The sequence below is a fragment of the Antechinus flavipes genome, chromosome 6, assembly GCF_016432865.1.
Source record: "Antechinus flavipes isolate AdamAnt ecotype Samford, QLD, Australia chromosome 6, AdamAnt_v2, whole genome shotgun sequence".
Classification (NCBI taxonomy): domain Eukaryota; kingdom Metazoa; phylum Chordata; class Mammalia; order Dasyuromorphia; family Dasyuridae; genus Antechinus; species Antechinus flavipes.
In genome coordinates this window covers 15,108,970-15,397,327 of record NC_067403.1, presented here as the reverse complement: position 1 = coordinate 15,397,327, position 288,358 = coordinate 15,108,970, and the positions used below count along the sequence as shown (strand labels likewise).

At 39.5% G+C, this 288,358-nt stretch overlaps 3 protein-coding genes across 6 annotated transcripts; 2 read left to right on the top strand and 1 right to left on the bottom strand.

Annotated features, from left to right (window-relative positions):
- The first annotated feature begins 42,215 nt into the window (after positions 1 to 42,215).
- Positions 42,216 to 82,573, top strand: LGI2 (leucine rich repeat LGI family member 2). The gene is made up of 8 exons (XM_051964852.1): positions 42,216 to 42,415; positions 44,492 to 44,563; positions 48,300 to 48,371; positions 54,761 to 54,832; positions 60,900 to 60,971; positions 61,692 to 61,861; positions 68,652 to 68,816; positions 76,565 to 82,573. Exons 1-8 carry the CDS (start codon positions 42,216 to 42,218, stop codon positions 77,380 to 77,382), a joined length of 1,641 nt encoding a protein of 546 aa, XP_051820812.1. The 3' UTR covers positions 77,383 to 82,573.
- Positions 82,574 to 138,331: 55,758 nt separating this feature from the next.
- Positions 138,332 to 270,463, top strand: CCDC149 (coiled-coil domain containing 149). 4 transcript variants are annotated; one of them, XM_051963898.1, is made up of 13 exons: positions 138,332 to 138,533; positions 186,718 to 186,879; positions 188,494 to 188,532; positions 204,971 to 205,078; positions 217,193 to 217,309; positions 218,109 to 218,281; positions 221,101 to 221,137; positions 224,677 to 224,770; positions 229,108 to 229,252; positions 241,201 to 241,277; positions 242,869 to 242,901; positions 257,864 to 257,980; positions 265,727 to 270,463. In XM_051963898.1, the coding sequence occupies exons 2-13, from the start codon at positions 186,820 to 186,822 to the stop codon at positions 266,173 to 266,175; spliced, it is 1,449 nt and encodes a 482-aa protein (XP_051819858.1). In that variant the 5' UTR covers positions 138,332 to 138,533; positions 186,718 to 186,819; the 3' UTR covers positions 266,176 to 270,463. The 4 variants fall into 4 exon arrangements, with proteins under 4 accessions (XP_051819858.1, XP_051819856.1, XP_051819859.1 ...); XM_051963896.1 differs by having other exon boundaries at positions 138,333 to 138,533; positions 221,101 to 221,173; XM_051963899.1 differs by lacking the exon at positions 204,971 to 205,078 and having other exon boundaries at positions 138,333 to 138,533; positions 221,101 to 221,173.
- Positions 270,464 to 273,878: 3,415 nt separating this feature from the next.
- On the bottom strand, positions 273,879 to 276,366 carry SOD3 (superoxide dismutase 3). Its single transcript, XM_051967317.1, has 2 exons — positions 276,176 to 276,366; positions 273,879 to 274,834 (listed from the first exon to the last, which is right to left on the bottom strand). The coding sequence occupies exon 2, from the start codon at positions 274,815 to 274,817 to the stop codon at positions 274,074 to 274,076; it is 744 nt and encodes a 247-aa protein (XP_051823277.1). The 5' UTR covers positions 274,818 to 274,834; positions 276,176 to 276,366; the 3' UTR covers positions 273,879 to 274,073.
- Positions 276,367 to 288,358: the final 11,992 nt, after the last annotated feature.

Sequence of the window (288,358 nt, the reverse complement as noted above, 5' to 3'; positions counted from 1 at the left end):
AGTAAATGAGATTAATCTGGTGTGAGCTGTCCCTGATGAGGTCACGCTGGCTCTGGGAATACCGCTTCCTTTCCACTAGCCATTCCTTTAATAATGCATTCTATAATTTTGCCAGAAATTGAAGTCAGTTTTTTGGCCTATAATTTGCATGCTCTATTCCTTCTCCTTTTGCAGAATGGGACATGTGCCCTTCTCAAATCCTAGGGCACCTTTCCTGTTTTCCTGTCTTTTGAAGATCACTCACAGTGGCTCAGCAATTACACTTGCCAGTTCTTTCACTGCCCTGGGATATCATTCATCTGAGCCTGTTGTTTTCAACTCATTAAAAGCAATTAGATTTTTTTCTCATGATCTCCCTACCTATCTGGAGTATCAGTTCCCTATTAGGCATTTTTGTTCAGTCCTTTCCAGTGCAAAGACCACTGTCCTTAGCAGAGAAACAAAACAAAACAAGATTTTAGCACTATTATTCTTCATTCTGTCATGATTGTCTTAGCCATTCAAAGAAGAAGTTCTACCCTTTGCTGATCTTCCTCTTTATTCTAAAATAGCTTTTAAAGCCACTTTCTTGGTTATCTTTAGATTTCTTCAACACCTTGATCTCTTTCCAAGCTTTAGCACTCCTGGAATCATTCTCACAGAATGCTGTTACATTTTTACATACATCTGCTGTTACATGTTATTGCTTCCATATACTGTAAAAGTCTTTTTTTTTTTAATCTTAAGTGATATATTTCCTTGTGCTTCCATATCATGCTCTTTAAACAGCTACCCTTTTATTCTTTGCGTCTTCAGGCAAACATCCAGTAGCTTCCTGTTTTACACGAATTATCTTACTGCAAATGTTACCACCCTCAAATTTTGTCACTCTGGGACAAAGCTTTAGTCAGCTCACACTAGTTTTAGATTTGGTAACTAAATAGGAGTCGTGCTTAATTTGATCACAATAGTAAATTCTTTGAATCTCTGCATCAGTCTTAAGTGTTTGTTACTCTTATAGTATGTTTGCTTATAATTTAAAATTTTAGAGGGGAATATTATCGAGCCATCTACTCAAAGGTTCAATTCATAACAATTTGGGTGATGACATTTTTAAAGATCACATATGTTAAAAAAAAAAAAACAAATTTTCCAGAGTGGTTTGAAGAAGCTGACTTAGAAGACTTTCTTTCTTTCTTCTTTTTCTTTCTCCCTCTTTCTTTTTCTTTCTTTCTTTCTTTTCACCATGGAGTCCTCTCTTAAGTCCATTATTTCTTTCACCTAATAAATTAAAAAGTCACATTGCCAAGCATTATATAAGTTAATGAAGCACCCTCCTCTCTGAAATATGTAATATCATTTATTCCTATTTAACATAGGAGAAAACTGAGTCATTGAGAGTTGAAATGGCTTGCCTAGCTCTGCTTACTTTTATCTATTCCTGGGCATATGAAAGCTGTATGCAAAGCTTTTCACCTCCTATATGTATCCCTCTGCTACTAGTAAGGGGAGGTATCTAGGACTAGAACCCAGATTTTTCTGAGTTTCTATCCAATGCTCTATCCACTGTCCAAAGTAAAATGGAAGCCCTAATTTTGAATTCAAGCTAGAAATCCAGCATAAATTCTAAATTATAGGGTTGTTTTTCCTCTTCTTAATTAGAATGACATCTGCTTCATCCACAAATCTTGAATAAGTTTTTTAAAAATTCAGAACAATTGCTTCTTTTATTTTTACTTCTAATGATCTCTCCAGTTTATTCTTGGTACACATTACTCAGTGGAGCGATATTTTGGTTAGGAATCCATTTGTTCTGTGCCAGTAATGGGGACATAATTCTTTGTAATCATCTGAAGGCTTCATTTACGTCACTGTTCACTACCTACATGACTTAATCCAGGGCAGAAGCAATGACGTAAATCAAATCTTCAGACAATCTTGTAAAGATTTATGCCTTTATGAAGAAGCATCTCTTCCCCCAATAATGACACAGGACCAATAGATTTATTAACAACATGTGACTCAGTTGAATAATGTGTACCGAGAATAAATGAGAAAATCTATTAATGGTGAAAACAGAAAAGGCAATTGCTGAGTTGGGGATTAGAGAACTAATTATAGTATAATTTTCAAGTAAAGAGAAGAGGACGATTATTACATCAAATATTTATTAGATGTCACATTTTGGTTTTCCCTTTAAGTTAGGGGAGGCAATCAGAGTTGGTTTTATATACGATGAGATTTAACTGGTTCTAGAAAGGGAAATTCCTTCCAATTAGTTCCCCCTTAAGCCTGACCCTGAAAATGAGGGGGTTGAATTAAATGACCTCTAATATCTTTTACAACTTTAAATTTCTGATCCTATGATTAATCAATCAATAAAAAATCATTTAAGTGACAAGGACTGTGCTAGTTGGCTCTGGATACCAAGTAATAGCAGAATCAGTTCCTGCCTCCAAAAAGCTTACATTCTAATGGGAGAGACAATGTGTACATGTGTAAGCATATCTAGGGTAACTACTAAGAAGGTGCAAGGTGGTCTTAAAGGGGGAGACACTAGCAGATGGGAGGGAGAGTATAGAAAAGGCTTTCTATAATAAGTAGCATATGAGCTGAATCGTTAAGAAAGCAGGAAATTCTAAGACAGAAATAAGAAAGGAGAGCCTTCCAGGTAGTCGTGCAGAAACATGGATATGGGAGTTAGAATATCGTGTGTGAGAAGCAATAAGTAAGTCAGCATGACTAGACTATAGATTATATGGAGGAGAATGCTATGTGAGAATACTGGAAAGATAGGGGGAGATCAGATCGTCTTTCTGTTTGATCCTAGAAGTAATAAGGAACCAAGGGTATCTGTTGAGCAAGAGGATAATATGCTTGTACCTGTATTCTACAAACATTGTTTTGGAAACTGTGCAGATGAAAGTTTGGAAAGGAGTGAGATGAGGTAGGAAGACCAAGTAGGAGGTTGTTGCAATAGTTCAGAGAAGGGATGACAAGGGCTTGAACCAGAGTTGTGGCTGTTGAGTGCAAAGAACCATACAAAATTGAGATATTTTATATATGGAGAAATTATGGTGCTTGTTAACTGATTTGATATGTGAAATGAATGACAGTAAGAAATTGAGAATGACATTGAAGTGATTCTGGGCTGAAAGGATTTTTGCTTTTCTTTCTTTCTTTCTTTCTTTCTTTCTTTCTTTCTTTCTTTCTTTCTTTCTTTCTTTCTTTCTTTCTTTCTTTCTTTCTTTCTTTCTTTCTTTCTTTCCTTCTTTCTTTCTTTCTTTCCTTCTTTCTTTCCTTTTTTCTTTCATTATTAGATGTCACATTTTGGTTTTCCCTTTAAGTTAGGGGAGGCAATCAGAGTTGGTTTTAGATATAATTAAATTTAACTGGTACTAGAAAGGGAAGCGCCTTCCAATTAGTTCCCCCTTAAGCCTGACCCTGAAAATGAGAGGGTTGAATTAGATGGCCTCTAATATCTTTTACAATTTTAAATTTCTGATCCTATGATTAATCAGTCAATAAAAAATCGAGGTTAGGTGACTTGCCCAGGATCACAGCTAGGAAGTATTAAGTGTCTAAGGTCAAATTTGAATTCAGGTCCTCCTGACTTGAGGGATGGTGCTCTATCCACGGTTCCACCTAACTGTCGCCGATGATGATTTTCTTGAGGAAAAGGAAAAATAAGATAGGGAGTGTGTTTTGTGGTGAAGATAATGAATTCTATTTTGGACACAGTAAATTACAAATGCCTACAGCAATGCAATTCTAAATTTCTAATGGGCAATTCATGATTTGGGAACCGTAGCAATAGCAGCTCACTAGGGAAACCAAGATTCCCAACATGTGGGAGTCATCTGCATCAAAATGATTGAGCCCATAGGAGCTAAAGGGATTACTAACTGAGAGAACACACACACACACACACACACACAACACACACACACACACACACACGGGAGAGATAGGGTGATGGGGAAGGAGAGAGGGAAAGCAGTGCTATGAAAACCAGGAAGCAGAGAACATCCAGTAACAGAAGATTGTCAACCGTGTCAATTTGTAATAGAAGGATCAAGAAGAATGAAGATTGAGAAAAGGCCATTCATCAGATTTGGCAATTAAGTGGTCACAAGTAACCTTGGGAGGAGCCATTTCAGCTGATGGATAAAGATTTCAGAAGATTTAGAAGAGAGTGAGAGGAAAGGAAGCAGAGACACTGGGTATAGATAACTTTTCCAAGGAGTATATATAAGAGGGAGAGATGAGATATAGGACAACAGTAAGCACAGATGGTAGAATCTCTGCTTTAGGATTTTTTGTTTTTACAGACTGGGGATTCTTGGGCATGTTTGGAGCAGCAGGAAAGGAACCAGTATATCAAGAGAGATTGAAGATTAGTGAAGGGGAGATTATTCATCTGCTTTTTCATCCTGGAGCTTGTCTCTTCATCTGGGGCTTTCTCACTCTGGAACATCTCTCTGTCTTGGTGTCCTTTCTCTTACTGGAGGTTCCTTCCAGAGGCCTCTGGTTTCATTGATAGTTTCTTCTGAGGGCTTCCATTCTGTTGATTAGTTTGGCCAGCCATACTTCATTTCCCTTCCAGTTGAACTTCTGGCTTTCTGGACATCACCTCTATTTTTTAAGGATTTTCTCCCCTCTCTGGTTTTTCAGATTCTTTACATGTTGTCTTTTCCCATTAGAATGAGGGCAGGGAATGTGTTTCTTTTTGCTTGTGTTTGTATCCCAAGTCTAGCATATAGTAAGTGTTTGAGAAAAACTTGTTGCCTGCCTAACTACCTCCCAGACTACTGGGGATATATCTGGGGAGATAGTGTCAAAGACATTTATGGGGCTTTCCTTGGCAAGGAGAAGAGCCATCTTTTCATCAGAGGCTGGAGTAAAGAGGAAACCATGGGGTACATAAGATGAGGGAGAAAAGACTTGATTCTCTCCTCAATCAATAAAGTCCAAGTTAAAATCTTTAGCTGAATGTGTCATGGGAAGAAGTGCTGTGAGAGGCTTGAGAAGAAGAGACTGTATGGAATAGTTCCTGTGGCTAGTGGAATAGACAATCAATTATATAGGAATAGAAGGGTTCCCTGGGATTGTGTGATTGCTGAAATTGTATCAGCACCATGGTCAGGGATAAGAGTAAAATAGACTCAGTCAGCATGACATTAAGGAACACAGTGAACTGCACGATTGAGCACTGGGCATATAGGAACAGAATGTGGTATCTTAGCTCTGTCTAAGTTCTTAACTTCACCAGGGCCCTTGGCAAAGGTGCCAAGAAAATGCAGTACATAGAGGAGAAGACAGAATTCAGAACAATGACAGGATGAAACACATAGTGGGGAATTTAAAGAAGAGTGGAATAAACTGCTAGAAGTCACAGACTAGAACCTGTTATGGAGTGATTGAGATTCAGAAGTCTCCTAAATTCAGGTTTGACATGGTAAGGTTTTGTTGTTATTTAGGGGATCTTTTTCTTTATGTGTCCCTCCAACTATGTCAGTCCTAGGGGAGGCAATCAGGAGTCTGGTGTCTATTTCCCCTCCTTCTGGATTTCTTGTATGATATGGATATGTTCGATACCTCTAATTGGATGCGTCAGCCTTCCAATAAAGGCAAGTCAGACTTGATAAGGTCATCCTGTGACAATCAAGATGGCATCTTCTAATCCTGAGCATTTTTATTTGCTTTCTCTGATTCTTGGAACTTCCCCCCCTCTTCATCTTACCTCTTATCTTCTTATCATCTTTAGTACCTTTTAGTTTTCTTGGATTTCTTCAAATGGCAACCACCTTCAAGAAAGCTCTCCATTTTAGCAACCTTCCCTCCAAGATTACCCTCAATTTATCCTGAATGTTGTTATTTGCTTAGCTCCTCTCTCATTAGAATATGAGATCCTTGAGAGCAGAGACTGGTTTTGCCATTTTTTTTATCCCCAACTGCTTACTCAGTGTCTGGCACATAGAAGGTATTGTAAAAGTATTGACCCTGAAGGTAGTTCCGAAAGATGTGTCTCTAGGGCATAGACCATAGAGCTGACACATAGTAAGTGCTTAACAAATATTTGTCCTCTGAAAGATGGTTTGAACAATGACAATATTGTCATGGACATATAACAGGTGCAGAAGTGACAGTCATTTGGATATATCGGTGAAAATTTAATTGTGGTAGATGAGACTTCATTTGGCTTTAGTTATACCCTGTATAGGACATAGTCTTTGCCCTCATAAGGTTTATAACATCTCTGTGACATATGTCCTCAGGCACTCAAAGATAATATCTGATAATGTCCCATGGGGAAGTGTCAGTGAGTGCTATGGGATTTCAGAGGAGGAAAAGCTGCATTTCCATTTGCACCTCCATCTGTTCATCTCAACAATTTATTCTTGGCAGCTGGGTGGTGCAGTAAATAATTTTGGACCTGGGAGTCGGGAAAGCCTAAATCTTGCCTTTGACACTTACTAGCTAAGTGAGGTTGGGCAGGTCCCACCCACTCTCATCTTGATTTTCCTCATCTGTCAAATGGGGATAAAGTTCTGAGGATAATAATCTAATATATGCAAGGTATTTTGCAAACTTTCAAGTTCTACATGTCTGTATTTATTATAGGGGCTAGTGTTATTGTTGTTGCTGTCTGTCACTTCATCATTTCCTGAAACTATCTACTATATAGCTTCAGATGACCATTGACCAAGAAGAGGTCTTCAGATGTTGAATATGGACAAAAATTTTCAATAGTGTGGTTTGTCATCCACTTAAGATGCTTGAAGAGGAGAGTCCCTGGGAAATGCTCTTGCTGATAGTTTTCTTCACATTTTTGGCCTAGGCAATAAATGCCAAGGATTCCCCCATGGTAGTTTCACTACATTGGGTTAAAATAACATCTCAAATCATAAGTCAATGGAATAATTGATCTTAACATTTCCCTCTTGCATCATAGTATATTCTGGAGATACGCAGTGGGTGTAGAGTGGATCTAAGGGAAGGTGCTAATGTTTGTTCATTTATTCATTCAATATTTATAAAGACTACATATAGGCACTGTGGAGGATATAGTCCCAATCCCCTTTGCCGAAGTTCATAAGGAGATTGTTGGTTCTTGCTTACAGTTTGTTTTCTTCTAGTGAAGAATTTAGTTTACCATCTCTCTTCTTTTGGATCCCTAGTTTTTCTTTGGAAAGAAAAAGAGGGAGTTTTAGGTTCCAGTCACTAATTAGATTACAAAACCTTTGCAAAAAGCATGAGCTATTAGTGTGGAAAATATTCTTTCCTACTTAATTTGTCAGAATCAAGCTTGCTCTATTAAATGAAGGCGCCGGAATAATAACAGAAGACATTTTATAGCCTTAATAAACATCAGCCAAAGTAATGATAACCCAGCAGTAATGATTATGCATGATGTTCAAAGGACTTTTTGACAGAATGCAATGCGATTACCTGTTTAATATGCTGGATAAACATAGATTTCCTAGCCAATATAAGTGGATCAAACTTTTATGTGCAGTGATTATATCATCATTTCCTATAAATGGTGCATCTAACTCTAATTTTATACAACATTTTCTCTATCATTTGTTGTAACCCTTTAGCTCTAATCATTATGGAAATATGGCCCCATGCGATGAGCATTTTGGGGCATGGGAACACCCACTCAACCAACTTTCATGCATTGTTCTTTTTATAACTTTCAATAAAGCTTTACACCTTTGTCAAAAGGTAATTCCATTTGATAACCATATCAAATGGAATTACCTTCTGACACAGGTCCTCTAGAAATGAGGTGAGATGACATGGCAAGTCATCTCATACTTTGGAGAAGAGAATCAAATTGATCATGAAAATATATTAAGATTTTAAAAAAATAAGAATGCAAAACAGTTACGTCCTATGGGTTGAACTGCCACTCTGGAACAAAATGAATTTTTCTTAGTCTCATTTTAGAAAGTAAATATCTTTTAATAAATTTATACAGTTTATTCTCAGTCTTTGAAGATGATACTTTGAAAAATATTATAGTCATTAGCCTCACTTCGAGTTTGCCATAGAAAAGGTCCTTGAAGTTATATCCCTTATACTCAGACACCAGCTATTTATATGACCTTAGTGATTTCACTTTTCTCCCTCTGAGACTCAGTTTCCTCATCTGTTACATGAGGAGATTGGGTTATATTGGGGCATAAGGTGTCTTCCATTTTGAAGTCTTATTATCTGATGACACAAATGATGTAGTTCAAGGCCTTTCCTTTACAAATGGGGAAACTGAGGCATTGACTAGAAAACCTTAAGGTCTCTTCTGAATCTTAATCTGTGATTTTTATAAAGTGTGACTAACTTGATTGGGGCCCTTAGTTGCCATAAAATGGCAGTGTAAGATTTTTCATCCCTGTGGCCCTTCTAGATCAGAGTGTGAAGACAAAGAGCTTAAGAGATATAGAGGTGCACTTGTCTGGGGTGCAAGATTCTAGAAATGCTTTGGCTCTGTTCAAGAAGGCTTATTCTTCTATCATGATAAATAGAAGCATATCAGATTTAGATCAAACACCATTTTCTGCAGGAGGCCTTTTTCTGTCTTCTTCCCTCTCCCACCACTCTAGCTGCCAATGCATTCCCCCCTAAGATTACCTTACATTTTGGTGTGCATCTTTTATATAAGAGATGTTCATGTAGTCTCTTCCATTAAAATGTAATCTCCTTGAAGATAGGAACTATTGTTTCTTAAATATATTTGGGTATGTATGCTTAGAGTTTAGAACAGTGCATGACATATAATAAATGCTTCATTAATAATTCAATTAATTGTGGGCTCTTATAGAACCTAACAAGGTTATAATGAGGAATAATAGGGAGGTAGATTTGGAGTTATCCCCAATTCCAAAGTCTTTAGTTGAGGAGTTATATCAGGAAGAGGGGGTCCCTAATGGAGCAATCTAATAGTTCTAGTTATTTGGATAATATTTTGGTAGAATTGAAAGATCACTTAATTTCCTCAGAAGAACTTGTGTTCAGATTCTTGCTCTGTCACTTACTTATTACTGGGGGAATCTTTGGCAAGCCAGAACACTTTTTTGAACTTCAGTTTTCTTTCTTTTTTTAAAATAAAAATTGGGTTGTATTGTCATGCCTGAAAATATATTTTTCATTCTGTAACTACAACTTATCACATCTATAAAATGCTTGGAAATGGGCTTCATTACCAGCCTTCTTAAATCATAACTGAGCATCGCATTTTTTCAGATTTCTTCAGATTTTTAAGTTCTTGTCCTTCACAAAGTTGCAGTCAAAATATAAATTGTTTTCCTGGTTGTGCTGACTTTACTCTGCATCAGTTCATATAAGTTTTCCCATTATTTTTTCCAGAATCTCTCCCCTTTGTCATTACATTATCATAATATTTTCAGTCATTCCCCAATTTTTGTTTATGCAGTATATCTCTATTTCTTTGCTATTACCAAAAAATGTACATATGGATCCTTCCCTTCTGACTTTGCTTTCTAAGATGCATAAATCCAGTGATAAAATTACTGGGACAAAGGGAATGCATAATTTAGTCATTTGAAGGGATTTAATTATCATCTCTATATTGATAATTCTTAAATCTATCTATCCTGCCCCAAACTCTTTCCAGACTTCATGTTGATCTCCAATTTCCTTTCAAACGTCTCCAACTGGATCCCAGTAGACATCTTACACTCAGTATTGGACCTCAGTTTCTTATCTGTAAAATAAAGCATCAGATTGGATGATCTCTAAGGTCCTTTCAAATTTAAATCTGATGATACTTTCTTTGAGGCATTGGGCACGCCAACTTTCCCTTTTGGTCCCACTTTCCTCCTTGGCAAGATAAAGGGTTGGATTAGATTATCTGTAAATTCCTGGCTAGTGAGAAATTCTACAAGTCCACGGTCTATTCCACATAGTAGGATCTCAAGAAATAATGACCAAATAAATTGAATTATCTTCTTGTGGTAACTTCTTAGAATCCAAGGACTATTTTCCATTATTTGAAGCTTCATTTTTCTGTGCAATAAAATTGCCACGGGTTTGGGATAATTTGGGCAGGAGCTGAGCTGACATTTATCTTTGCACAACCCATGAAGAATTTTGCTGAGCAAATTAATTGACCAAACAGAGTAAGGTCTGTTTCAACTTGGCTGCTTGGCATTCCACATTTGTCTGGATGTCTATTTGTTTGCTCTGTTATCACCTTTGAAAGAGGTGGCTGATTTTGATTCCACTTGGAACACCACTAAAGGGCATCAAGATAGACCTTAAGCTCAATTTGCATGTCAGCCGGATATCTTGAAATAAAATGGCAGCCAGTGGAAGTTTTCAAAGGATCATATCTTCTCTAGTGGAATCATAGTTCACAGAATTATTCATAGTAGCAGCTAAACTATAGGGAGAATGGTACGTTACATCAGAAAGCAAATTTTCCTAATATCTTTAAGTACTTAATTTTTAAAAACAAATTATTGCTATACTAATTATAAGCCAGTTTTTCCATATTCCTTAAAGCAGATCTAACAGCTTCCATTTGGTAATCTTTTAGCTTAGTTTTTAGTTCCTACGCATTTTTAAAAGTAAAGAAGCTTCATTAAAAAAATATTATAAGTACTGAGATTGCAAATCTAATGGGCTAGACACGTAGCCCAAATGCCAGATGTATGTTTGCCCTAAAGACTATTTTATGGAGAGCTTGCACAAGACAAGTATTCACACAGTAGTTAGAAATGGTACAAGGACATTCTCAAAGTCTCTCTGAATATTATTACTGCCCATTAACTGTTCTAATAGCTTTAACATCTATTTTGAGAGAGGCAACACTGGCAGGGGACCAAGCAGTATAGCATACCTGCATCAAAGATGGCGCTCTATTCCATAAGCAAAGCAGGATCATAGTAGCACAAAGGAAATGAACAAATGTACAAATCTAGAGACATTTTCTTTCCAAATGTTCAAATGGTTGTTTGTGCCCAATCTATGGTAGAGTCTTCTGAGTTTATATTGGACTGCTCAGCCACAGTCAAAGACACTCTACCTTAACCCGGCATCAGGGATCCAGTATGAAGGATGAACAATAGCAATCTACTGGTTTTTCTTCACCAATCTCTTCCCATCCCTCAGCTGTTTTGAATAAGTGAATTTTCACTTTTTGTGTTCACTTTGCTATGGTTTCCAGACCTTAATTCACCATTCAGCAGGTGCTGTCTGCAGGTGGTCTGCGTATATGTATATATACATATATGTCCTTTTCAGCCTGTTCTGGTCTATCTAGCTGAGTTTCAGCAAGTATTAGTACTAAAGTCTAATTTCACATTAGAATTGAGCGTGGTTCTCTTAACTCATTTAAAGACCTGGATTTGTCTCAGCTCTATCACTCGTACTCACTGCCATATGATCTTCAAGTCAAGTTACTTTTGGGAGTCTCAGGTATTTTTGATTTTAATTTGGAGTAATAATAACTGCCATGCAATTCTTATAAGGTTATGATGAGAAGCAAATGAGATGATGTAGGTAAAAGTACCTTGGAAACATGAGAGCCCTATACAGATATGGAGAATAGGAACTGGATCTTTGATTTCATTGCTATTGTTGAACTCTCAGATGATGAAATTCCAAAACAGCTTGGTTTTCCTTCCCTGCAACTTATATTCAGAGAACTAACTAGAGTAAATACTTAGTATTCACTTAGGATCATAAGCGACTTGCTCAGAATCAGCCAGTGTGTGCTAACGGTGAGATTTGAACCCAGATTTTCTTGGATTGCTCTGCTATTCTGTTTCTCATTGTACAAAGAGCAGGTTTTATAATTACATGGTCTACACTGGTGATTGTCAAGCCAATTGCCCTCTGCTGCCTGAGACCAGCTATTGGCTTTTGGCTATGTTTTGAACTAAAAACTCTGGATGATGCTCCAAACATAGAGATGGAGAAGTTATTAAGAGTACTAGGAATTTAACCTATCACGAACTCTCACGGCTTTTGTCTTTGAGTGTCACCAAATAAAATTTATCAAAGGAGAATTCACCACCTTGCTTTATTCCCTGGGTTCCAAGGCATGTATTGGACCATAAACCATCCAAAGACCAGACCAAACCATCCTTACTGGAAACATCCCCCAAGCAATCAGACCTTTTGAACAGTTGACAGAACCTGGAGTGACAGACAGCTCAAAGGCTCTCTTCCCCTCTTCTCTTCTTCCTTTTCCTCTTCTCCCTTTTCTTTCCCTTCCTTCCCCTCTCTTCCCTCTCCTCCCTCCTTTTTCTGTTCAGAAGTTCTATAATTCTACACCTAAAGTAAGTGCTCCCTAGATATGATTTAATTATTTTCCTCTGGGAAAGTAGCAGTTTACTGACTGTGAGATCCAGAAAAGCCATGGCTACATCGGAAAGATGCTCTAATGAGAATCTGTGGATGTAGAATTCTAAAGGGACTAAATCAAATAAGATTAAACAGTACCTAATTAACATAATATATGAGTTGAAAGCCTTAGTTAAAGTAAATAATTTAATAAAAGCAGATGAAACAACTTGGGCACATATTGGGGATAAAATAAACTTGGTAATCAAGTTAAATGCAATTTCAAGTTAGCAGTTTTCTCTTTTAGTAATCATTTAAGTGAAATTGCACAAATTTACCTAATATGTAGCACTAGCTGATGTAATATACCTTCATCGAAGGTTTTATTTAAAATCAAGAAAACTATACATAACAGAAGTTCTTGGTTTCAATATAATCTACTTTTGTTTTTATTAAGATGTTTACTAATGACTGTTAAAGCTCATAATTAAAAAATAAAAGAAAAAAATTAATCAAGTAATAACTTCCCCCTTCTCCAAATAAAACAAAACCAAGTAGGGATTAGAGAGTGGCTGAAAAGTATGGCATATAATGTAGGGGAATTTTAAATTCCATATAAAAGTAGTGGAAATGGTAAATATGAAGAATTCGGAAAATCACTGAAAGATTTGGATAGTCTGATGGATAGTGAATTAATTAAGCAAAACCAGGAGAACATTCTACCCTCCTCCAATAATAGGAAGGAAAATAAACACTGAGAGCCAACTGATCTCTGATTTAAGTTTACTAACAGAATCTTGACACTAGAGGATAGGTGATGTTTCTCCTTTTAGAGAGGTAGAGACTAAAAGTACAAAGTAATGTGCCTGCAGCTTAGTCAACTTTGTTACTGCAGAATGGGAGAGGTGTATCATGAAATTGTTGTGATATAAATATCCAATATTCAATAAAGATTTATTAAGCACCAGCTATATACCATTTTTACCTGGTGATATCATTTTGATCCTCCTCGATCACAAAGGACAGCCAGCCACCATTGAAATAACCTCCCACTGGTTTTCTGCCTTGAATCTTTCTTCAGTCCAATCCATTCCCCACACAGTAAATGAAATGGATTTTTGCCAAGTTCAAATCTGACCCCTTACTTGATAAACCTGAGTGGATGTCTCTTGCCTTTGGGAGCAAATATAAATTCATTTGTGATTTAAAGGTCTTTACAAACTTGCTCTTTTTCACCTTTCTAGTCTCCTACATTTTATGTTTTCCCTCCTCACACCATATATTACCATCATTCCTCCTGGCTTTCTTCATAACTAGTTAAGGTCCCACCTTCCATAAGAAGCCTTTCTTAACCCCCTTTAAGCTATTGGCTTCCCTTGCCCAATTCTTATCTTCATTTTTTCCTACACACACACACACACACACACACACACACATCTTATACAATAGTTCTTTTTAATGTCTCCCATTAGAATGGGAACTCTTGGAGAGCCTAGTCATAACACTGGTTAAGTTACTGTTCAATCATTTTCAGTCATGTCCAAGTTTTCATGACTCCATTTGGGTTTTATTGGCAGAGATACTAAATGGTTTGCCATTTTTCTCCAGCTCATTTTATAGATGAGGAAACTGAGGCAGACAGAGAGAATTGACTTACTCAGAGTCACAAAAAGGAAGCATCTGAGACCAGATTTGAACTTAGGAAGATGAGTGTTCCTAACTCTACACTCTAACCATTATGTCAGCTACCTGTCCTTTGGGCCATAGTAGTTTTTTTTTTAAATTAAATGTAAACTCCCCTCCAAGCTTTCTGGTGTTGTTACATTGACCTGTTTGCTGCTACCCATTCCCTGTGCTCCAGTTCTGATTTCTCTGCCTTTGCAATGGCGCTCCTTGTGTCTGCAAATTTCTCCCTCCTAATCACCACCTATCAGAACAACTGCAGTCTGTCAAGGCTAAGTTGAAGGGCCCTCTGTAGAGAAAACCTTTCATGATCTTCTGAGTTGCTAGTAGTCTCCCTTCCACCAAAAAGTCCCTTGTATTTATTTAGTATCCATTCATTATATATTTATATTCATGCTGCTTCCATCATTAGAATGTGAGCTTTTTGGAATCAGTTTTTTTTTAATATCATTCTAATTTCCAAAATGTTTACCATAGTACCTGGTGCATAAGAAACTAGAACTTAATAAAAGTTTGTTTATGGATTGACTGATCTTCTTTAAATGACCTTATTTCCTCTTCAAGTCTCAGTTACTCCCATTCCTTCTTCTCTTTGCCCTAATCCACTGCAGAAAGAAAGCAAACAGCTAGGGCAGCTACATGGCACAGTAAATAAAGAGCTAGGTCTGGAATCAGGAAGATCTGAATTCAGATTGTACTCCAGATATTTCATAGCTGTGTGAGCTTGGACAAGTCCCCTAACCATGTATTACTCTTTCCATAAGAATTTATTACCAGAACCACTTAAGAAGGAATAAATGGCTAATGGTAGAATTTCAGACACATTACTACTTGGACATGAAAGAGCTTTTTTCGGCTGAGAATTTTTCCCCAAATCTTTCATAACACCATGTAAATCCCCTCCTACTTTGTCCACATATCAAGCCAACCCTGCCTAGGAAGAAAGGAAGAGAATGGGTATACTACTGGGGAGATGGATGTCAAAAACCCCCAAAGAGCTTAGCTTATAGATATAGTGTGGAATTCTAGATCTGCTCAGGGAATTGTGAGTCCAGCTTCTGAATATTCCTAAAAGTTCTGTATACTCAAGATCACTTTTCTTTTGCTTTATGGGAGCGATGAGATCTCCCAGAACTGCTTGATTTCCACCAAATTATCCTTGGATGGAAAGGGAAAAGAAAGCCATGTATTTAAACAGTAGGATTCCTGTCACTTGGCAGTACCCCATACTAATGTTTGAAGATAGATTGACTTGCTGTCCTCACCCAGACAAGATGTGCTACCTCCTCAGCAGGATATTCCTCCTCTTCTTCGTTTCAGCTCTTGTTCACTCTGATGGAGCCAAAGAGAAATATCCCCAATTAAACCCACCTTTGTACAGCATCTTATAAAGAAAGAAATGGTTGATGTCTGTGCTACCTGGCAAACAGTGAAAGAGAAGAGCTGTGGGAAAAGGACCCCTCCCCCCAAAAAATTATCATTCCCTTCACTAGAGAGTGAATTTATGTTAAGAAGGTATGTATAGATATCTTTTTGGAACCAGGGATAAACTGATAGTCATTCATAAAATCATAGAATCTCTGTTAAAAAGAACCTAAAAAGTATTAGTTCGTCAAGAGCTTTTTCAATCCCAGTGTACTACATATTCCTTTTAGCTCCTTGCCATCAATACATCGGGTAAGCAGAGAATCCACTGCTATTTTTTTTTTCTTAGCAAAACAGGGACAAAGAGTTCTGAGGTTCTCCAGAGATCTTGATTGAACTTGTCATTATCCAATACTCATGACTTTTTGGCTTTGGCCATTGTTCCAGTTCTGCCATCTTTATTTTGTCTTAAGAAGATCACTTTCTTATCTTGCTGAAATCAATAGCACTTCCTACGTCTACTGTTGCAATCTGGCGATCCTGATTTAAAAAATAACATTAGTTTAGCATAAAATAATAATAGTAATTAATATTTTATATTATACCTATTATATGCCAAACATTATGCTAAACAGTTCACCATTATTGTCTTTATATAATTTTTTTTTGTTTTAAAATAATTTCCCAACACATTTATGTCTTCTCCCAGAGAATTGTCCCTTATCACAAAGAATCAAGGGAAAAGGAAAAAAAAAAGTTCAGTAAAACTAACTAATACTTTGATAAAATGTGATATTATCTACAATGTTCCACATCTATAGTTCCCTAGTTTTCTGCAACAAAATTAGGAAACTGTCTTCTTGGGGGCTAAGCATGGTCACTATCATTTTATAGCAGTCCAAATTGTTTTGTTGCTCGATCCATTTACATTGTTGTGGTCATATGTATTGTTTTCCTTGCTCTCCTTATTTTACTTTGGAGAAGTTCATATGTCTTCATATTCTTCTCTAAAACCATATTCATCATTTCTTATGGCCCAGGACAATTCATTATATTCACATGCCACAACCTATTTAACTGTTCTCAGATTGGTGAGGATCTACTTTGTTATCAGTTCTTTGATGCTACAAATATTTTGGGGGCCCTTTTTGAGGGGAAGCTAGGTGGCACAGTAGATAGAGCACCAGGCCTGAAGTCAGGAGGACCTATGTTCAAATCTAGCCTCAGACACTTAATATTTCCTACCTGTGTGACCCTGGCCAAGTCACTCAACACCAATTGCCTCAGAATAAACAAACACACAAACAAACACATAAATAAATAAGGCCCTTCTTTTTTTCATTGACCCTTTTGGTATAGATGCCTACTATGGAAATCTTAAGAGCTTAGAAAACCTAGTTATTTTCTTTTTCATAATTTCAAATTACTTTTCAGAATGATTGTATCAATTTATACTCCTGACAACAATGTATTAATGTGTCTCATTCCACAACCCCTCCGACACTGGCTGTTAGAATCTTGCTGTCTTTGCTCATTTGCTAGTTATGAAGTGAAACCTCAAAGTTGTTTGCATTTGCATTGTATAATTTGCATTCATTTTATTTATCTTATTATTAATGTTTTGGAGCCTTATTTCAAATAGTCACCAATATAGCTGCAATTATTTTGAGAATTGTTCATTCACATCCTTTGACCGCTTATTTATTAGGGAGTGTGATTTTATTCTTGATGTTGTCATGTTGGTTGACAATTATTTACTGTTGTGTTCACAGAATCATATAATGCTGTAGATCAAGAAGGGATCTTAGATGAACGTGGCCTCAGGGGGCAGAGCCAAGATGGCAGAATAAAGGTAGGAACTTGCCCATCCTCTCCCCCAAACTACTCCAAATCCTTTTAAAGACTCTAAATAAGTTTTAGAGCATCAGAACACCCCCAAAAGATGGAATAGAACATTTCCAAACGTGGCCTCAGACATTCACTAGCTGCATGACCTTGAGAAAGTCACTTAATCTTGTTGCCTCAGTTTTCTCATCTATAAAATGAACTGGAGAAGGATTGCAAATTGGTCCACTATCTTTGCCAAGAGAACCCCAAATAGGGGTCACGAAGAGTTGGGAACAATATAACGGAAAAGGACTCAACAACAACAATAACAAAATTGTTAGAACGTTTTACCTTTCTTCATCTTCTACCCAACATTCCTGGTTTTACCATCTGGAACTAAGCAGTATAATTATAATAATAGCAAACATTCTTATAGGGCTTATGGATTTAAACATAAACATGATTTGCATATATGATCTCATTTGATATTCACAAAAACCATGTATAGTACTATTATTATCAATTATTTCTACTTTTGATGAAGAAACCAAGACTGGGAGAGGTTAAAACCTAACCAAGAGTGATATAGCTAATAATCATCTGAGGCAGAATTGGAACTCAGGTCTTCCTGAGTCTGAAACTCTAGTCACTCTTGTTTAGGGTAGCCCTTCACATTTTTGAAAACCATGGTATTCGGCAAGTTGTCTTTTCTCCAGGACAAAACTGATTTCTTTCACATTTGTGAAAGATTTGGTTCTTTGAAATGATCTAGGGACTCCTGAATCTCCTAGTTATTCTTCTCTGGATGTTCTCTGGCTTATCACTATCTTTTCTAAAATGTAACACCTGGAAATGAAGATAATATTCCAGATGTGTTCTGATGAAGGTAGAGTAGAGAGATGATCATTTACATAGTCCTGAAGAGACCCTATGACTCTCTTAGTGCAAACTAAAATGGCATTAGTTGTTTTTTTTTTTTTTGATTGTCACATCAAAGTTGACTTATATTAACCTTGAGCTCCATTAAAGGCTTATGATCTTTTTTGGGGGGAGGTTGGAAGGAACAAAAATGACTACTTACCTCTTGCCCATGTTGTATTTATGGATTTTTTGAACAAAGGGTAGAACTTTTCATTGATCCCAATTATATTTCATTTGTTAGATTTAACCCAGTGTCCTAATCTGTCAATGTTTTTGCTTCTTGATTCTGTGTATGAATCACATCTATTTTGACTTTGTATCACCTTCAAATTTGACAAATGTGTCATCTATGCATTTATCTTAGTGAAGAACAAAAAATACTAAATATTATGGGATCAAGCACTGATCACTGGAGATCTTTCTAAGCCAACCTGGAACCATTAATAAGTAGATTTCCAACCAGCCCTTCAATGAGTCTGTCTGTGTCTTTCCATCTTGTTCAGAAATACAATATGAGTGAGGTTGAGATACAATCTAAGTAAGCCACGAGCCTTTTAAGACTTAAAAAATTTCAAGATGTAAGAGATAAACAACAGAGATAATGAAATACAAAGGATGCATCAGACAGATGGTGTTTGTACCTTATGAAAGACAAGTTCCTTTTAGATTTGAGCAGATTATTCATATATTCATTATTATTTTATTCTTTATTATTCATCTCTTTGTTACATTAAATGGGCTTATTTGCATAAGGTAATTCCAGAAAACAGTGAGCAGCTAATGGAGGCAATGAACTTGATCCTAGGGCATAGCTCATCTCTCTAATGTTCCCTAGTCGTTCATCCCCATGAACCAACCAGAGAGACATAGAGTTCACAAATTTGGGCAACTCCAAACCTGGGTGATTTTGGTGATTACAAAGAGCTTCGATAAAAGTCCCTAGCCTAGGTCATAACTAGTAGTGATGAGCATTTTGAAAATGTGCCCTGAAGATTAAGGTGAACTTTCTCAACAAAGGAACCCCAAACTATATTATCTAGAGTTGTTAGAAGGAAAGACTAAATCTAAGGGCATTCACTTGCCACGAAAGCCTTGCCCATATAGAGGACTTGGAGCCAAGACTTGAGAGAGAATATAGAAAGGCTATTTCTTTCCATTCTAGGGTAAGCATCTCTCTCCTTTCTGCAAGAAGGAAGAACATAACAATGCCCTCACTGAAAGTTTCACCTAGGCAGGAAGATGAAGAAAATGAGAGACTCTACCTGTCAGGAGAGCCTCGAGCAAACGGAACAACTTGCTGTTGGTACAGTGTAAGTAGAAGAGGAGAGCTGTTCCTCACAGGACTGAGGGCCATCTTTTTTTTTTTTCTCTTATTGCTAAAGAATTCATCATCAAGTGGCCAGCCAATACTGATTATTAGCTTGTCTCTTTTTAGCTAGGAAGGTCCTTGGAAAAGACTTGGTTTCTTGTAAAGAAAATAGAAACAAAATAAGAGCTGAGCAATTCTTTCTTCTCTCTGTTTTCTGTAAATACTTCCATCCTTAGGAAAAATCCTACCTCTTCTTTAAATATCTTTTAGTCCTCAATCTTAAAATAAAGCTCCGACCCTTTTTGATCAACTTTAGTTTTCCTCAACATTTTCAGTTCCTTCTGAATTTTAGTACTCCTCATATCATGTTTACAGTACCCTGATACTCTTTTGATTTCATCTTCAGTTCTGTTTTTGTTGTAATCACTTGAAATTTCCCCCCAGTCTCAGAAAGCTGATGAATTTTCTTTGTATCCACATCATCTCTTTAAGAAGCTTCTCCTTTTTTTTCCCTCTATAAAGTTGTTGGTGTTTATATCTTTAGAATTCTCTTGAGAGCTTCCTGGCCCTTTGGGTTTGACCATTCATTTTATTTTAGGCTATTGCATTTTACATAGTCTTATTTTGAACCCTTAATTCTACTTTTTTCAAATCTAGGATGCACATTAGCCTTCTCCTGACTTTCTCTCTCTTCTTTACTATCACCAGCTCTAAGATCCCAACCTCCCTTCTTCCTAATGGTCTTACCATTCATATTTTTGTAACCAGTTGTCTGCCCCCCTTTACTCTATCACCAGCTCTAAGATCCCAAGCTCCCTTCTTCCTAATGGTCTTGCCATTTATACGTTGATAACCAGTTTTCTCACCCCTTTTACTCTATCACCAGCTCTAAGATCCCAATCTTCCTTCTTCCTAATGGTCTTGTCGTTTATATTTTGGTAACCGGTTGTCTGCCCCCTTTACTCTATCATGAGCTCTAAGATCCCAAGCTCCCTTCTTCCTAATGGTCTTGCCATTCATATTTTGGTAACCAGTTGTCTTTCCCCTTTTACTCTATCACCAGCTCTAAGATCCCAAGCTCCCTTCTTCCTAATGGTCTTGCCATTTATACTTTGATAACCAGTTGTCTCACCCCTTTTACTCTATCACCAGCTCTAAGATCCCAATCTTCCTTCTTCCTAATGGTCTTGTCATTTATATTTTGGTAACCAATTCTCTGCCCTCCTTTATTCTATCACCAGCTCTAAGATCCCAAGCTCCCTTCTTCCTAATGGTCTTGCCATTCATATTTTGGTAACCAGTTGTCTCTCCCCTTTTACTCTATCACCAGCTCTAAGATCCCAACTTCCCTTCTTCTTAATAGTGTTGCCATTTATATTTTGGTAACCAGTTGGTCATTATGGATCAGCATCAGGCCCAGAATGGTAGTTTCCCCTGTGACTTTCTTCACTTTTGAAGAATGAAATTGTCATCAAGGTAATTCAAGTATTTATCAACCTCCCTACTTTTAGCAGAGAGAGGAGGAAGATGGGGCTCTACCATATGTCTGCATGGTTAAAGTCACCTATCACTACTTTGAATCCATTCCAATTTAATTTCTCTCTGTTCATGTCAGCCAACCAAGTACTAATTTCTACTTGACTTTTTCACTGCTGGAGACCAGTTTCCACAGAGAGTCTTCTCTGTGGGCTGGCATCATTTCTCATAAGTAGGACACATGTATTATGGGGAGGGGAAGGAGAAACAACGATGGGATAGATAGTTGACCGGCTCCTCGATGTTTTGAATATTTTTTTTGTTTGTTAATCAGAAAAGCCTTTTATAGCCTTCCATACATGGAGCAGAAAAGACAGCTAAATTCTGTTGACTTTCTGGCAAAATCCAAATATAATAATTGAATCCAGAAATGCTGCAGTAAAAGTGATCAGGTTGAATACCTGTATGTGTGTGTGTTAGAATTTTAAATTCCAAACATAAAACAAGACATTATTAATGAATTCTATTATTTCTCCTCTGGGATAAGCTATAAAAATGGTTCTGTCTCAGATTGGAAACTACAGGGAGTGTGCGGCTATTTCTGGTGCAGAGAATGGATGCAGTTTTCCCATCTGGCCCTTTCATGTCATGGAGGGTAAGGGATGATCTATAATCCTGGAAGTTGAGGGTTTTCAGTTTTTATCTGCTCAGTTTGGTAGCTGTAGTCTGACCAGGAAATTTTCTTCTCGCCTTCAGCTTAAAAGCAAGTCAAGGTAAAAATCAAGGAGTATTTTCAGACCGGCATACAACTAGTAAGCTCCTAAAAATAAATGGGTAAAGCATTTATTAAGCACCCACTGTAGTCCAGGCATTGTACTAAGTGCTGGGAATATAAATATAAGCAAAAAGTCCTTATTTACAAGGGGTTTATATTTTAATGAGAGAAGATAACAAATGAAAGGGAGCTGAAAAAGAGGGAGGGGCAGGGCAGGGTGAACTAAGAACTCACCATTGGTCAGGCTTGCTAAAGAAATAAGGATCCAAAAAAAAAAAAAAAAGAAATAAGGATCCAGGTCAGGGGTTCACAAATCAGGACAGCAGACCTCAGAGCAGAGTCAAGCTGAAGTGGATAAGGCTGCTGATGAAATGGAATAGTCTTGATGGTGAGTTGAACTGGATTTAGGAGTGTGCTGATAAATGTTTAACAACCAGCTCTCTGGGGGGAAAATGTACCTGTGATAACTTTTAAAGTTTGATTTAAATTATTATTTTCTCCATCACTATATTAAGTTTAGATAATCAAGAAAAGAAAAAATCAAACTTGATTTATAACTATAATTTCTGAGGTTTAAATGAAAATTTAACAATTGGCTCTCCAGAGCTGATTGAGCTGACTCTAGTAAACTATAGATAAGAAGGGCCCAAATACATGCTAAAGAATCTTCTTACTCCTTTTGTTTGTGGTGACTAGCCAGGAAACCTGGGGAAATGTACTGGTACCCTACCTATAAAATATACTAATATCAACTTTGTGGCTTGTCAGACTTGGCTGGCTGGTCCCAATTGATCTCTGAAGTCCCCATATCAGTGTGATGGCAGGTCCTTAATTTCCATTTCTTTGGTATAAAGTAATGACTTCCTAAGACTAGAAAACAGAGTGGAAATTGGCATGTCTGGCCTAGGCAATTTGGGGCCATCCTTAAGATCTATGAAGAACACCAGGAAGAAGAAAAAGAGGGAAAGAAAAATAAGACGAATATTAAAAAAAATGGATCTTCCCTCCCTAATGATACTGTTCTCTGCCTAGAAGCCATTTCACTTTCTCCACTCCAGTTTCTTTAATCTCCTCTAATTACCAGCCTCATCTGGAAACCATGTACATCCTGTGGGATGAAGGTAGAAGTAAATTATTTCTTCAAATTACTCAGATGGGGAAGAGAGAACAGGGACAAATAGCCTGGGATAGGCTGTACCACTTGTAGTACACCAGACATGGCACAAAACACACCCAGATCAGGAACTAAGATATGGTCACTGGGACTTTGTACCAAAATCTCACATTTCTAGGTACCAGCATCCCAACGCCTTTCTCTACCTAGCACCATGATGAAGGCTTTGTCTTATAGTACTTCCTTCTCATTCAGGAGTTTAGAACTATTGGGGTGTCCTCTCCTGGTTCCAGTTAGCCACCCTTCAGAGAGCCCAGCTGCTACCACTCATCCCAGGTGCAAAAAGTTGTTACTTATAGCTTTCCACTTAGCTTCTATCTTTTACAAGCTCCACGATTATCTTATGTTTTAGAAGAAATGATAATACACTCCCTTTAGTACCTTGTGTAAAGCACCACAATATCCACACCCCCATCCTGTCTCACTAGCACTCCCAAAGTCTTCATGTAGAGATATTTCATAAATTCAGCCTTTTTAAAGCCTGGTGAAGATCAATATACAAGAGGTGGTAAATATGGTTGCAGGAGATAGAAAACAACACATGTTTCTATCTGGTCCAAAGCAAGTGCCCCCGACTGAGGACAAGATTGGGGATTTAGAAATGCCCTCTTTTGGGATGAAATCCATTCTGAACCTGCTCTTATCTACTGACATTCAAACTAATTCAAACCGGATAGATAACCTGGCCCTTCTTGAAATGATGGATCACTGCACTACAGAATGCATCTGTATGACTTGAGGATCTGCAAAGAATCTAAGAATTACAGTCATTCTAAAGATAGGGAAATTTAGGATACACACATAGATACACAAGAGAGGTTTTTAAAAAAAATATTATGTAAATGTATTTTCACACCAGGAGCCTGCTCAAGGTTAAGGACAGTGAAGGAAAGAAAAAGGAAGGAATAACCATTTATATATAGCAGCTATTATGAATCAGGCATTATGCTGAATGCTTTCATAAATATTATTTGAACCTCACAATCCTATGAGGTAGATGTTATTATTATCCCCATTTTATAGTTGAGGAAATGAAGGCAAAGAGTGTTTGTGACTTGAGCAAGATCATATAGCTAGTAAGTATCTACAGCTAGATTTGAACTCTGATCCTCTTGATTCCAAGCCCAGTGTTCTTTCCATCACATCACCAGCTTCTTCCAGTTTCAAACTACATTGCAGCTTGGCTACTCCCTCCCTGCCCTATCACCATGTTGCCAAAGTGGGGTGACTTTTCCTCTCACCTACTCCAAAGATGATGGTGTCAGGAACTCAAGACAAATGGAAAAACCATCGAATCTTAACTCTGGAAGAGAGATCTCCAGCCTTGAAGTGAATAGGAATCTTTTTTCTACAATATGTCCGACAAGGAGTCGTCCTGCCTCTCCTGGAACATCAATAGCAATAAAGAAATCTCACCTACCAAATTAGCTAATTTCATGATGAGTCACTACCAACTGTCACAAATTCTCCCCAAAATGACTTTCCCTGGCTCTGTCCTCATTCTTCTCTCCCCAGGCTAAGAAGAATGATTAATCCCTTTTCAAATATTTGAAGGCTGAGATCAAATGCCCCTGAAATCTTTGCTGCACCAGAAGCTTAGTAATCGTTGAAAGGTTGTAGAACATTAAAGGTACTATTGGACTGTTTTTTTTTTTTAAGGAATCCACAAATTATAACCTGATGATCTTGACTTGGATTCTGGGTAAAATTTTTTTGACCATATTTTTATAGGGATGATTTGTGAGCATTAAGAAAAGGAGATGATTAAAACTCAGGATGCTTAGAATGGAAGATCAGTGGGAGGTTGTATACATAGTATACTTAAGTGTCAGTAAAGCATTTGATAAAGCCTCTCATAAAATCCTTTTGGATAAGTCAGAGAGATATTTGCTAGATGGTAATGTATTTAAGTGAACTTGAAATGGATTAATGGCTGGAACCAGGTATTATGGAGTAGAAATAGTAACAGAAGTTTGGATAGCACTTCAAGGCTTATAAAGGACTTTATGCACATAATATCACTTGAGTCTTACAATCCTATTAAGATAGATGCACTGATATTTTAATCCCCATTTTGAAGATGAGGGAATTAAGGTGCAGAGAGTTTAAGAAATTTACACATGGACATTTAGCAAGACTGGATGTAGAATTTGAACCCAGGACTTCCTGAATTTGGCTTTATACTCTGGTCATGAATAGGTTAACTGTCATCTTGGAAGGAGGTGCCCTGTAGAATCTCTCCTTGGTTCTATATTATTAAAAAAAATTTTGTCAGTGACTTAGATAAAGGTATAAATAGCAAGCTTATCATATTTTTATATGACATATTTTTATAATATTCCATTATATAACAGGGAGCAGGAATGGACACAGCTTTACCAATTCAGAAATGCTGATCATTAAATTCAGTGTAAGTACATTTATTTTAGAGATTAGTTAAAGAGCACTTACTCCTTAGAGATTACTTACAAATTAGATCTTTGTTTGTTTGTTTGTTTTGTTTCTTTTTTGGTTCTTGTACTGAAGAAAGGGATAGGGAAAATGTTAAGAATGTCCATTTAATCTGAAAGTGTATGTGGCTGGTTGTTAAACACTTACTTGACATCTCTGGCTAGGAGAAACAGTGAAAGGAAAAGTCAGGATTATAACTCAGAGGCCTTGTAGTCTCCACAAAGATCTCCACAAAGACTACTCCACTGTAGTCTAAATCTGATGAGATGGAATATTGCAATTATACATATAGTTTGACATTTGGGTTCAAGAAGTCAGCCTCATAAATGTTGCATAAAAAAGGCATGGAAGGTGAAAGAGAAGAGTCTTTGCCTCCATTGCTACCTCGCCTTAATCACTGAATACCTCAGTCAAAATGAGACCTCTTAAAGATCTTAGCTCAAGGCCAAGGTCTCCCACCACATCCGGGGCCATTGCCAGTCGTCCTGATCTATGTATGTCTGGCCACTGAACCCAGATGGTTCTGGAGGAGGAATTGAGGCAGGTGACTTTGCACATCCCCACTCCTCCTCATTTAAACCCAAGTCACTTGGATGTCATGGCCCTTTTCGAGAAAGAAGAACCAAGAGCCATACGTAGTTTCCATGGGGGAAATCTTGAGATTTCAGTAGACTGTGAGCTAAAATGAGATGTGGCCAAAAAAGCACTAATGAAATCTCAGCCTTCATTGAGAGGCAGAAAGAGGGAAGTAACAACTTGGTTATACTCTCCTGTGATCAGATGGCTTCTGTGGCACTCTACTCAATGGCAAAGACCATTTTAAAAGACATTGACAATTTGGAGTTAATTCAGAGGAGCGTGACCATGGTGAAGGGCCTAGAGATCATGCCATGTTAAGGCTGGGCAACGTAGAAGGGATGTTTCACCTTGAAGAGAAAAGGCTTGGCAGGGGCTGGGAAACTTAGGAGAATGATACAGATAGGTAGCGTCAAATGTTTTTGTAGTCGTCATGTGGACGAGGGATTCTGTTTGTCATTCTTGGCAGAAGAAGGGAATATGAGAAGTGTGGAAGTTGTAGAAAGGCAAACTTTTGACCCTATGTAAGGAACATTCTGTCCAAGAATTAGAGACGTCCCAAAATGAAGTGAGATATTTAATCAATTCTGTTTCACTGGAATATTTCAGTGGATGACCACTTCCTGGTCATGGTACAGGAAGGATTCTTGCTCAGGTATGATTGAACTAGACATCCACTGATGTCAGGCACTCTGTCAGTCAACGAGCTTTTTATTAAGTACTTAACTATGCACGAAATGCTATGCTATAGGTGCCGCAGATAGGAAGAGAGGCAGAAATGAGATCTTTGCCCTCTGGGAGCTTACATTCTGTTGGATGAGACAATACGTGAAAAACTATACTTATCGGATATAGTGTTGTTATCATTTGCCCTTCATTCTCAAATTGGATCGTGACATCAGGGAGAGGACGCCATGACAGGCAAGTGACTTGGATTGAAGTGAGGGAAGGATGTGCAAAGTCAGCAACCTCATTTTTTCCTCTGGAACCATCTGGGTCCGGTAGCAAGATATAAATCAGGATGCCTGGAAGTGGCCCTGGATGCAATGGGAGATTTGGTCTTCTTAATCCAGATCTCCCTCTTTAAGATGTCTCAATTTGTCTGAGGCAACACCCAATCTGGTTAAGATTAGGTAAGGAAGGAGGCAGAAAATGGCCTCTTTTACCTGTCAAAATAAATATATAAAAATATAAAAGTATATAAACCTGGGAGGGCAAGATCCTCGGAGTTTCTGGCCAAAACAGGAACAGCTGCTAAAAATCCTGTTACAGCTAAGTCTAGTCGAGCCCAACATTCATATATTTGCCAAGTCTAAGTATGCATTCGTGCGAAGGTATATACAATGTACATATACAATGTGTGTGTATATATCTGGATAGCAGAACGTTTACAGAGTAGAGGTAAGATTTCACTCACCCGCTACACATTTCCATCTGAGGTCAAACAAGATAGTGCTCTCTTTTCTCGTTTCAGCTTTCATATTGTAAACAAGTGTCCTTTTTGCAGTCTATTTAGTACTTTATTTTTCACTTTTTCTGCAAATATGTATACATTTGCCTCTGCTCTGCATATATCCTCAAAGCATGTACAAATTTATATAGAGTTAGTGTGTATATATCTGGATAGCAGAACATTCACATAGTAGAGGGAAGATTTCACTCACCCGATGCACATTTCCATCTGAGGTCAAACAAAATGGTGCTTTCTTTTCTCGTTTCGGCTTTCATATTGTGAACAAGTGTCCTTTTTGCAGTCTATTTAGTACCTTATTTTTCACATTTTCTGCAAATATATATATATATTTTCTCTACTCTGCATATGTGCTCAATGCGTGTACAAATTTATACAGAGTTAGTGTGTATATACATATACAATATGTGTGTGTGAATGTATATGTGTATCTGTATATATGTGTGTGTGTATATATATATATATATACAATGTATATATAGGTAGAAATCTATATGTATCTCCTGATCAGTTTATAGAGTCTATTCTCATCCTTTGTGGTAGTTATGTTGTAGAAGACCACAATGAACACCAAATTGTGAACATTGAGCCATATTTTACAGCATCTCCTTGAGCACTTTCTAGAGTGGTCTCATGTACAGATTGGCAAATTTCCTCTTCTTTTTCCGGGATGTATTGTACAGTTGATCCATCAACACTGAACTCATGGCTAATAGTACTCTACTTCGTGCCCGAATGAAGCTTCTTTTACACCCGCATTGTCTCCATAAGGTATATCCCAACTTTCTAGCCAGACAGTACTTCAGTACTATACTTTCTTTAAATATTGAAATCACCTGCAAAAAGCACAAAAATGTGGAAGATGTGGCCCTAAATAGACTGCAAAAAGGACACTTGTTTACCGTATGAGAGCCGAAACAAGGCTACGGATCATCATCTTGTTTGATTTCAGCTGGAAATGTGCATCGGATGACTCAAGCTTTCTCTCTGCTCTGTGCGTGTCCTCGAGTGACTGCCAAACCTCAGCAAGTATTGATTTTGGGGTTACAAATAAATTTTAGCAAGTAGGAGAATTCATAAATACAAAGTCTGTAGTAATGAAGATTGTACATACATGTACATATATATATATACATACACACATATACAATATAGAATACATATATGTACCCACCTACACAGGTGTATATACTCATATATATCTACACAGATACATATATCTATAATATATGGCATATAGAACTTTGCCTGAAAAGTTTCCAGATTGAATTTAAAGTGTTATTATACCAAATCCCTTGTGTGTGTCTATGTATTATATATTTGGGAGTGTGTGTTCAACGATCCTTTATCTGATTCAGCTCACACTCTATCCCTTCCCCTTCTTCCATCTTTGTATACTTCTCACCCATTCCAATTATAAGACATAGTAATTGCTGTCCCTTCCACTCAGACAGTCTATGATTCTGTGAGCCCATAGGTGGAGGGAGTGAGGAGGTGGAGGGTTAAAGGTAAAGATAGGAGTAAAGGGGAAGAAAAGGATTCCCAGAAACCCTCTTCCCTGGGCAGTTTGAAGGGATTATTTTATAGTCATCGGGAAAGCTCTCCAGAATCCTGTAAAGACAGGATCTAAGAAAAATTACAAAGTCAATTAGTGACCAGTTTAGAGTGAATCCTAAGTTTAAAGACACCCACTACTTCACAGGTCTCACGAAAGAAGGGAAAAGGAAGGCAAGCCATGAATGGTATCTTGAATTTGATCAGCAGCCAATGGAGAGAATGGAGAAGAATGGCACGTTGAGGTAATGTGGTCAGCTTGAGCTTGGCAGACCACAGAGGGAAATCTAACCTTTGTTCTACCCTCAGAGAATCTAATTTGCAACCACTTAAACTAAATGTATTTTGAGGTTTGGATGAATAACATTTTTCCAGTGGTTCCAAGTACTAAAACCAGAAGCCATGAATCCTCTGAAGTCATTCTGAATCCTTCCGCGTGAGCACTGGGCTGAAGTTTAGGGGACAGGAGTGAAGGTTGGGAACAACTAGAGTTTAGCATTAAGGTGTTCTCTCTGCTCCCTCTCCAACTGAATACTGTCCAAAATAACTTTTTAGTTCCAAAAGCCATGTAGTATGTGGAACATAAGATGGGGCCAACATGTTTCAATGACTGAGAAGATCCCTAGGTAAGAGGAGGTATCCTCCCTCCAGGGAAGAGGAAATAGTCTAAGCTTGGAGAAAGCAAGCAAAAATCAAGAAATCAAGTTAGTCCCAGGTTCTCTAGAGTATAAGAAAATGAACAGAATCACCGTGCAACCTGCTCATATAACATTGGAGGGAACTGAAATCCAAGAAAGTTAAATTTCTTGTTCATGATTCAAATAGTAAATATTAGAAGATAGATTCGATTCCTTTGCATCAGTATTTTTTCCATAGTTTCATGCTGCCATACTTCCAGGGTTTCTGACTTGCTTCCTATCTGACTCAACTCAATTGTCAAAACATGAATCATTTTCTGTTGTGGCTATTTGAATTCTCCATTCCCAAGCATGTGGACATGAGTCAAGTCTACCAAGTCTCCTCCTGTGTCTTTCATTGGGCCAACTTGTACACCACCATTTTGGAATATGTATATTTGGATGTTGTTCAATTGTTTTCATCATGTCCCACTCTTCATGACCACATTTGGGGTTTTCTTGGCAAAGATACTGGAGTGATTTGCCATTTCCTTCTCCAACTCATTTTACAGAAGAGAAAATTGAGACAAGCAGGGTTAAGTGACTTGCCCAGGGTCATACTGCTAGTAAGTGTCTGAGGTCAGATTTGAACTAAGGAAGATGAGTTCCTGACTCTAAGACTAGTCCTCTAATCATTGCACCATCTAGAAGCCCCTTTATTTAGGGGAGCATACCTTATATTTCTTATTAGAATGCACGTTCTTTGGGGGGGGAGGTTTTATTCATCTTTTTGTTGTCCCCTGTGCTCAGCACAATGCCTTGCATTTATATAGTAAGAGCATCATTAAAGTTTGCTGAATTGATTTGAGCTGAATCCTTCAGAGACCTATCACATGACCAACAAGATGAGAACAGATATAATTGTCTCTGATTCTCATAACTTCTCAAAATTATGCACAGGAGATAAATCAATTTCAATTGTCTCCGTGGCCTAGAACACCAAGAACTCAAATGAGGTGAGAATTTAATACCCTAACAATAGAGATAGCTAATAATCCCCAACAATGTAATCACTCAGAGCTCGGTTTCCCCCAATCCATCATACTCCAGCATTAGGGCTGGACCCTGTGGCCCCACCTTCCTCCTAGTGCCTCTGAAATTCAAAGTGCAAAACCTTGGTGAGGATCATATAGCAACCTGACAGCACTCTGTATTACAATGGACAAAACTCATCCAGAGAGCTGAGAAACAGCAAACTGGGATAGAACATGCAGGGGTAGGGCTTGTGGCACTCAACCTAGCCTGAGAGACAGCCCAGCATCCAGCTGGAGCCAGTTTTGTCATCCCAGAAATTATTTGGAGCATAGATTGAGGCCTGTGAAATGTGAATTCTTCAGTGAGAGAGGAGGCCATGAAGATTTTGAGTTTTATGCCCCAGGAAAACCACCATCAAAGGGGAAAGAATTAAAAAGTGACCAACAGGAGAAGATAGGAATTTTATCTTGGTATTTTTTTATTTAGTATTTTATTTTCCTCCAGTTATTTGTAAAAACCTTTCTTAACATTCATTTTAAAAATTTCAAATTCCTGTTTCTCTTCCTTTCTTTTCCCCTTTTTTGAGAACGCAAACAATTTGATATACTTTATACATATGAAGTTATGCAAAACATTTTCATAATTGTTATGTTGTGAAAGAAAATATAAACCAAAAAAATCCTTTAAGAAAAATAAAGTTAAAAAAAAGTGCTTCAATCTGTAGTCAGATACCATTCGTTCTTTCTCTGGATAAAAATTTTCTATCTTAAATCCTTTCAGAGTTGTCTTGGATCATTGCATTGTTGAAAATAGTTAAGTCATTCATAGTTGATCATCTTACAATACTTCTGTTAGGGTTAGTACATTTTACTTTGCAGAATTTTTTTTTTTTTAAAGACTAAAATGATCAAACATCTCAGGAGAAGATAATTCAGACATGAAGCATAAGAATAAACCAATAGGAAGATGTTAGTAACAGAAGGGAATATGGCCTCCAGATCAACTAAAAGAATCCAGAAACTTATGAGTATATAGCTTATATATCCAGAAATTTATGAATATATAAAACTAAGGAAAATAAATCAGCACCTGATGAGGCAGAAGACTTTGTGGATCCTCAAGAAAGCACGGAAGTACAGAAATGGGTTCCTAAATGTTTAAAAAAAATGAGAATTGTGAATGGAATCCCTCATTTTTGTAAGATTTCCAGTCTGGTTTGTAGCATTAGTTTAAAAACTAGAACATTCTTTGGTTCATCTTCCTTTTCAAAGAAATCAATTTTTCACTCCTGACTGTATCAGGAGTGGACATTTTCATACATAAGACCCCAAATATTTCTCCCATCCCTTCATTATCTACCTTTATTCTAGATTAAAGATGATTAATGTGGGGTCTGCAAATGCTCAGAAATATTTCGGGGGGGGTCCAAGAACTTGGATGAGAAATTATTTTCATTAACTCAATTAAAATGTGGAAAATATAGAAAACAAACATTTATCCTGAGATCCATAGACTTCCTCAAGCTGTTGAAGGGATCTATGACACCAAAGAAAATAAAAACTCCATCAGAAATAAAGGTCACTGTTGTTCAATTGTGGCCAACTTGTCATGATTCCATTTGGGGTTTCCTTGGCAAAGACACTGAGTGAGTTGCCATTTCCTTCTCCAGCTCATTTTACAGATGAGAAGGGAAACTGAGGAAATTAGGGCTCAATAATTTGTTCAGGGTCACACAGCTAGAATGTGTTGGAGGCCAGATTTGAATTTAGTAACATAACTCTTTCTAACTCCAGGTTTAGATTTCTACTTTACCACCTCACTTCCCCTCCCTCTCAAGTAGGAGGTAGTTTAGTATAGTTTATAGAGTGGTCAGTTTGGCATTAGTAGGCCTAAGTTAAAATCCCATCTACTTAACAATCACCAATATTTATAAGATGCTTTAAGGTTTGTAAGACATCTTACATATATAATCATTTTTTTTTCCTACCACAGCAACCATTGTAGATTCTGTAGGTGTCATTAAACTCATTTTACAGATGAGTCAACTGAGGTTCATAAGAGATTAAGCAAATAGTTTATGACTGAATAGTAAATATCAGAAGTGGGATTTGGGGGATAGAAGGGAAGGCAGGAAAGGGAATGATCATTTATATAATGCCTACTATGTGCTAAGCCCTTCTGATAAATATTATCTTATGATCCTCATAATAACCCTATAGATACTATTATTATTCTTTTTTTAGAGTTAAGGGAAATGAGGCAAACAGGTGTTAAATGATTCTCCCAGAGTCACACAGCTGGACATGAACTCAGGTTTCCTGTCTCCAGGCAGGGCTAATACTTTATCCATTATGCTGCTGTCTTCTGATCTCTGAATCCATTCATCCTTCTGTGACTTAGTTCTCTTAGCTTTAAAAAAAGGAACAACTGCCTGGTGCTAAAGCATTTTATAGCCATTAATGTCATCTCCATTTCACAGCTGAGAAAGTGGGGTTAAATGACTTGCTCAGGCTCACACAGCTAGTAAATACTTGAGGCCACATTTGAACTCCAATCTTCCTGATTCCAGGCCCAGAGTTCTATGCACCATCCTGCCTCTTTGCCCCTAAAAGGGATGAACATCCTCTCCTTGACTTTTAAAGTGCTTTCTAGCTTCAAATCTAGGTGCCCATAGATCTGGCTCACCGAGAATCACTCAGAGGGCTCTGAGAGGCAAACACAGGTGGAAAAACATGGCAGAACTAGTTTGGGGCTTAAGCCACCACCATCCACACCTGCTTGCACTATTTTAATCCTGAGCCAAATGTTTGTTTACTGTCTTACGCAGGCTAAGTGTAAATCTGTAATAATTGGCTTTTAAATTTTTCAAAAACTCTAGTTGTTTCCTGGAAACAAACTATGTCTCTCTGATTGTCTATTGTGGTTTTTTTTTTTTTTAACTGCTTAAGAACTTGGAATCAAACCAACGTAATCTACATTCCCATTTTTTGCCTAATTTATAAACTATACCTTATAATCAGCAAGCACTCATTCACTATTAACTGAGTCTCTCTTCATTACACCCATAACCAATCCATCTGCTCTGCTGCCTAAGTGTTCTTCCTGTACCTCTTCTAGTTAGCAGAGCTCAGATTCCTGGTGTCCAAGCGGGCAGCACTGTGAGAGTAGCCGGTGGGTGCGTGGGCAAGCAACGGTGGTAATCACGAGAAGAAAAGCTGACATTTTGGCAATATGTTCCCAACTTTACAAAATGCTTTTGTGATATATTGTCATACAACAACCCATTATAGTTAGAAGAATAACATTATACCCATTTTTCAGATGAGAACATGAAGATCCTATGATTTACTTGAGGTCACAATAGTTGTGATAGAATTTAGATTAGTGGCCAAATCCTTTGACATCCAGATCAGTGCATATTCTATCTTCCTTTAAATAGGGATTTGACACTCATTAAGCTAGAATTTTTAAAAAGTTAAAAGTAAAAAAAATTAAATTTAAATTTTAAAAATGTCATCACATATTTAAAGAGATAATTCAAAGGCTTAGAGAAGTCCCTGCAGCTCTTTGGAGCCTATCTCAACTTCCCAGATCCAGAGAAGGGAGATTTTTATTAGTTCTTTACTGTGTTCAAAGGCCATCCAATACAAGATAACATCCTTAAATTTTAACTCATTGTTGCTTGTCAAAATGGATTGGACTATAGATATAATGGAAATAAATGTGGGTATTGGAACATGTGATCCGGTGGAGAAAAGATTAAAAGTTCAATGGTGACTTTGTCATTAGCTCTGGGACATTGGGCAAGTAAATCGTTTTAAATTTCTGGCCTCAAACACTTCATCTATAAAATGAAAGAGATAGATTAGGGGACTTCCTAGTGCTCATCTGAAGTTGAATTTGAACTCAGATTTTCCCGACTCTATCAAGACCACTGCTCTATTCTCTTTACTTCAAGGGTAAGATGAATCTTTGTCTAAATGATGGAGTCAAGAAATAATAAATTATAAGTACAAGTCTGATCATCTCTACATGTTAGTGTCTGCCCAATATACACAGGCAGTTAATATCAAACAATAAGAGACTAGGAAATTCAGCTAAGTGCTAAAACTTTCTTAAATGATCTTTTACTGCAAAGTTTGAGAGTTCTTATAGAAAAACAAAGGAGAATGAAAAATCAAATATCCTGGTTTCCAACTTGGGTGATTGAGAATATGGTGATACCCTTAACAAAGAGGAAATTTGGGAGGGGGTATTAGTTTAATAGCAAAGATGATGGGTTCAAATTTGGACATAGCAAATTTGAGGTGCCAGTGGAATAACCAAATAAACATATTTAAAAGGCAACTGAAGATAGAAGATAAAGGTTAGAGGAGAGAATGGGGTTGGAGATTATGTATATTATATATTATGCATAAATACACACACATACATATACGTATTGGACTTATCCACCTAGAGATAACAATTAAACCCATAGGAGAGGATGGGATTCTTAAGGGCCACAAATAAGCCTGGAGGCCGGAGAAAGAGACATTTATATTTTGGTGGTAAGAGGATGATGAATCAGAAAAGAAATAGTCAAATAGAAAAGATAATTAGCAAACTGTCATGCAACTCTATTGTGCCAATCCAACAAGAGGCTAGGAGGGAACACTGTCACGTGTATGGGCTTATTAACCTTGGTGTCCTTGCATCCTGGAGTACTAGGGCCATCTGAGTAGTATTCAGTGGCTAACAGATCAGTGGATACTTTTGAGAATATAATTCCAATAATTGTAGGGCAGAAGCCTTCTTGAAAGGGAATGAGGAATCAGAGTGATGAGGGAGTGAAGATTGCATGTATTCCTCTTTAATAATTATGTTTTCTAGGGATTTTGAGGAAGGGGAAGAGAAGAGATATATAGGAGGGAAGTTTAAGGAAACTGTGGGGTCAAGGCAAAGTTTTTTTTTTTTTTTGTGGTTTGTTTTTTAGGAGGAGGGAAGACATGAAAATAGGAGAAGTTTCAGGCAATTTGTCTAATGTTCCCAGTTACCTCACCCCACCCAGGCTCATCTCCAAGCTTCAGTTGATATAAAATACTTGAAATTGTCTCCCCTTACACCATCTTTGCTTGTTGAAGTGATTCACTTCCTCCCAGGTCCATTTCAAGATCTGTCTTATCTATGAAACCTTCTCTGACATGGCTCCTCACTGAAAATGATCTATCCCTCTTCAGATTTCTCAAAAAGACTTCACAGAACCACAGAATTTCAGAGATGGAAAGGGACCTGAACTTCTGTCTAGTCCAACCCATATGTCCCCAAGTGCTCCTACTACAATATATCCATCAGATAGTCAACTAGTCTTTGCTTGAAAACCTTTTCAACGAATGGGAATTCCTTTTGAATAAGTATAATTTCTGGAAGTTTTCTCTTAAATCAAGTCTAAATGTGTTTCTTTGCAGTTTCTATTCATTGGTGGAAAGTATCAGTTCTGCCCTAGGAAAGTACCTAGTGGTCAAATGAGACAAGTCTAAGATTTTTCCTAATTGATACTATTTCTAGTGCTAAGGCAAATTATGGGACTATCACCTTCTTGTTCCTGGAAATTTGATCTCTCTTAAGGCAGCCCAGGATTTTATTAGCTTATTAAACTTTATTGTTGACTCATTGGACTTGTAGCCCAGTAAAACTTAACTTGATATGGTCTTTTCCCTTGTCTTTCTTATATTCTCCTAGGGTCTCATAGCTTAAAATCACTGCATCTTCCTGCTAACCCTTTACTTTAAAACAACTCATAATCATATTGAAAACTCGACCTCAGTCATAGTATTCTCTGCATCCCTAGAGCCTGACTCACAATAGATACAATATTTGTTGAATTTAAAAGAATGGAGTTACAGGAACCATTTCTTTTGAGAACTGTGCTCCCATTGAAGGAAACTCTTCTGTCCCTAACATGGAAAGATTCATTTTGGTGGCTTCATGCCTTAGAATGACAGTTTAATAAATATTCCATAGCATGCTATTTTTCACTTCCTTTCATTCTTTCTCTTTTGAGTCTTCTTGTACAAAATGGCTAATATGGAAATGTTTTGCATGACTGCACATGTATCTATCAAATTGCTTACCCTTTTTGAGAGGGTAGAGGTGAGGAAAGGAAGAAGAGAAGAAAAGGTTAGAATTTGAAACTCAAAACAAAAAAACCTCAAATGTTAAAAAAAATTTTAATATATAATGGGAAGAATAAAAAAAAGATATCTCTCTCTCTCTCTCTCTCTTTCTCCCTTCCTCTCTCTCTCTTCCTGCCTTTCTCTTCCTCTATCATCATCATCATCATCATTTTCTATTCAAATAACTCATAACAACAACCATTCTAGAGTTTCCCTAATAAGTCCACATGTAATCTAGAGAATTCAGTCTAAAATCATCAGTTTACTAGATGTTATAAGGGAAAAACACAGGATGGAGAGTGAGAAAACTTGGGCTTAAATTCCTTCTCTGGCATGAATTAATTAATGTGATCATATTAGTTAATTAATGTGCCCTGAGTAAAGCCATTTAAAATAAAAGCACATTTATTCAATACCGAATAGGAATATATTGGTTAGGAATTATTCTCTTCCACACAGCCCAAATAGCCATTAAACCTCATAGACCTCGGGGCTATCCCCTCCAAGACAACTCAGTGCAGTTCTACAGCTCCCTCTCCCTGGAGCTGTTATGTTCCACTCCCTTCATTTCCTCCCTGAGCTGCTACTGGTTTCTTTGCTGAGCTTCTGCTCTCATGTACTGCTGGACTTCTTCCCCCACAGAGAGGGTTGCTGTTCTTTTGTGAGATAGCCCATGACTCAGGCTGTTCAGACTCTTTTATCAGCCAGACCATAGCTATTCCCAGACAATCCCTTAGATCAAAGTTTTTCTTTTTCTTTAAAAAAAAAATCACCTTACTCCTTCTCAGCACGAACTCCCCAAGACTTACTTGATATTTAGACTGAGTTGAGTATTTACTTCCAGCTCCCACAATGCTTTTGGCAGTAGCTCCAAGGCCTTCCAAATTACCCTGGAGTTTTACTTAGAAACATGGGAGGGGCTCCATTTCTGCAGCTATGCTCAGGTCAGTATCTCCCTTACAGAAGATCATCTATTTTTTTGTCATCACTCTAAAGTTATATTTATTTAATGCAGGTCAGGGAGAATGCTAGGATCCAGTCCCTTTCCCCCAGTCTGATAAATATAGGACCTGAGGGCAGGGCAGAATTTACAATGAAAGGACTCAAATATTACCCTACTACTTCTTGAGAGCCTCCCTCTTTCTTTTTATGCAATTATTAATCATCACAGTTACTAGTAAAGCAGAGATTGTAAAAATAGTAGCTGGAAGGGTCCTCTGAAATGTCTTTGTTCAACTTCCTCAAAGATGAGGTTTTTGAGTTCAAGAGATGTTCATGGAGCTAGTAAATAGCAGAGTTGGGATGGGAAGTCACGGACTCCAAATATGATGTTTTTTGTTTCCCCCCTTTCTGTCTATTAACTCCTGCCGCTTGAGTTCAAATCCAATCTCAGACACTTCCTAGCTGTGTGACACTGGGTAGGTCACTTAACCCATTTGCCTCAGTTTTCTCATCTATAAAATGAGCTGGAGTAGGAAATGGCAAACTGCCCTATCTTTGCAAAGAAAACTCCATTTGGGATGATGAGAAGTGAGACATGACTGAAATGACTGAACAACAATCATACCCTCTCCTATGGGAAGAATACAGGATTAGAGATCAGATGATCTTCCAGCAAAAACAAAATGCCATTGGAGATCAGAGGGATTTGACCCAAGAGACAAAGATGTAAACTCACTGCGAACTCTGGGTATTTAACATAACAATCTAGGTCATTTTGAACAAAATCCAATCCCTCCCCTCGCTGATCTATCATTTTTGACATAGCTTATCCAGTTAATATTCCTAAAATATAGATCTATGTGTGGCCTTTATTCAAAAAAAATCTTTACCTCTTCACTCAAAAACTCTTCAGGGGGTTTAAATTGCCTCTAGAATAAAATACAAAGTATTCAGCTTGACATTTAAAGCTTGCTACAATGGTGTTCCCACTTTTTCAATTAAGAAAGAAAGTGTGATTCCCTTTTTACTTTCCTTCCAGTCCAATCAGACTGAGCTACCAGCTGTTTCCCACCCATGATGTTCCATCCTCAGCCTTGGTACCTTGGGACAAGTGGCCATCCTGTAACTGGAATGCCCTTCTGTTAGGTAGAATCCCTGGCTTTACTTGGAAATGTAGCTAAAATGCTCCCTTTTGTGTAAAAGCCTTTCCTAATCCTCCCAGTTATCAGCACTTTTCCCTCTTACAATCAATGTATATACAAAGAATATATTTTGAATTTACTTCCTTATCCTCAAGGAGATTATATTCTTTTGGCAAGAATGTAACATTTTGATAGGTTATATATTGGCAAGCATGTAACATATATGATGGGTTATATTCTTTTGGCAAGCATGTAACATTTATGATAGATTATATTTTGCAAGCATGTAACATACATGATAGTTTATATTCTTTTGGCAAGCATGTAACATTTATGATAGATTATATTTTGCAAGCCTGTAACATACATGATAGTTTATATTCTTTTGGCAAGCATGTAACATTTATGATAGGTTATATTTTGGCCAGCATGTAACATACGATAGCTTGTATTCTTTTGGCAAGCATGTAACATTTATGATAGGTTATATTTTGCAAGCATGTAACATACATCGTAGCTTATATTCTTTTGGCAAGCATGTAACATTTATGATAGGTTATATTTTGCAAGCATGTAACATACATGATAGCTTATATTCTTTTGGCAAGCATGTAACATTTATGATAGGTTATATTTTGGCAAGCATGTAACATACGATAACTTGTATTCTTTTGGCAAGCATGTAACATATACTATAGCTTATATTCCTCTGGCAAGCATGTAACCTATGATAGATTATATTCTTTCGGCAAGCATATAAAATATACAATTTATTTTTATCTATGTTATATACTTGCCGAAAGAATATAACCTCCTTGAGGATAAGAACCATTTCCTTTTCTGTATTAGATCCCTAGTATCTACCATGGTGTAGGTGAATGTTATAAAAATTTGTCAAGTGGAATTGAATTGAGTTGCCCCAGGCTCCATACGCCACCCCGATACCTCGCCATCTTTCTCGTTCCGTATCAGTAAACATTTGTCCCGCTTGATCAAGCGATCGCTCTAGAAATGCTTACATGCTATTCCTGTGGCAATGGAGCTTTGCCTCTTAAAAGACCTTCTATTTGATGATGCTGAAATTGTAAATCCATTTGCCGGTGGTGATCATCACTGTCTTATCTCCAGTGTTCTGGGACTTGTGGAGCAACTAGTTCTATTGTTCACCATTTTGGTTCCATTTCAGTTCATCTGGTGGAGTTTTCTCACTTTGAGCTATTCCATAGTCAGAAAAGGGAACAGTGAAGCTTTTTTTCTCTATTTTTTTTCATAATTTCTCTTGGAAATCACATGTCAAATGCTGGTTGACTTTATGGACAACAGCGCATATATTTATGTATCAACACCTGAATTAAGCTTCCCCTTCCCCCCCAAAAAATTATGGTGTTAGAGTTTTTCATCAATAGCTCCAGTGTGCTTTTAAAGCTGCATTACTCTCTAGGGTCCTATTCCTAGAAGACTGAGAAGAAATCAAGTGCTCAGGGCCACAATGGCGGCATTCACATTTCTTCCTGTTTAAAGAAACCTCAAATTTTGTTTTTCTCAAAACATGGTGCCTATATTTCCTTTCCCTGACCAGGGCCATAAGCACACAGGGATATTTGATAAAGCATACCCTTTAAGAATTCTTCGAGTCTAGCAGCAAAGTCTTCCCAATCCTACACACATTTTCATTTGTGGATGCTCTAGAACTCTCTCTCTTTCTCTTTCCAAAGTCCCAGTACACAATTTCTGAATACTGAGGGTGCTTTGGTTTGTCCAGCATATACTTTTTCTTTCTTTCTTTCTTTCTTTCTTTCTTTCTTTCTTTCTTTCTTTCTTTCTTTCTTTCTTTCTTTCTTTCTTTCTTTCTTTCTTTCTTTCTTTCTTTTCTTTTCTTTTCTTTTTTTTTTTTGCTTTTGGAGACTTTGAATTTTAGAACAGATAGTTATTATCTAGGTGACCTTGGATAAATAATTTTACTTTACTAAAGCTCAGATTTTTTATCTGAGAAGCTAGGGCTAGATAATCACTTACATTTCTAAAAAAAAAAATGAGATTTTCCCTCAAATTAGTAGACTAATGTTGAGGCAGCTAGGTGACTCAATGGCTCAGTGGAGTGCTAGACTTGAGAGAAGACCTGAGTTCAAATCCTGCCTCTGCTTCCTAATTGTGTGACTCGGAAGAAATCCCTTCATCTCTACTTCAGCTTCCTCCTCTATAAAATGGACATGAGAATAGGATATAAATTCAGGGCTCTTGCCAGGATCAAATGAGTAAAATTGGTGAAGTGCTTTGCAAACTTCAAAGGGCTTTCTAAAGGCTACCTCTTATTTTTAATATTTAATATTTATTTTTAAAGACTAGATTATTTTAAAAGTCTCTTCCTATTCTAAAATCTAGTGGCATCCTGAAGTGTGTTATAGTCTTTAAAGGATATGTCGATGGGGACCCCTGTGGAAAGGCCTGTGGCTGCCTCTCCGTGTGACTTTGGACAAGTCATTTCAATGTTCTGGGCCTGGACTTCCTTTTATGTGTTAAGTGAAGGATGACTTCAGCTTCCAGAGCAACTTAATATTTCTTAGGCCGTTAGACCCTGGCGACCACTCAGTCCTTTCCAGTTTTAAGAAGCTACCATTCTCTGTTTGGGGTAGGTACCTCTCTAGAGCTACCCCCGACTTCCCGTGGCAGATGTGGGGGAGAGGGGAAGCTGGACCTGCGGAGTGACCCTGGACAAGTCCCTTAACGTTTTCTTCATTACTGCAAAGTGAGGGAGCTGAAGTAGAAGACCGTCGAGGGCCCTTGCAGCTCTAAGGCCCGAGCCAGCGGTGAGAGGCAGGAGGGGGGTGGAGAGGGGCCTCTCCCTTTCTCCCAAAGGTGCTCAGCCTCGCCAAGGTCAGCCGCCTCCCGGAGCTCCAGAAGTGGTTGGAGGCTGTGGCTGGGAAGGAGGTGGGGAGGCTGGGGAGGAGGTGGGGAGGCTGGAGGGAGCCGGACCCGAAGGGCCCAGGGGAGAAACTGACCGAACTCTCACTTTTAGGGGATAAAAAAAAGCCCACACCTCCACCCCGCCCCCACTTTCCGAAAGGAGCCCTTAATACATAATTCATGGGCCAGGAACGGGCTGCAGCTAAAGTGCTGATGTCAGGAAGGAGTCAGTTCAGCAAGCGAGATCAGCAGCGGCGGCGGCGGCAGCACTAGAGGCAGCGGCGGCGGCGGCGGCGGCGGCACTAGAGGCAGCGGCGGCGGCGGCGGCAGCGGCGGCCGCGCCTCCCTCCTCCCCCTCCCTCCGGGCCACGGCCGGAGCCCCGCGGGGAGCCCGAGGCGGCGTCCGGGGGGGGGCCGGGGGCAGCATGCTGCCCGGCTGCGGCTCGGGCTCCCACACCCGCGGCTTGCAGCCCTCGAGCAGCGGCGGCGGCGGCGGGAGCGGGCGCGGCGGCGGCTCCGGGGCTCCGGGCCGGCCGGCGGGGGCATGGCTCTGCTGAGGGGCTGCGGCGGCGGCGGCGGCGGCTCCCTGCTGCTGCTGCTGCTGGCCGCCGCCTGCCTGCTGCAGCGCGCCCAGGTGAGGCGGCTGGTCCGCTGCCCGGCCACTTGCAGCTGCACCAAGGAGTCCATCATCTGCGTCGGCTCGTCCTGGGTGCCCAGGATCGTCCCGGGGGACATCAGCTCCCTGTGAGTGCGCCCTCCTCCCCCTCGTCACCCGCGCCCTCCCCGGGGACTTTCCTGCCGCGCGAGGGTGCCCGGGACCGGCCCCCCCTCTCCCTCCTCCCCGCCCCCATTACCTTCGGGTCTTCCCTACTTTCTGCGGGGGCCGTGGGGCGGGCATGGGGACGCGCTGGAGATTGGCTGGGGAGAGGGCGTGTGGAGGGAGGGAGGGGAGCTCGGGTGCTGGGGAGGGAAGGCCCTTGGGGGGAGCTTGCTAAGGTACTTGAGAGAGAGAGAGAGAGAGAGAGAGAGAGAGAGAGAGAGAGAGAGAGAGAGAGAGAGAGAGAGAGAGAGTGTGTGTGTGTGTGTGTGTGTGTGTGTGTGTGTGTGTGTGTGTGTGTGTGTGTGTAAGCCTAAAGGTAAGGGTCTGCAGGGCTTGTGCCCAAATCTGGGGCTGCTTTTCTTTTTAGCGCCTTCAGGTGCCAGAGGTTGGTGAGATGGGGCCGAAAGTCCCCAGAGGGCCGAAGTAGCTCCTTTCCCATCAGGGGAGGGTGCCAGAGGTGGCCAGCCGGAGCTGACTTGCCCCTTTGCTAGAGTTAGCTTTGTCCACTTCTTCAGCCACTTCTAGAAGTTGTCTCCCTTTTCTGGGCTACAGAAACTTGGTGGGGTTTCATTGGGTCTCTTGAATCCAAGCTCCATGGGCCGGAGGGTCTAATGATTATGAACAAGTATTCTCCTGAGGATGGAGCATCATTTCTTGCTCACAGGGCTTACTTGCCAAAGGGCCAGGGAATCTTGGGTAGGGCTAAATTAGAGAGAAGGGAGAATTCCGGGACTCCAGGCTGTCCATGCACATCCAGCACATCTTCACCCGTTCTTAGGAGGGTCACCAGCAAAGCTAAGAGCTAAGGTTTTTCAAGTTTGGATAAGAGCTCAGCTCTGGCCAGGGTTGGGCCAGTGATGGGCAACCTTGACCAACTTCTTTAAAGTTGACTGTGAGCCCTGGCTGCCACTTTGGATTCTTTCTATTGGCGCCAGGGGAGGAAGGAGGAGGCCGGGTAGACAAGGGGGTAAGTCAAGGTCATCTCGTGGCCAAAGTGGACCTATGGATTCACAATTTTACCTACCACATAGTTTTGCTACCCACATTCCATTCCCTTCAGGTGTCATTAGCCCTGTCCAAGCTTAGTTTGACCATGTTCCCTCATTTAATTAGCCTGCTTTCAGCATCCTTCAGATCTTTTCCCAAAAAGTACTTGCTCCAACCCTGGAGTCCTGCTATTGACTGACATTAAGACTGACTGAAGAGGCAGCATGTTGTAAAGCTTAGGGAGCTGGCCCTGGAGCTGGAAAGACCTGAATTCAAGTCTCAGCCCTGACATATAACTAACATCATCATCCTGGGCAAGTCATTTAACCTCCGAATGTCCTAGAAAACTTTTTGAGGTTACAGAGATTCTGATTTCTTTGGTGCTAAAAGTGTCCTTCTTCAGGAGATCCTTATACCCAGTATTATGAGGGGTTCAGTCTCTACCTCCTGTCTGATACACGAGAGGGAGCCTGCCATAACAGCCTACCTGCTTTGCAGTCTGGGAAAACCTCAAATTTGGAATTGAGGTTTGGGGCCCTGGGCTTGTCCACTTCACCTCCCTGACTGCCTTAGGAATTGCCAGTAAGCTCAGATAGAGGGAGTTTGCAACCAGTATTTTCCTGCAAAGGTCCCCCACTGAAAGTTTGGAGCTAGACAAAGAAATCCAAGGCAGGATGGAAGCAGTTGTCCGGATCATTGCAGTTTAGACCTAAGAAGATCGAGAAGTTGACTTGGATTACCCAAGACTTGGTTTCCTAAGGTCTGCTCAAATTTACCAGCTTTTCCATTTTTTTTTTCTCCTACCTCTGAGAGACACAGGGCATGTCTGTGTAGCCCACGCTCTCCGGGAGTGCCATGAATGTGCTCACTGTAAAGTAGAAGGAAGTCCAAGGTGGTAGCAGCCCGGGGAATTTGGTGGGGGATTGGAACAAACTGCCTTCCTTGCCCAGCAAGTTCTGGAAAATGCTAGACTTTGTTCTTGGGGTCTGTTGGCCTTTTCTTCCTGCTTTTAGGAGCCTGGTCAATGGAACATTTTCTGAAATCAAGGACCGAATGTTTTCTCATCTGCCTTCCTTACAATTGCTGTAAGTATGGAAATGTCCCAAATACGTTTATTGTTCCTCTTCAATCCCTGCCCCTGTGTGAGCCTCTCCCTCTCTCCTCTGGTGTTCTGCATCAATCAAAACAGCCTCAACTTGACAAGCAGAGTCTGTGTCCGGCTCGTCCACTATGACCTCTTTCATTCCTTCCTTCCTCAGGGCCACATAAATTTGTTTGGAACTAATTTTTTACCCTCCCCCCTTAGTCATAGACCTTTATTCCGATGTTTTCTTCCTCCATCTGCTCCCAAATGCCTCTTGCAGCAATGTGCCCCAGAGAAGGGAATGCCAGAAGGAGGCTTTAGTGTGACCCACGAGAACTGTTCCCTGATCCCCTTGCTTTTTTAGATCTCTGTGTTGGAGAGGGGTGAAAGGTGATCTCTGAGAGCCTTTTATAAATGGCGGAGTCATAACCAGATTGAGGCAGCAGCTTTATTTGACCCAGCTAGAAATCTCCTTCCTTCTCTCTCATGCCCCTCACCCACTATTATTATATGCCCATAACTCGTGCAAAACTATTTATGGATCTGGTCGATGCTCACCTGGGCACCGTGTACACATCATACCCAAGATCATGCTCTATTACTCACGTTGTTTGGTGGCAAAAACTTTTTAAAGCAGCTAGGATAACTTACAAGAGTAAATTAAATAAAACTATAGTCACTGGTACCTATCTGTTTATGGTATTGTGGTCAGCAGCTTAAAAATTGACAAGGATAGAAAATTAAAATAAGGAAGCTGGCATCTTACAGGTGATAATTATAATGAAAGTGCCTTATGTTTATTAATCACCTAACATTTTACCAAGTGTTTTCACATGCTCTATCTCATTTGATCATTTGATTTGATATGAACATGATCAGACCTTAAGAAATGGAATAAAAGCATTGATCATGAATGAGAATGTTAACGATTCTGCTTTTTGTTTATTTTCTTTGATCATCTATCGATTCTTAATTTTGGTAGGTGCTAGTCATCACACCTTCTCCTAGGGACTACACATTTGTAAAGTGCTTCCTAATTTGCAAAGTAGCAGTGGGGAGACAGTGAATTGGGGGTCAGAAGATATGTCTGGATCCCGACATCTCATCATTTAACATGTTAATTCAACTTCCTTATGACCAATAAGAATAATAATATCTCCAGTATGAATAGGTGAGAACTCAGATGAGGTATTATATAGACAGCTGTACCTTAGGGAGAGTACAGTGAAAAGTGCATCAGCTGTGAAGCCCAATGGAGATCTGAATTCAAATCCTGTTTCTTACCTGTGTAAACTTAGGAAAATCACTTAATCTCTATGGATTTCAGTTTCCTCATCTTCAAAATGAAAGATGGACTACTAGTCTTAGTTCGTCCCATAATAAGCACTTAATAAGTCAACCAACCAAGCTGATGAGAATTTATTGAGTCTTTACTTTGTGCTAGAGGGGCACTGGGTAAAGCTCAGGGAAAAGCAAATGCAAGCCAAAGGAGCTTATTTTCTAATAAGGAAAGACAGGGCATAAAAAGAAGCTGAAAAGACCGGAGGGGACAGATATGAAGGGACCTGGTGTAAAGGCTTGGTAAGAGGTTTGAGGGAAAGTCCAGGAGATCCAAAGTACTGAGGATAGAAGGAGATCTGTTTGGTCTGAACATTCTTTTTTAAAAGCAGATTCTGGGAGGAAAAAGGCAGCTGAGAGAGAAATGTCAGGGCTGTGGGGTACTTCCAATGTGAGGGGTAGTTCTAGGGTGGATGGAGCTTATACACAGGTTTATGGCTTGGTGGAGAAAGCCCTTAGGAGATCTCAACTTGGAGATCAATGAAGGCAGTTTGGGATTGATCATTCTCCTTAAAATGGGGTTCTGAGAGGAACCAGCTGTCCAGAGGGAGAAGTTGCTACAGTGAAGAGTATTTCCAGTGTCAGGGTTGTCCTGAAGATCATAGAACAATATATGTAAACCACTGTATAAATACCAGGTATTTTTATTTACATCTGTATCATATTTGATTCCTGTTAGGAAGATAAGGTTAGCATTTGCTACTCTCCCCATTTTGCAGATAAGGGAAACTGAGATCTAGAGAGATTAAAAAAGTTTTAAAGTCATATAGCTAGTAAAATGAGTCACTGAGAGATTGCGTTAACCAAGGTTATACAGTTAATATGAGTTAGGGGATTTTTTTTTTCCACTACAGCACATTCTCTCTTTAGTTACTGTTTGGCCTTTTAGAGGAAACTAGAACTCCATAAAGTATTAAGGGAAACTAATGAATAACTAAGGGAACTAAACTAAAACTAAGGGAAAAGAATGAATACATACTAATTTTCATGTTAAAATGTAAAAGAAAACTATACATTTTTCTGGCAAGAATATGGACTTTACGTGTAGGAATAATTAAATATTTTATTTTAAATAGTAATTGCGACTTCAATTTTGCATAGAATTTAAAAAAAAGTTTTTCTTCAATAATAATAACCATTTCAAGTTACATCTAAAATAGTTATATTGAAAAGGAAATTCACCGGTAGAGATAAAGAAATAGTATATTACTGAATAATCATAGAAATGGAAGGTCATTGAAGATATTAGGATCTACATTTTCCATGAGAAAAGGATTATCCAGTGAATATTTCGTGAGGTGATTATTGTCCCATGGGCATCACAGAGGAAAGAATGACACGTGAAGGCAAAAACACAAGGCTCTTTCCCTACCTCTCACATTAATTGTATAACCTTGGATAGAGCATTTAACCTCTCCGTGATTCAAATTTCTTCTCAGAACTAAGTGTTCTAGGTTTCATTTAGCTCTAGAATTCTAAGCTCATAGCAATTTATTATTGTTAAGAATAAAGACAATGCCATATATTTTAAGTGCTACTGTTGAGTCATTTTTCAGTCATGTCTGACTCTGTGACTTAATTGGGGTTTTCTTGGCAGAGATACTGGAGTGATTTGCCATTTCCTTCTCTAACTCATTTTACAGATGGAAAAATTGAGGCAAACAGGGTTAAGTTACTTGTCTTGGGGCACACAGCTAATGTCTAAGGCTGGATTTGAACCCAGGAAGATGAATCTTCCTGACTTCAGCCCCAGATCTCTATCCACTGGGCCACCTACATTTTAAAACACTTTGTTATTTACTGTATCCTTGTATATCCATTAGGTTAGAGTAGACGATCTTTAAAACCACAGCTCTAAATTCCCTGATCCTGTGGCTCTTCTTTGAACTTCACAATGACCTTGTGAGATGGGCAGGATTTATATTATCCTGAATTTGTATAAGAAGTAGCTGAGACCTAGAGATGTATGTTCCCTGAAGTTACGGAGTAAGTAGTGTAATGGGAGTTAGTGCCATGTCTTTTTGCTATTCATCTATTCATCATCTTCATTACTATTCATTTACAATTCATATAGAGCTCTTTCCCCTACAGTTTAGCTGTGTATGGTTCTACAGCGATTTTGAATTATATTGAGGAACATCAAATAACATTTAATGAACAGTAACTACAGGGTGAAAACGTCCTAAGATTAGCATTATCGGAAGAAAAAGTGATAAAAAGGAGCAAGGATTCAGTCATTGATCTTTGAGTGTTGGGATTGTCCAGTCATTCCCAGAAAGGTAGTATCTCTTACTACCAATTATGAGGTGACATAATAATTCAATCGATGTGTCTGGTAATAAGCAGAAAGGATATCACTGTGTTGCTAATAGAACTGTCTTTGATTTTTTTCATTTCAGTTTGCTGAATTCTAACTCGTTCACAGTTATACGAGACGATGCCTTTGCTGGTCTCTTTCACCTCGAGTACCTGTAAGTTCCAAGGTGGGGTTTGGGGAGTTCAAGATACTCTGGAGAATTATTGGGATCTTTTCCCTTAGGGGAATTGTCTTCTGGGAAGCACAGGAGTGAGGAAGGTGAAAAATACCTTACCTTCTTATTTCAATGCTTTATTGGCTCCCACTTAGCTTTTCTTTTCAAGTAACATATGGGTAGTAGTTATTGTTTTAATTCAAGTCAATTAAAGAAATATTTATTAAGGATCTATATGTTGTACAGAATGTTCTATGCTGCTACAAGGATAAAAATGACACAATTCTTACCTTCAATGAACTTATGGTCTAAAAGGGAGGTTTTGGCTAGAGTTAAAAAAAAAACTAATAAAATAGAATGTGATGGGGAGAAAAGGAGAGATTCAGGTTAAATGTTCTAGAATTTTTTTTTTGGAGGGCATATTATGAACCTTTTTATTTATTTATTTATTTTTGTTAATTTGATGAAATCTAAAAGATCCTTATTCAGAATGATATTTGTGAAGGAAATAATTGAAGGAAACTCCAATTTCAGTAATAGATTAATGAAAATAAAGGTGTAGGTTTTTTTTTCTCATCTAAGTTTTCAAGTCCCATGCAATACATCCACAGTTCCTTTGAGGGTTGTGAACCCCAAGTTAAAATTCCTAACTGTAAGATAAATACTCTAAGAATTGTTGAGGAGGCAGAGCGCTTTTAGCTCGGTGGGTGGGCTAGGGATCAGGGAAGGTTTCTCTAAGGATAGAACACTTGTGCTGGGCCTTGAAGGAATAGTGGGTGAAGGAGAGAAACAAGAAGAAAGGTAAGAAGGGAGCAGAGAAGGGGAGATTCTCACCCAGTGCTAGTATTTAATTTGCAGGTAAGTGTGCAGTAAGCACAAATGAAGCTCCTGGGTTGGATATTTTTAACTGTGTAACTACATAATAATTTGCTGATATCTCTCTGGCCACAGAGAGAAAGGCTGTTCAAGACTGCTGCTTCTAGAGTCCATTATTCTCATTTTGGTGGAAAACTTCACAATCCCTGTTTTGACTGTCCCTTGGCAGCCTGCTTAGGATTTCTTTCTGGCTCTGCTAATTTTCATCTCCTTTTCAGATTTAGATCCTCCTATCTATTTTCTACTTTTCCACCAAATTCCTGTTTCTTCTTTCTACTTTCATGTCTTTTCCCCTCAAGTCCTTTCATCCTGCAATCTTTTAAACATTTTAATAACGTTAATCCTTTTATCAGGTTGCTTTTCCCTACTTAGCATTCAAAGGGATTTTGAAAGCCTTGCCTATTTTCTTATCTAAAATCAACAGGTATATTTTAAAATTCGAAACACATGCTGGGTACAAGATAAGTCTCTCTGTACTAATTTTCAGCATGGGAAGAAAAAAACGACTTTGCAAGAAATAATTTTCCCTATTTTATTTTCTGCATCAGAGATGTGGTGTAGCATGAATTTGAAGCCTCATCAGGGTCTGTGAAAGCTAATGAGTGAGTGAGTGTGTGTGTGTGTGTGTGTGTGTGTGTGTATGCAAAACTACTAATTTCATGTTGTAGAAGAGGCACCTTAGAATTACTAAGAAACTGTAATCTTGCCAAATTTCAAATAGTACATGCTGCAGATCTCTAAAAATTTTCTATTATTATTATAATCAATGGCAGTTGAAATTTTCAACATCATAAATATCTGATTTTACAAGCCAACATCTCCATGTAAATAGTGACCATAATGATGGAGTACCATGGTAATATTCTTTTGTATTCAGCGCTTTTCCCAAGACAATAATAGTCTACTTCGAGACAAAACAATCTGCCAAGTAAGTGCCATGGACTAAAATTTGAGTGTAGTGTTCTCTTGTTAGAATATAAATCCCACATGCTCCTCAGCAGCTCTGAGGACAGCATAATAATGTTGATGGAGACTAGTGTGACCTAGTAGATAGAGCTCTGACCTCAGAGTTCCCAAAGCTTTGGGTTCCAGATCTGCTTCTAGTATAGTCCAGGAGGAGTTGATGATTCATCTTGGTGGAGGAGGTTCCCAAACTTAGGAAACCACAGGTCCTTATCCCTTCCCATCCAAAAAAATAATAATATTAGTAACCAATAATAATGGTAATTTCTGCTTATATATAGCACATTTTTCTGAATAGTCTTGTAAAATAGATGAGGAAGCCACAATGACCTTTCTAAGCAGCATCTTTGTTCCACAGAGTCAAAAACTTCATACTTTTAGCACGGTCTGTCAAGATGTTTGGCTTCTCCTTTATTTATTTATTTTTCTTGGTGACTTTTAGGCCTTGAGGGCAATTTTCATGTGGTCTACTTGCTCAGGAGTATGTGTGCTAGTGCCTGGGTCAGACAATGAAAAAGTAGTCCCCCCGGATCACAGAGGGGAAGGGACCTCAGACAACATCTGTTCCAGATAAGGATCCTTTCAGCACTCTCCTTGATAAGTAATCACCCAGGTTTTGCTGGAAAAGCTCCTCACGAGGCAGCCTATTTCATTTTTGGACAGCTCTAATTGGGAGAGAGTGAGTTAAAATATGCCTTTGCTCCCAATTCTAACAAGAAGAAAGAACCCATTCCCTTTTGAATGGACCACTCCTCACATAGCTGATGGCAGCTCTCATTTTCCCCTCCAATTCTCCCAAGTCTTCTCTTCCCCTTCTGAACAGATAGGCTCTCCAGCCATTTGCCCGTGCCGGTGACCTTCCTCTGGAGCCACTCTAGTTGGTCAGTGTCCTTTCAAGGTAGCCAGAACTACACTCAATGCTCCAAGTGTCTAAGCAATTGCACCACTGGACCAAGTAGTCATATTACTGTGAACATTGGGAAAATTCAGAGCCGCAGATACAACTATATTAAAATTCTGTATGTGTGTTGTTTATGTTCAGAAGATGAATCAGATTTTGTGATTTGAGTCGTACACAGCTGTTACTGGTATTCCTCAGTGAACACCTACTCACTCTGTAGATTTTTCTTACTCTACAGTTGGTAAATTGGGGAATGAGCTTCTTATAACAAGCCTAGGTGACAGCCTTGTGCTTCATGGTTTATGAAGCGCTTTATGAACATTATTTTACTTGATGCTACTGGCACCCAGGAGCTAGGTGGAATGAATATTATTATGATTTTTAACAGAAGGGGAAACAGAAACACATGGAGAAATAAGTGACAACATAGCCCTTTATTAGTGAGATCTTCTGGCTCCAAATTCAGTCATTTTTCTTCCACTACATCATCCTGTTTCTCAGCTCTGGAACTTGAGAAAATCTGCCTTAAGGGATTTTTGGTATCTCTACAGGAGACTTAGATATAGAATCTGTTCTTTGAATCATATTCCATATTGGAAAAATTCTACATATTGAGCTTTTATATAAGCAGGAAGAGAAAAATCAAGATCTTATGTTACTGTGCTGGCCATAGCAAGAACCTGCTTCCTTTTTTAGCCACTAGTATATTCTGCTTAGCAAGCTGGACAAGTGACATGGGCCAAAGGACACCTGCTAGAAGATCTATGTTCCTTGTGGGCAGGAAGTGTTTTATATATCAAAGGGGACTTTTTATTGGATCCTTAGTTCTTTGTGAAAAAGGATGGAATCTTCTGTACCAAATGGGACTTCTTACTAGATTATAAGCTTCCTATGGACAGGGAGAGTGTCTTATATACCAAATGGGTCTTTCTATTTGATCATACTCTCTTTGTAGATAGGGATGCTGGGACTTCCTGGTAGATCATAAGTTTCCTATGGGCAGGGATAGTGTCTTATATGCCAAGTGGCACTTCCTACTAGATCATAAGTTCTTTATGCAGGGAATGGTTTCCCCAAGTATTTGACCTATCTTCTTTTTACTCTGTATATTCTCTCACTTGTTTTCTTTATCACTTCCATGGAGAATTGTAATATTTATGCCAATGACCCTTAGATCTGTATTTCCAGCCCTAATCTTTTTCCTGAGCTCCAGTCCCTCATTATCAACTGCTATACTAATACTTAAAACCCATTGCACGTAGACATCTCAAACTCATCATGTCCAATACCGAGCTTATTGTCTATCCCCTCTAAATCCACTCTTCTTCCAAACCTCCCTCTTGCTGCTGAGTACTGTTTTACAACCCTTCCAGTCACCCGTGTTTCTAACCTTGATGTTGTCCTTCACTTCTCACTCTCATTCATTCCACATATCCATTCGGTTGCCTTATCTTATAATTGCATTTTGCAGAATATTTCTTCCATAGTCCCCTTCTCTTCACTCTCATAATCAGTTCCCTAAATCAGCCCTGATCATCTGCACTGTTGAAATAGCCTAGTTTCTTCTTGTTCCTATATATAATCCAAATAGCTGCCAAAGCGATTTTCCTGAGGTGAAGGTCCAAGTACTTAATAAATGTTAATGGTTCCCTCTTACTTCTTGGGGTCAAATCTGAACTCCATTCTTAGCTTTTAAAACTTTGCACAACCTGGTCCCTTCCTATTTTTCCTTATACTTATGTTCCCTCCTAAGTACTCTGTTGATTCCCTTGCTGTTTCTCAACACCAACACTCCTTTTTTGCTGGCTGTCCCCCATGCCGAGAATGGTCAAATGCTTCCTCTCTTCCTTTTATCAGTTCTCAGCTCAAGAACCAGCTCCTGCAAAAATCCCTTTCTTAATCCCCTAGCCATTATTACTATCCCCTCTTGGGTTACTTTCCATCACTTGTTTCTATCTCTTGTATATCTTTTCATGTGTATGTTGCTCCCCCATTAGAATGCAAGCTTTTTGAAGGTAGGAGCAGGGTTTCCCCCTCTCCTTTTCCTTACATCCTCAGCATTAGCATTAATGCTTAGGATTAGTAAGTGCTTGATAAATGCTTTTTAATTCATTAGTTGTCTACAAAAAGATGTTCATTAAATATGTATTGAGTGAATGACCGTGGATTCATTCCCTTTCTCCATCTCTTTTACTTCCTAGATATAACCACTTCCAAAATATTTCCCAAAAGAATGTATCTCTTAATTAATATTAGAAGTTGGATACAAAATAAGCTTGTGCAACATGCAGCTCTTTTATTTATATACGTGTTTTTAAGGGAGTAATTTATTTTTCATATTTATTTCAAATTTATTTCAACATTTTGTTTCAAATTTATTTTATTTATTTCAAATATTAAGTGATCTTTCTTCTTTGTTAAAAAAAACAAGCCATTTTCACCACTTTTGTGGAATGAATACTCGAATAGGGGATATATTTCCCCAGGAAAGCTCAAAGGACCAATCAGTTCAATAAACACACTCAATACCTACTTGGTACAGGGCATCTATTAAATCTCTGATGCTGGAGACACAAATATAGATCCAAGATATTCTATGATCTCAAGGAGCTCATCTTCAAATGCAAAGAACAAGGGCATGGTAACCATGATGCAAGGAAGAATGAAATGGATGCAAAGGAGATACTCATACCATTTACTATGAAAATTTGAGGAGTCAGAGGTGATATTTCACCTAGGAGGTGATCATAGAAATCTTCATGGAGGAGTCATATCTCATTTGAACTTTAAAGGAAGGAAGGGGCTTTCATAAATGAAGATGAAGAGAAGAACAGGAATGACTTCATTCTAGCTATGGAAAAGGGCAGTGTAAACAAATGTTTACATGGTGAGAATAGGAGCCAATGGGTCAATAGTCTAGTTTAGCAAGAATAAAAAATATGTGAAGAAAAGTAGTATAAAATAAGATGGGAACACTTAGTTAAAGCTGTAGGCAAAGAGCATGGAATGCTAGCCAAGAGTTTAGACTTTATTCAGCAATCCACTGAAGGTTTTAAGGCAAGAGTAATAGAGCCATAATGCATTAAGGAGATGACTCAGGTAGTACATTGGAGGATGAATTGGAGAAGGAAGAGACTGAAGGCTGGAAAACCAAATAGGAGGCAATTCTAATCATCTGCAGAGAAAAAGATGAGGTCTGGACTAGGTCCATGAATACTTGTGTGTGATAACTGAATTGTCTTAATAGCCAGAGATAGTGAAACATAAGTGGATTTGAGAAGCAGAAAATACCAAGAAACATTCTAATCTTGCTATAATGATTCTACCTTGCACATATAGAAGGAGTTTTATTATTTTCAAAGCGTTCTAACATACATTATCCCCAGCTCTCAGTGTTTTCATGCTGCCTCTCTCTCTCTCTCTCTCTCTTTCTCTTTCTCTTTCTCTCTTACACACAAATGCATACACACACATACAAGCACATTTATTTATTATCATACTCTTCTACTCTGCACTGAAAATTCCCGGGACATAAACTAGCATTCTCCAAAGATGCTTTTTATTCAGTTTTGTTTTCTGAGATGAAAAAATAATTTTTAAAATGTTAAGATGACAGAATGCAGTTAACCGTGTTTGCTTTACTTTGCAGATTCATTGAAGGAAACAAAATTGAAACTATTTCAAGAAATGCATTCCGTGGGCTCCGTGACCTAACTCACCTGTAAGTTCTTTCAACTGTGTTGGGGACCATTGATGTACGGAGTGAGGTGCTCTTGCTGGGAATTTCTTTGTTCACTCGGACTGTTCTTACCGCGTGGCAGTAGTCCCTCAGAGAATCCAGTTTTCCCTTGGTCAGAGACGTTCCTCAATCATTTATATAATGCCTGATAATTTGGATTCATCTCCCATTTCCATTATTATTTGATCTCTAGTTTTGATCACTGGTCCTTTTCTTTGCTGGAATAGATCAGTTTTGTAGATCAACCTTCCTGAAAAGTCAAAGTGAACTTTGGGGAGAGAAGTGACCTGTTTCTACATGGAGGGGGTAAGAAATGCAAGGTTTTCCTTTCCACTGGAAATAGAAGCCTGAACTAGTTCAATGAATAATTCTTACTTTATCCAAATTAGTAAAATTTTACAACTGAGAGGGACCTTAAAGATGATATACTCCTTTCCCTTTTTAGACTGATGAAACTTGAGAAAAAGTTATGACTTCTCCACCATTGAAGAATGAGTAGGTCTTTTCTAACTCTCTCTTCTGAATCATTTTCTCTCTCTCTCTTCTGAATCATTTTCTCTAATAGATGGTGGTGTATTTTAATGAATAATTTCAGTGTAGAAAATTTTTTTAATGTGAAATTGATTTGTAACTTGAGTTACACCTTTTTGATGACTTTTTTTCTTTAAAAACTCTACAGGTAGATTTGACTTGGTATTTCAGAAAGGAAAAATACCTCTCTCTCTCTCTCTCTCTCTTTTGGGGGGAAATTCATGAAAATTCGAAGTGATTATATATTTTTGCAAATGTAAAAATATTCCACTGTCTTTAGTTAGTTAGGAACTAGGGCATGTCCATGTGAAAAAAAAATATTTAAAAAGAATAACATTCTCAGTTATTATCAACTATATGTTAATTATAAGAAGATTATAAAGAAAATTTAATGGGGGAAATGACATAGAGAAAATACTCTTTAAAAAAGGTAAAGTTAGGTCTCTTATCATAGATAGATTGTCCTCATTATTCTTACATCAGTAACTTTAGAGCCCTGCCTTAAGCAGGAATGAGAGAGGAGGAGATAGGAAACTGAAGGTTAGCAAAAACCTCTTTATGAACATAGGAAATGAATCCAGAAAGTATTCTAGAGACCTCAGTTGGGTTGATATTATTTTTTCCCAGATAACTTCCCTTCTTCCAGAGTCCTGAATCTTTTTAGAATCAACTCCTGCATCAAGTCCCTATATCCTATTGCTTTCCTTATCCTATAAAGAAGTTTGGATCTTCTCCATGGAATTGCAATCTAAAGTAAGCATGCTTAGCCAAAATAGTTTTGTTGGCAAGGATAGGTTTTGGTAAGCAAACAGTTCTGAATAGCTGGCAAGTAGCAATCATGAACAGACAGTACTGATGCCCTTAAATGAGGAAGGAGGTACTCTTCAAATGGAGGCTAAATAACTATAGATCATGGAATGATTGAGCTAATCCAATTTTCTCATTTTATTAGTGAAAAAAGAGATTTTCTTTCTTTCTCTTTTCTTCTTTCTTTCTTTCTCTTTCTTTTTTCTCTCTCTCTGCTTCTCTTTCTTTCTTTCTTTCTTTCTTTCTTTCTTTCTTTCTTTCTTTCTTTCTTTCTTCCTTCCTTCCTTCTTCCTTCCTTCCTTCCTTCCTTCCTTTCTTCTTTCCTTCCTTCCTTCCTTCCTTCTTTCCTTCCTTCCTTCCTTCCTTCCTTCCTTCCTTCCTTCCTTCCTTCCTTCCTTCCTTCCTTCCTTCCTGCCTTCCTTCCTCCTCCCTCCTTTCCTCCCTCCTTCTTTCTTTCTTTCTTTTTCTTTTTCCAAGGCTCTGGATAGATCATTAATGAAGTTTATGGTCATTTGGTTGAATTAGACTAGACTAAAAAAATCTACTTGACCTAGTTACCTATAGACTTATATGGTTTTAGTTCTGATATTTAGGCAGAAGTGAATTGAGCCTGTAGAGAAAGTGTGTATGTGTGTATATGTGTGTTTGTGAAATAGAGAGAAGCTTCTTGTTCCCTTTGGGGAAACATGCTCCTATAATGTTCCAGTGTTTAACTGGGAGTTGGTTAGTTACTTCACAGAGGATGACCTAAATTCTTTCATTGCTAAATGTAGTTTCCAGCATAATAAACGTAGCATCCAAGGGCACTTAACTTACCCAGTGTTTGTAACTGGGAATAGCTGGTTCAACAGTCAGTGAAACAATGTGTATTTATTGAGCAAATGCTCATCACTTTACTGGACACAGTGAAAGATAATGAAATACAATTAGACATGGTCCTCATCTTTAAAGAATTTATTTCCTAGTGAAGAGGCAAGGTTACCATACATCAAAACAACAACAACAAAAAAATAGGGTAGTCTGTAATTGAATTTGGATTGTGTGTGCTGTAGAGGACTTCAGGCAAGAGAGAATTCAGTGGAGGCTGGATTAGAACTTCACGAAACAAGTAGGACTTCAGCTGAGTCTGAAGGACAAGTAGCATTAGATGAGTTGAGGGTAAAGTTGAAAGAAGATAGTCTCTGGCCCCAAGTAGCTTGTATTCTAATGGGGAAGAAGGGACAGAAAGGGATGATAAGATAGGAACATCAGTGAATTGTTTTTAGGTTCCCAGTTCATGGATCCTTCCCATTCTTTTTTTTTCTCATATTTGTCATAGTCAAGAATATTCCATTCAAAGAATTCTAACTCCAGCCACATAGATCACTTTTGGTTATTTATGCAGATTTTCAGCAGTGAGGGTGGACCTGTCTTTCCTCTTGTTTGGACAGAATGAGAGGTACAGGAATTTCTAGGCAAAACTTGGGATGGAAAAGGTTGGGAAACTCCAGTCACTAACAAATTTCTGATCCTGGGCAAGTCTGTGTATGAATGATCACAGTTGTCTCACCACACATACACAACCACACACACACACACACACACACACACACACACACACATACACACACACACACAATACCACAACCTCATGGAAGCCTGGATTTTAAAGGAACTTCTACTCAAGCAGAAGTTGTGCTAGATAACTTCAAAAGTCCCTTTGAACTCTTTAATGCAAAGGAGATTTCCAGATGTCTCAAAAGACCCCGCTCCTCTGACAGGGCTCATTGCCTAGACTTTGTTTATTAATATCCAGTTCCATATTTCCCCTTAGTGAAACAGCATCCACATACAGACTTAGCCTTACCTTCAATCAGCTGAATTTCTCAAGCCCTGAATACTTTTAATTTCAAGAGAAAGAGAACAATGACCATCCTAGAAAAGTTGTCCATACAAGGAAATTATGTGTTTAAAAACATCTTTAAAACTATGTCGTGTGGTCAGGTCACGTTCAATCTCCTCAACTTTTAACATTTTTATTATTATTTTCAATAGTATTTTATTTTTACAAATACATGCAAATAAAATTTTCAACATTCATGTTTACAAAACCTTGTATTCCAATTTCCCCCCCTCTCCTCCACCAAAGATAGCAAACGAACTGAAATAACATGTGCAATTCTTCTAAATATATTTCCATATTTGTCATGCTGTACAAGAAAAATCATATCAAAGGGGAAAACACAAAAAAGACAAAAAACAAGCAAACAAACAAAACAACAAAAAAATGGTGAAAGTACTACCTTTGATCCACATTCAGTCCCCATAGTTCTCTCTCTGGATGTGGATGGCACTTTCCATAAGTCTGTTGCAATTGCCTTGAATCGCCTCATTGGTGAAAGAAGTCAAGTTTATCACACTAAATTTTCTATACTGATAAACCTATACTGCAGTTTTTAGTGATTCTAAGGTTCTTAGAGATCCTGAATCACAAGAAAAAGAGTCAGCAATGGCTATTTATTCAGGTTGGAAGGTGAAATAAAATTTTTATTGAATTTGTTTATGATTTTAAAATTGTGGTACTTTTGATTTTAATACAGTAGCTATGTTCTAGTAAACCAATGAACAACACCCCCCATCCCATTCCTTGAAAAATATTGAGTGGAAACCACCTAAAAAGAATGATTTCATTTGACAGCATATGTGGATTTCCATGTTTGTAATTTATGCTTAGCAGAAAGGAAGGACAAGTCCTCCAGCTTTAATAATTTGGTCCAAACATCATCCATTGTTCATCCTGAGTTTTGTGGTCATTGGATTTTCGTTTACAATGTTGTCATTCCATATCTGGCTTTGTTTTCTCTAGTCCCTTCATCCAAGGCTTCTCACATTTCATTGACTTTTATGTATTTCTTATTCCCCAAAGCACAATATTATCCCATTACATTCAAAGAGTCTTGGTTCAGCTAGCCTCTAATAGTTATATTCATGATTTGTTTCTTGCCTTTTTATTATTACTTTTTTTTTTTTTTTGCTATTAACAAATAGTGCTGCTATGAATATTTGGATCTTTTCTTATTGTTAATGACTTTCTTGAGGTATAACTCCAGTAGAGGGTTTACCAAATATGAACAGTTAGTAACTTTTTTCATAGTTTCATTTCTCCCTGAAAGTTTGGATCGATTCATAGCCCCCCCCCCCCTACAGTGAATACATTAGCATAGTTTAGAAAGTGTTTTTAGAATGAACTTTTATTGGTATCTTTTGTTTTTTACATTGCCTGAATTTTATCTTATGTCCCTAGAAAGATGCAGAGATATAGGGAGAAATTTAGGTAATATAAAAACTCACCCCCATTTCAGAGAGCTATTTTATATAACATATTTTTAAAAATAAAATAAAATAAAAAAGGGGGAGAAAAAAATCAGCAAAATAATAAATATCTTTAAAATCTGACAGTATATGAAGTGCTCCACCTTCACGAATGCCCCCTTTTCTTAGCAGAGTAGTAAGAGGAGATACTTAGAAAAACTTCCCTCCCCCAACCATGAATTGAAATAGAAAAGGTATCCATCTGCTTAGTTACTTCAGTTTTTCAAAGGTTCCATAATCCTACCAATGTGGATTCTCTAACCTATCTATCCCTTCACACTTTTCTGTTCTGATTGACTTTTTCCCATGCCCTCCCATAGATCCTTAGTAAAGGGTCCACCAAGTATTCTGAATGGATGGGTGGTGGTGCTCTTTATGCCTTCACATAGATAGTAGTACAGTCCCCAGGCTATCCATATGGGTATTTCCCTCTCACTACATGACTGACTCATTTCCTTTTCCAGTTATGGAATGACTGGATGTCTTTTATATGAGATCCCTTCTTGCCTACAAACCATTGTTGGTTATGTTCTGTGATCAACTATTTTTTTCCCATTGTTCTTTGAATCCCACCCAGTTTGATTCTTCAAAGATTATTTGTGGTCCTCTAGCCTTAAAGGAGGACTTACTTTTTGGTATTAAAAAGATCAATTTTTGATTCGGAGAGAAGCTTGGGTTAATAAAAGCACCGTATAGCTTCCCAGATTCTCCTATTTCTGTGCTAAAAATCAATTTTTGATGTTAATGAGAAAATAACTGCCTACAAGAGGCTACCCTCTGAAGAGCCCAGGGCCTTTGAAGTTTCTTTATACATACAAACCTTAGAAACCAAGACATAAAAGTGATTTTGTAACCATGTACTTTATGGAGTCCTTTCTCAAAGCGCTTTCTTGTATTTATTCTTCGGGTATTAAAAATGATCATTGATGGATCATGTAGAATCCCTTGAAAGAAGGAATGATGTCATATATAAGCATAAAATATCAGTGTTGGAAAGGACCTTAGAGATTATCTACTCTAGCCTCTCACTCTATCGATGAGGATTTTTTAAACAGATGAAATACTTTATAAATTGTTCTTGAATAAAAGAGGCAGATATTGCTTAATGATTGCAATCCTATATTGTCATATAATTGTGAATTATAGTCCCAAGAATCCAGACCTCAAATTACAGTCTGAGCAGTAATGCTTTTTCTCTTTGTAACTAATTTCCTAACTCCAGCATCCTCTGACAAAGTTGAGTACTTCTGAGTTGAAGGCATTAGGTTTTTATTTTACATCATTAGCTTTATTTAAGTGACTTTAGAATGAAGAGGAATAAAGTTAATAACCATGTTGAAATGTTACTTTCTTCTTCCAGTTCTTTGGCCAATAACCACATAAAAACACTTCCAAGGGATGTCTTCAGTGATTTAGATTCACTGATTGAACTGTAAGTAATGCAAACCACATTATATTTGCTTGCCATTATGGCCCAGTTAATTGTGGACTTTATATGTTTCCCCTTCCCCCCTATTGTTTGCATTCTTGCTGAGCTCTGTGATGAAGCTAGAGTATATTGTGTTATTTGTCTGTATATCGTGTACATTTTGTTAGTTTTTGTAATTTTCAAATGCATTTTTTATTAAGATTAAGTTAGATCCTAAAGATGGGCCCTTCTACTCTAACCGCCCCCTCCATCCCTATGGCTATTGGCTATTACTTATTTTATGTTATTTGTCAGTTTTTGTTTTTGGCCAGACTTGTTTTAAACAACTCAGTGTTTCAGTTGTACTTGTGAAATATTTCCCTGTTCCATCCTGTTTGAATAGGTGAGGATTTGTGTCAATAAGATTCTTTTTACCAAACTTGTTTTGCATGGAACGGTGATGATTTTAATAGTATTTAAAGAGAAGGTGATACAACATCCCTATAGAATTTTTCAGTGAGCCACAAGTGCTCTCTCTCTTTACCGTAAAGCTAAAGTCCTGAGCTCAGAAATCCTTTAAATAAAGTCGTTGTGACAAGTAAAAAAAAGAAATAGGTTGCAATGATTGGGAAATTTCAAAAGCCAGATTCTTGGGGAATTAAATATCTTAGGGTACTAACAGTGCTACTGTTTTGCATTACTACCAACCATTTCAAACATGTCTATTTCTGTGTGTTTTTTTAGAGATTTAAGGGGCAATAAATTTGAGTGTGACTGCAAAGCCAAGTGGTTGTATTTGTGGTTAAAGATGACAAATTCTACTGTTTCTGATGTCCTGTGTATTGGTCCACCAGAATATCAGGAAAAGAAGTTAAATGATGTGGCCAGTTTTGATTATGAATGCACCACTACAGGTATTCAGAATGTATCTTTTTAACCACACCATAAATAATTGAAGATTCATATTTAGAACCATTTCATTTTTTATTCTCTGCTAGAATGTCTATGGGGAGTGGAACCGAAGCTTCAAAAAAAGGGGAGATGTTCTATTATTAAAACCATTTTAGGAAAATTTCACAATTCTTGACAAAGTTAACACAGTAGGGTAAGGAAAAAGAATTGGAGGTGAATTTTTCTTCTAAAAGAATATTTTAAAAGCTAGGGGATTAAAATTCCACTAGGTTTAATCATGATCTGCCCTAGGATTCCTATTTCATTAGTCAGCCCTTTAACGCAATAAATCAATCAGGCAGCTCCTTATGAAAGGATATGGTTAGGTAAATTGCAATTAGTATCAAAATAGAAAAGCGGATCAACAATGAGTGTTTGTACATTTGTGGGGGGGGAAATTTTTTGGGTGACAATTTGATTTCCCCTTCCCAAAAGTAATATCCTGAATATAACCTCAAAGTTCCAGTTTATGTTTTTTTGAAGGTTGTCAGATAACAGAATTAAAATATTAACTGCATGGAGTAACACAACATAATATCAGTTATATGTCTTCAAGATGAAAAGATCTGAGTTTTTGCCTCCTTTAAAGCAAGCTTTAAAGATAAAGTGAATCAATAAAGGAATGGTATGAAAGTCACTAACCAAATATATAAAAAGAAGCATTCAGACTGATAGTTGATATCTCCAAAGCTCCAGGGCATGCTAAAGGAGAAGCCGGGAGAAGGAAGAATGCAAATTCAAGGGAAAAAAGTGAAATAGGTAGTGAGAGCCAAAAACATTCAACAGAATGTTGGAACTGGGAGACATCCCTGGAGATCATCTGGAAATTATATGGGAGGAGACTGAGGCTCAGAGAAAGTGAAGGGATTTGTCCAAGTTTATATAGGCAGTGGCAGAGATGGTACTTGAACCCATTTTCTGGATTCATATCGCATCAGAGCTTTTCCCACTGTACCATGTTCCCTGCATTTGTTATTTCATTCAAATGTCCATTTAATGGGAAAAAAAAAAAAAACAACCAGCCACAAAGTGAAAATGATCTTTTTTGAATTTAGCCTTTGTAAGTAGGTGGCCATGCAAGCAATGTCTTGGTCTAATAGAAAACCTGAAATTTCAGGAAGTCACTGAAATTCTGTCACCATCTCATTGTCATTCTCTGTCTTGATGGAGACTTTTTTGTTTGCCTAGATCTTTTGAGATTCAATGTCATTGGGCTTTAATCCTTTGCCAACTATTAGGGAGGCGATTATCTATCAGAAATCTATCGACCACTGATATTTACTCTAGCTTCCCAGTCCCTTCATTCTCATCCCACTGGACCTTTTGCCTGATCTCCTTTCTCCATCTCCCCTTAAGTGCAGAGACATACTCTAAGTAATTAATTTGGCCTCTTTCACCCCATCCCTTCTCCCTCTTTACTCCTCTTTCTCTCAATATATGCTGGAATATGAACACCTTGTCAACTTTAGAACATTAGGATTCTAATGTTCTCTCTCTCTCTCTAATAGCTTGGAAGGGTGATGTCTTCCTGATTCCTTGGGGCATAGGGAGATCTGGGTACTTGAAAAGACTCTATATAGGGGAGATTCCTGCCAGAGAACACCATGAAATTCAAACAGGATCTGAATTCAAATCTGCCTTTGGCCATTTACTAGTCATGTCAACTTTTGCAAGTCACTTAACCTCTGTTAATCTCATTTTCCTCTACTATAAAATGGGGATAATAACACTTCTCTTTTAGTGCTTTTTGGAGAATTTTAGAATTTATGTGAGAAGCAAATGAGATAATATTTACATAGTGCCTGGTACTTAGTAGGAGCTATATAAATGATGGTGATAATCATTGAAATGATGCGGGAAAGAAGAGGTGGCTTGATCCAAAGTGGTCAACACCTGAATTCTGCCCTAAATCTGAAGTATGCAGGTTTACAGAGACCTGATAATGGGCTTTAAATCCTGCACAATCATTGACTTTTCATTAGTGAACATGAATTAGGTAGCACCTGACTGGCTTTGAGACCAGGTTATCATAAAACTTCCCCATAAAGGGAAAAAAATAGTCATTTCCAGCTTTGCTATTTTCCCTCCTGTAACAAGAACCAATCACCTAGTTTTAAGTTTTTTCCCTCGCAGTGAAACTGGCACAGAAAAATTATGACCTGCCCAGACTATAGAAACACTGCATTGTGAAAAACTAGGTCAAGAAATTATGACTTACTGGCTCTCTTCTTTGCTCAGACCCTACTTTGCCCCCTCTGTTGCTCGAATAAAGGTTCCAGGAGAAGCTATCTCGAGGAACAATACTAAGAAAACCAGAGAGTCCAAAGCTAGAGCCCATGTTAAGAATTTGGAAAGGATTCTCTTTGGTAGGATGTCATTTTCTTGCCAAGTGATGCTTTCAGAAACGGAGCATCTAAACACATCATCCCTCCATCTGTGGAAGGGAAGCAGGCTGTTGTTTCTTTTGTAGTATAGGAAAGCTACAGAAGCCATTAACATCACAAGTCACCGCTGGGAAGCTTCAGCCATGCATAGTGAGCTCACAGCTCCTTTTGCCCTACCTCCCACCCCCAGTTTCAAGCTAATTTTAGTTTCTTACAGTATTAGCTGTGTAAGATAAGGTGGCCAGATTTCTTTGCAGGAGTGAATTTTACATCCTGATTTGTTGTCTCCTTCATTTCCGGGGCTAATGAAAATGCAAACAGAAGTGATGCATTAATGTGTACTTTCTCTCCCAATCCGATCTATATCATTTCTAATTTATTTAGTAAATGTGCTCGAAATAGTCACGTGGAAATTCTGTTGATTCCAATGGGAGGTAGATTTAAATTGTAACAGTCCCACTGACATCATGAACTCGATCCAACAAGAACAGAAGCAGCAGCTCTGACTCCAGAGGCCTATTAATACTTTATCACTTATGAGTTGATGTCACGCCAATATATGCAGTCTTTGAGAGCGTTCAGGATGAGTATGCTTCTGCTAACTGCTATTTAATGGTAAATGAGGGATTTTATGTAAATGCCTCCAATCCCCCACACACCTTTTCCTTTCATCCTTCCTTTTTGTCTAAATGTCTCTCATTAAGAATTAGACTCACAGTTCCAGCCATTAACTGATTTCCTTATGCCAGATCTTCAGTATATATAAAATATATGCAAACACTTTTACCAAAAGGATTCACCGACAGGAGGGCGGAATGGGACTAGTAGAGGAGAGAGTTTCTAGAATTTGTTTTTTCAAAATGATCTTCCTCTTTTTGCAGTTATAACTTCTCGTTTCATGACTGTTTAAAGACGAAAACTGCTGCTGAATGACAAAACCTGACAATTTAAAAGAACCACATATTTAATGGAACGTTAATGTGTCTGAGAATTAAGAGTGCAGTTAGGAGACTAATGTGAACCAGGAAGAGTCTTGAGTTATGAGTGAGCAGGGATTTGTTTGATTCTCTTGGCAGATTTGGATTATACTTAGAAAACAGGAAACCCAATAAGGAAAGTTGAAAGTCATAGCTTTTGTAATTAAAAGAACACAGCTGCATTTTTTGTAGCCTTCTACACATCCGTAGAGCAGTGAACATGGAACTGTTTACCAAATCCCCCTCCTTCTCCCAGTTTCATCTGTCATCTTTATATTTATAAGAAAATTGGCAAGGTCCTCTTTTTTCTTCTCCATAAAACCTGTCAGCAAAAGCAGGATGGACCCAGGTTGAGAGAGCTTAATTTTACTCAGTGCTGAACAGGCTTTAGCAAAGCCTAATTATCTGAACTTTAAATTTTTATTAGTGTCTTCTTTTTTGTTGACAGATGAGTTACTCTATCGTCATCCCGATTCCTTTTTGTTTCTTCCCACTTCCTGTGCCTAGACCATCCCAATCAAATCCTGTCTATCATGGATGGAAGCAATATCCTTTCTACTCAAGCTATGGCTTCTCTGCCTTCATCAATTCATTCAGCTGGGGCTTACTGACAGTCACAGCTTTCAGCTGACTAAAATGATGACAGGAGCATCTATTAGATTTTTTTTTTTTCCCTACGAGGTTCCCAACTTTTACTGAGAAATTCTGTGCCAGAAAGAGTCAATATTCCATTAAGTTAACAAGTACTTATTGAGTGAGTGGCTAGGTGGCGCCATAGGGGATAGAGTAGTGGACTTGGAATCAAGAAGATTCATCTTCCCGAGTTCAAATCTGATCTCAGACATTTACTGGCTGTGTGACCCTAGACAAGTCACTTAACTTTGCCTCAGTTTTCTTATCTGTTAAATGAGCTGGAGAAGGAAACAGCAAACCATCTTGCATCTCTGTCAAGAAAACCCAAATGGGCACATAAAAGCCTAAAACCTGGTTTACTGATTTGTTGTATCCTTGGAAGCCTAGCACTAGGAATATGGAGAATACAAAGGAAAAAGGTGTTGTTCATACACTCAAAAGGTCTGATTGGCCAACAGGACTAGGATTTTCAAGTTATCACTTCCGGCAGAGCATGAGTTTAATTGTGACTGAAACAGAGGAGGTGACCTGTGAAGTGATCACCCTTTCTTACACTTATACCCTCACTTCTTATCTATTTCACCTTCCTCTCTTGCTCTTTCCATCCCTTACCTCTGCTTCCTGCCTGAAACTCGTTCTTTGAATAATCCAACTATATTTCTTCAAGTGCTTATTTCCCATTTCCTTCCTTCTTCAATAGTTCTTGTCTTATTTAGTTAATTCCTCCCTTGTTTTCTATATCTCACTTATTTCATCTTTGTCTTGGTCATGTGCAATCCCTCATTCTGTCTTTCTGTCTCTTTCTGTTTCTGTCTATCTCTGTTTCTCTTTTCTTCTCTTCTCTTCTTTCCCCTTCATTCTCTTCCCCTCTCTCTCCCTCCAAATTCCCACTTCTCCTTAGAAAACTCTTCCCTCTAGCTTGCCACTTATGAACTGAAGTGACTTTAATGAGGCAATCCAAACAACAAAAAATTAACAAGCATTTATCGAATACCCTCTGTGTGCAAGAGCAGCATGTAGAATAAAAAATCATAAAGCTGGGTCATGTCTTCAAATTTTTCCCTATCTGCTGAAGGAGATAAGACACAAATGTATAAGTTAGTAATAGCTTGAAACAAAGAGCATATATAACACATGCTTAACAAATTGTATAGATAGTAATTGCCAGCAGTGTAGAAGAGGGGGAATGTTTGTATTGGGGGAGGTCACAGAAAGCTTTGTGGAAGATGTGGCTCTTGTGCTAGATCTTAGAAAATCAATACAATTTTGATTTATGGAAGAATGTGGGAGATGAGCCCGATTCCTGACATAAATCTCTTACCATTATGCCATTAATTGACAGTGCTTAAAAGTTAGCCAACATTGCCTTGGAGACGGCAGGAGCACAGTGCAGTATAATGGACAGAGAACTAGCTTTAAAATCCAAGAAACCCTGGATTCAAGTTCCATCTCTGATACTAATTGGCTGCCTGACATTGGACAGGTCATTAGTGCCTGGGATAATTCTCCAAGCCCTAAGGTTGAAGAGAAACTAACCTGCATCTTTAAAGGGAGTTTCCTCACCTGGGAATTTCTTAAATAAATGAGATCGTAGGTTCTAATCCTTATTCCCTGAGAGCATCTGGGTAAAATTTGTCCACTTACTTTGTCGGCTAATCCTTGGTCACAGGTTATTTATTATTTGATGATTCTTTGGAGATTTTTTTCAGCTTCAGATTTCTCTAGGCCATATAACTACTATCCAGCATCACTTAGAAAATCATCACACTGTTTGGCAGACCAGCCTGTGAGTGCTTTGTTAGGGATCTTTTGTTGAGTGATACAGGGAGGAACACTGAGCTGCCACCAAATGTATTGAAAATAAAGAATTTGTTAATAAGATGCTGATGAGAAATAATCATCTGTGGCTACCCAAATCCCATAATAACACCCCCTCCCCCCCAATTTCTCTTTAGAATTAGGGATTCAGTAAGAAAGCAAATTTGGGCTATTTCTCCACTCCTCATCATAAATTAATCTGCAAGTCACTATCACTGCTCTTGAAGGAACCTAAATTGACAAGAGATACCACTGAGACTCCATAGTCACTACTGTTGCCTGATTCTTACAAGACAAGTCAGGTTTTCCAGCCCAATCTTGGCAGTCTCCCTTTTCAGTATTTTCTGTGCTTTGTTTTCACTAATTAGCCACCGTTTTTCCATCAGAAGTCCAAGATCTGAGAGAACAGGTATGTCAGGCTGCCTTTCTTAGTTTTTGACTTCACAGAAATGCTTCTGTTGAGCAAAAACAATAGACTGCACCTAAGGCTCCAGGACGTACTTCCATTTCCAACTCTGAAGGCCTCGCGTTGCGAAGCTGACACAGTGCTCAAGGTTTACATCAACTTCTCAGCTTGGGTTTTTGACATGCGGCCTCTACGGCATACAGTCTCTTTCCCACAACTTCAAAAGCTGTTCCTGCCAATTTTATTAGAAAGATTTGAAATCCCTTAACTTCCTTCTGAAGCCGCTCACCTGGAGGGAAACTTAATAGTAGCAGTCATATAGACTGCAAATCCCGGGCCAACCATAATCTTTCCCAGAATCCCCCACGGTGAATTATATTTGGATGTTTTAGTGAGTCTAAACATGTTCTCTTTTCCTTGCCTCTCCCTCCCCAGTCTGGAAATATTATTGATAAATGAGGTAGGAGATAAGTAATTTGTGGGTACTTCCGGCAGGTGATTTTTATAGTCATTTAAAAAAACTTTCTGGTTTTAGATTTTGTGGTGCATCAGACTTTGCCCTACCAGTCTGTTTCTGTGGATACATTCAACTCTAAGAATGATGTTTTTGTGGCCATTGCCCAGCCGAGTATGGAAAACTGTATGGTCTTAGAGTGGGATCACATTGAAATGAATTTCCGAAGCTATGACAATATTACAGGTACGTTTATATCCTAATCGGTTTTATCTCCCAGTATTCAGCGTGGTTTAAGGTCAATGAAAGAATTCTGAAATGTACTCTGTCACAAAAGGAAATCTGGGATGCTAGACCTTGTAAAAGCCTCCCGGTGCAAGCACAACACGCATTTTCCCTCTTGCTTCTGTTCTGTGTCTTTCTACCTGCAATGATGAAATTATTTTCTGGTGATTCTCATCAGATGAGGTGGGAGCGGTTGGGGGGGGGATAGAGAAGACCGCAATGGGGATTCTGTCTTGTTTGGACAGCACCTCTCTTCAGAGGAGTCCCCTCTCCTGAATTGAACAAATTTCTGTCTAACCGTCTTTTTGGTTTTCTTCTTTGCGTCGCTTGTGGTGATATCACTGTGCTCAGCTGATTGCAATTAGACCCTTCAAGTTGAATTTGGGTGAATGATTTGGTATGCTAGCTTCTTAAAAGGCCACAATGATTTTGAAACAGCACGAGCATATGCTATATGTAAAGTTAATTATTTAACAGTCATGAGAAATGAGATTTCTTCATACCATCACTCTCCCTAAAGTGAATGGACTTAATTTTTCCCATTCCCCAAGATAGTTTATACTCCCCCCCAATTTTTTGAAGCAACCAAATCCATGTAACTTTGAATTTTGAAGACCATTAAAAGGTTTCTCTCTTGTAAAGGTAAGTTTAGAGACTTCCCATCAATAGAGCATGTTTAAGGGTTGTTTTCTAAGTTGTGTGATGGATTTGCTTTGGTCTGTTCATTCATTCTCCTCTCCTTTTTGTCTAGGGGAAAATTAGCTAGGGTTCTATATCTTTGGTTATATAATGGAATGAAGTCAACTAACCTCCATGGGGATTGGAGTCCATAGCATAAGTTTCTAGCCAACTGAGCTAACTAATAGTAGGCATGAATGATGTAGGGATATGATTTATGTATAACACATTTGAAACCCATGGAGACTAACCTTTCTAATTGGGATATTTAAGTTTAGTTTTTTAGGTGTTAGGTAGACTGTTGGTCCTGGACCCAGCAAGACTTGAATGGGAATTCTGCTTTAGACACTAGCCATGTGACATTGGGCATAAAATGGGATTAATAATAGTCATATATATCATAGGATTATTGTGAAGATCAAAGATGATTATATATGTGTCTATGTCCATGCATATATATAGATAAACATACATATATGAAACTCTTTGCAAATTTTCATAAATGCTAGTTATTATGATATAGAGAGGTGAGACTAAATGGTTTCTGAAGTTCTTTTCAGCAGTAGATCTATGATTCCATTACTGTTATTGTTATATTATAATACTGGGTTCTATTACCTCATTAATTGTATTTAAGATCCCTGTTTATGAAGTAAAATATTTTTTAAAAAACTAATTATCTAATTTTAGATAAGTATACCTTGAGGCTATTTGCTGTAGTAAAGAAGGATAGACTGGGCAAGATTATTCTATTCAAGCAGCTGCTTCTACATGGACTATTTTTAATGTCTTCATTTACATCAGTCATTTCTCAGTATCCTCCCTTCCCCTCCTCTTCTCTCTCTCTCTCTCTCTCTCTCTCTCTCTCTCTCTCTCTCTCTCTCTCTCTCTCTCTCTGTCTTTCTGTCTCTCTCTGTGTCTCTCTCTTTCTCTCTCTCTCACACACACACACAAAACCTGCCTTTGCAATAAAGAAGAGTTGTGCAAAGTTAATAAAATGACTCCATATGATGTTATATCCAGCATTTCATGCCTGTAGCCTCCCTCCCCCTACTTCTCACCAAGAGGAGAGAATACATACATGCATGTGTGTATATACAAACATGTATATATTTTTATGTACATATGTAATACACATTTAATCATTTATTTTCTGGAAAGGTTAGCTGAGCTCAACTGCCTTTTATGAGTTTCATATGCATGATCACAATCATTGTACAGATTGTTCTCTCAAGTCTTCATTTTATTCCTTTATACAATTCTTGTATTTTTCTGAATCTCTTATAATCATTGTTCTTTTGACACAATAATATTCTATTACATTCTCATGCTATAATTGGTTCTGCCATACATTTTCCATTTGACAGATACTTTGTTTAAAAAGATTTTTTTTTTTAAATCACAAAGTTATGTTATTTGGCACTGGCTTTCCTGGGTAATCTTGGTAAATGATTCATCTTTTAAAAATGGTTTCAATCAGAGGAATGTGTGTGTGTGTGTGTGTGTGTGTGTGTGTAATGTGTAAATCTTCATATACACACATATCCACAAAATAAAAAAAAATTCTGGTCCAAGTCCCTTAGTTTCAAGATGCATTTAATGCAGTAAAACTCAGTGTGCCAAAATACTTAGAACAATTGATTTTGGGAAATCTGACCTGTGATTTACAAAGCTCTTTCCTCTCAATGACTATATAAAAATGTAGTATAAATAGTATTAAATTCATTTTAGAGATAAAGAAACTGAGCCCCAGAGTTGGTTACTACAATACAGCTTATGAGGAGCAGACCTGGAATGAAAACTCTCAGCGTCTGATCTATTGGGACTAATTAAGTAACTTGGACATTTCTTTGGGCTTCAGCGATTACAGGCCAGGCTCTTAGTTGTAAGAGAGGAATAAGCTGATCACAACATTCAGGCCCCTGGAGCCAGATTTGCTAGTTCATCTCGGCCGGTATTCCCAATGGGAAATGGATGCCCTGTTTCTCTTAAAATCGAGTAGACTCCTTGTTTTGTTTTTTTCTTATTAGCAGGATGGTGTCCAATGGCTATATTTTATGACCTTTCTTGATTGGTAAGAACATTGCTACTAACATTAATACTATGAAGAGGCAAAGAAATATAGACTATTTTTCCTATGAGGGGAAATTCATAAAAATTACAGAATCGTAGAGTTGAATGTCCATTTACTTCAACCAACATTAAGTATGTTATGCTAGTTCCAAGAGAAAATGTTCCCTGCCCTCATGAAGTTTATCATCTTATGAGGGAATAGGACAAAACCACAGATAATTGTACTTCAAAAGAACACATTCTAAGTTCATTAAAGAAAGGGTGTTATGTGAGGGCCAAGTACTGAAAGGAGAAGAAGGAAGGGGAAGAGAATAAACAATAATATAGCCCCTACTATGTGCCAGGCACTGGACTAAGCACTTTATAAATATCTCATTTTATCTTCGTCACAACCTTGCAAGGTAGATAAGTGGAGGGAAACAGCTTCAGGGAAGACTTCGTATTTGAGGTGGATTTTAAAGGATATAAAAGTAAATAATAATAGTAGCTAACATTTATATAGTATTTTAAGATTTGTAAAACCATTTACAAATATCTCATTTTATGCTCACAATAACTGTAAAAGGTAGCTGCTATTCATAGCTCCATTTTACAAATGAGGAAATCGAGGCAGACAAAGGTTAGGTCATTTGTCCTGAGTTATACAGCTGATAAGTGTATGAGGTTGGGTTGGAACTCAAATTTTCCTGAATCTAGCTCTATTGCTACAATAGAGGGATTCTCTACAAGGGAGGGACTGCATAAGCAAGAGAAGGCTATATTAAGTGTAAGGAGCTGTGTGAGTGAGGATACCATGAAGAAAGAAGTTCAGGGCATGTTCAAGGAACAATAGTTTGGTTAGAACATAAGTTAAAGGAATGAAGTAGCAAAAGATAAAAATGAAAACTCAGAATCGGACTAGATGGTGATTATCTTTGAAGAGCAGGCAGAGAAATTTGAACTTTACCTGGAAGACCATAAGAAACCACTAAAGTTTTTTTTCCTCTAGGAAAGGAGTGATATGCATAGAATTATTTATTAAAAAGATGGTTCTTTCAATAATAGTAAGGTCCTATTAGAAAGAGAGACAGAAAATAGAGTCAGGAAGATTTCTTAGGATTCTGCAGTTGACAATTTTCTTTTTCTGTTTTGACTCTTCCTAGTTTATGTATCAGTATCATATTTGTTTCAGAAAAGAAGTTGGGTAGTTTGGGTAAGGGTGATATGGCTATAGCAGGGGGATGATGATGAGAATATAGAGGGAGTGAATTAGAGAGCTTTTATGAAAGAAGGCTCTCCAGGGATGGATAATTTACTGGACCACCACTCTAGCCAATAAGGTGGTGAGGGAGAGAGAAGACTCAAAGATAACAACAAAGTTTGGGGCTGAACAGTGGTTATGAGAGGCAGAAAATGTGAAGTCATAGGAAGAAAAGGTTTCCAGAGAAATACAATAAACTTGGTTTGGCATAAGTTGAGTTAGAAGTGCTGGTGTGACATCCAAGGAGAGATGTCATATTGGAGCTTAGAGATGACCTAGTCCAACGCCCTCATTTTACACATTTCTCTTAGGGAAGTAGCAGGACCTCCCAGTTCCAATTAGAACCCTTTCTTGCTAGCGTTTCAGGATGGGAGACTCCTAGGAATTTCTCAGGAATGAACTGGCTTTGTAGCAGATGCAGGGCCATCAGGGCTCCTAGAGAATGTCATTTTCCCCCCTCAGGAAGAAGGGCTGCTAATTAGCCTAATCTCACAATATTGAGAGGTCTGCAAGAGACACATCCTGATGCTCCAAAGATGCCATTTCAAATAAGGCTCCTCTGTTTGTTGTCAGGCCATCTGGTCTCTTAGTGCTGAACTCACATTCCTGGAAACAGCAGCTCCCTTCTGGAAACGCAAATTCAGCACACTCCGGGGCAGGTGGATCTAATGAGAGAAGCCGGCTGTCCTACGGACTTAAACTAATACATTTTAAAAGTGCAAAAAGCAAAGAAAAGGAACAGTCAGTAGGGACAAGTGACCAGAAGTTGTCACTGCCTCCTTTGCAGTTTTGTTAAACATGTAGGCATCTGAAGATTTTGCATTCGTTACATTGCTCGTTACCGGCCTTCTTCGCCACCTCTGGTAAAGCAAAATCTGTACACTTTGTACCATTGTAGCTGTTCCCTACTGGAGGAAGAAGAAATCAGTTCCTCGCCATTTTGCCTAGTGAGTCCTTAGTTTTTTCCTGCTATTATGTGTTCCATAGGAATCTGGGAGGGGACCGTAAGATGGTTAATTCTTATTTTCACTTATTTTTAGGGATTATACTTCATAATTAATTTCTTTATGTGATGTTCTCTTGGATTTTCAAAAGAATATAACCTACTCTGGAAGTCCCATAGCTCAGACTTGAGAAGGATTTGGAATGTCCAAGAGGACCCTGTCCAGGGTCCTGCCTTGCCTTCCCAAGTGCAAGGGGGAAAAGTCTGAACTTTCCTTTAATATCTGCATCTCTTGGGATATTTTATAAATATCACTGAGCTCAAGTATCATCTGGGTCATAGGGGCAACATGATGGATGGTAAAGAGTGTGACCTTCTCTACCTGTAAAGAAACTGTGATCTATAAAACACAAAACGACAGTAGTGATGACAATGAGAAATGAATAAAGAAAAAGAGTAACTAATAAGTTGCTGAAAACAAAGGAGATAAAAGTAAGCCAGTCTCTCTTCTCTGAGCTGTGCTGGTTTTGATGAGGACCTCAATGACTATGGGCTGATTCTTGGCTGTGTGGGAGAGTCCCCACTCTCACCCCCAACTTAATGTGCTGACAGCAGGAGCTTCAGCTGAGCTTCCGTGACTCTGACAGAGAGCTCAGGGTCCTTTTGCATAGAACTCAAATGAAGCAGGGCAAATTTGCATCTTTCCCAGACCTTACTTCCTTCTAATGTCCATGTTATTCCTAGACATTATTCACCTATGGTGCTTTCTCTGCCCTCATTACTCTGTCTGCCAGTGTGGTGTTCCCATTTTCTGCGTATCAAGTTGGTGACAATTTTGTTCGTGTTTTTGAAATGAGTTATTTTGAAGAGACGTTCAAGTTCGTCTTCCTTATTGTCTCCTCAACCTTCCCCACCCCTCAATCAGCCTCTGCAGAATAATACCAGAACTTTCCACTGGCAGGAGAGATTTTAAGAAAGGCAGAGAGGAAATATACTAATGAGGATTATAGGATTTAGTTAACTGAATTCTCAGTCCAAATCTCTTCACCCAAAGCAAAGCTAAGTGGATAAATGGGGTAACTATTCTGATTTTTTTTTTAATTCAGTTTACCTTCCCTACATCTGTACACATTTTTACCTTTTCTGATTTCTGATGCTAGTGGTTCTATTTCTTTCCTTCTTTCATTAAACATTTTAAAACAGGTGTGTGTGTGTGTGTGTGTGTGTGTGTGTGTGTGTATTGTAGACTCTTTTGGCGAACTGTTCAAGTTTATGGACCCCTCCTTAGAATAATGTTTTTTAGCACATGAAATAAAATGCACAGTAAAAGGAAACCAATTGTATTGAAATACATTTATCAAAAAGTATAAAAATATTTAAAAACCAAATACATGGATGAGAAGTCCTTCCTTAAAATGAAAGTATCTGGGATTGCTGATGACATCACAAAGCTAGTGTTTTCCTGAGAGAAGCTGGGGAAAGCAGCTCTCCATTTGGTTAAGTGCTGGCTCAGGATGTCCCTCTGATCAGCTGAGTCCGGCACTTCTCCCTGCTGCTTCTGCACTATGGGGACCTAGGTCAAGCAGGCTGTTGAATTAAGATGAAGCAAAGTGAAGTGAAAGAAATGACTTCTGAGGAGTGCTCCTAGGAAGTCACAGCAGCAGATCTAGCTTCCAGGGGAAAGCCAAAAGGAGAAGTCAAGGAAGAATCCCTGTAATTTCCAAGAACAAAGCTCACTTCTGTCCAAATTACTTAGGGAACTGAGGAAAACATACTCATTGAATTTTCTAGATCAAAAGTCAGCAACTTTTCAGAAGACAGCTGCTATTTTGCTTACTAAACACAGGTCTGGAAGGGGAAGGTACCGATGGGATGGAGGTAGGGGTGGTTGTGGTGGCCCAGAGTAGATGGCAGCCACCAAGTCTTTATTGGAAAATCATCTCATATGTCATCCTGAGGTGCTGTAGGTTGTCAATGTTTGATAAGTAATTCAAATAATTTCTTCACTCACTCGCTCATTCATTCCCAATTACTAGAAAAAGGGCTGGATCTCTTTCCAGATAATTGAGATTTAGTTTTGAATCCCACCTCTAACATTTCCAAACTTTGCCTGACTACATAAAAAAGGGACTAACTTTTCTTAATACCTTCATCATCCTCATCTGTAGAGTGGGTGAAGAATTCCATAATAATTACCTCACAGATTTAGGGGAGGCACAAATGAGAGAGCATATCTAAAGTCCTTTGGAAGTTATAAACTTTCAATGTATCATAGATATGTCATCTCTTGCCATCCATCCATCCATTCAGCAATCATGACAATGGTCAAGACCAAAGGAGTTTAAAAAAAAGGCATTAAGAGCAGATTTCGGGGGAGGCAGAGGGACAGGAAGATGGATTTTTCTCTCTATTTATTAAGATAAGTAAGATAATTTTCTACTTTGATTTTCTTTGACTGGTGAGGCTTGTACTCAGGTCTCAATTATCTCTAAAGTCATTGGGTCTTTTTTTCCCTTTCTGGTTCTTTCCAACCAAAAGCAAATCCTATGTGTTTCCTCCTATCCAGTACCAAACATAGCTGAGGCTTTTCACTGCCACAATCTTTTATGAGAGAAGACAAAGGAACAACCTGAAAACCTTTTGTGTCATTTTAATTGATGTTTTACTAATGAGCTCTTTTTCCCCGAGAAAAATAATTTCTACGGCCATCTTCAGCGACGCAGTTGGACGGCAGCTACACTAACACCCTTCCTTCCCTTTTGTCTCGGAGAACAGGTCAATCCATAGTGGGATGTAAGGCAATCCTCATCGAAGACCAGGTCTTTGTGGTGGTGGCTCAGCTTTTTGGGGGCTCCCACATATACAAGTACGATGAGAGCTGGACCAAGTTTGTCAAATTCCAGGACATTGAAGTCTCCCGGATTTCCAAGCCCAACGACATAGAGCTGTTTCAGATCGACGACGAGAGGTTCTTCGTCATCGCAGATAGCTCTAAAGCCGGTTTGTCGACCGTTTATAAATGGAATAGCAAAGGATTCTACTCTTACCAATCTCTGCACGAATGGTTCAGGGACACAGATGCTGAGTTTGTTGACATAGATGGAAAATCCCACTTAATCCTCTCCAGTCGCTCTCAGGTCCCCATCATATTGCAGTGGAATAAAAGTTCTAAGAAGTTTGTCCCACACGGAGACATTCCCAATATGGAGGATGTACTGGCCGTGAAGAGTTTCAGGATGCAGAACAACCTGTACATCTCCCTTACACGGTTCATTGGGGACTCCAGGGTCATGAAGTGGAACAGTAAGCAGTTTGTGGAGATCCAGGCTCTGCCGTCCCGGGGGGCCATGACCCTGCAGCCCTTTTCCTTTAAGGATAACCATTACCTAGCCCTGGGAAGTGACTATACCTTCTCCCAGATTTACCAGTGGGATAAGGAGAAGCAGATCTTCAGAAAGTTTAAGGAGATCTACGTGCAGGCGCCTCGTTCGTTCACAGCCGTATCCACAGACAGACGAGATTTTTTTTTCGCCTCCAGCTTCAAAGGAAAGACGCAAATATTTGAACATATCATTGTGGATCTGAGCCTGTGAAGGCATAAGGAGTGAGCTTCACATACACTAAAATTGGCTCTTAAGAGAGTAGGAGAAGAACGGTATCACAGCTCTCACTGGGAAAGTCATTAGGTGTTTTCAGAACTTCTAGAATTCACATTTTAATCAGGGATTGCATTTACTTGGCTAACTGCATGACATGCCCATTCTCATTTTAAAAGACATTTGAAAGCCTGTAATTATTGAGAAAAGCTTGCAGCCTATCAGCATTAACTCTTCCCATCGAGAAAGGAAAGGCGATTTTTTTTTTAAATAAAGGAGGAGAAAATTGAATCACGTGGGACAGCTCTGATAACTAACTGAAAAATTTGGGAACTGTTCATTCCACCTTAGTGACTGTTTCAGTAAGAACGCTTACAGCAAAAGTCAGCTAAAAACATTTGCTGATGATTAGTATAAAATTTTATAATGTCAACACTCAGCAAAGCTATTTTGAGCCAACTCGGTTTCCTGAAATTGATGTCCAGTCTTCCTTTGTCCTTCTTTGAATAAAATGCAGGATAGTGTTCTAATTCATACCGACGTGACATACTAGGGATGGTAACTCTCCGGGATTTGAAATCGTTTTGTTTACTACTCAAGAACCAAAAAGCTAAACGGTGATGTGTTAGAGACTTGGCAAGAGCGTTAAGGGTCTTTTGCATTTCATTTGAGCTTCAGAATTGGCTCGGACGGAGACCAGAAGGGTTTGTGCGAGCGAAAACTGTCCAAGTCCTACTATCTGTTTGCCCTGCTTGGGTTTGTTGGGGAACCCAGCCGATAGGCCAAAGAGCGAACGGTGCCATAGGCTTGGCCCTTGAATCCTGGGGGGCGGGCTCCTCCATCCATGCTGTTGATCATTTTTTTTTTTCTAGAAGAGATTAGTCCGTAGAAAATCATGTTAAGTCATAGGGATCTTTGGTGAAGGGCGGCTTGCTTGGAGAGCCACGGGCAGTCATTTGATTTTTGCATGCTCTCTCTACCCCTCCCCACGATATACCTATAATATGGATGCAAACCCACATATATCTCCCACTCCTCTGTAGTTCTGCTTGGAGCTTGGGGATGCTGTTGCTAGCAACTCGGTGAACTGCTGACTCACCTTCTCTGCTTCTCTCCACCCCACTGGCCCCTGACATAAGGTGCTGCAGGTGCTAGACTGTGAACGTCCCAGATCTCCTCGGTGAGCAGTGTTCTTTCCTGGCTTAGCAACGGCAACGCTTAATGACCACGATCACCACCGGCTTCTGGGCTGGAGAGTGCCCGGAGGCGGTACCATCTCCAGCGCAGGGGGGAGGAAGGGAGCCCAGGGCCCTTAGGCTTATCACAAGGGACTGTACATTGAGCCAGATGAGCTGAGTCACAGAGACCAGTTCCATGATTCACAGGACCAAGTTGTCCCCGAGCAAAATAAGCCTTTTTTTTGGACTCCTGATGAAGTTTTTCTGTTCTGTCCTCTGGCCCCCATCTCGTGGAGGATTCTCATTGGACACCCTGCATTCGTGACTCTAGTTTTCTTTGAAATACACCAGGCAAGATTTTTTAAGACTACCTAGATAAAGGGAAACCAACCACCTCTGTTCCAGCAGTGAAGTTAGCACAATATTATCGCACCGGGTTTTGTTTTTTAAGTCCATTTGCCAAGTCATGGGCGGATAGCGACTCAGCTACAAATATGAGTGTTTACTGCCTATAAACAGAGCGATCTGGAGGCAGCAACCCTTAGGAGGGTTATGCCATGATGTTCTAGCAGCACCCTTGGGTGCACTAGGAGACTGCAGGCAAAGAGTTTCCAGCCCAGAAGATGAGTGGATCTAATGAACCAGCCCACATATAACCAGAAGTGTTACCACTCTGACATTTATTTCCAGTCGAGCACTAAATTAATGCATGGGAAGAAGTCCGCTTTCGTTTTTTTCCCCTAAGCACATTTTCGATTTCTTTTTTTCCTGCTTGAGTTTTATTTTCTGGGCTTTATCAGAAGTGCTGACGCAAGCTTCAGAGTCTCCACGTGCCCCCTGACCCTGGGAGGTAGGAGCGCCTGGGCTACCTTCCAGCTCTCTCACGACCTGCCGAGACGGCTAGTGGACACTTCCTAATTTTGGGCACCACTCAATGCACTCACGTAGCAAACTGGGCAAGTAGCACAGGCAAAGCTAAAAAAAAAAAAAAAAAAAAAGGCTTCATGCTCCAGCCCGATTCCCTCCAGGATTATGTATTTTGGCCGCAAGTGATGGACACACACCTGAAGAGGCGGGACCTTACAGTAGTATTTCCAGTCACTGATTTTCCAGGTCCTTTTCTGACAGCAGAGAAATAGGGGTCTACATTTTATACACAATCTGGATCACCAGGAAGCACAGAAATACTGATTTTTTTTGAGAACAGATGGATGTTAGTGAGCATCCTAACATTTAGGATGTTAGTGTAAGTTATCTAGGTTTAACAGTAGATAGAATGCTGGATTTGGAATCAGGAAGAGGGAGATGAGTTCAAAATCCTGCCTAAGATACTTCCTAGCTGTGTGACCCTGTGCAAGTCACTTAACTCAGCCTCAATTTTCTTATCTGTAAAATGGAGAGAATAAGAGCACCTAGCTCACAGGATTAAATGAGCCGAGGTGTAAAGTGCTCTGCAGACCCCAAAGTGTTCTATAAATGCCGGTTATTATCATTATCATTCTTTTAAAAATGTGATAGAAGATACAAAAAGCAAACTCCTTTTTAGCCCGATTCATTTGTTTGGGTCTTGGGGGACTGTGGAGAGGGTTGTTTCTGGTTTTTGTTGTTGTTTTTTTAAAGAAATCAGGATACTATGGACCCTGATTTATTGATCCCCTTGAGGAAATAATTTGTTTAGTCTCTATCTTTAAAGATAGAACAGAGGAATATTGGAGCTCATACGTGTTGGAGGTCAGCATCGCTAGTGGCCAGAACCTCTGACCTCTCTTTGCTCCCATCAGTCCCTCAATTTTCTCTTGGTCCTGGCTTCTTATTCTGAGACTCTGGTGCATCTGGGGAGGAGGGATTAGACCACCTCCCTTAAAGCCCAGATGGTCTTGAAAACCTCAAGGGTGGAAAGAGATGTCAGATTAAAAACCATTCACTTGAGTTCTTCAGCATCATTGTTCTCTGGGGCTACAGATAATAAGGCCTTTTCCAACAGCACCTCCTTTTTCAGAGCTCTTTTACTTAATTTGTCTCATTTGATATTCATCATGGGTTGGTTTTTTTCAGTTTAGATGGAGGCAGGTATTGCTGTCTCTGTTTTACAGGTGAAGAAACATAAAGAACGAGGATGACTTAGAATCATTAATTCATAGAATCATCAATTTAGACCTAGAAGGTTCAACCACTTTCCAGATGAGGAAACTGAAGCAAAAGGTCATATAATTTGTGACTGAGGTGGGATTCGAATCCAGGTCTTTTGACTCCTAAGTCCAGAGACATTTGTGATCTTGGGCAAATAAATCCCTTTCCCATTTGAGACCTCCATTCTTGTCATTTACCAAATGAAGGGATTGAACTTGATGATCTTCCCATATCTTCTATACCTTGGAGATCACCTCGTCCATCCCTTTATTTTTAATGAAGGTCCAGTTTCCTGAGGCACAGGGTCATACAGCTTCTAAGTGACTGAGGTGGGATTCGAATCTAGGTCTTCCAGAGACATAAGGGTACCCTTTATGATCTTACCAAGTTGAGACCTCAATTCTTGTCATTTATCTAATGAGAGGATTGAACTCGCTGATCTTCCCATCCCTCCTCCGCCTTTGGAGATCACTTCTTCCATCCTTTCATTTTAAAATGAGTGTCCAGAAAGGAGAGGGATCTGGCTCCCGCCACAAAGCCAATTAGTGACAGAGAGACCTGGACCCTGGATTCTGGCCAGGGCTGACTTGCTCCTGTGAGCCCTTTTTGTGTCTTTGTTTTGGAACCTTGGCAACCTCAACAAAGCCCCCACATGCAGGGAGGGAAATGTTGCCGGGCAGGGACAAAGTCTTGGAGAAGTTCCTTCTACCTTCTAAAGAGCCTCCTTCCTGCCCCGCCTGAGCCTTTCTTCTTGCAAGAAAGCCCCGAGTGCCAAGGCTGCTGGGGCACTGGATGCGAGGCAGATGGGAAGGGCTTCATGGAAAAAAACTCGGGAGCACTGAGGATGATGGATAATGGCTCCCAGGCTGTCGTCACTCTTGGGGAATAGGGCAGTGGAAAAGACACTGTGGTGTTCTCCTGCAGAGTGAGAGACTGTTTATTTTTAGGAAAGAAATCAGCGTGGGATGGCAGAGATTTGGCTGCCAGGAGCAGTCACGATGGAAATTTCTTCCACTGTGGGTATCACGAAAGAGAAATGAAGGTCTGTAGGAGGGGAGTTTATTTACATCTCCTCTAAAGAAAATCACATTAGTGAGGGAAATTGACTTCTGTTGTGAGATCAGCACCCCACTCACTCACACTCACACACACACACAATCACACACTGGCAGCTTCTAGAGATGATTCCTCCATTAGACAATGGCTGACTGGAGATTTCAGGGGAGCAGCACAAAGAAAAATGGCGGCGCTAATGGAAGGAACCTGCTGGTGCAGAGTGTGGGAGGACATTAAGGAGAATGGGGACCAGGAGGAGCTCTGGGAAGTTGGAGAAGGTGGGAGGCAGAAGGTGGGAAAGAGGGGGAATCAAAAGTTTTCCTTTGCCGGAGACCGTCAGGAGAGAGCTGGGCCAGAAGGCAGCATCCCAAGGCAGAAAGCAGCCCAAGTAAGACCAAGAAGAGCCGGTGGGCACGGGCGGTCCCCATCGTGAAGTTCCTAATCCAGCTGAAAGCCTATTTAGCTTTTCCTTCTGTTGGTGAGATAAAGCCTTCTCTGTTTCTGTGGCTTATTAGAGCATAATCCGATTTTTCTAGTAATAAACTCTGCATCCCCTCCCAGTGTCTTTGACTATCAGGAATGTATCGGGACTGTGATAAAATAGGCCGGCGGGCCGCTGGGTACACTTTGTATGTGTTTTAAATGCATAACTTAGGTACAATAACAGTAGTTTATATATGGAAGTACATTTTATAGTATGCAGGCTACAATGAATGCATTTTAAGGTTGTATAAATTTAGCTCTTTTTGGTAAATAGATTCAACGAATTATTTGCCTCTTAAATCCATGTACCCTTAAAAATATGAATAAAAAGTAGCACATGATTAATCTGGTCTTGCTTCCTGGTTTAATTGAATATAAAATGGAAGACGCACTCCGAGATGATGTGACAAAGAAGGCAAGCCGTTCCACTGAAGTCCACCTCCTTTCCGCAGGGCCCGACTGGTTTAGAGTGGGGAGAGCTATTAGCCGTCATTGAGTGTAACCTCCTAATTCTACAAATGAGGAAACTGAGGCTTAGAGAGAGGAAATAATTTGTCCAAAGTTAAACAGCCAATGACCCAACTTGGAAGCTAAGTCTTTCTTTTATTAGGAATCGTGGAGTCATATTAAAAAAAAAAACAGCATGGAATATAGTGCAAGTGCCCACCTCAACTTGAAATGAGCCATTAAACGATATGTTAGAAAACTACATATAATGAGTATCTATGTTCTGTTGTGCGTATTATTCTGTGTTTTATTTAGTTTGTTAAATCTTTTCCAATTACATTTTAATCTGGTTCCTTTCCTCTCCTCTCAGCACTCTCTAGTGTCTGAGGGTAAATGTTTGATACCAGCAGTATAGTGGATATGACTTTGTCGTTGGACTTTTATCTCTGATATATTTCTATCTATTATATATTTTATATCTATTGTAGATATTTATACATCTATTATATATAATTATCTGTGTGACCAATGGCAAATGATCCAAACAATTTAAGCCTCAATTTTCTCCTCTGTTAAATGGAGATTATAAGGATCCTGGTAGTTCCTATTTCACAGGATTATTATGATGTTCAATAATACCCGTGGCGTGCTGTCACATATGAAGTATATAAACATCAGTATCCTTCCAGTACCTAGAAACAGATGCTTCCCATTGGTCAGCTCATTCAAGACTTTTCAAGTTAAATCAGTGTCTGAGCTCAGTTTGTAAAAAGTGTCTTTCAGACTTCTCATTTCTCCTGGCAAGTGGACCCCGGACTTGGCAGACAGGCCCAGGCACCGGGTCGCTTTTGCCTGCGGTCGTATCTATACTGTAGCCATAATCTGGATGTTCAAGACTTTAATTAAGAAGTGTCTCAGGCTCTCGCACCCAGATTTTTGGCTTATTTTGTTGGTCAGCAGAAGGAAAGTCTGGGAAATAAAGGGCAATTATTTAGCCATCGTTTATTTAACAAATTCACACTTAAGATTTACTATGGGCTTTCCTCCCCATCACCCTGGGAAATGGGTGGTGCAAATGAGAATCACCATTTGACAGATGAGGAAACAGATTTAAAGATTGTTAACTTTTCCAGAGTTCCTTCTCTATACTAAATAGTTGCTATCAGGTTTAAGTTAGCTATTTTCTTCCTCAAATAAATTAAAAAACCCATTTATGAAGCACTTACATTATACCACCAATAGACTCATGGTGTGGTCGATTCAGAGCTGACCTCCAAGGAATGAATGCCTGCATTCCCAGCCTATCCCTGACCCCTAGAGCTTGTGGCCCTCTTGGACAAAGCCCATAGCCTCGAATCCAATAGAAATGGATCCCTGCAGATAGATGCTGACTTAGAGAACCACAGAAGACCATTATCTGATTTCCTTTTTTCGAAATTTCCCAGTTCTATATTAATCTTATTCCTTCCTCATAGGAGTTTTGTAGCCCCTGAATTTGACACCTCTGTACCAGGCTTTAATGCTAGAGGAGAAGCTCCTACTTTCTTTGGTTCAATGGGGACGCTCACCTGGCAAACAAAAGCAGATCCTGGACTCTAATCTACTCTGGGCCCCGCATTGTGCCAAATGTGGAAGAGGAGAGAGGGATCAAACACAAGCAAATGAAAGAGTTCTTGCCCACAAAGGACTTGCATTGTCATAGGGAAGACGATGGGAGTAGGGGAGTGCTGGTCTGGGAGGGGTCATGGACAGGGGAGTGGGAATGGAGATGGGATGACTAGGGTGCTGTCCTTGCTAGGAATGGTAGGGAGGTTTGGGGGGAAGTTTGGGCGGGGAGAAAAGCATGTCCCTGGTAGCCTGGCAGCACGGAGGTGTCAGGAAAGGGCATCATGAACCATAGACTAAGCAAGGTGAAACGCTCACCCAGTAGAACCCGGGATTGTAGGGTGGGACCTTTGGTTCCAGATGGAGACGGAGGCTAGAGAACTAAGGGAAACGCTTTGGATGCTAGAATCAAACAAGCAAAAACTCCGAAGCACACGTTGATATAGATGCAGCACTTTGTGTGACTCCCGAGCTAACTTGGCAACAGGGCAAAGTCTGAGCTGTAGGAGAATCATATCAAGGATCATGTCCCCGGGCTCCGGGAGCCGTGTGGAAACTCTCTCATTGGGCAACCAGCACTCAAGTGCTTCTGGATGTGATAGGAGGGGTGCAAAGTGCCAGGAGATCAAATGAAGAAACTAGGCATTGTGGGGGATAAAAACGGGGCTTGGACTGCTCAAGGACCTTAAGTTTGTTTTGGACAACAGGCATGGGTGGGTCAAAAGTTAAATAATGGGATAATGTATAAAGAATATTTCAATTTAACAATAAAACATTTTTATAAAGTGGTGAATGATGAATTGTTAAATGAACAGTACAGAAATTAAGTCAAAAAGTGACTAATTGCATCAAGTAGGGAAAAATAACTTGGACCTGTAAAACATAGGTAGTATACAGGAACCAATCTTCCTTCTTTTCTTTTTTCTTTTTCCTCTCTCCCTCCCTCCCTCCCTCCCTTCCTTCCTTCCTTCCTCCTTCCCTCCCTCATTTCCTTCTTCCTTCCTTCCCTCCCTCCCTCCCTTTTTCCTTCCTTCCTTCCCTCCCTCCCTTCTTCCTTCCTTCCTTCCTTCCTTCCTTCCTTCCTTCCTTCCTTCCTTCCTTCCTTCCTTCCTTCCTTCCTTCCTTCCTTCCTTCCTTCCTTCCTTCCTTCCTTTTTTTTTTTTTTTTTGAGGCAATTGGGGTTAAGTGACTTGCTAGGAAGTGTTAAGTGTCTGACTTCAAATTTGAACTCAGGTCCTCCTGACTTCAGGGCTGGTGCTCTACCCACTGCACCACCTAACTTCCCTACCCAGTCTTGAAAACTCTTGTGATCATAGCCAGGTTCCCATGGTTGCAGATAACACAATTGCTTGATTTCACTGGTTGGAGAATCATAATATTTTAAAGCTAAAAGGGATTTTTAGATGACTTTGCCAAATCCTCTCTCTCACACATGAGGAAATCGAGGCGGTTCCTTGGCAAGAGTCCCAAAGTGGCAGAGCTGTGAGTGGAGCCCGGGTCCTCTTGCCCCTGTGGGTGCCCGTCGCGGGGGTGGGCGGAGGCTGCTCCGGGGATGTTCTCAAGCACAGGCCCAAACAGTCCTGGATGGGGTCTGGCAATCTGAGAAGACAGCTTAGCTCATTAACACCAGCAGCGGCCACGCTCGGAGGCTCTTGCTGTCAGCGTCCATTGGCAGGCATCTGTCCAATGTGGGTCACTGCAGTACCAGATCGGAGCAGGCTGGAATGAGAGAAAACAGGATCCCAGCAGGCACTGGCAGCTAGGGGTGGGGAGCGGCACCGGGATGAGCAACAGTCCTCCTGAGCCAACAGCCCTGGGACATCTCTGTGCCACGGGGGTGGCCAGGGTGAGCAGGATCCCTGGCGGGCCTGGAAAATCCAGTTCACCTCCACAGTCCAGATGATAAAGGGTCATGAGGGTGAAAACCAATGAGCATCCACAAGTATGTATGCTGTAATGGGGCCGTATCCCATAGAAGTTCTGAGGATCCTTATCCCCACTTCCACTCTCACACATGAGACTCAGCTCCCAGAACAAGGCTACATCTAACCATCAGGGTTCTCGGGATACCCATGAGGAGTACCAGGATTCTCTAATGTGGGACAGCTAGGTGGTACAGTGGATAGAGCACCAGGACCTGAGTTCAAATCTAGCCTCAGACACTAAACACTTCCTAACTGTGTGACCCTGGGCAAGTCACTTAACCCCAATTGCCTCAGGAAAAAAAAAAGAAAGGATTCTCCAGTGTCATTGGCTTTAGCTCCCTCCAGGAAATTCTCAAGGTCAGCCAATCAGTTTTAAGGAGTTTTTATAAATGGGTGTTTGCTAAGTTATACAGTAAGAACAGTTTATGTAAAATATCCTCCCCAAAATGCAGCTTCAACAAATACATGCAGAGTCCAGTAGGGAGTGGCCTTAAGCTGAGAGAACACACACGGCAGAGGGGTAGCTCACAGCTTCTGCTTGCTAGATACCCCCTTTCTCCATTTCAGGGGTGCTCAAAACGCTCCCTTTAGACAGTTTGCTTTCTTTGTCGATTCTTTATGAGTCTATCCCAGGGTTCCCTCAACTCCCAATGCAGGCAGCTTCTGGCCTGGCAATGCTTCCAGTTCAGGACGCTATTGGGAAGATGGAGGGTCCACCATCCTCCAGACTCTTTCCCACTCCTCAGGCCCTCCTCCGGACAAAAGGGGTGGAAGGGAAGGAGACCTAGGGTAAGGCTGAAGCGATAACCCCTCGTTCATCCTCCAAAGGACTCTTCCTTAAGGATTTCCAACCTCTTGAATGGCTCTAGTCCTGGTTTAGAGATGATCCATAACTAGACTGTGACCAAGTTTCCGTGATCTACCTGAACCCTTCTTCCTATGCAACTTTGCTCCAATTCCATGTACTTTTCTTACTTAGTCAAAAGTCCAGGACTCATATTGTTTGATTGGGATAATATGATTGAATGAGTCCATCAACCTCGCCCTTCATTTGTAAAATACCATTTCATTTTATCCTCAAAATAACCTTTTGCACGTTTTCTGACTTGAGCTTTTCTGTTATCCCACAGTAAAGCACCTACTTTGTGCTAGCCATTGGGAACACAAATACAAAAGCAGAATAACTCTTGCCCTCAAGGAGTTTATATTTTGATCTACTGTGGAAGAGAAATACAGAAGGTTCACAGATAAGGAAATAGAAGATATATGCAAAATAAATGAAAAATAATTGGGAGATTGGGGTGGGACAAGGGAACCGACAAGGGAAAACCAGGAAAGACTGTATAAAGGAGATGGTTCTTGCAATGAGCCTTGATGGAAGATGGGAGATAAAAGAGATGGAAGTGAAGAAGGGAGACATTGTAAACATGGAGGACGATCTATGCAAAAAAGTCTGATTGTGGAGACTTTCAGTGCCGGGCTGAAGAGATTGTACTTTTTCCTAGAGGTAACTGGGCAGGGAGGTCACCGAAGTTTGTTGAGTGGAGGAATCGGTCCCATGGTCAGACCTGTGCTTTAGGATTATAAATTACAAATGTTTGTGACCAGATGGACAAGGTAGTAAAAAGAGAAGCTAGAGGCAGAGATTATAACAGATCAAGGGGTGATCTATCCTGAGCATGTTTAGATTTTAACTGGAGATTCTTAAAGAGGCAAACTAATCATCAAAAAGGAATAAGCTAATGTAGTTTTTGCCCATATTAATAGCTGACCGCAGATTATTTGCATTGGCAGGAATCATCTAGTCAAAAATCCAGATTTCACAAACAAGGAAACTTGGGATATAGAGATTTGCCTAAGATTACACACTGAGTTAGTGAAAAAGTAGATTAGAAACAAGAGCAGGGTTCAAGTCATGATTTTATTACCATAGGCAAGCCACTGAATGTCTTTTGATTAGAGGTCATTATCATGTAGAGGTCATTATTGTTTAGTTGTCTTCAGTTGTGTCCAACTCTTTGCCACCCCTTTGGGGTTTTCTTGGCAAAGATACTGGTGCACTTTACCATTTACTTCTCTTGCTCATTTGACAAATGAAAAAACTGAGGCAAATGGAGTGAAGTGACTTGTCCACCTAATCTGAGGCTGGATTTGAACTCGTTTTCCTGACGCAAGATCAGGTGCTGTATCCATTGGTATTGCTACTTTTACTAAGCTCCCTCCCATTGCTTAAATCTGCATTCTCTAGATCATTGCCGTTGCTTCGTGTCCACATTCATGGGACTTAATTTTCCTTAGCCAATGGGGACCTCATAAGAACTATATTTCCAAACCAAAACGTGGCCATATGTCTTTGCCTCGAGCCAGCAGAAAGCCTGGCACTTGGGAGTTTTGGAGGAACAGTTCAGCCGCATCCATCAGGGTTCCAGCAGGTGGAAGCAGTGGTAATGGCGGTTACCCAAAATGCTAGCTGCAAGTTGTAATATAGAAATATAATGGAATACTTTGGTGCTGTAAGAAATAATGAGCAGGCCGACTTCAGAAAAACGTGAACAGATCTGCATGAACGGATGCTGAGTGAAGGGAGCAGGACCAGGAGAACATGGTACACAGGAACAGCAAGATTGTGTCAACCAGGATAGACTTAGCCCTTCTCAGCTATACAGTGAGCCAAGATAATTCCAAAAGACTCATGATAGAAGATGCAAAACACCGCCCAAGATAGAATTTGGAGGTCTGAAAGTAGATTGAATCAGACAATTTTCATGTTCTTTTTTCTCCCCTAGTTTTTTTCCTTTTGTTCTATTTCTTCTCTCACATGACTAATGTGGAAATATGTTTAATATTTATGACCTATATCGCTTGCCATCTTGGGGAAGGGGAAAGGGAGGGAGGGAGAAAAATTTGGAACTCAAAATCTTATAAAAATGAATGTTGAAAAGTATCTTTACATCATTGGAAAAAATAAAATACTATTTACATAAAAAATGCTAGTTGTCTAAATAGCCAGCTCTACAGCCTCCCCCCCAAACTTCTTTTTCTAGCTTTCAGCCTATCTCCTCACCCTACCTCACTCATTTCACCTTGAAAAACTGAGAACAAACATTTTCCCCAGTCCCGAGCTCAGGGTAATTTCATGGCTCCTGGAGAAATGACACTGGATGATCTTTCCCAGAAGCCAATGGAAGCAGTCCCTGAAAATACCCTCTACCTGCAGATATATCTCTAAAAGTCCTTTCCATCTATGTGTGCTTATATAACCTGCCTCTCTGGTCCTCAGTTGTCTCATCTGTAAAAAAAAGAGCTTGGGCTAGATAAGATCTAAACCCTTTCTAATTCTGCTTAGAATTCCTAGCCTATGATTTTCTTTGATAACATTTCAAATACTATGATAGATCATTTGGGGACTAGGAAGGCCTTCTAGCACCACTTAGATTTCATTGTTTAAACAATATATCCCTCTTATGGAAAAAGCTGTTCCTGAAGCTTGGGGCTCTACGTGCTCAATATCCAGCTCTCTTCCTAGTGCTCCCTATTTAGTCAAGATACCCTTTTCCGGTTGACTGGATCTTCCTCCAATATCATCCTGGGCTTCAGTACAGTGCCAGCACCCCAGGCTTTTAGAGTTAAGATTTCTGAATGAAATATCATTCTAGAGGCAAAAGCTTTCCAAATCCATAGACCTACTGAAAGCTCATTGGGTGATGTGATAGGGACATGGGTGTTATCAGAAAGGGGCCCTGGGATTTTTATACAGCCTCACTACTGTACTCAAATGAGCTGCGACAAAGAGAAACATCCCGATGAAATTGCAGCCTTGACAATGATAACTGATGATGTACAATAGCAGCGTCTGGCCTGTAATCAGCTCGATCTATACTTAGCTATTTAAGAGTCCATTCTGCTTCCATGGAAGGAATACTGTGTGCAGGGAGATCTACACCCCTCCGATATGCTTTCTTCTTCATCACCCGGCTCCATGCTAAAAAAGGACTCTCTTTGTGACAAAGCCGCAAATTATAGCCCGGAAAATCTAGATTCTCAACTAGATCAGAGCCTTCTTACTCCTAAAGAAAATCTGCTTTCAGCTTAATTATAGTCTATCATTACCTGCAATCTCGTAATGATCCCAAGGCCCCGGCAAAATGATTGGAAGGGAAAAATGAAGAAGCAATTCAAACGCAGCTTGAAAAGGCTCAGACATATATCATGGAATGAGTGGATAACAGCCTTCTCTGGAAACAATTGGGAAATGAAAATTGGTGCTTTGGAAAAAAAATCCACAGCTATCCAGGTCCCCACCTCCATTTAGCAGGGTCAGAGGCTCCATTTTAACTTTCCACACTTTCTGAATTTCTAATTTTGTTTATTCTGAATCTCTTCTCTTTGCCTTAGGAAATGGGGAGTTGTTCCCCCACATAAACTGATGCTAAAAACCAATGAGCTCACTCTGATAGACCCGAAATCCCAATTCCGGAGAGGAATTCAAGTTAATGGCGCAGAAGGAAGTTTCGATGGGTCAGACAAGAGGCTCCACTAACAATAGTGGGCCTTGTAAATCAAGTTTTCTTTGTCAGTTTCAATGTACTGTGTATAGAGTGGGTTTTTTCCTTCTTCCCTTTAGAATAAAGGGGATCCTGGGAGCTCCCTCTCGTGGCTATTTCTATAAGTGAATAGTCTGCTTCTTTTTTATTCATTTTTTTCCCCCAAGCAAAACCCTGATGATCAGTAATCACAAGGATGTGGTATATCCCTGATATGGAAAATACCCAAGCCTTTGAGAATGATCAAATTTCTATCTGTTTCCTCCTGTACTTGGGATTGGGAAGAATTCAAAGAAACCATTTGAAAAGATGTGAATTTCAAAAGATGTTTCTCTTTCCGATTCTCTGTGACCTTCCCAGCTCTGAGAATCAGTGTGAGGAGCTTGGACTAGATGGTCTTTAAGATCCCCTCAGTGCAAAATCCTATGATCCTATTTATTCTTTCTTCCTTTATCTACAGAAGTGTCAAAAAATAAAAACGAAAACAAAATTCTTTTCTTCTTCAAAGCAAGATGCTTTGCAAGAACAAATACATTTTGGACAACTCATAAGCAATAAGGCAATCATGGCAAGCAGTTAAATTCGAAACAGAGATTTGTTTTGTTTTTCTAGGGAGATTTGAGGGCATTCTAAACAATGTCAGCTCTGTATTTAACTTAGAAGCCCCATGGATCAGAAATGAGTGTCCAACAAATCACAATGTAATTAATTGAATTTTTTATTTTTTTGTACAAAGTAGAGCCACCCGGTTTCACCTTTGTAACTCAATTTTAAAGAAAGAAGAAGATGAACTAGCAAGCCAGCAGTGTTTATATCCAAACCTGCAAGCCTTAGTTAGTCAGAGATCGTAGAATTTAATGCAGGGATTTTAAAAGTTCTAGTTATAGGGAGAGAGACTAAACAATATGGGGAATCCTGGAGTTTGCATCCACTCCAAAATATTGCTAGAATCCATTTTAAAAGTCTGTTCTGTTTGCATAATACTATGTGGCACAGGTTCAAATTGCCTAGAAACTCCGGAAAAGAAAGAAAAATACTAAATGTTGATTGATGTGTCTACTGATTTGTCCATTGAATTGCTTTTCATGTGTATGGTTCTGTGCCAAAGTAGAGAGCTGAGTAAACTATAGGAAATGGGAATTCTGTATTTGTGGGGATACTTTCAGTATCTCATTCCTCCTCTCATCACCCCAACTTTGCTTTCTACTGAGGATTAAATAAGAAAGCACAGTCCACCTAAATTTAGCTCAGGGAGAGAAAAGGGGGATCAATTTTGTTGTATTTTGTGCTTCGGACAGTTAAAGCCAAAACCAAGACCAAAAGTCTATAGAGACTATTCTCTTGAGCAGTTTTCTTTTGGTAATTTCCTTTCTGAATTCCTCAGGTACTTATAACCTAAAGAGGTATGTAATTTTTTTTTCATATGTGTATTCTTTTCATATGTTTAGAACAGACTATCAAATAGCTAAAGGAAAATGAGTGGAGTACCTAAAATTGAGGAAGGTTAAGGGTGGTGGATAATGAATGAAAATATTAAAAGGAGTCTTTCTCTTTTTTATATTTTAATGGTATTTTATTTTTTTCAAATAAATGCAAAGATGGTTTTCAACAATCACCTTCACAAAACCTTGTGTTCCAAATTTTTCTCCCTTTCCTCTCTCCTATTTCCTCCCCATGACAGCAAGCAGTCTGATAGAGGTTAAACACATGCAATTCTTCTAAACATATCTCCATATTTGTCATGCTGAGCAAAAGAAATCAGATCAAAAGGGGAAAAAACATAAAAAAGAAAAAAAATAAGCAAACCAACAACAATGTAAAAATAACTAAAAGCAAAGGAACTCTAGTACTAGCTGGCTTTTGCAGAATCAAGCACACATTTGTTACTGATGGAAACATAAGAACTTTGACCTTTCATGTTCAGTCTCCATAGTTCTTTCTTTGCACGTGGATGGCACTTTCCATCACGTATTTCTTGGAATTGCCTTGAATCACCTCATTGGGCCAAGTCCATCACAATTGATCATCACATCATCTTGATGTTACTGTGTACAATATTCGCCTAGGTCTGCTCACTTAACTTTGCATCAGTTCAACTGAGTCTTTCCAGCCTTGAGAGGAATCTTTCACTGCAGATATTCTCATGAATTGTAAAGCTGTTAAAATGGGAGGAAGATATGGGAGAGCAACAAAATATACATTGACAAAAGAGTCCAAAATGGAATTCGCAGGTGCCCACAGAAATCAAGCCCTTTGTCCCCTTTCTTCTGGGGTGGTTCACATGAACTTGTCTCTTTATTTGTCCAGGGGATTTTTGAAAAATCTGCTTTGGGTTACATATATTTCTCTGGTTACTACTTCTGCTTATCACCTTGAATTGATTGAGCTCTAACTTTATGATTTCCCCTCACATTAGGGGCTAGATGTTTCCTCTGATTTTCTTAAATTTCCCTTCTATTGCAAGAGCAAGGCCACTGGTGATGAGCCAAGTCTTAAGCCCTAACAGGAAGGGAATCAGAACCTCCCATTTAGGACTCTGGGTGGAAACAGGAAAATTAACTTGGGTTAATTTTTCCTTCATATAACTACTTAGAATGCAGCAAATTTATTATTTCAAAATGAATTTACCCCACATCAAAATAGATGATGAAAAACATTATCAAATCTCTTCTACAAGAGATGTTTACAAAAGAAGAAAGATTATCATTCCTCTGGGTGGGTTTGGATGAGGATTTACCTGCAGACAGGGGAATGGACTGAATGACCTCTCAATGTCCCTTTGAGCCCCGTGATTCTAAAACCACAGATGGCTTATTTATGGGCAAAGTAATAATGCAGGTCACCTTCAGGAGCAAATTGTCAAAAGTAGTTGTGCCCGAGGCTGACCTAGTTTGACAGTGGGTCTCACACTGGAGTTCTCCTCTTCAGGATCGGCTCCAAATGTTTGTTTCTTTCCGAACCCTTCCATTTTGCCACTAAAAATACTCCCCAGAAGCAGATATGTGACTGACCATGACTCTCCATGTAATAGCCCAGTGAATAAGCCCAGTGATATTTTCCTTCTAAGGAACCTCCTGGATTTACTGATTTTATTGAGAATGGCAAGGTAGAAATTTTCACTTTACAATATAACGTTTCTGCCCATATATATCTACCCATGGTAAAACCACAATTACCATCACAACAGAACAGTCTTCTCTCAGATATATGGTAATAAAAGAAACTTGAGGCTGCCTAAGCTGAAAAAAAATCTAAATTCAGTGGAGGTTTGGTCATATTAACATTTGTAAACAGAGTAACGTATAATATTAAAAGTTAAAAAGTAACTAAGGAATTATTTAGTTTCATCTCATTTTACTGAATTGCAGAGTGTAGGACAGTGAATCACTTTCTGTTTACTTGGGGCCAGAGGAGTTAAGTTTACATAAAGACTTGGAAAAGGCAGTGGGATATTGTACCACTCCAATGGGTTGGTGATAGGTGGTGAAGATGGAATTCTGACAGAGTTGGAGACTTCTAAATGAATTAGATTCAGGAAACATAAAAAGGGATAATTAAAAGGAAGCAAAGAAGCCTCTGTTAGATGTTTGTCCTGGTTGTAGACCAAAAAAAAAAAAAAGAAGGTCTAATTCAAGGAAAATTTGTGGACAGAATCATGGAGAGTTGCTCAGTGTCAATGACATGAAAAAGAAAGGCTTGATCTAATACCAATGGATTAATCTAGAACAGAAAAAAAGATGGCCTTCTTTCATAGAAGCATAGAATGTTAAAGCAAATAAAACAAAAAAAAATTCAAGAAACTGGTAGAAGTGTAGATTAGTTAATAGAAAAGCTGTGAGAAATGTTTTGATGGAGGGAATAAAGGGTTGGGAGAGGATAAAAGTGAGAGTTCAGAACTAGAAAATAGAAGTAGCAGATATTATTAGCTTTTTATACATAACTTCTTATCTTCCAAATAGACATAAATAGCATATATTATGAAGTATCTCTTCTTATATGCTTGTCACAGCTCTCCCCTATTATAAAGTGGAATATTTAATAGTGGAGTCACAGGACTTGTATTAGAAATCAAACTCTGTCCTTTATTAGTACAATGACCTTGGTCAAGTCACTTCATTTCATTGACCCTCAGGTGATTCATCTATGAAATGAGATGGTTGTTTTAGATGGTCTTTTAGGATCCTTTCAGCTCTAAAACTTCAGAACTAGATGTAAGCCCTTGAGGGCAGAGATAAGCACCACTTATTTTTTTACCTTCCCCAGCTGCTCATCACATAGTAGGCACTCACATATTTGTTGAATGAAAGTACATGTATCTTCATTTTTCAATTCTTTGTGTTGAGAAATACTGAATCCTTGGGTTGGGGGATGTAATACATTATTCATGTAGTAAAAAGATGGATAGATTTCATGATGATTCCTTTTTGTCATAATGTATTTCTCCATATGCATGTGTATACTTTGGGGGATTGTTAGTTTCTTGCGGGAGTAATACTACCTCCTCCAACACTGACCACTCTCCATTTTTGTCTTCTCAATCTTTCTGTCTGGATCTTTTCATTCATTCATAAGTCACAGAATCTGAGTTAGAAGTAACTTCAAGGTCCTTGGACTCTAATGTGGATCTGAACAAAAATGTCTTCAGAGTACCCCATAAGTGGCCATCCAGTGTCCAGACCTGCTCACAAGAGGACTTAGGTACCCTCCCAAATCCTGATCATGGGTGAGGAGTCTGTTTATATAAAATTCTCTCAGCCTTATATACCTCAATACACTTACATAACTATAACACACTACATAAGCACTAACTATATACTGTGCATGTGGAAGGATATAAACAACTTGCTATTATGTGCAGATGTCTCCTTGCCACTTGGTATAACTTTGCTTTGATTACAACATAAGTTGTCATACCCCCTGACTTCTCAGGAAGGTCGAGATGCCCCTAGGGGGCATAGGGAACCCAACCAGATACCATCAGCAGGTTTCCTGGCTGGGCTGGAGGGTCTTATATCTCACCCAGAGTTCCCCCACTATCTGTGACTCTCTAACAAATCCAGACTTTGGTGTGTAAAGACCCTTAGTGAAGGAGGACCACCTCTATCTCCAGACCACCATCCAGTTTTGAGTTAGCTCATTATGAGATTTTTTCCTACATGGAGCCGAAATCTCTGTCTTGGTAAGTTCTGCCCATTGCTCCTCATGTTGCCCTTGGGAGACAAGAACACTTCCGTATAATGAGCGTGTGAAGTATATACATATACGAAGGTCCAACATGTCCTCTCTAAGACTTTTCTTCACTTGGCTAAATATCCTTAATTTCTTCAGTTGGTCCTCACATACATAATGTTGAGGTCCTTAACCTCTTTTTCCATAGGGAATCTGTGGTGGGAGCAATATCCTAGTCCCAGGCTTCTATGCAAGCTAGACTAATTCCTTAAAAGGTATTAAATTGTTCTCTAGACTTAATTGGGCCAGGGGACTGCAAGCTTTTATAGTACTTCAATATAATTAGTTTTCCTTGTAATGCCATATGATGCTTTTAAAAACATTATTTTGGTAAGGGAGCTTTACCAGACTATCTCTAGGGGGGGTCCATGACATAAAAAATGGCCAAGGACCCCGGCTTAGGCAAAAGCTTACTATCTCTTCCCAGATTTCAATCCCTGGATACTAGGCCCTCAATATCTTCCTTTCTCTTCCCTTTTCACTGTGCCCCCCTAGAACACTCTTTCCAATTTGCATTCATTCTAGAGATCTGCTCATCCCCTTCTAGGGTCACCCTGGGCCTCCCTGAACTCTTGCATTGTCTTAAAGTCAGTTCATCCCCGGACAGCTCTTCAAGTCAACTCTCTTTTTGCCCCCTGATACATAGTGTTAGGAAAAAGAGATGGCCTATGTCTTCCTCCCCACTTCCAGATTTGTTACCAAATACCTCTCCCACTTAAAAGTCCATTGTGCTAAAGGTGAAACAGGTCCTGCACTGGAGACAGATGATGGACCCAAGATCCAAGACCAGACAGATATTTTTGAATATGGCTGATGTGGAAATTGACTTTGCAAGACTATTGGGAGGTCTTATTATTCTTTTTCTTTGTCATTGTTTGAGAAGGAGTGATATGGGAGGGAGAGAAAAGAAATAGTTATTAATAGGGAGGGGAAAAAGTTCTTCTTATCCAAGTCCTTGTAGATGTGGATCTCGGGGTAATTCTTCCTCCTTCCCGATAGGTTCAATCCTGGCTCCTGGTTTTCCTCTGAATATTTTGAATATCCTGATCTTCCAGTTCCTCAATTTCCTCCTTTAGCTCTATCTACCTTAATCATATTCAAGTAGTCAGATGTTAACTTCCTTCTTGCCCTCTGCCCTCTTCCCACCTCACACTAAATTTGCCTTGGGTGTTGGAGAGGAGGAAGGATTTAGGTGGGAGAAGGGGGTTCAGAAAACTTGAAAAACAGACATCTTGGGGAAAAATATTTAGGAGATATTACTGAAAACAGTAACAGGCAGTCACGCAAACCTGTGTGTGAAGACATGACAAGATAGGCGATGAATGGCTCACCCATCTCTGAACTCCCACCCGCGCTTGCTAGCTCTGTGACTCACCCTCCTCCGGGAGCAAGGATGCTCTGGAGAGGTGTTTGCCCCACCTCAGCACCGTGGGCTTTTGTTAACACCTGGACCTGCTTGGAATATTAAACTGCAAATTAATAATCATAATACTGTATACTTAAAGGGCACCTTTCTCTGAAAGACTTAGAAGTGCTTCACTATTTACTATTCCTCACAAAATGCTGTTTTCTCCCTCCCAATAACCCCTGTGAGGTATAAACATCCATAAAGCAGATATAAAAAGAAAACATTTTAAATACAGTTGCTATCTCAGGTGCATTCTGGATGCGTAATGTATTTGGTAGGATAAATTGTTATCAGCTTGGCTCTCCCCCCTTTTTTTTCTTTTTCTCTTTCTCTCTCTCTCTTTTTTTAAGCCACCATAAAAAACCCAGAGTAAGTTACCATGAAAAGCTATAATAATGCTAATTTTGTTCCCATTTCTTGGCTTTTTCCACTAGACTTGAGGCTCTTTAATATGACTTTAAAATTTTTTCCCATTAATAACACCCTTTCTTTTGGGCTCTGTTCTTTTGAAGTCATATTATTATTTCCCTCTATGACTGACTGCGGCATATTTTGCTGTTTAAAATCAACTCCTGGTGCATGAAAGCACATTCCCAAGGGCCATGCTGTCCACCCTGAAGTTTTAACGCTTCCAAAATGAGCCGGGATGCATCATTCTGAATGAAAACATTTGGGGCAGCTTGGCCTGAAACCTCCCTTGGAATAGGGGAATCTGGGCTATGGGGGAACATTTAAATGCAGAGGCGTGTGGCTGAGATGGCATTTGCTGCCCGCAGCCCTATAATAGCCACCAGAAGCAATGGTACTAATGGTGGGGAACCACCAGCCCCAGACAGCAATTTAGTGTGTGCGTGTCTATGTGTGTGTGAGAGACACATGTGTACACACACACACACACACACACACACCACACACTAATAGCTTGTAGATGGCTACATTCCCCATCAAAAGCATCTTTCAGCCAAGGAAAGAGCCTGGATTCCCATACATGCCTTACCCATAATTGCAATGCGGGAATGGGAAACATTATGACTTTCAAATCCTCACTTGCTTATTCACTGGGATTTCTTTCCATATATGTTTTGAATTTGAGGTATCAATAACCACCTCTGGGTTTGTTCTTCTAAGTTATTTGTCTGGGGATGGGGGAGCAGCACTTAGGCTAAAGGAAGCAGAAGTTCAGGGTTTCTGCCTTCAGTGTCACTTCTTAGGCAAATAAATTCATCTTTTTTTTTTTGCTCAGCCTTTTTTGCTGAGGCAATTGGGGTTAAGTGACTTGCTCAGGGTCACACAGCTAGGAAATGTTAAGTATCTAAGGGCAGATTTGAACTCAGATCTTCCTGATTTCAAGGCTGGTGCTCTGTCCATTGCACCACCTAGCTACCCCAATAAATTCATCTTCTGAGAATTCAGTTTTCCCAATCATTAAATAAAAGGATTGATTGCATCAAAATTTACTAACTAGGGGGTCTGTGAACTTAAAAATTTTAAAATAACTATCTCAACATGATTCATTTCTGTTATAGTCCTCTATTTTTTATTTTATGCCTTTAATAACATTTTTTTTCTGACTAGGGGTCCATATGCTTTACCAGATAGCCAAAGGGGTCTATTTGATGAAAAAACCAATTAAGTTTCCTTCCTATTTGAAAATTTCATAATTCTAACCCTTGGTTACTCATCTGAACCCTCCATTGTTCTGGATAATGGATAATGTGGCTATCTTTGCATAATATATAAAGATCTTGAGAGGAAAAAAAAATCTATATCCTCGGTGCAGTTCCCTAGTGTTTTAAAAATGCCATCTGCCATCTGTAACTTAGCAATAAAATTTTGTATTTGCTTGTATCCTTCATTAAGGGGCACTCACAACAACCTCCATGTACTTAAAAAAATATTACCTTTGTATCTCATTGGAGGAGACATACTTTCTACGGTGGAGAAAAAAAAGCTACTGTTCAGTATTTTCCAGTTTCTCTGACTCTCCATGACCCCATTTGGCATAGAGTGGATTGCCATTTTCTTTTCCAGCTCATTTTACAAATGAGAAAACGGAGGTAAACAAGGTTAAATGATGTGCCCAGGGTCACACAGCTAGTAAGTATCTGAGGCTGGATTTGAACTCTATCCATTATGGCGCCCTCCAGTTCCTTCAGGAACAAGCAGCAGCAGTGATGAATGAGAAGTATAGCATGATACTCCCATCCAAAAAATGACATCGGTTCTCTAGATACTTAGTTTGGTTCTACACATACCTGTGCTGTCTTTATTTCATGTGCACTCTCTTTGAGACATTTCTAGGTCTCTAACTTAAGTTTGCCCCAGTCAGTTTATCTACTAAAAGCTTATTAGCAACCTATTGGGCTCAAGGCACCATGTCCCTTTGGAGAAACGTACAGAACTAAAATAAACCCTGATCCTTCTACTCAGAGAATTTAGAATCTTGTTGAAGTGGCAAGCCACATATGCCGATAAAAAAGAATACAAATCCGAACTGATCAATACAAAAAAAGAGTATAAAATTCTGTGACTTTAGTAGGGAAGATTGATCCAGCTGTAGACTTTTAGGGGAGGTCAAATTTAAACTGGTGAGGATTCTGGGAAGATGAAGGTCAGAAAATTTTTGGTTCTCCAAATTTCCTCCAGGAAAAAACAGATCATCACCTCAGAGCAGCAGAATTAAACACAGGGCAAAACAGTTGTCCTGCTAAGATGATTTCAGAAGACCCTAGAAAAGACCCCAACATCCAGGGGCAGAGGTTCAGCCTGAGTGAAGTGCAAACACCTGGAGGTCAACTCTGCAGAGCCATCAAACAAGTTCTGGGGGCAGCTGAGTAGAAAGGCAGCTTTAGTCTTAGAAACTTTCATCTCACCAATAGTGGGCGATCTGATGGCTGTGTGGGAGAAAACTGAAGGACCTTTCACTGATGGACAGACACCAAATATACCTCTGCTGACTAATGAAGCATACTACCCTCTTCCCAGGAAACACATCCCAAATTGTGACTGCAGGGGGAGGGAGCCAGTACATCACCTTGGTAAGTGTAGTATCAAGGGTTGGGGATACTTTCAGCACAGCAGAGTCCCTGCTTGCAGTTCCACGGTACTGGGGACAGCTGTAGTTAGCAGCTATTGGAGGGATGCAGGAAACAATATCATTTGTGGAATTCTAACTGTGAATTAGGAGTGGAGAGGCTGGGCCCCAGCACAGACCTCAAAAAATAACAGTAAGAAGTTCCTGAAGTCTGGGGCATCATTCCCCATGCCTTGATTATCTTAATAGCTTCTTTAAAACAATAAATCAAAAATAAATGAATAAATAAAATGAATAAGCAAAGGAGAAAGAACTCAACCATAGATAGATAGCTACTACGGGGATGGAAGAAAATAATGGCTCTAAGAAAGCCATTCCTTTTTTTAAAAAAAAAAAATCAAAAACTTTTTGTTTAAATTTTTGAGTTCCAAATTCTATCCATCTTTTCCTTCCTCCTTCACCCCCTCCCTCCCTGAGATGATATACAATCAGATATAGGCTATACATGTATAATTTTGTAAAGTATTTTCGCTTTAGTCATTTTATAGAAGGAGATTCAAATAAAAGAAAAAATGAAACAAAGAAAGGAAAAGATAGCCTCAGTCTGTACTCAATCAATATTACTTTCTCTAGAGGATAGCATGCTTCATTAGTTTTTTAGGGTTGTCTTGGATCATTGTATTGCTGAGGATAGCCAGTCATTCACTGTTGTGCATGAAACGATATATTGCTGTCACCATGTCCAACATTTTCCTAGTTCTGGTCGCTTTATTATACATCAGTTCCTTAAGTCTTTCCAGGTTTTTCTAAAATCATCCTGCTTGTCATTTCTTATAACACAATGATATTTTGTTATAATAAACACCGCAGCTTGTTTAGCCATTCCTTAATTGATGGACATCCCTTTGATTTCCAGTTCTTAGTTACCACAAAACGAGCTGCTATAAATATTTTTGTACAAATAGGTCCTTTTGCCTTTTTTGGATTTCTTTGGGATATAGACATAGCAGTAGTATTGCTAGATCAAAGGGTATACATAGGTTTGTTTGTTTTTTTAATTTTTATTTATTTATTTATTTTTAGCTCTTTGGGCATAATGTTACAGAAAAGTTAGATCAGTTTAGAACTTCACCAACAATGCATTATTGTCCCAGTTTTCTAACATCCCCTTTAATGTACAACATTTCCCTTTTTTGTCATGTTACCCACTCTGATAGATTTGAGATGGTACCTCAGAATTGTTTTAATTTGTATTTACTTGATCAACAGTAATTTAGAGTATATTTTCATTTGACTATAAATAGCTTTGATTTCTTCGTCTAAAAACCGCCCGTTTTCCCTTGATCATTTGTCAATTGAGGAATGATTTGTATTTTTACAAATTTGACTCAGTTCTCTATATATTTGAGAAAGAAGACCTTTACAGAGATACTTGTTGCAATTCTTACCCCCCCACCCCCGTTTTCTGCTTTCCTTATAATTTTGGTTGCATTGGGTTTAATTTTAAATATATATTTTATATTTTACAAAATTATATAGTTTACATTTTGTAATGTAGTTTATATCTTCTTTGATCCCAAATTCTTTCTTAATAATCTAAATCTGACAGATAAACTATTCCATGCTCTCTTAATTTGCAAATAATCACCCTTTAGGTACTCATTTTGGTCTTATATTGGTATATTTTTGTGAGAAGTCAGTCTATACATAATTTCTACCCATACCATTTTCCAGTTTTCCCAGCAGTTTTTGTCAAATAATGAGTTTTTCTCCCCTAAGCTCTAGATTACTATGGTCATTTACTATGATGTAATTTATATCTAATCTATTCCAGTGATCTGCCACTCTTTCTTAGCCAGTACCACATAGTTTTGATAATGATCACTTTATAATACTGTTTGAGATCTAGACCAATTTCTTTCATATTTTTTCACTGATTCTCTTGAGCTTTTGTTCTTCCAGATGAATTTTATTATTTTTCATAATTTGATTGATAAGGCATTGAATACATAGATTAATCTGGGTAAAATTGTCATTTGTATTATCTTGGTTTGGCTCACCCATGATAATATTTTTCCAATTGTTTAGATCTGGCTTTGTGTAAAAAGTATATTATAATTGTGTTTGTACTGTTCTTGGATTTGTATCAAGTATTTTATATTGTCTACAGTTATTTTAAATATGATTTTTCTTTCTATTCCTTGCTGTTGAATTTTGTTGATAATGTATAGAAATGTCAACGATATATATGAGCTCATTTTGTATCCTCCAACTTTGTTATAGTTAACAATTTAAAATAGTTTTTGGTTGATTTTCTAAATATAATATCATATCATCTGCAAAGAGTGCTCATTTTATTTCCTCACTGCTTATTGAAATTCCTTTAATTTGTTTTTCTTCTCTTAGTGATATAGTCAACATTTCTATATACAATGTTAAATAATGGGTGTGATGATACATACTTGTTTCACCTTTGATTATACTGAGAAGGCTTCTAGCTTATCCCCATTACAGATAACATTTGATGATGGTTTTAGATAAATATTACTTGTCATTTTAAGGTAAATTACATTTATTCCTCTGCTCTCTAGTGTTTTTTTTTTTTTTAGTAGAAATGGGTATTATATTTTGTCAAAGGCTTTTTTCTGCATCTGTGGACCTAATTGTAGGATTTCTGTTCGTTTGTTATTGATATGGTTAATTATATTAATAGTTTTTCTAATAATGAGCCAGCCTTGCATTCCTGATATAATTCCCACATGGTCATAATGCATGATCCTTGTGATATATTGCTGTAATCTCTTTGCTAGTATTTTGTTTAAATTTTTTTTGCATCAAGATTCATTAGGAAAATTGGTCTATAGTTTTCTTGTTTTGTTTTGGCTTTTCCTGGTTTTCATATCAGCACTATAGTTGCATCATAAAAAGAATTTATAAGGACTCCTTCTTTGCCTATTTTTTCCTAAATAATTTTTATAGTTTGGAGATTAGTTGTTCTTTAAATGTTTGTTAGAGTTCTTTAGTGAATTCATCTGATACTGGGTATTTTTTTTTTTTTTTAGGAAGTTCATTGATGGCTTTTTCAATCTCTTCCCCCGTCACCCCCAAGATTGGGTTATTTAAGTATTTTATTTCTTTTTTTTGTTAATCTGGGCAATTTATATTTTTATAGATATTCACTTGTTTCATTTAGATAGTCAAATTCATTGCATAGGATTGCAAAATAGTTCCTAACAATTGTCTTAATTCCCTTTTCATTGCTAGTGAGTTCACTTCTTTCATTTTTGATACTAGTAATTTGTGTTTCTTTTTTCCTTTTTAAAAATAAATTAATCAATTATTATATTTTATTGTATTTTTCTCCTGCAAAACCAGCTTTTAATTTTATTTATTACTATTAGTTTTATTAATCTCATCTTTAATTTTCAGTATTTTTAATTTGATACTTAATTGTGGCTTTTTTATTTGTTTTTTTCTGTCTTTATTTTTATTTTTTGTTTTTAGTTGCATGCCCGATTGATCTGTTTTTCCTTTATTTTATTAATGTAAGCAATTAGAGATAACTTTTCTCCTAAATACCTAAGTACCAGTTGACTGCATCCCATAAATTTTGGTATGTTATTTTGTTGTCATTTTCTTTAATGAAATTATCTATTGTTTCTATGATTTGTTCTTTGATCCACTTGTCTTTTAGAACTAGATTATTTAATTTCCAATTAATTTTTAATCTCTTTTCCCATTATTGCTAATTGAGTGTAATGTTTATTGCATTATGTTCTGAAAGGGTATGTTTACAAATTCTGCTTTTCTGTGTTTGGTTGTGAGGTTTTTATGTCCTAATACATGGCCGGTTTTTGTGTAGGTGCTATGTGCTGCTGAGAAAAAGTAGTATTCCTTCTTATTCCCATTCAGTTTTCTCCAGAGATTTATCATATCCAACTTTTCCAGTATTTATTCACATTTTTAGCTTCTTTTTTTGATTATTTTTTGTTAGATTAATCTAGTTCAAAGAGAAGATATTTGAGCTTCCCTACTAGTATGGATTTGGTTTTAAAAAATTTATTTCCTCTTGTAATTCATTCCATTTTTCTTTCAAAAATTTAGATGCTATGCCATTTGGTGCATGTATCTTTAGTACTGATATGATCTTGAGCCTTGCATTTGGAAGTAAACTTTTTTATTCTGTTCTGATCTTTTAATTACAAATGCTTGAAAATTCTCCATTTCATTAAATGTCCCTTTTTTTCCTCTGAACAATTATATTCAATTTTGCTGGGGAAGTAGATTATTAGTTGTAATCCTAACTTCTTTGCCTTCTGGTATATTATATTACAAATATAGAGGAGGAGGGAAAAGGTGGGATATGAAACAATGAGGGGATAAACAAGTGGAAAAATAGCATGGAGAGAAATACACAATTATTTATCATAATTATAAATATGAATGGGATGAATTCATTCATATAATGGAAATAACAGAATAGATTAAAAAACAGAATCTTATTATTTGTTGTTTACAAGAAACACATTTAAAGCAGAAAGATACAAACAAGATAAAGGGAAGGGAAGGTAAACAAAAGCAAAGAAAGCAGGTGTAACAATCAGACAATACAAAAGCAAAAATGTAGCTAATTAAAAGATATATATATATATCTTTTAATTAGCTACATTTTTGCTTATATATATATGTATATGAAAGAAAACTATTTCTTGATGAAAGGTACCATAGACAATGAAGTCACTTCTTCACTCTGCCATTTTGGCACAAAAGTCACCACTCCATTTTTAATGAGAAATGTTCAATCATTCAAACATAAAAAGAATTCTTGCATGAACTTAAAAAGGTCTTTAAAAATAAAGTAAAAGAGATCAAGGATAATTATTAAAAAAAAAATAAGAGAAATACAAGAACATCAAGAAAATTATGAAGTCAACCATCTTGAAATAGAAAATCAAAACTTGAAAAAGACAATAATTCCTTGAAAAGTAGAGTTGGTCAAAGGAAAGCTAATGACATTCTGAGACACCAAGAAATATTTTTTTAAAAAAATCAAAAGAATGAAAAACTAGAAGGGAAAGTGAAACATGTCATCAGAAAAACAACTGATCTGACTACCTCAAAATTATACTTAAAAAAAGAATCATGATAGCGTATTATAAGGAATCATTGAAGTAAATTGCCCTGAATTTCCAGAACAAGAAGGCAAAGCTGAAATTGAAAAAAACTCACTGGTCAATATTTGAAAGAGATACTAGGAGGAAAACTTATTGCAATATCATAGCCAAGTTTCATAAGTTACCAGATTAAAGAGAAAATATTGGAAGCAACAAGAAAAAATTTAGTATCATGGAACTCCAATAAGGATTACACAAGATCTAGCAGTTACTATGCTGAAATACCATCCTGGATTACTATATTCCATAAAGTAAAAGAACTGGAGTTACAACCAAGGATAACTTACCTAGCAAAGTTAAGTATAATTCTAAATGAAGAAACATGGATGATGAATGAAGTAAAAGACTTTCAAATGTTTGTGACAAATCCCCTAGAACTTAAGGGAAAATTCAACATATAACATCCAGTATAAATATCAGGTAAACATTCAAAATCAATTATAAGTCAAATTGTTTACTCCTTATATGTGAAAATATTAGGAGTACTCTTATTATTGTCATCATTATCTGGATAATTTGAAAGAAAGGCTTTGGATAAACTGAGTAAGATGGGGTGATTCTTAAAAAAAAAAAACTATGTAGAGGGTGATGAAAAGGAATAATTACCTCATACGAATGAGACATAAAAGGAAAAACATTGATGTGGAAGAAGCTAGTAAGGGGAGGGCAGGCTGGAACCTTATTCTCATTGGGAATGGATTAATGAGGGAAATCTCTCTCTCTCTCTCTCTCTCTCTCTCTCTCTCTCTCTCTCTCCATACAAACATATTATATATATATATATATATATATGTATGTATGTATAAAGTCTTCTAAATTCTGTAAGAAATAAAAGGGCAAAGGGATATAGTGGGGAAAGAAGATGAGAGAAGGAGGGTGGATAAATTAAGAATTAAGAGGGCAAAGTAGAGGATAGAAGTAAAACACAGGAGTGAGAGATCTCATTCTACTTATGCAGGAGGGTGAGAAGGACAGTGAGGAAAAACAGAGAGGAGGAAAATATGCATCAAGTAATTGTAGTTTAGAATGTGAAAAATTTATCCACAGCAGATTAAAAATGTGAATTCAACAGTATATTACTTTGAGGAAATATTATAAAAATAAGAGATATACACACAAAGATAAAATAATCAGCAGGAGTGCAATTTATTATGTAAAAAAGTAGTAGTAATCATGATCAAAGTTGAAATATATTTAAACAAAAGAGAAAATGTTATGTCAACAATAATATTCAATATTGGTTTAGATCATTAAAATAACTACACAGAGTAAAATACCTGAGCATAAACTTGCCAAAACACATAGGAACTGCATGAACATAAATATAAAATAATTTCTCTACAAATAAAATCAGATCTAAATAAGTGAAATAATATTTATTGTTTATGGGCAGGTAAAGCCAACATAGGTTTTTTTAAAAGGACAATTTTACTTAACTAAGCTACTTACTCAAGGTCATCCCAATTAAATTACTAAAAAAAATGATATTACTGAGTTAGAAAAAATAACAACACAGTCCATTCGAAAGAACTTTAGATAAACCAGGGGAAAAAGATGTAAAGAAAGTAGATTCAGCAGTATCAGATCTCAAATTATATTATGAGGAGAGAGAATTGTTGAAGTATAAAATATAATTTTCAATTGAAAATTTCTTGTATAAATAAAACTGACATGGACAAGAATAGAAGAAATGCAGAACATTGGGAAAAATAATGTGATTGAGGTGCAATATTGCTGTGTTGTAGGAAATGATGTAAAATATGGAAAGACTTGGACTTATGAAAAAAGATACTATCCACCTTCAGAAAAACAGATGACAAATAGAAATAAGCATAGTATGTATGTACATATCTCTGTATAAATGAATATGTGTATGTGTATGATTATAAATATCTATGTGTATATATATATATCCATACTTAGTTGTAGTTTTCTTTGGAAGTAGAAAAGAGAGTAAAAGGTGCACAAAAGAGAAGGAAAAAAAACCTACAATGAAGCAAAGAAAAGCTGGGCAAGTTAGAAAACAATGTGTAGTACTTAATATACAAGTTTTCTTGAAATGTAATTTTATTGCTTTATATTGAATCCTCTTGTTTTCTGCTGTGTACATGACATTTTTGATCATTTTGTATTTTAAAACAAATTTTAAATATTTACAAAATAATAATTTAAGCAAATCCTTGAAAGATGGCTAGGATAGTGATGTCTACCAGATGGACTAGGAAGATTTTCAAAATAAGTATGGCTGCATTCACGTTCCTCTCCCTACTGTGACTTCCTCTTCTGATGGGGCAAATTACAATCTTTTCACACTCTCTCTGCTTATGTAGCTCTTCTTTTATCCATAAATCCTTTTACCTGCCAGGACCCCTCTTCTAGACCTACTTCATGACACTGCATTATTACCAAAGAAGCACATAGAAATCACATATCAGTTATCTCTAACTCAATATATGAGTTATCTGCTTTTCTGATCAAGCATCTCTTTGATGATACCCTTTCAATTATATCTTGCATACATTTCTTTATTGATAATATGGTACAAGTTGTTTACACAAACATCTCTCCATTGACTTTGCCTGACTTCCAATTTTGCATGACTCTTTTTTGGGGAGGGTGATATACTATGACTCACCACTACAAAGGATCCCAGGAAGATTCTATTCTTTAAAATATAAGGTTTATGTCAAGTGGGTGGATAATATCATTCAAAGCCCCGCACAATTTCCCAAAGGACATATAACCTACTTTTTCCTTCGGTTCAGTTCTAGACATCTGCAATTTATTGTCCATCTGAAATGACTGTAAAAGATGTGTATATATGTAGATATACATACATATACACATGTGTATATGCATATTGATGAACCAATTCCGTGAGCTGTCTGTCCAATTGGACTAAGCATATCATATCATAGACTAAACAATTATCACTCTCTATCCACTTAGTTTTCCATGTGTGGATGGTTAGGAGAAGCTCTCTTTAGGGATTATCTCATTTAGAAGATTCTTAGATTTAAAATGGTCCAGAACTTGATACAATCAGCACGATGCCATTTGGAGATGTGATCATTCACAGAGCCTCATTATAATGCTGTTATAATTTTCTTTAATCCTTTTTTTTCTCTCTTATACATATTGGCACATATCTTCTTTCCTAATAGCATATAGCTTGCTTTGAATTTGGATGATGGACAACATTTAATTGGAGACCTTCAAAGGCAAACAAATTTTGCAACTATTAAGGCTCCTCATCTCCATTTATCTCCTTCTCTCCCCTTCAAACGTATTCTGTTTAAAGATCTCTCTTTCCCACCTCCTTTCCCAACAGCTAATTATTCTGTAATGGCAATGATTCTGAGTGGGCAGCTAGATAGGGCAGTGTATGGAGCACTGGCCCTGAAGTCAGGAGGACTTGAGTTCAATCTATATTCAGACATTTACTAGCTGTGTGACCCCAGGTGAGTCATCCCATTTGCCTTAGTTTCTCTTCTATAAAATGAGCCGGAGAAGGAAATTGCAGACCACTTCAGTGTCTTTGTCAAAAAAGCCCTAAATGAGTCTGGCCATGACTGAAACGACTCAATGATAATTCTGATCACTGTGTGTTTTTATGATTTCTTTCCCTTTTTTGTTCATGTAGGAAAGAAAATCAAAATTGACAAGTGTACCTTGGAAAGAAAAAGCCTTGAAACCATCATAGTGTGAGGCAGGTAGGTGGTGCAGTAGATAGAGTACTGAATATGAAATCCAGAAAATCTACATTTAAATCCATCCTTATTAGCTGAGTGACTTAGCACAGTGACTTAATCTCTGCCTACTTAAGCCAGTTTCATCATCTGTAAAGTGGGATGATAATAATACAAAATTTCAGGCTAATTGTGAAGACAAAAAATGAGATAATATTTGTAAAACATTCAAGTTTTATATAAATGTTAACTATAGTTATACAAATACAGAGTAGCTTTTTTTCCCTTTAGGTCCTGATTTTCCTTTTCTTCACATACAAATCTTTTTCTGTTCAGCATATCTGTCAGAAGCATGGAGCAGCAGTCTCAGAAAACATTAGAGGATAACGAAAATGTCCAGTCAGTAAGAGACCTAAGAGATTACATAATGCAAGCTTCTCGGTTTACAGATGAGATGATGGAATCAGAGAGGTGACGGGGTTTCGTCCATGTCGCACAGTTTATTGGTTTCCGAACCAGTTTATTAGATTAGAACCAAGTTTCCAAATGCAATATTTACTTTCAAGAATATCCTCACTTTTCCCGGTGGACAACACTCTGCACATTCTGTTTCTAATGTTGATGTCTGCAACCACTTGCTGGTTTCCAGGATTGGTCTCTTAAATCACCTGCCGTGAGCCCGGGCCCACCACTCTGACATCTTGGGATTTACAATTCTGGTTAAAGTCATGTCCCTGAAGGAGGAGGGAATGAAGCAGTCTCCCTATCCCTTCAAACCCCCAAATTGATTTGGCACTCTAAGTCATTGTTATATTTTATACTGAGTCTTCTGAATCAGTTCATTGAATTTTAGCTGTAGCTATATAAAATCCTATACAGTGAAATTATTTGGCCATATTGCGGATGGCTATGCCACGATCCATCAATGACACTAACTACCAGCAATAAAAAATTTGAAAAAAATTCCTTTCTTCCCTTTTCATTGTAATGAATTTTCTAAACTCTGATTGAACCTCGGGAAGGCACTTCCCTGGCTTTTTAATTTTTAAGGGTAGCATTTTGCATTTTTATATGAAACCCATAAGATCAGTGAAGGAGAATTTTTAGTATTCCCAATATTTTAGGAAGGGCTGGGAGGGAGATCGAGGCGACTTCTGAACAGGTTTTAATGGAAGGGAAGATGGGCGACGGAAGCCTTCTTGAGATGGCAGTCTCGGTCTGGGACTGCTGATTTAGTAGGGAAAGATTCAGTAAAGGAAGATCAGGTATGGAAAGTGGGTTGGTATTATTTCAGTGCTTTACTGAATTGATAAAGGGAAAATAGTTGACATAATTTATCCAGACTTTGAGAAAGCAGTTGCTATTGTACTGTATGGGAGACTGATTTACAAGGTCAGGAAGCAGACTAGAGAAGACAACTTTGGAAATCCATTACAAATTGGCTTAGGCAGAGGAAACAGATGGTGTCAGTAAGATGAAACAATTCCGAGTTCAGAGAGGGAAAGATATAAGTGCATATGAAATACCTGAACACCACAAAGAGCCTGGTGCTAAAAATCCAGCACTTCAATGGCTCATCTGACATAAGCATAAATAGGGGTCTTCGGGTAAAAGAGAAGAATAGCAATTGGGATTCTATGGAAATTTACTTACCCAAAAGGAAGCTAGGGAGAACTCCATCCATTAGTGATGGAAAACCAGAGGTAATATGCTAAGCCCAATAAGGAGATTATTTTTTGGGGGGGAAACAGAGATAAGCCCAATAAGGAGAGTATATTTTTGGGGGAAACAGATAATATGCTAAGCCCAATAAGGAGAGTATTTTTTTGGGGGGGAGAACAGAGATAATATATTAAGCCCAACAAAGAGGGTATATTTTTGGAGAAAAAATTCATTGAATAATCATTCAAACATTTTCTGAGCCTTAGCTTTTTTATCTGTAAAATAGGAATAGCAATATTAGCACTATCTACTTCAGAGGATTATGAGGGAATACTGTGAATGTAGAGTATTCCCAAAGTCTCAGCTGCCCAAAGACTTTTGGGGCACCCTGTGTCACCCTCAAGTCATGATCTTGTCAACATGTGTAATCCTTCTTACACATGTTGACATGTGATTATGTCTCCCTATGCTATATAATTCTTGTCTATATCCTCCTCTAACTATTATATGGAATATTTAGTACTCAGGGGGCCCTCTTTGATGACTTCTAAGATTTTGTGGGTGCTAGTGCAGCTTGCAGGCACTCCATCTGCTGTCTAACTCTGGCTCAATGAAGGGCAAACGTTTTCTTCTTACACTCTTTATTTCCCCCCAGGCTATCTTCTATAGCACTTCTCTCATGTAAGTCATCTTTGGCAATATGCTATAGACCATTTATGCTCAGTGTGTGAATCTCCATTGTCCTTTGAGTGAACCACAATTTGGATTCTTCGAGGATCTGAGTGTCCCAGGTTTTGTCATCATAAAGCATCCTTGGGAGAATATGAAAGTCATGAAGCTAAGAGCAGCTTGGGATTGTTGAAAGTGTTTTATAATGGGACAAATGCAATCTTCTTTCTGTTCTGTTGTGGGCCCCTCTCACTGCCCATCTACAGCGATCATTACATCCCGACACAGTGGTGGGCTAACTCAATGTACTGGCCACCTAGCTACACATTTTGGTAATAGGAAATAGACAATATCCCTGGGTATAAGCCCTAGAGACCCTGCTGGCACGTGCTGGTTGGCAGAAGCACTGTTTTTACCCTTCTGTTATAGTAGAGTAGTAAACTAGTTTGTCTCCCTGAAACAACGGGTATATAGGCAAAAAGATTAATATTTGTTTCCCTTTGATGACTAATTGCTGCAAGCAGGTTATAAATATTGTAAAAGGGTAACATGAAGGAGCCTGGTTTAGAGAGAAGAGAGGATCAAGAGGAAGAAAACCTGAGATTGACTAGATCATTAAAGGAAGGGAAGGGAAAAAAAGGATCTATAAAGTACCTACTATGTATCAGGCATACTACTAAGTACATTACACATATTCTGTCATTTGATTCTAAAAGCAACCCCGTGAGATAGTTGCAATTATAAACTCATTTTATATGTGAAGAAACTGAGGCAGACAAGAGTTTATGTGATTTGCTCAGATTCACACCACTAGTGATTATTAAAAAAAAAAAACAGTCAAGGTTACAAGGAGAAATATTGAAAAGCAGACCCTTTAATTTTTCTCTAAAAAAAATCTTTTGCCATTTCCTGCCCTCATCCAAAGTCAAATATATTTCCCAAGCTGATCACCCTGGAGTCAGAGACAACAAAAGAATCTTTCCTCCTTCTCCTCCAAAGAATGGTATTGGAAGCTCTGATAATGGATACTCGGTCTTGATGAAAAAAATTAACTTTGATCCTATAAGAGTCTCATTTTAAACTTTTAAACTTGGGAAAAACTGTACTTAATTGAGCTTTCACTGGTCATTAGAGGTTAACTAAAGCTTTTAAAGTTATTTACTAAGGGAAAAGGAAGCAACCTTTAAGCAGCCTGTCAATCATTCATCCCCTAGAGGCCATATCACTCTTCTTACTGATGATTCCCTGTTCAGAAACATTATGTCCTGAAAGTCCCAATCATAAGTATATATTTGTTCATCTCCTTCCAATTGTTCCCCACACCCTTTGGTTCTGGGAATGACAATCATAAAAGGTACACCATTGTGCCTGGATGGGATGTGCCAATCTGTTCCCTAATTACTCTACTTATCATTCCTGTAACTTTCAAGAACAAATTATCCCTCTGATTTTAAATTATGAAATGCTCTCCTCTACCCCGTTCTGAACTCACCACTCACATCTGTATATCATTCCCCTTTTAGAATATAAGTTCCTCCAGGACAAGGGTTGCCATTGCTTTTGTATTGACATCCCTCATGTTTGGTATATAATAAGCACTTAATACTTTTTTTCATTCATTCATTCATTGGATCATAGATTTAGTACTGGAAGGAACCATAAAGATCATTTAATCTAATCCCGCCATTTTGCAAATGAGGAATCTGAGGTCCAGAGAAGTTGTTATTTATTCAAGGATGCATAGACATAGAATCAGAATTCAAACTCAGATCCCTCTGTCTCCAAATTTACTCTACTTTTTACTGAACCACTTTGCCTCACAACTATGTTAGATGCTGAAGAAAACAGAGAAGAATTATAAGCATGGTTGCCTTTTTCTTAATTCAGGTTCAAGAAACCTTTCTTCATAAATACAACTTTGCCATTATCCTCATGAGTTTCTCAATTTAAGTATACCTAGTACTAAGTAAACCTCTAAAGAATTTTCAGATTTTCTTAAAAACTACCAGTCCATGACCTACAATGTATTGAAAAATAATTGGATGAAAAAAGCCAAAATGACTAAGTAGTAGAAAAAAAATATGGCTTGGCTTCCCAACATAACTCCTTCACAAAAATCTGGAAAACATGCTACTCTAATCAACAAATCCAAGAAAATCATCCCAGAGAACCCTATTTCCAGCTCAGATAGTCATAGGGAGATGGGCAAAGAGATCTGTGAATACTGAAGATGAGGCAGGCAGGTACAGAGGCAGGAGATCAGTCCTTATATAAATTCTGAAGTCCTGAAAAAGACTAGAACTCAACAAAACAAAAGAACCCTACCATAAAGACTATTAATGGTAATAGGGATACCCAATATACAAACTAGGAGGAAGAGAATGACTCCAAAAAATCCCTAGGCAGACTCAAATCTCAAAGAAAAACAGATTTTGGGAACAACTCCAACAATTCCTAAAAGAGATGAGGCAAGGGTGAAAAAAAAAGCTAAAAATTGTATTTGAAACCAAATGAGAACATTAACAAAAAAGTAGGAAGAGATATGGAAGAAAGATTGAGAGATTTGCCAGCTTGGACCAAAAGATATAAAACCCTACTCAAAAGGGAAAAACTAAATAGATATTGTTATATTTCATTGTATGGGATTGTTGAATAATATAGGTAATATCAAAGGCAGATTGAGGCAATGAGGTAGTGAGATTGGAGTCAGGAAGACTTGTATTCAAATTCAGTCTTAGACACTTAATAGCTGTGTGACCCTGAACCAGTCATTTCAAATATCTGAACCTCAGTTTTCTGATCTGTAAAATAATGCTAATACTTCCTTTAGAACCTTTCTCATTGACTCGTTGCAAGACTCAAATGATATAAAGTTATGAAATCTATCTGCAAATGTTAAAACATTTGACAAATGTCAATTGTTATTTAAGATAACCTGTCAGAATAAACTTTCTGGCAGATAAGTGATGAGTGTCACTTAGCAACTATTTTCTAAAGATGGTTTCTTAGTATATTTCATTTAGACTTATATGTATAAATTCTCGGTTTACAGATAAAATGGTCACTTGTTTTCTAAGTGGGGGTGGGGGAGAACTAGATAATCTCTAAAGTCTCTCCTTTCCAATTTTAATTCTTTGACCTGATGATTATTCCTGAGACTCCATTATTTTTGGGGGGTTTAAATACAATACATGAGAGACAGCTAGGTGGCGCCATAGTGGATAGAGCACTGGATCTAGAGTCAAGAAGATTCATCTTCATGAATTCAAATCCCGGCTCAAACATTTACTACCTGTGTGATCCTGGGCAAGTCCCTTAATGCTGTTTGCCTCAGTTCTCTCATCTGTAAAATGAGCTGGAAAAGGAAATGTGAAAGTACTCCAACATTTTTGCCAAGAAAACTTCAAATGGGGTTCAGGAAGAATTGGATACAACTGACATGATTGTACAGACAGACAATACTGAGCAGCACCCTGATGCATAGGAGCATAGGAAAGAAAACTCAAAGGGGCTTCGGCAATGAGGAAACAGAAGCTGAGAGAAAGGAAACGATTGCCTAAGGTCTAGTAAGTGGAACAGTTAGGATTCCAAATCTAGCACTCCTAAAACACCTCATTAGCAATGGAAGATTATTATTTTTTTTCTATTTCTTTACTTGCTGACTCACCGGTCTTCAGTACGCACAAGACATTGGACACGACCACATTTGGGAATGACTTTCTCTGAAATTAGGTTTGCTCTGATTTCTTTCATGCCCGGTTGGAGCTCAGAGCCATAATTAGAGGGCCGCTCCTTCCCCCCCATCATTGTTCTGACCCATCTAAATTTGTTCATCCAATCCCATTTCTTCCCCAGTGAACAAGACCCTTGTCTTTTTTTATTTCAAAAGCGTGAGATTGATCACCTGGTCCTGGCACTTCTGTTTTCTTGGCATTTTCCCTAGTGTCTCCAGCTGCTCTGCTATATATGTTTCATTTCAAGAGCTACGGTGCTGGGTTGTAATTTAATTTTTCTAAATTTAGTTTGTAGAAGGCCCAGGGCCAGTACAGGGGGATTACTGCTGCTCACCAGGAATACACATTTGAGCAAAGGAAAATCCTCTCTGGGGATCTGTATTTATTTACGGAGTTTGAGGGCTCAGAATAAGACACAATTGAGTCACCAACCATAAGTCCCTATTTCAATTTAACAGTCTCTTACCCACAAAATCAAATGCTATATAAATAAAGTGGCTCCCGTCTTTCCCTTGTTCTTTAGGCTGACTTCTGCCCTTTCTGTCTTTCTGTCCCTTAAGGGTCCCCTAAAGACCTCTTTCTCTCTTCTCTCAAAAGAAGAAGCTGCTTAAAAGTAAATGATATCAACCCTTCAATGGTTCCCCCACAGTCCAAGCAAAAAGTAGAAACGCAAAGGCCAGAATGATAATAGGCTCTGGGGCAGCTTTGTTGGCAATCTGGGATGAAGCATGTGCTGCGACCCTTTAGGCAAACCGTAGCCCTTGTGGTTTGATCCTGAATCTGATCCCACTGGCTAACCTAAGCTTCACTGAGTGGTAGAAAGAGTATTGGTTTAGGATCCAAAAAACAAGAATTCTCCTTTTTTTTTTTTTTGCCTCAACACTTAACCTTTTGGGCAAATTGCTTCATTCCTTTGGGACTTAGGTTCCTCACCTGTAAAAATAAGAGGGCTGAACTCTGTGTTAATATCCCAAAGGGGTCAGTGATGGAAGGCTCCAATATCCATCAAGATATTTAGATGAGCAAAAAAACTACAAGCATATCACATGTGTGGTGATTAGGAACTGGTGGCACAAATTAGAGTGTAGAATGATATGGAATATTAATGTATTATGATAAGAAACAAGGAATATGAAGTAGCTAGGGAACCCTGAGAAAGTATATGAGGTCTCAGTTTCTTCATACATAATATTTTTTTTTGGGTTAGAACAAAGAAAGATTTATTATCTTAGCCCTTTCTCTTCTTTTTCTCCATACATAATATTAAGATCTTCTTTTCTTTGAAATCTATGATCCTATGAACTTATAAACTCTGTGTGTGTGTGTGTGTGTGTGTGTGTGTATGGGATGCACACATATATGTGTGTGTTCAATAGAATAATAAATCAGTGACTAAAAGAATATAAATAAAGATAATAAAATATCATAGAGTTCAGATCAAATATAACGACTAGTGCTGCTTGCAGAAGATTGATGTTAAAACCTACTTTCTTCCTTTCTATCAAAAAGCTAGACTGGAGGAATGGAAAGTTACAGATTTGGTCAGCCGCAATTTTGTTACATATCTTTTATTTACTAATAATAGCTAAGATCAATAAAGTGTTTTAAGATTTACAAAGCATATAATATATATATATTTCTCTCTGTGTGTGTTTGTGTATGTGTATATATATATCTCTATATATATACATACATATATATATGTGTGTGTGTATATATATATATATATATATATCACCTAGATAGATAGGCAATGTAATGCCATTTGATCTTCACCATAACCTCAGGGAAAGGGGGTAGATCCCGTTATTATCCCTCTTTTACAGGTGGGGAAATGGAAGCAAACAGAGTTGTTTTTTTTTAATGACTTCCCAGCTAGTAAGTATCTGAAGCAAGAGTTGAACTCCATTCTTCCTTATTCAAAAGTGCAATTCTCTATATGCTACATCTTCTAGCTGTTTAACCTCAGATTGTGGGATACGTTGTTTGTTGGAGTGTGATCACTGTATCCAAATAATAAACATCAGACCAGATGATGCTTTCCAGTGCCCCTTTCAGTACTTGATTCTATGGTCTTTATTCAGTTTTGTAAAGTGGGTACAAAATCAAGTATCCTTGTTTTGCAGAACGACTGCATCAATGAGATAATGTCAGGGAAAATCATCTGAAAAGTCTAAGCAGCTACAGAAATGTAAACTATAGTGATTCTGTTTGGGACCCTCTTGGGTCCTGGTGATGCTCCCCAGTGCTGTAGGAGTTTGCTTTGAAAACTAATTCAGAGCACAGCTGGATTTCATGGTCCCTAAGACTAAACCTCCCTATCATGATTCAAAGCCAATCTCAAGAGAGCCTGTGCTCGGAGAGAAGCAGGAAGATAAACCATTCGAGCTGAAAAACATCTCAGCATGCTGTCCACACACCGCCAGAGACTGGCTGTGAGAAGCATTCTCTATGGGTTGGTCTTACAAAGGTCAAGGCTTCCCATACTTTTCCTGGCTTCCGTATCTTGGAAATTAGGGAGATATGTGAATAATGGACACGATCCAAGGTGGACATTGTTTCTTTTCCACATTCTAGAAGAGAGCTCAGACTTAAAGCTATAGCCCTTCATTCAGTCTGTGCTCTGGTCATGGACAACTTACCATCCCACTAAATTCATGATGTTCTTTTCCATCTCTTGTACCATTCCTTGCATCTGTACCGCTTTCTCATCCCATCTGGACCCATCCTCCAAATCCCAGTTCAGATGTCACCTCTTTCATAATGTCTTGCTTGATTCCCTGCATCTGGGATTTAGCTCCCCCTCCCTTGACAGCCTGACATTCTGTAGATCTCATATAAACCTTATATCATATTTTTTATATTTATTTGTGTCTGTGTCACCTTGCCTACTATCCTATAAGGGCCTTGAAGATCCTGGATCTGGATCCTGTTTGCTTTTGGATTTTCCTGGTGCTTAGCAGAGTACTTTGCACATAGTGGGTATTTTGCAAATATTTGCTGAATGAATGGATAGACACGTGAATGAAAGAAGGCACCTTGGTGGACCCCTCTTTGTGCAAAATGGAAAACAGTCACTCCAAAGAGACCAAGAATCTTGGCTTCTTTTGTAGAATGCTTGCAGAAATCACGAACACTCAAAACAGATGAGCACAGGGAACAACTCCATTTGAGAAACAAAGTGTGTTTTCTTTGTCAGATAATATAATACAAAACTAAATGCAATCTGATACCAGTGTGAAACAAGACACTCCTACACGCTTCTGATTTAGATTAATAGCTATGTGAAAACCAGAACTCAGAGAGTCCACCCCCAATCCCTGATCACATATGATCCCTCTATCAGAGAAAGACCAAGAAGTCACTTCTCTGATGGTTGTTTATTTTTCAAATATTGCTGGACACTGATCCATAGGATAGAAATGAGGAAGAGGAGGACAACGGGGATTCCATTTTGAAGGCAGGACTGTTCAGCAACTTTCTTATCTATCCAGAAGTCTCTTTTTCAGTAGGCTCCGAGGCTCTGTAAAAATTCTAGACACAGTCTTTCCTAAGCTGCAGTATGCTGATGACAGTGCCTTGGGAGCATTCACACAAGAAAAAAATGCAACAGATTATGGAACATTTTTCAGAATCAGCAGAGCATGACAGCTTGACAATCAGTTTGGAGAAGACAGAAGTCATGTATCAGCTAGTTCTAGGCCAGCTTTGAATAAGGACAGAAATCTTCATTGGAGCATGGAAGGGAGAGACAGTGGTGTTGGGTATTTTCCCTCCTGCTCAGATAGCAGATATATTCAAACAATGAACAGGGAGTTGGGAAATTATGTTGACAAAATGAACGACGATTACTTTCAAGGTACCCAGGAGGTAGCAGGTCCCTACTATGCACTCTAGCCGGCTAGCAGATGCTGTCGGGTAGCGGTGAAATTTCCACTTTCAGCCCGTATTAACCTGTCAGCTAAGAGCAAGGGGTGGTGATGTCCTTACACATTGAGTGAGAGCTGAGCCGGCTGTTCTAGGACATATTCACCTTCTGGACAAACTGTCTCCGGTGTGCATTGTGTAATGACAAGAAGACAGCTTTAGAAATCTTTCTTTTGGCCTTGGGGTATTTATTCTACCTCATCGTGCTGGGCTGGACCAGACGTATTACAAGAATGGATGACCCTAGAATACAAAACCAGATATTATATAGTAAATTAGGAGCACTCTAACTGGAGTAGGAAAAAAATTAATAATTTCTCGAAGCTCAATCAATAAATATGTTCTGAATATTCAACAATGGTACGGGGACACAAAAGCATCATAATATATAGTCCTTGTCTGCAAGAAACTTAGAATCTAATTGGGGGCCATATCATATAAGTAAGCTGCGTGATATCTGAAGGAGGCTGACTGGGGGGCCGGGTGCACAGTGACACAAGCTCCCACGTGGATTTTGGAGCATGCACAGGTATTCGGTGACTATTTCCCATCTGTTTACAGCATGGTGAGGGAGGGCTGTGCAAAGTCATCAGCTTTTCTTTCTCCTCCGGAGCCATCTGTGTACAGCGGCAAGATATCAATCAGGATGACTGGAGATGGCCCTGGAAGCCTGAACAGAAGATGCAGACTTGCTCTGGAAATCGAACTTGCCAGCGGAAGTGGGGATCGGACTAAGTACCACTCCCCCACCAAGAGCCTCTAAAGACGCCATTCGTATACGTCCTGCTAAACGGAACGCTTGGACCCGCTTGCAGGCAGGATTGGTGACAGGTGACAGAGAGGTATCCTGCAGATTGACTGTCAGTCACCCAGCACTCTATTAATTCCTGTTATTACTAGGCTTAGTTTTGGATTTATCATTTAATCACTGTCCCCATACCCCAATCTCCTGGCCATTCCTGCTGGTGGACCCAAGACATTCAAATTCACTTAGACCTTAGCTTCATAGCTTAACATACAATTTAATTAAATTAGGAAGCGCGGGGGCCCAAACAAGAAACGTCGGTCACATGTATCACGGAGTATAGCATATTAATCATTTCTCATTTCTCAAGGCAAAACAACCTTTTCAAGTTGGGAGATAATTTTTACTCTCTCCAGTCCTTCGCACAGTGGGAGGGTCAACCCGGAGTTCAGCGCTACCATAAATCTCCTGTCTCTCCAATCAAATGGGAATGGGACGCCGAAAAGCATCACTCACAATAGGTCACACAGGAACTGGGAAATGTGGCAAGAGCATTCAGAGCTTCTCCTAATTGCAGCTGTATGGGCAAGCAGGATAATAGGATCATTGGCTCCAGGTTTCTATGTCGCTGGGGTCCTGGAGACTTGGCTATGCATTAGTCTGCTTAATGCACCAATCTATCCTTGAAACCCTAGTGCTGAAGGGGCATCCTGCCCAAATACCCTAAAGGCTTTTGTTGTAAAGGGAGGTTCCTGCCAGGAACGGATGAGATGCCAACAAACAGCAGGGGGGTGGCTATTACTATGTTCTGACCACCATTATTTTCTTCCCTATCTCTTTGAACCTCTGTGGACTAATTTTCGGTCTTAATTCACACTCATAATCAAACCAATGTGGACCATGAGGTGGCAAAGGAGCCGACCAGAAAATCGTTCCAGGGTTGGCAGAGTGTGGAAATCCTGCTACCCTGATGGTGGAGGAGCGGTTTGCCAATAGATTAAGGACTCTGCGTTAAGGACCACGCCCACCCACAATTCTAAGTTGCTTTAACTAGCATCAATTAAGTCCCTTAAAATTTCTAGTTCATCTATAAAGTAAGAGGATTTGATTAGATGACATTAGGGACCTTTCTTGCTATAAATTCTATAAGCCTATGAACTTGAAGTCAGATGAAGAAGAAACAGATCATGGTCCAGAAATAATAATAATGATAATATTTATTTATACTTAATTATAAATTATATATTTTAATATTTATGCTAAGTATGGGCAAACACTGTGCTAAATACTTTATGATTATTATTTCATTTGATTCTCACCATAATGCTAGGAAGGAGGTGCTCTTATTAATCTCCATTTTACAGATGAGGAAACAGGTTAAGTGACTTGAATAGGGTCATATCACTAGAAAGTTTTTGAGGCCAGAATTGAACTCAGGTTCTTTTCACTCCAGGTCCAGAGAGCTATCCACTGTGCCAGCTAGAAATAAGCAACTCTTGGGGTAAACAGGTGGGCAGTGGATAGAGCACCAGTCCTGAAGTCAGGAGGACCTGAGTTCAAATCTGGTCTCAGACGCTCAGATTTCCTAGCTATGTGACCCTAGGCAAATCACTTAACTCCAATTGCCTCAACAAAAGGAGGGAGGGAGGGAGAGAGGGAGGGGGGGAGAGAGAGAGGGAAGAAGGGAGGGAGAGGGAGAGGGAGAGGGAGAGAGGGAAGGAGGGAGGGAGAGAGAGGGAGAAAGAGAAAGAAAGAGAGAAAGAAAGAAAGAAATGAAGGAAGAAAGAAAGAAAGGAAGGAAGGAAGGAAGGAAGGAAGGAAGGAAGGAAGGAAGGAAGGAAGGAAGGAAAAAGAAAGAAAGAAAGAAAGAAAGAAAGAAAGAAAGAAAGAAAAAGAAAGAAAGAAAGAAAGAAAGAAGAAAGAGGAAGGAGGAAGGAAAGAGAGAAAAAAGAGAGAAAGAAAGAAAGAAAAAAAAGAAAGAAAGAAAGAGAAGAGGAAGGAAGGAAGGAAGAAAGAAAGAAAGAGGAAGGAAGAAAGAAAGGAAGAACGAGAAAGAGGAAGGAGGAAGGAAGGAAAAAGAAAGAAATGAAGGAAGAAAGAAAGAAAGAAAGAGGAAGAAGGGAGGGAAGGAAGGAGGGAAGGAAAGAGAGAAATAAGGAGAGAAAGAAAGAAGTAAAGAAAGAAAGAGGAAGGAGGGAGGGAAGGAAGGAGGGAAGGAAAGAGAGAAATAAGGAGAGAAAGAAAGAAGTAAAGAAAGAAAGAGGAAGGAGGGAGGGAAGGAAAAAGTTAGGAGGGAAGTAAGGGAAGAAAGGAAGGAAAGAAAGGAAGAGAAATAAGCAACCCTTGATTTCCCCTGACTACAAGTGGGGTCCCCTAGCTGGATAAGAGGGTGTGTGGTATGGAAGATATAACTTGTCATTAGCTGGACCTCTGTCCTCTGTCACACCTGTCTTGTCGAACTTACCCATCACTTCGTTTTTCTCTTATTTCTTTATTTTAGTTTTCAACATTCACTTCTACGAGATTTTGAATTCTATTTTTTCCCTCTCCCTGCCTTCTTACTCCCTCTCAAAAACGGGGAACAGTCTGATATAGATTATACGTGTGTAATCATATTAAATATATTTCCACATTAGTCACATTGTGAAAGCTCACCCATCACTTTCATACTCACTACATCCGGAGAGTAAGTGACCCACCCGGGATTGTACAACTAGGAAGGATCTGAGGTGGAAACTGACCTCCAGTCTTCTTCATTCCAGGCCCATCACCGTATTCATTGTGCCACCTAGCTGCCAATTGCTCCATGTAAGAGACAGACTTGATGGGACAATCCTTTTCATGAGGAAAAAAAAAAATACATGGAATTTATTTAATTATTTCTAAAAGGCTCCAATGAAATCTGACTTGCAGGAAAAATTTCTACTTGAAGCTTTTGCAACGGATTTTAGAGAGGACCTAGTTTATATACAAAGACATAAAGATGTAATAGAATCCTTTCAAAGAGCTCTCCTGCTAACAGTAAATCTTGGGGAACAATGTGCCTGACAGTTTCAGATTCCCTGGCTAGAGATAGAATATTATAGATGGGGGGAAAAGGGTGAGATGTTTTAGATAGGTTCTTTAGATGCTATTCTTCTTCTCAAATGAAGTTTTATTCATGGGGCAAAAAGAAGGAATTGAGTTAGATTAAAATAGATGTCCAGGCTGCACAGGTGTGGGGATGATGGGCTTTTCCCCATCAAGCAAAGCCTTGGGGCCGGAATATACTCCTTTCCCCAGGAGGGACCTGAGGCACTAAGGAAGGAACTCTGGGAAAGCTGGAGGGGAACACACAGCTAAATTCGGTGGTTTGACAGGAATTCTCTAGCATAGCCCACTTGAAAACCATTTTTTATAAAATAGCCTCTTCATATAGAGCTGCTTTGAAAAGGAACACGTTGGCTTGGGGAGCTATTCAAAGCTCTGCTTTAATCACCTGACTGCTTTTAGAAGGATTTACTCTTACAGGAGTTTGAGTATCTTCCTGGGGTTCTTGATACCTCCTTCCTTTTGATTATAATTTAGAATGTTCCCCTTTCTGAATTCAAATAAATACATCTATTTAGGCTTGTTAAAGTCTTAGAAAAATACATTTAAGTTGAAGTTAGAATATAGAGTGAATTCAATGGAGTTCAAGACCCTTTCCTCACAGAATCACAGAGTGGATGGCCTCTGAATCCCTTCTGCCTCTGACCCATTGTTGAATAATAATCCTCTCCATCATCCCCAGCAAGGGGATTTTCTTTTCTTGATGGCCTCCAGTGAAGTGGAATACTTCCTACTGTTTTGAGCCTGAGTTGGTCCAACCTATTGTAGGACACCTTTGGCCACCACGCAATTTTTCTCAATATAGGGATCTATCCTTGTCCTCTCATCAATTTGTCTTTCCTTTTTCTTTTCATCTCCTTCAGTAGCTAGCACAGTGATCTCTGTTCACCAAGATCCTTCATAAATGTTTGATGAATATTCTTGAATGTCAGTGACGATTTGATCAGAGGCAGAGTGTGTACAATGGAAAGGGAGCTGAATTTGTAGTGACAAGAGCTGAGTTCCAGTCTCATCTCTCCTACTATCTATATAGCCTTCAGTAAGATAGCTAACCTCTCTGAGACTCAGTTTCCCCATCTGTAAAATGAAGAGATTGGATTAGAAACTCTCTAAGTTTCCTTCTTGTTCTAAATCTGTGATCGTATGATCCATCCACGCTCTCTTGCTTGTTCCCCCTCGTAAACAAGGATCTGCATTGGGAAGATGGCCAAAGGGGATTGGCAATAGGGTCTGTAGCTATGGAAGAGAGCTAAAAATAAAGCAGGGATGAAACCCAGGAGAACAGCTTGATTGTCATGGTGAGAGAACAATCTAATTGTAATTGGACAAGGCTTATGGTCCTCCTGAAGTTGTTCCCTATAGACCCACTCTCAAGTTTCATCAGGGAATCATCAGATAATAGAATCTCTCATTTAAAAAAAAATCTTCGTTTTATAGATGAAGTCTAAAGTATGTGGGTGCTGAGTTAAGCAGAATCCGTATGTAAATTGGTATTTTGCTGGTGATCAATCTTGTGCTAAAAATGGAAAATCAATAAAAAAGAAAATCTAAAAGGGATAAAAAAAAAAGTCATAGACATTTTTGGTCCAATGAGTTCTCACAACCGAGGACACTGCATCTGAGACCAAGGTGACTGCCTATTTTTAAGGAACGTTCATGGACATAAGCCCTCTAACCTACACAATCAGAAAATAGCAAAAAGCTCCAATGAGAGAAAAGTTCCAAGGGGGACTTACCTTCCTAAGTCTGTTGGAAAGTCCTGTGTAGTCTTGAAAAGCAATTTAAAATCACATCGTTCTGCTGGAAGGGCAGGAGCTGACCCCATATGTTGATAGTGGATTTTGAACTCAGCGGTGAACCTCGTTAAACTGAGCGACATTAAAAGGAAGCTGGAATGGCCCCCGAATCCCGAAGCACAGCCTTGGACCAGATAATAAAACCGATAGGCATAGTAGAAAGAGATTTGGTCAATAGGATGGCCAAATACCATGTAACACAGGAAAGCAGAGGACTTCTACCCCCAAGAAAATGAGGGAGACTTGGAGATTTCATGAACTGTGAAATATATAGCACCTATGGAAGTTTACTTTCTGAGGGCATAATTCTACAACGGCAAGTGTTTATTAAGTGTTTACTATGTGCCAGACGTTATGCTAAGCACTGGGGACACAGAGATACGTAACCCTTGCCATTAGAAAGATTGCATTTTAATGGGAGAAATAACATATAAATAACTATATTAAATGTATATAGAACAGGGGAAGGTAATTCTAAGGGGAAAATCACTGGCAACTCCAGTTAATGAGAACGATCTGTAGAAGGTACTTCAGATGAGTCTTGAGAAGTAATGATGGAGAACATTTCAGAAATGGGGGATAGGCAGTGAAGAGGAAAGAAGAGGGTTGATGGACTGTCCTACGTGAAGAATAGCAAGTGGGACATTGTTGATGGTTCAGAATAGAAGAAGATTGGAAAGACAGAAAGGGCCCATATTATAAGAGCTTTAAATACCAAACAGAGGATTTTGCCTTTGATCCTGATGGGGACAGAGAGCCAAGAGTTTATTGAGTGGAGATCAAGTGACATGACCAGATAGCCAATGTGGCAGTTGAGTGGAGGATGGATTAGAGTGGAGAGAAGTTTAGGTTGGGAAAACTAAGTTAGTTGGGAGGCTCTTGCAGTAATCTAGGTAACAAGTGATGATGGCTTGACCTAAGATATTGGCTGTTACACTGGAGGTAAGGAAACCTTTCAGAGAGATGTTGTAAAGATAGAAGTTCAACACAGTGACTGCCTGCTGTGAGTGATCGTATGATGTTTAGGATGACAGCCAGGTTTTGAACCCAGGTGAGGAGAAAAGATTGGTAGTTATCGTGCATTAGATTTTAACCGGAGTTTAGGAAATAGAGATTTAGCCTCTGAGTCAAGAAAACTTGCTTTCAAGTCCTGCCTCTGATGCTCTATGAACCTGAATAAGTTACCTAAATTCTTAGTGCTATGGGCCATTATTAAGTGGCAAAAGAACCTGAAGAGGTCTTCCTTGTCTAGGAGTTCCTGAAACCAAGGAAAGCACAGTTCCAGTTCCTATCCAATGAAAGGAATTTAAGAGTTAAATGAAGGTCACTAGAGAATTTGAAGCAGAAGCTCAATGACCAACTATTGTTCAGAGAAGTTACAGCAGGAATTGGGGCCAAAGTATAAGATGCTCTAATGGGAGGTTTAAGGTTGAATTCCCTTGATTGCAAAACTCTAGTACAGCTGAACCAGATTAGAATGTAGTTGGGAAGTATTTAAAATAAATAAAAATACATTAAGACACAGATGATGCTAATTTTTGGTTTTCCAAGTTAACCTGAGCTTTCCTCATTTGTACTCGATAACCCAGAATGGATGATCTATGAGAACTCTTACAATATTGAAATTCTTTGATTCTGTTAAAAGGAACTTGATCACTCACAGGGAAAGTGAAGTCTCATTGAGGTGGAATGATAATTGGGCCTTTGGAGTAGAGCTAGGGAGTAAGCATTGTATTTTAAGTCAGGAAGAGCTGGCTTTGTAACTTGCCCCCTAGTTGTATGATCTCTAGCAACTCATCTAGTTAGCCATTGATTTCCTCACTTGTAAAATGGAGGAGCGATACCTATAGTACTTATTTCACAAGGTTTTTTAGTTTTAGATGAAATAATCTGTGTAGGGTGCCTCACAAACTTCAGAGTTCTATATAAGTGTCAGTTATTAATCAGGGTACACATTGAAAAGACAATGAGATTGGTAGAGTCTTATTTCCAATGAGAATAACTTCCATATAACCATTGTTCTCTTCCTCATTAGCTATATTAAAATTCTCCTTTATAGCATCTTTTTAAAAGGCCTCTTCTTGTAAGATTGTGGTCCTTGGGAAGAACTTTAAAAGCTTCTAATCACATGGAACCCAGGGGCTTGGGTGTCCATAAAAAGAACAATAGAAATAATGCAATGAGGTAAATCTATCTCTTATTCTACACAACATTGTGGGCAGCTAGGGGGTGCAGTGAATAGAGTTCTGGGTGTGGAGTCAGAAAGAGTAGTCATTCTGAATTTAAATCTGGCCTCTGAAATTGTGTCCCTCTTTGCCTCAGTTTCCTCATCTGTAAAATGAGCTGGAAAAAGAAATGATAAACTACTCCCTTATATTTGCCTAGAAAATCCCCAATGAAGTCACTAAGAGTGAGACATGACTGAAAGTGACTGAAGAGAAACAACATTTTGTCTCCAACAAGTAGATCAAGACATGGCTTTTGAGAAGAAGTAGGTGGGTGATTTCTATAATGGCTCTGAGCACAAAGGAGATTCCTCCATTCTTCCAGTCCCCCAGCATCACAACCTAAGTATCATCTTTAACTCTTTACTCTCAACCCCATTTTCAATCTGTTGCCAAGACCTGATGGTTTACTTTGATAATATCCTTATTCTAACCTCCTTTTCTCCTCTGACACTCCTAATTGGGGTAGAATGGAGAGAGAGAGGGAAAGGGAGGAGAAGGAGGAGGAGGAGGAGGAAGGGAGAGAGAGAGAGAGACAGACAGACAGACAGACAGACAGATAGAGACAGAAGAGAGACAGACATAAGGTGTGTGTGTGTGTGTGTGTGTGTGTGTGTGTGTGTGTGTGTGTGTGTGTGAGAGAGAGAGAGAAATGTATCTCCTATGACCCTAAATAATGCTCTTTCTTTTAAATGTTCTAGAATATAATGAATAAATTATATTTCTCATCTTTGTAATTTTCCCTAGAAACCCAAGACAATAGCAGTTCTTTGCAAGTTATACTCAGGATAATTATTTGTAACCGATGAGCCCCTGAAATCTCTGACCACTGGTTCCAGAGTTCCTGGCTGCTTTTCTTGCTTCATGGTAGGTTATTTTGACTAATCTGTTTTGCAGATCACATCTTGAGTCCTCACCGATGCGATGCCATTTGTAGACCATTCAAGACATAAATCCAGCAGAAAAAAAAAAGACTGAGAATTAAAAGCATAATAAATAACAAAAAGAAGCCAAGTAGAGATCTTATTCTCTGTCCCAATATCTCATTGGGATATAACCTCTTTATAAGCTTCAAGTTAGACATAATATTATCTCCCCTTTATCTTCTCAGTATAAGAGGAAAAGGACAAAACTGTTTCTGAACTCATGGCTCAAAAGTAGGATCTTAAAATTCCCTGATATCTGTTTAATGGAGTTCTGCAGAAGTTTCTTGCGACATATTCATCTCGGGGATTGTCTGGATTTTCAAGGTCTAACTGGGTGCTTCTCCTTCCATCTCCCCATTCTAACCACATTATTTTTCCATTGTTGTTCTTGACATTAGTTAGCTCTTTGGTAGATCTATTTACATCGAGTGTCTTTTTGAATGACTCCCCTTCTTTTTTCTTCCTTTTTCCCTGTGGGCACCTCTTGATGAACTCTCTTGTATCCCATTTTCCTAGGATACTGCTGACCTGGAACAGCAACTCCTTTACCCTTGGTATTGAAGCCATTCCATTAAGGGTGAGTTCCATTAAGGGCCAAAGCAATTCATGATTATGGAGCATTTTTATGATTTTATAGACTTTAATCACCCTTCTCTTCAGCTTTGTCCTTCTTACACTATCTCACATTTCACAGTGATTAAGTCTAAGTATCAAAGCATTAGAATTTATTGTTTCATATCATCTTCACGATAAACTTTCAAGGTGTTATCATTCCCATTTTACAGATGAGGAAACTGAGACTCAGAACTATTAACTGATTTAGGATCATAAAATCAAAGCTGAAAAGAACCTTGGAAATCATTTAGTCTACCCTCCCTCATTCTACAAATCAGGAAATTAAGACTTAGAAAGATATATCTTTAAACAGGCTGTTCCCTCTATTTCTGCAATGTATTCCCTCTTCTCTACTACATTCCCTAGCTTCCTTCAAAACAGTGAGGCTTTTTCTGCTCCCTATCCTAGTTATTAATACATTATCTTTCTCAAGGTCTTTTGATTAATTGACATATACTCCCTATATCCTCATTTAAAACCATCTTCTTTTCCCTCAATAGAATGCAAGCTCCTTGAGAACAGGAACTGCTTCCTTTTTGTGATTTTATTATCCCCAGTGTCTAATCTGGGGCCTTGCACATAGTAGGTACCAAATAATTATTTGTGAAATTGAATTAACTCGAGCAGCTCAAGGTCATACTAGTAGGAAATAGAACGGGAAGTCTTATTTGAAGTTCTCTGCTTATTCAGGTGGGTGTGGAACCTGGGCTTGAAAACACTAGGTCTTGGGACATGGAGTCTGGTGCGTTTTATCAGTTGGCCCAACTACCATCTTTGATGATGACATTATTAGAGTGCCATTTCCTCATTCTGCAGTATGATGCCAGTTGGGTGGATGGGCACATTCTGCTGCATTGGGATGATGCTGGGCCAAGCTGGAAGGAGGCTGCCTTGGGGGATCTTGTCTTTAGAGAAAGGGACATGACACCAATTTTTTTTTTTTTTTTTTTTTTTGCAGTATTAAAAACAAAAAAAAAAAACCTCTCCAAAGAAAACTGCTCTGAAGGACAGCCTAATGACAGTAAATATTTTATCAGGCTTTGCCATTTATTTAGGATGCCACCTCTTTGCTCCCTAATTCAAATTGCTTTCTCTCTTGTTTTTTCCAAGCTCATTGCTCTTTCTCAAGGAGGGAATGGAAGCAACATTCCCATCACTTCCTCGGAAAATAACCCAGTCTGGAGAAAGAAGGGGGAGGGGAGGCACAAAAAGATCCACATCTCAGCCCAAGAAGGAAGTGACAGGAGGCGATTCCCTTTTGTAGCTTTCGCCACCAGGACCTCCCAGATGGACAGGGTCTTCTCCCTTTCCTGTCTTGCAGTGGAAGGGCCACAGAAGCCAGGCCTTTTTCTATTTTCAGCTCCTGAAGTCCAATCGCCCATAACCTTTGCAACAGGGAGGGCCACACTGGCATCTTGTCACGAGCCCCAGGGCTGCAGCTAGTCTGCATATATATTTACATAAATTTACATGAATTTTGTGCTGAATCACATCTCCACCCCCTCTCCCCCAGCTGAATAAATGAAATACATTATCAATAAGTACAATGCATTTGAATAATCCCTGGGCTGGGGGACTTCTTCCTCCTCCGTTTTCCACTTAACCCCTTCCACTGGCCCACACGCTCACTCCCCCCTCCCCTCTGGCCGCCAGAGGCGTTCTCTCGGTACTCGTCCCTTTCTACGCCCGTGACATCCCATCTAGTGCCCCGGGCTCTGCTTCTCTCTCCATGTCCCAGCTTCGGCGGCCACCCTTCCCCTCTCCATTTCCCCTTCTCCCGGCCATCCCCGCTGCGCCAGCTCCCCTCTTCTCCTTCCCCCTCCCTTCCAGTGCCCAAGCCAATCAATCACTGGCTGGAGCAGGAGTGCTCCCCCTGGATCGCAATCGCGGGGCCCCAGCCCGGCAGCCAGTTATCAGCCCCACTCAGTCATCTGGAGCCCCTCGTCCGTTCAGCGGGGAGTGGAACTTCCTTCCACCCCCCGCTGACCCGCTGATTGGCAGCCAGCGGGGGCAGGAGGGGCGCCGCCGGCTGCTGATTGTTTGCCGCCGGGCGGGGAGGGAGAGGAGGGTGGAGGGCCGGGGGCAGCAGGGACGTGCTGGAGGCGAGCTGGCCTTAGTCCTTCCCTCCTTGCTTTCTACCAGGGATGGCAGGCCTAGAACTCTCAGATGCAGAACCCGGGGTCAGTGCATGGCCACCTGAACGGTCTACTCAAGCCATGTTGGCAGTCAGCTCAGGCTGAACTCGGGGGAGGAAAAGAACAGTTGTTTTTGAAAAGGGAGGGAGAGGAGCCTGGCAGCAATGCATGCTGGGAACTGTAGTCTTTCTCCCACCCAGACAAGAAAGTGGAGAGGACTTTCTAGCGGCTGATTTGTGTTCCATTATGTCCGTTCCAATTGAGTTCCCGGCCAGACACCGTTGAAATGGCTTCCTTTCACCCCGGGATGGATTGGATACTTTAGGCCTGAATTTTAAATACATGTGTGCACAGTGTGGTCATAAGGAAGCATTTTCTTTCCCCATTCTTTTAGACTCTGAGCTAGTTTGAACAGGGGAGAAATGGCTATAAATGGGTGCGTGGATGGGGATGAGGGGCTGCGTAAATGTCCCTCAAACCGAAGTGCTGGAGAACAAAATGAGAAGTCTTTCTCCAGCACAAGCTGGCTCAGCTTTCAAGGAAGAGGATTCTTGCTGAAATCCCAGCATTGAAACTTCCTTCACTTGTCTGGAGAAGGTGAAAGAGCAAGGAGCAGCTGCAGCAGCAGCAGCAGCACAGCCTGCTGGGATGTACCGCCATTGTCCAATCAAGCGATCCAGGAGCCTTTTCTAACGGTGCACTACGTACCAGGCCCTGGGCATCCAAAGACAAAAATGGAACAGACCTAGACCCTTGTCTGGGAATCAAGGCAGGAGTCAAGGGCAGAATCCTGAACTTCTGACTTCAGATTCCAGGGCTTTTCTTCTCACTTTTCCAAGAAATTGGTTTCTCTCTCAATTTGCTCCTTCAGTTTGGGTGATCTGACCCCAGCTTTGTATGACAGATAGAGCACAGGGTTTAGGGTAAGCTTGGATCTGGTTTTAGGAATCTTGTGACCTTGGCAAAATTTTTCATCACCAGGGCACCTGCCTTCCTGGGTTGTAGTGAGGGTAAAATGCAATACTGTGTGTGAAAGACTTGGAGCATTTATTAGCCCCAAGCTTTTCATTCTTAATCTCCCCCCAACCCCCTCAGATTTTTAAAAGTGAACACATCTTTCCAAATTAGCTGAATGCCTTTTCCTTAGACTGCCTGTGTTGTTAAATATGGAAAAAACAAATACATAAAAAGAAGGTAGCTGATAGCTCACTGAATAGAGCATTAGAACTGGAATCATGAAGACTTGACTCAAACCTAGCCTCAGACATCTAACAGCTGGATGACCCTGATGTGGGTAAACTCTGTATCCCCTTTAATCTACAAAATAATCTCTGCCCCTTGGATTCCTGGCCTTTCAGACTCCATAGAGTGTGAGAAAAAGCATACTTTCCAGACTGGGCTTTTCTAAGGCAAATCACCCCCTCCCCCTCATTGATCTTTTTGGGAAACCGGATCCCTCATTCAGCCTGAAAAAGCCTTCAAAATGATTTTTCATTCAGTTGGGGGATCTGAGCCTGATATTGATAAGTATCTAGGCCTGGGGGCAATGGCTTTCTTTTCAACTGGGAATTTCAGTCTTAGATTTCCTATTAAAGGGCAATTTTAAACTCATTTCCTTGCAGAGGCCCTCTGGAAGCAGGACCATGCCAGGACCCCTGCCATTCTCTTCTCTTTATTTTTTTTGCCAAGACCTTGGCACTTAGAAGTCAGTCTTCCTAGCAAAGGCTGACTTCTGCAGTGCCAACAGTAAACTCCCTTTTGCCAGTCAAACTTTTCAGGTTCATGAATTCTTTCTCATTGAACCTATGCCAACCAGAAGGGGATTCTCACACCTCAGCTCTCTGCACTGCCACTAACAGCATCAACCTTAGACAAGGCATTTAGCTTCCGTTGGTCTTAATCCACTGGAGAGGGAAATGGCAAATCACCCCACTGCTTTTGCCAAGAAAATCTCACAGGGGGCAAGGTGAATAGCAGAACACTACTACTAACAAGGTCCTCTCATCCCCTGAGCTAGATGGTGCTGTGGAAACAATGCCTGCCCTGAAGTCAGGAGGACTCGAGTTCAAATGTGACTTCAGACACTTAACACTTACTAGCTATGTAATCCTGGGCAAGTCATTTAACCCAGGACTTACCTCAGAAAAAAAAATAGGGGAAAATGAAAGAAGTTTCTCTTATTTAACTTCATGGTGACTGACATAAAACAAGAATGTTTTTTTGTTTGTCTTGTTTTGTTCAAACCTATCATTGAGCATAAAGAACATGTGACATGGAAAATTCTTTCACCAATTCAGGTCAGTAACTCTTTTGTCATTAAAATCTTAGAAAATTGACTGGGGGGGGGGATGAGAGTGAAGGAGACTCAGGAGGTCCACAATTTGTTCACAGATACATAGCCCTGTGTGCCTGAAGGCAGATTCTGAATCTGAGCCATGTGGGTCTATCCTCCACACCAATACCATCCCTCTGGACTTTAAGTAGGCTCCAGAGGAATGACTGACCTGTATAACTTTGACTATTACTTTAATTAAAAGTTAAAGGAGGTTGGAGAGGTATTTTTCCCTTTTGCAAAAGTGATAACAGCATAGGCTTTGTTGCTATTGATGAAGCATCTGGGGGCTTAGTGGTAGAGGTGCCTAAATGGCATAATTATTATTAGTCAATGCCAGGGTGCATTCATAACAAGAGATAAAAAAGATAGCTTGAAGCTACATTGCCTGGTTACCTGATTTCATCACATGTCATAAACTAAGCAGGTTTGTGATGGTGGATGGGGATGGAGTATAAAGGCTCCAAGGGGAAACAGATCTAATGAAATAGACTAAGCATCAGGCTTAGTCAGTCAATAAAGGTGACAGCTAGGTGGCGCCATAGTGAATAATGTGAAGATGGGAACATCTGAATTCATATGCATCCTCAGATGTTTACCAGCTGTGTGACTCTGGGCAAGTCACTCAACCTTGTTTACTTTCTCCACTGGAGAAGAATATGGCAAACCATTTCAGTATCTTTATCAAGAAAACTCTATGGACATTATGATCCACTGGATCACAAAGAGTTGGACACGATCGAACAACAGTGAGCCGGGCGCTGTGCTAAGAAAGGCAAAAGACGGAGTACCTGTTCTCAAGGAACTCCCAATTTATTAGGGGAATATAAGTAGATATAGTAAATAAGATATAGACTGGAGATAATAAGAGAGGGAAGGCACTAGAGTTCATGGGAATCTGGGTTCAATATCAGAGGATCTGGTTCCCAATCAGGACTATAAATAAAAGTGTCTTTAGAACCCTGAGGGAGGCATTTAACTTTTCTGATCCTCGGTTTCCTGATCTGTAAAAATAAAAGGCTTAAAATTACTTTTCCAACTCAAAAACCAATGATCTAGAAACCTAGGCAATGGAGTGGTTAAGTATCTTCACATTTTGGAGTGAAGGTTCTCAATTCTTGAAATTTTCTCCAATTTAAAAAAAATGTTCATCCAAATAATTGACTTGCATCAAAAAAAGAATGCAAAATAAAAGTTTTAAAGAGGTCTCTGAAAACAAAGTTACAAACAAGTTGGCTTTCTTATAGGTAGAAGAAGCATGGAGTTATTTATGTGATGTCAAAAATTCTACCATTAAGTAGATATTCTTTTGGGTCGTAAAAGTTCATGAATGGCAACCCCTTAAACCTTCAATAACTGACATTCTGAGGGAGATTACTTTCTAATTTGATAGATAGCCTAGAGAGAAAGACCCTTGATGAGACATTGATATGTTTCCTTAAGGGACAGGAGAGAGAAGAGAAAAGTGGGAGTGAGGAAGCTGATGCAGAATAACAATTATAACCATTCACTTTTATGTAGCACTTCATGGGTACAAAGACAAAGCACTTTCACTTATTAACCCTATTGTAAGTAGGTAGGTAATGTATTAATCCTCCTTTTCTAGGTCTGAATTTCTTTATTGGTAAATTAAGGCAGTACTAATTTTTGACAAAAGTACAAATGAAAAAAAGGCTAGATTCTGAATTAAAAGATTGGATGAGGAGTTGGGACACTTGAAATCCATTTCTGCTTTTGCCACTAACAAACTCTATGACTTTGAGCAAATTTTATAACTTTCCTGAGGCACCTCTTTGTAAATAAAGGAGTTTAGATGAAATTATTTTTAAGAAACCTTCTATCACTAAAATGCCAGGCTTCTCTAAGCATTATTGTCATTATTTAGGATAAAAAAAACAACAATAATTAAAATGCAGAGAGGTTAAGGTACTTTCCTAGAGTCACACAGCTGATAAGTGACAGCTGGACAAGCTTCAATTTACTCAGTCTAAAAGTTCAGGACTACAGGTCAAAACTAAACCTGATGGGTTATTAGAGAGTGATTTAGAGGAAAAATGCAATTTGCTTTTTTAAATATGAAATGTCAGACTGTTAGCCCAAGTGTTTATTTTTATTTCTTCTCTCCTCCCTCCCCAAGCACTGCCTGTGTTAACTCTTAAAATCTTAGTTAATCTGTAAAATTCTTTTGATGGTTTTAGGAAACAGGTCGATATGATAGAAGGAATATGTCTTCGATGCCAAAAAATGTGGCTTGTAATATCTACATTATAATGGGTGTGGGTCCCTAAATAATCAGTCAACTTCTAGGAACTCAATCTGCCTGATTATTATTTTTTAAAAAAGACAATTAAGAAAATATTACTTCTGCCATCTTTTTTTCTTCCTCACCATCTCTGCAAAAATCTTTATGAGAGTGATCTATACATGCATGATGTATAGATGGGAGGGGGGCTTACATCTTGATGAAAGTATGAGAAAGGCATTGATATATTTTTAGAAGGAATCAAACTGAGGCCCAAGGTTAAATGACTAGTTTAAGATTACACAGATATTAAGTATTAGAAACAGGATTTTTCTTAGTCTAGTGTTCTTGATACTAAACCACAAAACAGGTTTACTTAAATGATATTCTATAGCAATTCACTTCTGTATAGTCACATGGGTGACTGAAGATCATAGAGGATATAAAAATCCCACACAGTTGTTGATTATTAAAAACAAACCCCCCCAAACCCCCATTTTCTTCCAAGGAGCCAAAAAGCTGTCTTATAGGCTGTCCTCCAAAAAGTATCTTCCATCAATATGTCAAAATCATACAAGATTCTTTGAAAGATGTAGTAATAAAATAAGACCTTTAATCATAGAAGCTTAACAATTCACACAGTAAGCTCCAAATGGATGAAGAACATTTTGTTTAGACAGTGATATGAAATTGGATAGATAGGCTATAATGTCTTAGACAGATATTGCAGCTAGAATGGCTGAGCTGGGCCAGCATGTAAAGACGACATTGCTTTGAAAAAAATCATCAGTTCTTACAGTGAGTCAATTAACAAGTATTTATTAAGTGCCTACAGTGTTTCAGGCACTGTACTAAGCCCTGAAATTCAAAGGTAAAAGATGATCCCTGTTCTCAAGGACCTCACATTCTAATGACTTTTAGCAATTCCATATTTCTTTAAGTGATACTGCATGGCTGTGGGTCATAGAATTACCAGTCTTTAAATTAGGAAGTCACCCAAGAGACAATGGAGAATCCTGTATTAAATATGAATAGGCTGCAGCAAAAGTGGCAAAAAAAAAAGTCATCTTAAAGATAAACAGAAAAAGAAAGTGATCAGTTTAGTGGCAAGACAAATAACCAATAGTCAGCCAGTGTATTCCATTTTGACTCAATGCCTAGAGATGTAGAGGAGAGCATCCAGCACCAAACCCAGTCCCATATTTTGACCTTAGTATATAGTAACTAGCACATAATAAGTGCTTCATAAATGCCTCATCCATCCATCCATCCATCCATCCATCCATCCATTCCAGGATATAGATGAGCCACATATAAATGAGATAATGTTCCCTGCTCTGCCTCCTTCTGAGGGCTGTTGTTAGGAACAAATGAAACAATATGAAAGTATCTATAAAATGTAGGTGGTAGTTCCACTAAAGTGAAGCCATGGATAAATTGCTTTAAATGGTTTTCTCTAAATATGAGCTTCAGGACCATATCCTAAAGGAGCCCTTCCTGATCCCTGCAGCTGTTTGTGCTTCCTCCCTTAAATTACTTTGTATTTATCTCCCATTTATACCATACAGAGAGTTCCAAAAGTCTTGGTACAGTTTTAAGCTTTTAAACTATTACAGTTACATTACATATTATATAATAATATATGTTACACATAACACAGTATATAACATAATGTTGCATTATGTCATATACTATAATAGAACACATGTTCTATTATGTTACATTCTATGTTATGCTATTTTATATTCTTATATAAATACATAATACATTACATATAACAATGTATAATATATAACCTTATATTATATATTATATACAACCACCTATAATATATTATAGCTACAATAGCTTAAAAGCTTAAAACTCCCCCAAGACTTTTGGGACATCCTGCTATGTATCTTTTCTTTGCAGTTTATTTGCATGAGGGCAAGGATTGCAGTTTTTCCCTATCTTAATATGCTGTTTGGTTATTTTCAACGTACTTAGGTGTTCCTGTAGTTTCCTTCGATATAATACAAAGTTGTTGAGGGCAGAGATTGCTCCATTTTTGTCTTTGTACCCCCAATGTCGGGTTAGATAAATTGATGACCTTTTCAGGGCCTCGGGCAACTCTAAGACTTCTAAGTGGAGTTAAATTGCATTGGCCTAGGTGGGGGGACTTTTCCACACTGGGACTTTCTCACAGTCTGAACCCCACAAAACCAGTTGCATTATTTGGCTCTCCAGATTGTGAGGAAAGCCCTCCGGAAACTCTAACATGTTACTTAAATGGGCGTGCTTAATAAAGACTGCTTCTGGGCCGGGCCAGGGAGCCAGGTTCTTTCAGGATGGCCCCTTTCTTCCGAGTTCCCCGGGGTTTTGCCTTTTTTTCAGCGGGCAGTGGGGTTGGCGTCAGGAGCAGCTTCCTTAAGGGCAGCTCCATCCGCCACGTGCATTGGAGCCGGCCTGGCCCACCTCCTTTCTGGGTCCCTCAAATTATCTAGTCCTGGAGAAGAGAGAAGATAAAGGGGCATCTCGGGGGAGGAGATATTAAGCCAGAGAGCTGAGCATTATCGATAGTCTAAAAAGGGGAGCCACGTGGGGTTATCCTGCCGATTGTTGCCATCAGGAGCCCTGTGGGCAGGCCCCACAGGCCCCGGCTCCTGCCCCCGGCCATATGCTGCCCAGCCCGGCGTGGCTACACGGGGGACTTGGGGGTACGGCGGGGGCCTCCCTCCTCAGGGCCTGGACGGATGGCAGCCGCCTGCGCCCGGCCGCGTCCCCGGGGCGCGGGGCCTCGGCGGCCGGAGCCGGGCGGGCCGGACAGGGGCAGGTGGCTGCGCCCGGAGGGGAGCGGCCGCTGGGGCCCCGGCTCCGGAGCGGGCTCCTCCTCCCGTTCCTCACGCTAAGGCTGACGTTGAGTAAACAGTGCGGGCAGCGGTAGCAGCCGGCGGCCGCGGCGCGGGGCGTGGGGCCAGTCCGGGCTCGGGTGGGCGGGAGCCCGCCCCTGCTGCGCCCCTCTCCCGTACCCGGCGAGGCTAGCTTGGGGCCGGCGGGGGAAGAAGGGAGCCGGGGCGGGGGAGGAGGTTATTGATGAAGCTGCTTCACGCATGGATGAGGCCATGAATTTCAATCGGACGAGAGCGACTGGCAGGGGCTGGTGAGCGAGGTGAGGCAGCCGAGGACGTGCCAGGCGCTACGCCCGGGCCGGGGCCCGGGGGCTGGGGAAGGGGCCCGGGCCCCGGGCCGGCTCTGGTTCTGCGGGGCGGGGGCGGGGCGGGGGGAGCTGCAACAGGAACGCGCCAGCTGTGCTGGGCTCCCCCCTCCCCCAGCGCGCAGCTGGCCCCGGGACTGCGCAGTGTGGCCGCCGAGCCGGCCAGGTGTTTCCCGGACTTCCCCTTCTGCCGCACCCCATCCTTTGTCTTCCCCCCCGAGGCGAGGCTCATTCCCCCCAGCACTTTCCATTCTCCCCGGGTGTCCATCTGGTGGCAGCCGGGGCCTGGGGGGAGGGAAGGAGGCCAGCCTTAGTTAGAGAAAGGGACCATTTTCTCCAGTGAGAGTCTGGCCCTGGCTTGGGACCCGGCGAGAGGGAAAGGGAGGTGAAAGGGCAGAGGGAAAGAGAGGTGACAGGGCTTCCCTGCCCGCAGCCCTTTACAAGGAACCAGCCGGAGGCAGGCTTTCCCGAGGCTTTTCCTTGGAAAAGAACTGTTACCTCGCTCCTGCGCCTTCCACCTGGGCCTGTTAGTGACAGCCCTGAGCGTGAAGCTTGGGACCTTTGTGTGGAAGCGAGCCGCTCCTAGAGCAGGGACGCAGGAACTACCTCTAATTGAAAGAATAAAACAAGCTCAGGTATCCAGCTTTTTTTCAGCATTTGAAGGGAAGTCACCCATTTCCTTCGGGACGCCCCTCGATTGTGGAGGTGGTCTGAGAGGGTTAGCCACCTCCAGAGAACGGGAACTAATCGAATGGAGAGTGAGGGCGCTGGGTTGGGAGCTGGTGAGCCTGGCGTCAATTCTGCCTGGTCACCAGTGTCATCTTAGGCCAGGGGACGGTTTCCTCATCTGTGAAAAGGAACACATGGCGCTAGAGGGGCTTTTCTGCCCTAAAACTTAGGATCACCTGTAAATGAGAACCTTTCAAACTTCGTGTCATTCCCAATTGTGCCGAGTCCAGGTCACTTTTAGAACTTGTGTCAGATGATGCGGGAGTCCCTGGAATAAGCAAACTATGCAGTCTGCTGTCTTCAAAGGACTGGGCTACCAAGTTCAAAGGTCTTTGACTCTTGGTTGTTGGAGCAATTATTTATTTGTACTTAGTGAAAAAAATATTCTCCCCCTTCTTACTGCCCTCAATAAGGAGCATAAATATTGTCACTCAAACAGGAAGCCCAGAGGATGCTAAAAGAAAGTGGATGTTATTACAGCCTCATCATAGGTCCTGGTTTTTTTTTCCCATGCCCAATATCTTTGCCAAGAAAACCCCAAGTGAGATCACAAAGAGTTGACATGCTTGAAAAACAACTGAACAACATCCTCCCTGAAAGTTCCCCTTCAACAATTCAATACAGCATTCATTTGTTCAGGGTCTGTTACATGTGGAAGACACTACAAAACCAGAACATTACCCTGTCCTTAAGTAGCTTACATTCTCCCATCTTCTTTTCTTATTCTACATCCCCATTATAGAATTAGCTTGGCATTCAAGTGATAATTAACAAAGGCTTCCAAGACTCCTCCATCAGTCAAGAAACATTTATGAAACGTCTACTACTTGTAAGACACTGTACTAGGCACAAATATAAAGTGACCTATGTTCTTGAATAGTTTACATTCTATTGGGGGAGAGGTACCAATTGAAATATAGGCAAAATAAATGGTTTAGAGAGGGAAGATACTAGCATTGGGGGAGATAAAGAAATGTTTCATGTGTAGAAGGTTGAGCTTGAAGAAAGTAAGGGATTATCCAAGAGAAGGTAAAGAGCTAGTGTTTTCCGGGTATGGAGGATAACCAAGTGTGAACATGTATATATGGGAGAGGAAGTGTTATGTGTGAAGCGCAAGAAGTCCAGTTTTCTTGGGGTAAAGTATAATGAACCTGGAAAAGTGGGTTGGATCCAAGTTGTGAAGAACTTTAATCATCACAGTTGCTTATATATCTTATCTGAAGGACAATAAGGGGCCATTGGAGATTTTTTGAGTAGGGAAAAGAAGGTGTGATCCCTCTGCTTAAAGAAAGATACTTTGGCAGCTATTTGGAGAAAGGATTGGAGCAGGTCGAGATGATTCAGGGAGACCAATTAAGAAGCTATTTCAGTGGCCCAGGTGATAGATGATTAAGGCCTGAACTTAAGGTGGAGGCTATTTGAGTAGTAAGAAGAGGACAAATCATAGGCTCAGTGGAAAAGATCTCAAGAAGAATCAAATCCAAGTCATATCAGAAATAGCTGGTCCAGACTCTGCTTGAAGAACAGTACAGAGGAGAAACTGATGCTGTATTAGGGAACATTCCATCTTGGAACAGCTTCAATTGTTAGGAAGTTGTTGGTTTGCTTCTCTCTTCTTCCCCCCCCCCCCCATGTGAAGTCTAAATTTTCCCCCTTTACAGTTTATTTCCACTGCTTCTGGTTTTGCCCATTAGGATCAAATAGAATCCGGCTTCTAATATGGCAGTTCTTCAAATATTCCAGGACAAGTATCACGTCCTTCCTCTTCCTCTGAATGCTTGTTTCTCCATGCTAAAGTCCTTCAATCATTTCTTATATTTTCCATATATTCAAGTGTCCTGGTGTCTCTTTTTGAACGCTTTTCTAGCTCACTAATGCTCTTGCACACCCAGCCCAGCAAAGAGTCCTCCAGCTATAGTCTGACCTGGGCAGAGCATTAAGGAATTATCTCAGCTCTGTTCCTGGATGTTAAATCTTTAGCCCAAGGTGAGGAAGATGAAAGGTTTTTGCCTGCCGCATCATTTTGCTGACTCATATTCAGGCTTGACACAGAACCTGTGAGTTCATCTGTGTAGGGAACTTCTCGTGCATCCACATTGGTCTCATCAGCCAGTTCCTGTCTTCGGTCCTCATGAGAAGTGTTTCTGTTTGTGGCTTTAGCATCCTTATTAGGAGTTTTTAATCCCTCTTGGGCTGACTTCCTTTTAGAATTTTAGTCCTGTCTAGCTTTCCTATCAGTTCTTTGAAAACTACTTTCCTTTGTCTAGGGTGCATGTCAGCCCATGTCTGGCTTTCTTCTCTGACAGTAAGCTGAGGAGAGAGAGCTTAAATTCCCCCCAAGGCTTCCATTGTTTTCACCTTAGCACCCCATTCCGTTCTCTGTTAGTGGGAATCATATTCAGCATAGATTCCCTTGTGGATTCTTTGTGACATTGATTGTGACTCTTCTTTTATATTTTTCTGGGCTACAATTCTTGTTTAGAACCCAAAGTTTTGAAGTTATGCAGCGGAGAGATAAAGATACCTTAGAATCAGAAATCATAGCCCTTGCTTTTATGGATTTCTGTCTCTCTTTCTCTTCCTCCCTCCTTCTTCCTTCCTTCCTTCCTCCTTCCTTCCTTCCTTCCTTCCTTCCTTCCTTCTTCCTTCCTTCCTTCCTTCCTTCCTTCCTTCCTTCCTCCTCCTTCCTTCCTTCCTTCCTTCTTCCTTCTTCCTTCCTTCCTTCCTTCCTCCCTCCCTCCCTCCCTCCCTTCCTTCCTTCTTCCCTTCCTCCCTCCCTCCCTCTCTCCTTCCTTCCTTCCTTCCTTCCTTCCTTCCTTCCTTCCTTCCTTCCTTCCTTCCTTCCTTCCTTCCTTCCTTCCTTCCTTCCTTCCTCCTCCTTCCTTCCTTCCTTCCTTCTTTCTACTTTCCCTTCTTATTTCGTTCTCCCTTGCCCCCTTTCTTTCCCCCTCCCCCTTTCTCTATCCTCCCTTAATCCCTTCTTTTCTGCCTCCCTCTTTCTTCCCCCCTCCTTCTCTTCTTCCCTCTCTTTGTCTCTCCATTGGGGGAAGGGACTGGTGGGGAGAGAATCTTGACATAATAAGCCACAATCAAAAAGAAGACAGAGGTGTCCTGGAGCAGAATGTTCATTTCTGAAACAGCAATTTTATATTTTAGTAGTAGCCTGCAGAGTTTTATTTTCCCTATTCCTCGGTTTGGAGAAGTTTGTGAGGTTAATATGATTTGATCCATCATCCCAGGGTGCCTATTTCTGGACCAAGACTAATATAAATGGGGGATGCAAATGTGTATATTGACTTAGTGCCTGCCTTTAGGGAGCTTACAATCAAGCTGGAGGCATTGACTTTCCATAAGCAGCTGGCAGAAAATGACATACAGCAATATATATTGAAGAACTGAATCGAAGATGATGAAATGCACACTCAAACCAGAAGTAGAGAGAGGGTTTTCCATTGGTCCTTGAAACTGGGGTGAGGGAAGAAGAGGATCTCCCTCCAAACTAAAGGCTTGAGCTCCCTACCCTTATGTATTCATCCTCTTGAAAAAACCTGTTTCTATAGCGGTCTCCAAGTCATAAATTCAAGGAGAAACAGAATAATGTCAGCCGGGACCCCACTCCATTGACTTTCCTGCCTAGAGCCCTGTAGTGGCTTTCAATCAGTTTGTTTTCCTATTTACCCACAGGTATTTATTCTCATTTAAGATGACCCTTTAGAGATCATTTTTATTTTCAAATTTTTAGTATAACAAGCTGAAATTACTACTCTGTTTTAGGCCCTCAGGTAAACAGCCATCACCATGAAAGAGGCAAATCCAATCTTCCCTCTTAGAAATTAAATGTCCAGTGCCAGGAAAATGTGATTTTCATTGTTGCTGAAGATGAGCTTCCAAAAATCCTGAGCAATCTTGAAACAATTCACCAAATCAATAAACTTTTGATGTCCATACAAAATATGAGACCCCAAATTTTAAAACTCCATTTTTCTTAATATCTTCCTATTTTCTTTGCCCCCTATGTTATAGGAACATAATCTAGTCCAAATGCTACTGTGTCCTAAAGCGTTTTGTGATATTTTGGCAAATTGTGTTGCCTTAAGTACAGCTCCGTGTGCCCAGCACCGTGCTAATTTCATTAGGTGCTATAAAGAGACATGGATGGAATCACAGAATTTCGGGTTTGGAATTTCTGAGCAGGATATCTGAACGGGAACTTCCCTGCAGCATCTCTGTTAAGTGCTCATCTGGCTTATGGCTTTCAGGGAAGAGAGTGCTCATTTACTGTCAGAGCCACCCTTTCCACTTGGGGGGCAGCTCTGGGAGACAGCAAAGACATTTTCCCTTATGTTGAGTCAGTGAGGCATTGAACATTAATCTAAGTGCCTACTATGGTCCAGGCTTTGCACCAAGCACCAAACAAAGGGATACCAGGAGCACCAATAACAACAGCCTGGCCCAAAACGAAAACATCCTGGTTATCCCGGGCGTTTAAATCTACCTCTCAGCCATCCCCTCCCCGTCTCTACTCCTCCTAGCTCTGTTCTGTGGAACCAAATCGAATCAGTCTAAAATCTCTTCCATGTGATAACAATCCAAATGTTTCAGGACAGCCATAGCATCTTTTCTCCAGGCTAGACATACCCAACAACTAATTGCTCCTCATGAGCCAGGTTTTCTCTTTTATGACTTTTTTTTTCTGGTCTCCCTCTTTGGAATATTCTTCAGGATGCTGAGCTTTTTCCTAAAATGTGGTGCCAGAATGGAAGACAATATTCTAAACGTGGTCCATCCATCGAGGAGTGAGACAGCTGGACCCTCAGCTCTTTCTCCCTGGATGCTTTGCCTCAAGGTGGCCCAAAATACTTTGTTGTTATTGTTGTTTGGAGGCCATGTCACGCTGTCAGCTCCTGCAGAATTTATAATCCATTCAGGCTCTCATATCACTTTCATTGGATGGGGCTGCCCATCTATTCTTCTTCCTCCCAGGCTGTCCTGGTACAAATTTGTTTTTTTTTTTTCCCCCCAACTGAATTTCTCATTCTGGTTCTACTACTCAGTGCCCCTGGGCAAGTTCAGGGCTTCACTTTATTCTTATTAACTTTCATCTTTTCAGATTTGGCCCATTAGTTCAGCCTGTTGTGATTTCTTTGGATCCTCATGATTATCCAGCATGTTTACCCTCCCTAACGAACAGCCGCATGTCATCTGTAAATGGGCCGCCTTTCGGGTATGGGCTGGACCAGCCAGCTGCAGAGGACCCTTCCAACTCTCTAATTCTGTGATTCTAAATTTGACAAGCACGCCATTTATGCCTTCATTCCCATGATTGATAAAAATGATGAAGAGCACAGGGCCAAGGAAGGATCTCGAGGGCACTCTCTCCACTAGAGACTTCCTTCCAAACTAACTGGTGAATGACTAGTCAGTCAGCTTTTGGGCCGGGTCATCCACCTTTCCTCTAAATCCTTTCATTATCATTTGTATTATCTGCATTATCATTTGTCCCACATTTCTCCATCTCATTGGCAAGGACAACATGACAGATTCTGTCAAATGCTCTGCTGAAAGCTAAGCATATTATATCTATATGTCTATAGTAGTTCTTATATGAGCCTGACTAGTTACTCTGTGAATAGCCTGATTTTTAGGCAGCTAGGGGGTGCAGAGGACAGAATCCTAAACTCAGAGACAGGAAAAAGTGAGTTTAAATCTATTCTCATTTGACTTTGAGCATGATATATAATTTCCCTTTGCTTCATTTTCCTCATCTGTCAAATGGGGATAATAACACTTGCCTTCCAGGGTGGTTCAGTAAGGATCAAAAGAGATAATATTTGAAAAGCTCTCTACACACTACCTGGCATATATTAAGCACTACATTAGTATATAATAATAAGTAGAATAAGAAAATGCTATACTGACTCTTGGTGATTGCAATTTCCCTTTCTAAGGGCTCATAAATCATCATAATAGCTAACATTTAAGATAACATTTTTAAAGTTTGTAAAGAGCTTTTTTATATAGTATCTTATTCTGTACTCAGAAAACCCCTTTGGGGTAGTTGCTATTATTATTTCTCATTTTACAGATGAGAAAGCTAGACTGAGAGAGGTTGTGTGACTTGTACAGTGTCACGTAGCTAGTGAGTGTCTGGGGCAGATTTCAAACTCAGATTTTTCAGAATTTGATACCAGTGTTCTATTTACTATACCATCTGACTGCCTTTGAAAATCTTGTCAGGAATTAATATCTAGGTCCATAGCTTATAGTTGGAAAATTCTACCCTTTTCTTTTTTTGAAAATTGATAAAACTTTGTTTCTCCAATTTTAAGGAGCTGTATTGTAGCTTTAGAAACAAGAAAGACGTACATATAACAGTATCAAATAAAACAAGATGGCACATAATTAAGGGCTAATCTGTGTGGTGCAGGCAGTGCTAATGGAGATTTGAGATCGAAAATTGTCAAGGAAAGCTTCCTAGAAGAAGTGACACTTGTCAAAGAATGAATAGTATTTGACTGGTAGTAGAATAAGAACGATTAGTCATTTCAAGGAAAGGAGGAAAACATATAGCATGGAGTCTCAGTTTCCTGAGTTGTAAAAAAGGAACTTGGCTTAGACCACTGTGTCTGGATCACACAGTTCTAATTCTATGAAACTGGGAGCTACTGAAGATTTTTGAACAAAAGGATGAAAGCACTTTTAGGAAGGTTAGTTTGGGAGGGTGATTTAGAGAGCAAAAAGAGAGGAACCCACAGAGAGCAGCCAGAAGGCTATTGTAGTTATCCAGGTATGTATGAGACAATGAGGACCTACAGTAAGGAGATAGTCTGGATAAAGAGGGAAGAAAACACCCATCAGTTTTAGTGAATAGCAATATGGAAAATGGAAAATGGGAAGGAATGAGCCAAAGATGAGTCTAAGGTTCCAAGATGGAAGACTGAGAGTGGATGATATGATGAATTATGTTTTAGATGAAATATTATTGCATTATTTTTTTTAAAAAGTAGAAAAAAGTTCTCTGGATGTCTTTGAAACTCTTGTTAGACATGTTCACTGCTTATTAGGAATATTTTTGATGTTCAGCTATCTTCATAGTGGCAGGCTAATTTCAGAGTAAGTTTATTAAAATTAGCGTGTGGGGGGAAGGAGTACAAATGCTATTTTTAACTAATCGGATTCATGTTCCCTCCTGTACAGGGAGATTCGCATATGTGCTTCTAAAATTGACAATTTCTACTCATGTAAAAAATTAATTTAGTGACTTTCACATTGAATAAATACATCGGATAAAGATTGGAAAAAGGAGGAATAGGGCAAAAACAGGCAAGTGAATTTGGTCAGTATCTGTTTGTCTCTCTCAGTCTCTTCCAAATATCTAAAGAATCCTAATGGAGCTCTAGGCACCCTGTGGTGCAGCAGAGGGACCCAGATTGGTCTGAGGCCCCCATGCTGTGTTGTTAGACTGTCCCCAACAGGGCTGGTGCCGGATAAGATCTATTTCCCAAAGGGTTATAGGATCATAGATGTAAAACTGACAGGAACCTGAGAAGTCTGAGCTCTTCAATTTCTAGATGCAGACACTGAATCCCAGAGTTATAAGGGAATTTAGATCCCAAATAATGAGAGGCAGAGTTGAGCTTTCTCTGATTCCAAATCTACTTCTTCTTCTTCTTCTTCTTTTTTTTAAAAAACCATATCACCTTGTTGCATTGATCCAAGTATACGGTTATTTCTTCTTTTCCAGTCTCCCGACTCTCCTTTCTTCTCCATCCCACTGCCACCATTCTAATTCATGTCCTCCCTATATCCATGGATACACATTGAACTTGTCTTCTAGTTCTTGTCATTCTCTATCCCCTCAGTCCATTCTATTCACCATCACATTCATCTTCTCAGAATATTACCTTTGATGTGTCATTCTGCTCAGTTCATAAATTTTCGGTGACTTTCCACTCCATATGGGATAAAGCAGAAACTCATTAGCCTAGTAGTGAAGACTTTCTATAATCTGGCCACAGATTACCTTTCTAGCCTTTGTCTAGTAAATGAGATTGGCAAGAATATTTCAGTGAAACCTAGAATATGGCCAGTAGCAATTCCTAAATGTAAAGGGTAGTATGAGTGTCCTGGGCCAGGAAGCACAATACAGTGAGATTTATTGGAACCAGGAACATTGAGATGGATTGGGAGTAGGACATTAGAGAAAGTTATCAACTTCACACTTTTATTTGTAGCCAATCTTGCTCATATGTTTACCAGCACAGGGGCATCTGAATGGGAATGTGGAATGAAAGTTCTTAAAGTTCCACAATTACCTGAGGCATCTACACTCTAGCCCATTGAATCTCTGCTAAAGTGGAAGCTTTAAGAAAGTACCTTTAGGTGGAAAAATACATGAATTTATTTCTTAGTCTTCATTAATTTACCCAATCAACCTTTGTAAAGCACCTATTGTCTGTGTAGAACTCAGTGCTAGATGTTAGAAGAGCTTGAGAGTTTTGGTAAAACATAGTCCTTCCTCTTGTAGAATCTGTAGCTTAGTGGAGCGATAAGATACAGACATTAATATATAGTGGCTTAGCCCATGTGTGATTACTGTTTCTCCAATTATTTACTTCTATCTTTATTTGTGTATTTTGCAATTTTATATTTTATTTTATTTTGTACTGTCTTTAGTTATTTTAAATATAATTTCTCTTTTTGTCTCTTCCTATTGAGTTTGTGGGTAATTTATGGGAAGGCTGATGATCTGTCTAAGGTTATTTTATATCCTGTAATTTTGCTATAATTGTTAATTTGTTTGATTTGGTTTTTAGTTGATTCTTCAAGATTCTCAAGTAAATCATTATATTCTTTGCAGAAAGTGATAATTTTGCTTCATCATCACTGACTATGCTTGTTTCAATTTCTTTTTCTTGTCTTATTGATGTGGTTAGCATTTCTAGCACAATATTGAATTGTAATGGTGACACTGAATATCCCTACTTTACCCATGATCTTACTGGAAACTTTTCTAGCATATGCCCTGTATAGAAATGTTTGCTCTTTAGTTTCAGATAGATACCACTTAACATTTTAAGGAAAGCTCTGTTTATTCCTGTGCTGTCTAAAATTTTAAACAAAGATGGTGTTGTGTTTTGTCAAGAGCTTTTTTCACCTTTTTGTATCTATTGAAACAATCTTGATTTTTGTTCCTTTTGCTATTGACATAGTCAATTATGTTTTTTGACTATTGAACCAGGCTTACATTTCTAAGTTCAGTCTAGACTGGTTACAGTATATGACCTTTGTGATATATTGCTAGAATTTTCTTTTTAGTGTTTTGTTTAAATTTTAAAAATCAGTATTCATTAGGGAAATTGGATTATAGTTTTCTTTTTTCTGTTTTTATTCACCTTTGTTTAGGAATGATGGCCATATTTGTGCCATAGAAGAAATTCAGTCTCATTCCTTTACTCAAGTTTATATAATATTGAAATTAGTTTTTCCTTAAATGTTTGGTAGATGTTGCTTATAAATCTGTCTAGCCCTGTAATATTTTTTTTCCCTTTAGGGAACTCATTTATAGCTTGTTGAATTTCTAATATAGGGTTATTTAAGTGTTCTATTTCCTCTTCTGTATTTTTGAGCAATTTATATATTTATAAATATTCATCCTTTTTTTAGATTGTCAGTTTTATTAGCAGATAGCTGGATGAAATAGTTCCTAATAAATGTTTTTATTTCCTCTTCATTCGTTTTGAATTTACCTTTTTTATTTTTGATGCTGGTAAATTGATTTTCTTTTTTCTTTTTAAAATCAAATTGGCTTATCTGTTTTTTTTAAACTACTTCTAGCTTTATTTATTCAATTTTATAACTTTTAATTTTGCTAATTTCCCTATTGATTTTTAGAATTTCTATTTTGGTGTTTAATTGAGAAGGGGGTTAATTTGTTGTTTTTCTTTCTTTCTTTCTTTTTTACTTGCATTCCATTCATTGCTTTATTTTATTTCATTTTTTTTGCTCTTTTATTGATGTAAATTTTTTGAAAAATTAATTTTTCCTATGTATTACTTTGCATCCCTTGCAGTTAGGATATTACCTCATTGTTGGCATTATCTTTAATGAAATTATTGATTGTTTCCTGGATTTGTTCTTTGATCCACTCATTCTTTAGGATCAGGTTATTTAATTTCCAATAAAATTTAAACCTGTACTTCATCTTATTTTAGTCAAAAAAAAATTCATTTGAATTTCTGCTTTTCTCTCTTTGTATTGGGGTCTGTTCAGTTCTGGGGGAGAAGTCAAACCTAAGCTTCTGTCTTTAGTCCTTCTGCTATTTTCACAGCTCAGTCTGAGAGCCTGTAAATTTTCAGTGTTTCCAAAGTGCTGTGACCTGAGAAGAAACCTGTTTACTACTTTCCTGGTCAGAGCTCTGCAAATTCCTGACCCAGGTTTGGGTCTGTTGGATTGTGTGAGGTTGAATTTCAGCAGACTGACGCTGGACTCGTTCACTTTTAGCCTGCTGGGAAGTTCTGCAGGTTCATACTTGAAACAGAAAAGGCACAGAAAGTTTAAAAAAAAGAAGAGGCTGAAGCAAAATCTATTATGCTTCTGCTGACATAAAAAAAAAAAGTGAGAGCAGCACTCATGATCTCAAACAAAGCAACATCAAACAAAGACTGAACTGCCAGGTCCCTTTTGGTCTTGGGTCCCTGCCATGATTGTTCTGTTGAGGATTATGTGTAGGATTGAAGGTTCAAACTGAGTCTCTACTCTGCTCTAGGACTGAAAGCCACACAGGTTTTGGAACTTATTTTTTGCCTCATATGCAGCTTGGGCCACATTTACTCTCTATTGCTTCTCTATGTCCTAGCACTGTGACCAGAAACTGGGGAATGGGTGACAGAGCTACAAGGCAGCATCTGTTTCTGCTCCCAGTGCTGGTTCAGAGATTGCCTGGGATCTCTTTCTGTGCTTCCTTTTCTCCTGTTTAGTCTCAGACCCCTGGGTGCCAGAATGCTAATACCACTGCTGCCCCAATGCACTCCTGGGAAGCCCCAGCCCAAAGCAAAGAGCAGTGTATCTTCCTAAGTTATCCTAGGCTGCAAAAATGACTCATGGTGACTTTTTCTTGACTTTAGTGATTAGAATTCCTGGTGTGTTTTCCAGGTTGTGGTAAAAGAGATATTCCAGTGAATTGAGCAAAAATGCTGACTCTCTGCTCTTGATTCCTCTTCATGGTTAATTTTTGCAAAGATTCCATGAACAGATGAAAAATATACATACTTCTTTCTATTCCCATTCAATAATCCCTCAAGGTCTAGTATATCTAGCTTTCTTAGAATACAGTTTCCCAAATATTTCATTTATGTTCTTCACTCGTTTTTGTGTATTTTTTGTTTAAGTTTATCTAGTCCTGATAAAGGTAAATTAAATGACTCTACTATTATAATTTTGTTATCTTTGTTTTCCCTGTTCCTCATTTAACTTTTCCTTTAAGTATTTAAATACTATTCCATTTAATACATATATTTTAAATATTAATATCAATTCATTATCTATAGTATTTTTCAGCAAAATGTAGTTTCTCTTTTTTCTGTTAAGTCTTTGATGTTGCTTATTTGAGATTATGATTGCTAACTCTACCTTTTTTTCATGCCAGCAGAAGCATAATAGATTTTGATTCAGCCCCTTATCTTAACTTTCTGTGCATCTTTCTATCTTAAGCATGTTTCGTATAAGTAACATATTGTTGGATTCTTTGTTTTTGCATGTGAAATTTCTAAAACAAAGCATTATATGTAGTACCAGTGGGAAAAACACTGTTGGTTGGGGAAGGGTTCCTGGCATTTGACTTGTTCTTTGAATGACAGGTAGAAATTCAACAGTTACACAGGGGAAAGGAAGACTTAGGCAGAACGGGATAAAAGAACATAGCATGTTCAGACAGTAGAGAGTAATCTAGTGGGATGATTGGATATAGTGAAAGAAGGGGAGTGAAATGAGCTAAGTCTAGAAAAATAGACTATTACTAGATCAGGAGATGGGGCAAAAGGAGTTTTCAGAAGCTAGACCAAAGAATTTGAACATTCTGTAATAGGAAAAAGGGTCCAACTGAATGTTTTTGAGCAGAGAAAGGACATGATCAGTTATATATATATAATATAAATCTGGCGAGACTTACATGAACTGATGCTAAGTGAAATGAGCAGAACCAGAAGATCATGATATACCTCAACAACGATACTGTTTGAAGATGTATTCTGATGGAAGTGGATCTCTTTGATAAAGAGATCTAATTCAGTTTCAATTGATCAAGGATGGACAGAAGCAGCTATACCCAAAGAAAGAACACTGGGAAATGAATATAAACTGCTTGCATTTTTGTTTTTCTTCCCGGATTATTTCTACCTTCTGAATCCAATTCTCCCTGTGCAACAAGAGAACTGTTCGGTTCTGCACACATATATTGTATCTAGGATATACTGTAACCTATTTAACATGTATAGGACTGCTTGCCGTCTGGGGGAGGGGGTGGAGGGAGGGAGGGGGAAAAATCAGAATAGAAGCAAGTGCAAGGGATAATGTTGTAAAAAATTACCCTGGCATGGGTTCTGTCAATAAAAAGTTATTTTAAAAAAAGATAATAACAGTCTATACTAAGGTTGTCTCAGATCAAATGAAATGAGTGTGAAAAATGCTCAGTACAGTGGCTGGCACATTGTAGTTACTATATAAGCAATTTATTTCTTTCCCTTTCCCTTCCTAGTGAGAATAAAGGGCAAAGGACAGATGCAAGAGAGATTTTAGAGATAGACTTGATAGGATTTGCTATATGATTTGGTCTGAGGGATAAGGAAGAAAGAAGAATAAAAACTTATGTCAAGTTCTCAAATATAAGAGATTGACACCACAAATTGTAAAGTGAGGAGGAAGAACAAGGGAAAACATAAGGTTAGTTTTGGAGATTAAGTTGGGAACTATGGTGGGATATGTAGGAAAATGGCATGTAGACATGTGAGGATGCAGATCTAAAGCTCAAATGGGAAGTTAGGACTGGAAATATAGATTGGGGAATCTGATACTTAGAGATGGTAGTTGAAAATATTGCATTCAGTTTAGGGGAAAAGAAAAAGGAGCTAAAGAGACTAATATAGATCACGGGGCTCTAATTCATCAAACAGCTCAAATTTTAAAGTGGTACATCCAGAAGGTGAAAGCAAGGGAAGTTAAAAGGGAATGAATAAGAAATTTCTCATAGTCCTATAAAAATAAGGTTGGATCACTAAGCCTTAGAATAAGCTTAGGCTGGTTAGAAATGCTAAGGAGAAAAAAAGATTTTGTTTTGGGTGTTTTCTTTAACTTTGTTGGGCAAATGATCTAGGAAGGGATAATAACGATGCTTAGGGTAAACTGAATGATAATCATAGGCAAGAGAAGAATTTAGAATTCCACAAATCTGATTTTCCTTCTTTTTTTTCTCTCTGCCAAGAAGGTTTTTATTTAAATTTAACTTTTTTTCAATGAATAAAAATGTACTTTTTCTCCCTCATGCTCTTTTCTCCCCATGATCAACAAGAAAAGGAAGCAATTATTTCCAAGAGCCAGCATGGCTTTATCAAGAATAGATCATATCAGTTATGGTAATTAAGTTTTTTGAGAGGATTACTAGATTGGGTGATCAGGAGAATGCCATTTATTTAGGTGATTTGCAGTTTAGCAAAACATTTGACAAAGAAATTCATGCTCTTTTTGTGGACCATATGGAGAGCTGTGGGGTGAACAGTTCTAGAAATAAGATAATTCAGAGCTGCTGGAATGACCAGTTCCAAAGAGCAATTCCCAAAGATCCATTTGGAAAGACATTTCTAGCGAAGTGCTCTAGGGATATCCCCTTCATTCTGTGCTGCCCAAATCAATGACTTGGAAAAAGACAGAGGTAGTAAATAATAACAATAACAATGGCTGATATTTGTAGAGCACTTTGAGATTTGTAAAATGCTTTACTCGCAATAAAGTTGATCCTCATCATTTTCGGATTTTTGTGTTTGTGAATTTGCCTACTCCCTAAAATTTTTTTGTAATCTCCAAATCAATATTCTTGATACTTTTGTGGTCAATCCTCAACATGGGCAGAATGATGAAAAATTTGAGTTGCCTGATATTCCTAGCTGAGATAAAACTAGCAAATACTCTCCCTTCTTGTCTCAGTTCTCGTACTGTAAACAGATATCATTTTCCTGATCTATTTAGTGCCACATTTTTTGAGTGCTTTTTTGAGGATTTCACTGTTTAAAATGGCCCCCAAGTATAATGCTGAAGGGCTGCCTAGTGCTCCGGAAGCATGAGAAGGCTGTGCTGTACCTTACTGAGAAAAGAGAAAATACATGTATTGGATAAGCTTCATTCAGACATGAGTTATAGTGCTGTTGGCCATGAGTTCAATTTCAATAAATCAACCCCATGATATATCCAGAAAAATGAAGATTGTCAATCTATATATGAGGCTGCTCTAGAAATTCTTAAAGTAACATCTACAGCATGTAAAGAAACTATGGAAAAGTTGGAAAAGTAGCCAAATTTGTGGATTCGTTAGATGACTACTGAAAAAAAAATCTTAGCATAAAGCATTGCTATGAGGTTTATAGTCAAAGAAATCTGTGGTTATGTTGCCGAGGGTTAGGAAAATGTTAAACCATTCTTGACGAGGGCTGGCTGATTCCCAGATGTCCAAAGGTAATGCTGGGGGGAAAATATTAAACTTGCATGTGAGGCAGGTTCTGCAGGTGAGGGAGCTGCAGAAGAATTTTCCAACTATCTGCTAATTGTTATACAGCAAAAGGATTATGTGGATAATTAGTCACTACAGATGGACAACAATATGGACCCAGAATTGAATATGAAGGGGAGAGTAGACTTGTTTACTTTTGAGAACTTGTGGAGTGCTGTCATCCATACTAAGCTGCCCCTTAAACCAAAAACTCATCCTTTTGATATCAGTATTCAAAGAATCTCAGCATTGAAAGAGAATTTAGAAGCCATTGACTCCAAACTGTGGCTAAAAGGGAGTCCCTTCCCCACTAAACCCAACCAAAGAATGTTCAGCCTTTGCTATAAGACCTTAACTGAGGGGAAACTGCCCATTCCATGCTTAGGGATTCTACTTGTTAGGAAATTGCTCTTTTTGCCAAACCTAAATTTTCTTCTTTACAATCTCAGCCCATTTCTTCTGGTTTTGTGCACTGAAGAACAAGCAGATCTAGTCTGGTGCTTCTTTCTGATAATAAATAGCCTTGACATCTCCAGCAAAGCTCAGCTCGTAGGCTATTTCCTTGGTAGAACTTTTTGTGATTCTGCTAGTTTTTAGTGCTTTTTCCTTTCTGAAATTATCCTGTATTCTGCCTCATCACAAGCTTCTGTTCCTCTGATTGGAGTGTAAAGCAAGAACTTCAAAACTTCCACTGTAGGAGGGAGCTCAGTTCAGAACATCTACTATGACTATGAAACTTCTCTGATTTTTTTCCGCCACAACCCAACATCTCCTAAGACACCATAACACTCTTCCCATTTTTCTGTTTTCTTTTGCCATCTTCCCTCATTTGATTGTAAGCTTCTTGAGGGTAAGAAGTATCTGTTCATATTTATATCTTCAGTACTTAAAACAACACCTGAAACATAGTAGGTGTTTAATAAATGTTTATTAACTGACTATAAATATTTACCTGTTCTCTCCCTTTCCCCAGAATGTAACTAAGATTTTAGTTCTCTAAAATCTTCAGACCTATTTGTTAGGTGTAGTGAATACAACTTGGAGTTCAAATCCAGCCTCAAGCACTTGTGTGACTTTGGGCAAATTACTTTTACCTTTTGTATGCTTCAGTTTCCCTAACTACAAAACAATAGGGATAATAATAGCATCAACTCTCAGAATTTTTGTGAAGATCAGAGGAGTTCATATTTGTAAAAAGTTTAGCACAACAATGGGCACAAAGAAAATGCTATAAAATGTTAGCTATTATAATTTACTATAATTATTATTATTTAAGATAAACTGTTTGTCACACTTCCTTCATCTTGAACTTGGGAAGTTAACTATTCTAACCCAAGCTTAAATCTTTTCATTTATTCCTGTTAACTTCAACATCTTTCATTAAGCCTATGATATCAACATGTTGAGATTTTGGGGGGATCCTGATTCTATCAGCTAATACGGTAGCCATCATTTTTTGCTTTTATCATGTTCTCACTTGACAGATACAAAGCCTACTAAATGAAGAACAGATGATCCTCATCATTTGCAGTAGTTATGGACAACTACAAAATTGCTGTGAAGACAAATTACTGAATACTGAAGCAGAGAAATTATGGGGTTAGGTTTCTTCAAGCCTCTGCTCATATTTTCATCAGCTGATCAATACATAACCCTAGGAGTTTGCACTTAAACTCATCCTTGTCATTGGTCAACAATAGTGAGGTTGCATGATCTTTGATTTAAAGCCAATGGTTTTGGAAGCCTTTTTGGTTACATCGGTCCATTTGCCAATGTCCTTGTAAAACAAGTCAGTCTCATTGATGTTGAAAAGCTATCTGTATCATCGGTAAGATATGCCTATATTTCTAGATAGGAATTATAGATATATTTATATCTCTAGATAGAATTAACTTGATAAATATCGATAGATATCTGTAAATATTCCTGCTATAGATGATAAGGTCCTGGTTGATTCAGTTTGCAGATAACATTGTGCTGAATACATCTAATTCTAGAATGATAAAGAAGCTGAGATGAATGAGATCAAGGGTCCCTCAAAAGAGATTAGCCTAACAGGCTACACCTGAATAATCAAGAGTGCTTCTTGCTTAGCTTGTGATGTGCCCATGAATTAGCATATCAGCAGATCTCTATCTCTAGTTATCTCTAGTTATCACTGACTCTAGATATGTAGACATCTAGATCTCTTAACTATTTAATTATCTCTATTTCTAGAGATCTACACACACACACACACACACACACACACACACACACACACACACCTCAGAGATTCAAGGAATCAACCCACTTGAACCCTGAAGAAGTCATCCTCCACGATGATGTTAAATACCTTTGATAAATATCTCTCTCCCTGTTTTATACCTCACCTGCTGTGGATAATTGGAGAATTGCTGAAAAAGTTCTCTCTGCAATTCTATCTTTTGAGAAATTTTGCATGATCTTGATATAGATATGAGAAACAATGTTGGAGAAGAGCCTTGATATTTTGCTCTATTGAGTCAAATTCTTCTAAAAATATAATTAATTGAGAAGAAACGCAGTGGGATCTTGCGTTCTTGAAGTCAATCATCAGCTGTCTGTAATCATTTGTGAAAGCTTCTGTGTTCTCTTCTGTTTTCATCAATGCTACGTCTGATAATCATAGGCCACTCTTCTAGTAATTTTATAAAAATGAGAGAATAAGCATATGGGTTTCTAGTTACTGAAACCCTTTCAAGCATCTATTTCTGCAGATAGGTAAGACTGAGGTCTTCTCCTTAGTCACTGGTTTCTTATCCTATTTTTGTCACCTCAGAAATCATTCTTGCAGTGTTTTGCTTCCAGCATGGTTTTCCTTTCTATGCATTTAGTCCAGCTGAGCCACTTTCTCTGACTTCCCTTTCTTTGGTGTCACTTCTGCTTCCTTTTATAACACATCAGAGACTGAGGTTTTAGGGTCTAAAGGTTGTGGTTTGACTGTCAATGGTGATAAAAATAGTTGCTGACTGCTTCCACTTCTGGCTCAGCTAGATCTGAAACCAAGTTTTTCTCCCACTTTTCCCCTGGGCTGCTGTTTGCTGTTTTGTGAAATGATGCTAACTGCTTATAATCTTTCCCCATCTTCCCCTGTAATGTTTTGCAAATGAGTTTATATTCTATACTGATGTTGCCCTTGGCTGTCAGGTCGCTTCACTTGGCAAAGAGATCAAGCATCGCCGGGTTGACAGAAGATGATAATATGAAATAATATAGAAGTGCATGAGGGAAGTGCAAAGGATATATTTTATCGGGTTTGAGAGGGTCAGTGTCCTTACCAGCTGGAGATGTCAGGGAAAGCTTGGTGGGGTAAGTCTCATTTGAGTTCAGTTTCAAAGAATGAGAAGGAATTCAGTGAGTTAGGAGAGGGGCAGATGCAAAGGCACGGAGGTGGGAGATTGCAGGGTTTGTAAGAGGGATAGAATGTAGTCCAGTTTGGCCTGAGTATAGAGGATGTGGAGGAGAGCAATAAAAGTTAACACTAGGGGAAAAGTGGTACCAGATCCGGAAAGACCTTAATAAGGAGCCTAAAAAGTTTTCATTTTGCTCAGATGAAAGGGAACCACCAAATATTTTTAAGCCTGGGAAAGGGATGTGGGCAGGAAACCTTATCTTAGGGGCACAAGTGATGATTTTTCTCACCGCTTCTGATTAAAGATAGGGACTTTAGAAAAAATATCTCAGAAGTGAATAACAACAGTTTTTGAATTTCTGGGCCAGGGCACGAATTGTAGGAATAAGGGAGTCTTGTCTTCCTTATTGCTCTTTGCATTTCTTTCCTTCTCTCTCTTCATATCAGTTACTCATCCTTTCACTTGAATTACTACAGTGATCACTTAATTGGTCTCCTTACATTTGGCTTCTTTTCTTTTTGATCCATCCTCCCCAGAGCTGACAAATTACTATTTCTGAAGTATGAATCCATTACTCACCTCCTCAAGAATCTCCAGTTGCTCCCTATTGCCTATAAGACAAAATGTAAACTTTTCTGTTTGGTATTTAAAACTGTTCTCTAGCATATATTTCCCATCTGAAGAGGAATAATGGATTAACTCATGAACCATTACTCCCTCTCCTGTGCTCTACATTCTTATCAAACCAGTCTGTTTTTCCCTATATATAATATTTCACTCTATCTCCATGCCTTGTCCAAATCTCTCCCGTTCATGGAATGCTCTCTTCATCCCCATGCTGAACTCTCTTCAGGGTCAGGTCAAATGGCATTTCCTTCAAGAAGTCTTTTCTGACTGCCTCAATTGTCCATCACCCCCAGTCACTTGGTATATATGTTGTATGTATCCTGTACTGACAACGAACATCTCTTCTTTCTCAGCCCAAGTATATTGTAAGCTTCTTGTAGACAGCCTATTTCACTTTTGTATTTGTATATTTTTTGCTTAGCATATAATTAGGTTTACTTAGTGCTTATTGATTGGTCTAAGAATTGAGAGATGGAGTGCATCTAGTGCTATCCAAGAAAAATTTGCTGCTTCATCAACTTATTTGATGAAACTTGCCAAGTTTCATCAAAAAGGTTTTAAGTTGGGGCAGCTAGATGGTGCAGTGGATAGAGTACCATCTCTGAACTCAGGAGTACCTGAGTTCAAATGTGACCCCAGACACTTAATGCTTTGTAGCTGTGTGACCGTAGGCAAGTGACTTAACCCCAATTGCCTCAGCAAAAATAAATAAATAAAAATAAAAAAAGGCTTTAAGATGAAAATGAAAAGGGAGGGAAAAAACTGTTTGCCAAATTCTATGGGGGTTATTAGGTATGGCATCATGAGGAATATTTCAGTAGTGAGTTCTAATAGTTTCTAAAAGCCAAGATCCAAGAAGGCAGAGGATGTTACTCATGGACTAAAATAAAGTTGAGATTTTACTTCAAAGGGATCAGTACAACTTCATGGATGCTGCTGAGATGTGGTGAAATATAGCCCATGACTCAGTTGACAATGCTTCCATTTCCCTTCATTTAAGAATGGTGGGATCAAAATAAGGGCTTAAAAAAATTCAATCTGGGGGAAGAAGGAAATCAGGGAAGGGTTAGGGTCATTGTTTAGGATAGGTTTTTTTGGTGCTGGGGAGTAGGAACAAGAACTCTTCAACCTTTCTTTTATTTTACTTCTGTTTCCTCTATCAAGGAAAATCATGGTATAGTACCAATTCTAGAGTCAGAACACCCAGAATTTGAAAGTTAGAATGGACTTTAGTACAGTCTACTCCAATCCATCTATATATGAATGGAATTTCCATTATAACATATCCCATGAGTGGTCATCCCTATACAACCTTTAGACGCTCTCTCTCTCTCTCTCTCTCTCTCTCTCTTTCTTTTTGTAGTAGACAAAGGAAGCACTGTGCAGTGGGAAGTATGCTGGATGAAAAGTCAGGGATCCTATGATGAAATCTATACCGCTTGCTGCTTGCATGCATTTCTGGCCTTTTCATGGGCCATTATTTTAAATGGAATTTATTTTTTCCTGCTAAACTTTGTATATAATATAAACTTTGTTGATAATTTGTATGGGTTTATTTAATATCCTGCAACTTTGCTAAAGTTGTTCATTGTTTCAAGTAGTTTTTAGTGGATTCTCTAAGTATACTATCATCTCATCTGCCAAGGGTTAGTTTATTTTAATTACTTCTTTGTCTTTTTCTTATCTTATTGCTATAGCTAATACTTTTTAGTACAATACTGAACAATAGTGGTGATAATAGATGTCCTTACTTCACTCCACTCCTTATAGGGAAGTCTTCTTATTTATTTATTTTTTTAATTATAACTTTTTTATTGACAGAGCCCATGCCTGGGTAATTTTTTTTAACTTTTTATTGACAGAACCCATGCCAGGGTAATTTTTTACAACATTATCCCTTGCACTCACTTCTGTTCCGATTTTCCCCCTCCTTCCATCTACCTCCTCCCCCAGATGGCAAGCAGTCCTTTACATGTTAAATAGGTTACAGTATATCCTAGATACAATATATGTATGCAGAACCGAACAATTCTCTTGTTGCGCAGGGAGAATTGGATTCAGAAGGTAGAAATAACCCGGGAAGAAAAACAAAAATGCTAACAGTTTATACTCATTTCCCAGTGTTCTTTCCTTGGGTGTAGCTGCTTCTGTCCATCTTTGATCAATTGAAACTGAATTAGCTCTCTTTATCGAAGAGATCCATTTCCATCAGAATACATCCTCAAATAGTATCATTGTTGAGGTATATAATAATCTCTTGGTTCTGCTCATTTCACTTAGCATCAGTTCATGTAAGTCTCGCCAGTCCTCTCTGTATTCATCCTGTTGGTCATTCCTTACAGAACAATAATATTCCATAACATTTATATACCACAATTTACTCAACCATTCTCCAATTGATGGGCATCCATTCATTTTCCAGCTTCTAGCCAGTACAAACAGGGCTGCCACAAACATTTTGGCACATACAGGTCCCTTTCCCTTCTTTAGTATCTCTTTGGGGTATAAGCCCAGTAGAGACACTGCTGGATCAAAGGATATGCACAGTTTGATAACTTTTTGAGCATAGTTCCAAATTGCTCTCCAGAATGGCTGGATGTGTTCACAATTCCACCAACAATGTATCAGTGTCCCTGTTTTCCCACATCCCCTCCAACATTTCCCATTATCTTTCCCTGTCATTCTGGCCAATCTGACAGGTGTGTAGTGGTATCTCAGAGTTGTCTTAATTTGCATTTCTCTGATTAATAATGATTTGGAGTACATTTTCATATGGCTATAAATAGTTTTAATTTCTTCGTCTGAGAATTGTCTGTTCATATCCTTTGACCATTTATCAATTGGAGAATGGCTTGATTTCTTATAAATTAGTCAGTTCTCTATATATTTTGGAAATGAGGCCTTTATCAGAACCTTTGACTGTAAAAATGTTTTTCCAATTTATTGTTTCCCTTCTAATCTTGTCTGCATTAGTTTTGTTTGTACAAAAACTTTTCAATTTGATATAATCAAAATTTTCTATTTTGTGGTCAATAGTGATCTCTAGTTCTTCTTTGGTCAGAAATTCCTCCCTCTTAGGGAAGTCTTCTAACTTGTTCCAGGTCTTACTGATAGTTTTAGATATATACTACTTATTATTTTAAGGAAAATTCCATTTATCCCTTTGTTTTCTAGTGTTTTTATCAGGAATGAGTCTTATATTTTGTCAAAAGCTTTTTTCTGCATCTACTGGTATAATCATATGAGTTTTGTTGTTTTTGTTGTGGAGATGGTCAATTCTGCTAATAGTTTCCCTAATATTGAGCCAGCCCTGCATTCCTGGTAAATACTATTTAGTCATAGAGCATGATCTTTGAAATATATTTCTTTAATCTCCTTGCTGGTATTTTATTTAATTTTTTTTGCCTCAATATTCATTAGGGAAATTGGTCTATAGTTTTCTTTCTCTGTTTTTGCCCTCCCTGGTTTTAATATGAGCACCACATTTGTGTTATAAAAGGAATTTGGTAAAAACCATTTTCTGTTTTTTTCAAATAGTTTATATGGTGTTGGACTTTATTCTTTAAATCTTTGGTAACATTCACTTGTGAATCCATCTGGTCCTTTGGATTTTTTCTCGGGGAGCTGATCGATGGCTCGTTCTTCACCCTGGAACTGCGATCAGGTCCCTTACTCCTTTTCAGTCCGATGTAATAGAATACTTTTTGCCTAGTAACTCAGACCTAGAGTTGCATATGAATACTGCAGCAGGGTCTTTCGCCCTATGTCAGCAAAAGTTCCCCGTACTATCTATCTGATCAGTTGTCTTACAGTCTCTGGGCTGAGAGTTCCCTAAACGGCTGTTGCCTCCAAGACCTGCTGCAGATTTTGTCCCTGCATGTGCTGTGCTCCAGGTTGAGCTGGTATCATAGATTCTCCTGCTAGTCTCTTGTCTTGGGCCAGAAAAATGTTTTGTATGACCCTTTTATTGGCTCTGCTCCTCCATATTTCTAGTCAAGACATTATTTAAAGTTGTTTGGAAGAGGATATGAGAATGTTCAGTTGAATTCCTGCCTCTGTTCCCCATCTTGACTTCACATCTTCCCCTACACCCCTGCTCCAGCCCCCTGCCAATTTCTCTAATGAAACATTAAGCCAGAGAAACTTAGACCTTCTTCAACTCTTTCATCATAAGTTAATCATCTTCTGCTCCATGTATCAACCACATAACTTTGTATTCCCTTCTTATCACCCAAGTCAGTCAGTCTACTGTCCCCAATTCATTCTGGCTCTCCAGTTTCAAATAGCTGTTTCCTTTTTTTAATGAATGACTAAAGTACTTATCATATACAAAACATTGTACTACATGCTGGGCATACAAATAGAAAAAAACAGAATAATCTTTGTTCTTAAGGAACTCACATTTAACAGAAGAGAAAATACATGAAAATTTCAGCTGCAAGTCATTTCCACACACATACACACTTACATCTACATTGTGTATGTGTGTATGTGTGTACACAGTTCACATCTACATTGTGCTTTGTGGTTTTTAAAGTGTTTTATAAACAAAGTGATTTGATTCTCAACAATAAAACTGTGAATTAAATGGTATTATTATTATCATCCCTATTTTACAGATGATGAAATTGAGGGTCTGAGAGATTACAGTGATGTCTGATATCACACAACCATAAATATTAAATGAGACATTTGGATAGTTTTTCCTGACTTCGTCAGTTCCTTTCATATGCCACGGGAAGCTTAAGTAGGAGATAACACAATGGAGAAGAAGATACAGAAGGGATACAAAAGTTGGAGGGAATTAAAGATAGAGGAATAAACTGTGAGTGAGCATTGAAGAAAAGAGGAATATCATAGATTTGATGAATCAAGAAAATCTAGTTCTAGGACTCAGTTTACTCCCTTCTCATGCATCAGATAGTGTCTAAATGAAAATATAAAACCTGTGGTGTCAGGGGGTGGGGAGTTACTTCAAGGATAAGTCCTTTTTCAGTAACTACGTCTCTCAGTCTCTCTTTGTCTCTGTCTCTTTTTTTCTCCCTCGCTCCTTAAATTTGTTAATTTGTGCTGGTGCATTTACAGAGCACCTGACTATAATCATCTATATTCTAGTTATAATATACAGAACTCCATACCCCCCCTTAGCATCTGCATACATATGATTTCCATGCTAAAAGGAGATGTCAAGCTTAAAAGGTGCTCAATTAAATTTTGTTGAATTCAAACAAGTCATTCCCCCTCCCCTAACATCCTTGAGTTCCTTGTCACAGTTCTCTCGTGTTCGTTTTCATTTTACACTCCTCAAGGTTTTACTACTCAGAGAATGCACTCCTCTGAGTGGTTATCCTAGCCAACCCCATTCCCTTACAACAAACTGTAAGAGACTTTCCAGTTTCTTTTGTTGTCCATATATATATATGGACAATATGTCCATATATATATATGGACAATATGTCCATATATATATATGTATATCTTGCTGAAATTTCAGCATGTCCTAAGACTATTACAAGGATAAATTCTCTTTAGAGAAGAGAATCTCCTAGTATATTTCTCTAGGAAATTCTGCCCCAAATCACCAGCATGCGTTCAGGACTTGGCAGACACTATTCAGGATCCCTGCAGTGGAAGTGAGGGTAGAGAGGAAGAAATAGGAACAAAAGGTGTCAGTCCTAATATAGTAAGTCCTGTCATTCTCCTCAAATGTTGCCTCAGGTGCGCCAAGGTTTCTACCCAAGAACTTAGAGCTAAAAGAGAGCAAATTCTCGCATTTTCAGGGGGCAAGATATGGGATTGAACTGAAGGAAATATTTGTGCAGGCAATGATGGGGTGGGGTGGGGAAGGGCAATGCCTTCCTAAGTAAAGGGGCTGAGTCTGAGTGAAGAGCTGAGCTGTCATAATCAGAAGGGATAGGCTGGGCCAGTACCAGAGGTCTTTTGATTAGAAGTTGAGAGAAGGAATATTTGTTGGTGGATTTCTTGTCTACAGTAGTATCCACTCTAAAATATTAAGCTTTTGCCTGGAAAGTCAGTGCCAGTTGAGCAGGCAAAAGCCGGGGAAAGCCAGGGACTTGGCAGTTGTCTGGCTTAATCTATCTCCCTCTTATATAGTGGATAACAGGATTGCTTACCAGCATCCTGTGCATATATTGTGTTTCCTCTTGATTCAGCCTCATAGAGTCCCGGGGCATTGCCAAAACTGTAGTGTAGAATAGAAATTCAGGTAAGAAGAAGGGGGTAGTCAGAGACTTAAAAATGAAACTGAATTCTGAACCTGTAACTGGGACAGGATCATTGATACTGCTACAGGGCATCAGAAAGAACCCTCATAAGCAATTCCTGTGTGGAGAAGCTGACATCTCTCTGAACCCCATCTAAGCAACCAACATTGCCATTCAGGCCAAGATGATTTATTCTGTAAAGATTTCATCAGGAACCGAAAAAGTCTATTCCCGTTGCCAAAATAAGTGAGCGTGATACAGTTGTCAGAAATATTTACACTGGAAATGTAAAAAAAAAATTTTTTTTAATAAAATGTAAATGTCTGAAAACACTTGTGATTTGAAGATGGTGACAATAACTGGTCTGGGGGAGTACAGGGGAAATAATTTTGGATTTGGAATCAGAAGGCTCCAGTTCAAATCTTGATTTTCAGTCCATTTCTGTCAGTATGATTCCAAGCACGTCAATTACTTTCTTCATATCTATGTGAAAAAAAAATTGAAATCAATTATTTCTAAAGTTCCTTCTGATACAAAAGTACTGTATTTTTATATTATATTAATATATAATATTAATTAATATTATTAATAATAATATTACTATTGATATTCTCTGTACTTCTCACCACTAATCTGTGCTTTGGAAAGAAGTTGTTCCCATTTTAAACAGGGCAAAAGAAGGAGGAAGGTATTATATTTGAAATCAGAATTGTGTTCAGATTCTGGCTTCCTTTTTTACTCTATGGCTCTGAACAAATTCCCTTACTTCTGTGTGGGCCTGCATTTTTTTTATCCATAAAATGAAAAGGCTAGATTTGATGTTAGATATCCCTTCCAGCTCCAGATCTTTCGTCCTAGAGATCTGAAAACCCCAGTAAGATGCCACCTTTGCTGTCCCTAGAATGAGCTTGTAAGGGTCAGGTGGTATGACTTCTTCCAGAGGCAGTTCTTAGTATCTTAGTATAGACAATCCTGCAGCTTTCTTAATTAATTTAAATATATGATCGTTTCTTTGGCTCATCCCAGTGAGCACACCTGTCTGAGGCTGCTGGGGCTGCCCATACTCTCCCCCACTTCTGAATGGATGTTTACCTGAGGGTAAATTTCAGCATAGATCTGCCTTCCTGCACGTTTTCATTTTTTTTTTCAAGGAAAGAAATTCAGTGGAGAATTTAAACACCTGTTGTTTAGAGAGAGCTTCCTTTAAGATGACAGAGGTGAGCAGGGAAAATAGTTGTTTTGATTACAGAAATCATTCAGGAGCACACTGGTGAAATGAAGAAATCTGCCATGCTTCCAGAAAGATTCTCCTGCAGAGTGTGTTAACTCTTGATGATGCAGGGATTGCTGTCCATGATTTGGAGGCTTCTGGTCCTGTCTCTGTAATGCTCTTTGCATTTCAGCCACTTTTCTGATCACTCAGGATTTAGCAGCATAGAGTGGTAGAAAGAGCATAGACCCCAGGATCAGGGAGACCTGAATTCAAATGTGACTTCTGACACGTACCGGCTGTGGGATGTTCCAGAGTTGCTACTGGCTTGCATTGACAGAGAGAGCTTCTCCCCAGGGAGCTCCCTACACCCAATCCTGGACCCAAATAAAAGCCCTTTGTAATTTTGAAGAATCAGATTCAAGAATGGATTTGAAGCAAGTTGGGCAAATGACTTATTTTTTTCTGCCTGATTTCCTCATCTATTAAAGGGACATCATAATGCTTTCAGTATCTGTCTTGTAGGTTTCTTAGGGGAGGAATGAAATCCTATTTTTTCCCCTGAGGCAGTTGAGGTTAAGTATTTTGATCAGGGTCCCACAACTAGGAAGTGTTAAGTGTCTGGAGTCATATTTAAACTCAGGTCTTCCTGACTTCAGGGCTGATGCTCTATCCACTGCCCTACCTAGCTGCCCCTGAATGAAATCCTTAGTAAACTTTAAAAGGCTATCAAAATGTAAAGTCTTATTATTTTTAAGATACAGATTAAGGGGACAAACAGGAATAATAGTGTTTATTCATTTGGGGATCCAGCCTATGACACTTAAAACTTTGACTGTAGAAGGGGAATCCTTATTCCTTAAAAATCCCGATAGGAGAATGAAAAATTTTGCTTCTTAAATATTCAAGATAAAATACTTGGGGGGAATTCTGGGTTCTTTTCAGGATTAAGGTTCAACTCCTAGAATAGACAATGTCCAATTCTTCCTTTATCATTGCACGTGGGTGTTGGTATGTTTTTATTCTGTAGTGGTCATGAATTTTGAAGAAATCAAAGAAAGATTTGTGCACCCAACGTCTCGTGGCTGGTCCGTGGCCCATTTTAAAGCCCATAAAATCTGGCATGTCTATTGAATTGTGAATTCTGAGGTTTTAAGCATAGCACCCATGGATGGGCATCTCTTAAAGATTAAGAACCAGGTTTACCCCCAAGTCTATAGATTTTGTAGTTGCTAGAGCCAGGACTTGCTTTATGAGGAGAAAAAAATGGAACTGAGCAGTTATTGTTCCTGAGCTCTGCCCCAATTTTGGCTGATGCTTCCATTTTAACCCATCATAAAGAGAGAGTCCCATGCTTGTGGCCCATGTCAGCTGTCACTCTGCCCTCTCAGCACAGGCTGCCTCCGTGACTGCGCCCACTCATGACACCTTAGCTTCTTTTGGGAGAGTCAGATTGGTCTTAGCCATCTATGTTTAGTAAATCATTTTGGCAGGAGCATCTACACCAATTCTGAGTGGTAGGGCCTTTTTCTTAGTGAGAGAGAAAGTGTCAAAAACCCTAATGTACTGTAGCAGGGGGAACCTCTCAGGGAACATTTTTTTTTTTTTTTTGGATACTCCAGTGCAGTATATTTCAGAGTGAAGTGGGCTGGCCCATATTGCTTTGTATCATTTCGATTTCTTCTTCACAACAATAGCAAAGGGTGTGTGGTGAGGGAGGTAGAGTGGGGAACTGAGGGAAAAAGAAATGATGGGAAGTAAAACTATGGGCAGCATTAGCCCCAGGAGGTCACAATTTGTCACATCTCTCTGATATTTCCATTTTTCCTGAAAACCATAATTAACTGAAATCTTTGCTCTTTGTGAGTGGAAATGGTTTCTTTCTATTTATTTGTATGTCCAGTGCCAGGCACATAGTAGGTGCTTCATAAATACTTCTTGATTGGTTGATCATCTAGAGGAGCTTTTTGCTACTAAGATTATCACATTTTCTCTACTGTTAGTTCAGAGATACTCACTTAAAGACTGCGAAATTGTTCTTGTCATGTCTGATTTTTTTGTGACCCGATTTGAGGTTTTCTTTATGAAGGTACTGGAATAGTTTTTCTTCTCCAGCTCGTTATATAGATGAGGAAACTGAGACCTGTCTAGGGTCACCCGTAAGTGTTTGAGGTCATTCAGGAAGATGAGTATTCCTGACTCCAGACCCAGAACTCTATCTACTTCACCACCTAGCTGCCCCTTTAAAGGGACTACCATAATATAATTTATCCTGCAAAAAATTCAGTAACTTAAGTTCCCAGAAACATTCAGTCTGCCATTTGAACTGCGCCATTGAGTAAATTTCAAAATAATTTTTGCTGGGCCAAATTGTGAGGAGACTATCAAAGTGAAAACTTTCTTTCTGGGAATTTCATAGTTTTAATGAAAAGATTAATTTAAAAATCTCAGTTTGGCATTTACAGATCTTTGCCTGCTTTCTCAGTCTTTATGTTCCTTTCTTTCATGTACTCCCTGTACGACTCAGACTGGCTGATGGCTTTTCCCCTAGCACAACAGAGGCTATAACATCTGGAAAACTGGTGGGCTGGCAAGAGATCCTCTACTTTAATTCCCTCATTTTTCTGAGAAGAAAATTGAATCACTTATTTATGGTCACAAAAATGACCTAATTGACAAAGGCAGGATTTAAACCCAGTTCTCTAATCTTGAGCTAATGATCTTTCCCATCCACCTTGCTTCTGCCTCCCACACTCTGTCTTGGTGCAAGTGGTCTCTTGGTTCCTTGTGTTGTACAATGGACCCCTCAGAGCCTGGGGGTAATGATATGCAATTTCTTCTTACAAAAATATCTTCAGTTATTCCCTGTTAAAAACACTCCAATAAGTGGAAAATGCAGAGCAAAAGCCATCAGTTAGAAAATAAATAAAAGCAGATAGTACAGAAGTACATCGCCTCCTTTTCCAAAGGTCTCAAGCTGGATCTTAGATCAGAGTGATGGCCACGGGGCTGCTCCATTGCTTTTTGGTCCACAAACAAGCTTGGTTGGTATTGTGGGAAGGAAGGTTAAAGGTTAACTCAAAGCCCTCCACTTCTGCTATTGTCCTGGTCCCTATCAGGTAACTCTCCTTTCTGGCATAGATCACATTTTCACTTTTATAACTGAATCCCTACTAACTTCCAAATCATAGCAAAGTTGCCACATCCTGCCCAAGACCTTTCCCAGTACTTTTGCACACAGTTGCTTTGTCTCTCTCCAAATTACAATGTATCCTTTTCTATATCTTTTGGTCTCATTTTCTATATCCTTTGTGCTTTCTGATATTTGCATATTTTACTGCTAAAAATTATGGTAAACTTCTTGAGGATTCCTCTATTTTTGTTTTTGTAGCTCCAGCAGAGTGCTCTCCACATATTGGGCAAATCTATAAATGTGAATTAGACTAAATTAAATTAGAATTAGGGAGCACAGAAACAAAGGAAATTAGGACAATAAAAGACAAAAACAACATTGTAGCTAGTTGATTCAATTCGAGGAACCTAAGTTTTATGAACTGAGTTTTGCTATGAAAGTATCCCTGAACAGCCACACAGGGGTTCCCACCCAAAGAATAGTACTATGGTCTTCTTATGGATAAGAACTGGTTGGGATATTCATTCATTCATTCGTTTATGTCTTTATTTTGATAATTGACATAAGGGGAGAACTGAACAGCTGGCTTCAAGATCTCTAAGCAAGTACAAAATACTTTGTACTTAGAGTACTTTTGCTTAGAGTAGTTTCACTTGGCTCCAGCATCTGACAGTTGGGATCCATTGAAATTAAATGAAACTTTTTCATTTGGGGTAGAAGCTCCATTAAAAAAAATCTTGATCTTTAAGAAAGTCTGTTCCACTTGGTAGCTAGTATTATTTTTAGAAGAATCTGGGCTAAGTCTACCTATAAGAAGTCAGGGATCTGTTTTTCTTTCTTTTAGTGGTCTGGACTTGATTTTCCTCTCACCTGGATGAAAAGGCATCCTGTTCTCTTACCTTACTCCCCCTTATCCTTCTTTTACAACCTTGTAGGCTATTAGCCTTCTAGCTAAGCCCCTCAAATTGTCAATATATATATATAGCCCTCCCAAACTATTTCTAATTTGCTAGACTTTGGAGGCTAACTAGTCAATTGGGATGTAAATAAACTCTTTTGTGACTTTAAGAGGATCTCTTTGAATCCTTTCAAACTATGAACCATGATTCTTACACATTTCAGCATGTCTTTTAATCATGTAATATTTATTTAATAAGGCAAAAACCTGAATAATCATAACACTTAATAGAAAGCAAGAACAGAAATAATCAAAACATGAAGTACTCCAAAAAATGAGATCTCACCTTTACCTTGGGCACACACTTACAGAAACCCAGCCCAGAGGCACATGAATAAGGAAACCTTTTGTACTTTTAGAAACACTGTCTTTAGCATACTTGGTCTCTTTAAAGAATAATCTCTAAGATGCATCATCTGCTGGGCAAAGCTTCTTCTCTGCTACTCTTTTAGCACACAGCCACTCTTGCTTGGGTGCTCAGAAATGGTTGTGCTCTTTTAATGTCACTTTCCTTAAACTAGAGATTTGCCAGTCTCTTGAGATCTATTCTGAGACTCTGAGGCATTTTTCTCTGTCAAAATGCAGATAACAATAGAGCAAGGTAGTCTTTCCCCCTTCAAATAGCAGGGAAATCTCTTTTTTGTCTGATTAGCTCTCAACAAAGCTATGCCTCTTTTCATAGCAACGTTTGCAAAATCTCATTTCCCTCTTTATTTTCCCCCTCCTAAACTAGAGAATAAAGGGTAACACAAACATGGAGCAGTTTTCCCCTTCTCAAATTGTAGATGTTATTAAAGAACAATAATACCTTTCTGCAGCCAATCAGCTCTCAGCAAAGCAATGCTTCTTTTTTCTCAGCTCAGTCTCCATCAAAAAAGCTGCAGATCCTCTCTATCATCTTTAGTCAGCTCCTGTCAACTCCAATATTCTGTGTTCTGAATTCTCATCGCCTCTTGCTTTTTGTTGCTAACTCCTGTATTCAACTTTCTCTACTGCTTCTATTTTCATATGGTTATTGCCGATAGCTAGGGCTGTGCTGTTAAATATTTAACAACTAGCTCTTCAGGGAAAAAAAAAAGATGATATATTTTAAAGTTCAATTTCCATTATTAACATTTTATGCATCACTCTCTTAAGCCTAGATAATCAACAAAACTATGACTCAAATCCTGATTCAAACCTGAAAATTTAATAATTGACTCTTGTGAACCTATATGAGCTAACTCCCCCACATCCTTGTTCCATCTCTTATCTTGCAGAATCCGATTTGTCAGGACTTCATAACCAGAGCTTTCACTAATTTATGATGTGAAACTTAAAAATTCCCCCTTTCTGGCAGGTGTGATCCCAACAGTGCCCATATAATCTTCCCATAGCCTTTAAACTGTTCTTTGATTTACAATTTCTCAGTTATAACCTTCAAACTCAGATAACAGTAATATGTAAATGAGCTGGTTGCCACCATGCCCTGCAGCCATCTCTAACACAATCATTGCTCTACCTTCCAACAATTCCTCTTGATGCATTTATCTGAAGGGCAGTTTTCTCTTGTGTCCTCCTCACAGTTGGAGTGTCTGTCCTCATCTTTTAATCCAAGAGGTCATGTTCTTTCTCAAACTGATTTTATCAGGGTCCCTTACATAAATGTTATTTTCCTGACCTTTCAGCCATCAGATGTTCACATTTGAAAGGGGCAATCCCTTATAAGTGTGGCTTTGTCTTGTTATAACTGTATATCATCGTCACCTATCTGGTTAGTGCATGTTATGAGTGCTAGGTCATATGAGCATCATTTTAAAAATTGCACTTGTGATTTTATTGATATAGGGAGGTCACAGTGAAGAACTTCCTTTGCCAGAAAGAAAAAAAAAAGAACAAGGGGGCTGTTGAGCTGCAACTTATCCCTTAGATTAGGATTCCTTCAGGCTGTATGTTGTCTCAGAAAACTATGTATTTGACTAATGTAGAAATGTATTTAATATGATTATTCATGTATAATCTATATCAGATTGCTTGAGGTCTTGAGGTGGGAGAGGAGAGGAAAGGAGAAAAAAAAATGGAACTCAAAATCTTTCCAAAGTAAATATTGAAAATTATCTTTATGTGTAATTGGAAAAAAATAAAATATTATTAAGTGGGGAAAAATAAATTAAATTTTAAGAAGCTAATATTATCTATATTCTAGTGCAAAAAAAGAACTTCCTCTGTTAATGCAGATGGGCAGTTTCTTTACAACTTATATTCTTAGAGAGCTGCCTCTCTAAGAGGCAATTGGGTTGCAGTATATAATAATTAACATGTACCTATGGGAGTTGGTGACATGGAAACATATTTGTATAACGTAAACTCCTCTGAGTTGTTATGAAGGAGAGGACAAAAGTAGGAACATAGCTAACTCCCTGTTTTCCTTCCTTTCCTCCTCCTCTCTCTCCTCCCTCTTTTCCTCCCTCCATTCCTTCTTCTTTTCCTCTTTCCCTTCCTCCCTTTCTTTCCTCCTTCCTCCCTCCCTTCCTCTTTTGCTCTCTCGCACTCCCTTTTTCTTCCTTCCTTTTTTCCCTCTCTCTTACTCCTTTTTTTATTCCTTCCCTTCTGATACTCCTTTCCCTCTCTCCCTCCCTGCTTCATTTTTCCCTTCCTCCTTTCTTCTCCCTCCTTTCCTCCTTATATTTTTTATATCGCAGTCATTTTCCAATTAAATCCCCAACAAAACACTTTCTTATGCTAAAGAAAACCAGTTAAAGAAAACAAATGGACAGTGAGTGTAACTGCTAGCATATGCAGCAATCTGTAGCTGTAGTTTCTAATCTCTGTATCAAGAAGAGGGAAGAGGGTTTCCTCATCGTTTTTCTAGAGCCAAGTTTAGATGGTTAATCATGATGTTTTTTTCATGTTGTTTTCATTTATATAATCGTAGTCACCATCCATATTGTTCTCCTGTTTCTGCTTCCTTTGCTCTGTCATTTTTTAGTCTTTTTTGTTTTTCTGCATTCTTCAAGGTCATTTCTTGCAGGCCTTATTACAACAATAAGGTCTTTCTTATTACAATAACACTCCTTTACATTCACATAACACAATTTAGTCAGCCATTTTCCAACTGATAGGCACTCACTTTGTTTCCACAGCTTGGCTTTGTGAGTGGGGCTGACTCTGCATTCAGGATGCTTTGAGTTCTGTTCTACTTCTGGCACTTCAGCACAGAAGGGACTTAAAAGCTATTTATCCCAGCCCTCCCATTTTATGGATGAGGAAACTGAGATCTGGAGTATATGACCCTGAGCCAAATCATTTAAACTCTCAGCCTTAAAATGGGCATAATAATAGCACCTACCTCCCAGAGTTATTGTGAGGATCAAATGAAACAATATATGTGTTTTGCAAACCTTAAAACACTATATAAATTCTAGCTATTATTCTTAGGGATAAATACTGGACCTGGGATTTCATGGGGAATTCTCAGTTGATGCAGGTTGATGCTTTCTTTGCCACTCACGATGAGAGTTGCCTTAGAACGCTGAAAGGGTAAGGGATTTTCCCAGAATCCCACAGCTAGCATGTGTCAGAAGTGAGACCTGAATGCAGGTCTTCCCAATTCTGAGGCTGGCTCTATCCACAACATCATGGTATTGCCATCGTTGGTGGAGAAGTGGGGATTTTTTTTTTTTTCGGTGACTGCCCTTCTTGGGTGGTGGATCAGGGGAGGGGATGGGGTAGATGTCAATGCCCAGCAACAAGATATCTAGGTCAAAGGGTGGGAAGGACTTAGCAGCTTGTACTGTGTTCTTCCAACTGAGAATCTTAGTGCCCCTCTTGGCCACATGGGAGAATTAATCCCATCTGCGTCACAACCTAAGTCACTGGGAGAGAGAATGGTGGGAAGCAGAAGCACTGCAGGCGATCCGTGATTCTTTTTAGCTTTTCAACAAATGATAGGGGCTTCCCCCAAACCATCTCAACTGAATGAAAAGGAAGAAGTTCTCTCTTGCCTTTGACAATCCTCCCATCTTAATAAGAAGGAGCAAAAGAAGGAGAAAGAATATATATTTTTTAAGTTGAGGGCCTGAGAAGATGATGAGAGATGAGAGAACAGGTAACAGGAGTGAAGGAGCTGAAATATATATTTAGCCAAACCTTAGTTATTCAAAACTGAAGTTAACCAAGACTGTCAGTGAATTTCACATATCCCCCAGCTACTGTAGTTCACATTATAAACTCTTCCAATTACCTGAAATCTCACTTAACTTAAATTTCAGCATATCCCCTAGGGCATTCAGATAATCAAAGTTTGAGTGTCTAAAGTAATACTGGGAAGGAGGGGAGGAACATTAAGGCTGAGAAGGAGATGGATCAGGGAAAAAGTGTCTCAGAGAAAGGTATTAGAATCATTAAGTTACAAACTCAAAATTGCTGAAGTGTTATCTAAAAATTACAGAAGTGAAAACAGATTTAGAAAAGGGCACTGCAAAACATGTGGTAGACTGAATAATAGAAGAATGAATCCGGGGTGAAGTGGAGATCGGGGGGGCCCTTATTCCGGGAAGGACTGTCACAGATTGAATTCACCAAGTTCACTTTTCTTAGTTATGAAAAATTGTGGGCTGTAGTCAAATGAATCCCATCAATTTCCTGGTTTCAGTATGAGTGATAGAGTTTAGAGCTGGGGGGGCTTAGACATCATTTAATTGAACCCTGGTTTTACAAACAAGATCGCTGAACTAGAAAGCTCAGGAGAGGGGGCCAGCCGGGGGAAGAGGAGAGTTTGGCTTTATGGATTGTCTTAGGCTTTGGGTCATGGAGTCTTCACTTCCCAGTCCTGCTTCAGACACTCAAACTGAATGATTCTAGGGAAGTCAGTCTGTGAGCTTTGGTTTTTTTCATCTATAAAAAGAAGATAATAAATGCAGCTCTTGCCTCACTGAGATGTTCTAAAGATCATAGATTTAGAGCTGGATGGGACTTAGAGAAATAAATTAATCCAATCCTCCCATTTTATAGATGAGGAAACTGAGGTCCAGGGAAGCAAAGTGACATCATGTGGATGGTAAGTCACAGATTTTGGATTTAAACTCAAGTCCTCTTATTCTAGAGCAACTGCTCCTTCATGGCACTATGCTGCCTTTCCATGATGAGTCATTCATTAAGAGCCTACTATGTCCCAGGAAGGTAGATGGGGAAAAGGCTACAGTTCCAGGCTAGGAGTCATGAAGACCAAGTTCAAATCTGAACTCAGATACTTAGTAAATGTGTGACCCTGGGCAAGTCACTTAACCCTGATTATCTCAGTTCCTCATCTGTAAAATGAGATGAGCAAGAAAATAGAAAATCACTTCAGTATCTTTGCCAAGGAAACTCCAAAAAAGGGCCCCAAGAGCTGGCCATGACTGATCGATAACAATGTTCCAATGACAACCTTTTCAGTAGAACTTAACATCAGCAAATTCAGAAATTTCCACAAAGAGAGACAGAAAAGAGAACTTTCAGTTGTGTGAAACTTATTTTTAAAGTATTTATTTATTTAACATCAGAGCCCCAACACTGCTCTGTTTGTGGCCCTTTCTGAACTTTTTGTGTGTATGCTCTATTCTGATATGTTTAAAATGTTTCAGTTACACCAATTCTCCTCCTCCTCCTCTTCTTCCTCCACTCTTCCTCCTCCTTCTCTTCTTTCTCTTCCTCATTCTCCTGACTCTTTTTTCTCCTCCTCTTCCTCCTCTTACTTCTCCTCTTCTTCCTTCTTTTCCTCCACTTTTCCCTGCCCCTTCTCCTCTTCCTCTTCTTTCTCCTCCCTCTTCTCTTTCTCCTCCTTCCCCTCTTCCTCCTTCTTTTCCTTCCTTTGACTCACTAGATGGGATGCTTTGACATTTACAAAGCATTTCTCTGACAATAACCCTATGAAGTACTGTATCTGAAGCAATTTGCACTTGCGCTGTTAAGACAAGTTTCATTCATTCACTCACTCATTCATTCTTTCAATAAACAGCCATTTTTAAAGTGTATACTACATGGAGAACGGAGAGGCAGTTTTGGAATCATAAAGACGGGTTCAATTACTACTTTGGTTTATACTGTCAGTGTGATCTTGGGTCCTCACAAGTCACTTAAACTCTCAGTACCTCAGCCAACTCTCTAGATTGTTAAGTCATAGATTAGTTGCTCATCTTTTTCTCTAGTTTCTCATTCATTTATCTAGATGAATTCTGGATAAAGTGCATCTCTAGAAATACTTTGCTGCCAGTTTCCTACCCCAAGGAAACTGCAGTCTTAAACACGAAAAGAATATTAAAAACTCTATTAGTTTTTGAAGGACACATAAAAGATAATTTGAACTTGCTTCTTGTTCTCAGGAGTTGACAATCTATCAGCCTCTCTATTATTCTGATATGTAGTCTTCTGGATATATGTGTCAGCTATAAACTTGTGTCCCTCTCTTGGATTATCAAGGCTACGGTTGATGTCTTAATGAGATCTAAACAGCCATATTATGAAAAGTAGCAGGGGATCAAGAGTGAGTATTTATCCCTTTGGAGTGTGGTCCCATTCGCCTGACTTCAAGGCCCTGTTGATCCCAGCTGAGCAGTTTATCTAGTTATGGAGTAGTCCACACAGTGATGTTGTAAACCAGATAACTCATTTAACGATCGTGATCTTCCTTGAGGCAATTAATGTTCGCTTTATTGTTGATAACAGCTACTGGGGAGATAAAAGCTGGCCGATGATGAAAGCTAAGAGTTTGAGTTTTGAAAATTATGAGTATATTTGTGATGCATCTGTAGGTTCAAATTAGCATTGAGGGAAAATGATTTATATGATGTGCTTTAAAAAATAAAACTGAAATGCAGTCCCAAAGAAATCCATTTTTGAGAGGATAATAAAAGTTTTTCATGACATCTAATATAAATGCCAAAAACTGGACATATTTTACCGAGTTCATTTCATTCACGTCTCACTGATTATCCAGGGGTACTCTCGGTGGATAGTTTTGCTTCCTTCCTTTCCACAGGCATATCCCTAACCAGGGATGCTCCCGCTATCTGTTCAATGGTGGGGAAGTGACCCTGGGTTCTAGAAGCTCTGGGAAAGCAAAAAAATACAACAGCTTTTGCTTCCCACACAATTGGAAAAGCCCGAGTAGAGGTATGGCAGCAGATGCTATGTGCTTTGTCCCAGAACCAGCTTAGAGAAATTTGGAGGGCCACGTCTGTGAACCGGCTGCAAGTGATGAAACTTTAGCTGCAGTGACTCCAATGGACCACCTTCTACATTCTGGAGGGATTAGAATTTGTTTGGGGGAGGGAGTTCCTACAAAGAGGAAAGCAGATCCTAAAAGTTTGCTTAAGCAGAGAGCTGCTACCAGGGATTTCTCCAGCCTGAGCTTCTTAATCATGTCTGTCACGGACCCTCTGCAGTCTGTGGGTTCCTTTTCACAATCATGTTTTTGAATGTAGAAGAGAAATCCATAGGATGACAATGGATGCCAATTGTATCGAGGCATAATTATCCCAATATTTTTGTGATTTGTTAATATCACAAATTGATTATCAGTAATAGCATAATAATATTTTAATGATAGAGTACATAGCAAACCAGTGCAACCAAGCTATTCGCAAGATGTCTATTATCTCTCGCTTTGTGCCAGACACTGTGCTGGGCAGTTGGGGCTACAAAGAAAAGTGAAGGATAATCCCTAAATAAAGGCAAGTTGAAGGTCCAGTTTCCTACTTCTCTCAGTATGAAGGCCGTCACTTTACCTTGAATGAGACTATCAAGTAATGGGATAGTCTTTGAGCAGGCAACGTGCAGGTGAAGATGAGCGTTCAATTGATGTTCCACTGTGATATGAAATGAAAATACCGGGGATTTCTGTAGCTGCCACAGTCACACCTCCCGCTAATGCTGTTGTGGTTTGTCGCCTACGTTCACAGTGGAAGAAAACTAGATTTCACTGGGAGGCTAAGGAAAATAAAGATGCAATTTCTCTTTCTGGTCCAAGTCGGTGAGCCTTCTACCCAAGGGTGGCTGGACTCCAAGCTAAGGATCTCTGTCCTGGCCCCTGTCATGGAGTGTATTTATTTCGGTTCGCAATGGGTAGGTTTTTAGCAAAATAATTAGTAGTAGCTCAGGGATTCATCCCAATAATAATAATAATTATGGGAAAGGTTTAAACACTTATTAATTGCCTATCATGTACCAGGTGCTTTACAAATATTATCCCATTTATTTCTCCCAACAGCCCTGTGAGGTAAGTATACTTATTCTCCTCATTTTAACAGAGGCAGATGGAGATTACGAGACCTACTTAAAGTAACACAGCTAATGTCTGAGGCAGTATTTGAACTCGGGTCCTCTTGCCTCCAGGGCTGAGCTCATGAGCCCCCCAGCTGTCCCAATATTAAAGATGAATAGTGTTTAAAAACAGCATAATCTGATACAGTGGGATCTAATTCCAGCAGAACTGGGTCCCTGGAGTTGCAGATGATAGAAAAAAACACAAATGAACATTATCCCGATTGTTTTGTATTTTCATTTTGTTGAATATTTTCCAGGGATGGGCTCCTTTTGGGACAATTCCCAGCATAATCTGAGGGGTGGTGGGACCCCATGCTTTGTGCACCATTTTGTGCTACCTGAGACAGCTCAGGCAGTCCCACCCCTTCCCTAGTCCCATGCACCCGTGTCCTGGGTCATCCCCACGTGTCCCACCTTATAAACCCTCTACCTCCTCAAGTGGGACGTCCTAGGCAGTGATTGGCCCCATGATGGGCTTGGGAGTGCCTCTGACCACAGGTGGTGAATCACCTGTCTCCACCACCCAGTCACCAGGGAAAGCAGCTTTCTCCTGAGATTATATTGGGCAAAGGTTGGCGCTTTCTGGTCCAGCCTGTTTCTGTATGTCTGGGGGTCACGTGACCTGCCTGCCTTGTACTCTGATGCTGTGACCAAGTACAGAGCCGCAGGTGAGGCTGGTTGCCTTGACAGCAGCAACTTTAGCCAAGGAGAGCTGAACCAGGAGGCAAGAGCAAGCCCCCACCTACCTGGGCCAGGAGGGAGAGCAAGCCCCCCACCACCACCTACCTGGGCCAGGAGGGAGAGCAAGCCCCCACCCACCTGGATGTGAAACCCAAACCTGCTGTACTCTGGACTTGGCTACTACAAGGCCACTTGCTAAGTAATAATAATAGGTAACGATTACCTAGTGTTTTGAGTTACCTAAACTGAGATTTAGAGAAGTTAGAAATTAGGTTGAGAAGAAAACTTGCTCAGGATTATAATGCTAGAAGTAGGTATAGAACTAGTAGTATTAGTAGTACTAGTAGAATATCCTAATAGTAGTACTACTAGTAGAATATCCTAGTAGTAGTACTAATAGAATATCCTAGAAGTAGAACTAGTAGAATATCCTAGAAGTAGAACTAGTAGAATATCCTAGTAGTAGTACTAGTAGAATATCCTAGTAATAGAACTAGTAGAATATCCTAGTAGTAGTACTAGTAGAATATCCTAGTAATAGAACTAGTAGAATATCCTAGTAGTAGTACTAGTAGAATATCCTAGTAGTAGAACTAGTAGAATATCCTAGTAGTAGTAGAACTAGTAGAATATCCTAGTAGTAGTACTAGTAGAATATCCTAGTAGTAGTACTAGTAGAATATCCTAGCAGTAGTACTAGTAGAACATAGTAATGAAGCTAGTATAATGTTAATGATGGCTAAATTTACAAAGATTTTACTCTGTGCCCAATACTTTGCTAAACAATTCCCACTTTTATCTCATTTGATTTTTATAACACCCCTAGGAGACAGGTATTATTATTATCCCAATTTTACAGTTGAGGAAACTGAGTCAATACCTTACCCAAGGGTCATAAAACTGGTAAGTGTCTGAGGCAGGATTTAAATTGTGCTCTTTCTGGCTCCATGGCCAGAGTTTTATCCACTGATACCATTTAGCTGCCAAAGCATCGTGCTCCTAAGTCAGTGGGGATGCGAAGAAAGGCAAAAAAATCCTTCAATCTCTGCCTTCAAGGAGCTCCCGTTGTAATGGCGAGACCAAAAGCCAAATAGTGGATGTGCCAATTATATAGTTGTACATGGAAGGTCATCTCAAAAGGAAGGCACTCGCTAAGTGGGAGGAATATTGATTTGGAAGAGAGACGAATAAGGAGGGTAATTATGGGATCATCGGAGATTTAGAGTGGGAGAAGCCATCTAGTCTTAACTTTTCACATTAAAGATGGGAAACTGATGTTCGGAAAGGTTAACTTGTCCCTTGTCCCACAGATTGGTAAATGGCTGAACTACGTTTTCAACTCTGATATTCTGATTCCAGATTGAGCATTCTGTCCACTGGATGGATGATGTATTTGGAAAGCAGGATTGTGCTAAAAAAAAATCCATTTTTTTCCCCAAAATACTTCACTCCTGTAGTGATTGAGAGGTTGGACAGTAGGAATAGAAGCAATCTCAGGACTCAAAAGAGCTGGGGTTGAAATTCCTGCCCTGACTCTTACTGAGACTCAATGACCATGTCAGTCGGTCTTTCTGATCTGTTTTCACCTCTGTAAAATGGGATTGATCACCATTTGCATCATTTCCAGACTTTCTGTGGGGAAAATTCTTTGTAAAGCTTGTGGTGCTCTAGAATTGTGAATTCTTCTCTGATGGAGTGGCCAAAGGTTTCCAAAGAAGTAAATGGCTGACCTGATATTAAACTTTCTGTGGAGTCCAGGTTGGATGTTCCATGGTTAGGTTTGAGGGATTTTCCAAAGCTCAGACGAAGCTGTCGTTTGAGTTCAGCATTAAGGCCTGGGTTTCTCGGAGTTGCTAAACTCCATCTCTGTGGCGATTCTGCTTCCCTTTACATCCTATTGTTGGCAGGAAGGGAATTATGTACTATGATCGACAGGAAAGGAAATGTGACATTTTAATTGAAACGAAGTCTATTGGCGTTTCAGACAAAGGGATATCTCTCCTCTGGTTGCCACACCCCTGGTTTCTTACTCGTTATTTTTAATAGGTTTTGAAATGTACATGATCCCTTGGCAAAATTAATGCCAAAAAATGGATGTAACCATAGTCTGTTATTTTTAAAACACCTTTCTATGGAGCAAAACCCTGCCAACCCATAACTGGAGACCTGGAGAGTTTTTTTTTCCCCCAACATAACTTTCTTCCCACATTGTCTTTGTTGGTCTACCAACCGGTTTGAGGAAATCACTTTCCCTCCCCTGGATCTCATTCTTCATGTAAAAAATGAGTGGGTAGCTACCAGATGAGTGCTCAAGGCCTTGCCAGCTCTAAGGATCCGAGAGTACTCTGACAGTTCTTGCCTTGGTCTCTTCTGGTTGCTCCTGGCTTTGGGGGACAGTCTGCAGTTGGATGCCCCAGCAATCAGTCTGTCCAGGACAGACCCTTTCAAAGAAATGCTCATGTTTCATCTTTCCAGAGAGCTGCTGAAGGTCCTTTAAAGCTTCCCTTGTTCTTCACTTTAATTTGTTTCTATTGAGAACATTAGCTCTTTATACAAAGGTGATTTTTTTTGTGTTCTTGTACTCAATGCAAAGGCCCCTGATTTTGTGTTTGGGTATCACCTCCCCCACTATAGATCACATGCTTTCTCTCTGCTTTTGCAGAGTTACTGTGGCCCAAAATTCTTTGGACAACCTGGTAATGAAGTTCCCCATAATTAGCTATGTAGCTGATTATAATGATAATAATTATATATAATATATACCATACAATTATATTAACAATATAAAAATATATTATTTTGTATAATATGTAACATTTATTATTATATGCAATATATCATTGTATAATATGTATTATATTATGTTATTAATATTAATATCAAAATAATAATCAATGGATATATAATTGCAATAATAATTATCATGAATGAATATAGAAAATATAAATATAATTATAATAATTGATCCTCAGTTAACCAATACTCCAGTCAACTAACAAGTATTTATTAAATACCTACTCTATGTGAGCAAATTATTGCTAAGCAAGATTTTTGTTGGTGCTTCCAACTTTATTTCTTTTTTTTTTAGTGGGAAAGGAAATGGGATGTGCTTGGGTGATGAGGATACCTGAGCATCTGGCCCTTGCATTCAATAAAGGTGGGAGTGGGGAGCAGAATTCTACAATAATACACAAAACCTTTTCAGATGTTAAGGGTCTGTCAGAACCTGTGTTCCTTTAAGAATCCACACGCTTTTCCACTTGATGACGAGAGACATTAATAGAACTACGATGGCTTAATTTATTAACTTATTAAAATAATTCACATTTCTAAGCTCCCAAGGTCACACAGGTTGGATTTGAATTCGTCTCTCACTCTAATAGATTCTAATAGCTTTTTGCTATTAAGTCATGCTGCTTCTATTCCCCAAGGCAAATGAACCTCAGAGATAGCCTTGTATTGACCGTGATGTTTACCTAGTGCCCCGGCCGGGCAATGGTGGCTCTTTTAATAAGAGGAGAAAGTAGGAAATATTGTTCCTTGCGATTCCCCCCTCCCCAGCGGTTGCTGCAGAAAGGCATTCTTGTTAGCCTCTCCCTTGGCGTCACAGTAGGCTTCCAGCTGCCCTTAATGACAGGACAGTTTGATCCGAGTTTCTCAGTTCCTCATAAATCATGATCAATCAATCAGCAAGTATTTATTAAAAGCCTCCACTGTGTCCAGCCTTGTAAATAAGGGATGCTCCAGCCTTTATTCTTTCCTGACAGGACAGTGGCAGGCATCTAAACATAGCCTCCGCTATTTAACTGCCTCAGTCCCCTCCTTCAGGCTTCATTGCTTCTCTGGAGAGTTTTGTGACTTTAGCTGAAGAATGAATAAACTCTAAGGGACCATGGTTCTGATTCTGTTGTCTCCTTTATTTAAAAAATCATAATAAATACTAAAAGAAACAGAGGCAATAGAACAGATCTACAGATTGTCTGCACATAATGTATATGTGTGTATGTGTGTGTGTGTGTGTGTGTATATATATATATATATATATATATGTATGTAATTTTTCCTTCCTGCTTTTAGAACATAAACTTTGCATTTTGAACACTTTCCCTGTGCTATTTACCTGATGGGGTTTTTCTCCTGAGCACAAAAACAGGACCATTTTGTCTGCAAAAAGGCAACACCAAAGACTCCGAATCCAGGACATTTGAAGGCAGGATTCCAACCTCATTACTGCCAGGATAAATTTCTTCAAGGTGGAAGTGTCCTCTTAGAGTTTAAATCCAGCTCTCAATTGTTTCTTCTGCCCCTTTGTTTTTCCAGCAAAGCAATTACTTTTTTTTTTTTATTTCAGAAAAAGAAGCTTGTGCTAATGTACAAAACTCCCCCTTTTTTCCTTTCATTTATTTGAAATTGAACTTAACAAAGTCAATTCCAAGCAAGTGCTCTCTCTGAGTAATGCTTTTTGTCCATAAAAAACAGCATTGACTCAGGACGTTCAGGAAGTGCTGATGTGCTCCCTGGCTTTGTATGAGAGGCCGTAATGACAAAGTATTCATGTCAAAGTGTATAATGAAACTATAAATTGTTTTCATGAATGCTCGGAATTTGGTCTTTTACAGGGCAAATCCAAAAGGTATTTAGTGCCACATTTCATATACGTGAATAACATCCAACTCTGCAATCTATTCAATAAACTGAAAGGATGAGCTGGGCTCCCCCTTCCAGGTGCCCACGTTGATAACTGTCAGGTGAAGTGGGGGAGGAGAGGGGCTGGGACGGGGAGGGGAGGGATCCGGCCAGGAAAGGGCATGGGGCAACGAGGTCTCTGCCCACCTTCGAGAAATGAGACATCCACTCAAGGGTACAGGAGTATTGGTGGGGAATTGAGAGGATAGTTGAAAGAACTGATTTATGAAAATGAAATTATACGTGTTATGGGTGTGTGCCGACATGAATTATGGAAGAAGTTGCAAATGTTGTTGCGGGGTGGTTAAAAGCAGAGGAGAAAAGCGATGTCTAGAATACTGTGCTCTTCTCCTTGGCCTAATTGAAAGTACTTCTCCTGGGGAGTATGCTATGGGATAACTGGTTTAGTATCTTAATAGTGAGGGTTTGTTGTGTTTTGTTTTTTTTTTTTTTTTTTTGGCAATCTAGGCTTAAATAACTGGCCCATAGTATGCTCCGGTATATCTATCTGGTTTAGTATCTTACTCTCTTGGTCAAGTATTTATTTAGTATCCTGGTCAAGTATGAAGATACAAAATATGATGTTTTGTTTTGTTTTGTTTTTTGACAGTCAGGGTTAAATGGCCCATAGTATGCTCTGATATATTTGATTTAGTATTTTAATCATGAGATTTGGCTTGATTTTGGTTTGTTTTTTGGCAATCAGGGTTAAAGGACTGACTGGCCCATAGTATGCTCTGGTATATCTGGTTTAGTATCTTACTATCTTGATCAAGTATTTATTTAGTATCCTTATCATGGATGAAGATATTAGTGATGTTTTGTTTTGTTTTGTTTTTTGGCAGTCGGGGTTAAATGGTCCATAGTATGCTACGATATAACTGATTTAGTATTTTAATAGTGAGGTTTGGTTTGATTTTGGTTTGTTTTTTGGCAATCAGGGTTAAAGGACTGACTGGCCCATAGTATGCTCCAGTATATCTGGTTTAGTATCTTACTCTCTTGGTCAAGTATTTATTTAGTATCCTGGTCAAGTATGAAGATACTAAATCGTGATGTTTTGTTTTGTTTTGTTTTGTTTTGTTGGCAAATGACTGGCCCATTTTACGCAATGGTATATCTGGTTTAGTATCTTAATAGTGAGTTTTGGTTTTCTGGCAATCAGGGTTAAATGACTGGCCCAGAGTCACACAGCTAGTAAGTATCTGAGGCCATATTTGAATTCAGGTTTCCCTGATTCTAGGACTGGTGCCATCTCCACTGATTCCCTTAGCAGCCCCATGAGCCCCAGTAGTCCAAAAGAGATTATTATGAAGATAAAGTGGCATTGGAGTTTAATTTAAAAGAGTTGGGTCCAGGTCCCATTTTAGCCATTGACTACATGAATAAGCCATTAAATCGGACACCTCAGTTGCTTCTATAAAATGGGAATCATACTTTCCATTCACTTGGATCTGATGACAGTCAAATGAGATGATGCAATAACAGGAAGATCCCTAAACCTGCAGTTAGGATACCTACATTTGAAGACCAGATTGATTCTGTTATTTTATGTTATTAACTCCTTTCCTCTGTTAATTGTTTTCTATTTATCCCTTAAAGAGCCTGCTTTGTGTTTATTTGTTTGCATGTTGTCTCCCCTGCCATTAGATTAAAAGATCCTTGATGGTCTATCCCCTCCTTAAATTCCCTCAGGAATTAGCACAGTGCCTGGAGTACAATAGGTACTTAAGTATTGAGGCAGGTAGGTGGTGAAGAGGCTAGAGCACCAGGCCTGGAGTCAGGAAAACTTGAGTTCACATCTGGACGCAGACATTTACTAGCTATGTGGCTCTGGATAAGTAACTTATCCAGTTTCCTCATCTGAAAAATGAGCTGGAGAAAGGAAATGGCCAACCCCTCCAGTAGCTTTGCTAAGGAAACCTCAAAATAGGGTTATGAGGAGTCGGATACACTGAAACAGCACAACAAAAGCAAAAATATTCACTGAATTGTTTGTCATTAGGCAAGTAATATATCAGTTTGAGGCTCCCTATTTATTAAGGGACTTGGACTGTATAATCTTTAAAGCTATCTGCTACCCATATGGCCTCAAATTGCAATGAAATCGTTAAACCCTAAATAAATCTTCTTCATTTGTGATCTCCTTCAGTTTTGTTCCTTGCTGTCCTCCTCCAACAGGACTTAACCCATAGTAACACTTAACATTAAGCACTTTTCCAGTCCGTTCCATTTCTTTACTCATTAGTTGTATGATCCTGGTCAAGTCACTTAAACTTTTTCAGCTTCAGCTTTCTCATCTGTAAAATGGGAACAGTGAGAGTTCACTCCAAAGTGAGTGAATATTTGTAAATATAATATTTGTAAAGCACTAAACACAATGCCTGGCACCTATTAAGTACTATGTAAATATTATTATTATTATTATAGTTAAATATCACTAGTACAGAAACTTTAAGCTACTCCACTTTCTGATCTAGCCCAACTGGGCCCTTGTTGGAAAGCTTGGTGGGCCTGTGCTCCTTAAGGCATCAGAGTTAGTGTAGACCCTCATTTAGTTTTAGCCCACTGTAGCTCAACTCCGGAGCTCCAATGATCCATAGCCTCCCCTTGGCTGGTAGCAGGAGTGTATCATCCCACCCAGTGTAGTTAACTAAGGAGGAAGAGATTCATCACCAGATTGGCAACGTGGTGATAAATCTTTTGGTCACAGTAAGTCACAGAGATCATGGATGAAGCTGTGGAGAAGGTACGGCCAGTGTGAGCAGAGAGAGAGTCACTTTGATGAACTTACAGACCCTTGAAGTGTTCAAATAGAGAACCCCAGATTTGAAAGGGACCCCAGAGGTGCTGTAGCCCAACCCGGTCAGAATAGAAGCCTCCTTTGCAGCATCCCAGCCCCAGGGACCATCCAGTTCCATTTATAGACCCCTCAGTTAAGGAGAGTCCTTTGTTGTTTGGCCAGGAAATGGCACAATAGTACCACCACCTCCCCAGTTTTGGGAAACATGAATCTATCAAAATTTATAAATGAATTTTTTTTTTGGCTGCCAAAATGTTGATCCCCAAATGAAGAGCTGAAACCAGCAATTTTTGCATCTTAGGTGAACAGCATGGAAATTGTGCTTTCAGATCAATTAGAGAGAGCACAAGATTCTGGAGAGACTCTACAGTATTGCCAGGCCATTGTTAGGGCATCCAGAAAAGGTAGTTCTGGGCTGAGGAAGAGCTTATTTTGAAGCGTAGTCCCCAGGGAATAAGCAATAATTGCTATTATTGCTAAATAGGTGCTAAGAAACTAGGTGTTTCTAACTTGTCTCTAACTCTCCAAAGAACTAAAAGTGTGATTAGGGACTTGTAAATGTTTTCCTCTCTGGCCACCTCCCCAGTTACACCACCTTAGTTATGCCTTTGCTACAATGCAGAAAGGTTCTTGCTAAAGATCTCTGATGAATCACGTGCTTTGTTTGCTTTTACAGTACCTGGTGTGTAAAAGGAAACTAGAAAGCAAAAAGGAGGCTCTTCTGATCCTTTCCAAGGAGTTGGACACGTGTCAGCAGGAGAGAGATCAGTACAAACTCATGGCCAATCAACTTCGGGAGCGGCACCAGTCCCTAAAAAAGAAATACCGAGAGCTGATTGTACGTAGTTACTTTGCCGATTGCCTGGTCCCTTGGGCGAGGGTCCCTTGGGAGAGCGTCCCTTGGGAGGGAAGGGGTCCCAGGACTTTGGGACAGGGAGCTTGCCAGAGGAGCCTTTGCATTTGCCATTTGCTTTTTCTTTAACATGTTTCTAATGGTGTCAATAGGAATCGCCCAGATTCGCTGCAGAGGGAGGCAGCTTGTTGGGCGAGGTTTTTTCTGCCCCTTTTAATGGTGGAGGCCAGGTCAGGGGCCCAGTGAGATAAAGGAGTCCTTTCTTGGGAACCAATAAATGGGATGGCACTGACTTCTCCATCCGCCTCAGTTCTTAAAACAAACAAAATAAAACAGCCCTCCCTCCCCTTCGGATCTCTGGTGAGCTTCTCCTTTGATTTTGTTCATTTAAAATCAGGGCTTAACCTGCCCGAGAAAGCTTGTTGCAGTTAGGAGCACATCTGGAATGAGCAGCGCTAGATTCAAATTCCATCTCTGCTCCTTATTATCTGAACACCGCTCCCATTACTATTTTCTCATTACCTCCCGGGACCCCAGTCACCTCATCTGTAGTATGAGGAGGAGGTTTGTGAAATCATTTTAAATTCTAAATTCAGATGACCCTGTGAATGGAACTATTGGTTCAGTTCAGAGTATATTTTGACTCTCTTATTTAGTTCTTAGTCATTAGTTTTTGAAGCTCTCTAGTTTTGTTCCAATTGGAGCCGGTTCCCTGGAGTTCTGGGGATTTTAAAAACACCTTCATTTCAATTCCCATAGTTCAGTTGGGGAAAATATTTTCAATTGGGTTGGGTTTGAAGTTCAGGCTTTATTCTGGTCTTTTGTTCCCAGCTTGGCTGACATATACGTTAGTTTTCAAATGCATTTATTTGATTTATTCAATTTTTTTTCCTAGATGATTTTATTTAAAATTTTTTTCCTTAGGCAGTTTGTTTTTTTTGTTTTTGTTTTTTATTTACATTGTTTTTTCCCCCTTACCTTGTTTTATTTATTTTTAAAAATAATTTTTCTTAGGTTACTTTATTGTTTCATTTTTTATTTAAATTGTTTACCCTTAGGTGGTTTCTTTTTTTCTTTTCTTAGGTGATTTTAATTTTTTTTTAATTGTTCTTAGGTGGTTTCAATTTTTAATTTTTTATTTAAATTGTTTTTCCCTTAGGTGGTTTATTTATTTATTTCCCTTTGGGTACTTTTAATTTTTTTTTTAAACTTTTTCTTAGGTGATTTATTTTTTATTTACATTGTTTTTTTCCCTAGGTGGTTTTTTAAATATAATTTTCTTAGATGGCTTTATTTTTTATTTTTTATTTAAATTGTTTTCCCCCTTAGGTAGTTTTATTTATTTTATTTCTTTTTTTCCTTAGATGATTTTATTTTATTTTTAAAATTTTTCTTAGGTGGTTTTAATTTTTAATTTTTTATTTAAATCATTTTCCCCGTAGGTGGTTTTATTTATTTTATTTTATTTTTCCTTAGATTGTTTTATTTTCTTATTTTTTGTTTAAAATTTTGTTCCTTAAGGTGGTTTTTTTAATTAAAATTTTTTTCTTAGTTTTTTAAGACATTTAAAAAAGTAAAATGTACTTTGTTTCTTTGTAGGATGGAGACCCATCAATTCCACCAGAAAGAAGGAAACAGGTAGGATTTCTTTCTGTTTCTTTGGCTAGTCTCATCTCAGTGTATCAGTTTCAAAGAACACTAATTCTTTTTTTTTAATTAAGTTTTATTGCTGTCTTTTGTTTTTATGTTGGTCATTTACACATATATCACACTTTTCTACCTTCCTCTCAGCTCTTTCAAAGGTTGAGTCTTCCCTGGTAGCAAAGAAAATAGTCAAGCCCTAACAATCAATAAATACAGTGATGAAATCTGACAATGTTTCAGTGACTTCCTGCCAATCTGCCTATGACGATGTTTAACTGGGCTTAGGGGACCAGGGCTTTTCTCCAGGATGCTGAATTTAGAAGGATGTAGAAATTATAGAGTTTAGTATAGGGATAATTTACTAGGTAAAATCAGAAGCTCTTGGGTATTTGGCTAAGCTGAGATCTCCTAGGCTGGCCTCTCTAGCAGATTTCACACTTGGTTGCCAGGGTTGCTATCTACTCTCCACTGGTCCTGATCTGTATCTTGCCACTGGACCCACATGGCTCTGGAGGAGAAAGAGAGGCTGGTGACTTTGCCCCTCCCTCCCTCACTCAAAGAGATCTCATTTGTTTATCATGGTATCACCCCACTGATGTCATGGTCCTCCCAGCTGAGGGAGTGCTCCAAGTCTCCAGAGCCACGTGTGGTTTCTGGAGTCTGCCGAAGGTGCAACAATTCCTGCTTCTGGCTCTGAAACTCTGATCTGATCTCCAGGACTAACATTGGTTGATATTATTTTTCTTTGAATAGAAAACTGGGAACTTTTGTTTATTCTTTTCTGTAGAGTTTTCATTTTGCCAAAGCTTTGGTGGGGGATAGAATAAAGCGGAGGAGTCTGTCAAGTATGGGAGGATTGGGATGGAAAGTCTTTGAGGTGGGAAAACTGCTGCCATTGGAGTCCCTGTACAGGTGTGTATGGGGTCACGGTTGAGGAGATGCTGAAGATGGCTGTTAGTGTTGCTGTTACCTCTGCCTCAGTTTCTCTCTGTGAGGGGAGTGATACAAACTTTCTAGAAGTGATCCTAATAGCTACCTTGAAGATCTGTCTGGGTGAGGCTTTCAAGGCTACTAGTAAAAACACAATGTGCAATTTAGAGACCACTTCTTTAGAGTCACTTTTGTGCCTCTGCTCATGAACATACTCAGGTTTATGAAAGATCTCAGCCTGGAGGGAACCTTAGAAATGATCTAATTCGGGCTGCTCATATACAGATGAGGAAATAGGCCCCAAGAAGTTAAATGACCACAGGCAGAAAGGGTACAATCAGAATTCTGGTCAATTCCCTTTCCTACAAATTCAGTCATCTTCCCTTCATCCAAGTTGGTTGCAGAACAGTGTCATGTTTCCAGTGGCTTGTTTCTAGGAACCGTTTTAAACCACTTCCTTGAGGTAGACTTAAATGGGTATGGATTTTCACTTTCTCACTTGTTTCTGTTGAGTTGAATCATGCTGCATTTTTAGTCCAGTATTCCAGTTGAGAGAGGAAAACTCTGTCCCTGGGATGGGATAGGATGGAGGCTGGGTGAGGGTGTTGCTAAATAAATGGCTTTTTCTGGCGTTTTTCATAGCTTTGGTGACTAGTTTGTCATGATCTAATTCTAAAATTCTTTCCATCTAGCCTAGAATTGTAAAATTGTCTGTGCATACATTAATTAGGGCACAGTAGGTAGAGTGCCAAGTCCTGAGTCAGGAAGATTCATCTTCATGAGTTCAATCTAACCTCAGGGACTTATTAACTATATGACCCTGGGCAAGTCACTCTACCCTGAGTTGCCCCAGTTCCCTCATCTATAAAATGAACTGGAGAAGAAAATGGCAAACCATTCCACTGTCTTTGCCAGGAAAACCCCAGATAAGGTCACAAACACATGACTGAAAAACTCCCCAACAAAAGTATATTAATTAATCTTTTCTTAATTGCTGTCATCATCACTTTGTACAAAATAAAAGATGTGCTCTGACCTCTGGAAACCTACAGTCTTAGGTAGAATAGACATCTTAGACTGGATAGCCAAGTAAAAAAGAATTGTTTTTCCCCTGACCTGAAGATCGAGCCCCATGCTCCCTCTCCTCTATGTTATGTCCCCTGCCCCCCTCCTAAAGCAGTTTCCTTTTATGATTATTTTATGTCATTCATAATTTGGTCCAAGGTGCAAGAGGATTTGCCATGGCATTAGCTAGAAGTTCCCTGCAAAATGATCTGGGTGGATGGGAATGAATTGTTTAACATTCGAATCCTTAATCTCGAATTGCTCGGGTTGTTTTCTGTGACTTTCAGTAGTAGTCTTTGCTCTGATTTAGGATATTTACAGTTCGTTAGTATTCATGAAGCAGTTTTACAGTTTTTGGCGGGTTTGCATTCCATGACTTTATAATAAAAAATTTGCATGAACCGGAGAGAATCTGGTGAATTTCACTTCGATTTTTCCGATGCGTCTTTATGGCCCCAGAAGCATGGAATAGCTGGGTGAGATACTGCCTGGATGGCTGGGAAGTTGGCATTTGATTCCTTTCTCGTAATATTTGGTGGCGGTGGTCACTAACTGACCCCGGTGCTCCACAAACAATTATCCAGTTGATGGGCTGGACTAAACATGGTCTCTGGAAGCTTGACGAGAAGTTGGAAAAATGACCACAGTCTGTGGGGAAGAGGAGAATAAGAGAGAGAAGCTCCATTTTACCTCCTTTTTAGAAGGTTGGATGATGTTCTTTTTTGTTGTTATACTAAAGCTCTTTTTACCTGAACTCTACTGTCCTATAGGAAATAGTATGGGGAAAGCTACTGATACAGAACTAAATTTCTAGTTGCTGCTCTAATGAAACTCTTCATTTTGCCCGAAATGGACACTTTTATTTATTTATTTATGTTTTGAGTGGGAGGTACAGCAGGGAACTGGAGGTGAAAAGGAAGAGACAAAATTATTCACTAAACTTTTTCATCAAGCAGACCGAGGTGGAAGGATGCCCCCTGACCTCAAGTCTTACGGATTGTATTACATGTTTATCCCAAAGGCAAAACACCAAGTGGAGTATTTATCCCTCCAGCTGCAGAACACATAAGCACACGTTGTACAAATGGAAGGCATGAAAATAGGAGCTCAGTGAGGCAACTTGAGACACTCACCTGTGTAGTTAATAGTTATGTATATGTAGAATTCCAAGATGGCGGTGCTGGGAAAGGGCGAGACGCCAAATGGAACGTCCCATTGATATCTTGTCTGCAAATGAGCCTCCTCTCTGTTTCCGAATAAGGGATAAATGCAATCCTGTGCGGTCCTTCCTGGCTCCCGTAGATTATTTCAATCCAGTTTTATATTACAGAAGACAGTCATAAAGTTCTCCCCTTACACCTGAATTTTATAATTCTAAAGGAGCCTCCATATATCTGATTTCACAGGAATATGAAAACAACCTTGACAAGAAGTCAGGGGAAGTATTGCCATCATCTACATTTTACAGCTTCTGTTACTCAGGCCGAGAGAAATTAAGGGATTTACTTAGAATCCAGATCTCCCAATTCCTAGTTTGCTAGAGTATATTGCATTGCATGTAATTCAATTCCACTCAATAGGCATTTATTAAATGCCTACTGTGTGCCAGGCATTGATCTAGGAACTGGAAATATAAAGACAAAGAAGAAAATATCCCCCAGGAAAGTTTACATTGTACTGGGAGAAAATAACATGTATACAGATGAATAATACACATCTGTACATGTCGCATACACGTACAGATGAATAATACACATCTGTACATGTTGCATACATGTTCTAATTCAAAGGATCAAATGCTTGTGTGTTTTTTCCATACCAGAAGGTCTGAGAACACCCCAAAGGTTTTTTATTCTCTTTGTAGTTCCAGTATAAGTGTTGTCTGGGTTTAGGATGGGTGGGATAAGTTAAAATGCTTTTAAAAGGTTCAATTTTCCATGGTTAATCATTCATTATGGGATCTGTGAAGAAATTAGGACAACAGTAATTTTCCTAATAGCTTCTCAAGGGATATTGATACAAAAATTTCCCCTTGATACATACTCCGGATAGAACTGTTTGCAGAGATTAGATATGGAGCTCTTTTGTACGTGCATTGAGATGCCACCAGATGATCTCAAAAAGACCTTTAGAAGGAACAAAGTTATTCTTCTAAAGAAGCACTTTCCCCCAAAGAGACAGAAAGGTATTTAAATTATCCTCTTTTAATGCTCTTGTGAGATCAGAATGAGGCCTTTTAGCATGAAGAAGCCATATAATCCCGATCTTTCCCCCGGTCCATTTTTAGATTGTAGCAGCCAAGCCATGGGAAAGTATTCTTTTTAGTTTCTCAGCTGACAATGCTGTTCTAGTCAGCTCCAGGATTTCAGGAACAGACATAACACTTTTCTCTGACTTGATGTAACTGTAAGGATTATTAATGCGATGCAAACCAATTTGACATGTGGCAAGTGCAAGGTACAACCAGCTAATCCTCTGGTACTCTTCTAGTTTCAGGAGAAAATAGAGAAAGAGCTTGGCACATGGATGGGATTGTTCGTGACAAAGGGATGGGAAGACATGGCTGAGAGCTGTAAAAGATGAGCTTTCATTGATGGGTTATTATATATTGCCAAAGGAAATCTCTATATTAATGATATCCGACATCAGTTTGAGCGCTCATTCATACACAAAGAACATGGGACAGGTGCTCTGTCTTATTACTGTTGGGGTCCTTACTTTGACCCGGTTTGAGGAAATTCAGTACAAGAACCTGACCTTCTTCAGTTAATAGACTAGTTCTAGATGGTCCATATGAGTTATATGGTTTTATACTAAACTGAGACAACCAGGGAGCTGGAGCCTCCTCCTAATGAATGGCGATTTCCATGTCTCACTAAGTGCCAAGTAATTCTGAATGTACCAATTAGGCGGAGGTTTGATAAAACTAAACCCAGGGATTGGTAGAATTCCTATGGAGTCAAGTACTGAGCTCAGAGCTATTCGTCACTCACTCAAGCTGATTCAGAGGATCTTCTCTCCTCTTCTAGATGAAAAGAGCTGGTCTGACCAGCTGCTTCAAACATAGCAGCTCTCATTTATCAGGTGCCAAATATATTGAGCAAGCTTAGGGCTAGGGAAGATAAAAGTTTAGATAAAATATGATTCTTGCCTTTAATGAATTCCTATTCTATTATGAGGATAAGGCACTAACTTTACTAGTAATTATAGAGACTGTATAAAAAGTGTATTCAAGAGTTCTGGAACAAATTACTATTCAAAATTGGAGGAGGAAATTCATTACCTGCTGGGGCAATCAAGGAAGAATTTCTGGAGGACGTACTATGAGTTGGGCTTTAAAGGATAGATAGGTCAATAAGTCATTAAAATGTGTCTACATCTTGGCCCAGTGATAATTCTATTAAGTTAATACTCTAAAGAGGAAATGAAAAAGAAAAAGGAAAAAAAAGGGGAGTAGGTCCTCTAAGTACAAAAATATTCATTGCAGTTCTTTGTAATGGCAAAGAACTGGAAATTAAGGAGAAATGCCCATCAGTTAGGGAATAGCTGAACAAATTATGGTATGTGGATGCAATAAAATATTGTTGTGCCAAAAAAAATTGGTTTCAGCGAATCCTGGGGAGATTTGTATGAATTGATACAGAGAAAAGTGAGAAGAACCAGGAGAAAAATTTATACAATAATGACCATATTATTTGTACAACAACAGCTTTGAATGACTTAAGAACGATGATCAATACAATGACCAACAGTGATTTTGGAGGACTAGTGATGATAGAATGGCAATGGATTGTAGGTGCAGAGTGGTTTTTGGACAAGATCAATGCTAGAATTTATTTTCCTTGATTATCACTCATAGTTATACTGATTTTCTTACTGCTATTTGTTTGGTGGTTGGGAGTAAAGCAGAAAGAAGAGAAATGTTTTTACTAATGGAAAAAATAAAATATAATTTAAAAATAAAGGGTGAAGGGATAGGTGAGATAATTTAGGTTCAAGGCAAGTACACATTAAATGAGACATTCTACTGTCAACTGACAAAAGATTTACTTAATCTAGCAGAGAAAAGATATTTAGAACAAGAAAAGGATATTCAGCCAGGATATATAGTATTGACTCACATGGGTGCAGCCCTCCTGATTATGCTGCCCGTGATGGTCAGCTGGCCAGAAGCCCAAGGGAAGAACCAGATGGCACTCTGTGCTCTGGAATTTTTTTTTTTTTTTTTTTTGTGCCTAGGACAACAGGAAACTCTGTTAACAATCTAGGCCTTTGGGTCCTGAGCCAATGAAGTCTCAGATCCTCTTAAATACCTTTTAAGGAAAAACTAGCTTGGCTTGGGAAGGTCAGGACTTTAAGATTTGCTTCTCTCATAGTAGACATTTCACAGGCAAAGACAGGAAGGGAGGGCATTCTAAGCAACCACAATCACCTGGAAAAAAAGGGATCAGAGGAAGGGAAATGTAGGGCATGTTTCCAATTCCATGCTATTCCAGTTCTTAAATTTAAACTTAAAAGACCTCATGGTCTGGATAGCCTGTGTTCCATGGCCAGGTTTTATAGATGGCCCGGTTTCTGTGGCCTGGTGTTCTAGGTGGCCTGGCTTCTGTGTCCTCATGGTCTAGATCGCTTTTCCACGTGTTAGTGTTCCAGATCACACGTTTCTCCAGTCTCGGTGTTGTAGATCACCCTTTGGCCACGTCTTTGTGTTCCAGATCGCCCCTTTCCCACATCTTGGTGTTCTAGATGGCCCTGCTTCTGTGGTCTATCTTTTCTCTGCTAGATTAAGTAAATCTTTTGTCAGTCATCAGTTTTTTAGCTGGCCTAGCTTCTATGACCTCCCTCCCTCCCTCCTTCCTTCCTTCTTTCCCTCCCTCTAGTTTTAAAATTCAAAAGCTGCTCACGTACAATGTCCTTGGATCGCTACAATAGTCTTATTGGGTTCTCCAGATATTCTTTTCCCCATTTGCAGGTGAAGGTACTGAGTGTCCAAGAAAAAAAAAAAAAACAATCATTGTGTGAATTCTAGAAATAACTCATCACAATTACTTAGTTGGTAAGTGTCAGAGACTCTTACTCCTCTAAATCCTATATTCTATCCATTGCACCCCAATGATATCAAGGACTTATGTCGTCCACTCCATCCGGAAGGTGTAGACAGATGAAGTAACTTGCTAACTGTCACACCAGCTGTGTCAGAGTCAGGATCTGAACTCAAGTCCTTGGGCTCCATTTCCCCCCCTCCCCCAAGTTATCTTTCCTCCTTACAGTAATGAAAGTCACTATGAAACACAGCAGTGCGAAAGAGGCTCTTCAGTGAGCATCTCATTAAGTCACTCTTTAAACAGAGCAAACACCCCATCCATTGGCTTGCAGACCTGCATCCGTGTGCGTGCTACAGCAGGCTTCTGGAGCTCATGTAACAATAATAAATAAATAAGCGTCAGTGTAAAGATGAAGAAATGAGCCCGTCCCCAGGAGCAGAGGTCATCTCGTAGCAGCTCCTGTGAAGGGGGGCCTTTGCCAAGCAAAGCAAGTTTTTCTATATTACTATTAGCACGGCACTGCCACTTCCATACAAAAAAGCAGTGGAGGAGAAATTGCAATTAAATTTGCTATCAATCACACCTCTCCATCAAGTGTACTTGAGGTTTCATCAAACATCCCCTCCCTCCACCCCATTCTAGCTTAATCTAGCTCTTTTCTTGATTGAAGGTGTGGATTTAAAGAGCTCAGAACAACATTTTGTTTTATATACATGCAGTTGAGCTCCATTTTCCACCTTTGGTTCCTATAATTGTTCCTGGGCTTCCTGCCTCGATCATCTCTTCTTCAGGAGTGATCTAACTCAGTGGAGAATTTGTCCTCTGAGTCCTGCCCTGATTTACCTGCTCTCAAATTAAGAGGTTGGCTACATGGACTCTATTGTAGACATTTTTTTTTTTTTTTTACAGCTATGAGAAGCAGGTTCATTTTTTTTTTTCCCATGGCTAGATTTCTGAAATAATGTAAAAAGTAATAAGGCATAAAGATTCTGGAAGGCTTGAGGGATTGTTCCTGAAATGCTGAGCCTTCCACCTCCTGGTCCTTGGTTTGAATTCTGCTCAGGTTAATGGAGACTGAAAATCATTATCAGCTGACAGTTGTTTAATGACTGAAATGAGAACAGTTAGTCCTTTAAGCTAGGTCTGAGTTGCCTGCATGAATTTCACTAAACGATTGTGAGATTTCTTTTTATCATTCTTACTTCAGAGCAGAGCAGGCTTTTGGGGAGCACAGAGGAGAAATAGATTGTTATTTCCATTTATTGTGCGTGGCACCTAGCTGCAAAGATCTGTTGTTTATACCTGCTGAAGCAGTTCTAGTGCAGCCAACCCTTTCTAAATGTCAGCAGCCTAGGACGAAACTCTGATTACCTTACCCTAGTTCTGGTTCTTTTCATCCGTCCATGTCCCTTCTCACCAATTTCCCTTCCCTCACTCCCATATAAACACAATCCATTGTCATTTTTATGTCAGAGAGAGATGTTATTTTGTGGTGAATTTTTTTCCATCTTGAACTTTTTTGGGGGGTGAAAGCTGGTTCTCATGATAGATAGATGTCCAGAAACGTATTTATACTGAAATGATATTGATATCTGGATAACTTAAAGCACAGCACAGAATGATGATTGTTATGATTGTTATACTCCTTTATAGTATTCAGCAACTGGTCAGTGAGCAAGTTTTATTTGTTTGAGGATTCACTTGATTGTTGTTTTTGTTTTGGGAGCCCCTCTCATGAAATCAATTTCACAGAGTCTGTACCTGGATATTAGGAAACAGAATTCTGGAACCTAGATCCATGGAATTTTGAGAGGTGTTAATGCACAGGTAGGAGGACACCTGCCACCCATTGTGACTGACACTCATTAGCCTTCTTGTTGACAGCTTCTGGAGTGATCTGAATTGCTCTTTCTGTGCCCCTTCACAACCACTGCCAGTCCTTGGTGGGAGAAAATTCCCATGTGTGAAAAAGTTTCCACTCCGTGGACTGGTTTGGGAGAGGGAGCTCTTGTAATTCCAGCAAAGTGACAAAGAATGACGGGTGTCTGTGGGGGAGATCAGAATAATAGATGATATTTATCTTATATTTTAAGATTTTATAAAATCTCTCTCTATATAATATAGATTTTAAGATTTTTACAGATATATTTATATATTATACCAATTTTAAAGATTTTTATGGATAATTATATAAATTTTAACAGTTATGTATGTGTATAAAATCTCTCTATATAATATAGATGTTAAGATTTTTATAGTTATATTTATATATACCAATTTTAAGATTTTTATGGATAATTATATAACTTTTAATAGTTATATATGTATTATAGAGATTTAAAGATTTTTACAGCTATAATGTATAGATTTTAAGATTTTTATAAATATGTAGATATTTAGACAGATTTATAAACAGATTTTAAGATTTCTACATATATAATTATATAGATTAAAAAAATTTTTTTGCTGAGGCAGTTGGGATTAAGTGACTTGCTAGGAATTAAAATCCTAGCTAGGAAGTGTTAAGTGTCTGAGGCCACATTTGAACTTAGGTTCTCTTGACTTCAGGGTAGATTTTAAGATTTTTTACAGATATATATCATATAGATTTTAAGATTTTTATAGATAGTGGATAATGTATATCATATAAATATATGATGTATAGATTTTAAGAATTTATAATAAAATAGGTATTTTATTAAAATTATAATTTATAATTATATTAACATCATATTATTATATAATTATATATCATATATTATATATAATAATATAATATTATTATAATTATTATACCAATTTAAAGATTTTTACAGATAGATAGGTGTATATATACATTATACAGATTTCAAGATTTTTATAGATACATTACATAGATTTTAAGATTTTACAGATATAATACAGATTTTAAGTATATTGTACAGATTTATGATTTTTACAGATATATGCAAATATATAATTTCTGAGGTTTTTACAGATATATGTATATATTATATGGATTTTAAGATTCAGCTGTATATGCATATATTATATAGATTTTTAAGGCTTACATATATGTGTATATTATATAGATTTAAAGATTTTTTGCATATATATTCATATGTTATATAGATTTTAAGATTATTACATATATAATACAGATTTTTAGATATACAGATTGAAATTTTGCAGATATATGGATATGTTACATAGATTTTAAAATTCAGATATATATACATATCATTTCTAGATTTTTAAGATTTATACATATTATATATATATAAAGAGTTTTTATAGATATATATGTTATATAGATTCTAAGATTTTTACAGCTCTGTGTATATGTATATACATGCACACACATATATATGTATATAAATCTCATTTGATCTTCATCAACAACCCTAGGAAACAAGGACTATGAAATTATTTTGCCCATTTTGTTGATAAGGAAACTGAGGTTAACATGTGATTCATCTGTGTTCACACAGCCAGTAGTTTCAGAACCTAAGTTTTCCTGACCACAGTTCCAGGGCTTTTTCTATAGTACCCTAAGTTCCTCCCTTCCTCTCCCCCCCACTCATGTTTTTCTTGGCACAGCCATAAGCCTGAAATCAAGAAGACCTGAGTTCAGATCCAACGTCAGACAATAGCTGTATGACCCTGGACCAACTTAACTCTGTTTGACTCGGTTTCCTCATGTATAAAATGCAGATAATACTAACCTGCCAGGATTGTGGGGAGGACCAAATGAAATAATAGTTATAAAGCACTTAACACATAGTAAATGCTATATAAATATTAGCTATTATTTTTATTCCTTTTCCTATCCCCTGACTGACACTAGTTATAAAAGAAAAAGAAAAAAGAAAACTCTTATTGTGAGAGTTTTTTTTTTCTCTTTTTGTCTGTCAATATTCACTACTGTTGGGGCTAAAATGTCAAATCTTAATGTCGACCCTGGATCTGAATATTTTAAATAGGTTTTAACGCCCCCCACACCTTTTCTTGATATAATGTTTGTGCTCCCCGCTCCTCCGGAGACTGGGAGGAATTAATCTCTTGATTTTGTCTCCTGTCCCCATGAAATCCTTCCCAGCGGTAGCCGGCCTGCCCCTTCGTTGCTGACATTTCTCTTAGAGAACGCTGCTATTTTGGACTGATGGTCACAGAGACCTTCTCAATAACACGGAGACAAAGTGCTCTGCATAGCTGATAAATTATAAGCAGGCGCTGCGTGTGAGCGTGATAGATTATTATGGTGGATGCATGTGAGTCATGGTTGTTATTTTTGGTCAAAAGAATTGTGTGAACTTTTCTCCTCTATTTTGAGCACTTTGAAATGTGCTACTTTTTTTTCCCCTTGAGGTGTATGTCAAGGAATTAAGCACCACATCAGAATACTTATTTTCCACTTTCCAGTTGTTGCTTTGGAGTCAAGGTGGTGGAAGGAGTGGAAGGAAGGGACTTGACTTTGACAAACAACTCACCTTGTGGATCGTTAGTAGGCTCATAGATCGGACGGTCATCGATGGCTGTCGTCTTGTTTTATGGGGAGTAAGTCTGAGGCTTTTCAGTAGCAGACTGAGAATTTCCGCCCAGAATTCCCAACTCCCCAAACTTGCTCTTTCCACCCCCTGCTTCCCACGGCTAGAAAACCACAAATTCATCTGCAAAGGTTCTCCTTCCATCCCACACCCTCCATGCGGGCAGTTTTAGAGCTCTCACTCCTGAGCTCCCCTGACTTTTGTCGGGTGATGGGAGCTGACCATTGTTCTTGCCATCTTGGTGGACTTCCAGTGATGCTTTTCCACCAAGCACCCAGAGGAGATCAGAGACAACAATGACATCGCTAGGGCTCCGCCCCGCTACCAGCTTGGACTTGTGTTCATCTAGCAGCCCAGCCATCTCTTGATGCATTTCCACGGTGCCTCTATCACCGTTGTATCGAGATACCCAGACGGTCTAATCGAGTTATTTCCAATTATCCCGGGAAGGGGAAATGAGAGAGTCGGCTCCGACTGCTCAGGACTCCGGCAGTCCCTGATTACAAGGGGGAAAGGCTGGGAAGGTCTAGCCTGAAAGCAGCTTTCCACGCCTTTCCTTCTAGGATTCAGGGCAAGGCTCTGGCCAGGAAACTGAATTTTGCAGCATCTCCTCAAGATGGTGATGATGAGATTCTCTGGGCTTGGATGCAGGTGGCAAATCCCTTCCACTCAGGGGCTGCGGCGGGCGTTCCTCGCCCAGGCGTGAGCCCCGCCAACCCAGATTGTGCCTCTGTTCCTAGTCTCACCTCTGGGTAAATCGCTCCATCTCTTTGCCTGTTTCTCCATCTGTTAAGAAGGGATTATGCTTGCTGCTGCTTTGCCTCGCAGGAATAGTGTGAGGATCAGTGAGCTAATGTCAAGAAAATGTTTGGGAGTTCTTTGGGGGGAAAGGCAGATACACTGGACTCTTGATAATTGTGCTCAAGGGGGCTGAGGGCTGGGAGGGAGAGGAGGAACGAGGCCGAAGTGAAACCCTAAATAAGTAATTCTCTAACCTCATTTCACACGTCTCCTGTTTTCTCACTCTTTTAAGAGCACTTCTGTGAAATTTTGGGTGGGCAGATTGGCAAGGGACTGACAAGACACTGCTAGTGAATAGTAGGGTCTCATAAAGTGAAGCGGGGTGGGAGAGCCAACCCTTTGTAATAAATGATATGTGACAGCATGTGACACTTATGATCCCACATAGTCATACAAAAGAGTCCAATCAGTCCATAGTATTGACCACTGATTTTTCAACAGATATCACTTCTACATGGGAAACATAGCTAGTGCTAGAGACTGACATCTATCTATCTATCTGTCTGTCTGTTTGTCTACCCATCTGTCCAACCATCCATCTATCCATCCATCCACCCTCTGTCCACTCATCCATCCATCTGTCTGTCTATCTACCGATCCATCTATCCATCCATTCACCCATCCATTATCTATCTGTCTGTCTACCTACCTACCTACTTATATCTATCTATCTATCTACCTACCTACCTACCTACCTATATCTATCTATCTATCTATCTGTCTACCTATCTACCTATCTTTATCTATCTATCTATCTATCTATCTATCTATCTGTCTGTCTGTCTATCTACTTATCTGTCTACCTATCTATCTGTCTGTCTGTCTGTCTATCTACTTATCTGTCTATCTATCTGTCTGTCTGTCTATCTACTTATCTGTCTACCTATCTGTCTGTCTGTCTATCTATCTGTCTAGCTACTTACCTACCTACCTACCTATCTCTATCTATCTATCTATCTATCTATCATCCATCCATCCATCCATCTGTATATAATTACATAACTTACACATTGTCCTCAAGGACTGAAATTTTAATGGGAAGAAGGAGAGAATTTGAGCATGTAAATAACTCAGTGTAACATAAGATTGAGAATGCTTCAATCAAAAGAGAGGGGACCAAATAAAGAATCTGGGCAAATCTCAGAAGAAAGAAATTACGTCTAGATTATGGGGTAGAAGGAGGCTTCCTGGAGGAGATGATAGCTGAGTTGTGTCTTAAAGGAAGACAAAGATAGCAACAGGTATACATAAGGAAAAAAGTCATACCAGAGGAAAGGGCAGCCTGTGCAGGTGACAGTGAGTAGACCAGACGAACCGGAACATAAATCCACAAATGGCAATAATTTAAGACTGCAAAGAGAAGTTGGAAGCCTGGTTGTGGAAGACCATAAATTCTACAAGATATTTTATTCTACAGAAAATGGGCAACCCCTGGAGATTTTTGAATAGAGAGTGGTATCTTCAAAACTGCTCTAGAAAGATGACTTTGAGAGCTCTGTGAAGTATGGATTGGAATAAGGAGAAATTAGAGACTGGAGCACTAGTTAGGAACCTATCATGATTATCTAGGAGAGGGATAATGAGGCCCACTGAATGCTAAGCTGAGGTCATTGGGAGAAGTTATTATTGCAGTGTTATTTTTTTTTTCCTTTAAAGTTTGATCAACAGAAAAGGGAAAGAAGCACGGAAGGAGAAAATGACCAGTTCTCAAAGGCATTCGGTCTTATACCAAATGGATTGTAGAAGTGTTTAAAGAATCATGTCTAAGAATCACTGTCAAATTTGTGCTCAGAATAATCAGTTCAGTTGTCTTTCAGGCAAAGGGCAACAGCTTCCGAAGCAACTTTTCAAATAGTCTGTTGGCTGGCCCCCTTCTGTCTCATCTTTCTTATTTTCCCACCTGCAGAAGAGGGTTAATCCTCCTTATGCTCCCACCATTCTTCTTTCTACCTCATGAGACTCACCAAAATGATTTGAGTCTAGTTATTAGTATCATAACCCTTTGCTAAAATGGGACTGAAAAAATGAGATCCTATTTAATAATAGTTAATTGAAAATATTATACATAAAAAGTGGATGGCAATTTCTGTCTGCCCTTTAAAAATACTTTGTATTCCAAAGAACTCAATAGTGCTCTGTTCATTGAGCAAGTAATCTTCACAAATAGGTAGGACACAGGCATTATTATCCACTGTATTCAGACTTTAAATGTCGGCACTTTACTATTCCAGGTCCCTCCTGAGACCTGTGACCATTAGTTTCAATCTCGGCCTCTTGCTTTTGTTCTCTCCTCAGAAGGGTGGTATTCTTAGTGTCTGGCGTGAGTATTTGTCTGGGGAGAGCTTTTGAAATGGAGCTTCTTAAGAGTGGAGCCTGGGCTGACTGGTTCCATTTTAGGTACTCTGGTCTTCCTAATCATCCATTCATTCCCTCGCTTTCTGTATACACAGCACAGGACATGGTGAAGGGGTGCTAAAGAAGGGTGCTATGGCTTCTATTTTCAAGGAACTGATAGTCTTTGGGGGGAGAGCAAAGAGAAATGATTACAGAACAGAGGCAAGTTGCAGTTACTTGGGAGCAAAATTGTACAGTGCATAAAGCAGTTAGAGAAGGTTTCTCAGAAGGGAAAAACCTTGAGCTGGATCTTAAAGGGAGTATTGAGTTTTGGTTGGTGGAGAGGAGGTGGAAATTCTAATCAGGGCCGGTGGAACGAGCAAGCACAACAAAGGGGCTATAATGGAAAAAGCACTAGATTGAGGGTTTACATTCTGGCTCTGTCACTCACTGACATAGAGTCCTTGCATGAATAATTCTAACATCTCTGGGTTTTAAGTTCCTTATCTGTAAAAGAAGGCAGCTGGGTTAGATCAGGGATTTTTAACACTCTCTCTCTCTCTCTCTCTCTCTCTCTCTCTCTCTCTCTCTGTGTGTGTGTGTGTGTGTGTGTATGAGAGAGAGAGAGACCCCTTTTCTGAATAATACCTTTAAATAACTGAAGGAAATGCTAAATTTCAGCTAGACATTAGTGAAAATAAAGATGTATTTATTTCCCCTCCAAGTTCATGGGTCCCCAAAACCTATTCACAGACTCCATGGGTTTGCGGACCCCCAAGTGAAGAACTCCTGGACCTGTAAGGTGCCTGCTAACTCTCAATCTATTATCTAGTACTCCTAAGGGGACCATCAAGCTATAAGCATGTGGCAGTATTATGAAAAGAACATCTAGCCTTGAGAAAGAGTAGGAGTAATGATCCAGTTACATTGGTAAAAATAGCTGCTATCCAAATCATTGCAAAAAGCATTCAACATCGCTGTGACAAGCCCAGGTTCCTGGGGCACTGAATGCTAGCCCGAACCATTTAGATTTGATCTGCTATCAATAGGGAGCCATTGTAGGATCTTGAGGCAGGAGTAGTATAATGAAGCCAGTGTTTGAGGAAGATTATTCTAGCAACAGGGGAAAGAGGGAGTGACGGGCAAGGAAGCCAAACTGCAGAATGAACAGATCCAAGGTCCCTTCACCTTATCAGTCTCGTAGTTCCAATATTCACCACTAGAACTGTGATGATAATTTCTTGAGCTAAAAAAAAAAAAAAAGTTTGTGTCAAGCTATTTATTTAAATGATACCCAAACTTCTTATTTCCAATAATAATAAATATCATCTAAAATAATATTAGACTGGGAAACATCTTGGTCCAATTACTGGTACTAAGTTATTCTCTCTCATTCAACCTAGGAGATCCAATAATTTTGAATCCTTTTAGTAAATGAATATAATTTCCCCATTTACTCCATATTATTCATTGGTTAAAAAAAAAAAAAGCCCTACAGCTCCACATTGCTTTTCTAGCTGCAGTGTTGGTAGTTTTCTTTCTTTTTATTTATTTATTTATTTATTTTTTGCTGGGCTTCTCTACCTCTGGGTTCTCCCATGTGCATTTATTCTAATGGTGTTTGTATAGTTCTGCTGTTTTTCGATGCCCACATCCATAAAAATAATAAATCCTTGAGCTTATTCACTCCTTTCTTTCCAATTGTGTTTCATAATGCGCTGATACTTCCAGGCTAATCTTGCACAACTATTGAGTGATTCTCGGGACCGAAATAAACATCTGGGAGAAGAAATTAAAGAACTTCAGCAGAGACTTGGAGAAATACAGGGGGACAATAAGGTACTGTAAGAGCATCCCCATGTGATCGTGGGCTGGAGTTTTATGTTCGGCACGTCAAAAAATGTAACGCTGTGTTTGTTGGAAATTTGTTTATAGATTTTACATTTGCAATGAAAATTCGCAGTTTAGCATTTCTTATCTTTATTACATTCCCTTTTTTCCCCGTGTGCTTCTGTGTTGCTCAAAAATATTGTCGCAGCCCAGTTCGGAAGTTTCATTATGTTTGAGTTGGTGGTGAAAGAACAGCATTGTGGTGGAGGGCGAAATAAAACACAAATGCGGTCCTTGGTCGGCCTCTCCCTCTGTCCCCCTCCCCCTTTGCAAATAATGGATTTGTGGCTCAGATGATTCGGAATTATTCACATTCAGCTTAGAATTTTAAGCAGACATCCTACTAATTATGTTCACATAACCAATTTATTTTATTGCTAAATTTGGCAATTTGTATGGAGCGTTGCTCAAAATCCACTGCTCGGCATTAATCAAACTCCCCTGTTGGCAACGTTAATTATAAAATATGAACTCATAAACTCCAAACTAAATTGTGCACTCATAGTTCTAGCTAAAGCTGTGCACAAAAGTACAATTGAGAAAGGTCGTGTGTGTGTGTATGTGTGTGTGTGTGTGTATGTGGAAGCGACTGGAGTCTGACAGAACCCCCAAATAACAGTCCTCTTTGCCAGGGTAGCTTCAATTTCTAGCCCACGCTGAAGGCAACCCTTGCTCAAACCCTTGGCGTTTATGTTCATTTTCAGATAGTTTTTTGGAGAGATTTCACCTAGGCGCACCAAGTGCCTTACCAGATAAAGCTTCCGAGGCCTAATTGGGGGCACGCCGAGGAGATCGTTGACGAGGCTATGGATCGGTGTTCTTTAAGTAGTCGGGATCCTTAGCTTCAGAGGCTAAATCTGGGAAAGGACATCCTTTGGGGAAATCTTTTTCATTTTTAACTCTTTCGGTTTTTCTTACCATCTCTTTGCCCTAACCCTGTTATCAAACATGACTTTGTGGCTTAGCTCTAAAAGGAGAACCTGAGATTATGCTATAACTCATGGAAGAGAGAGAAGGGGGAAAAAAATCACACACATATACACACACATGGAAATATCAGCATTCACTAAATAAAACAAAGCCCCAAATAAGCCTCATTTGTAATTAAAATACATAGATATATAATAAGGGATAAAAAGCTGGATTTGCAGCTCCTGAAGTGTGGGATGGATGCATTTTTAAAAAATCATTTACTTCTGTGCTAACATAAGTATTTACTTTAATAGTAAGAGCAAGTCATTCTTAATGACAAAGCAAAGCTTTCCCGAGATTTGAAAATGTGTAGAGGACAAAACAAAAGCACTAGCCGACAAGGAATATTAACTGAATTTATTTGAATGTCGTGATTTTTCTCTGTTGCCATCATTTGCCAGTATTCCTTTTCTATTTTATTTCCCTTTTTAGTTTTCTTTTCTTCTTAACCACCTTTTTATGTGTATTATTTTTTGCCTCACCTTTCCCTTTATCCTTCCCCTTTCCTTTCCCCTCATTCCTTTTTTATTTGTCCCTAGCTCTGGTCCATCTGGGTATGGGCTCACATACAAGGGTATGTTTAAGGAATTTGGGGGTGACGCTGGCTTTGTTTTGGGGGCATGGGGAGGTCTACACAATGAAAGGCAGGATCTGCTTTCACATTTGCTTGCCCTTCAGATCTTCCTTTCACTCTCTGGCTACATTTATCAAATTTTTTACCTCGGGGTAGGAATTTCATGACTCATGTTCATAGGTTGAGAAGCAATTAACCTGCCCAAAGGTACAGTGCGAATGTTATAATCTTCAGCAGATCCATGTGCCGTTCTTGCCTCCTCTTCCCCCAAATGAAACACCATTAGACCCCAGGATTCTTTTGATTCTCATTTGCATCTAAAATGATAGGTCTGGTTTTTATTTTAAGTTCCATGTGATGTGAGAGTCACAGGCTCCCCTTGAGTCCTTGGTTTTAAACCTCACATAAGAAAATTAGACATTTGATAATGGGCAGCAGCATGCCCTCAGAATTCAGAAGCCCAGATTGATAGGTGGTTCAGGTAGAACGGCAATAAAGGGCCGGATCACCCTTGAGGTTACAAGCCAGCCTGTCAACCACTATTGGGTGTTTAAACAGTGCTTCACTTAACTTGCCTTAACATCCCCATGGCAGGGAGGTCAGAGTAGAAAAGTCTTTTTTTTGGGGGGTGGGGAATCAGCCAGTTCTTTATAGTGTATGAACACATATAATTCCATAATCCCTGGCCAGTCCAACTACATAAAGAAACTACTCTGGGGGCCTTGAGAAATTTCTCGGGACTGAACAGACATCTTATGATGAACCAGAGAGGTCAAAGGGTAAAAGAGCCCACTTATAGAATGGTTCAAGCTAGTTAAACTCAAAGATACTAAAGGCAAGTGTTGTTGGAAACAGTTCCCCACTCCCAATGGAACCCAAAGGACCTCCCGCATTATTTTATGGGTGATTGTTAAAACAGCAGATTTTTATCTCAGCATTGCCATTTTAACTGACGACCCTTATCTATATTTTGGGAAGCACAGATTCTAGATGTTAAGTACATTTGAAAAATAAGGTGACGGAAAATTACTTGCCTTGGATATTTTAGGGTAGACTAATTTTTCCATTTGTTCAGCTAGAGCCTTGTAACCCTACAAGCCATAAAACATCTCCAAACAGTCTCTTGAAAGATTTGTGGCCCCCCTCGCTTACTTGCAAGCAGTTCTCAGGGGAATGGGGGTTTGGAACTTAGGGGGTTACCCATGACTGAACACCGTCTGCCGCCAAGTCAGACCAGCTTCCGAGAAGAATTTGGGGTTCGGCACTAATGCAGAAGCCTCTTTTTTTCTATCCTTATTGCACGTCACGAGGTATTTAAACAGAAATCTAGTTATGTACCATCCTCTTCCTTGAAAGTTATACTCTTCAAAGGTTAATGAGGAAACAGGAGGCTAACTCCTCAGCCAAATGAGGACATTTGTAGCCTCCACAAATCACCACGGGGAAACTTTTCTGTGAATTGCCAAGGGCACTGTTCAGAAAGAAAGAAAGAGCTATTATGTGAAAGGCCAAAAGACCCAATTTCCAGAAGTGACCAAAGAGGAGCCCATGGGCACATAATAGGTATGTTCTAGTACTGTACATACAGATACTTGTCTGGCACTTTATACTCCCCCAGGTTATATTGAGAATAAAGGGATGGGGTATAGAAGGAAACAAGATTTAGGAGAATGCCCATGCACTGAGAGAAGGACGGGTTTGGTACTTCCTAATCTCCTGGTCACTAGAGTGAAAAGTGGAATGGGACACAGAAAGAAACAAGAAAGTGTTGGAAATAGTTCTCCAGTGTTAATGGAACCCAGAGGCCCTCCTGTACTATTTTACGGGGTTAAAACAGCAGATTTTTATCACAGCATTGCCATTTTAACCGATGAACCTTAAATATATTTTGGGAAATACAGATTCTGGATGTTAAGTCCATTTAAAAAAGAAGGTGATGGGAAATTCCTTGGGAGAATGGAAACCCACAGGGAGTTAGGGGTATAGAGGATCACAGGCATTCCTTTGAGAACCACTAGGTAGGAATTCTACGTCTCCAGCTTTTTTGATGAATGAGGCTCTGCCATTTTTTTGCCCTATAGTAGAATACTGAAGATATCCATCCATAGAAGAGAACCTATGAAGTTGTCCACCAAGGATCTAAAAGGGTTCATTTTTCTTTATTGATTTAAATTTCTTGACCCAAACTCTAAGTGAAATTGGAAGGCACAGTGCTGTTCTCTGTAGTTATCAGCACGAGAGAAGCAGGGAAATTGGTATCTAACTGGGCACTGACAGGTCTAAACCAACTTCTTCATCACCCTTAACACTGTTGTCTTCACTCCGGTTTTTTTTCCTCTGTCTGGCTGCTTTGGATCTGGGCTCCTGAAACTGTGTGTGCATTTAATGTCCCCCTTACAGAATATGCACTTAATAAGCTATACCAGGAGAGGCAACTAATGTGTCGATAGAGACGATGCAGAGTTGCTTATCCGGTGTCATTTCTTTTTGGTTTGTTTTTTCTTTAAAAATTGTGGCATTTTGGTGCAGAATACCAATAATCCAATATCGCGTTTGCAAAAGACAGAAAATGTAAGCATTAAGCCCCTGACAATGTCATACAAGATTTCCTTTGCCAGCTTTTGTGAATTTAAATTTAGCTGTTGTGATAATGCATAAACATAGTGTTTTGCATTTAATAATGAGTTTTATATTGCACCAGCTGACAGTCTTTAAGTGTCCTGATTTTATCGGATGTTGGCGCAGTAAAGTGATAGTAGAGCGGTACTTTATTGACGTGTGGCTCTCTGATTGGCTTCGAAAGTAAACCAATTAACTAAAAACCACGAGCCAATAACAGGGGTCCAATGGGAGTACAATTGACTAATTAAAATATAGTTTGTTAAAATAGTACTCAGCTGTAAATGTTTGTGATGGCCCTGGGGTTATATTCAGAGAGTACCTTGTAAATAGTTCCACTATTAGTTGTAAAAGAAATTAAGGTTTTCCAGCCTGCATGAAGCCTGAAAGAGTCACTTTGATGAAAATAGAGGTCACTTTAGGGTACCATATTAATTAATTACAAAGGGCTGAAATAGGCAATGAAAAGACCACCTTCCCCTACCCATCCTACATTATCTAGCTCGTTTTTCTCTAGGGACATATGGTCATGAACCACAGGCAATGCAGAATTAGTTGAGAAATATTTAGCCAGTCCAACAGCCCTGATTAGTTAAATATCTTTGAATGGTCTATTATAACACGACTCAGATGAATTCAGTTGATATATTTAAGATCTATTTAAGGTATAAAATGTCCCCTCAATCCAACATCACTTGCAGCATATTGTGATTCTTGAATATTTTATTATAGGAGCATAGATCTAAAGCTGAAAAGAACTTCAGAAGCTTTTTAGCCCCATCTTCTCATTTCCTGCTGAGGAAAATGTGGCCCAAGGAGACTGAGGGACTTGTCTAGTGTTGTTTAGATAGGAGGCAATGCAGTTGGGATTCCCAGGTCTCCCTGCTCCATTGTCAACATTATTTCCAATGTAACCTAGAGGCAAAATTACATGTTTTTAATGTGAATCTTGTTTCATGTTCCATTGACAAGTACAGCCACTCAAATATTTGAACAAGAGTATAAGAAAAAAATTAGTAAGCAAGATGAAATTGTTAAAGAGATTGTAAATGATTGTACAGCTTTGTTAACCTCATCTTGAAAGATGTGAATATTGACTCTAACATTGTGGTATCAGCCTGATTCTTCTTTCTGTAATCCTCTGTGATCCTCTTGAAAAAATCCCATTTTCTGATGGAGGGTTGACTCAAATAGAGCTGGGGTTTTTTTCCCTGAAAAAAAATCATGCAATTTTTTAAGTAAAAAAAAAATGAAAATGTAAAACATCAACATAATAAAGCAACCATTAAATTGTCCACTTAAAAATAAGGAAATAGAGAAATTGCAGTTATGAGAGTAACACATGCTCATATGGGACTGCATCTAATGTTTGAATGTCATTCAGTAAAACAAAATAGTACATTTGATTGGAGCATGGGTAGGCGAGAGGTGAAAAGAGGTCATGGGAAGAAGTTAAGGGAGACAGAGTGAGAGTGGCGTTGATGTAAATTAAAATTCTATTGATTTGATTTTAAGTGGACAATTCTACCGTTTAAAATTCCAACCGGGATGTCACGAGTGTCTAGGAATTTAGATTTTCTTCTGCCCAGAGGCGTTGGCTATTGGCGACCCTTTTAAAATCAGTCACGGCAGTAGCCACATTTTAAAAAGGGAACTGGCAAGAACTCAGAGGACAGTGACAAAGGAAGGTACTGGGATGGATGGTGGAGCACTCACCGAGCCCAGCATCCCACACAGATGGACATCTCCTGAGTCCTTTCCAAAGCTGGACACACTTCAGGTGTGCTGTTGTAACAGCTGCAGACAGGTGCTGCTAGGAGTGGGACCAGGAGGAAAGGATAGATACCCAGGTTCTGGTATTAATTTGTATGGAACTTTCTCTTTCATCAAGCACTTTCCCACACATTATCTCATTAAATCCTCACAACTCCCCTGGGAAATAGGTAAGGCAGGCCTAATAATAGTTATGTTAATAGTAATAAGACCTCAATAAAAGTGATTGGTGGAGTACTTTCAACTGCATCCGAAGCACTTTCCCATTTTTTTATTTAATGTAATTGTCGCAAGGTTCTATGGGGCCAGGCTAATCGACAGATGTGGAAACTGAGGCTCTCAAGAAGCCAAATTCCATGCCCACTATGTCACTGACAAAGGCAGCCCTAGAATTCAAGTGCCCTCATCCCTAGGGCACTGTACTTTGCACTGGATCCAACCTCTTATCAAAATACCTGATCACAGTGCCTTTTCACTGGGCCATGTTCTTATGCAATGTCATAAGTGCTCCAAGCAGCTTAGAAGGGCTGGTCTTGGAGTCCCTGAAAGCTGAATTCCAATTGTGGTTCACACTTTTAACTGTGTCTCTGGATGAGTAATTTAGCCTCTCCTAGCCTCAGTTTCCTCATCTGTAAAATGGGGATACTTATGGCACCAATCTTCTAGTGTTGCTGTGAGGACCAAATGAGATAGCCTATGTAAAGCACTTTTCAGACCTTGTGATCGTTGTCATCATCATCATCATCATCACCATCATCTTCCCACTCGGAATTCATTCGAAACATTTATGATCAATCACTAGCATGTTTGTAAAATGGGACACTTGGAAGAGAGCCCCTAACTACACTGGTATTCTGGGAGCCCAGTGGTCACCATGCAGGTCCCTACACCGGGGAGCTGTCTTGCTGTAATAAGCCAGATTTTGATTGACCGTGTCATTGTGCATCTATTTACTGACTGTTCTATACCAATTCTGGTTCTAATTGGGGTGCTCAAAGCTCCCATCTACCTTTTCCAGCTTAATTTGTGCACTCCCCACCCCCCAGACACACTCTAGGCTAACCGGGCTACTAGCCAGCTCCTTGAATGGATGCTCTCTTCTCACCTCTGTTAGGCATCCCTGTATGCTGTCCCTGGTATCTCCAACACCTCCAGCTGTTGAAATCCAGCCCCCTCTTCATGAAATCTTCTTTGGGCATCACAGATAACCGTTACCCCTCTTTCCGCCTCTGTGCTGGCTAAATCATTATTTTGGTGAGGATTCTGACCAACAAAATACCTATAACTTGGGATAGCCACCCAGAAGTCTCAGAGACTCTGAGTTATTTATGTATGTCTCGGGCAGCTACTACTATATTGTAAATTAATTAAAAGCACCATCTATACTACTTAATCTTTGTTTTCCCACAATGTAACACAATGGCTTGCATATAGGAGATACTTATTACAAATTTGTTGAACCAATTTTTAGATTTTAGGTTAAAAAGTCTTTTTTTTTTGATAGGCATTTTAAAATAGACATTATTACTTGCACTGTACCAGTAAGGTTGACACTATGAGAAAGGTGAATATGTGATTGCTTAGAAAGGAAAGTTTGGAACCCAGAAACACACACACACACACACACACAGACACACAGACACACAGAGCAAGGGACATTTGCTCAAATAAACTATAGATATAATAAGCACTTTTTTCCATTTGTTTTCCAAGGGAAGTTGAATCATGGACTGCCAAGAATATAAATGAGGTGGTATCTTACCCTGGAAAACACCCATACCCTGGCAGTATGGGCTTTTTGCCTGACCTGTTTTGTGGACATTATCTAATCCCCAATAGCTGTATCACTCATGTTTCCCACCCAACTAATAATGTGGCTATGACTTACTTGGCCCTCACTCTTAAGTATTTTAAGTAGTCAGTACTTGAGTTTAAATAGCCAATATCATGCTCACATTAAACAATAAATGATTGTTAACGTATTTATCGAGGCTAAACAGCCATACAAATATATGAAAGATGGCTCCCTTACATGGCTGTGATACTTCAATAAACATGTTTAATAATTAATTGGCATTAAGCAAACATAAGTGTCTGAATCTAAATTAAGTGTTCAATGAAGCATATTTCAAACACAGTTGAAACTAGAGTAACATGTTATTATTTAAAGTCCAGGCTGCCAATTTGGCTTTTCACATAATCGGAGGAAGCACTGTGCTTTTCCAAAGGTATCGCTGGTTCAATGGTACTCTGGAGTGATTATAGCATAATTTATTATACAATGTACCAGTCTATCAAAAGGACACAGAGTTTGTGTGTCTATCTCTGGGTGGACATTTTGTAACATACACAATGGGGGATTGTAACATATATATATCCATATGTATATATTATATTTAAAATTGGTACAGTGCCTTAACCCAAAGAACAGTCAATCTGGAAGGAGGTCTTTAGTGGCCTGCCAGGGACTCTGTCCTTGGCTCTAGGATGTTCAATATTTTTATCAATGACTTGGAGAAAGGTAGAGATGGCTTTGCAGATGATATGAAAATGGAAGAGAGAGCTATAATGTTGATGACAGACACAAGATGGCAATAACTAGACCACTAAACCAAATTTAAGGTGAAATTTAATAGAGATAAAGTTACAGAAATTTCTCAGGTATACAATATGTGAACATGGCTGGATATCCGTTCATTTGCCATAAGTTTACTTTTTGTTTTTAATGGGAGCAATCCGAGCAAACCATGTTATCTGACAGCAGTCTTAGGCTAAATGAAAAGAATCTGAGTGTCCAGGGCTTGGGAGTGTTCTGCCTTATTTTATCCTGATTAGTCGCTGCCTAGATGCAGCTGTTCACTTCTGGGCTTGAGGATAAGCTGAAGAGCATACAAAGGAGGCCGTCAAGAGTCACAGATGAATAACATCATCTGTTCAGATCTGGAAAGGATATTGGAGCTCATCTCTTCCAGTCCTTTCATTTTATAAGTGAGGAACCTATAGCCCAGAGGAGTTGTCCAAGGTTATAAAGGCAGAGCTGAGATTTGAACACAGATTTTTCTGACTGAAGTCTAGCAGTCTGTCTCCTCTACCAAGCTGCCCCTGTGAGGCTTGTTGGAAGGAGCTGTGGCTTTTAGTCATGGGGAAGAAAAGACTGAGAAGACATAATATCCGTGTTCAGGTATTTGAAGGGTTTCTTTGTTAGAAAGGAGTTAGATTTCTTCTGTTGAACTCAGAGGGCAGAGTCCAGACTGAAATCTGAAAAGATATAAATCTGGGTTTAACATAGGGATAAACTCCCCATCACTTAAGGTTTTCCAAAAGCAGGAAAGACCACATCGGCGGTAATGGGTCCCCCATTACTCGTGGTCTTTAAGCAAATGTCAGATATGCACTTGTCCTATATGCTGTTGGGGCAATCCTTGGTCAAATATGGGTCCTGGATGCTCTGTGAGATCCTCCTAATGTGGAGTCTGTGTTTCTCCATTCACTTTCACAAAGTCTTACTCTAATCCCTCTTTTTAAGTCAAAGAGACTCTGTTTTGAAGATGATAAGCCCTGGTGGCTCCTACCAAACTGAACAGGTTTTGAGCATGGGCTCAGCTGCAGACTTTGTGTCCCTTATTTGAGAATCAGGTTAGCTAAATTCTACTCATCTCCTAAAAGCTGTTACCCATAAGAACTTGGGTCCTCATACCATCAATACTTCAATGGATGTGTTCAAGAAACACATTTTTACTGTGCTGATGTTTTACCACAGGCTAGAAGCAAACATTCAATGAGGTGACTAAATAATACTCTTTTTTTTTAGTACTAATCCAAACATTAGAAAAATCATCCTTCAATCTGATCATATAAAGTTGCCAAGTCAATCCTAAAGACAAAGCCTCCTGATGTATTCGCCTTGTACAGCTTTGCTGGGAACCAGGCTCTGTGCCAGGCTGTCCGTCCTCCAACTTTCATCCTTGTATCTCCCTCTCACTAAAAACTTGGACTCTCCTGCTAGGATATGAGGATCTGCCCAGAACTAGGCCTTCATGCCCTTTCTGGGCCATCTCTGCCTTCTCCTTATTTTTCTACCTCACCTTGAAGATATTTTGCTCTTTCATTATAATGTAATCTTTGGTTAGAGAATCAGACCTGGAATCAAACTTCCTGAGTTCAAATCACACTTACTAGCTGTATGATCCTGATCAAGTCACTCCACCTCTGTTTGCCTCAGTTTCCTCATCTGTAAAAATGAGCTGGAGAAGGAAATGGCAAACCACTTTAGCGTCTCTATTAAGCAAACCTCAAATGGGATCAAGTAGAGTTGGACACAAGTGAAGAATCAAAAAAAATTCCTTGAGAGTAGGAACTGTCTTGCTTATTTGTATTTGAATTCCCAGTGTTTAACACAGAGCCTAGCATGTAGTAAATATTTAATAACTGCTCTACCTTTGTATGTAAAAGAAAAAGAAAGATGAAGTCCCCAATTCAGAAGTGTGCTCCTACCTGAACTAGCCAGTAGCTTGGATATTACCTAACTAGATTTGTGGGAGGTTTATTCTCATGTTGAATATTGGCTATATATGTAATCTGCTTGATAATTTTAAAAAGAAGCATCTTGTAGCCTCTAAAACAAGGTCCCTTTGAGAAGAAGAAGAAAAGCTTATAGGAAAAACCAGTTTTCTTTTTCTTCTCAAGTAAACAAATAAGTTTCTATCACACACAAATATAAATATATAGGTATACATATATATATATATACATATGCATACATGTATGCATGAAAGAAGTGGGGAAATTTCAAGTAACAAACACAGGAAATTGAGATTGAAAAGCTAGAAAAGGAACATTTAAAAATCCTAGGCATGTAAGCTTATAATAAAACATTGCAGTGCCTTTACATAAAGCATTTTTAGAATTCACAGAGGGTATTTGCTATGGCTTCATGGAATAGGCAGCAGCTTTCAGCTTCCTCCGGGCTTTAGCTTTGAGCCTTGACCTCTAGCAAACAAATTGCAATGTTTTGGCTTTCCCAAACTCCACTGCCTTTTACTGTGTTTGGATCAAACTTATTTGTGCATCGGTGTCACAGTCCAGTAGTACGAAACAGTAAAACCCAGCTAATGGAGAGAGGCAAATAAAATGCCTCCATGAAAATGAAGAGGCATTGGTAGTTGGTTAAAAATTTATATTATTGTTATTTTTTGTAATCAAAATGCAAATATTTCAGATCTGCATGTTTTATTTGGGGATTTTACTCTATATTTGTTTGCTTATTTGTTTAGAGTATAAGTAAGATTACAATAATAAAAAAGGAAATATTAAAATCGTAAAAATGAGGAGAACTCTTTCCCCAATTGGCAGTTATTTAGAGTTTTATTGAAACTGCTTCAATTTCATCTCTGTTGAGGTGGGGATGTGTAATAACTTATTTAACATTTCTTTTTTTTTTTTTTTTGACCATACCCATCATATTCCAAGTCCTCTTCTCTAGGAATCTCCCCTACTGATTAGGAGAGAAATTATGTTGCTTCAAGAATCAGACTGTGTTAAGAGATTTGTGTTTTGGGAAAGGGATGCCTTGCCAACTCTTTTTGACATTTGACGGTCACAGAAACATATGAGAAAACCGAGGCTCAGAAAGATTGATTTTCAAGGTCACTAGACTTGGTTTTCTTTTTATCCCAATCACTGACTTCTTTTTTTAGATGATGCAAGATTTCTTTTGTTTTACTTCTCTGTTTTTATAAAACTTGCCAGCATTTTCCAAAGTGCACTTGAAGAAATGTTTTGCTGGTGCTTTTGGTTGTATATTATGGTAATTTATTAAACAACTCTTCCCTCTCTCCCCCATCCCCATTAAATCGTTCCTTATAACAAAGAAAAATATTTGATCAGCAATACCTGATGTAATGCCAGTGAGCAGAGTATTCTACCCTAATAGTCTCTCTACCTCTCCATGAGAGGAAGGAGAGGTCTTTCATTATCTGGACACCTTTGTGATCTTTCAGTTATTCAGAGTGCAATGGAGCACGCTTTCTAGTGTATCTGCTTTGATGTTGATGATCTTCTCATTTGAATATGTTTAATTTTTCTTTCTTTCTCTCTCTCTCTTTTTCCACCCTTGGAAACTGCAGCTCCTAAGGATGACGATAGCAAAACAGAGACTAGGTGATGAAGAAATCGGGGCCCGCCATTTTGCAGCCCATGAACGGGAAGACCTGGTTCAGCAGCTGGAGAGAGCTCGGGAACAAGTAATCACAAATAGATAGTGGGGGTTGTGTCCAATCTTGGCAGACAGAAAAGCACAATGCTCCATTGTCCCTTACAACCTGGTGTTATGTGTCCCAAGTAGTAAATGCTGGGGAATGGGGGCAATTTAAATTTTCTGTTGTACCCTTGCCCCTCTGTGCTCCCTTCCCGCCTTGCCAACAGAGGCTTCCGTCTCCCGTTTCCAGCAGGTCTGTTGTCTGATACAGGAATTACCGATCACTAATTACTTGCAGTAGACTTCGCGTACTATTGTTATAAACACAACTGGCAACTTTCCCTCTCGGGACTGCTCAGGGAGGAAATAAAATGTGACAAACCAGCTTAAATTTGCAAGTTTGGGCGAAAATGCTGAGCGAGGCACCTTCCACCAAGTCTCAGCGGGCGGAGGGCCCTAGTTATGGAACCGCCATGGGACCCTAGACTTCATTTTGCTTCCTGACTAATTGGTTTTGAAGAGAAGAACGAGATTGCTGGATGTGGAGCAGCTGAAAAAAAGGGGGGAGTAGTCTTGTTTGCAGAGCTATGGCTGATGCTGCCCCACTGGGACTCTTGGATTTCCCTCCCTCTCCATTCTGCTAATGCTAGCTGGCGGGGGTGCCTTCCTTCCCTCCTCCTGGCCTGTACCTCTCCTTGAGCCAAGGGCAGGTCAGTGGGGCCGTCATGGTCTGAGCCCTCGTCCCGAACAGTAGTTTATGAGATCCCTAAATACTGGTTGTACCCGGTGTCCAGAAAGTCAACGAGAAGGGTGTCCCCACTCAGGTCATTGGCTTTTCTTTTCAGATCGAATCCCTGGAACATGACCTCCAAGCCTCCGTGGATGAGCTGCAGGACATCAAAGAGGAGCGTTCTTCCTACCAGGATAAAGTAGACAGGCTCAACCAAGAGCTCAATCACATCCTGGGCGGTCACGAAAACCGCATCATCGACGTGGACGCCCTCTGCATGGAGAACCGGCGAGTAGCGGGGTTCTGGGGGCTCTGATCTGATGTCCAGCAGAGTAGCTAACATTTACATGGCGCTTACTAAGAGCTTCACTAGTGTCTCATTCGACGCTCCCCATCCGTGATCCCCATTTTACAAATACCAGTGGTCCTTAAGTGACTTGGCCAGGGTCACCCAGCTAAGCCTGAACTGGAGAACGGGTCTTCTTGGCTCCAGGCCAGCCTCTGTCCCTATTCCAGACTGTCGATTGAAGTCTGAAATATGTTTCCAGCCCTAATTATGTTATCATTATAGCAGTGGGGAAGGTAGAGAAAGTATAAAGGGAAGAGAAAAATAAAATCCCACAACCTGTGTGGGGGTGGTTGAAAGTGAAAGCTTCTTGTTATTACAACCTGGAAGGAAAAAGGAAAAGCAATTGGCAAATTCCCAGAGCCATTTACTTTCCCTGAGGCGACTCTCTATGTGAGCGAGTGGAGGACTGAGGGCTCAGATTGGTGGCTTGCTTTCCCTCTCTTTCTCCCCAGTGGAATCCTCTTAATGAGAACTAGGAAGAAAAAGGCTTGCTCTCCCTCAGGTGAGCTCCAGGTAAGGCCTCTTTGAAAGTGCTCTGTGCATTTGGGGCCCACTTGACCTCCATGACAACCACTTTCAAAAAGGTCACTCAGATGAATTTCTTCTCTCTTAATTTTTGTGTTACTGAATGAAAAACCAGGGCATCAAAAAGACAGAAAGAAGAGTGTGTTAGAAAGGGCCTTTGGCTCTGGATCGGGGACCTGGATTCAAATCCCACCCACAAATCATTTAACCTGTTGATTCTTCCTTCATAGCACCTTTAAGACATGTCTTCTCTCCTCCGACATGGCCACTACCTTTATCCCCTCAGCCTTAGTCTATTGCCATAACCTTCTCCTACATCAACCCGTTCTCCACTCAACTATCCAAATATAGGTCAGACTGGGAATCCCTTGCCCCCATAAACTCTTTGTTCAGTTATTTCAGTCATGTCTGGCTCTAACGGACCCCGTTTGGGGTTTTCTTGGCAGAGATACTAGCGTGGTTTGCCATTGCTTTCTCCAGCTCATTTTACAGATGAGGAAACTGAGGTAAATAGGGTGAAGTGATTTTGCAGGAAGTGTCAGAGGTCAGATTCGAACTCATGTTCCTGACTCTAGGGCCAGTGCTCTATCTACTGCAACAGCGGGATCAAATATGAATCTTCTAATTGGTTCTTAAGAGCCTCCATAACTTTTCCCCTTTTACCTTTCCAGTCTGGTCCCACCTTCCTCTGTTCCACATACTCTCCCATTCAGCGCCATTGGTCTTCTTGCAGTTCTTTACACAAGACATTCTCTCTCTGGACTCATTGTGTTTTGCCTTGCTCTCCCTCATGGCTGGAATCCTCTCCCTGGCCATCTCTGTCTCCTCCTTCCCTGGCCATCTCTGTCTCCTCCTTCCCTGGCCATCTCTGTCTCCTTCTTCCCTGGCCATCTCTGTCTCCTCCTTCCCTGGCCATCTCTGTCTCCTTCTTCCCTGGCCATCTCTGTCTCCTCCTTCCCTGGCCATCTCTGTTTCCTCCTTCCCTGGCCATCTCTGTCTCCTCCTTCCCTGGCCATCTCTGTCTCCTCCTTCCCCGGCCATCTCTGTCTCCCCCTCTCCCTGTTCATCTCTGTCTCCTCCTTCCCTGGCCATCTCTGTCTCCCCCTCTCCCTGTTCATCTCTGTCTCCTCCTTCCCTGGCCATCTCTGTCTCCCCCTCTCCCTGTTCATCTCTGTCTCCTCCTTCCCTGGCCATCTCTGTCTCCTCCTTCCCTGGCCATCTCTGTCTCCTCCTCTCCCTGTTCATCTCTGTCTCCTTCTTCCCTGGCCATCTCTGTCTCCTCCTTCCCTGGCCATCTCTGTCTCCTCCTCTCCCTGTTCATCTCTGTCTCCTTCTTCCCTGGCCATCTCTGTCTCCTCCTTCCCTGGCCATCTCTGTCTCCTCCTCTCTCTGTTCATCTCTGTCTCCTTCTTCCCTGGCCATCTCTGTCTCCTCCTTCCCTGGCCATCTCTGTCTCCTCCTTCCCTGGCCATCTCTGTCTCCTCCTTCCCTGGCCATCTCTGTCTCCTCCTTCCCTGGCCATCTCTGTCTCCTCCTCTCTCTGTTCATCTCTGTCTCCTCCTTCCCTGGCCATCTCTGTCTCCTCTTTCCCTGGCCATCTCTGTCTCCTCCTCTCCCTGTTCATCTCTGTCTCCTTCCCTTGTTTCCTTCTAGTCTCAAATACAGAGAAGCCTTTCCCAATCACCCTTATTCCTGTGCCCTCCCTCTGCTATTATCTCTACTTTATCTTGTCTTTTGCTGTCTCCCTCCTTAGGCTGCAGACTCCTCCAGAGCAGGGACTATTGAACTTTTCTTTGCCTTCACAGCACTTAACGCAGTGCCTAATGCCTAATATGGGCTTAATAAATGTTTCTTGACCTGACTTAATTTCCCTGGTTTTCATTTTCTCCATCTGTGAAATGAGGAGCTGAACTGGAACTAGCTCTCAATCCATGATCCTGCATTGTTTTTTCTCCCTCTCTATTCTCAGTTGCTCATCCATTCATTCCAGTAACATTTTTAAAGCTCCTATTGTGTGTAAAGTATCCCTCTGAGTGCTGGTTCAGGAAACCACAGTCCCTAGGACTTTCCGGTCTAGTTAAAAGATGAGTTATTTACAGAGAGAACACAGAAATTAGAATCTGCTAAGTAAATAGACTAAAGGTTACTTCGAGATCAGATAAGAGAGTTATAAAGAAAGGAGCTTTTTGTTTCACACGTACTTATATTCTTATTCCATTTTTTTTCCTCTTAGATACCTCCAAGAGCGATTAAAGCAGCTTCATGAAGAGGTCAGCCTACTTAAATCTAATATTGCCAAATATAAGGTAAAGGAAATAATAATAATGGTGCTCATGAATTACTGTCACTCAGTTCCTTTCAGTTTGAAGTCATCCTGTACAGAAAAGAAGTCTTCCATTCTTATTCCCATGCATACATTTCAATAAAAACTTCATTGTGATAACTTTTTTTTTTTTAAAAAGAAATATCTTTTTTTTGGACCTGTGATTTCACTGACATGGAAACTCTTAAGTCCTTTGGAAACTCTATGCACTGTTAAAGATATTACTTGTTTAGAATTTAGAGCTAGTATTTTGGATCCTCTGTGATCTTGTAAAGCACTGCCCACTCTTGTCCCATCTGGAGAGTAGGGATGGCAATCGGTATCATCTTTTACAAACTGCTGCTTCAATTTTCCCCATCTGTAAAATGGGTTTAAGTTCTGCTTCCCCATTTCCCTTTTACTTCCTTCAGTAGTATTAGCTGGGTTTCCCACTTTCTATTGCAGAATCAAAATTACTATTACTACTACTACGATTATTACTCTACCACTAACCACCACCACTACAACTATTTTATTCTTCTTCCTCTTCCTCCCTTCCTTCTCCTCCTCCTCTTCCTCCTGTTCTTCTTTCTTCTTCCTTTTTCTTCTACTACTATAATGACAACAACCTTTATAGAGCATTTTAAGGGTTGCAAAGTGCTTTGCAAATATGACCTCATTTAATCCTCACAATTCTGAGAAATAGATGCTATTATTATCCCACTTTACAGATGAGGAAACCGAGCCAGACAGGTTAAGTGACTCGTCCAGGGTCACACAGTAAATAGCTAAGGCTGGTTTTGAGCTCATTTCTCCCTGGCTCTTAAGCCCAGTGCCTCAGAGAAGAGGATTTCTTTAAATTCAAGGAGAGGTACTATATTTGGAGTAGGGGCAACAGGAGAGGAGAGGATCCTGGATCTGTGATTTCCTTGGAATGGGAAATCCTCAGTGTAGAAACTCCCACCATAAAGGTCAGCAACTCCTCTGTAAGTTTGTATCAGAAGGATCATTTTTCCTTTAAAAAATTAATATTTCATATAAAACAAACCCCAAATATCTTTTCTTCTGTGGCTCTTTGTGTAGCTCCTCATTAGGGATACCGTTCTTGGAGACAGCTACAACGTGACAGTGTCCTATTATTACTCAAGGAGCCCAAAGGCTCCCCGGGGTGTTCAGTCCTCTGCCGATATTTGTCCCGAAAACTCCCAGGAGGCTCCAGGTCCCCGCACGGTGGGAAAAGCCGAGGCTGAGATGCTGTGACCTGGAGCCAGATGGCCCACTAATAGGGCACGATGTCAGGATTCTTCTTGCTTTCATACTTCCTAATTCCAGAACTATCTGGTTTGATAATATCTTATTCTGCGGATGTTAGTTGTAGGTTTTATAATTAGAAAGCCCTCCTGGGTTTCTCCACATTGAGAATGGATTGATTTCTGTCCCCGAGGGACCCCCTCTGCTCCTGTGCTGTACCCGGGAGAGAGCCGCCCCATTTTCCCAGCTCTTGACATTCACTTTCCTCCCAGACATCTCCAGCAGCCCTGCTATGGCTCGAGGCTTTGTCGGGGCAGAGTTTCCACGTCCCGCAAGAATCCAGGCAGAGATGTAGATTTCTTTTAAACATGTATAATTTATACGTAATGAAATACATATGCATCCGCACACAGACTTTCTGCTCTGAGAGATGTCTTGTTCTCAGCCACCTGAAAACTGGATTTCACCTCCTCCCCTTTCTTTCCGTGCCTTGGCCCCTGTTTTGTTCCCCACTTCCCTGACTTTTCTCTCTTGCTCTTCTCAAAATGTCTATTTGTCTATCTTTTCCCTCCCTCTCTGTTCTTTCCCTGGAAGGCCTCATCTAGCCTTTCAGATTGGAATGGAGACTCCGTAAGGATGGGGACTGGGTTTTTTTGTGTGTGTTTTGGCTTGTCTTTGTATGGAGCCTCAGACACAGGGAGGACTGGCACCTCTGGGGTGAGGGCTAGCAGGGTTGCCCATCCACTTAGCACTCAGTTCTCTCTCTCTTTTATTTTTTCTTAAAGCTTTTTATTTTCAAAACATATGTATAGATAATTTTCAGCATTCACCCTTGAAAAACCTTGTGTTCCAAACTTTTTTTCCTTCCCTTCTCTCCACCCCCTCACCTAGACAGCAAATGTGTGTGTGTGTGTGTGTGTGTGTGTGTGTGTGTGTGTGTGTGTGTGTGTGTGTATGACATATAGCATTTTATTCTCACCCAAGGCCCAAGAAGCCTTAGAATGAACAGCAGCTGCACTCTGGGAATCCTTCTCAACAGATGAGCTAAGCCAAGTTAAAGATAATCAAGGGCCTTGGACCCATCAGTGACTTAGGGGGACAACCTACCTCTAGCAGCTACAGAGTGCTGGTCTGGAATCAGAAAGACCTGAGTCAAATCCAGCCTCAGATACTTACTCCCTCTGTGACTCTGGGCAAGTCACTTAATCCTGCTTGCCTCAGTTTCCTCAACTGTAAAATTAGCCGGAGAAGGAAATGGCGAAAACCATTCCAGTATCTCTGTCAAGAGAATTCCCAAATGAGATCCTGAAGAATGGACACGACTCTATTTCTAAATCCTCCCAGAGTACCCGGCACATATTAGACTCTTAATATCTGCTTTAGTTGATTGGCAGGTCTAGTTTTTCTCCCTGATCCCTGAATCTGGTATGTTTCCACATACTGGAACTCCTGACTTTGAACTTGAATCGGACTTAATGTTCTGCCTTGCTGACTTGGATTTGCAATAAAGTACTCTAGACTAACATTGACAAAGGTGTCCTCCAAATCTTAGGGCAACTTTAAGCTTTAAGAGCCAAGCTTTGCTAATGATATTTAACTAAGTCTATCCTTTAAACTCTTATGTGTTTTAGCTTAGAGTGCTATTAAGGTCTCAGAAACTCTCTGCTTCTTCCCAACAACCCTGGGGAATAGATATTAAGGTGCCATTATCTCCACTTTATAGAATGGAAAATCTACGAGTGTCCGTCACTTGGCTGCTGTAATAGGGGCCAGGGGTAGCATCCACAGCCCTGCCCAGTTATTCAGGTGGTCAATTTTCTCTCATACATGCTCCCTCACTGGGCTCAGACCACAGGGTCTGAACTAGATTTTGTCCCAAATTTATCCCTATTAATCCGCTGATCTCTGATCCTCACAAACACCTTCATGCCCCCTCAGCCTCCACGTGATCTCATTTCCTTTGGAAGCTAATGGGGCCCAGCTGATGGAAAAAAGGGCAGTTCATGGTGAGCACCGTTGGGCCGTTCTCCCTCTTGCTCTCCTCTTTCCCCCAGTTTAGCCGAAGGTGACGCGGCGTTGGGCTTGGAAAATTTGGGAGCCACTTTCAGGCCTGTCAGTCAATAAACCTGTTCTAGGACCAGCCCGTAGAACAAGCCCCCTGTCAGCTCAGATGGCGAGGGGCTTCCACTGGAGCCCTGGCTTAGTCCGGAACTGACTTTTCTGATGAATGAACCTTCTTTTCCAATGTTTCCCCAGAACGCCCTCGAGAGACGGAAAAACTCCAAAGGCCAGAGCAGGTCCAGCCACAACAGCAGCAGCGCCCTGACGGGAGTCCTGTCTGCCAAGCAAGGTGGGTGCCAGGGCCTGGAAGTCTCCCAGGGCAGCTATTGACGCCATTTGTGGCCTTCACCATCATCCCTTTGGCATCTCAGTAATAGTCACTCAGGCCCTCTCTAGTCAAGTCACTCTGTGACTGGACCACTCATGTTAAACTCACATAGAAACAGTTCTGGATGGAGAGCGTATTGACTTAGAAAACTACAAATTAATCTTATCTATGCTGCATTATATTTCATTTATTTTATTAAATATTTCCCAATTGTATTTATTCTGGTTTCACTCACTCAGATGTTTTATTTTTAGTGAGTTTGTCACTGGAACACAAGGGTTTTTAACTTGATATCCATGATATCCCACTCCCCAAAATCCATGATCTTTTAAAATCTATCTATATAGTACTTATATGATAAATATATGTATATGTGTGTATATGTACATCTAGATATATACATCTAGATAGAAAGAAAGGATAGATAGAAAGGATAGATAGAAAGAAAGAATAGATTGAAAGAAAGGATAGATAGATAGAAAGAAAGGATAGATAGAAAGAAAGAATAGATTGAAAGAAAGGATAGACTGAAAGAAAGGATAAATAGATAGATAGAAAGAAAGGATAGATATATAGATAGAAAGAAAGGATGGATAGATAGATAGATAGATAGATAGATAGATAGATAGATAGATAGATACTCCTTATTTCAGGAGATCTGTGATCTTGCTAGTCTGAGACCTGTCTCATAGATACAAATCATAACTCCACCTACACCTTCTCATCCTACACAGTTAATTATTGCCTCTCTCTTTGTGGATATCTTCCACAAAAGATTAATCAATAAATCATAGGCCTTCCTTTGGGTATTCCAACATTTCCTGGATATTAGTGTAAAACTTCTGACTTGCTGTCATTCTTCACTCTTGAGATGTGGCTATCTATTTCTGTTTCTGTTTGTGCTTGTTTAATGCTTTATTATTTCTTTTTTTAAAGCTATGATCACAATTTATATAGCTATTAAAAATTATGTCATTTCTATGACAATTCCAAAAGACCCATGTTAGAAAATGGGATCTACATCCAGAAAAAGAACTATGGAGGCTGAATGCAATCAGAACTTACACTTTTCAGGTTTTTTTCTTCATCCCTTTTGTTCTGAGTCTTCTTTCACAACATGACTAATGTAGAAATATGTAGATTTATAACCTATATCAGATTGCTTGCCATCTTGGGGAAGAGAAAGGGAGAGAGAAAAACAATTGGAACTCAAAGTCTTATAAAAGCAAATATTGAAAACTATCTTCACATTTAATAGGAAAACAATCACATATTATTAAGTAGGAAAAATTACCTCATCCTTTCTATTCATTATCTCATTTGGTACAATCTTGCTGGTTAGGTAGTAGAGGTATTCTTTCCATTTTACAGAAGAGGAAACTGAGGCTTTGAAAAATAAAATGACTTTCCCAAGATCACTGGTTCCATGTACCACATAATTAGTAAGTAGCAGTGACTGGAGATTTTAATTCCACTCTGAAAAGAAAGAGTTTCACCTCTGTCCCATCTCCCAAGATTATAAGCAAGCAAGCAAATAAACAACCATCACAAAAAAACTCTAGTCACATCCTTGCTGAATCCAACTTACCTTGGGGGATTAGCTGTCTTAAAGAGAAGCCTTATTGACTACAAGTTCGTTTGCTTTCATGGTTTATTCAGTTGAAAAATAATGACCTTCTTGTAGCAAGAGAATGGAATAGATAGCAGATAGCTTATCCCTGATAGTGTATATTCAAGAGCTGCGTTCCTAAACCTGGCTCCCAAGGTGAATATAATCAGATGGTCACCTTTCCAGATATTAACTTTGAAACCCGCTGACTGAAAAGGAAGTCTTAGGGAGGCTTTTCTATCTAAAGGGCCTTTCTTCCTACCTAAAAACCAAAGTGCGTTTCCAGATCTCTGTTTCTATCCATCTTGAAGCAAGTATGCCATTTTGTTTTTTCCTTTAAGAAAATTAGGATGCTCGAAAATGTGACCTCTTCCCCTGATGTGAAGCTCTGATCTGAGAGGTTGAGCTCAGTAGAAGTTAAAATGACAGATAATTGATCAGCACCTTCTGTAGGACTCTGCAAGTACCAAAGTGGGTGGGAGGAGATGGGCAGATGTTCTTGGGTATAGCGAGTTTAGCTGGGGCCAGTGCCAAGGAGAAAGGGAGGAAGGAGGCCAGTAGCTCCTGAGATCTGTTCCAATAACCGTGAAGATAGAGTGTGTGTATATAGTGTCTGCAATGGATAGTGAGCCAGTAAGGTTTGGAGAGAATCTAAAGCAAGGGGGAAACCACCTTGTTGTTCCTGCGTGCTTTATTTCTGTTTTTACATCCCAATGTTTTGCAGGCTTTCTGTCACCTTTTGTCCCATTCTCGTTATCTTCATCTTTTTGTCTGTGTGGGAGGATATTTTGCAGAGAAATACAGTCTTCTGGGTAGATCCCAGAACAGACACGGAGGGAAAGAAAATGAGGTACCAGAGGAGATGGAGAACCATGGGGACAGCAAAGTCAGAATGTAATCTTGGATGGATCAGATGAGGGGCATGTTTCTAGATCTATTGGGAATCCTTTGGATTTCATATCCTTACTAAAGTTATAGATATCCTGGCTGGATCTGTCCATTGGAAAAGACCACCTTGCCATCGACATAGACACAGGTGGAAGGAACCTCCGATAATTCTAATCCAAGCTCCTCTTTATACAGATGAGTCAGGTGCCATAGTCAAAGAACTGTCAAAATTAGGAGGAATATAAATCTAAATCCCAGGCTAATTCTTGGAAGATTGCACCCATGATCTTCAGATAATAAATCTTGAACTAAGGAAGACAAAAAGCCAAACCTCAGTCTTTTTTTTAACCTCTCCTTACCTCAGTTTCCTCACCTGTAAAAAGGAATAATAATACCCATGCTGCCAACCCCAAAGGTTTGTGAAGGAAGCACTTTGTAAACCCTAAAAAGCTACAGACATTTGAACTGTTCCTATGGAGCCCAGAAGTGGTGACTTTGTTATACAGCTAGTGAAGGGCCACCAACATTTCAATGTTTTCAGTCTCTACTGCTGTGTTGTTACCATTGTATTATGCTGCCTCTTTAATTTGTCAGTCTTTTAAAAACATTGATAAAAGACTGTCCATAACTTACAGGATAAAATCCAATCGTCTCATCTTCCTACTTAAGATATTCTGACTTCAGTTCGCTGCTCACTTATTTTGCCCCATTCGCCTCTGATTGACCCAGATCTACCTCCTCATTGCACCCCAAATGCCCCATCTTCATTCTGAACTCCATAAGCAAAGACATTAGTCATACTGGCATTCTTGCCTAATTGAGAGTTCTTCATATTTCCTGGCTCTGATTTTTCTGTTTTCTCAAACGTCCATTGCCCGTGGAGATTTCCTTTTCTAGCTCATGTCAGTAGAGAAACCAGACTGGTTCACTGATGTGCCATTGAAACATACGTCTCCAGCTTTCCCATCCCATGCATTCCCATCTCCCACATTGCCTCTTGACCAAATTGAAATAAAGCAATGGGATTCCCGCTTTCATTGGGAAGATCGAATAGGATAGCTAAGAAGTGGAAAGAAACTTAGAGTTCATATTTAACTCTATCATTTTGGAGATGAGAAAACAGGCTGTAATAAAATAAAATAAAGTGAGTTGGCCAAGGTCACATAGCTGTTTGATGCCAGAGGTGGGATTAGAACTCTTGCCTTTTTGCCTTTTAGTCTAATATTCATTTTGTCCAACCATATCTTGGTTTTCTTTTCAGAAATGATGAAGTTGTGATCTCTCTGTGGCTCATTCAAGGTAGAAGAGAGTGGGTAGTTAGTGAGAGAGAGATACAGGGAGACAGAGACGCACACACACAAACAGAGAGAGAGAGAGAGAGACAAACAGACAGACAGACACAGTGAGTGTGAGTGAGTGTGTGTGTGTGTGTGTATGTATGTTAGAGGCAGGATTTAAGAGACAAAGTCTTCTTGCTTCAAGGTCAACTCTCTATCCATGTTGCTTCTCAGAAGACCAATGAACGTCTCACAAATTAAGAGAAATGCTCTTTAACAATAAAAACCACTATCCAAATGCAATGTATTATTGAGCTAAAGTCATTATATCATCATCATCAGGTTTCTTCAAGCCATCCATTCTGTGTTTCTTTGCCACCAAATTAACTTTTTCACTTTTAATTCTTTATGTAGAGTAAAAATTGGGCCATCAGGAAGCCTTGCCCATTCTGTGATCGGGAGGGGGGATGTCACTCATGTTCTACAATAAGTAAAAAACAAGTTTTGCTTTTTGTCTTCCTTAGTTCAAGATTTATTATCTGAGGATCATGGATGCAGTCTTCCGGCAACACCACAGTCCATCTCGGATCTGAAATCTCTAGCTACCGCCCTGTTGGAGACAATCCATGAGAAAAACATGGTCATTCAGCACCAAAGGCAGACCAACAAGTAAGTACCTTACCTGGAGTGTGCGATGTTCAGGGCAACCATGAAACCAACACTTTCCAAGTGCCTGACATGTTGTAAGTTCAAGGCAGTATAATACAGCATGCTGAAGTTTGTTAAGCACTTTATGTCAGCAAACAGGTGGTCTTCTGCCTGTCTCAAAGACATGGAGTCCATGGATATAATTCAGAGGACCTGTGAAATATTATTAGAAAAAATTATTTTTATTTCCCTACAACAGGTTTCCTTTTTAATATTATATATTTTAATCTTATTTTTAGCAACCATTTCTTATTTCTTATCTCTACTGCTTTTCCCTCTCCAATTAAAGAATAAAAAAAGAAAATAACAAATATTCATAGTCAAACCGAAAAGTATGGTTCCATGTTGGCCACATTCCCAAATCTAAGTCTCATTTGGTATTTTAAATCCATCGCCTCCATGGCAAGAGGTGAGTAACGTGCTTTATCTTTACTTTTCTGTGATCCTGATTTATCACTGCTTTGATAAGAGTCTAAAAGTCTTCCCAAGTTATTTTACTTTATAATATTGTTTTTATTGTCGAAATTGCTCTCCTAAGTTCTATCCAAGTCATTCTGTATCATTCCATAGATGTCTTCCCAGTTGCCTGAGGAACTGTCCACTTCACCATTTCTTATGACACAATAATATTCTATTTTATTCATATGCCATTATGCATTTAGGCATTCTCCATTAGGTTGGTACCTTCTTAGTTTCCAATGTGGAGCTATTGTGAAAATAACTACTCTAGATATTTTTGTCCATTGGGGTCCTTTCTTTGATTGCTTTGAGATTTAGACCTGATTCGTAGCATCGTTGGTTGAAGGGTATAAATAGTTTACTGACAACCAGAGCAACATGTGTCATCTTCACCAATCTAATGAGTCAGAGGAAGAAACTGAGAATTGCTTTAATTTACATTTTTCTAATTATTGATGATTTGGAGCATTTTTCACATGGGTTTTGCTAGCTGAGTTCTTCTTTTAAAATTTCCTATTTTTTTAAAAAAATTCTTGTATTGGAGAATGGCTCAAGAGCCATTCTAAATTTGAATCGGTTTCTTTACATTTTATTTGATGCCTTTAAAGACATCATTCTGGGAAGGAATTCATAGGTAGGCTTCCCCAGACTTCCAAAGGAGAGTTCTTGGTACTCTGACTTGCATGAAATGGTCTTTTTATCTCTCAGGCAGTATATTGGGCTCAGTACCTTGTAAGAGGAACCCCGGAATAAAGGGACTGGGGTTTTTGATGGTGTTTTTCATAACAGGCTTTGATTTGGGGGGAGAGTCTCTGAATTATAGGGACTCCACACAAGCCTGGCTTTGAATGGGGAGGAGGGTTGGGAAGGGGGTGGCTGGAGTCATTCTTCCAGCTTCCCCTCCAAAGTATGGAAAATAAAGACAATTATAACTGGATGAATTTTTCTTTGAAAGAGTATAGAACACTTTGTGGGAAATCAAATAAGTTAGATCAGTGAGTGGAAAGGACAGAGGGGAAATTGAAAGTGTTCAGAGATCGATGAATAAGCTATAACTCAAAGGCATGCAAACCTTACAAAATATGAGCCACAAACCAAAAAAAAAGTAAATGCCCGTGGCCAGGAGGTTCCAGGAAGGCTGAGTTTAAGGAGAGGGATGGAGATTCGGCCCTGGGGGGGGCAGAGAGGGGGAAGGCAGGGGGTTACAACTGGAAAATGATTGAAGGTATTGTAAAAACAAAATAGAAAAAAGAAAAGATGGAGAATGAAAGGAAGATTGCACAAGAGATTAAGATATATAAAAGAAACCAGAAATCAGTGAAGGGAGACCGGCCAATCTCAAAGGGATGACAAGGGTAATTTATTGACAGAAGAAGTTTTAAAATTCCTTAAAAATGAAATCTTAACCAGGGAATGAAACAGTCAGATGCTGAAAAGGCCTGTATTTCTCAAGGGAGGAAGAAGAACAGAGGATCTCCCCAGCATAGGTAATGGTTTTGAAAACCCCTCTCATTGTTCTATTTAGGCAAGAGTCCCTGGACCAGGAAGCAATTGCTATAGGATGTGTGTGTGTGTGTGTGTGTGTGTGTGTGTGTGTGTGTGTGTGTGTGTTTGAACTAGTACAGTGGAATAGCAGCAGCAGACTTCATGTATTTTTTTCAGAAAAAAATCATGGCAAAGTGGGATTTTTTTAAGGTTTCAAGGCTAAGCTAGATGATGATAACAAGAATTTATTAAGTCTCTAGTAGCCTGTACTCTCCCATCTCCCCCCAGGGAATCAAGGTAAATAAACATCTACAGACTGAAACCAAAGCATGTAAGTTTGCCATGAAGTGGGGGATTGTTTTCTGTTTACTTTTTTTTTTTTATTGTTTGAACCTTTATGAGGAGTGGGTGCAGAAAGGGAAAAACAATTTTGGGAACGGAGAATGAGAGAAGTGCATTGAATTGTGTTAGTGAGAAAGCCCAAGGGGAGTGGGGAGTAAGGAGGACTTAGGAAGGAGGGAATTCTGAGGCAGCCTCCCAAGCTCCTTTAGAAACTGTAAGGTAGATCTTTTTGTAAGGAGCTCCTTTTGGAGCCTAATTGTAGTGCTTGTGAATGGGAAAAGATACAGAAAGGAGGACTTGGAGGAAGGAGGGAAGGGAAGGAGGGGAAAAAAAGAAAGGAAAGGAAAGGAAAAAAGGGGAAGGGAAGGAAGAAATGGAAGGAAGAAAAGAAGAAGGAAGGAAAGGAAAAGAACAGGAGGTAGGAGGCGAGTGGGGAGGAGAGAAGGACAGAGAGGAGGGAGGGGAAAAGGGAGGGAAGAAAGGAGAGAAGAAAAAAGGGAGGAGGGAGGGAATAAGAAAGGAAGGAAAGAATCCTGGCTTGAAGATATTCAACTAAGTTTTTATGTTTGAAAGGGTAACTGTTAGATAGATAAGGACCAAAGGATTATTTGTTATAGAGAATTAGTTATAACCAAATCAACAGAGGACTGTTTTCATAGGGCAGCCAGTGAAATATCATATTTTTTTGCTATGTAGTACCTTTTTTTGGTAATGGAATTTGCTGTAATGGGATTTTTACTAAAATATGGTTTATAAATGCATAAGAAACAGAATAAACTAAAATAAAATGGCTCTGAGACCCATAAAAGACCAGGGGCAAAAACATCTGTATGTGTTATTACTTCTGCTAGAAGGTGCTGCTAAGGGTGCTGAGGGGGAGAGGGAAGGCAGGGGAGACAGCCTCCTCCCTCCTCTCTGCCAGCGCTGCTTGTTGTCACCTGGTTAGAATGTAAATCCTCGTGAGTAAATGTTACTCCATTTATTGCATCTGTAGTGTGTCCCACTGTGTGCACACATAGTAGGATCCAAACCATATCCATACAAGATAAGTGTAAAATGGACAATGCATTCTTTACCCCCCCCCAAAAAAAAAAAAAAACCTTGTTTTGTCCTTGTGTGTTGCTAGACTGAGAAAGTCAGATAACTTATTTACGTGTTCATTGAAACAAATGAGTTGATTTTCAAATAATAGAGTCTAATGAAATTCAATAAACATTTATTAAGCTCTTTTTAAATGTGCTCAATGACAGGAGAGAGAAGTGAGGAGAAAATACTGACATCTCAATAGTTCTTTGAGACCTTTACAACATCTCTATTAGGTGATTCAATTAATTATTATCCCCATTTTATGGATTAAAAAAAAACAACTGAGTTCAGAGAGATTAGGTAATTGGGCCCGAGTCACACAACTGGTAAATGTGAAAGCCTATATTTAAACCCAGGTCTCCAATCATATGACATGGCTTCTACCCTCAAGGAGTTTATAATTGAGCAATGTTTTCTTCTTTTGTCTTGTTTTCTGCTCTGCTCTTGGGCAAAGATACTTCATTTCAGTTATTTTTGCACCATAGAAGATATTTATATCTCTTTTCCTCTGCTGCCTTTAATGTGAGTTTTTGCTCTTAATTTGAACCCATTGAAGTGGTTTAAAAGCAACAAAAATAAAACTTGAACTGAATTTTCATTTGCTGGATGCTGTCATTTGTTACCGCATCTTTGTTCTGATTGTGAAGAGGAAGTTTTGATATCCAGGAGCTGGGATGATCAACCTGGGCGTGCTCATGGTGCTCTGGGAAGGCAGAGCGATGCAACCGAAAGAAAAAGAGTTTTGGAGCCAAGAAAACTTGGATTCCAATCCCAGCTCTCTCTTTTACTATCTGTGTGACATTAGTGAAATCACTTAATTTCTCTGAACTTGAGTTTCTTTCTCTCTTAAGTGAAAATGTATTAGATGATTTCTAATGTCCCTTCAGTCTATGATTCTATGTTTTAAAGTTCCCAGTATGAGACTTACACTCTAGGAAAGTCATTTTGGCCACTTTGTGTCAGATGGATTTGAATAAGGAAGGAAATTAAGGTAGGAAAGCCAATTAACTGGCCATGGCAGTAATGTTGTTGAGCTGAAAGAAGGGGATGGATATAAAAATGCTAAGAAAGTAAAAAAAAAAAAAGTAAGATTTAACAATTTAATGAATGTATGGGATGGGAGAGAGTGGGGAGAACGTTGTCATTTCAAAATGGTTTAACTAGATATATAATTATGTCGAGAAATTCAGAAAGGTGGTTTGTAGGGTGGGTGAAGGGAATATTAAACCCGAGGTGCCCGCGGGACATTTGATTGGAAATGCCCATTAAATTGACAATGATATGACCTGGAGTTTCAGATCGGGAATCAGATACATGGAGATGTTAATAAAATTTCTGGTAGCCAATAAGAGAGTGAGAAGAAAGAGACGGTATGAACCGGGAACCAGGACAGAGTCTTGGAGGATAACCGCAATTAGGGGGCATGACATAGTTGATAGAGGACAGGATGATGTAGGGAATGATCAGATTTCACTCTCTTCAAATAGGAAATGATAAGATGATTTAGAAATGGAAAAAGAGACCTTAGAGATCATCTAATCCAATGCCCCCATTTTGCAAATGGGAAAAGTAAGGTCAGAGAACTCAAGCGACAAGGCTGGAATCACAGGACTAAGATTTGGACTCTATTCCTCTGACCCCAATGTACTTTTGACTATATCAGATAAAAAGGGGATAGAGCTAAGAATATAATGTGAATTTGGCTGTTTTGCCATGAATGTTCCATATTTGATTTATTCTTTTGTTACGGAAAGCACAAAATCATGTCATTTTGATTGAATTTTCTAAGTATAGGTGTAAAATGAATAAATGACCTAACTTTCATGAATAGCAGAGCTTCTCTATGAGCTCCTGCTCTCCCGTATGGTTTTCAGCTAACTATAAAGTTGTTTCCCTTCCCTACTCCCACTCGACCCTAAAATTGATGCTTCTTGAAAATGATAAAGGTCCAACAAGGAATCATCTTGGAGAACTGCTAAGAAAACACAGGACCCGGTGTCGGGAATAAAACTTATATTACTATGCCCTCGCTATGCTCCATTTGGAAGAGAAGAGACATAATTGACTGCCCGTGCCAAAGAAGGAAACAATAGTCAGCATTATTGGCTGTTTAAATAATTTTGGTTTGAGAGCAGTAATAGATTTAAAAAATCGTAACTCATTATTTCACTGACCACCATTCCAAACCCATTTTCATTTCTCCCCAATCTATCCTGCTTCCTATTTTGTTGTCATGTTAATGTTTTGATCTCCATCAAATATATTTCTTGAAGACGCTCAGAAATCTATTTGTAGATTTTCCACTCATCTTCTTCCATTCGCTTCATCTTGGGCAATGTAGGGTGATGTCATGTGGAGGAGAGATTAGATTGATGTGGTTTGGGGGCATGTTCTAGGAATAATGGGTTTCCATCCATGGGGGCCAGTTTAGGCTTGATATAATAAAAAAACAGGTCCCATATAATGTTTCTCAAAGTGCAATAGTGTAAAGCCATGATTCCTAGTTTCCTCAAGGAATGTGATAACATTTTGAAAACAAATTTAATTTTTATAGAATCATAAAATTTTAGAATTGGAAAGGACCTTTGAGACTGTGAATTCAAGGAGCATTTATTAAGCACTTACTTTGTGCCAGGTGTTATGCTAGGTGATGAGGATACAAAGCCAGAACCAAAACCAAAATGACCCCATCCTTACGGAGATGACTTTCTCATGGGGGATGTTTACACTCTGCTAAGTTCACATGTAATTTTAACCCTGTCATTTTGCAGAAGCTCAGAGAAATGGAATTTACCCAGAAACCCACTCACTCTAAAGTCAGTGCAGAGCTGGAACTCTGATCTGTCTTCTGAATCCTCAATCCAGAGCTCTTTCCACTCTATCTGGCTTTCTTTTCAGTTGTTGTAATCAAAATGAACTCTTATTTTAAGAATAAATATATGGTTTATATTAAATGTTATCATGAAATCAGACAAACTACTCAGATCCCATAGAGTTAGGATTCTCATAAAACTTCAATATCCACAGGTCCTATTCATCTGCAATAAAAAATTAATGCCCAAGATTCAGGACCAACCCCAGGGAAGTGTGTCAAGCCAGAGAACTTAATTATACAATCTCCTATCTTTCCAAAGACATCTTCTGTTCCCTTACAACACAGGGTTCATTTTCCTCTCGGGACCTCTTCTGCTCCTTCCCTCCAAGCTGGCTCGTTCTGCCTTTCTCAGGCCAGACTACGGGGTTTCTTCTCTCTTTCCCTTATCTAAACTAATCTTTCTCATGCCTTCTCTTGGCCCCTCCTATCTGTTAGAAACCTTATAAACAAACCATGATTATCTATATTCTTTAAGCTCAGTTACTATCTAGCATTTTTTACAGGGGTCTGATACTAACAACGGGAATTTGGAGGAACTTCAAAAAGTCAGTAGGAAAAATATTTGGATACTTCTCAGCCTTTTGATATCTTTCAAATCACTGCCATTTCCCTGTCGATAGGTCCAGTTGCTTGTTGCTTGAATAGTAAGCATTATACTTAAGATATTTTGCAAATCTTAATATGTTGGTTGGATGGATGAAAAATCTTTATGAAGTACTGATTGTGGACCAAATTATGGATATACAGACACAAAAGAATACTGTTCCTGATTTCAGAAAGTCCATTTTTAATTTGGGCTGATAAAAATCATGGTATGGTCCTGCTACAGGATAGACAAGAAAGGTCCCTTCTTGTGTTTTTAGGTGTTTAGGTATCTAAAAGTGAGGGGCTTTTAATATTAGGTGATAGGTATAGTCAGTTGGGATATTTGGGGTTCTTGGTCAGCCTACAATATCCTAGCTTATATATGTTGTGGAATACAACATTGAAGAAGCTCTTACTCTCTCTTCTAGGTTGAGTTCTAGGAGAGATACTAGATAGCTGGAGTAGCCTGTGCTATCTTCATACTTTTAAGAGCCTCAGGGCAGTGCTGACTTCTAGTTTAGTTTGATTTCCATTTGAAATCGGATCAAAGTAGAAGTCAGTGTCTCAGCTCCTGATTATTGCACTAATGCTGAGTGGCCCCATTACTGGGAAACCACATCTGTCAGTATGATAGAATCCCAAGGTAACCTCGCATTTTCCAGATTAGGATCCTAAGCCTGGATGTTAAAGTGACTTGTCCCGGGTAACATGGGTAATTAGTGGTAGAACCTAGTCAGTGGGGTGCTTCAGGAAATTGAGAGCTGTGCTTGGAGCAGAAAGATCTCAGTTCAAATGTAGCCTCAGATGTTTACTAGTTTTGTGACTCTGTGCAGGTCATGACTTGAGAGATCAGCCTTGGTTTCCTCACCTATAAAATGGCGATGAAAAAGCAGCATTTCCCTCATAGGTGGTTGTGAGGATCAAATGTGTTAAAGTATTTTATAAGCTTTAAAATGATGAGGGAGATGATGAATAAGATTAAAACCCAGTGCATCCAACCCTCATTCTTCCCATTGCAGCTGACTAGCTTGCCAAGCCAAAGTACTTGATAGCCGAGTCTCTCTTATGACTCTGTTGACATGACAGAGCCACTAAGTTTCTTTTTTTTTTATATATATTTTTATTTTTTATTTAATGATTACTTTATATTGACAACATTATCCCTTGCACTCGTTTCTTTTCCGATTTTTCCCCCTCCCTCCCTCCACCCCCTCCCCTAGATGGCAAGCAGTCCTTTATATGTTGAGCCACTAAGTTTCAAAACAGAAGGCCTGAATTCAAATCAGAACTTTTCTATGTCAGCACTGGGTGACTTTAAGTCTCCTCTCCCTTCTCGAGCCTTAGAATGAAGCCATTGGACTAGATCATCTCTCAAAATTCTTTTCTGCTTCTAAAACCTCTAAGTCTTTAGAATTCAATGGGCTCCCTTTGCTCCCCAGTATTAGTTTTATCACACAAGGCTTTGAGTATAATTTTTATTATTTTTCATCATTAATCAGATCAGAAATCTTCTTTAGAAATGCAAGTATTCTACTTATATCTTCAAACCCAATTGGACATTAGCCCCTTTTCAATATGTACAACATTTTAACAGTTCTCTCTAGCTATAATCACAAACTGAAAAGCCTCTCGGTGCTGTCTCCTATTACGCAGCCTCCCACCAGTGGATTGAGATAAGATCTGAGAAGAAAACGGTCACGGCATGGAGATTTAGCGTGCTTAAAAATATCTGAATGTCCTCCCTTCTTTCAGGGGATGATGTTGCTCATTGCATGTACTGTCCCATCGTCACTGTTTCTTGGTTTTGCTTAATTCCTTTTTTTATGGAGCGGGTGTTGGGATACATCAGAAAATGCTCGTGATATAAAAAAACAAAAGGCATCTATAAAACTTATTACTTGAAAAATTTGTTGGGGAGAGTGGTGGACCCTTCCACTGCTGAAAGAAATGACCGCTAATGGGCCACTAGGTAAAATCAAATCAAACTTGACTGCAGCCTTCCATGGAGCCAGAAGAGTTAAAGCTTATCTTTTGTTTCCCAGAGGCAGCACCTACAGATTATCTGATCTCCTTAAGAAACAGGCTTCAAATTGAACATTTTTGTGATTGCATCTCAAGCCTATCAGTTGGTGAAAAGGGAACTTGGATCTCAAGGTCTCAGTAAAATATTGAAAGTGAGATTACTAAGAATGGTATTTGTTTAAGGGTCAGGAACATGAAAGTCGAACAGACCCAAGAAATGGAGTGAAAATTGAAAGTAATTGATAAAGACTATGCAGAATTTAAGACTTCAGGAAAGGGAGAAAATAGCTCTAAATACCAAGATGAAGGAAACCATAAATGACAAAGTCAGAGAGTTTTTTCTGAGGCACCTAAAGGGAATATTAATTAAGAGTCGGTAAATCCATTTAGGCTAAATAAGATAAAAGTCCAAAATCATCTCTCTCGTTTGTTTATTTATTTATTGTTTTGCTTTGGAGTGTGAAGATATTTGGAGGGGCATAATTTGGTGCTTTTGAAATCTCTTGTGACAGGAGCTGAAATACTTCCTTTTAAAGTTGCTTCAGGAAAATCCTCCAAATAAAACAAAAACAAGTTGTTGGGGTTTTGCTTTTATTTTATTTTTCACAACAAAGAAAATCAGATGATTAGTAAATCATTTCTGAGTCACCATCCATTTTGATAGAGGGAGGCAAAAACAGTGTGAGTATACAAAGGAGCATGGACCAACAACTAGCCTTGGAGTCAGAAAAAATTGCTTTCAAGACCTTGTTCCTAACACATTTTGATATTATCACTGTGGACAAGTCACTTAGTCTCTTAGTACCCCAGGCAGCTCTCTGAGACATTAAATTCTAGATGAGTTTCCAGGCTGGAAGTCCCTTCATTGATATACTCAAAGATCTAGATTCCCTTAAAAAACTAACATGTCTGTATGTATTCATATATATATATATATATATATATATATATATATGGTATGTACATAAGTATGTGTGTGTGTGTGTGTGTGTATGTGTGTGTGATACAACCACCGAGAAATGAGATAATTAATAGAAATCAGGAGAAATTATATATCTCAATGAGTTGTTCTTAAATGCAATCCCTTGCTTGTCATAAAATTACTTCAAGTAGGTTAGTTGTTCAGAATATTGTTAGAGTTCTCCAGAGCCAGTTTATAAATTACACAAGAAAATCAGTTTCATTCTGGTCTGGGGGTAAAAATAATGTTATCCAACTTTATCATCTAGTCTTTTAAAGATCTAGTTCTGAATAATTTTTCCGGTGCATAAAAGTCAAATTTGCCCACAAAAGGTCAACAAACTTTAAATCATTGGAAAGTGCTCTGGATCTTGATCCAAATCTGGGCTCTGCTGCTCTCTCTCTGGGTGCCCCCTTCCCATCTTTAGACTTCTTTTTCCCCATCAGGGAGATTCTTTACAATATTCATCATACAGTGAAGGGGCTGGGCCGGATCTGAAATATTTAACCTTTTTTGATGTCATGTTACCGTTTGGTAGTCAATTGATCTCTTCTCAATAAGATGTGTCGCCTATGTTCATAATTGATGCACGTGGCAAATTTCAACCAGAGGTTAGTGAAAATAAAGGTGTTCTCCCTATCCAAGTTTACAGATCCCCTAATAGGTATCCATGAACCCCTGCTTAAGTATCCCTGGATGAGATGAAATTAAAGCTTCCTACTACCTCTAAAGCCTGTGGTTTGCTGTCACTGAAGATGAACAGACAATGTGCCCAGATTGACTGAGGGTAGATCTAAAGGAAGAGAATCCAGAATGTTTACAGCAAAGGTGGTATCATTGGCATGAATGACACATAATTTGTCAAGGGGATGGAACCAAATTGGATTTTTAAGTTCTGATCCTGATTAAATTCTGAGGAATATAGAAGATCGAAAGGTCAGAAACTTCAAAGAAATGAGGGGAAAAAAGATGTAAAGAAAGCAGATTTTGTTGTATCAAGCCTAAAACCATATTATAAGGTGAGAGCATTGTTGAAATGTAAAATGAATAATTCTGATTATTTTAACCTAACATTTTCTTATATAAATAAATCCTTTGCAGCCCAGAATAGAGAGAATGCAGAAAATCAGGGAAAATCTTTCATAGACAATCTCTCAAATAGAATGTGATTGGGTTGGAATATTGGTATGGTCTGGGAAATGATGAGCTGGTTGATTTAGAAAAACACAGACAGATTTGGACGTATGAAAGAAGAGCTATCCACCTTCAAACAGAAGACAAGTAGAGATAAGTATAGTATCGTCATATATGTATGTGTATTAATACATATTTATGTTTATAGATATTTATGTGTATATATGTATATATACATATCTCTACTTAATTGTAGCCTTCTTGGGAGGAGGGGAAAAACACAGTATAAAGTGCACAGCAGAAAACAAAGGGAGGTCTACAAGGAAGCAAAGAAAAACTGGACAGCTTTGAAAACAATGTATAATATTTATTAGACAGGTTTTTTTGAAATGGAAATTTTTGACATTATATTCACTTCTCTCTTATGCTGTACTATATACATGGAAATTGTTTTTTCTTTTCTTAGTTTGTACTTAATTTTAAAATCAATTTAATTTTTTTAAAAATCTGAGTAATAAGTTAATTCTATTCACTTTATAGTTGAGAAGAACCATGATGACATAGAGTGTTGAACTTTGAATTTTAGAACTCGCTTCAAATTCTAACCCTTATCAGCTCTCAGTTTAAATATTATATATATATATATATATATATATAAAATTATAATATAAAATAATTAAAATATAAAAAATATTTTATATAGCTAGCTCTCAATGTTGATGGAAGGAGCGTCTGCATTGACAAAAACATAGATGCTTGAGTTGCTGATTTGAGCATTGCCTCATTAGTCAAACCATTATATAACCAAGCATCTCGCAGCATTGTCAGAAGGTCCTAGTTAGTTTATGAGGGGCAGAGGAGTGCATTTCTTTGGATGTTGTTATAAATTAGACACCCTTTGCATTATCTATTATTAGATCATTTGCTAAAAAAAAATAACAACATTCTGCTCTTTTGCAGAATCCTAGGTAACCGAGTGGCAGAGCTGGAGAAAAAATTGAGAACTTTGGAAGTCTCGGGTTTGTGGAGTCTCCCAGGTGAGTAAAATCTTCCTGCAAATTATCGACTGGGGTGGTTTTCTTAGGTGACCATCATGCCATTTGCATAAGAAGCCTTAACCTTTTTAGTATTCTTTTATTAGAAGAATATCATTGCTGAGACATACAAAAGCATTTGGATGTGTAAATCACAGGTCTAGGACAGGAAAATGTCATGTGGTAAACACAAGGAGCATTCACAGTGTTGCCAGATGAAATACAGAATAGTTAATGGCTACTTGCAATGCTATGGATTTAAACTGTATCACTCGGAGGCTCTGGTTCTATTTCTACCTCCAGTAAATACTATGGTTTGTGTTGCTTGCATGTGCTCCGTTCAGTCATTAGTCCCACAAAGGTCTGGGGGAGTCCACTGATCGACACCCCCTAGGACCCTTGACAAAAACTCCAACCTGTTTCGCTTCCATTTTCCATAGAGGTACGAAGCCCGGGTTTCCCGTGGAGGTTTTTCACACTTAAATACTCGGAGGAAACTCCTTCTGCTGTTCACTTTAATTAGCTATATTTATCCCGTTCATTTGAGAAAAGTACCCCCTTCATGAGACCACCGCCAACTAGTTCCCTTCACATTTCGCCTCTTAAGCAACTTATATTTATCATTCCGCCTCTTCTTTTCCCTGCTATCAAAGTCACACATATTTTTAGTTACTTAACCTTTCTACACCAACCAGTCTCTCCTACCCCTTAATCATATCTGTTGTTTTCCTCTAACACGTGATAACTCCATCCATGTCCTCCTGAGAACCGCACGGGGTGGGCAGACGTGGATAAGCTATCTACCTTGTTGGGGAGAGTGCCCACATTGATGAGACCATAGATCCATCAAAGTAACTGAAAAAAAATGATCAATTTCCTTAACCAGTAAGTAAGAGATAATAATAATAAGTTTTCTTACTCTGGCTTCAGATAGTTTCATCAGATTGCCTGGGTACAGGGAGGGGGAGCAATGATACATAATTGGAAATTTCCAATAAAAACTTCTCAAGCTTTGTGTCAAAATATATAGCATGGCTCATTCGAAGTGAGGGCTCCCTTGAGAGGTAAATAGTCCACTTCTAAGAACCTTTTGCAGAAGTGAAAGCTGTATCATCTGTGGTGGGTTTTTTTATTTTATTATTTTTTAAAAATTGATTTATTTAATCTCCCCCTCCCCAAATTACATTGAAAACATTTTTTTCTTTTACAATTTTTGAGTTCTAGGTATTCTCCTTTATTCCCAGCTATGTGAGGTTTTTTTTTTTTAATTACATTGTTTTAATCCAGCCATGCAAGCTTATCTTTTGTCCAGAGGGAAAAAAATAAATTCTCCTCACTCTTTATACACATATATAATATATTTATATAATACTCTTTATATTTTGATGTTGTGATAGGTTTTTTCCTGATTTCTTCAAATTAGCATTCACTTAAATTCCCAATGTTTGGCAACATATATAAAAGAGAATTAAATTGAAGAAATGAGTACTGAGGATTTTTTTTCCTTTTCCAGTACTTTTCTGTTTGAATAAAACAACAAATTAATATTTATAAAAATAACCATTGTTTCTTTCCTTCTTTCTGCTGCCTGAAGGCCTGAGCTACAATGTTTCAGTGGGATTCAGGAGTAGGTCCTATTTGAAATGTCTTTTTATAGTTAATTTTTAGCAATAAATGATATCATTGCATGTAAATAACTAGAAATGTATTATCTAGAGCATCTTGTATCCTTAGGATTAAGGAAACTGGCTTCTCTTTGCCTCTCTTTACAGGGCAGATATTCGGAGGTAAAATAGGACAGGAGGCTCTTGGCAAAATGAATTGAACTAGCCTTAATGAAGGGAGTGGGGGAGAGGAAGTGGAAGTGGAAGTGGGAGTGGGGGAGAGGAGGGAAATTCTCTTTAAATTTTCAAAATTTGGTGCTGACTGTGGCCTTGCCTTCCCTTATGCGCTGGGAAAAAGAGAAATTCTATGTTCTATGATCACTAGGAAAGGAGGAAGAAATGTTCTTCCCTTTGTCATGTAGGTCAGTCTGGAATATTAGATGGTATTTTGGTTTATCTCCATTTTAATCAAATGAAATGAAATAAAAGGTTTTTTCTGCCCCTTCCTAGGGATTTTCAGAGACTTGTAGGTTCCTTCTGATGCTGAGATGAGTATCTGCTACAAACAGCTACTTAACATTGTAGTCAAAAGAAAGTTAACGTGATTTAACCATATCAATGGAAACATAGTGTCCTGGAGAAGAACATAGACCATATTTATTCAATTCTGTATACCATATTTAAGAAAAGATATTAACACATATGAAATGTTTAGAGAATAATGGAAAATATAATTGTGCCAAATTGTATAGTAGAAGTTCAAAGAAGGAAGAAATTAATGTAAACTGGAATAATTGGAAAAGGTTTGTGGTAGAAATAGGGACTTGAATTGGGCTTTAAAAGATGAGTGGAATTTGACTGGGAAGAAGATAAAAGTAGAATGAGGCAATGTGGCACAGTGGAAAGAGCACTGGAGTAGGGGTTGGAAGCTAGGGATTCCAATTCAGATTAGAATCCATATTTGATCATTGATCACTGACTAGCTGAATAATCTTGGGCAAGTCCCTTGATATCTCCAAGCCTCAATTTTCTCATCTTTAAAATGGTGGAGTTGAACTAGATGAATTCTAAGAAACTTTGGAGTAGATTTTAGTCCATTAAACAAGCATCTTGTTTCTAGGCCCTATTGACCACTATTGACCAGGACATTTCTTTTCATTCATTTGATTTCAAATCAGGGATAGGAAGAGTGGGGAAATACATGATGTCTCAGGTCTTTTCCAACTTTAAAATTGTGAATCTTTTCTGAGACTATGAAGGAAAAATGTTAAATATACTTTCCTCCCCCTTCCCTATCTTTTCCTCCATTGTAGGGTTAAATTTGATCATAGAATTTGGACAGCAAATATTTGGGAAGAAAAAGTTCCCTCTACCCCGTTCCTTCCTTAGCAAATGGTTTAGCTGTTGCTCTTTTCTCCTCAAAACAAAATGGAGTTGATTTTTTTTCTATCTTGGATACAAAGAAGGTCTACCCTAAACAAGTTTGACAAAATGGAAGACCTCATTTAGAAAAGGAATCTGGGTATTCTGAGTTATCTCCTTCTCTCTAGAGAAGAGATAGTATGGAATAATAGAAGCAGAATGGGATGGTGGAGAGAGCTGGCTTTGAAGCCAAGGACACCTAGATTCAAATCCTGTCCTTGATGTATACTTGCTTTGTAACCTTGCTCTAGATCCTCAATCTCTTGGTACCTGAAGGAGCAACCACGATTCTAGATAGTAGGAAACACATCAACCTATGTTGGGAGAGGGAGTTTTCTCATCTGCAGTGCTCGATGGCAGCCAATACCATTGTTTTTGGAGAGTCCATCTCTCTCCCTCACTACTGTCCAGAGATAATTTGGTAATTTACTGACGAAACAATGGAGTAGACAGCTACGTGGCACAGTGGATGGAACGATGTCCGTGAGTCAAGAGATTTCAAAATCCAGCTTCAGATCCTTGATGCTTTCTAGCTGTGTGACTCTGGACAAGTCACTTAAGCCTGATTGCCTCAACCTACCCATCCCCCCAAAAAGTAGTAAAGTAGAACTGAAAGACTGTGATTTTCTATTTTGTGTATTCCTTGAAAGACTGAGCTCCCTTGGTTCTTTTTTAGACTTATGCTGCAAGTGAGTAGTACTTTACAATCTGCAATATCAACTTTGCAGAGTATGTTCTTGGGATAAAAATTCACTGGAGGCCAAAGCTTCTGGTGGTAGTGGAGCCTGTTTGAGGGCTTCTTGGGAGGCTAATTTTGTCCCTTTGTTCCAACCTGGGGACAAAGAAATATCTGGGTTTGGGTTTTTTCTTAATTTTGTTTTTGTTTTTGCAAACTCTAAATAATCTGAACAGAAAGAGCACAGGGAAATTCATGGCACGGTGCCGCAGCCAGGGGACCACATTATCAAGCCTCTGCTCTCTGAACACAATGCGACACGTGCCAAGAAATGGAGAAGCCAAGCAGAAAAGATCATTCGGTGGAACTGGTTGGATAGATTTATTTTCAATAAGAAAATTGAGTGTTTGACTAATAATTAATGTAAAGAATTTAAATTTCCACTTTTAAAATCTCTTTCTCCTTTTAAAGCGGATAACGTCTTAGAATTCCCATTTATATGTATTAGGTGGTAGCCTATATACAAAAAAACATCGTTTGCTGAGCAGGAAAAAAAAGTGATTCCTCTTCATCTTTTTAGATCCAGTTCAAATGATACCTATTCTGTTCAGCTTCTGTTGACCATTTCCTGGCACTCCCATTCACCCCAGGAACTGATAACTCTTTCCTTTGAATGCTTACAGCATGTACAGTTTTCTGGTTGAACATTTTACCTCGTCTCCCTCCTGTTTTCCCATTAGAAGACAAATTCTCTTCCTAGGGGAAAATTAAAAAAGGAAGAGTTTGGTTTCCTGTTGTATCCCTCTTAGGGACTTAGCATGGGACCATGCTCAAAGTGAATGTTCCCTAAATATCTACAGATAGTTTTAAAAGAGGGCTACTAGCAATGAAATTTCAAAAGGATCTGACCTGGTGTTTATCCCTGTAAACCAAATGTACAATCTTTTTATAAAGAGCGCGAGAATTCACAATCTGAGAGAAAGAGAATCTCAGAGGCTATTTCACCCAACCCATGTTGGTTAGGAATCCCTTCTAGGATCTCCCCGACAAATGATTATCCATCCTCCTACTGAACTATTCTAGTAATCTAGTAAATATCAACAATATACTAGTAATTACTGATAACATTCTAGAACTATTCTAGTAATCTAGTATATATCAACAATATACTAGTAACCTAGTAATATTCTAGAACTATTATGAGTAATCTAGTAACATGCGCTATGTGATACTTCCTATGCATCCTAATTATTAGGAAGTTTTCTTTACATAGTAGCAAAAGCGGACTCTCTACAATGCATGCCTATTGTTCCTATTCTGCCCTCTAGGACCAAGAAAAAAATAATAAATCCTACTCCCTTCCCCATTACTGCTCTTCAAATGATTGAGAACTGGCACTTTGTACACGCACACCTCCCCAAAGTCAAGCATTCCGAGTTCTTTCAATTGTTCTCCTATGGCCAAGTCTCCAATCTTCTCCTTAGCTGATTTTCCTCTTTTCACCTATCAGTATTTGTCAGTATGACATCCGGGACTGAAAATAATATTTCAGAAGTGTTCAGAATGGGGAAGAATAAAACAGGCTTAGTATAGCCCTTGTTTCGGGCTCTATACTTATGTTATTATCACAGGCAAGCGTACATCTCTTTACCTGTTAGAGGAAGGTTAGCTTCACCATGATTTTTAAAGGATAAGACTTCATACTATGAATTGCTCTTACTCTTACTACTTCTACTACATTATTTCTTATTATTGGTTCTACTACTTATTATTACTACTGCTTTTACTTCTTACTACTACACTATTTACGATTGCTACTATTTCTTCATACTACTACTACATCACTTACTATTGCTATTACTACTTCTTACAATTTACTACTACTTACTACTACTACTTCTAACCATTTCTTCTTCTTCCTACTCCATCTTACTTCTACTGCTTCCTTCTACAACTGCTTCTGCTACTATTATTACTACTTATAAACATAGTTCTTTATGTAGCACTTTAAGAATTGCAAAATATTTTGCACTTTAAGGATTTGCACATACCATCCTGTTTAATCCTTATCACACTACTATATATTGTTAACTTCATTTTACATAGTATGGAGCCAAGGCTTGGAGAAAGCCACTCAGTCAGTTTAATCATGTTCCACTCTTCATGATCCAGTATTCTTTGCAAACATATTGGAGTACTTGCCATTTCCTTCTCCATTAGTCTTAAGAGAAACCAAGATGAAATGACTAGCCTCAGGTCACACAGCTACTAAGTGTCTGAGGCAAAATTTGAATTCAGGTCATAATGACTCCAGGCCCACTACTTATCTCCTGAGTCAACTTGCCCCCTCCTAATTGATAAATACAGCTGTAAAATCTCGGAGGTAAGATTGAAGCCTCCATCTCTCCCTAGTCTACATCTCAATTTATTCTGACCATCATTTTAGCCTGAGACCTTTATTAGATTCTTAACCCTGTTGTCCAGTCTATAAACGAAACCTCCCGACTTCGTATCATCTGCAGATTTGGTGAGGGTGCCAGCTATGTTTTCAAGTCATTGATAAAATTTATTTTTATGTAGCTTCATAAACATTAAAAGGGCAAAAGACAGATCCCCAGAGCTCTCGATTAGAAACCTTCTAACTGGTCAGTGATCCTATAGCTGCTAATCTTTGGAGCTGTTCATTCAACGAACTGTGGACATTTCTGATTCTATTGTTATCTAACTCAAATCTCTGCATCGTGAGTCATTCACAAGGAGAGTGTTGGAGTCAATCAAAAGTCTTGTTGAAATAGAAGCAAATTTATCTACAGCTTCCTCCTGATTTACCCCGCTAATTACCATGTTAAAAAAGGAAATGAGATTCAAAAGAGACTGAGGTTTGAAAGGGAACTTAGAGGTCCTAGAGTACACTCATTAATTTTACAGGTGAAGACACAAAGGTCTAGGAAGATTAAGTAGCCTCACCAAAGTCACACCAGATAGTAACAGAGTGAGGATCAAATCTAGGTCCTTTGACCCCAAAGCCAGTGTTCCTTCCAATTTCTATGCCACTGGGATGTTCTTAATAAATCTTTTCTGGCTCTTAGCAATTCTCAGCAATACTAGCTTTCTAACTCTTGCAAACCATTCCTTTAATAATACATTCTGGAATCTTCCCAGGACTCAAAGCCAAGCTTATTGGCCGATAGTCTGAAGATTCTAACCTTTTCACTTTTTGAAAAACAGGTTAACATTTTCCCTTCTCCAGATCCCTGGCACCTCACTCATTCTCCAGCTTTTAAAGGTCACTGACAAAGGCTCAGCAGTCACATCTGCCATTTCTTTCAGTAACCTGGGATGTTATTCATTGGCCTGGTAACTTGAACTCATTGAAGACAGCCAGGTGCTCTCTTACCATATTCTCTTGACTTCTCTGGGATTTCAGTTTCCCATAATCATTTTTGCTAACACCTTCGTCTGAAGAGCCTTGGTAGGGAGTACAGAAAACAAAATAAGAGTTGAGTTAAAGCGTTGAACCCATGATGTGCAATCCAGGCCCATCGAGCAATGGATTATTCCTTCTTTGGTCTTATTCCTGCTCCTATTGTAGTTTTTTTAAAGCCTTTTTTGGATTGTCCTTTGCATTGATTGTCAAGCTCAGTTTCTTCTGAGTTTCAGTTGTCCTGACACTATTATATTTTTTAAGAGTCATCCTCCATTACCTCTCTGTGTTTCCATCTTCTAGAGATGTCTTTTAAAAATCTAAGCTGTTCAACTTATGGATCCACACTTCTTAGATAGTTCTGCCTTTCTTTCTTCATTGGAATCATTTGTGTCCGCATCTTGATAGTTGGAGAATTTGACTTTTTATGAATTTGAAAGGCTGAAGAACATACAAGAACTGGGTTTTCTATGTTCTCTAAGACTTTTTCAAAGTCTTGTACCTGATGTCAAAGACAATAATCTGAGTACTTTGGGTGACCCTTGATGTTCTTCAATAGAGTACTTCCATTTTGTGAGACTTGGTTTACCTACCTATAAAAGAGGAGGTTGAGCTACTATAGAGGTTCTTCACAGTCTCTTTCAGCTATTTTGTCATGATTCTCAATTTCTGATCGGTATATCTAGAAATCAAGCATTCATCTATTTTTGTGGTGTAATACATACTTCAGTATATTGCCAATGAGGGGAATACTTGATGCTATATAGATCTGAATTCACATGCAGACATTCTAAATATGTATCCATGTGAATCAAATGTATTCACGTACCAACGTTGTCATGTTATTTATATACGCCTTTATATTTGTTCCGATTTGAGGTGTAAATTTTGTTGACTCCTGATCCACTAAAAACTAGATCAAACACGGGAATAAATGACTACCTGATTCTCTGTCTGTTACCAGAGACTTGCATGGAAGACATTTACGTGGCATGATTTAAGTGCTTCTGATATCCACAGAGGCAAAATGAAACTTGGCAGTCTTAATTATGACCAAACTCTTAATGTAATGATTTGCTAAAGCTCAAAGTTTTATAAAAGTATATGGTTATATGTATTGGTCTACCTGCCATCTAGGGGAGGGGTGGGGAGAAGGAGAGGAAAAGTTGGAACAGAAGGTTTTGCAAAGGTCAATGCTGAAAAATTATCTATGTGTATATCTTGTAAATAAAAAGCTATAATAAAAAATTTAAAAATAGTAAACCCTTACTAAATATATATGACATATATATGTATACATATACATATATATGTCATATATATATACATATACATATATATGTCATATATATATAAAATTATGCCCTCTTAAATTAGTAGATCTGTATTTGTACTCAGATTCAGGAGAAAATGGATATTGACTGTATTGATATTTAACAAAAGTCCCTCTTGGCTTAGAACCCTTTTCAGCAAAGCAAAGGAACCAATAGAGTGTCCCAGTGATACATCTGATACCTCTTTCAGCATTAATTAATACAATTATTCATTTCCTCACTCTTTCATTTATACATTCATGTGATACACCTTTAAGTGCTTACTATGGACAGTTAATAAGAGCCCATTTTAATCTCTGGGAACCCATTTAAATTTTTTTTCTGTTTCACATGGACACCACCATCAAAGAATTCATCCCCTAGAGACTAACTTTCTGCTAATGAGCTTCTCCAAACCTCGCTAGACTGGTCCTTGGGTAGTAGACACATACTGTTGCTGAGAACATGAGCAAACTTTTTCCAGTTTAGCTGTTCAGCAGAACCTTTTTTCATGATGGCCTAACTTGGATCATCAACACCAAAATAAGACACCAGAATAAGTTCTAACAGTTATGGAAACAGGAGTGATGGGTAAGACAGAGTCTTTGCTTTCAAAGAACTAAAAATTGAATAAGAAAAAATAAGAAATTATACACAAATAAATCTATACAAAAAGTATCTCTGAGAGTACAGTGTGCTATAAAATCAGATGAGGGAAAATTAATCAGTTAACAAGTGGTTACTCTGTGCCAGACACGATGCTTTCATGGCAATCTATAGAAACCTCTTTTAGCCACGAGAGTATCATAGAGCAGATAGCATTTGAGCCAGGAATTGAAGTAGGATTTCAATGAAGGTATGAGTAAAGGTGTCACTGGGGAGAGCACAGGATCATGATTAAAACCCAAAAGAACAAACATATGTTTAGTAAATGGTGAATATCACAGTTTAGATAGAGTAAAGTGGGTTGGAGTTGGATCCTAGAGGATCTTCAGTGACCAACTGAGGACTTTTAAGTTTGAGCTTTCTATGATAGGCTTTATGAAATTGTTGACAGTCTGCCATATGCATTAGGAAAACTAATCTCATCATGAGATATAAGGATTTTGTAGCTCCAGGAAAGCTTTTAGGTAGAAAAATACTAGGGTGACTTGGAGATTCAGAGTGATTGACCAAGAAAACAAAAAAAGAATTTTTGGTTATGTGAATTCATAGGCTTTAGATCAGAAAGAACTTTAGAGATCATCTAGTCAATCAATTATTTATTTATTTTTATTTAGTTAGTTAGTTTTATTTTTTATTTATTTATTAAGCATCTACTATTTTCTTCCCTCCAGGAATTTATAATCTTATGAGGGATGATTACATGCCAATATAGACAAAGCAAGGTATACACAGTATTATTAGGAAATAATTAAAAGAGAGAAAGCACTGGAATTAGTAGGTATTGGGGGAGAGACACTTCCTATAGAAGGTAGGATTTTATTGGAATTTAAAGAAATCCAGGAAGGTCAGTAGTTAGAACAAAGGAGGCAGAGTTTTCCAGGTATGGGTGATAGCCAGAGAAAATGGAATCAAGAGATGGAGTGTCTTATTTGTGGAACAGACAGGAAGCCAGTATCACTAGTACTTGTTAGGAAATAACGTTCCCAACCATTCCTTTTAAATATGAGTAACCTGGACCAATATTGGGGAAAAAAACAGAGTTGGGTTATTGAGTGTTCCCTCTACACAGGAAGTCACAGATAGAGTTATGGGGACCAAGGCCAGGGAGAGGGCCCCGCAAGCTTGGGTTCTGCTAGCCTAGTCGTGCTAAGAGTTAAAGCCATAACGTATGACAGTCTTGCCAGTATTGTTTGAGGGCCAAAGATTCAGTCTCCTGGCACACTCAAGAACGCCTAGCTTCAGCCCTTGTGGAGAGAAACAAAAGCAATTGACCTCTAGGAGTTTATAGTCCAATCTCATTTAACAATACTCATCTTCCTTCTCACAGGTGGAGGATGCATTTAAGTAGGGACAATTGATTATGTTGGCAATTTGGGCAATTGTAAACTCGAATTTATAATAAGGACCCATTCATGGTGCTCTTTAAAGTGCCCTTTCCTCATGACAACCCTGTGAGGTAGATGGTATTATTAGCTCCATCTTACAGATAAGAAAATGGAAGCTCAGAAAGGCAAAATGACCGAGAGCTGGTTAGAATACAGAGAGACCTGGGAGACAGCATATTTGGGCAGCTTCTGGCATCAATAGCCATCACTAGGTATACCTGACGTGCTTTGCATTTTACAGTTTTCCTGAAAATGAACCCTCGAGGTAGACCAGGCAGTGGTATTAGTTCTATTTTAGACATGAAAAAATAAATACTTGCAGGTAAAGAACTGCTGTCAGGGACTCCTCTGGAGTCCTTCCCTTGTCACAACATCTCATAAAATCTAAGGAGTGGCTGTTCTGGGCCTCTTTAGGATGACTGTCTGCAGAGCTGGGTCATTAGGAGGGGCCGTGTTGTGGGGTGGCCCTGGGAGGATGCAGCAGACAAGAGGCAGCCAATACACTGTGACCGTTCGCTCACCCATCCAGAGCAGGAGCAAACGTTCCGACTCGCCAACAAGTCAGACTTGCTTGTAACAATTCACGTTTCTATGGAGATTTAAGATGGGCAAAACATTTTCCTTGTAAGAACTCTATAAAGTAGGGAAGAAAAGTAATTATTATCCCTATTGTACAGAGGAGGAAACTGAGTCTCATAGGACTGAAGTGACTTCTTCTAGGTTACCTAACTGGCAAATGTCTGAACCACCTGGTCCTAAATCTAATATTCTTTTCATTACATTGTGTTCTCCTTCCTCAGTACTAGACTTCCTTGGGGTAGAAATCTGAGTGGGCACATGTCACACGTGTGTGCAGGTTCTATGCTCATTTTTCTGGACTGTGGATTCTGGTTGCACCTTCCACTTGAGTAATTGTGGCTCTAGACTAAATTTTGTAATTCTTTGACCTCTTCTATACACCCTCTGGGTATGAAATTTCTCCTGAGGGAATCTGTTTTAAGTGTAAGGAAAACCTGGGTTTATCATGACCACAACTCGTTCGACTTGGAAGTGTGATCAAAAGAAGTCCTCCAAGCTTTATCCCGATATTTAAAATTGTCTGATTTGACCCAGATCACAGCAGCTAGGCTTCTTACAAATGAAGCAGCAAACTCTTTTAATTGTATAGGTCTTGAATATATACATTAGTTTAATTCAAATGATCATATTGGCCCTGCCTACCCATGAATAATTAATATTTCCCTAATTATTTAAATCTGGTTTTATTTGTATAAAAATTGTTTTACAATTTTATTCCTCTAGGTCCTGGGATTTTTTGGAAGGCAGATATACTTCCAGATTTTATACTGACTAGAGTTATTTTAAATGTGGTGTCTCTTACTATCTCTTTTTGGAAAAAAAAAAAAAAAGAAAGTTATATGATAACTTTATCTTATTCTTAAAAGGAATAGCAAGTTGCACATAATAGATTTACAGTTTCATGTATAATCATTTTTTTATTTGACTGTGATATGGAAATACTTGTTTTATTTCTTAAATTCAGAATAAAACAAGCAAAAGAAAAAAAAAACCTAAAAATGCAGCCATTTTGTCAGGAGGAATCTTAGAGATCATCTAAGGTGTGGGATAGGGGAAGAGCTGGGTTCAAGTCCCACTCTTAACTGTGTGAATTTGGATAAGTTACTTAAACTCTGGAAGATAAAGTATTGTCATCTGTAAGACAATGGGGTTGAATTAGATGGAGTGTAATAGAGCCTTTCTAGCTCTAGAGAGATGATCTTATAATTCTGCTTCGTGGCTATTAGCCAACCACTTAGTCTCTCTGTTTCTCAGATCCTTAATCTGTATAATAAAGATAATCGTATTAGTCTTCCCTTCAAGTCTGAAGGACGGCACCAGAAAAACAAGCAAAACAAAACAAAACAAAAGGGCTGGGCCGGTCATGTAGCAAGAATGGGTAACAACCAATGGACTGTCCACACGTTCCATTCACTGATAGGAGAATTCAAGGAAATCCCCTGGTTGATGAATTTCTTGGAACACATGGACTCGAGTGAGAAGCAGGCCAGCAGGCCCAGTAATGGCAAGGATGATGACATTATCATTGAAATGCAATCAAACAACAATCATTTCTTAAGCATCTGCTATGTGCCAGGACCGTGGTAGGCCTTAGGGAATACAAATACAAAAAAAGAAGCAACTTCCACTCACGAGGAATTTGCATTCTAATATGGGAGACAACTAGTTTACATGTAAATATGTATATAATAAATTCAAATAAATGCATAGTAATTTGGGAGGGAGGAGATTAGTGGTTGAAATGACAGGGAAAAGCTTCATGGAGAAGTGGTTGCTTAAGGGAGGGAGGGAAGTGACGGAAAGGAGGTGACAGAACTGAATTTAAGATGATGGGAAAGGATAGTGCAAGACATAGAGAAGTGGTGTGACAGGTTTGCAGAGAAGCCAGGCTGTATGGCCTGGAGTGAAGGAGTGTTCAAGGAGACTGGAGAGAGAGACTGGGGCTAGATAATTAAGGGGTTTTAAAAACTAAAAGAATTTATGTTTTATTCTCGAAACCATAGGAAACCACCTGGTTAAATAGAGAAAAGACAAGATCAGCTCTGAGTTTAAGGGAAGTCTTTTTAGGAGCAGTGTTTGAGAATGGGCAGAGCCATGAAACAGGGAAGCCAGTTTGGAGGTTGTCACAATAATCTGGGCAAGAGGTTATTAGGGTTTAAACAAAAGTGGCAACCGGCAACATAGAAGAGTTCGGATCTGTGAGGTGTGATGGAGGCAGAAATGACAGAGCAACTGATTGGGTCTGTGTGGTAAGAGGGAATGAAGAATCTAATTGCTTGATCTGACCCCATAGAATTTGCCCATGGGGTTTTCTTGGCAAAGATGCTAGAGTGGTCAGCCATTTCCTTCACCAGTGTGACCCTATTTTACAGATGAGAAACTGAGGTTAATTGGGATTCTGTGACTGACGCAGGATCGTACAGCTAAGCAAGTATCTGAAGCTGGATTTCTACTTATTCTTCCTGACTCCAAGCCAGGTGCTCCATCCGCTATACAGCTAGTTACCCCTAGTTTGACATGTTGTCCAAATGCCATGCAGTTGCTCATTTGAGGCTGAAGCTCGGGGCAAAGACTAGAGCTAAATATATCAATCTGTGGGACTCTTGTGGGTCTGTGGAGATAAAAGTTGGGCAATTGCTCCTACAGGTGCTATGGTCATAAGCACTGAAGACCCAGAGTCTTGTCACCAGTTTTTGACACTGACTTAGTTGTCCAACATCAGAAATGGAGATGATTTTATCAGTTGAAAGAAGAGGCATTTGTATCATTTTGCCATTTTACATTGAAACCATGAGACTTTTCCATATAATTTGGCAGCTGATATCTTGCATATGTATTGCCTTTCCCATTAAAATGTGAGTTCTTTGAGACTTCTTGATTTGTGTCCAAGGCTTAGGACAGTGCCTTGCAAATAGTAAGCACTTAATAAATGCTTTATTCATTCTCCATAGAGATGATAATTAGATCCTTGGGAGCTAAAAAAATTGCTGAGAGCATGTATGTAGAGAAATAGGAGGAGAGAACCTTGGAGTATACCCACAGTTAGAGGAAATGATGTGTTTGATGAACCAGGGAAAGAGATGAGAGGAAATCAGGGAGAAAAAAAAGAACCAGAAGAAAGAAGAAAGAGTAAAAAAAAAAAAAACCAACCTTAGCCAGGACGGAATATTTAGGAAGAGAAGGAAGTCAGCAAGATGAAATGCAGCAGTTAGGGTAAGGAGACCACCTTAGAAAATGTCTTTGGATTAAGAAACTATTTGGCAGTTTTAGAGAGAGCAGTTTCAGTTAAGTAATGAGGTCAGAAGTCAGATAGCTAGTAAAGGGGTAAGGATTGAGTGAGAAGAGACTAAGTGAAGACAATGAATCAACACCTTTTTCTAGGATTTTTGTAAAAAAAGGGAAAGGAAACAAATGACAGCAGTTTGTATGGATTATCAGATCTACTGAAGGATTTTTAAGATTGGGGGACACTTGAGCATATTTGAAAGTGGTAGAGAAGGAACCAGTTGAAGATGAGTGGGAGGATGATTGAGGTTGCAATCTGCTGGAGAATATGGGAGGAGAGAGGATCAAGGACATAAATTGAGTTGGTTTTGGTATAAGGAACGGGCCACCTCATTATCAGAGACTAGGGAAAAGGGATGGAATCAAAAAGATTATGGGATAATGAGAATGCGAGAAGAGGGACCTAAAGCTGAATGGCCTCAATTTTCTGTTAAGTGAAAAAGCGAGATCTTCAATTGAGGAGAGAAAAGGGGAAAGGAGAGGCATGAGACTCCTAGTGAAGAAAAAAGTTTTACAATAGCTTCTGAGGTATGGAATAAATTAGGGAGGATTAAAAGGACTGCTCTGAAGTTGGATAATATGGATTTATAATGTACCTACTCAGAACAATTGTGTAACTCTCTCTAGCTCCCACAGCACCCCGAAAAGGGCCACAGAAATGAAGGGAGTAATTCAGGGCTGGGATTTAGCAAGAGATGAGCAGTATTAGAGCAAGGGTGTGAGGGATTCAAGGGCAGAGGAGAATATAAAGTTGAAATTTCTAGCTATGGTATTGAGACTCCAAAGGAGGAGGTAAAATCAGAGCAGGAGGAATGGCCTGAAAAAGTACTGAGAAGATGGATGGATTGGAGATCTTGGTGAAGGAGAAGGATGGAATTTTAAGAGGAGATAGTAAATAGTAAGAGAAGAATGTCCTGGTCCCTGAGTGAAAGAGTGGAATACCTGTGGATAGTGGTAAGTTCCAGAGTGGGACCATCCCCATGTGCACCAGAGATGGAATAAAGGACCAGGTCATGGGATTTAAGAGGCTGAGTGTCATAAGGGTCAGACTAATGCCAGCTTCCTCTTAGTTCAGGTCCAGTGTTGGAATGAAACATTTAACAATCACTGGAGACTTAACAAAGAAGGAAGTTTACTTTGCATTAACACAGCAAGACGATGCATCAAGCATTCAGGGTAACTGAGGTTCTTTAGAGCCATCCCTCTTAGCTCTATCTTGAAATTCACCTGGTCATAACCCTTAGGAGTGTCGTGACTCATGTGATGTAGCTGGGACTTTTTATGTACCCAGCTTTCAGTGAAGGCTGCTAGAACTGTGAAGCAAAGAGATCCAAGATCAATGTAAGTTTATTCATTAAGGAAAGAGTTCCAGAGGGCACGGTCGAAAGGATAGAAGAAAGATGAGATACGGTGGAGGGAAAGAATGGCCGATGGAGAAAGAAAATACTTTGATTCACAAGGACTGAAGGTGATTAATACAGGAAGGGGTAAAGAAACAAGAGACGGAAGATTGTCAGCCATAAAAATAATGAGTGGCAGATCAATTGGGTTCACAGTTTCCATAAGGTTTTGTAAGGGTGTTGGTTGTTCTGAGGTTCAAATGGGACATTTTATTGTAAAACACTTTGCAAATTTTAAAGTGCTATATAAATAGCAGTTATTTTTGTTGTTGTTATTGTCATCCATTTAATGCATAAGGAAACTGAGACAGAAAGAAATCAGGTGACCTGCTCCTGGTTCATAAATGGCAAAACCTGAAATTCAGCCTAGGTCCACTGACTCTAATATTCTTTCCATTTATTTATTTATTTTTTTTACAAGCTTTCATTTCTATCTCATTAATCCTCCCTAGAAGCCTGAGATGGAGGTAGGGCAAGTGTGATCATGTTCATTTTGCAGAGAATTTCATAGGGATTAAATGACTTTCCCAGATTATCTCATCTAGTCAGTGATAGAGCCAAGATTCAGTCTTGGTATTCTTCTGCCTTAATTAATACCCACTGCTCTTTCCATGACACCACACTGCCTTTTTATAGAACCCCATGACAAGGTAGATGTTTATGGCTGGCAGTTTTGTCTTGTACTTCATGGTCAGTTAACTATATCATGTCTCCATCTTCAAGTCCTAAATAAAAAAAAAGTAAACTATTCAGTCCAAATAGCCAGTTGATCATGTAGTTTTAAGTGCAAAATCAGCCCTGTCAATGTGCATTGTTTGTTTTTCTCCTTTTCCAGGAGGCAAGGACACCATAACTTTCAATGATTCTCCTCTTCCAGTCCTACAAAGGTCAAGATCCCCATTGCTGAAATTCATAGATCAGCGAGAAGAAAACAAAACATACACTAAAAATGGTGAGTACACAATGATGTTTACTTTCTCTGAAGTCTTCTTGTAACTCGTGGACCGTACCACTCTTCTTGCTTCATATATTGTCTTCTATAACTCAAAGGCTTCACATGTGAAAGTTATTGGGAACAAAGAGGATTATAGTTAGGGCTGGGAGATAGACAGTACTTTCCTGGTCTGTTTCTCTTCTTCTATCTTTGACTAACCCATCTGTCCCTTCTGCTGAGTCCTTTGCCCCTTAAACATTTCCCCCAAGTTCTCTCCTCAACTCTCTGCTTAGTTTTCTGTCTCAGAGATCACATTTGCTCCTATAACTTTGTTTCTCCTTGACATGGATACTTCTAAGTCTGTACTTTATTTCTATCTCCAATCTCTTTTCCAACTTGTAGCCCTTCATTTCTTATCTTTTGGATATCTCTGTCTGGGTATTCCAATTAGCCTTTAAATTTCCATTTCCATCCCTCTCCCCCAGATCCAAATACTCCCCGAGACTTTCTTCTTTTTGTCAATGGTATCACCCCGCCATTCTCAAAGTCACTTCTCTCTTATAAAGCCCTAATCTAATTGACCACATCTTACAACTTCTACCCTTCCCATTTAGATTAAGGACACAATTTTTTTCAGCAGAAATGCCCTCCCTGTCTCCCCTTGATGAAATTTTCCTCTTCCTTGAATGCCATTATCACCTCCTCCCCAAAGTCTTCCTTGTTTACCCTCATGAGAAATGATCACTCTCCTAAATTCCTATGACATTCCACTTTGATCTCCTATGGCCTTGATGTTTATTTATGGTGGTAACAATAATAATAACGACAATAACACAACAGTGCTTTAAAGTTTACAAAGAGCATTCCTCACAATTGGGTAAAATTGAAAGAACAAAATTTTATCATCCCTATTTTATGATTGAGGAAACTGAGTTTCAGTGATTTTTCTGTAGTCTCACAACTAGCGTGGGAGCCAAGAGTTAAACCTAGTTGTCTTGCTTCTAGCTATATCATACTGCCATCACATCAAGCATGCAATAAATATTGGATGGATAGATATTGGATAGATGGATGAATGGATGGACGAGTGAATGAATGAATGAACTAGAAGATCTTCAAGTGTAGGGACTGGATCTTACCCTCTTCTGTCTTCCAAAATGCCCACCACAGTAGACCTAGTGAATACAAAGTGGGCCCTCAATAAGTACTTATTGAATTGAATGAAGTATCTTGAATAGCTGGGAAAGGGCTCTGGATTCTCACTTAGCCTCCTAATTTGAGACCTGGGAAGTTGTTCTAAGCATCAAGTTTGTGAGGCACAATATTGCAACATAAAAGTTTGATTTACTGGGTCATAACAGGAATGAGTTAGTCCATCCCCTTGCACACAGTATTCAATGTGACTTTGTAAGATTGTGTGTGTGTGTGTGTGTGTGTGTGTGTGTGTGTGTGTGTGTCCTGCACTTCAGGAGGAAGAACATGGAAAACGGGATATTGGGCAAGTCATTTAACTGCTATGGTCCTTGGCTTTCTTATCTGGAAAATGAGGGGGGTCCGACTAGATGACTTTTAAGGTCTCTTTTAGCCTAATATCTATGAACCCATTGTGGCAGAGGATCTAGAAGAAAGATTACCTAATTACAGACCAGAGGATTTCAGAGTTGGGCTTCAGCTGGGCTCCCATTGCCCCCGCCCCTCATTCCCAGTTCCCCATGTGTCCTATGATCTGAAGATCAGGTGGACTGACTGTGCAGTCCTAAGAGAAGAATCTCCAGGCATCTGGAAAAGCAGAAACTGGACTGGATTTCTGTGTTCCTCATCCAGCCCCCCATGTCTCATCTCCAACCTTCTGGAGGGGCTGCCCCTATCCCTAGAACATACTCCCCCCCTCACATTAGCATCACAGATTTCCCCATTTTTTTCAAACCAAACATCAATTCTTCATGCTCTTTCTCCCTGATAACCTTCTAATTTTTCATATTTTACATGTATATTTATCCTGTAAATATTTTCAGTGAATATCATCTCCCCAACACACCCAGAGCTCCTTCAGAGCAGGGATTATTCCTTTGATTGTCTCGTACTCTTCTTTTGTCTTGTCTCCAGGGCCAGACCGAGACTTAGTAGGTGCTTAATAAGTGCTTATTGATTGATGGATGGATGTCTTTGTAAAGCAGCAGCCATCATCCGTGTCAGGAGCTGCCCCCTCTCTTTTTGTCCTCTTCCCAGGCAGAGACTCTGAGATGGAGCCTCGGAAGCTGCAATGGAAAAGCCGAGTGTCTGGTGTTATTTTCACAAGGGAGGCTTAAGTAATCATCTGATTCCAAATGAGAGCTTCTAAAGCTCCATCATTAGCCCTCATTGTCCCAGAACCCATCCATTGTGGCCGGTCATGGTAACAAGCACACTGTTCTGTCAGCTTCAGCGCCACTTGTGTGTGTGATTAAATGAGACCAAAAGCAAATCGCGCCCATTTTGTGGGACCAAGTCCAACAAAGACCAGTAAACAAAAGAGGATAACCATCCCTTTCTGGTCACTGGAAAGAATGGGCAATCCACATCCCAGTGGGCCGAGTGCTTCTGCCTCTGAGTTTGTCGGAGCGTGAGTTTTATTTTTTCCTTTTCAATGGCCGGGTTTCTTTATAGCAATTGATTACATCATCATTAGTTGTATTAGCATGATGTATATTATTATTAATAATTATCAATGGTAGTAATTCCCTGCATTATTGCTAATAATCCACCGAATGATTACTATTATTAATGATAATGTGTTTTTTCCATTGTTGGCCAGCTTAGAAATTCTCTTTCATGGGAGTAGCAACAATTTGTGCTTTTTTTTTTTCGACAAAAAAGAAAAATACAGAAGCTTAAGAAGAATCGAGCTTCCCAAGTTACCGAATCATTGGACGGTTTTACTGCTTTCTGCAAATAAGCCAAGCTGCTTTGCTGTATCTCAGTCACTGTAAAATTTCCAGGGCCTTTCCTTTTGTCTTACCCCAGATAAGGATTGGAAAATACATTTTGACGATTTCCACAATGGCAAAAGAAAGGGTCTCAAACCTCCCCGCTGTTTCTATGTCATATCTGCTCAGGATCGACCCTTGATTGGAAGATTTCACTGGGGTCACAAGGCTTTAGAAGCCCTCCACTTGGGCCATGAGGGGGAGGAATGTGGAAGGTTAGCTTTTTCTCACAGTAGGTTAAATCTTCACTAGGGCTCCAAAATGGGGTTGGGCTGGTGCTCGTTCCCCAAGAGTGACTTTCTTTTGACCTCCTTTTAGGACTGCGGCATTTGCCCGAAAGAAAAATTGTTCCACATGGTGATCTCAAGGGCTTGCCATTTTAAGGAGATTCATCCTACTCAGTAGAGAGGAAAGCAGGTCTGGAAAGATGGCACCCGTGGTACAGCAGGGACCAAAGGGTCTAAGTGTAATTTAGACCACCCTCACTCAGATGTAAATTAAGAAGAGAAGATTAATCTGACACACAGTAAAAACACATTGTAAACGGTTTAGGGGTTAGGCTTTAACTTGTAAGGTTAATTAATTTTTCCAGGGCACTGGGATATACTATTAAGTGTCTTGGAAGAAGTAATTTCAGAAGAGTAATTTCCAGGAGGAGTTTATTCACCTCACGTTAGTGAAAAGTTTAACCTCAGAAAGTACCATAATTTACTCTCTGCAAATGAGGCTGCCCAAGTGATTTCCAAACTCTCTTGATTTTCTCCAAACTCACTATTTTCTTTGGTTTTCTGTAGTATCACTAAGAGATTTTCCCTTTTGGGTGTGGAAAAACAAGACCAATAACGAAGCAGAGATCCCCAATTTCCCTCCTATCTGACATATATAAAATCAGAAGATGGTTTATAACCAGTATAGACACACCTGTGCATATATTCACATGCATATACTTCTTCCTTTCAAAGAGATCTTATTTCAAGGGTGAACTTAGATTCAGGCCATTTTGGCAGGTGATCCCCATCACTCCCATGCTACAGATGGATTTCTGGAGAACTTAGAGCTCCACCCTTTATCCAGCAGCATCACTGCCAGAAATTCCATGGAAGCAACTTGGGATTTTCCTTGGACAGATGATCTAAGTCAGTATGAAACCCTGAATTACAAAAGAGGAAGAGCATTAGGAATAATCTTTACAGTAGGAGCAAGCTCGATGGCCCCATTCTTCAGCTGTGCACAAAAAGCCTTCTATCCTTAAGTAAGTTTAAATTTACTTTAACCAGTGAATTTCAATGGGTTGAAACCTGTCCTTTTAACTCGGTACAACAAATACCTGCAAAGTACCTACGTGATGCACAGCTCTCACTGGGGATATAACATGAAAAAGTGACCTGGTTTTTGCTTTCCTGGGATAGCCGGGTGGGGAGGTTGGGTGATGATGCAGATACAAACATGATCCAAAGGTGAATGTGATGGAGGAAAAGCAAGCTTCAGGCCAAGTGCTTTGGGATAATTCCCCTTTAGAATGCAAAATAGACTCGAACAGTCCAAAGGTACCTCTGGCAACAGCTAGTCCATCTTCTTCATTTGTGGAGTAGCAAACTCATTACTCAGGAAATTAAGGACTTTCCCAGCATCCATTGCACAGAAAATAAATCTCATTGTCTAATCCAATCCCAGGTTTTTGGACTCCAATCCCAGAGCCCCTTTCACTGTAACTCTCTATCTTGAATCTTTTTTTAATAGAGATAAAAACAAAATCCCTTATTAGAGGATAAAAGCTAATCTTACTTTATCAGTATTTTACATTTGTTCTTATCTTCTTTTGTGGTGGATTGGAATCAATGTGAGTTATACTATTTCTCCATCTGCAATAATACACTAATATTATAGTGTGTAGAGATTGTTAATGTAGAAAACCATTTAGAATTCTAGGGTCATATACTAATAGAAGGTAATATCAGTGCAGTGTTTTTAAAAGGCCTTTCAAGACGGTTTCATTCATTGTCATTCTATAAGCATTTGTTAAGTGCCTACTGTATGCCAGATAGGAGGATAAAAGTACAAAGAATGAAATATTCTCTCCTTACAAGGAACTCTCACAATAACCCTATAATTGTACTCTAATCCTTCCTATTTTACAGACAAGAAAACTGAGGCTCAGAGAAGTTGAATGACTTTTCTATGATCACAAAGCTAATTTTTGAATCCAGGTCTTTCTGAATCCAAGTCCTGCACACTGTTCACTACTGAGAATTAACCTTAGAGGTTATTTAGCCATTCGGTCATAGATTTAGAGGTAGAAGGAATAATAGCCTTTAAACCCTTCTTCTTATTTTATAGATGAAGGTGATAGAGGAGTCTTGGAGAGCAGAGAAGAGATTTGTCCAAAGTCACATAGGTTTTTAGGCAGAGATGTAGAATTAGAACTCAGATTCTTGATCGATGGAAATTCCCCCCATGGGAAGATACCAATTTGGCTCAACACCAACCACTCAGTCCCAAGACATCCACGAGACCTCCTGAGTTCATTCTAATGACTTATCCCTGCTTGGTCCTAGGATTAAAAGCAACAATTAACACTGAAGAAAACTGGGGGTCTCCTGTTCAATGCCAGGACCAATTAAGAAAAATCATTTCAGTGTAATGCCATTTTTTAGTGTTGCTTAAATGCTTTATTTATGTCTTCTGAGTTTTTTGTTAATTTGTCTTGCAACTCAATCCCATTCCAGTAATTCCTTATTATAACAAAGAAAAAGAACTAAGTGAAATCAACTGGTACAGCAGTGATACCCGAGTGCTTGGGAATATTTCTCTCCTGTAATCAACCACTAGTTCACATGCAGGAAGAAAGGATAGTTGTTTCATTATTGGCCTTCTTGAACTAAGATTGGCCATCGTGTTTAATCATAATTTCCATGTTTTTAGTTTTAGTTTCACTTATATTGCTGCATATCATTCTCCTTGTTTTGCTTTCTTTGCTCTTCATACAACTCTTTCAGTGTTTCTCTGACTTTATCATGTTCGTTATCAGTCATGGTGTCGTGACTACAGAACCTGCCTCAGAGTCAGGAAAAGCTGGGTTCTGGTCCTGCTTCTAACACATTCTGACCACTCTGGATCCATGTCCTGCCTCTGTTAGCCTACATGGATAGAAGAAATTGACTTACCTGGGAATTATCTATTAGATTCATATGCTATAATTTATTCAGCCATTTTCCAATTGATGAATATCTGCTGTGTTTCTAGGGATTTTTTTTTACTATAGTCTATTTAATAAAGAAATATTTATTACATCAAGGTAAACTAAGATTTAAAAAAAATATGGCACCTAACCTTAAGGTGCTGTCTAGTACGGGGTGGGGAGTGGAGGAGGAGGAGGAGGCTTCTGGGTTAAGTAAAAAAGAATATTAGATGTGTATGTAGGTTGCTATAATAGAAAATGATTAAAGATATAGGAGTGACCAAATATGGTGACATGAGAGACTTAAGAGAAGAGCCTGTCCCAATGGCTGGGAATTCATGGAAATTTAGAGCTAGGAAAGAAGATATCTTAATGTCATGAGAAAAGTTCTGAATTTAGAATCATAGGGGGTATTATATTAAGAGTTAGACCATGAGAGACCATCTAACCTCATTTTACAGAAAGGGAAACTGAGACCCAGGGATGCTAAGCACCATCCCTCAGAAAATCAAAGGACCATAGAGCTAAAACCAGAAGGAAGCCATTGATGGATGCCAGTGCTTGTATTTTATAAATGAGAAAACTGAGGCTGATTGGTTAAGTGATGTGATGAAAGTCACACAGATAATGTACCTGGGGATGGGATTCAAAACCAGGTCTTCTGTTTCCAGGACCAGTACCTCTCTGCCCTCTAGGTTACTTTACACCTATCAAATTGGACACCACAAGCCAAGTTTTCTGACTCTAAATCCTCCATTCCTCTTGCCTTCACCCTACATCCTATAATGTACACTTATAGCCCAAATAACCAAGATGTGGATTCAAATCTTGGCTCAGCTGTTTAATACATAAGTAACTTTGGGGAATGCACATCCCTTTGGGTATGGGATTAGTTGATCTCCTTCCAGCTCTACAGGATGACCAAATATAAGCTAAACGGGACTTTTGTATATCTGCCTCCTTTTACAGACCAAAAAATTGCAACCCAGAGCAGTAAGAAAAACTGCCAAGAGTTGCCAGGATTCTATGATCTCTGAGATGGAGATGAGTTCCCCTTTCTCGGGCCAAAAACCAGAAAAGGCAATAACTCGCCTATCATCTCTCCTACTGCTGGTTGGAGGCCAAAGCTTGAAGGAAATCCCAAGTCTCCTTGACCATTGTTGCCTCTGGGATCCTTTCCACGACTCCATTGCTCTTGATGGTGGCTAGTTCAGCCGTTTGAGATCGGAATGAGATTAGCTCTATGCATTAGGTTGGGGCAAAACCTCTGTCATGAATTTAGAAATTTAATGGGGATGAGTGGGAAACCTGGAATTAACTTAAAATCCTGAATTGCATTATGGGCAGAAGCCCAAATGTTTCCTTTCCTCTATTAATAACTGTGTATCTCTAATCACTGAAGCATTTTCTCCCCTTAAATGCCAGTCTTCCCTTTAGCTTCTGCATCCTACCTTCCATGCCCTTCCATCCCAGTTTTCCCTTTTCAAAGGTCCTATGACAGGAGAGACTAGATTTTTTTTTTTAAATCACACAGTAGACACAAATCTAAAGGCGTGTGTGTGGGGAAATAAAAATTTATTTTCTTGCAGCAGTTTGATGCTGTCCTACTTCTGTTTTCAGGGGAGCAGAAGCAAAGAGATGAAAGTTCTTCTGTTCCTGTGGCATTGACAGCTCCTAAGGAGGCTGCAGCCCAGCTCTCTGACAATTCCCCAGCCAAGCCCAACTACGGGAACCAATGCAAGCACTTTCATCCCTCATTACCCCAGTTACCTTCTGAGGAAGAAGAAATAAACAGGCTTGGAAGTGAAATAATTAAACTGACAGAGGAACAGGCAGCTGAAGAACTGGAAGGGACCAGAAAAGGGAGTTCCCAAGAGGAGCTGAGGAAAGGGACAGACCCGGCCCAGAGCAGGGGGATGGCCCACGTGGAGTCTCCTCTGTCCAGCCCCGATCCCTTTGGTTCCGGTGAGTCCTTGGGTTTGGGGAAGGAGCGAGTCACTGAAGGCTGTGACCTGGAAGAGGAGAAAGGTATCCCGGAGGGGAGCTGCTCAGGCATTGTGAAGACATGAAGGGTAAAGGGATCGGAAAGTGTAACACGCAGAAGGCGCTGGGGACGGCAAGAATTAAGCCACAGAACAACCCGTTCGAATGAACTCTCCTCAAATACTCTCGAGTCTGGGACTCGGAAAATCCTCTGATCCTGTTGCAAATTGTAGGTATTTTGATGACAGAACAGTTTGATTTATTAAATGCGGGCCCTCAATCTTCTCACCGTCATCTCTTACTACTGAAGATGTACTGCTGTGAACACGGGCAGGCACTGAAAATAGTGCGCGCCATATGGCTGCTTTTTCCCATCCGTCTTCGTGTCGGCATTTGTTTTATTAGAGATAAGATGTTTTTCTATTAACGTTTAATGTTGTCGATCAAAATTATGGGAAGAGCTTGAAACTGATGGGCTTTTTAATCAGGTCCCCGGTATTTGTAATGATTAAGGCTGTTGGGAAGAGAGACATAATTGAGCATAATGGGTCCGAAGGGCCCACCGAGACACTTTGTCATGTCAGGGCCTTGTTGGGTCTCCTCCACATGGATGCTCCTGGCACGGCGCCCATGGCGCTGTGTCGCAGCTGGGGATGGCGGGAGGAGAGGGGCCCTGCGGGCTTGTTTTCCCCTTCCAAAGTCAGACCCACGTTGGGGTGCCAGCGGGGCAGGTAAATAAGTATCCTCACGGACGGTGGGTGCATTGATAGTCCCGGGAGGGAAGTAAAGTCAAAGGTAGAGCCGGGAAAATGATTCTCACCTTTCAAACTTCTCCATCGCATCCTTTTTGTTTGTTGGGAAAAAACGAGCAAAGCTGTGTCATTGTGAAACAAACCACTTCGCTTTTCCTTATCTGTAAAATGGTGGGCGGGCAGGGGCCGTGACCACCCCAGTTCCTTCCATTTCCACTCCTGGAAGGTAGGAGTCTGCTTAGGAGCCCGTGGATACAGATGCCTGAGGTCTGGGAGGAAGAGAGGCGTCTCCAGGATAAGGTCCAGGCTTTCTAGGAAGGCCCTGGATGGAAGAGACAGCATCTGCTTAGGATGGCCTGGATGGGGAAGTGGGCCACAGTGTGAACTCCTGTGGCTCAAGGCCAGTTTATATTCCCCAGGAAGCTGAAAGTTCATCTGAAAGTCAGCGAGTCCCCCAAGAACCTGTCCAGAGTGTGCATGAGCAAGAGGGGCTCCCTTGGCGGTTATGTTTTTACAGAAACTTCCTCCTAACCCAGCTAAAAGAAGAACAGGCAGATTGTTTGTGATGTCGGCAGCGAAACCGGTGGTTCTGTGGCTCAGTGGTCAGCCTGATTCCCGTGTCTGCCTTTGCAGGGACAGAGGGGCTGACCTCAGGCCCAGTTCCAGGTCCTGGACACAGCTGTCACAGTGCCATCCATCCCGTCTACTCCCCGAACTGTGGGGAGACCCATAGGGTACCAAACTAAAGCCCTCTAGTGCTTACTCCTCACCTGGCCCCTTTTATGAGCAGTGATAAGGGTTAGATTTGAGGCGTTTTAGCATTTCCCATGAAAAGGTGGATTTTCTTTTTTTTTTTGGCTTTTTTGGGGGGAGTCCTAATTTTTCAGTAAAAAAGGTGCAATTAGAGTCTGCTCAGGGACTCCCTGCCTCCACTCCCGCCGGCTGCAAGGTTGCCGATCCCAGCTGGGCCGAGGCTCGGGCAGTACGGCCACTGGAGGGGAGAGCAGCCCCCACCCGCACGGCCTCCCACCTCACCCACTGGGCCCCATCCAGACGACTTCCCAGGGAGGGAATTTGCCTCTGCAGCTGCAGAGCCTGTGTGGGCCAGCAGCCACAGAGGTAATTTTCCTGCTGGACCCGGCCTTAACTGCCTGCAAATGTTCAGCTCTCCCAAGTAGCACTTTAAAGGCACTGGAGGAAAGCAGAGCCAAATTTAATAAAATAATAATAAAAAGAAAAATCTCCCCTAGCCCAAGCTCCGGTTTTGACACAGTCTGCCAGGTGCACATCTTTACAGGCCATTTATAAACTCCTAGAAAACAGAGTTTATCATCTACTCCGGCACATTTGCACCCCAGTCAGGGAGGCCGAGAGGAATCCCAAGTGGGAGAAGCCCCCGCTGGTGAACAGGCTCAAGAAGGCCGCGGCGTTCCACTGACCTTGGCCACATGGTGCCCGTTGGGCGATTCGCCATGACAATATTAGTACCCGTCTCCCCTCCCCAGCCCCACCTTGGTTTTCTGGTTCCTAGACAGTAAAAGAGAAGATTCAGATTGTTTCCATTTGGGCTTTTTAGCCACTTTTAAAGCTGATCTAAAACCCCGCCACACTGCTCTGTTGGATCCAGCCTGTGTAACACTTTTGGCTAAAAAATCAAAATATTGCAAGTTTCCTGGTTATTGATGCTTTTTTTGATTTTTTAAGACTAATGTCCCTGCTTGGTCTTACCACCCAGCTGCATTCTGACCCACTTTTGTCAGGAAGATGGCCCTGGTGATGTGGGGAGGGAGGTTGCCTTGGCCCCGTGGGAAGGAAGGTGGTCCTGGCCCCGGGGTCGGGGGGGGGGAGGAAGGTGGCCCCGACCCTGTGGGGAGGAAGCCCTGCCCCATAGGTAAGAAGCCATGTGGGCTTCTTGGCCATGTGGGGAGGAAGGGGAGGAAGGTGGCCCTAGCTCTGTGGGGTTTGCTGCCTGGCTTTCCGTACCATCCGGGCAGAATGTGGAACAGGGCGTGCATGGAAACTTGCAACTGAAACTGCCACTTCTAGTAAAAACTGCCCGACCCCTGGCAACCTATGGGCACGAATTCCACATGCAAGCATCTGGGGGAATTTGTGGTTCTTTAATTAAGCCCTGAGAAAATTCATCCTTTCCTTTAAAAGGGGGGGAAGGGATTTCTCACCCCCAAACCCACCCCCACACCATCCTCCTTTCCCCACCAAATCCTTCCTTGCCTCTACCAAGTATTCCCTGAGGCTTTCTCTAGCCAGGAGGCACCCGGTGGCATTCAGCTCAGTGCCAGGCAGGTAGTTTTAGCTACCTTTTCCCAGAGCCAGCCTTGGGCGAGATGGTGAAGGAGTGACTTTATTCCTCCCACTCTCCCCTGCTCTTCAGGTGTCCAATGAACACCCCATTTTCCAAAGTCCTTGGGGAAAAAAAGTCCCAAAGCAATCATTTACACTTTAGCATGAATATAATGCGCAGTGTTCCCCAAAAGTGGAGAGGAAAGCTCTGTCCCTTATTCACAGAATTTCAGTGTCATTAAGGAAGTAGCTTTTGGGAGAGAGAGCCATTTTCTTCCCCTTGGCAATCCAAAGCCAGCTAGCTGGTTCTCTTACTGAAGTGGGCTCTCCAATGAGCTTTATTCTTCTCCCTTAGATTCTGAATTAATGTCTCTCTTTTTTGATGTCTCTCATAATATCCGGTAACCCTTAAAGTGCTCGATGAACGTTAACTATCACCATCCTCCTCCTCAATCCCCCTGGGACTAAAAAAGCTTCTTGCTGAATGGATGAGTCAGGAGAAGGGAAGGAATGATGGGTGCGTTTGGCCATTTTATTGCTCTACCTTATATCACTGTGTGAGGGGTGGGGATAGACCTCCCCTCCAGAAAGGTAGCTGTTATATCAGGATTTATTTCTGCCTCTCTTCTGAGCCCTGCCGAGTCAGCTTTTCCTCCCTCCTCTTTTCACTCTTAAAGATGAAAGGGCCCGGGTGGGAGAGCTCAGTGGGCAGCCCAAAGGCGGAGGCGACATTTTGAGACTCCCCAAAGTCACCCCACTTTGAGGTACATGCGGATCTCCAGGTGCTTTTCATTCCTGCAACCAATTGTCGGACAAAGACGATCCCAAAGATCAGAGAGAGAGGTTTGGGAGACCAGGGGTGAATCTAATTAGAAATGAGAGAGAAGGAGAAAACAATGAGAAGAAGGTCCCCTCTCTCAACGTTACAGCTGATCCAAAAAAAGAAAAAAATCTTAGTACGGCATGAAGGCAATTTAAAATGATAGATTTCGATGGGCTGCCTTATTTTTCTTATCACTCCTTTCCTAAATGAGGGTTTTTGGATGCACAGGGCAGTTTGCAGAATACTGAAAAGTTTGACTTTCTCTAGTCTGTCTGAATGCAGGGATATATTGGGGGATCTTCACAGAGACCAATGATAATCTATTAAATCTAAAACAATTGGCTTTTTTTTTTTTTGTATCGGCTGCTGTTCTGTTTTATTTAAAGAAAAGAAGTTCTATTTATTTGCAGACTTGGCTTTATTGGATTCTCTAATCACCATGCATCATAACTATATTTTTTGTTACCTGGAATAAAAATGGGGTAATTTTCCTGGGTATAGATGATTAATTGTCTTTATTACGTGCGTCATTCTTCCTCTCCACCCTCACCACAGACCGAGCATTACTTCCAGCATATTGTAGCAATTTATCAGTTGCAATCTGTCACCTAAAATGATTTGATCAGATGGTCGGCATGACAAATACGGAGAACGGAAAGATTTGATGCATTCCCCCGAACTGCTTGGGATCTAAAATCGGCCGCTTTATTTCCTGAAGTCTTTTGCCTCCTTTCAAATTGACCAAAACGCGAGCTGATTTTCTATTTTCTTCTGCACTTCTGGATCCGTGCACTGAAAAGCCACACTAGGAAAATGCACTGCGGCTCAGAGAATAGCTTATTCTGTGCATCTAAAGATAGCTTTTCTAATTATTGTCTACATTGTGTTTAAACTGTGCAAACTCGAACATTATTCTCACTTTACCAGCTGTGTCTAGGTAGAGTCATTACATCAAATGCTTCTAATTTTACAGAAAAAGAAATCAAAACAAGTGTGTGTTTTAAGTCCCGGTGACAAATGCAAATCCTGGGAGTCAAATGGGCAAACTGATTAGCAGGCCGGCTCCAAAGCCAGAAGGGCCAATGTTCTCAGAGGAACAAAATGGATCCGAGGGAAGAGGAGGAACATGCAGCCTCTGCAGGCCAAATGGCACCAACTGGGCCCGCTGAGTCACAGGCATTTTCTGTGGCTCAGTCCGGCTGCCGCCCACATTCTCCCCTCCCCATACATAGGTGCACATACACGCACACGTATATAGTATTATTATATTGTATGTTATATATAATGTATATAATAATGTATATACATTGTATGTATAATGTATATAATAATGTATAAACATTGTATGTATAATGCATATAATAATGTATATACATCGTATGTATAATGTATATAATAATGTATATACATTGTATGTATAATGTATATAATAATGTATAAACATTGTATGTATAATGCATATAATAATGTATATGCATCGTATGTATAATGTATATAATAATGTATATACATTGTATGTATAATGTATATAATAATGTACAAACATTGGATGTATAATGCATATAATAATGTATATACATTGTATGTATAATGCATATAATAATGTATATACATTGTATTATAATGTATATAATAATGTATATACATTGTATGTATAATGTATACAATAATGTACAAACATTGTATGTATAATGCATATAATAATGTATATACATTGTATATATAATGTATTATAGACACATATATAATACATTATATACATAATGTACTATATATTATATTATGTCACATATATAATGTGTTATAAGATATATAATGATATATAATATAAATTTTATATAGATAGATATAATGTGTGTGTAAATACTCATACACATACACACACACACACAAACACACACACACACACACACACACACACACACTTAACCTGAGACAGAAAGACCCAAGTTCAAATCTAACCTCGGACATCTGGGCTGGGTGACTGTGGGCACGTCACTAAAACTGTGTTTCCCTCAGTTTCTCTAATTGTAGCATGAGGAGAACAACAGCACCTACCTGGCTGTTATTGAAGATCAAATGAGCTAATATTTATAAAAAGCACCTAGCATGGACTAAGAGACCTCCAGAGCTAGCGGAGTGTCCCCTTGGATGGAGCACTGGGCTTGGAGCCGGGAAGGGCCCAGTTCAGCCTGGGTCACGGGCTGGGAGCTTTCTCACTCCTCTTGGTCTCGGTTTCCTTGCCCAGAAATCACAGTAGCACCAAGCTCCCAAATTAAATTAACCAGAATCAGATTTGCTAACTCTAGTGCTCTCCAAATATCAACCGTCGTCATTGCCTCTGGGACTAAAGAAAGATCTTGGAGACCCAAAGCTGACCTGATGTCAGCAAAAGAGGAGGGAAGCCTGGGAAATGTGGTGTTCCCTGGCTCTGCTTTGTATCACTGTCGTGGGGTGGGGACCGGCCATCCACCCCGCCCTGCTGGGCGTCTGGTTTTTCTCTCTATCTAACATGGGCCCCAGCTTGGACCCCAGACAAGCCAGTGGAAGGTGTCTGATGGGAGGAAACTCCCTTCGTGGCAAAGCTCCTTCCTCCTCCCCGCTGTTTGGGTTCTATGAACCATTTTTAAATAACAAGTTGAGTTCAAGTCAGAGGTAAAAATAACTACTGGCTGCTGGCTGGAGTTCAGTTGGCCAAGAGCTCCCAAGGATGGAGGGCCAGAGCACGTGAGGGAGGCCTGAGAAACGTCCCTGCTCCGGGGACATGGTCATTAGCGGGCTCTCTGTTTGTTAAAGGCAAAGGATGCTGGCAGGATGGCCGTCTAACTTAGCACAGGGAAGCTGCCCGGTAAAGGAGCCAAAGGCAAATCAGCGCCCACTCAGGTTTCTTACATTGTGGTTATTTCTGCATCACTGGAGAACCAACATTATCTGTGAATAATCACTGACATCTGACCTCATCTCTGAGTCCCCTTCTTTATTTCTTGGCCATCCCCTAAAACTTTCTTGTCCCACCTAGCTAGAAGCTTCATTGTGCTTCCACTTAGCCATCTGTGAAATGGGCCCTGCGGCTCACAGGCCAGAGTTGACAACTGATCTCCCGGGACCCGGGAAATTGGATTTATTTATTTTTGAGGCAATTGGGTTTGAGTGAGTGCCCCAAATCACACAGCTAATAAGTGTCTGAGACCAGATTGGAACTCGTGAAGGTGCTCAAGGGTCGGTGCTCTAGCCACAGCACCACCTCACTGCCCCGGGGTGTTGGATCTGGCAAAGACCTGAGGTCATCTCATTCGACCCCCTCATTTTACAAATGAAAAAAAAAATGGGTCTCAGAGATAGAAGACTTGCCCAACATTACAAGTGGGAGAGCCAAGATTCGCCCCCAAGTCCTCTGCTTCGGAGCAGCTGGGTGTGGGTGGTGGATGGAACGCTGGACCTGGAGGCAGGAGTCTCATCTTCAGAGCTCAAATCTGGGCCCAGCTGTGTGACCCCGGGTAAGCCCCTCCACCCTGTTTGCCTCCATTTTCTTATCTGTAAAATAAGCCAGAGAAGGAAATGGCCAAGCACTCCGTGCCTTTGCCAAGAGACCTCAAAAGGGACCACAGAAAACAACTACCACCTCTGCCTCCAAATCCCGTGCCCATTTCCCAGGGGTTCTCGGTGGGCATCCCCCTCCCACTATTGCCTCCTCTATTCTCATTGCTTTTTCAGGCATCTGTGCAGTGACCCAGTGTAGTAATCCCCTCAAGTTTCTGAAGGAGGGGAGAATTTGTGTGGGAATGCTGTCTTCCGGAGGATTTGAGGAGGGAAGATCAGGATCTCCCCATTCTCCAGGAAAGTGCTGGTCAGGGATGACTTGAGAACAAACCAGACCAAACCAAACCCCAAGCCCGGGACAACGATGCAATGGTGTATTGAAGCTGCTTTATTGCATGACACATGGAATGTGGAATTCCCCCAAAGCAAAGCGGCTGGGGGGCCGGGCTGGGGAGGGCGGCTCCATCCGGCCCCCGGCGGCCCTCCCAGCCCAACCAGCTGCCAGGGATGCCGGCCCAGGACGGTGGGCCGGCGGGGCCTGGAACAAGGGCCTGGCCAGATCTGCGCTTCAGGCAGTCTTGCACTCGCTGGCGCGCCTCCTCTTCTTCCGGGCGGCGTTGTCCTGGGCCTTCTTGTTCCAGAGCTCGGGCCCGCAGATGCCGATGACGCAGCAGGCCAGGCGCTTCCCGGCGTTGCCGTGCTCCAGGCTGCCCTTGTTGCCGCCTTTGCCCAGGTCGTCCTCCTGCTCGTGGACCACGATAGCCCTGCCCAGGACAGAGTAGGGCCCGAAGAGGGAAGCGGAGACGTTGAAGCGGAACTTGCGGATCTTGCCGTCCTTCACGGGGAAGTTCCCAAAGTCCCCCGGGTGGAGGGGGTGGGCCACCTCGTGGGGGTTGTAATGGCCGGAGGTGGCGTCGCAGCCGCTGCTCAGGTCCCCAAACTTGTGGATGTGAATGGCCCTGCCCGAGGTGTTCCTGGTATCCACCGGAAACCCCTCCAGATCAAAGAAGACGTCCATCTTCCCGTCCGGGTAGAGCTGTTTGAAGAGCACCTGCCCTGTCACTTGGGGCTTACCGGCCTCCAAAGTGGACGAGGGCTTGACCTGGCAGGTGGCGTAGACGGTGTGTTCGTCGTGGCCGGAAGTGACCGGCTTCAGGTAAATGAGCTTGTTCCAGAGGTCGCTGACCTTTTTCTGGATGTCGGTGATCTGCTCTGCCCTCTTCAAGGCAGACTCCTCCCCGCCCGGCTCCATGGCAGCGCGGGGCACACAAGTGGCCAGGAGGATGGCGGCGCTGAGGGCCGAAAGCTTCATGAGGACGGCCGGGGAACCTGCAGGGGAGACAGGACGGTAAGGAGATGTCCAGGGTGTGCTGAAGAAGCCCAGGAAACATCAGCCCAGAAGGAGCCTCTGAGAGCACCTGGGCTAATCTGACAAATGTCAGCTGCCCCGTTTGGCGCTCAGAGCACTGCCCAAAGGAACACATTGTTCCCCCCTAGCCATCCCCCCCACTGCGTCTCAGCCAACCTGGCTCTCGGATGCTCCTGCTCCCTCTGCATCAGGGCTTCTCACAACCAAAAGGCTCTCTCCTCAGCTCCACTGCTTAGCGTCTCTTAGGTCCCACACTTGGCGCTACAGCCTGCACAGGACCTCCATCCATTCCCCAGTTGTTAGCGTTTTGCCTCCCTATTAGATTGTGTTTATTTCCGATATATTTTATGTTTATCTTTATTAATGTTGGTTTCCCCTCTCCATTCCTGCCTCTATTTACCTCCCAGTAAAATGGAAGTTCTGTGAAGGCAGAAACTGTCTCTTTTGTAACTCCAAGACCCAACACAGTAACTGTGGAAATCTTCAATCAGTTATCTTTGCGTTGAATCAACTGGTTCCAATTAAGTCGGATCAAGTTTCTGCTTGGCCAAAAGCTAGTTGAGTGGAGGACCCATGCCCCTTGGGGTATGGTTTTCCCCTTTTTGGGGTATAGCCCTTTCCCAGACTTGAGTGCCTTGAGGATGGACCCAAGGCTGGACACTGAACCTCAGGGAGCTTTGCATGGGGTGGAGGGAAGGGCTTTGGCAAACGTTCACTGTCGATGGTGAGGAGAAAGACTAGAAACCGTCCAATTCCTCCCCTTGTCGCTCTCCCCACACCCTCACGGTGTCAAAACCCAATTCCTATTTTAAACCCATGCTATGAACTCTCAAGTAGGACCTTATTAATGGTGCAAAATTTTTCCTTTAAAGAGAAATTAAATATTATCTGAACCTTGGGATCAAAGTCAAAAGCGACTTCTCTTTCATTCCTTTGCTTCTGCTCTCCTGCCAACCCTTGCAAGGCTCCATAGATGGAGGGATTTGGGAAGTTGCATGGTCCAACTCTCTCGTTTTATCGACAGGAAAGCTGAGACCCCAAAAAAGGTTAAATGGACCCTCAGGTAGGAGTGACAGAGCTAGGATCATAACCCAATTTCTCGACTCCAGAGCCAGTTGGCTCTTCCTTTGAACTTGGCCGTCTCCCCACTCTCCCTTTCCCAATGTTCAAAAGTTAGATAGCAATTATCTTACATCAACTTCGTTTCTCAGTGTATCAAAAAGCTGTCTCCCTCCCATGTTCCTCCCCATTAAAAACACACACCGGCACAGATCCCTCTAAACAAATCATCCTCAACTTACTATTCTTCCTTGGGATTCTTGTGTCCTTTTATGGCCCGGTGTTCCCACAAACCCCTGAAATGTCAGCCACCACTCTGCGTCTGGAATCCAGGCTGAGGCTTACAGGGCACAGAAAAGCTGTTTATAAAACTTCAGCAATGGCCAGCCCAGGGGAGTGGTCAGGAGGCAAAATAGAGAAAATATGTTTGGGCCAATTTCAGGAAGGGCCGGCAATTCCCATCTGTTGCTGGCTGGTTTCCATTTTATTGGTCCCCTCTGCTCCCTCCCTCACTGCAACCCCACCCACTCCCCCAGCCCTCAGCTAAATGCCTGTTTACCCAAAAGCTTCCTTTTTCTGGGGCTTTAGGTTGGGTCATTTACCCCCCCTGGAGGCTTACTCTCCCTGCAAAGGAAGGAAAAAAGAGCAGAAGGGAAGTATCCTGCCCTGAGAAGCAGACAAAGGTCTCTTTATTGAGAAGCCTTTTCCTTCCCACGAGACTCTTGAGTAGCTTGCTGGATGTTGCTTCCTATTGTGGAAGTGGGTTCGGCAGGTGATGTTTTCTGAGCTCACTTTAGGGAGATAATAAAGAAAGCTTTAGTAGTGCTTTAAACCAGAGGAGACAGGGCAGGGGCGCTGCTCTCAACCCCTCTCTTCTACCCTGCTCCAATCCTTTTTCCATCACAGGATTACAGGATTTTGAGCTGAAAAGAACCTGTCGTGTCAATCTTCCCCATTAGAGAGGAGAAAACAGGAGCTGAATGCAATGAATCGGGCAAGGTCACACAGAGAATAATAACTAGCAATGTTAGGATCTGACTCCATTCATTGACTCCAAAACTCATGTTTTTTCCTGCTGCATAGATTCCCACATAAAGGACTTTTCCTTTCCTGTTCTAGAGTGGTGTGAGGCTCAGCTCTGTTTGGATAATCACCCATATTGTTTGAATCGATATTTTTTTTTGATGCTTGTGATCTCTATTTGCTCATTTTAAGGATACCTCAGCTGATTTTGCAGGGACTGTCACACTCCATCATTTCCGTGGGATGTTCCCATGGTTATGTAGAAATGAATAAAAAAGGCAATTACACGAAGGACTTAGATTTCACTAACACTTTATGGTTACCGAGTTCCTTCTTTACAACCTTTTGATGTTGATGAACTATTATCCCTCCATTTTACACATGAGAAAACTGAGAGGAATTAGAACAAAAACATGGTGCCTAAAATCATATTCTTCATATAGCTCAGAAAAGTAATCGTTAAATTTTAGAACCAGAAAAACCATAGGGAAATGATTTAGTCCAACTGTATTGTTACAGTCCAATTATAGAATTTAATCCAACTCTTTTGACCTATTGTTAACGATGTATCTTTACTGAATGGTTTGTTTCCTGGATATCATCTGGTCAGCTCACTTAACTTTCTTAGCTGGCTGTTTCTCACCTGGAAAATCTGAGAAGGTTGGACTGGACCTCACCTGAGTGGAGCAGTGTCCTTCCTATCAACACCTCCTGCTGTCCACAGAATTTGTGGAAATTAGTATAAGATATTAATCCTCAGTCTGGGAGATGGGTTTCATGTCAGGGTCACCAATGGAACAATCATCCTTTATAAGATTGAAGCGTCATCCTTATGATAACATCAGGACAGATTCTGCCAATAAGTTTCTGAAATGACTCTGGAGACTCTTTCTTGCACCCCCATCGAGAGAACCCTTTGGCCATCAGCTAATTGCATGAAAAACATTTTTCTGTCCAACCAGTGTCTGACAGAAATGAGACATCCGAGGATGGGAATGAAGTAATATTATCCTGGGAAATCCTTTGGATTTCCCCACAAATCAAGGAAAACATATAAAATCTTAGGGAAACCAGATCTAGAAATAATGTGTCCCCAAGGCCTTAGTGTGATTTTAATAGATTTGAACTGCTCTAAAACTTTTAGGACACCCTGTATAGCTTCAAATCTCATACCTAACTTCTCTCCCTTTTATACTTGTATAGATTTAGGCCTACAACATGATAGTTTCTCTTATAAAAATAAAAAAGTTAAAGAGGATAATCAAATAACAGATGATGTCAGAAGTTTCACAGGTCAGCTGCACTTGGTTGATCACAGGAGAATAATAGATGAAAGGAGGGTACAAAAGCAATTGCTGTGTGGTGACCTGAAGGAAAACAGTCCCATACCAAGTGTGTTTCCTTCAGTAACACACTCGAGTCAGGTTCTTCTTTGATTCCCATTTTTTCAGTCTGATTCTTTCTCTCTATGTCATACAAAAATGATAGAACCCTCCCTACTTGGAGTAGTAACAAGGGACTGCCAGGTCCACCTGAATTTGGGATTCAATCCAGTTCTTTTTTCTGGAGACATTCACTCCAAAATCAGATCAATAAGTCCCTAGATAGCATGGTCTGGAAGAAAGAACATTGAACTGTTAGTCGGATCCGATCCTAACCTGGCCTTGATATTCATTAGCTATGTGACCCCCAGCAAATCTGGGCCTTGGGGTTAATGTAGATGAGCTTTAAGCTTCTAGTATTAAAGAAAAAAATGCCAGTGACTAGGGTCACATCTTCTGCCTGAAAACTCTTTGCTGACTCTCAGAGATTTCACCCTATGGAGAAAATAGCACTTCAAAGTTCAAATATCCGATGGGACCAGAGCCATTCCTTCCCTTACCTAAAGTGACTAGAAAGTTTGGCTCCAGAAATATCTGCGATGGAGGTGTTCAAGAGGAAGGCGAGTAGAATAGGGCAAGCAGTCTCTGAAATGGAGGAGGATGCTTGCTTGCAGTTTTTGCTCCTGGCCTTTGATTCGGATGATGTGCAAATGGGAAAAGCATCAAAGAGACATCATCAGCATGGCTACTTAGCAAAATGGAAGCGGGCCAAAGAGGAGAACAGAATGGATCCAACAACCACTTGACTGGCTCCATGGCTCAAACCCTCCTCTTCCTTGCCAATGTCCATGTGGATGGCCCCGGAGAGATTCTATTGGACTGGAGGAAGTCCCAGAAAGCTGCATGTACTTATTAGCCTTGAAAAGTTACCTAGTTTCCCCTTTGCCTGAGCCCTTCTCTGTAAAGTAGGGATAATAATCGTGATAATATAATAAATAATAATGGACACTCCTAGCTTCCACAGAGATAGCACTCTGTAATTTCCAAAGTATTTCATATATATTGTTATAGCTGTTCTTCATCACCACCCTTTGGATTAGAAGAAATAAATGTTTCTTAAGCCCATCTTAGAGAAGGGGAAAGAGACTCAAGCAGGGCATGAGCATTGTCACACACCAAGTAAGACCTAGAAGAACTAGAATTCAAATCTATTTTCTCAAGTTGTGTCCTTTTCTAAAGTGGGAACAGTAAAAGGTTCTAGCTTTCAGAGTTGTTGGGAGAATACAATGAGATCATAATTGTAAAATATTTCACAAAACTCAAAGCACTTCTTAAATGCTAGCTGTTAATTATCATTATTGTTGTTCTTGTTCTTGTTGAAACTGTGGAGCCTCCAAAGACATTCTATAATTTTCACAAGTTCTGGTAAGTTAACAACACAAGGAAGAGGCTTTTTGATTGTTTGCAGGGCCATTCAAATAGGCCTGTAAGCATGTGCCATAGAGAGAGCTTGGTCACTCTTGCTCACAGCATCTAGTGGGAGATCATGAGAAAGGCCTTGGGGGGCTTCTTCCCCTTTGATGTCATATGACCAGGAGAATGGATCTTGGGCCATGGGATCTGTGCTTATTCTTTTCCATTCTAGGTGAAGGGAATTAAGTTTCCAACTTTATAAATTTTGAAAGATCTAAGATATCCCCATATTCCAGAGACTGGGTTTTAGAACAAGTGTTACATAGATGCCTTAAAGAACAAGGAGTGATCTGTGGGAATAACCTTCAGGGCCCTAGTCCAGCTGAAGATCATCCAAGACCTCATCAAACAGTTATACCACATATGGACACGAATTTTATGAAACTGATGCTTTGTAGGAACCTACATGAAGCTAGTCTGCTCCATCCTAAGTTTAAGATAGTATACATGAGAATATAAATGGGACATAGTGTAAATAAATACATATAATATAAATTATATATATTATATATATATATATATAGTATAACTGGAACATGTTTTTATGTTTCCTCTATCTCTGGAGTAAGTATTCCTTAGCCAAAGCTATTAGATGTTATGTAGCTAAATGAAACTGGAGTGCTCACCATGGATTCCTCAACACAGCTATGAGGGGCTCAGCCTGTTAGGGATATCCCAATCTCTCAGTATACCAAGACCGTAAGGCAAACTTTCTGGAACATAACGTATTATATTGTCTGTGAAAGAGAATAGCTTCTTTTCTCTGGGATGGAATAAAACTTTAAGGCAGTAAGAAAGTTAACAGCCACAGTGCTGACCTGGCAGGCTCACTACGGACCCAAAGTTCACCCCTTTCCCTGCAGGATAATCCAAATGGAATGCTGTGTCATTTGCTGCTGCTCTGTGGATTCTGCAGAGTTTGGGCTCTTAAGAGAGCAATTGTTCTAGGAACTTTAGGAAGGGAATTCTTCCTCGGTGGTTCCGGGAAGAGCTGGCCCTCCGATGCTTTAGCTATCACACAAATCGGGTGACGAGTCTCCCCTAACTGGAAGAATTGTTCATTGACTGTCCTTTGGGGCCTTGACTCACTGGCTTATCAACTCTTCCCTAATGCCTCAAGGAGGTCAGTTTTAGGAACTGAAGTGAAGGAACAGCTCTGTCCTAGGACTTGAATCTTGCTTTTAATATGGTGTCTCTAGAACTGGCCCGCTTTGGTAATCCCAAAGTGTATTCCCCTGCATTCTCTCAGTGAACATCCATTAAGGATCCAGCACACACACTGAAGGGTACATGGAGATAGCAGAGTCCATGTTCTTGATAAGCTGTCTTATGGGCTGCTCATTGTTATATGGCTCCCCCCAAGACAAGAATTCAATATTCATTTCTTCACTCTCTAGAAACAAGTCAATCAGCACCTTGTGTGTGTACAACACTCCACTGGGCACTGGGGAAGATACAAGAAATAGAATTATTAGAATGTAAGCTCCTTGAAGGAAAGGGCTTTTTCTTTGTAGCTTCAGTGCTTAGTACAGAGCCTGACACCTCAAAAGCCCTTAATGAATGCTTGTCGATTGATTGATTATGTCTTCCTTCAATGAGCTTGGGCTCTTATTGTATAACAAAGACTTACACATAAAATTCATCCCAATACAATCATCAAGCCACAACGAGGACCTACTTTGTGCCATCACTGTGCTCTGTAACTCTAGCTGCATGTAGAGCTTAGAGTCTAGTAGGGGGTGGTAAGAGGGCAGGTAAGTGGAACACTCATCTTTGTGAGTCCAAATCTGGCTCCCGAAACTTGCTAGCTGTGTGACCCTAGACAGGTCACTTAATCTTGTAAAAATCAGTTTTTTCATCTGTAAAAAATTAGCTGAAGAAGGAAATGGCAAAGCAGTATCTCTGCCAAGAAAACCCCAAATGAGGTCATGAAGAGTCGGACATGATTGAAATGACTGATGAACAACAAAGAGGTGATAAAATTGCCCCCCACCTACAATAAAAATAAACATGTTAAATGGATGAGAAGTACAAATGACAAAGTTATTAAATACATAAATTAAGACACTTGGCAATTTTTTTCCAATGATATCAAACTATTCGCTGCTGCCAAAATCCATCTCTTTATTACCAATATTCTGGTGCTGTTCCGAGGCTTAAAGTCATAAAACGTCCCAGTTCCAGAGAATCCAAATTTTAAGTAATACTAAGGGCAATAAAGTAACTGGGCAGGAAGGGACCATTTGAGTTGGCTGCAACGTATTAGCAATAATAGCTGGAGTGAAAGAAACATTATGAAGGATATGGAAAATCAGGGAAAAAATCGGGCCGATCATGTACCTAAAATCAGACAACGATCGGTGGCCCCAGTGCTACCTTATTATTCCTGAGATTTTGAAGACCTAAAGAGAGGACTCCACAACATTGGATGGTGTCTTTATGGAGGATTTATTTAAAAATAGGTAAGAATGATGGAAGACGAGAAGGCAAGAATGAATCCCAGGATGCACCAGAAAAGGGAGGATCCAGAATGATAAAGAGCTAAGTAGGAGCAGTTAGTTGGTATAGTGGGTAGAAAACTAGCCCTGAAATCAGGAGGATCTGAGTTCAAATTTGGCCTCAGATACTTAACACTTCCTGGCTGTGACCCTGGGAAAGTCACTTAACCCCAATTGCTTCAGCAAAAAAAAAAAAAAAAAAAAAAAGCTAAGTAATAAAAGTATAGTGTTTAGAATAAGGCACGTTATAGTTCCAATGCACCATGAACCTATCTCCAATACCATGATCAATTTTGGGTACCATGTTTAGGGCATTGACAAGTACATCCATGAGTGGTAAAAATGGAAGAATTTGAAACAATTTCACAAGGGGGAGGGGAATGTTTTGCAAAGAATAGAAAAGACTTAGAAAAGTCAGATCTGTCAGGAAGTGTGTTCTTATCTGTTAGATCTGGTTTGGTTGGGGGTTGGGGAAGGCAGGGCAAGACAGGTTTGGACTTTCCAGAAGGTACAGCCTGACCAGTATCTGCTGAAAGCAACAGCTTTTACTTGCTGTGTTTTTATTAAAGGAATAAAGTTATATGGCCTAACTTCAGACATTCCCTCATCCCCTAATTCACACTTTGTACTCTGACAGAATACTCTTTGAAAGAGCCCTCCCAAACACCATCAATATCATTATAAACTTAATAAAACACCTAGCAAGTAGAAATAATCAGGCAAAATATGGACTAAATCTCCATCTAAAACTTTAAAATTCAGGTTATTTTCACTTTTATGTTTTTCAGTCATATTCAACTCTTAATAGGATTTTGTTTTGTTTTGTTTTGTTTTTGGGGGTTTTTTTGGCAAAGACTCTAATGATTTGCTATTTCCTTCTCCAGCTCATTTTACAACAGAGATCTAAATTCTTCTTTTTGATTCTAGGCCTAGTGGTCTATCCACTGGGCCACCTAGGCTATACTATGCATCTTACCAAAATAAAAGAAGAAGCATGGGATAGTAAATAGAAAGAAGCCTTAAAGTCAGGTATGAGTTGACAATTAGCTGTGGGATTCAGGGTAAGCTGGGGTCTGTCTACATTGGTAGAGAGAGCTTCCCTTCAGGAAATTATCCCATACAGGAGCATCAAAGTGGTTGGCGTGTAGCCATCGACGTTCCTAAGTGCAGCCTGGACCGGATTAAAATGCAGTTGGGAACAATTTTAAAAGTCAAGGAAAATAAAATAAAACGGAGACATTCAAAAACTGAGGAAATATGTGGTTCATACAGGGGGCCCCTATTTTTATTTGGACTTGACCCCACTATCCTAATATCACAGGAATAAAATCAGGGAAGGAAAAAAGATGGTAACAATGATCTCTTCTGGGTTCTCATGGAATCAGTCTAGACTTAGCAAGTTTGGTTGCTTTTAGTGGGTTGTATTAAGTAATTACAATTACTGTGTAGTTTATCTTTTATTCCTAGGAACAAGTAGGATTTTTGTGGGAGAGACCCTAAAAGTCATCTCATTCATATCCTTCCTTTGTCAGGTGAACAAACTGAGATCCATTTGCCTAAGGTCTCAGGTCATAACCAGTGGACTTGGTATTCACAGAGCTCTCCGCCAATGAAGCATATGGGCAACATTACTTTTTTTTTTTTTTTTTTTGGCTGAGGCCATTGGGGTTAAGTGACTTGCCCAGGGTCACACAGCTAGTGTCTGAGACCAGAATTGAACTCAGGTCCTTCTGACTTCAAGGCTGGTGCTCTATTTACTGAACCACCCAGCTGCACCAGCTACTAATTTTGAATCCTTTTAACTTCAGTCAAAACAGCAAACAATAAGGATCCCACAGATCTAAGGATTCTTATCTCTAGGATACACCTTACTAATCAAGCAATTGTTTCTTCTCTCCTTTGATCCTCCCACTTTCCTCAACAGAACCACCTTCCATATACAAATGTATTATTTCTATCCATGGAATGAGAAACCTTTTTATTCTCCTGTAAATTGCAAAGCCATGATCACCCCTAATTGAAATTGGGTATCTTTCTCATTGCCCAGCTCAGGGCCTGCATACAATAAGAGCTTAATAAATGTTACATACAGGACAGAAAAGGAAAGGATATATTAGGAAATGATTGCAGCTACATGTTTTGATGCGACTCTGAGTCTATATTTGGAGTGACTTTTCAAAGGTGCAACTTGGTGGTGAAGTGGATAAAATGCTGGGCTTAGAGTCAGGAAAACCTGAGTTCAAATGCCATCCCAGATGCTTATTAGATGTGTGAACCTGGTCTAGTGACTTAGTTTCCGAAATCATAAAATGGAATCAATACTTTCCACCTCCTAGGAATGATGTCAGGATCAAGTGTGATGATATTTATAAAGCAGTGAGCACAGTACATAGTAGGTGGTTAATAAATGCTTGTTTCCTTTCTTTTTTCCAGACTAGTTATGAAAGCAAGTGTGATATAGTAGAAAGGATGCTGAATTTGAAGTGAGAAGACCCGTTTTCAAAATCCCATCCCTGCTTCCTAAGACTTCTGGACAAGTGATCAAATACTCCAAATCTGAGGTTCTTCATGTATAATTCAAATAAGTCCAATGAGCACTTATTCAGCACCTACCAGGTACCAGGAACCATGTGCTAGTCATACCAAGAAAAAAAAATGTGAATGGTCCTTGCCTTCAGTGAACTCGAATTCTTATGCAAGGAAATAACACGAACCCAATTAAATAAATACAAAACACAGCAGGGAAGGTTTAACAATCATGGAAAGATCTTATGTAAGAACCGGTGGAGGTGAAAAGACAGAACCTCGGGGGCTATGGGTAGGAGGGTGAGGGGAGAGACATTACTTGCGAAAGGATAGTGATGGGAGACGGAATGACACATGTGGGAAGGACGGAAGCCAGGAAAGCGAATGCTATCTCTTCAGCCACTAAGTCTATGATCCTCTGAATATACAATATTTATTGGATCTTAAAAAACACATTTCCACTGAGATTAGATCTGACACAAATAATGTGAATTTTTTTCAGACCTCCCAAACAAGTTGTCAGTTGCCCGCCTTTGCTGGTCACCGAGCGCCACGATGCATTAAGCATCATCTAATCGTTATTCCGGGGAAAAGTTAATTTCCATGCACTGGATCTGCAGTTCCTGATACTTGAGCTGGGATTTCCGCCCGCAGAGTTTTGGCGGGGTTCTTCTGGCTCCGGCTGCATGGCTTCAGATTCTTCAAATGCCTCACCGTTCTGGCTGAGGAAAGCTAGGGGGTCAGCCTCGGAAACGGGAGCCGGGTCCTAAAAGGGATCCTGCGAGTCCCGCCTTTTCCCTGACATTTAAACCGATTTGGGCCTTGCTTTGGAGGGGGCATTTTGTGTGGTGAAGGAGGTTCTGCTGAGGAGAGGGGAGGATGAAAGGAGAGGGGAAAGAGCTGTTGGCTTGATTAGTAAAGTATGTCCTAGAGATAAGAACGTTTGGGCCACTGTGGGATTTCTTATTGTTTATTCTTATGACATAAGTCAGACTAGAGGAACCCATTAGAATAATGCAGCTCTTGCCCCAGAACGCAAGCCAGAAACGTGAAATAGGGACCCGAGCGTCTGTACTTTCTGATGGCATCTTGGAGAGCGTTCGTGTTCTGTTGTTGTTGGTCAGTCATTTCAGTCATGGCCGACTCTTCGTGATCTCATCTGGGGTTTTCTTAGCAAACACACTGGAATGACTGACCAAGCCCTTCTCCAGTTGATTTTACAGATGATGAACTGAGGCAAACAGGGTTAAGTGATTTGCCCAGGAAGTGTCTGAGGTCGCATTTGAATCCAGGTCTTTCTGACTTCAGACTCTGTGCTCTATCCAATACAGCGCCAACTAGCTGTTCATAAGATAATACATGTATAAGGGAGGGATTGTAAAGATCATGTAGTCCAGCTCCCTCTCTCCTTGTTCTACTGATTAGGAAACTGTGAAAAGTTGAAAGTCTTGCCTAGAATCACACAATTGATGTCTGAGGTGAAATTTGAATCCATATTGTCGAGGCTGTTTTCCCTTCTACATCCAGTGCTCAATCTACTCCACTAATGGGATCAAGCTTAAATCTCCGACATATTGCCATAGAAAATCACAATTGTATACTGTGATATATTTTCATTTATTTTGTTAGGCATTTCCCAATTACATTTTAATCTAGTGCAGACTACCTTGTGGTGCAAGCACAGTGCTTGACACTTTATACTATGCCATGCTGCCTTAGAATCCCATCCTCACATCTAGAGTAATAGTAGTAATAACAACTCAGATTGGGATAATGATTTAAGTTTTATAGAACATTTATAAACATATTTATCCTCACAACCACCTTATAAAGTAAGCAGTGCAAGTGTCATTATTCCCATTTTACAGATGAGAAAAATCAGGGTCCCCAAAAATGAGCTTAACTCACCACTAAACAATTCATATCTATGGAAGATAGGATTTGAAAAACCAGTCTTCCCCCTCCAATTCTAGTTTGTTGTCTGCAATGTCACATTGCCCCCTTGTAAAAATACTCACATGGTTTTTAGTATAAGATTGTGTCCCATCTGGACTTCAGCAAAAACTGACTGGCAAAAAAAAAAAAAAAGAAACATTAAAATGTGAAAGGGAAGCTCTTTCAGATGCAAAGGAAACATTCCATACCTTGGCAAGAGTCTTAGCATGAATAGCTCAACTATATATAAAAAGGATCAGTTAATGTAACTGCTTAAGGTACAGACTGATTTGCCCCAGCCACTAATCTGCTTAAGACTACAATAAAAATTGGGGAAATAGAATGTGCAGGCTAACTCTCTGGAGGATCTTGGGACCAGCCTTGATCATAGTGGAGGAGTGCAGGAGGTAAAAGAGCCAACATGAGGCTGGTCAGAAATAGAATAGATCCTGAGAGGGTCAAAGAGGGAAAGCTTCTGACAATCCTACGTCCAGAATTTCCTGCTGAAAAAGAGCATGATTTTATTCAGCCAAGCCAGAGAAAAGAGATAAGGAACATCGTAGGTACCTGTCAAAGAGTAAGCCGAGGAAGTCCAATGGGTTGATCCATCTGATAGAGATATTGCATCCTCTGAACAGTCAAGGACTGTCCAGATTAATGTAGCAACGGAGGGGTAGAGTGACCTGTGTGTTCAGTCCAACTATTGCTGAGACCAACGAGGAGTCAGCTTAGCAGCTGAGTGATATTTACTTGAGTTTGTGCTCTCTCTTTCACCTAAACTCTGAGTCTTTGGGGAGAATTAGCACTAGTGACTTAGGGAAATGCTTCGAATAAATGCCTTTGCTAAGAACTGAATCTACTGACTGATTATTAATGTGGAAAACATCAGTGGGGGCTCATGAGCAATATTGCTGAGAACAGTCCCTCACTCCTGAAGTTCCCTAGAAACAGAGGTAACAGTAGCCCTTTTGAGCGCTACCGTTCCAGTGTGAATTGGGAAGGGCTATATTAATAATAGTAATATCTAAAATTTGCAAGCTACATTTAATGTTTTGCAAAATGATTACAATCTTATTCATTGATTAATTAGAGAAGTAGCCTGTGTCCTAACTGAATCACTTACTAGCTGTATGATCTTCTGCAAGTGACTGAACTTCAATTTGCTTTTTTTTTTTTTTTTTTGTAAAAATGGAGATAATAATACAGGATTGTGAAGAAAGCATTTGTCAGCTTTGGATATTCCAATTATTTGATTGAATTTTATATTGAATATTATAATTATTTAAGTCTTAGAAAAACAGTGTGAGATAGATAAGGCAAGTATTAACATGTCCATCTTTACATAGGAGCAATGGGGCCCATAAAGGGATTAAGCGATTGAGCCATTTCCATGGATTAGACAAGGAAGCTCCAGAATGCACATTTCCCTTGGGAGCAGAGGAAGCCTTCTTACTCTGTCCTAGTCTGCCATCAGCATAATGTAATGGAAAGAACCCTAGATTAAGAAGCAGAGGATTTGGGTTCAAACTTCAGCTCTGCTCCTTATTACGATCAGGGTAATGCTGGACAGATCCTTTAACTGCCCTGAGCCTCTGTGACTTTACCAGTAGAAATAAGACTGAGGGTAAATGATCTCTAAGTTTCTTCT

Coding starts and splice junctions, on each gene's coding strand:
- LGI2 (XM_051964852.1), top strand. CDS start 42,216: ATGGCTCTGCTGAGGGGCTGCGGCGGCGGCGGCGGCGGCTCCCTGCTG. Junction 48,372..54,760: donor CTCTTTCACCTCGAGTACCT/GTAAGTTCCAAG, acceptor TTTACTTTGCAG/ATTCATTGAAGGAAACAAAA. Junction 68,817..76,564: donor AAGCTATGACAATATTACAG/GTACGTTTATAT, acceptor CTCGGAGAACAG/GTCAATCCATAGTGGGATGT.
- SOD3 (XM_051967317.1), bottom strand. CDS start 274,817: ATGAAGCTTTCGGCCCTCAGCGCCGCCATCCTCCTGGCCACTTGTGTG.
- CCDC149 (XM_051963896.1), top strand. CDS start 186,820: ATGGCCAATCAACTTCGGGAGCGGCACCAGTCCCTAAAAAAGAAATAC. Junction 218,282..221,100: donor GCCCTCTGCATGGAGAACCG/GCGAGTAGCGGG, acceptor TTTTCCTCTTAG/ATACCTCCAAGAGCGATTAA. Junction 242,902..257,863: donor TGTTTCAGTGGGATTCAGGA/GTAGGTCCTATT, acceptor CTCCTTTTCCAG/GAGGCAAGGACACCATAACT.